This window comes from Neoarius graeffei, chromosome 4, assembly GCF_027579695.1.
Source record: "Neoarius graeffei isolate fNeoGra1 chromosome 4, fNeoGra1.pri, whole genome shotgun sequence".
NCBI classification, from domain to species: Eukaryota; Metazoa; Chordata; class Actinopteri; order Siluriformes; family Ariidae; genus Neoarius; species Neoarius graeffei.
In genome coordinates, this window is record NC_083572.1 from 38,132,739 (window position 1) to 38,406,529 (window position 273,791).

The following is a 273,791-nucleotide window of genomic DNA, read 5'->3' on the forward strand; positions in this document are numbered from 1 at the left end:
CAGTCCTCTCTTACCGACGGTGCAAACAGGCAATGCAATAAATAAAAATAGAATAATTGAAAAAAAAAACAATATAAACAGTATAAACACTCTAGATAGGAACTAGACATAGACTAAACACTCAAACAATATAAACAGTATAAATAAACAGTATAAACACTAGATAAGAACAAGACAGACTAAACACTCAGACAATATAAACAGTGTAAACACTAGATAAGAACTACAGACAGACTAAACACTCAAACAGACAATATAAACAATATAAACACTCTAGATGTGAACTAGACGTAGACTAAACACTCATATATATACACATACATATACACACATACATATACACACACACACACACACATACATAAATTGGTTCAAATAACCAAACAGTCAAGGGCACTTGAGGTATAGCAGGTAAACATGAAATAAGCAGTATAAACAAACTAGCAGCTGTTAAGATGAGGGAGGCTGCATTATAATGCAGCCTCCCTCAGTTTTTATTAATTTAAATCTGTTCGTTTAGTCCTCAGGAACCTAAATAGCTCTCTTTTACCCTGTATATTGTCTCCACATTCCAATATACTTTTAATGCTATTTCCTACTCTTCCTACCTCCCGTAATTCATTCATTTCTTGTCTGGGTTGTGAATACTTCCTACATGACGTGAGACCGTGTTCAATTGTTTCCCTCTCCTGGCAATGATCACAAAGGCCTGGTGGATGCTTTTCTAGAATATGAAGGTTGCTGTGCCCAATTCTCAGCCTGTTCATTATTACCTGCTCTCTCCTCCCTGTTCCCCTACTGCTTGATGCTCCACCTGCTTTGTCTTTAATGGCATACAGATGTCTTCCTTTTGTTTCATTATCCCACTGATGTTGCCACTATTGGTTCGTCTTTCTCCATACTATGCTTTTCTCTTCTGATTTCAATAATTTTAATATTGACTTCCACATTTCTCTTTTTGATTGCTTCTTTTGCTAGTTTGTCTGCTTGTTTGTTTCCAAGGATACCTACATGGGCTGGAACCTACGTGCATGTGACTACTCTCTCTTGCCTAATCAACCTGGAGCTTATAAATAAGACTTCTAAGATCTAACAAAATATCTAAGTGGCTTTTGGCTGTTCCTGTTTGAATACTTGACAAAACTGACCCAGAATCACTACAGATGATGGCGTTTCTACAATTTGCCTATTCGACCCACTCAAGTACCATCAATATGGCATACAACTCAACACTATCCATCCATTATCTCATCTCATCATCTCTAGCCGCTTTATCCTTCTACAGGGTCGCAGGCAAGCTGGAGCCTATCCCAGCTGACTATGGGCAAGAGGCATGGTACACCCTGGACAAGCCACCAGGTCATCACAGGGCTGACACATAGACACAGACAACCATTCATGCTCACACCTACGGTCAATTTAGAGCCACCAATTAGCCTAACCTGCATGCCTTTGGGGGAAACCAGAGCACCCAGAGGAAACCCACGCAGACACAGGGAGAGCATGCAAACTCCACACAGAAAGGCCCTCACCAGCCGCTGGGCTCGAACCCAGGATCTTCTTGCTGTGAGGCGACAGTGCTAACCACTACACCACCGTGCCGCCCCCAACTCAACACTACTCACATTTAAACAATCTGATGTCCTTTTATTAATTCTGACCTGATGACTAGGTACAGCAACCACAGCCCTGTCGTATCTGTTTGTGGATTCTTTGACCCATCTGTGACAATATGAGCACTGTATTTAAGGTCTCTATACCAGTAGTATACACTCATTAAATCAGCAGTCTTTTCACTGTACTTGACCTTAAGCAACTCCATATGAACACCAGGACTTTCTAATGCCGCTTTTCCACTACCAACGCGGCTGAGTTGGGCTGAGCCGTGCCGTGCTGAGTTGGGCTGAGTCGAGCTGAGCGGGGCTGTTGGAGTTGCATTTCGACTACAACCGCGCTGAACCGTGCTGGCTGGAAGTGGGTGGACACACTGGGTGGAGTTAGCGAAAGTGGGTGGACGTCACGTGATGTTGTTAAGCAGCGCAAACAGTGACATCAGTGATCCTTTAAGCGGTAGTCTCACGACCCGAATAGTAAACAATAAACATGGAGGACATGGAGTCGTTAGTGTTGCTGGTCTTGGTTCTGTGGCTTGTTGTCACCGACAACGCCAACAGATACTGGCAAGAGCGTATAGATGAGGCGAGGCGCATAAGGCTTCAGAAATCCTCGTAATTCGTAATTATTCTTCTTCCGGGTTCACGGTGTTTACAGATCCCAGCGTGCTCGCGGGGCGTGTGTGGGCATGTGAGGACACTCCTCCTCACCAATCAGTGCACAGGGGAGTGTCTGCTCACGCCCCCAGCCTCACTCAGCTCGGTTTGGCTCACTTCAGCCCTACTCCAAAACCGTGCGAGTTTTAGGGGCTAAGCAGGGCTGAAGCGAGCTGAGTCGTGCTGTTCTTTGGTAGTCGAAACGCGAGCCGTGTCGGGCTGAAGTGAGCTGAAGCGAGCTGAAAAAGGGTAGTGGAAAAGGGCCATAAGATCCAGGTAGGTCTGGCAGGCCACAGCACAGTTGTCCCAAATTCTCTATCATACACTCCCACGTCTCTTGCTGTTTGATCACCTAACCAGCCAAAACTTTGCTTTTGCATTCTCTCCTTCTCCCAACATGTCTGCAAAACCCTTTTTGTTGGATGCGCATCTTCATGTCCCTTTAGGTTTATCCAATAATTAGCTGTCAGTTGTCTTCAGTGCAGCTGTAATGGCATTTCACCTGTTTTGACTTGTAGCGCACACACTGGGGAGATCCTGACTGCACCTAAACACAATCTTGGTGCCCGAGCTTGTATGACATCCAGCTCTGCCAGCACAGATTTTGCTGCTGACCCACACACAATACTGCCATAGTCAAGCCTAGATCTTATTAAGGTTACGTACATGTATTTCAAAGATTGCCTGCTCGCTCCCCATTCCAATCCTACCAGACACTTCATGACATTTAAAACTTTTCTGCACTTGTTAACCACATACTTTACATGCTCTCATCATGTTAGTCCCTGGTCCAAATACACACATTATCTCTAGCCGCTTTATCCTTCTACAGGGTCGCAGGCAAGCTGGAGCCTATCCCAGCTGACTATGGGCAAGAGGCATGGTACACCCTGGACAAGCCACCAGGTCATCACAGGGCTGACACATAGACACAGACAACCATTCATGCTCACACCTACGGTCAATTTAGAGCCACCAATTAGCCTAACCTGCATGCCTTTGGGGGAAACCAGAGCACCCAGAGGAAACCCACGCAGACACAGGGAGAGCATGCAAACTCCACACAGAAAGGCCCTCACCAGCCGCTGGGCTCGAACCCAGGATCTTCTTGCTGTGAGGCGACAGTGCTAACCACTACACCACCGTGCCGCCCCCAACTCAACACTACTCACATTTAAACAATCTGATGTCCTTTTATTAATTCTGACCTGATGACTAGGTACAGCAACCACAGCCCTGTCGTATCTGTTTGTGGATTCTTTGACCCATCTGTGACAATATGAGCACTGTATTTAAGGTCTCTATACCAGTAGTATACACTCATTAAATCAGCAGTCTTTTCACTGTACTTGACCTTAAGCAACTCCATATGAACACCAGGACTTTCTAATGCCGCTTTTCCACTACCAACGCGGCTGAGTTGGGCTGAGCCGTGCCGTGCTGAGTTGGGCTGAGTCGAGCTGAGCGGGGCTGTTGGAGTTGCATTTCGACTACAACCGCGCTGAACCGTGCTGGCTGGAAGTGGGTGGACACACTGGGTGGAGTTAGCGAAAGTGGGTGGACGTCACGTGATGTTGTTAAGCAGCGCAAACAGTGACATCAGTGATCCTTTAAGCGGTAGTCTCACGACCCGAATAGTAAACAATAAACATGGAGGACATGGAGTCGTTAGTGTTGCTGGTCTTGGTTCTGTGGCTTGTTGTCACCGACAACGCCAACAGATACTGGCAAGAGCGTATAGATGAGGCGAGGCGCATAAGGCTTCAGAAATCCTCGTAATTCGTAATTATTCTTCTTCCGGGTTCACGGTGTTTACAGATCCCAGCGTGCTCGCGGGGCGTGTGTGGGCATGTGAGGACACTCCTCCTCACCAATCAGTGCACAGGGGAGTGTCTGCTCACGCCCCCAGCCTCACTCAGCTCGGTTTGGCTCACTTCAGCCCTACTCCAAAACCGTGCGAGTTTTAGGGGCTAAGCAGGGCTGAAGCGAGCTGAGTCGTGCTGTTCTTTGGTAGTCGAAACGCGAGCCGTGTCGGGCTGAAGTGAGCTGAAGCGAGCTGAAAAAGGGTAGTGGAAAAGGGCCATAAGATCCAGGTAGGTCTGGCAGGCCACAGCACAGTTGTCCCAAATTCTCTATCATACACTCCCACGTCTCTTGCTGTTTGATCACCTAACCAGCCAAAACTTTGCTTTTGCATTCTCTCCTTCTCCCAACATGTCTGCAAAACCCTTTTTGTTGGATGCGCATCTTCATGTCCCTTTAGGTTTATCCAATAATTAGCTGTCAGTTGTCTTCAGTGCAGCTGTAATGGCATTTCACCTGTTTTGACTTGTAGCGCACACACTGGGGAGATCCTGACTGCACCTAAACACAATCTTGGTGCCCGAGCTTGTATGACATCCAGCTCTGCCAGCACAGATTTTGCTGCTGACCCACACACAATACTGCCATAGTCAAGCCTAGATCTTATTAAGGTTACGTACATGTATTTCAAAGATTGCCTGCTCGCTCCCCATTCCAATCCTACCAGACACTTCATGACATTTAAAACTTTTCTGCACTTGTTAACCACATACTTTACATGCTCTCATCATGTTAGTCCCTGGTCCAAATAGATTCCGAAAAAATGAAAATTTTCAACTGTCTCTATATTATGCCCATATAATTTCAGGTTACATTCCCTATTTCTTTTCCTTGTTAAGAGCATAGATTTTGTTTTTTCCACAGAGAATTTAAAACCTCACTTTGTTCCCCACTTTCCCACTAAGTTGATTCCATCCTGCAGTTTCTTGATTAATGTGTTTGACATTTCTCCCTCTTTTCCACAGTGCCCTGTCATCCACAAACAGTGATTTCCCGATATCCAGCGGAATGTTGTCAAATAATCATTTACCGTGAATAGCATTGGACTTGGAACACTCCCCTGGGGTGTTCGATTTTCTACAACATGCCGTGTTGAAAGTTCTGGCCCTATTTTAATTTGAATACTTCTACCATCTAAAAAATCCATCATCCAGTTAAAAACTTTCTCTCCAATCCCCATACTGTGCAGTTTGATAATCAGTCCCTCCCTCCATAACATATCATAAGCTTTTCCCACATCAAAAAATACTGCTGCCACTGCCTCTTTATTTATTTGGGCTTTCCTAATCTCATCCTCCAAGCATAACACTGGGTCCATAGTACTCCTTCCTCTCTTAAACCCACGTTGCCATACAGCCACCTGACCTTCTGTCTCCAACCAATACATAAGTCTCTCGTTAACCATCTGTTCCATCAGTTTACATACATACAATGTCAAGGCTATACCGGTAGGTCTGTAATTTTCTGGCTTACTGGCATCCTTTCCAGGTTTCTTTATCAGAACAATTATTGCTTCTTTCCATCTTTCTGGGATTTTCCCCTCTTCCCACACTTTTTATTAAATAGTGATAAAGTTTTCAGTCCCTCCACACTTAAACGCTTTAACATAATGTAGCATATTTCACCTTTCCCTGGTGCAGTCTTCCCAGTTTTAGACAGTGCCCTTTTTAATTCTCATATATTAAATGGGACATTTTGTTTATCAACTAGCCCCTTCATTTTTAGTGCCTGCAAGTTTTCAGATTTAGTTTTCTCTAAATCTAAACTAAAATCTAGTTTTCTACCTCTTCTTCCCTCCTCTGACAAATCACTTGAACTATACACTGACAAATGTATTTACCATTATCTCTGCCTTTTCTTTGTTAGTTACTGCCGCTTCATTTCTGTTGCTCAGCACAGGATATTTCCACTCCCTCCTGTCCCCACCCATCTTTTTGATCATCTCCCATACCTCCAGGGGCAGATCCAGGAAAATGGGAAGGGGGCGTCAATGCAGTAAAGGCAGGGGTCCCGGGGGGGGGGGGGGGGGGGGGGGGCACACCAGAGGCTCAGTTCCCAAGACTCAGGGGATTTCAAGCAGATATTCTTCAGAGCTGTTGCAAAATTGAACATCTCTCACAGACCTATCCAGGTCTTGTTGTAAAAATCAAAGTGAGGCTCACCCCAAAACTGCATATGTACCATATGCACACACATACAGGGTATAGTAAAGTACAAGGATACCCTATTAATGAATACGAGCAGTAGCTGGACAGGTGACACGTGCGTGTACGCAGTAAGTCTGCTGCAGCATCTTATCATTTTGAAGAAGAAGAAGAAACCTTTATTTGTCACATGCACACTTCAAGCACAATGAGATTCATCCTCTGCATTTAACCCATCTGAAGCAGTGAACACATGCATGCACACACACCCAGAGCAGTGGGCAGCCATACTACAGCACCTGGGGAGCAGTTAGGGATTAGGTACCTTGCTCAAGGGCACTTCAGCCCAAGGCCGCCCCATGTTAACCTAACTGCATGTCTTTGAACCGTGGGGGAAACTGGAGCACCCGGAGGAAACCCACGCAGACACGGGGAGAACTCCACACAGAAAGGCCCTTCAGAAAATTGGTGAAATTTAGTTCCCTCTGAAATTTAGTCATTGTGATATATGTTTATTTCTGTAATATCTCAAAACAAACAAACAAACAAACAAACAAAAAACCCAGGCCATTCTATGGCTGGGAAGTTATTTAATTTGAGGGGATTCTCTAGCAAATAACATGCATGAAATTGCCCGCTTCGTGCAGTCAAGCAGACAGAAGTCCGTGTGCACATGGGCAGGTTTATTATCATCTTTTTCTTCTTCTTTTGGGTTTTACAGCAGCTGACATGCACAGTGTTGCATTGCTGCCATCTACAGGTTTACCTTGACTGTGCACTGACAGTTACATCATTCTGTTGCTAAACAAACAGCTGATCACACCAAGGTACTCCCTGACCATCAATATTTATTAGTTTGGTCCTGCGTTTCCTTTCTTTTGCAACATAATGTCTTTTCTCATTTTCTGTTACTGTAGTCGGTCTTTCATGTTTCATTCATGTCCTCCATTTTTCTCTCCTGTTTCAAATTTGTATCCCACAATGCTTTGCATGAAAGGGGAAAGCCCACCAGGTGATGCATAATGTAGTATCTTGAATTGGGTCATGGTGAAGCAGGAAAAAATAGCAGAAAATTTAGGGCCACGTGGCCCTAAATTCATTAATTGTTCTATTAAAAAAAACTTAAGAAAATTGGAAATCTGTGATTCGAATTCAGTAGCTTTTGGTCCACTAAACAAAAATAATTGGGTGCAAGGGAAAATTCTTTTTATGACCTTTATTTGAAAAATCTGAAAGACAGTCTATCTTGAAAGAAAATTAATTCCAAGGAGCCATACACTAAAACTTTTTTTTTTGGATGGGGGAGGAGAGGCACACACTGGGCGACCCCTTAAATTCACGCCAGCTGGTATCAGACCTGCCATTCATTAGTCTTGATAATCTAGAGTAAAAGCAGAACTGATCAAGAGCAAAATAGACAATAGTGTATGTAAAATAGGCCGTGGGCCAGAGGGTCTCGCAAGCCCCCCCACACACACACACAACAAAACAAACTTTTTTTTTTAAATGTCTGGCTATGCTGAATAGGAGTTGGAATGTTAACACTGAAAATTTTCAGATGCACTACCTTTTTCAGCCCTACTATTAAGGGAAAACCGAATGCATTCTGGCCTGTGGCCTAAAACACTTAACATAAAGACTGCTAACTACATAATATACTTATAGCAACCTAGTCTGTGTATTTCTCAGAAGAGTGTATTTTCTTCAGGATTTCTTTGCTTTTGGTCAGCTTCGCCATGAACTCCTGGCTCTGCTAAAATTTTTTCCTCAGCTCCACCAATCAAAATACTGGAAAGGCTATAACAAGAGGTGTTCTAGAACATCTCTGCTATCAGCCTGAGCTCATCTTAAAGTGATCCGTAAAACAATATGCGAGGCGTCTGCTGAAATCTGGTAGATGTTTAGGTCTGTTCCCCCCCCCCCGGATCTGTCAGTCATGGTTAAAAACGAAGACATTTCCGGGGACAGCTCCAGCTGGGGACAGGCCACCAAAAATGGGGACTATCCCTGGAAACTGGGGACATCTGGTCACCCCATCTTAGAAGGTAAAATTATGAGCAAACTTAGTTCAGTTCAATCATGGGTCTAAACCACTTGAAGACTGTAAAAAGTTCAGCAGGCTTGCAGTCATGGCAAAATAGCTGCCAATCAATATTTGGCTGCGGGCAATATAATTTCTGATCTTTATCTCTAAAAAACTGATAAATTACTGTTATTGGTGTCTTAGAAGGCAAAGTTATGATCAACCTTCGTTCAGTTCAGTGATGGGGCTAGGTATGTGGTGGTTTAGTCCCTAGTGTAAAACACTTGAAGATGGGGCTAATACGCTGGGGACTAAACCACCGTAAACCCATTTGACAACATACAACACTCATGCCAAGGGGATGCAGATAGTTATAGGGGTCGATCGGCTCCTTTAACTACTGTCTGTACTAACTACTGTGTGTATTAACTGCTGTCTGTATCCCCATAGCATGAATATTCTATGTTGTCAAATGTTATCATTTCAATAAAAAAAGGAAATGCCAGATAGCAGCCAATGTGAAATCAAGATTTTTCTGTCAAAGTTCATTTCATTGAATCAGGGTCAAACTCTGATGTTGGTTCTTCATCACTTTTGTACTTTTGGTTAATATTGAAACAACATTGAAACCGTAACTAAATATCAATGGGACTTCAATGGTATCTCAGCTCATCTCATTTCAACTGATATTAAACCACACCAATTTACTATTAATACTTAAAAATATTGTGAAAAATATGCCCCTGCTTTATCTACTGCCAAGATAAATCTCATCATCTCTAGCCACTTTATCCTGTTCTACAGGGTCACAGGCAAGCTGGAGCCTATCCCAGCTGACTACGGGCGAAAGGCAGGGTACACCCTGGACAAGTCACCAGGTCATCACAGGGCTGACACATACAACCATTCACACCTACTGTCAATTTAGAGTCACCAGTTAACCTAACCTGCATGTCTTTGGACTGTGGGGGAAACCAGAGCACTCGGAAGAAACCCATGTGGACAACATGCAAACTCCGCGCAGAAAGACCCTCACCAGCCACGGGGCTCAAACCCAGACCTTCTTGCTATGAGGCAACAGAGCTAACCACTACACCACCATGCCAAGATAAATGTTATGAAATATATTTAAAGTCTTCTATTCTTAATCGTTAGGTTTTATCTAATATATAAATGACAACGGACAACTTTACATCAGTTAAAAAAAGTTTGTTTCACTGATCTCTAGGTAAAATATCTGGATAACTCACTGGCCAGTCAGAGTGAAGGGATCTGGTCGCTATATTACCATGCTCATCGGATCGTTACAATCATACCTCTGCTTGGGAAGCTACACAAAACTGGACATATTATTCATCTAATTGTTGAAGGGGAAAAACACACACACACCGGACATGTTATCCATCTACTTGTTGAGAAAATTGCAAGAAAAATGCCTGCATGTGCAGCAGTGAACTGTACCAATCATCATGTCAATGGTTATAGACGGACATTTCACCTGTGACTATTGATAGTGTGTGATCATTTTCACAGCTTTTACACATCTGTGTGCAGTGCCATTTGCATGTGTGTTTGTGTCAGTGTGTGCATGATTAATTTTTATCCCCCACCCAAACTAAGTTTGGTGGGGAATACAGAAACAGGTTCTATCCGTCTGGTCACATTTTCATTTCCGGGCCATATCTTTAAAACTACTGAAGATATCTTCATGAAACTTTGTATACATATCAAACAACCTGTGAACTGGTGCATTTTGCTATTTTGGATTTTTGAAAAGTATTTTTCAAATTTTTTACTTAAATAGATTTTTGATTTTTGATAATGATGACACTCGCGGCGAGGGCCTTTCTGTGTGGAGTTTGCATGTTCTCCCCGTGTCCACGTGGGTTTCCTCTGGGTGCTCCGGTTTCCCCCACAGTCCAAAGACATGCAGGTTAGGTTAACTGGTGACTCTAAATTGACCATAGGTGTGAATGTGAGTGTGAATGGTTGTCTGTGTCTATGTGTCAGCCCTGCGATGACCTGGCGACTTGTCCAGGGTGTACCCCGCCTTTCGCCCGTGGTCAGCTGGGATGGGCTCCAGCTTGCCTGCGACCCTGTAGAACAGGATAAAGTGGCTACAGATAATGAGATGAGATGAGATGACACTCACACATTAAAACAGACCACTCGAAAATTGGAACGTAAATGGCGTCAAACAAAGTTGGTAGTGTTAAAATTAGCATGGAAGGAGAGCTTCCTGAAGTATAGAAAAGCTCTTAGTGCTGCTAGATCAATATATCTCTCCTCCCTAATAGAAGATAAAATAATCATAGATTCCTATTTAATACTGTAGCAAAATTAACCAGGAATAAGTCCACTATAGACACATGCATACCTGTAGTATGTAGTAGCAACGATTTCATGAATTTTTTTAATGACAAAATTGAGAATATCCGACAAAAAATTCAAACTACTAATTTAAGGTCAGACAATGTAAGTGACCCTGTAGTTAACAATATAACTGTATCAGATAATCAATTAGAATGTTTTACTCCCATAAAAGAAACTGAATTACTTTCATTAATCTCGGCATCAAAAGCCTCAACTTGTGTACTAGATCCCTTACCTACACGTCTATTCAAACAGATAATCTCATCTCATTTCATTATCTCTAGCCGCTTTATCCTGTTCTACAGGGTTGCAGGCAAGCTGGAGCCTATCCCAGCTGACTATGGGCAAAAGGCAGGGTACACCCTGAACAAGTCGCCAGGTCATCACAGGGCTAACACATAGACACAGGCAACCATTCACACTCAATTTAGAGTCACCAGTTAACCTAAGCTGCATGTCTTTGGACTGTGGGGGAAACCGGAGCACCCAGAAGAAACCCACACAGACACAGGGAGAACATGCAAACTCCACACAGAAAGGCCCTCGTCAGACACGGGGCTTGAACCCGGACCTTCTTGCTGTGAGGTGACAGCGCTAACCACTATACCACCGTGCTGCCCCCAAACGGATAATACCTGAAGTAATTGAACTGCTTCTAAAAATAATAAATTCTTCTCTTACGATTGGCTATGTACCCAAATCCTTTAAACTAGCAGTTATCAAACCCTGATTAAAAAACCTGACCTTGATCCCTGTCAGCTGTCCAATTATCGGCCAATATTAAACCTCCCCTTTATCTCCAAAATCCTTGAAAAAGCTGTGGCACAGCAGTTATGCTCATATTTACATAGGAATAGCATCCATGAAATGTATCAGTCAGGATTTAGACCTAATCATAGCACAGAGACAGCTTTGGTTAAAGTAGTAAACGACCTACTGTTGGCGTCTGATCAGGGCTGTGTCTTGCTGCTTGTGTTGCTTGACCTTAGTGCAGCATTTGATACCATTGATCATTCCATTCTTCTGGATAGACTAGAAAATGTTGTGGGAGTTAAGGGAACGGCCCTCTCCTGGCTCAGCTCTTATTTAACTGATCGCTATCAGTATGTTGATATAAATGGTGATATTTCTCGACATACTGAGGTAATGTTTGGTGTTTCACAAGGTTCTGTCTTGGGTCCACTGCTTTTTTCTTTATATATGTTACCTCTGGGTGATATTATTCGTAAACATTGTATTAGTTTCCACTGTTATGCTGATGACACACAGTTGTATGCTTCTGCAAAACCTGATGAGAGACACCAGCTTAATACAATTGAGGAATGTGTAAAGGACATTAGACACTGGATGCTTATTAACTTCCTTCTGCTTAACTCTGACAAGACTGACATACTTGTATTAGGACCACATGCAGCTAGAAGCAAGTTTTCTGATTACATACGTAGTAACTCTGGATGGCCTTCCTGTTTCTTCGCATGCAGCAGTAAAAGACCTCAGAGTGATTATTGACCCCAGTCTTTCATTCAAAACTCACATTGATAACATTACCCGGATAGCTTTCTTTCATCTCAGAAATACTGCTAAGATAAGAAATTTAATGTCATTACATGATGTGGAAAAACTAGTTCATGCTTTCATTACCTCCAGGTTGGATTATTGTAATGCCTTACTGTCTGGATGTTCCAATAAGTGCATAAACAAGCTCCAGTTACTTCAAAATGCAGCAGCAAGAGCAAGAGTCCTTACTAGAACTAGAAAATATAACCACATCACCCCTGTCTTATCCACACTGCATTGGCTCCCAATCAAATTTCGTATTGATTATAAAATACTACTATTGACCTTTTAAAGCACTGAATGGTCTCGTGCCACAGTACCTGAGTGAACTTCTGGTCCTCTATGGCCTGCCACGCCTACTTAGATCAAAAGGTGCAGGCTATCTGCTGGTACCTCATATAGTGAAGGCTACATCAGGGGTCAGGCCTTTTCTTACAAAGCCCCACAGTTATGGAACAGCCTTCCAAGTAGTGTTCGGGAATCAGACACAGTCTCAGTGTTTAAGTCTAGGTTGAAAACATATCTGTTTAGTCAAGCCTTTTGTTAATGGTGTTTATGAGGTAAAGGTGTAGATCTGGAGGGTCCTTAGACATGGAGTGTTTTGGTAAACTGGGATGTATGGATGCTGTCAGTCCCCACTCGCTTGCTCACTCGAGTTTGTTGACAGTGTAGTGGCTGGCTGCTTTATGTCCCAGGGCTCCCTCATGCCTGTGTTACCTTCTGGCTCTCCCCTTTTAGTTATGCTGTCATAGTTAGTTGCCGGAGTCCCTGCTTGTACTCAGTGCAATATATATACTGTTCCTACTTATTCAGGTGACATTGGGCATACCTAACAACCTGTGTTTTCTCTCTCTTCTCCCCCTCCCCAAATCTGTCCCTCTGAGTTACATGTCGGTCCTGGGATCAAGATGCTGGCTTCTTCTGCTCCTTGGACCTGCCTGGTCCATCCTGGTGCCCTGTGTCTGGTTGGAGTCTCATTGCATCGCTCCTGTGGAGGGTGGCCCCATGTGGACAGTTGGGGGTCACGCCTGGACAGGGCCGTAACTCGGATTTTTCAAATACCGAGGTCAAACATTGCGATACATCTTATTTGCCAAAAAAAATGTCCTAATATGGTGACTTTTCATACATTTTGGAAACGAGTCAAAATCACAAGCCCAACAAGATGAACATGTAGGTGAACATGTTTATTTTAACAATTTCAAAACTGCACGATCACAAAAGTATTTTGTGTGTGTGTGTGCGTGAGTCAGTGAGAGAGTGTGTGAGAGTTTGAGTGAGTGATGGAGTGTGAGTGAGTGAGTGACAACGCAATCTAGCCGAGCCTGAATGGACTTCAATTGCTTTTTAAAAAATATATGCCCCTTTCAATAGCAAAATACTAGACGGTTATTGGACAAAACCGACTAAAACGCCACATTCGGAGACTGAGCCTCACTGGAGATGGGAGTCAATAAGAGGGGCGGGACAAGACTTCCCGAGAGGAGGCTCATCTCCAGCTGGTGATCGGAGGAGGAGCTGTGAACGCGGCTGGGCTGTTCATTATTGGTGGGACATGGCGATTCATTTCCGCCAGTTCGTTCATGTCGGTCAGTTCAGCAAAGAAATTCATTCGTTCAGTTCATTCACTCGTTCATTTTGATGACGTCACACCAAAGCGGCACAACAATGGCTGTCGTCCGAAGTTTAGTTCATCTTGAGTGAACGAGAGGCGGCAGAGGTGCCATCCACAATAGATTTTCATACATTACAATGTGCTTGAGAAAAAGATGGAAGAAAAACATTATTCTAGCATTATCTGAAAAAGACTACATAAACAAAGCTCTGAAAGTTAATTAAATGTAGATGAGAATAAAGCTGTTTTTATATTTATTATATTTATTTTAGTAGAGCCATGGTCTGCCGGCTATGCAGTTGTTCTCTCAAACCCATTAAGCAAAAAAAAAAAAATTGCTTATTTAACAGCAACACTCATTTCAGAGAATAAACAACTTTACAAGTCATCGTATTCAGCAAACAGTAGCCTGCGATGTCTCTCTGCTGCATTCATGATCATTCATTGTTTGGCCTGGTCATGGACAATATGCGCCCAGCCCAGTATGGCAGCAGGTAGGCTGGCTGCTGGCTGTTCGTTCGTTCGCGAACTGCTGAGCTCGTTTGCTGTGAACTGAAATGTATTGCTGAGTGAGAGCTCTAAATTGTAAACTAAAGACCTGGCATGTGTCAACGCTCTGATAATAGGGCTCAGATAGCCCTTAAAGAAGTAAAGTGACGCTGCTCTGCACAGATCAAAATGCAAGTTGGACGCCCTTCTGCTACTGAACAGATCCTGCTGATTCGCCAACGACCGAGATTCAGCGACCGCCCTGCTGCCAGCGAGCAGAGACTGCTGATTCGCGAACGACCGAGAACGAGAGGCAGCGCGAACTAGTTCTAGTCGTTCACTTCGAAGACTCGTTCAAAAAGAACGGTTCGTTCGTGAACGACACACCACTACTGTTCATGATTGACAGAAAGCAGTCAGAGGTGGTACATCATGTTGTAAATAAAATGTGAACATAAGTTTGCTACCCGTTTTCATTTCCGTTCGAAAATACAACCAATGATCAAAACAATAGTGTCTTGGGTTCACGTTAGCCTATAGTCTGGTAAGTTAGCAAAATAGCTCAAGTCTCGTCAGTATCCAATAACTTCATAAACAACAGGTCACGACTGTCCAGCCTTTTCTGATCTGAAACGCACCAAATCAAATCGAGAGAGAATAAAAGAGTTTGTGCCGCCTGGAAAACGAAAATCCTATCTAGCTAAGTGGCTTCCACTGTTGTTGCTTGAAATGCTAATTAAAATTGCACTGTTAATGCTCATAAGCATTCCGGCACATAAGAGTGGCAAAATTAACTCACCTTCTTCCCTCTTTCTTTTTCTCTCACTTGTTGACTTTCCAAAGCTGAGTTTGTTTTGTTTTAGTGTAGTAGACTTCTTCATCTTATGTCAATTTTCAGATTCCACGACTAATTGACAAACTGACTGGCTGCAGAGTCGGACCTTGATGAGAACACTTCTCAACTCTTGTATATCCCGTGGTGCTTAGCTGACTATCGCGAGGCTGCCTAATATGAAATGTTTCCAATGTCGGATATTTCAGCTTCGTTTAAAAATGAGTATGTGGACTTTATTTTTAGACAAACAAATGAGAACAGGGGGATGCAAGCTGAATTTAGAATTTTCCACCGATCAAAGTCAGAACGATTTTCATCATATATTAATTTCACATTTCTGAGTGGAAAAAAAAAATACCGTGGGAAAAAAATGCCGAGGACATGACCTCGGTGTCCTCAATGGTAGTTACGGCCCTGCGCCTGGAGGACGCTCTGGACTCTTGCAGTGGTGTTTTTGTGGCTGGGGACTGCAGTTGACTTGCTGACTTTGGGACTGCAGTTGTCGTGAACGGTTTTGCACTCGGGTTTCCGTTGGTGGGGGGTTTATAGCATCAACAAAGCTGACTTTGTTAGGACCGTTAATGTTATAGTCATGTTGTCTGTTGTTGCCTGGATGGGGATGGGTTCCCTTTTGAGTCTGGTTCCTCTCGAGGTTTCTTCCTTGTGTTGTCTGAGGGAGTTTTTTCTTGCTACTGTCGCCACAGGCGTGCTCGTTGGGGATAGATTGGGGATAAAATTAGCTCATATTTTAAGTCGTTCAAATTCTGTAAAGCTGCTTTGCGACAATGTTTATTGTTAAAAGTGCTATACAAATAAACTTGACTTGACTTGACTTAGTTTCTAAGAGCAATGTTCATTTCTGGAGCATATATCCAAAACTATTCATGATATGGATGTGAAACTTGGTATACATGTTAACAAGGTGATGTAGATGTGTCTTCATACTAAGAAATTAATTTTCATGTTTCCATGGAAACAATTTCAGACTTAGTCTCTCAGATTAGTCTTAGTGGTAGATTTTGTTTCCGGAGCAGAATTTAACTATGAGTGGTGTGGTCTTGAAAGTTGGTATATGTCTTGATTAAGTAATGTATATGTGCCTTTTGACACTAAAATGTGAGAGATTTTAATTTTTAGCTCACCTGGACCAAAGGTCCACTGGGCTTATGCCATGGGCTGCTGAGGTCAGTGTAAAGAGGTAGGGATGGTTTCCTGCAGCAGAACTTGAAAAATGTGACGAATAACATCTTGAAACTTGGTATATAGGGCAGGGGATATAGATGACTGTCTTCTTGTTGTGAGTGTGTTTGTGTTTTAATTACAATATACAGTATTCAATACATTTTATCACAGATACATTCAGGAAGATTACTGCACATTATTATTATTTATTATTATTATTATTATTATTATTATTATTTTGACCAAATAGAAACAGACAATACATGCATAACAGAGAAGAAAACAAAGTGTACATTACAACATGACAGAACAATTCTGGTTTACACAGATGGACACAGCATGTGGGTCAGAGTCCACAAAAGTAAAGTCATTGCCTGTTGCCTGGAGGCATGTGAACCCTCATATGCTGTTCCAGATCAGCAGTAATAAAAAAAAAAATCCTTCTGTTGCACAGAATGAAAAATGAAATGAAACTAATCATGCAAATAATGGATGGAACAGAGTGTTGCATGTAGATATTACAAATTAACCTTTTAGGAATAGATTGATACCAATCTGTAGCTATAGTTACAAATTGTGTAAAATCAAGCATCTAAAATTAAAGAAATCCTAAATTAATTACAATTTACTGCATAATTTGGCTGCTGTGTGCTTGCCAAAGGCAAGCACACTATTGTTCTTCTTAAGTTTACGTATTCTGCCTTATTCCAACATGTTTTTTGGAGCCACTCCTCCTCCTAGGGCATTTGAGATAGAGACACCGTTCCAACTCTGAGACGTCTGGCCCAGAGTGGTATAGTGTGCTTGTATACAGCTTTTGGATCAACACGCCCGTTCTCTTGTTCTTGTCATTTTTCTTTTGTTTTTTCCCATAAAGAATGAATAGGGCTCATGAATCGAATCGTCCTACTCGGACACGCTCCATTGCAGATGCACCAAACCTCATGTGATACTTCAGGCCAACTCCCCTGACACATACATGAAATCGGTTCTGACCCGCACTCATATTTTTCCTTTCTTTTTGCTCATCCCTTTTTCCTCCATAGGCTTGCATTGATTTTTGGTCCCATTGAAAATGAATGGTGTTTCAGGAGAAAAACTTTCACTCTCCATCAATTTTTTTAACCAAGTGACCAAACTTCAAGAAACTTCACTTGATGCCTCAGGCCAAGTCCCCACACAGATCCATCCCCTCATCTGAGACCTGCACTCATCTTTTCCTTGGTTTTCACGCATCTCTTTTTACCTCCATAGGCTTCCATTGATTTTTGGCCCCATTCAAATGAATGGAGTTTTGCTCAGTAACACTTCACCACACATCCACCAAACTTCATATGACACACATGATATCGGTTCTAACCCACACTCATCCTTGTCTTGCCTTTCATCCGTCCATTTTACCGCTAATCAATGGAAGCTTGACTGAGTCATTCCTCCCTTCCCCCATAGGTGATGATGCATTTGGCAAGGATCTGCTCATTTGAGACTTTGACAGCAAATCAACTTCAACTCAATGGTCACTTTATTAGGAATACTTACCTGCACACACGATAGCAATTAGCATATAAGCATTCACATGTTACCATGCTAGCTGTTAGCATGTTACCCATTACGATATCATGCCTGCTGTTAGCTCGCGAGTTGTTAGCATGTTCACTATTAGCATGTTATCATGAGAGCTGTTAACATGTTAGGATTAGCATGGTAGCATGCAGAGTTTGCATGTTTGCTGTTAGTGAGTTCACCTGAGCATGTTAGCATGTTAGCTGTTAGGATGTCACCCTCAGTGTGTTAGCATGCTAAACATTAACATACTAGCCATTAGCATGTTAGCCTGTTAGCTGTTAGCATGATAGCTGTCAGCATATTAGCCTTAAAATGTTAGAATTTTAACAAATAGCATGTTAATCATTAGCATGTTAGAATGCTAGCTGTTAGCATGTTATCTATTAGCATGTTAGCATTAACATGTTAACATGCTAGCTTTTAGCATGTTAGTATGCTGTTAGCATGTTAGTATGCTAACTGTTAGCATGCTAGTTGTTAGCATGTTGGCATTAGCATGTTGGCATTAGCATGTTGGCATGCTAGCTTTTAGCATGCTAGCATGATAGCTGTTCTGCTACAGCTCAGCAAGCACACTTTGCATTTTCTCTGTGGAAATGCAGTCTAGTTATAACAAATTATTTGATTTTTTTGGAAAATTTACATAAATTAATATTTCCAAAATATTAAATGACAAATTTCAAGAAAACCTAAATAACATCAGGCAACATTATTTATAACTATATCAAACACAAATAAGATCAATATAGCAATTCAATAGTATAAAAAAGCCAGTGTGTTAAGAAAATGAGATTAGTGTGACCACTGAGGAATAATCTGTTATTTAACTAAATCAGGATCGATTCATGTGTAATGTGAATTATGAGACCAGTAAGTACTGTCCGTATAAATACGCAGGTGATTATAGGAAATCGCATCTGCTGATTGGTCGAGAAATTCGAACTGTTTCACAATAATCACCTCAAGCAACTCAACAAAATGGTGGCCGATTGCTTCTTCACCGTAAGTGAGGAAGAACTAGAAATTATGAAAAAAATGCTGTTCCTAAAAGCACTAAAGATGCTACAAAGTTTGGTCTAAAACTATTCAAAGGTAAGGTGGAATTGTGATTTATTTTATCCATTTCAAAACAAAGTTTGTGAGTTGGCATAGATAAGTGACAAGTCTGTACATGCCTTTATTACATTTGCATGCCACTTTTGAAATTTGAAATAAATTATTTTTTGAATACGATTTTTTTAAATAATAAAAATAATTTATACTAAAACAATTATCTGCCTCAGGTTCAGTGAATAGGGTGGCATGGTGGTGTAGTGGTTAGCGCTGTTGCCTCACAGCAAGAAGGTCCTGAGTTCGAGCCCCGGGGTCGGCGAGGGCCTTTCTGTGCGGAGTTTGCATGTTCTCCCCGTGTCCGCGTGGGTTTGCTCCGGTTTCCCCCAAAGACATGCAGGTTAGGTTAACTGGTGACTCTAAATGGTTGTCTATGTGTCAGCCCTGTGATGACCTGGCGACTTGTCCAGGGTGTACCCTGCCTTTCGCCCGTAGTCAGCTGGGATAGGCTCCAGCTTGCCTGCGACCCTGTAGAAGGATAAAGTGGCTAGAGATAATGAGAATGAGAGGTTCAGTGAATAATAACCTCAACTTCATCTTGGGTTATTATTCACCTATATTCACTTCATCCATCCATCCATTGTCTGTAGCCACTTATCCTGTACAGGGTCACAGGCAAGCTGGAGCCTATTCCAGCTGTCTATGGGCAAAAGGCAGGGTACACCTTGGACAAGTCGCCAGGTCATTGGAGGATATTCACTTCATCTTCAGCAAATAATTGTTAAGACATTACTGTGAGAATGAAATGAAAATAGCAAAGAACATGAGAAAATAATCCTGTTTCAACAACTGTCATAAATAGAAAGGGAAAAGAAATATGAAAGAGAAAGACACACTGTATAAGAGAAATGAAAATCTCCATAAAAATAATTATAGTAGTAAAAGAGCCATTCAAAAAATTACCAGACACTGAACTGGAAAAAGAAAAAAAATGAAGGGGAGTGCTATAAAGATATAAGGAATGTGGGTAAAGTTCATAAAATAAGAGGAGACAATGAAAGGAAAAAAGTCAGGAAATACTTTTCTTGGGGCAAATTTGATCAGATACGATGGTTTACCATGTAAGCCAAGTACATGTAATGGGTGTGGTAAAATTGCTGCTTGGATGCTTCACTCATCTGTACAGCACATATTATATTCCTCATCAAAAAATTCCTGTGCAGGGATTGGCCAAGGATGGCTCATGTGACCAAAATAAAAATGGATGAGTCAGTCATGGTATATCCAGTCAAAATGAGTCGGTCATGGTATATCCTGGATATACCATGGACTGATGTCACAATTTCAAGTTATACGGCTGACTCAAGTCACAGCTGTGGCTACGTGAGCATTTCCATGTGTGTAGATCTACGCATCATGATCATGCCTAGCGAGGCAGGCAATAGCATGGTACATTTGCACATGCGCAGGTCGAAGGTTGCTCTGGCATAAACAACAAACATGGCTGCCTCCAGTGAATTTATGCAGAGATTGAATTTCACAGACAAAAGTTAACACTTTTAGTTTGGAATATTTTGATGAGGGATACACAACCCCAATTCTAAAAAAAAAAGTTGGGACACTATGTAAGCTGTAAATAAAAACAATACAATAATTTGCAAAATCATGGAAAACCTATATTTCATTGAAAATAGTACAAAGACAACATATCAAATATTAAAAATGAGAAATTGTATTGTTTATTGAAAAAATATATGCTCACTTTGAATTTGATGTCAGCAACATGTTTCAAAAAAGTTGGGACAGGTGTATGCAACTATGTTGCATCACCTCTACTTTTAACAACACTGTAAATGTTTGGGAACTAAGGAGACCAATTGCTGTAGTTTTGAAAGAGAAATGTTTTCCCCATTCTTGTGTGATATACAATTTCAGTTACTCAACAGTTCGGGGTCTCCTTTGTCGTATTTTGCACTTCATAATGCACCAAATGTTTTAAATGGGAGACAGGTCTGGACTGCAGCTGGACAGAATCTTGGTGACTGTCCCGATGGGCCAAGAACCACGAGGGAGATGGGGGTCAATAACCATGACAACAGCAGAAGGTGAAATTGAAGGACCATCCATTCTCCATTTATGATGAGACTGAAGGCTAGGAAGATGGTCTTTAATGAAGCTGACCCAGAACCTGTCAGCAAGGATCTGACTGTATGTCCACTTCCTAGGGCTCAAGAGCTCTGAATCAGCATACATCACTTGAGGAAGAGATGCAGCATGCCGCCTCATCAGAAGGATATTTGGGGTTATGGGGTCAGCATCTGAGATGTTGGATGACACATAGCCGAGGGGTTTAGAGTTCAGCATCTCCTCAACTTCAATGAGCACAGTATGGAGCACTTCTTCTGTCACTGAGTCCCTAAGATGACCTGCAGAGCAGACTTAATGGACCTCACTTTACACTCCCACGTACCACCAAAGTGAGGAGAATGTGGTGGATTGAAGGAGAATTTGATTTACTGCTGTGCCAGCTTCTCTTGAAGTGTGGAACTGAGTTGGGTGAAGGCTTCTCTGAGCTCCCTTTCACCCCCTCAGAAATTCATACCCTGATCGGATAAGAGCTCATAAAGATATCCTCTCTGGGCTACAAACTGCCAAAAGATGAGGAGGAAGCTGTCAGTGTCTAGGTCAGACAGGAGATCAAGGTGAATGCAGCAGGTGGTCTGACACTTAAAGAGAATGCACCATCTCTTCTTACGGTATGCCTTCGGCCTACTCGGGTGGTAAAGGGACCAAAACAGTCCATGCCAGTTGACCAGAAGGGGGGGCTTATAGAGACAGAGTTTAGAGGCATGTAGGTCAACCATTCGGGGACTGAGGGATTGCTCTTCCACCTCCAACAGTCAGTACACATCCGCTGAACCTTCTTGACAGCCTGTCACCCATGCAAGACCCAGTACTTCCACTGGAGCTGGGCAAACACTCTTTGTGGGCCAGGGTGACACAAGGAAGAATCAATGTCAGAAATGATGAGCTAGGTAGTATGATTCTTAGGATCCAGGACAATTGGATGGATCATATCTGGCTCAAGATCCTTATTCTGATGGAGGATGCCACCCACTCTGATCGGTCCTGTAACTGGATCATATTCTGGTGCTAGCTCAGCCAGTCTACTTTGAGGGGGAACATCTCAGCCATTCTCAAGGAGCTTAAATTCTTTAAAGAAATCTTCTCTTTGAGCTTGACCAGAGTAAAAGGAGTTCTTCTTGGACTCGTCATGGCATAGCACAGTCTAACTGCAGATTCTCAGCAGTGGCATCAAGTAGCTCTGTCCAGGTGCTTAACTAAGAGTAGTCATGCTTGGAAAGGCTAGCAAAATTCTGAACATATCCGAAGAATGAAGATTTTCTCATTTCAGACATGGCCTCATTGGATGATAATACTGGAAATTTAGGCCACTGCTGGGAAGGCATGTACAGAAAAGATGGCCCAGAAAACCAGCGACTGGTACTAGTGAGCTCAACCAGGTTTTTTGCCCCTTGTGATGTCATCTGCCGGATTGTTGGCTGTGTCCACATACCTCCACTGTTAGGGCTGGGTGTGCTCAGGGAGCTCTGTGATGCGGTTTGCCATGAAGACCTTGTATCTGCAAGTGTTTGAGTGAATCCAGGTCAAAACAGTGGTGGAATTGGACCAAAGCATGACTTCATACATAGGCAAGGTCATTTCTATCTGCAGGAGGTGAGCCAACTAGGAACTGGTCAAAGCTGCACACAGCTCAAGACGTGGGATAGAGATGGTATTTTTAAGGGCTACCCTAGATCAAGCCATAATGAAGGAAACAGACACATTGCCATGTCCATGACAAACACCCATATATATTTGTTGCCATTTAAATTAACCCATTTAACAAATAATGCATTGTGTAGTTCCAAACCATGTCAACGATTTGTGGATCATGCCGTCATTTTGACAGCAAAAGCAACACTTTGCGGTGCCAGGGAAGGAACACACAAGCTCCTCCAGCATCTTGACCATATGAAAGGTTGAGAGTGGAAAGCATTTAAAACCACTCTGAACCGACTGAGGCAGGGGGTGCTTGGATTTGAACCAGGGACCGGCATGAGCCAGACAGGGGGCAAACGGACTTAACCCTTGACCTCTCGATTTGCATCAAAGTGGACAGGGGAATACTGCTGAAACGTAGCCTGCTCTGATCAAAATCGATTTATTCCGAGACACATGGACGGTGCGGTCTGAATTTGACACGGACGGCATGAATCCTTGGACCGAGCCTACCTGCTTTGCGTCAACAGTACAAGCTGGTGTGGTGTAAATGTTTTCTCGGCACATTTTGGGCCCATTAACACCAATCAAGCATCACTGGAATGCCCCAGCCTATTAGCGGATTGTTGCCCACCACGTGTTTCCCTTCGTGGCCACGACCATCCCGTCACCTAATGGCGAAATCCAGCAAGATGTCACAATAGAATCCAATAGTAAATCTTTGACACGTGGAAAAACGAGGTATTCTGAGCTTGAAAGTGACGCTGAAAATTCTGAAGGATTTGGGGGACGAAATGATCATTGATTTATTGGCTTATTTATTTATTTATTTATTTGCTTGTTGGGGCGGCATGGTGGTGTAGTGGTTAGTGCTGTCGCCTCACAGCAAGAATGTCCTGGGTTCGAGCCCTGGGGCCGGCGAGGGCCTTTCTGTGTGGAGTTCGCATGTTCTCCCTGTGTCCGTGTGGGTTTCCTCCAGGTGCTCTGGTTTCCCCCACAGTCCAAAGACATGCAGGTTAGGTTAACTGGTGACTCTAAATTGACCGTGAGTGTGAATGGGTGTCTATGTGTTGGCCCTGTGATGACCTGGCGACTTGTCCAGGGTGTACCCCGCCTTTCACCCGTAGTCAGCTGGGATAGGCTGCTGCTTGCCTGCGACCAGGTAGAAGGATAAAGCGGCTAGAGATGATGAGATGAGATTTGCTTGTTGGTTTGTTTGTTTCTCTTCTATTCAATCCTGCCACTTTTGCCCAGTTTTCTTATTTGCATTCATTACAATTCATGTTCTTAGCACGATTAATGCACATTCACCTGTACAAAGCATATATCCGATAAAAAATAGATACTTTTTTATTGTTACATGTTGTATGTGTACGTCGAAAAGTCGGCTTGTTCTTTGGATTTTTTAAATTCTATTACATGTTGCACAGTATGTGTTTTTCTTTTTGCATGTCTGATAAAGTGCTGCTGTAACAAAACAATCTCCCAGCTTGGGATCAATAAAGTGAATCTATCTTTCTGTCTGAGACAGGGCGGAAAACAAACTTCCTGCCACTCAGCGGTTCACTTCTGATTGAGCGACACAATCTGCCAGGCACTTTAAATCGACATAGGCATTAGGCTCAAGAGATAAATTGGTGTCAGATTACTTGCACTGAACAGATAGCGCAGGTGTACCCATTGTTCTTGACTTTTAAAGCAAAAATGAACTTCACGTTTTCGTGACCTTTGAATGTATTTTCACCAAGCCAGGTCTCCTCGTCCAATAGTCGCTCCTTCCTCAAAAGCTCTGTTGCCTCGTGTGAGGATCGAACTCACGACCTTCAGATTATGAGACTGACACGCTCCCTACTGCGCTAACGAGGCCGAGAGTCAGGTGCCTTTCCGTGATTCTCCCTGGCGGCTAGAAAATGCGCACTTGGTCAAGAGGTTGTGCTGTCCGACCCATGTTTCTTGACTTTCAATTGAAATAGAATTGAGTGCCCCTGCACATCAAGCGTGTCACAAGGCAATGTCACCATCATTATTGCAATTACGTAAACAGCCAAGAACACGAGCCCGAGGTTGAAACGGGCTTAGCGTCACAAAAACTGGACAGGGGAAGACTGCCGAAACGTAGCCCACTCTGATCAAAATCGATTTATTCCAAGACACGTGGACCGTGGGGTCTGAATTTGGCACGGACGGCATGAATCCTTGGAACGACCCTACCTGCTTTGCGTCAACAGTACAAGCTGGTGCAACGGTGTGGTGTAAATGTTATCTCGGCACAGTTTGGGCCCATTCACACCAATCAAGCATCCATCGCTGGAATGCCCCAGCCTATTAGCGTACTGTTGCCGACCACGTGCACCCCTTCGTGGCCACGACCAGCCCGTCTCCTAATTGCGAAATCCGGCACGAACTAGCGCGCCATGTCACAAGGCGAAAGTCATCTCCAGCTGGTTTCATGAACAGGACAATGACTTCAGTGTTCTTCCCAGTCACCAGATCTGAAAGGAAATCTTCGACGCGTGGAAAAACAGGGCATTCACAGCAGGAAAGCGACACTGAAAACGCGCGACCAAACCATGCCAACGATTTGTGGATCGTGCCGTCATTTTGGCAGCAAAAGCCACACTTTGCGGTGCCAGGGAAGGAACGCACAAGCTCCTCCAGCATCTTGACCATATGAACGGTTGAGAGTGGAAAGCACTTAAAACCACTCTGAACCGACTGAGGCAGGGGGTGCTCGGATTTGAACCGCAGTCAAATGCTCTACCACTGAGCTACACCCCCAAGACAGCTAAGCCTTTTCCGATGTCTGGCGTATTGTCGCAGGGCGCGATCGTTGCCAAGCTCTTCAAACCAACGATCGGCGCGCCGCAGTTCACGGGAACTTAACGCAGGCATGAGCCAGACAGGGGGCAAACGGACTTAACCCTTGACCTCTCGATTTGCATCAAAGTGGACAGGGGAATACTGCTGAAACGTAGCCTGCTCTGATCAAAATCGATTTATTCCGAGACACATGGACGGTGCGGTCTGAATTTGACACGGACGGCATGAATCCTTGGACCGAGCCTACCTGCTTTGCGTCAACAGTACAAGCTGGTGTGGTGTAAATGTTTTCTCGGCACATTTTGGGCCCATTAACACCAATCAAGCATCGCTGGAATGCCCCCGCCTATTAGCGGATTGTTGCCCACCACGTGCTTCCCTTCGTGGCCACGACCACCCCGTCTCCTAATGGCGAAGTCCAGCAAGATGTCACAATAGAATCCAACAGTAAATCTTTGACACGTGGAAAAACGAGGCATTCTGAGCTTGAAAGCGACGCTGAAAATTCTGAAGGATTTGGGGGACGAAATCAGCATTTATTTATTTATTTATTTATTTGCTTGTTGGTTGGTTTGTTTCTCTTCTATTCAGTCCTGCCACTTTTGCCGAGTTTTCTTATTTGCATTCATTACAATTCATGTTCTTAGCACGATTAATGCACATTCACCTGTACAAAGCATATATCCGATAAAAAATAGATACTTTTTTATTGTTACATGTTGTATGTGTACGTCGAAAAGTCGGCTTGTTCTTTGGATTTTTTAAATTCTATTACATGTTGCACAGTATGTGTTTTTCTTTTTGCATGTCTGATAAAGTGCTGCTGTAACAAAACAATCTCCCAGCTTGGGATCAATAAAGTGAATCTATCTTTCTGTCTGAGACAGGGCGGAAAACAAACTTCCTGCCACTCAGCGGTTCACTTCTGATTGAGCGACACAATCTGCCAGGCACTTTAAATCGACATAGGCATTAGGCTCAAGAGATAAATTGGTGTCAGATTACTTGCACTGAACAGATAGCGCAGGTCTACCCATTGTTCTTGACTTTTAAAGCAAAAATGAACTTCACGTTTTCGTGACCTTTGTATGTATTTTCACCAAGCCAAGTCTCCTCGTCCAATAGTCGCTCCTTCCTCAAAAGCTCTGCTGCCTCGTGTGAGGATCGAACTCACGACCTTCAGATTATGAGACTGACACGCTCCCTACTGCGCTAACGAGGCCGAGAGTCAGGTGCCGTTCCGTGATTCTCCCCGTCGACTAGAAAATGCGCACTTGGTCAAGAGGTTGTGCTGTCCGACCCATGTTTCTTGACTTTCAATTGAAATAGAATTGAGTGCCCCTGCACATCAAGCGTGTCACAAGGCAATGTCACCATCATTATTGCAATTACGTAAACAGCCAAGAACACGAGCCCGAGGTTGAAACGGGCTTAGCGTCACAAAAACTGGACAGGGGAAGACTGCCGAAACGTAGCCCGCTCTGATCAAAATCGATTTATTCCGAGACACGTGGACCGTGAGGTCTGAATTTGGCACGGACGGCATGAATCCTTGGAAAGACCCTACCTGCTTTGCGTCAACAGCACAAGCTGGTGCAACGGTGTGGTGTAAATGTTATCTCGGCACATTTTGGGCCCATTCACACCAATCAAGCATCCATCGCTGGAATGCCCCAGCCTATTAGCGTACTGTTGCCGACCACGTGCACCCCTTCGTGGCCACGACCAGCCCGTCTCCTAATTGCGAAATCCGGCACGAACTAACGCGCCATGTCACAAGGCGAAAGTCATCTCCAGCTGGTTTCATGAACAGGACAATGACTTCAGTGTTCTTCCCAGTCACCAGATCCGAAAGGAAATCTTCGACGCGTGGAAAAACAGGGCATTCACAGCAGGAAAGCAACACTGAAAACGCGTGACCAAACCATGCCAACGATTTGTGGATCGTGCCGTCATTTTGGCAGCAAAAGCCACACTTTGCGGCGCCAGGGAAGGAACGCACAAGCCCCTCCAGCATCTTGACCATAAGAACGGTTGAGAGTGGAAAGCACTTAAAACCACTCTGAACCGACTGAGGCAGGGGGTGCTCGGATTTGAACCGGGGACCTCTTGATCTGCAGTCAAATGCTCTACCACTGAGCTACACCCCCAAGACAGCTCAGCCTTTTCCGATGTCTGGCGTATTGTCGCAGGGCGCGATCGTTGCCAAGCTCTTCAAACCAACGATCGGCGCGCCGCAGTTCACGGGAACTTAACGCAGGCATGAGCCAGACAGGGGGCAAACGGACTTAACCCTTGACCTCTCGATTTGCATCAAAGTGGACAGGGGAATACTGCTGAAACGTAGCCTGCTCTGATCAAAATCGATTTATTCCGAGACACATGGACGGTGCGGTCTGAATTTGACACGGACGGCATGAATCCTTGGACCGAGCCTACCTGCTTTGCGTCAACAGTACAAGCTGGTGTGGTGTAAATGTTTTCTCGGCACATTTTGGGCCCATTAACACCAATCAAGCATCGCTGGAATGCCCCCGCCTATTAGCGGATTGGTGCCCACCACGTGCTTCCCTTCGTGGCCACGACCACCCCGTCTCCTAATGGCGAAGTCCAGCAAGATGTCACAATAGAATCCAACAGTAAATCTTTGACACGTGGAAAAACGAGGCATTCTGAGCTTGAAAGCGATGCTGAAAATTCTGAAGGATTTGGGGGACGAAATCAGCATTTATTTATTTATTTATTTATTTATTTATTAGCTTGTTGGTTGGTTTGTTTCTCTTCTATTCAGTCCTGCCACTTTTGCCCAGTTTTCTTATTTGCATTCATTACAATTCATGTTCTTAGCACGATTAATGCACATTCACCTGTACAAAGCATATATCCGATAAAAAATAGATACTTTTTTATTGTTACATGTTGTATGTGTACGTCGAAAAGTCGGCTTGTTCTTTGGATTTTTTAAATTCTATTACATGTTGCACAGTATGTGTTTTTCTTTTTGCATGTCTGATAAAGTGCTGCTGTAACAAAACAATCTCCCAGCTTGGGATCAATAAAGTGAATCTATCTTTCTGTCTGAGACAGGGCGGAAAACAAACTTCCTGCCACTCAGCGGTTCACTTCTGATTGAGCGACACAATCTGCCAGGCACTTTAAATCGACATAGGCATTAGGCTCAAGAGATAAATTGGTGTCAGATTACTTGCACTGAACAGATAGCGCAGGTGTACCCATTGTTCTTGACTTTTAAAGCAAAAATGAACTTCACGTTTTCGTGACCTTTGTATGTATTTTCACCAAGCCAAGTCTCCTCGTCCAATAGTCGCTCCTTCCTCAAAAGCTCTGCTGCCTCGTGTGAGGATCGAACTCACGACCTTCAGATTATGAGACTGACACGCTCCCTACTGCGCTAACGAGGCCGAGAGCCAGGTGCCGTTCCGTGATTCTCCCCGTCGACTAGAAAATGCGCACTTGGTCAAGAGGTTGTGCTGTCCGACCCATGTTTCTTGACTTTCAATTGAAATAGAATTGAGTGCCCCTGCACATCAAGCGTGCCACAAGGCAATGTCACCATCATTATTGCAATTACGTAAACAGCCAAGAACACGAGCCCGAGGTTGAAACGGGCTTAGCGTCACAAAAACTGGACAGGGGAAGACTGCCGAAACGTAGCCCGCTCTGATCAAAATCGATTTATTCCGAGACACGTGGACCGTGAGGTCTGAATTTGGCACGGACGGCATGAATCCTTGGAACGACCCTACCTGCTTTGCGTCAACAGCACAAGCTGGTGCAACGGTGTGGTGTAAATGTTATCTCGGCACATTTTGGGCCCATTCACACCAATCAAGCATCCATCGCTGGAATGCCCCAGCCTATTAGCGTACTGTTGCCGACCACGTGCACCCCTTCGTGGCCACGACCAGCCCGTCTCCTAATTGCGAAATCCGGCACGAACTAGCGCGCCATGTCACAAGGCGAAAGTCATCTCCAGCTGGTTTCATGAACAGGACAATGACTTCAGTGTTCTTCCCAGTCACCAGATCCGAAAGGAAATCTTCGACGCGTGGAAAAACAGGGCATTCACAGCAGGAAAGCGACACTGAAAACGCGTGACCAAAACATGCCAACGATTTGTGGATCGTGCCGTCATTTTGGCAGCAAAAGCCACACTTTGCGGCGCCAGGGAAGGAACGCACAAGCCCCTCCAGCATCTTGACCATATGAACGGTTGAGAGTGGAAAGCACTTAAAACCACTCTGAACCGACTGAGGCAGGGGGTGCTCGGATTTGAACCGGGGACCTCTTGATCTGCAGTCAAATGCTCTACCACTGAGCTACACCCCCAAGACAGCTCAGCCTTTTCCGATGTCTGGCGTATTGTCGCAGGGCGCGATCGTTGCCAAGCTCTTCAAACCAACGATCGGCGCGCCGCAGTTCACGGGAACTTAACGCAGGCATGAGCCAGACAGGGGGCAAACGGACTTAACCCTTGACCTCTCGATTTGCATCAAAGTGGACAGGGGAATACTGCTGAAACGTAGCCTGCTCTGATCAAAATCGATTTATTCCGAGACACATGGACGGTGCGGTCTGAATTTGACACGGACGGCATGAATCCTTGGACCGAGCCTACCTGCTTTGCGTCAACAGTACAAGCTGGTGTGGTGTAAATGTTTTCTCGGCACATTTTGGGCCCATTAACACCAATCAAGCATCGCTGGAATGCCCCCGCCTATTAGCGGATTGTTGCCCACCACGTGCTTCCCTTCGTGGCCACGACCACCCCGTCTCCTAATGGCGAAGTCCAGCAAGATGTCACAATAGAATCCAACAGTAAATCTTTGACACGTGGAAAAACGAGGCATTCTGAGCTTGAAAGCGACGCTGAAAATTCTGAAGGATTTGGGGGACGAAATCAGCATTTATTTATTTATTTATTTATTTGCTTGTTGGTTGGTTTGTTTCTCTTCTATTCAGTCCTGCCACTTTTGCCGAGTTTTCTTATTTGCATTCATTACAATTCATGTTCTTAGCACGATTAATGCACATTCACCTGTACAAAGCATATATCCGATAAAAAATAGATACTTTTTTATTGTTACATGTTGTATGTGTACGTCGAAAAGTCGGCTTGTTCTTTGGATTTTTTAAATTCTATTACATGTTGCACAGTATGTGTTTTTCTTTTTGCATGTCTGATAAAGTGCTGCTGTAACAAAACAATCTCCCAGCTTGGGATCAATAAAGTGAATCTATCTTTCTGTCTGAGACAGGGCGGAAAACAAACTTCCTGCCACTCAGCGGTTCACTTCTGATTGAGCGACACAATCTGCCAGGCACTTTAAATCGACATAGGCATTAGGCTCAAGAGATAAATTGGTGTCAGATTACTTGCACTGAACAGATAGCGCAGGTCTACCCATTGTTCTTGACTTTTAAAGCAAAAATGAACTTCACGTTTTCGTGACCTTTGTATGTATTTTCACCAAGCCAAGTCTCCTCGTCCAATAGTCGCTCCTTCCTCAAAAGCTCTGCTGCCTCGTGTGAGGATCGAACTCACGACCTTCAGATTATGAGACTGACACGCTCCCTACTGCGCTAACGAGGCCGAGAGTCAGGTGCCGTTCCGTGATTCTCCCCGTCGACTAGAAAATGCGCACTTGGTCAAGAGGTTGTGCTGTCCGACCCATGTTTCTTGACTTTCAATTGAAATAGAATTGAGTGCCCCTGCACATCAAGCGTGTCACAAGGCAATGTCACCATCATTATTGCAATTACGTAAACAGCCAAGAACACGAGCCCGAGGTTGAAACGGGCTTAGCGTCACAAAAACTGGACAGGGGAAGACTGCCGAAACGTAGCCCGCTCTGATCAAAATCGATTTATTCCGAGACACGTGGACCGTGAGGTCTGAATTTGGCACGGACGGCATGAATCCTTGGAAAGACCCTACCTGCTTTGCGTCAACAGCACAAGCTGGTGCAACGGTGTGGTGTAAATGTTATCTCGGCACATTTTGGGCCCATTCACACCAATCAAGCATCCATCGCTGGAATGCCCCAGCCTATTAGCGTACTGTTGCCGACCACGTGCACCCCTTCGTGGCCACGACCAGCCCGTCTCCTAATTGCGAAATCCGGCACGAACTAACGCGCCATGTCACAAGGCGAAAGTCATCTCCAGCTGGTTTCATGAACAGGACAATGACTTCAGTGTTCTTCCCAGTCACCAGATCCGAAAGGAAATCTTCGACGCGTGGAAAAACAGGGCATTCACAGCAGGAAAGCGACACTGAAAACGCGTGACCAAACCATGCCAACGATTTGTGGATCGTGCCGTCATTTTGGCAGCAAAAGCCACACTTTGCGGCGCCAGGGAAGGAACGCACAAGCCCCTCCAGCATCTTGACCATAAGAACGGTTGAGAGTGGAAAGCACTTAAAACCACTCTGAACCGACTGAGGCAGGGGGTGCTCGGATTTGAACCGGGGACCTCTTGATCTGCAGTCAAATGCTCTACCACTGAGCTACACCCCCAAGACAGCTCAGCCTTTTCCGATGTCTGGCGTATTGTCGCAGGGCGCGATCGTTGCCAAGCTCTTCAAACCAACGATCGGCGCGCCGCAGTTCACGGGAACTTAACGCAGGCATGAGCCAGACAGGGGGCAAACGGACTTAACCCTTGACCTCTCGATTTGCATCAAAGTGGACAGGGGAATACTGCTGAAACGTAGCCTGCTCTGATCAAAATCGATTTATTCCGAGACACATGGACGGTGCGGTCTGAATTTGACACGGACGGCATGAATCCTTGGACCGAGCCTACCTGCTTTGCGTCAACAGTACAAGCTGGTGTGGTGTAAATGTTTTCTCGGCACATTTTGGGCCCATTAACACCAATCAAGCATCGCTGGAATGCCCCCGCCTATTAGCGGATTGGTGCCCACCACGTGCTTCCCTTCGTGGCCACGACCACCCCGTCTCCTAATGGCGAAGTCCAGCAAGATGTCACAATAGAATCCAACAGTAAATCTTTGACACGTGGAAAAACGAGGCATTCTGAGCTTGAAAGCGATGCTGAAAATTCTGAAGGATTTGGGGGACGAAATCAGCATTTATTTATTTATTTATTTATTTATTTATTAGCTTGTTGGTTGGTTTGTTTCTCTTCTATTCAGTCCTGCCACTTTTGCCCAGTTTTCTTATTTGCATTCATTACAATTCATGTTCTTAGCACGATTAATGCACATTCACCTGTACAAAGCATATATCCGATAAAAAATAGATACTTTTTTATTGTTACATGTTGTATGTGTACGTCGAAAAGTCGGCTTGTTCTTTGGATTTTTTAAATTCTATTACATGTTGCACAGTATGTGTTTTTCTTTTTGCATGTCTGATAAAGTGCTGCTGTAACAAAACAATCTCCCAGCTTGGGATCAATAAAGTGAATCTATCTTTCTGTCTGAGACAGGGCGGAAAACAAACTTCCTGCCACTCAGCGGTTCACTTCTGATTGAGCGACACAATCTGCCAGGCACTTTAAATCGACATAGGCATTAGGCTCAAGAGATAAATTGGTGTCAGATTACTTGCACTGAACAGATAGCGCAGGTGTACCCATTGTTCTTGACTTTTAAAGCAAAAATGAACTTCACGTTTTCGTGACCTTTGTATGTATTTTCACCAAGCCAAGTCTCCTCGTCCAATAGTCGCTCCTTCCTCAAAAGCTCTGCTGCCTCGTGTGAGGATCGAACTCACGACCTTCAGATTATGAGACTGACACGCTCCCTACTGCGCTAACGAGGCCGAGAGCCAGGTGCCGTTCCGTGATTCTCCCCGTCGACTAGAAAATGCGCACTTGGTCAAGAGGTTGTGCTGTCCGACCCATGTTTCTTGACTTTCAATTGAAATAGAATTGAGTGCCCCTGCACATCAAGCGTGCCACAAGGCAATGTCACCATCATTATTGCAATTACGTAAACAGCCAAGAACACGAGCCCGAGGTTGAAACGGGCTTAGCGTCACAAAAACTGGACAGGGGAAGACTGCCGAAACGTAGCCCGCTCTGATCAAAATCGATTTATTCCGAGACACGTGGACCGTGAGGTCTGAATTTGGCACGGACGGCATGAATCCTTGGAACGACCCTACCTGCTTTGCGTCAACAGCACAAGCTGGTGCAACGGTGTGGTGTAAATGTTATCTCGGCACATTTTGGGCCCATTCACACCAATCAAGCATCCATCGCTGGAATGCCCCAGCCTATTAGCGTACTGTTGCCGACCACGTGCACCCCTTCGTGGCCACGACCAGCCCGTCTCCTAATTGCGAAATCCGGCACGAACTAGCGCGCCATGTCACAAGGCGAAAGTCATCTCCAGCTGGTTTCATGAACAGGACAATGACTTCAGTGTTCTTCCCAGTCACCAGATCCGAAAGGAAATCTTCGACGCGTGGAAAAACAGGGCATTCACAGCAGGAAAGCGACACTGAAAACGCGTGACCAAAACATGCCAACGATTTGTGGATCGTGCCGTCATTTTGGCAGCAAAAGCCACACTTTGCGGCGCCAGGGAAGGAACGCACAAGCCCCTCCAGCATCTTGACCATATGAACGGTTGAGAGTGGAAAGCACTTAAAACCACTCTGAACCGACTGAGGCAGGGGGTGCTCGGATTTGAACCGGGGACCTCTTGATCTGCAGTCAAATGCTCTACCACTGAGCTACACCCCCAAGACAGCTCAGCCTTTTCCGATGTCTGGCGTATTGTCGCAGGGCGCGATCGTTGCCAAGCTCTTCAAACCAACGATCGGCGCGCCGCAGTTCACGGGAACTTAACGCAGGCATGAGCCAGACAGGGGGCAAACGGACTTAACCCTTGACCTCTCGATTTGCATCAAAGTGGACAGGGGAATACTGCTGAAACGTAGCCTGCTCTGATCAAAATCGATTTATTCCGAGACACATGGACGGTGCGGTCTGAATTTGACACGGACGGCATGAATCCTTGGACCGAGCCTACCTGCTTTGCGTCAACAGTACAAGCTGGTGTGGTGTAAATGTTTTCTTGGCACATTTTGGGCCCATTAACACCAATCAAGCATCGCTGGAATGCCCCCGCCTATTAGCGGATTGTTGCCCACCACGTGCTTCCCTTCGTGGCCACGACCACCCCGTCTCCTAATGGCGAAGTCCAGCAAGATGTCACAATAGAATCCAACAGTAAATCTTTGACACGTGGAAAAACGAGGCATTCTGAGCTTGAAAGCGACGCTGAAAATTCTGAAGGATTTGGGGGACGAAATCAGCATTTATTTATTTATTTATTTATTTATTAGCTTGTTGGTTGGTTTGTTTCTCTTCTATTCAGTCCTGCCACTTTTGCCCAGTTTTCTTATTTGCATTCATTACAATTCATGTTCTTAGCACGATTAATGCACATTCACCTGTACAAAGCATATATCCGATAAAAAATAGATACTTTTTTATTGTTACATGTTGTATGTGTACGTCGAAAAGTCGGCTTGTTCTTTGTATTTTTTAAATTCTATTACATGTTGCACAGTATGTGTTTTTCTTTTTGCATGTCTGGTAAAGTGCTGCTGTAACAAAACAATCTCCCAGCTTGGGATCAATAAAGTGAATCTATCTTTCTGTCTGAGACAGGGCGGAAAACACACTTCCTGCCACTCAGCGGTTCACTTCTGATTGAGCGACACAATCTGCCAGGCACTTTAAATCGACATAGGCATTAGGCTCAAGAGATAAATTGGTGTCAGATTACTTGCACTGAACAGATAGCGCAGGTCTACCCATTGTTCTTGACTTTTAAAGCAAAAACGAACTTCACGTTTTCGTGACCTTTGTATGTATTTTCACCAAGCCAAGTCTCCTCGTCCAATAGTCGCTCCTTCCTCAAAAGCTCTGCTGCCTCGTGTGAGGATCGAACTCACGACCTTCAGATTATGAGACTGACACGCTCCCTACTGCGCTAACGAGGCCGAGAGCCAGGTGCCGTTCCGTGATTCTCCCCGTCGACTAGAAAATGCGCACTTGGTCAAGAGGTTGTGCTGTCCGACCCATGTTTCTTGACTTTCAATTGAAATAGAATTGAGTGCCCCTGCACATCAAGCGTGCCACAAGGCAATGTCACCATCATTATTGCAATTACGTAAACAGCCAAGAACACGAGCCCGAGGTTGAAACGGGCTTAGCGTCACAAAAACTGGACAGGGGAAGACTGCCGAAACGTAGCCCGCTCTGATCAAAATCGATTTATTCCGAGACACGTGGACCGTGAGGTCTGAATTTGGCACGGACGGCATGAATCCTTGGAACGACCCTACCTGCTTTGCGTCAACAGCACAAGCTGGTGCAACGGTGTGGTGTAAATGTTATCTCGGCACATTTTGGGCCCATTCACACCAATCAAGCATCCATCGCTGGAATGCCCCAGCCTATTAGCGTACTGTTGCCGACCACGTGCACCCCTTCGTGGCCACGACCAGCCCGTCTCCTAATTGCGAAATCCGGCACGAACTAGCGCGCCATGTCACAAGGCGAAAGTCATCTCCAGCTGGTTTCATGAACAGGACAATGACTTCAGTGTTCTTCCCAGTCACCAGATCCGAAAGGAAATCTTCGACGCGTGGAAAAACAGGGCATTCACAGCAGGAAAGCGACACTGAAAACGCGTGACCAAACCATGCCAACGATTTGTGGATCGTGCCGTCATTTTGGCAGCAAAAGCCACACTTTGCGGCGCCAGGGAAGGAACGCACAAGCCCCTCCAGCATCTTGACCATATGAACGGTTGAGAGTGGAAAGCACTTAAAACCACTCTGAACCGACTGAGGCAGGGGGTGCTCGGATTTGAACCGGGGACCTCTTGATCTGCAGTCAAATGCTCTACCACTGAGCTACACCCCCAAGACAGCTCAGCCTTTTCCGATGTCTGGCGTATTGTCGCAGGGCGCGATCGTTGCCAAGCTCTTCAAACCAACGATCGGCGCGCCGCAGTTCACGGGAACTTAACGCAGGCATGAGCCAGACAGGGGGCAAACGGACTTAACCCTTGACCTCTCGATTTGCATCAAAGTGGACAGGGGAATACTGCTGAAACGTAGCCTGCTCTGATCAAAATCGATTTATTCCGAGACACATGGACGGTGCGGTCTGAATTTGACACGGACGGCATGAATCCTTGGACCGAGCCTACCTGCTTTGCGTCAACAGTACAAGCTGGTGTGGTGTAAATGTTTTCTTGGCACATTTTGGGCCCATTAACACCAATCAAGCATCGCTGGAATGCCCCCGCCTATTAGCGGATTGTTGCCCACCACGTGCTTCCCTTCGTGGCCACGACCACCCCGTCTCCTAATGGCGAAGTCCAGCAAGATGTCACAATAGAATCCAACAGTAAATCTTTGACACGTGGAAAAACGAGGCATTCTGAGCTTGAAAGCGACGCTGAAAATTCTGAAGGATTTGGGGGACGAAATCAGCATTTATTTATTTATTTATTTATTTATTTATTAGCTTGTTGGTTGGTTTGTTTCTCTTCTATTCAGTCCTGCCACTTTTGCCCAGTTTTCTTATTTGCATTCATTACAATTCATGTTCTTAGCACGATTAATGCACATTCACCTGTACAAAGCATATATCCGATAAAAAATAGATACTTTTTTATTGTTACATGTTGTATGTGTACGTCGAAAAGTCGGCTTGTTCTTTGGATTTTTTAAATTCTATTACATGTTGCACAGTATGTGTTTTTCTTTTTGCATGTCTGGTAAAGTGCTGCTGTAACAAAACAATCTCCCAGCTTGGGATCAATAAAGTGAATCTATCTTTCTGTCTGAGACAGGGCGGAAAACACACTTCCTGCCACTCAGCGGTTCACTTCTGATTGAGCGACACAATCTGCCAGGCACTTTAAATCGACATAGGCATTAGGCTCAAGAGATAAATTGGTGTCAGATTACTTGCACTGAACAGATAGCGCAGGTCTACCCATTGTTCTTGACTTTTAAAGCAAAAACGAACTTCACGTTTTCGTGACCTTTGTATGTATTTTCACCAAGCCAAGTCTCCTCGTCCAATAGTCGCTCCTTCCTCAAAAGCTCTGCTGCCTCGTGTGAGGATCGAACTCACGACCTTCAGATTATGAGACTGACACGCTCCCTACTGCGCTAACGAGGCCGAGAGCCAGGTGCCGTTCCGTGATTCTCCCCGTCGACTAGAAAATGCGCACTTGGTCAAGAGGTTGTGCTGTCCGACCCATGTTTCTTGACTTTCAATTGAAATAGAATTGAGTGCCCCTGCACATCAAGCGTGCCACAAGGCAATGTCACCATCATTATTGCAATTACGTAAACAGCCAAGAACACGAGCCCGAGGTTGAAACGGGCTTAGCGTCACAAAAACTGGACAGGGGAAGACTGCCGAAACGTAGCCCGCTCTGATCAAAATCGATTTATTCCGAGACACGTGGACCGTGAGGTCTGAATTTGGCACGGACGGCATGAATCCTTGGAACGACCCTACCTGCTTTGCGTCAACAGCACAAGCTGGTGCAACGGTGTGGTGTAAATGTTATCTCGGCACATTTTGGGCCCATTCACACCAATCAAGCATCCATCGCTGGAATGCCCCAGCCTATTAGCGTACTGTTGCCGACCACGTGCACCCCTTCGTGGCCACGACCAGCCCGTCTCCTAATTGCGAAATCCGGCACGAACTAGCGCGCCATGTCACAAGGCGAAAGTCATCTCCAGCTGGTTTCATGAACAGGACAATGACTTCAGTGTTCTTCCCAGTCACCAGATCCGAAAGGAAATCTTCGACGCGTGGAAAAACAGGGCATTCACAGCAGGAAAGCGACACTGAAAACGCGTGACCAAACCATGCCAACGATTTGTGGATCGTGCCGTCATTTTGGCAGCAAAAGCCACACTTTGCGGCGCCAGGGAAGGAACGCACAAGCCCCTCCAGCATCTTGACCATATGAACGGTTGAGAGTGGAAAGCACTTAAAACCACTCTGAACCGACTGAGGCAGGGGGTGCTCGGATTTGAACCGGGGACCTCTTGATCTGCAGTCAAATGCTCTACCACTGAGCTACACCCCCAAGACAGCTCAGCCTTTTCCGATGTCTGGCGTATTGTCGCAGGGCGCGATCGTTGCCAAGCTCTTCAAACCAACGATCGGCGCGCCGCAGTTCACGGGAACTTAACGCAGGCATGAGCCAGACAGGGGGCAAACGGACTTAACCCTTGACCTCTCGATTTGCATCAAAGTGGACAGGGGAATACTGCTGAAACGTAGCCTGCTCTGATCAAAATCGATTTATTCCGAGACACATGGACGGTGCGGTCTGAATTTGACACGGACGGCATGAATCCTTGGACCGAGCCTACCTGCTTTGCGTCAACAGTACAAGCTGGTGTGGTGTAAATGTTTTCTTGGCACATTTTGGGCCCATTAACACCAATCAAGCATCGCTGGAATGCCCCCGCCTATTAGCGGATTGTTGCCCACCACGTGCTTCCCTTCGTGGCCACGACCACCCCGTCTCCTAATGGCGAAGTCCAGCAAGATGTCACAATAGAATCCAACAGTAAATCTTTGACACGTGGAAAAACGAGGCATTCTGAGCTTGAAAGCGACGCTGAAAATTCTGAAGGATTTGGGGGACGAAATCAGCATTTATTTATTTATTTATTTATTTATTTATTAGCTTGTTGGTTGGTTTGTTTCTCTTCTATTCAGTCCTGCCACTTTTGCCCAGTTTTCTTATTTGCATTCATTACAATTCATGTTCTTAGCACGATTAATGCACATTCACCTGTACAAAGCATATATCCGATAAAAAATAGATACTTTTTTATTGTTACATGTTGTATGTGTACGTCGAAAAGTCGGCTTGTTCTTTGTATTTTTTAAATTCTATTACATGTTGCACAGTATGTGTTTTTCTTTTTGCATGTCTGGTAAAGTGCTGCTGTAACAAAACAATCTCCCAGCTTGGGATCAATAAAGTGAATCTATCTTTCTGTCTGAGACAGGGCGGAAAACACACTTCCTGCCACTCAGCGGTTCACTTCTGATTGAGCGACACAATCTGCCAGGCACTTTAAATCGACATAGGCATTAGGCTCAAGAGATAAATTGGTGTCAGATTACTTGCACTGAACAGATAGCGCAGGTCTACCCATTGTTCTTGACTTTTAAAGCAAAAACGAACTTCACATTTTCGTGACCTTTGTATGTATTTTCACCAAGCCAAGTCTCCTCGTCCAATAGTCGCTCCTTCCTCAAAAGCTCTGCTGCCTCGTGTGAGGATCGAACTCACGACCTTCAGATTATGAGACTGACACGCTCCCTACTGCGCTAACGAGGCCGAGAGCCAGGTGCCGTTCCGTGATTCTCCCCGTCGACTAGAAAATGCGCACTTGGTCAAGAGGTTGTGCTGTCCGACCCATGTTTCTTGACTTTCAATTGAAATAGAATTGAGTGCCCCTGCACATCAAGCGTGCCACAAGGCAATGTCACCATCATTATTGCAATTACGTAAACAGCCAAGAACACGAGCCCGAGGTTGAAACGGGCTTAGCGTCACAAAAACTGGACAGGGGAAGACTGCCGAAACGTAGCCCGCTCTGATCAAAATCGATTTATTCCGAGACACGTGGACCGTGAGGTCTGAATTTGGCACGGACGGCATGAATCCTTGGAACGACCCTACCTGCTTTGCGTCAACAGCACAAGCTGGTGCAACGGTGTGGTGTAAATGTTATCTCGGCACATTTTGGGCCCATTCACACCAATCAAGCATCCATCGCTGGAATGCCCCAGCCTATTAGCGTACTGTTGCCGACCACGTGCACCCCTTCGTGGCCACGACCAGCCCGTCTCCTAATTGCGAAATCCGGCACGAACTAGCGCGCCATGTCACAAGGCAAAAGTCATCTCCAGCTGGTTTCATGAACAGGACAATGACTTCAGTGTTCTTCCCAGTCACCAGATCCGAAAGGAAATCTTCGACGCGTGGAAAAACAGGGCATTCACAGCAGGAAAGCGACACTGAAAACGCGTGACCAAACCATGCCAACGATTTGTGGATCGTGCCGTCATTTTGGCAGCAAAAGCCACACTTTGCGGCGCCAGGGAAGGAACGCACAAGCCCCTCCAGCATCTTGACCATATGAACGGTTGAGAGTGGAAAGCACTTAAAACCACTCTGAACCGACTGAGGCAGGGGGTGCTCGGATTTGAACCGGGGACCTCTTGATCTGCAGTCAAATGCTCTACCACTGAGCTACACCCCCAAGACAGCTCAGCCTTTTCCGATGTCTGGCGTATTGTCGCAGGGCGCGATCGTTGCCAAGCTCTTCAAACCAACGATCGGCGCGCCGCAGTTCACGGGAACTTAACGCAGGCATGAGCCAGACAGGGGGCAAACGGACTTAACCCTTGACCTCTCGATTTGCATCAAAGTGGACAGGGGAATACTGCTGAAACGTAGCCTGCTCTGATCAAAATCGATTTATTCCGAGACACATGGACGGTGCGGTCTGAATTTGACACGGACGGCATGAATCCTTGGACCGAGCCTACCTGCTTTGCGTCAACAGTACAAGCTGGTGTGGTGTAAATGTTTTCTTGGCACATTTTGGGCCCATTAACACCAATCAAGCATCGCTGGAATGCCCCCGCCTATTAGCGGATTGTTGCCCACCACGTGCTTCCCTTCGTGGCCACGACCACCCCGTCTCCTAATGGCGAAGTCCAGCAAGATGTCACAATAGAATCCAACAGTAAATCTTTGACACGTGGAAAAACGAGGCATTCTGAGCTTGAAAGCGACGCTGAAAATTCTGAAGGATTTGGGGGACGAAATCAGCATTTATTTATTTATTTATTTATTTATTTATTTATTAGCTTGTTGGTTGGTTTGTTTCTCTTCTATTCAGTCCTGCCACATTTGCCCAGTTTTCTTATTTGCATTCATTACAATTCATGTTCTTAGCACGATTAATGCACATTCACCTGTACAAAGCATATATCCGATAAAAAATAGATACTTTTTTATTGTTACATGTTGTATGTGTACGTCGAAAAGTCGGCTTGTTCTTTGGATTTTTTAAATTCTATTACATGTTGCACAGTATGTGTTTTTCTTTTTGCATGTCTGGTAAAGTGCTGCTGTAACAAAACAATCTCCCAGCTTGGGATCAATAAAGTGAATCTATCTTTCTGTCTGAGACAGGGCGGAAAACACACTTCCTGCCACTCAGCGGTTCACTTCTGATTGAGCGACACAATCTGCCAGGCACTTTAAATCGACATAGGCATTAGGCTCAAGAGATAAATTGGTGTCAGATTACTTGCACTGAACAGATAGCGCAGGTCTACCCATTGTTCTTGACTTTTAAAGCAAAAACGAACTTCACGTTTTCGTGACCTTTGTATGTATTTTCACCAAGCCAAGTCTCCTCGTCCAATAGTCGCTCCTTCCTCAAAAGCTCTGCTGCCTCGTGTGAGGATCGAACTCACGACCTTCAGATTATGAGACTGACACGCTCCCTACTGCGCTAACGAGGCCAAGAGCCAGGTGCCGTTCCGTGATTCTCCCCGTCGACTAGAAAATGCGCACTTGGTCAAGAGGTTGTGCTGTCCGACCCATGTTTCTTGACTTTCAATTGAAATAGAATTGAGTGCCCCTGCACATCAAGCGTGTCACAAGGCAATGTCACCATCATTATTGCAATTACGTAAACAGCCAAGAACACGAGCCCGAGGTTGAAACGGGCTTAGCGTCACAAAAACTGGACAGGGGAAGACTGCCGAAACGTAGCCCGCTCTGATCAAAATCGATTTATTCCGAGACACGTGGACCGTGAGGTCTGAATTTGGCACGGACGGCATGAATCCTTGGAACGACCCTACCTGCTTTGCGTCAACAGCACAAGCTGGTGCAACGGTGTGGTGTAAATGTTATCTCGGCACATTTTGGGCCCATTCACACCAATCAAGCATCCATCGCTGGAATGCCCCAGCCTATTAGCGTACTGTTGCCGACCACGTGCACCCCTTCGTGGCCACGACCAGCCCGTCTCCTAATTGCGAAATCCGGCACGAACTAGCGCGCCATGTCACAAGGCGAAAGTCATCTCCAGCTGGTTTCATGAACAGGACAATGACTTCAGTGTTCTTCCCAGTCACCAGATCCGAAAGGAAATCTTCGACGCGTGGAAAAACAGGGCATTCACAGCAGGAAAGCGACACTGAAAACGCGTGACCAAACCATGCCAACGATTTGTGGATCGTGCCGTCATTTTGGCAGCAAAAGCCACACTTTGCGGCGCCAGGGAAGGAACGCACAAGCCCCTCCAGCATCTTGACCATATGAACGGTTGAGAGTGGAAAGCACTTAAAACCACTCTGAACCGACTGAGGCAGGGGGTGCTCGGATTTGAACCGGGGACCTCTTGATCTGCAGTCAAATGCTCTACCACTGAGCTACACCCCCAAGACAGCTCAGCCTTTTCCGATGTCTGGCGTATTGTCGCAGGGCGCGATCGTTGCCAAGCTCTTCAAACCAACGATCGGCGCGCCGCAGTTCACGGGAACTTAACGCAGGCATGAGCCAGACAGGGGGCAAACGGACTTAACCCTTGACCTCTCGATTTGCATCAAAGTGGACAGGGGAATACTGCTGAAACGTAGCCTGCTCTGATCAAAATCGATTTATTCCGAGACACATGGACGGTGCGGTCTGAATTTGACACGGACGGCATGAATCCTTGGACCGAGCCTACCTGCTTTGCGTCAACAGTACAAGCTGGTGTGGTGTAAATGTTTTCTTGGCACATTTTGGGCCCATTAACACCAATCAAGCATCGCTGGAATGCCCCCGCCTATTAGCGGATTGTTGCCCACCACGTGCTTCCCTTCGTGGCCACGACCACCCCGTCTCCTAATGGCGAAGTCCAGCAAGATGTCACAATAGAATCCAACAGTAAATCTTTGACACGTGGAAAAACGAGGCATTCTGAGCTTGAAAGCGACGCTGAAAATTCTGAAGGATTTGGGGGACGAAATCAGCATTTATTTATTTATTTATTTATTTATTTATTAGCTTGTTGGTTGGTTTGTTTCTCTTCTATTCAGTCCTGCCACTTTTGCCCAGTTTTCTTATTTGCATTCATTACAATTCATGTTCTTAGCACGATTAATGCACATTCACCTGTACAAAGCATATATCCGATAAAAAATAGATACTTTTTTATTGTTACATGTTGTATGTGTACGTCGAAAAGTCGGCTTGTTCTTTGTATTTTTTAAATTCTATTACATGTTGCACAGTATGTGTTTTTCTTTTTGCATGTCTGGTAAAGTGCTGCTGTAACAAAACAATCTCCCAGCTTGGGATCAATAAAGTGAATCTATCTTTCTGTCTGAGACAGGGCGGAAAACACACTTCCTGCCACTCAGCGGTTCACTTCTGATTGAGCGACACAATCTGCCAGGCACTTTAAATCGACATAGGCATTAGGCTCAAGAGATAAATTGGTGTCAGATTACTTGCACTGAACAGATAGCGCAGGTCTACCCATTGTTCTTGACTTTTAAAGCAAAAATGAACTTCACGTTTTCGTGACCTTTGTATGTATTTTCACCAAGCCAAGTCTCCTCGTCCAATAGTCGCTCCTTCCTCAAAAGCTCTGCTGCCTCGTGTGAGGATCGAACTCACGACCTTCAGATTATGAGACTGACACGCTCCCTACTGCGCTAACGAGGCCGAGAGCCAGGTGCCGTTCCGTGATTCTCCCCGTCGACTAGAAAATGCGCACTTGGTCAAGAGGTTGTGCTGTCCGACCCATGTTTCTTGACTTTCAATTGAAATAGAATTGAGTGCCCCTGCACATCAAGCGTGCCACAAGGCAATGTCACCATCATTATTGCAATTACGTAAACAGCCAAGAACACGAGCCCGAGGTTGAAACGGGCTTAGCGTCACAAAAACTGGACAGGGGAAGACTGCCGAAACGTAGCCCGCTCTGATCAAAATCGATTTATTCCGAGACACGTGGACCGTGAGGTCTGAATTTGGCACGGACGGCATGAATCCTTGGAACGACCCTACCTGCTTTGCGTCAACAGCACAAGCTGGTGCAACGGTGTGGTGTAAATGTTATCTCGGCACATTTTGGGCCCATTCACACCAATCAAGCATCCATCGCTGGAATGCCCCAGCCTATTAGCGTACTGTTGCCGACCACGTGCACCCCTTCGTGGCCACGACCAGCCCGTCTCCTAATTGCGAAATCCGGCACGAACTAGCGCGCCATGTCACAAGGCGAAAGTCATCTCCAGCTGGTTTCATGAACAGGACAATGACTTCAGTGTTCTTCCCAGTCACCAGATCCGAAAGGAAATCTTCGACGCGTGGAAAAACAGGGCATTCACAGCAGGAAAGCGACACTGAAAACGCGTGACCAAACCATGCCAACGATTTGTGGATCGTGCCGTCATTTTGGCAGCAAAAGCCACACTTTGCGGCGCCAGGGAAGGAACGCACAAGCCCCTCCAGCATCTTGACCATATGAACGGTTGAGAGTGGAAAGCACTTAAAACCACTCTGAACCGACTGAGGCAGGGGGTGCTCGGATTTGAACCGGGGACCTCTTGATCTGCAGTCAAATGCTCTACCACTGAGCTACACCCCCAAGACAGCTCAGCCTTTTCCGATGTCTGGCGTATTGTCGCAGGGCGCGATCGTTGCCAAGCTCTTCAAACCAACGATCGGCGCGCCGCAGTTCACGGGAACTTAACGCAGGCATGAGCCAGACAGGGGGCAAACGGACTTAACCCTTGACCTCTCGATTTGCATCAAAGTGGACAGGGGAATACTGCTGAAACGTAGCCTGCTCTGATCAAAATCGATTTATTCCGAGACACATGGACGGTGCGGTCTGAATTTGACACGGACGGCATGAATCCTTGGACCGAGCCTACCTGCTTTGCGTCAACAGTACAAGCTGGTGTGGTGTAAATGTTTTCTTGGCACATTTTGGGCCCATTAACACCAATCAAGCATCGCTGGAATGCCCCCGCCTATTAGCGGATTGTTGCCCACCACGTGCTTCCCTTCGTGGCCACGACCACCCCGTCTCCTAATGGCGAAGTCCAGCAAGATGTCACAATAGAATCCAACAGTAAATCTTTGACACGTGGAAAAACGAGGCATTCTGAGCTTGAAAGCGACGCTGAAAATTCTGAAGGATTTGGGGGACGAAATCAGCATTTATTTATTTATTTATTTATTTATTAGCTTGTTGGTTGGTTTGTTTCTCTTCTATTCAGTCCTGCCACTTTTGCCCAGTTTTCTTATTTGCATTCATTACAATTCATGTTCTTAGCACGATTAATGCACATTCACCTGTACAAAGCATATATCCGATAAAAAATAGATACTTTTTTATTGTTACATGTTGTATGTGTACGTCGAAAAGTCGGCTTGTTCTTTGTATTTTTTAAATTCTATTACATGTTGCACAGTATGTGTTTTTCTTTTTGCATGTCTGGTAAAGTGCTGCTGTAACAAAACAATCTCCCAGCTTGGGATCAATAAAGTGAATCTATCTTTCTGTCTGAGACAGGGCGGAAAACACACTTCCTGCCACTCAGCGGTTCACTTCTGATTGAGCGACACAATCTGCCAGGCACTTTAAATCGACATAGGCATTAGGCTCAAGAGATAAATTGGTGTCAGATTACTTGCACTGAACAGATAGCGCAGGTCTACCCATTGTTCTTGACTTTTAAAGCAAAAATGAACTTCACGTTTTCGTGACCTTTGTATGTATTTTCACCAAGCCAAGTCTCCTCGTCCAATAGTCGCTCCTTCCTCAAAAGCTCTGCTGCCTCGTGTGAGGATCGAACTCACGACCTTCAGATTATGAGACTGACACGCTCCCTACTGCGCTAACGAGGCCGAGAGCCAGGTGCCGTTCCGTGATTCTCCCCGTCGACTAGAAAATGCGCACTTGGTCAAGAGGTTGTGCTGTCCGACCCATGTTTCTTGACTTTCAATTGAAATAGAATTGAGTGCCCCTGCACATCAAGCGTGCCACAAGGCAATGTCACCATCATTATTGCAATTACGTAAACAGCCAAGAACACGAGCCCGAGGTTGAAACGGGCTTAGCGTCACAAAAACTGGACAGGGGAAGACTGCCGAAACGTAGCCCGCTCTGATCAAAATCGATTTATTCCGAGACACGTGGACCGTGAGGTCTGAATTTGGCACGGACGGCATGAATCCTTGGAACGACCCTACCTGCTTTGCGTCAACAGCACAAGCTGGTGCAACGGTGTGGTGTAAATGTTATCTCGGCACATTTTGGGCCCATTCACACCAATCAAGCATCCATCGCTGGAATGCCCCAGCCTATTAGCGTACTGTTGCCGACCACGTGCACCCCTTCGTGGCCACGACCAGCCCGTCTCCTAATTGCGAAATCCGGCACGAACTAGCGCGCCATGTCACAAGGCGAAAGTCATCTCCAGCTGGTTTCATGAACAGGACAATGACTTCAGTGTTCTTCCCAGTCACCAGATCCGAAAGGAAATCTTCGACGCGTGGAAAAACAGGGCATTCACAGCAGGAAAGCGACACTGAAAACGCGTGACCAAACCATGCCAACGATTTGTGGATCGTGCCGTCATTTTGGCAGCAAAAGCCACACTTTGCGGCGCCAGGGAAGGAACGCACAAGCCCCTCCAGCATCTTGACCATATGAACGGTTGAGAGTGGAAAGCACTTAAAACCACTCTGAACCGACTGAGGCAGGGGGTGCTCGGATTTGAACCGGGGACCTCTTGATCTGCAGTCAAATGCTCTACCACTGAGCTACACCCCCAAGACAGCTCAGCCTTTTCCGATGTCTGGCGTATTGTCGCAGGGCGCGATCGTTGCCAAGCTCTTCAAACCAACGATCGGCGCGCCGCAGTTCACGGGAACTTAACGCAGGCATGAGCCAGACAGGGGGCAAACGGACTTAACCCTTGACCTCTCGATTTGCATCAAAGTGGACAGGGGAATACTGCTGAAACGTAGCCTGCTCTGATCAAAATCGATTTATTCCGAGACACATGGACGGTGCGGTCTGAATTTGACACGGACGGCATGAATCCTTGGACCGAGCCTACCTGCTTTGCGTCAACAGTACAAGCTGGTGTGGTGTAAATGTTTTCTTGGCACATTTTGGGCCCATTAACACCAATCAAGCATCGCTGGAATGCCCCCGCCTATTAGCGGATTGTTGCCCACCACGTGCTTCCCTTCGTGGCCACGACCACCCCGTCTCCTAATGGCGAAGTCCAGCAAGATGTCACAATAGAATCCAACAGTAAATCTTTGACACGTGGAAAAACGAGGCATTCTGAGCTTGAAAGCGACGCTGAAAATTCTGAAGGATTTGGGGGACGAAATCAGCATTTATTTATTTATTTATTTATTTATTTATTTATTAGCTTGTTGGTTGGTTTGTTTCTCTTCTATTCAGTCCTGCCACTTTTGCCCAGTTTTCTTATTTGCATTCATTACAATTCATGTTCTTAGCACGATTAATGCACATTCACCTGTACAAAGCATATATCCGATAAAAAATAGATACTTTTTTATTGTTACATGTTGTATGTGTACGTCGAAAAGTCGGCTTGTTCTTTGGATTTTTTAAATTCTATTACATGTTGCACAGTATGTGTTTTTCTTTTTGCATGTCTGGTAAAGTGCTGCTGTAACAAAACAATCTCCCAGCTTGGGATCAATAAAGTGAATCTATCTTTCTGTCTGAGACAGGGCGGAAAACACACTTCCTGCCACTCAGCGGTTCACTTCTGATTGAGCGACACAATCTGCCAGGCACTTTAAATCGACATAGGCATTAGGCTCAAGAGATAAATTGGTGTCAGATTACTTGCACTGAACAGATAGCGCAGGTCTACCCATTGTTCTTGACTTTTAAAGCAAAAATGAACTTCACGTTTTCGTGACCTTTGTATGTATTTTCACCAAGCCAAGTCTCCTCGTCCAATAGTCGCTCCTTCCTCAAAAGCTCTGCTGCCTCGTGTGAGGATCGAACTCACGACCTTCAGATTATGAGACTGACACGCTCCCTACTGCGCTAACGAGGCCGAGAGCCAGGTGCCGTTCCGTGATTCTCCCCGTCGACTAGAAAATGCGCACTTGGTCAAGAGGTTGTGCTGTCCGACCCATGTTTCTTGACTTTCAATTGAAATAGAATTGAGTGCCCCTGCACATCAAGCGTGCCACAAGGCAATGTCACCATCATTATTGCAATTACGTAAACAGCCAAGAACACGAGCCCGAGGTTGAAACGGGCTTAGCGTCACAAAAACTGGACAGGGGAAGACTGCCGAAACGTAGCCCGCTCTGATCAAAATCGATTTATTCCGAGACACGTGGACCGTGAGGTCTGAATTTGGCACGGACGGCATGAATCCTTGGAACGACCCTACCTGCTTTGCGTCAACAGCACAAGCTGGTGCAACGGTGTGGTGTAAATGTTATCTCGGCACATTTTGGGCCCATTCACACCAATCAAGCATCCATCGCTGGAATGCCCCAGCCTATTAGCGTACTGTTGCCGACCACGTGCACCCCTTCGTGGCCACGACCAGCCCGTCTCCTAATTGCGAAATCCGGCACGAACTAGCGCGCCATGTCACAAGGCGAAAGTCATCTCCAGCTGGTTTCATGAACAGGACAATGACTTCAGTGTTCTTCCCAGTCACCAGATCCGAAAGGAAATCTTCGACGCGTGGAAAAACAGGGCATTCACAGCAGGAAAGCGACACTGAAAACGCGTGACCAAACCATGCCAACGATTTGTGGATCGTGCCGTCATTTTGGCAGCAAAAGCCACACTTTGCGGCGCCAGGGAAGGAACGCACAAGCCCCTCCAGCATCTTGACCATATGAACGGTTGAGAGTGGAAAGCACTTAAAACCACTCTGAACCGACTGAGGCAGGGGGTGCTCGGATTTGAACCGGGGACCTCTTGATCTGCAGTCAAATGCTCTACCACTGAGCTACACCCCCAAGACAGCTCAGCCTTTTCCGATGTCTGGCGTATTGTCGCAGGGCGCGATCGTTGCCAAGCTCTTCAAACCAACGATCGGCGCGCCGCAGTTCACGGGAACTTAACGCAGGCATGAGCCAGACAGGGGGCAAACGGACTTAACCCTTGACCTCTCGATTTGCATCAAAGTGGACAGGGGAATACTGCTGAAACGTAGCCTGCTCTGATCAAAATCGATTTATTCCGAGACACATGGACGGTGCGGTCTGAATTTGACACGGACGGCATGAATCCTTGGACCGAGCCTACCTGCTTTGCGTCAACAGTACAAGCTGGTGTGGTGTAAATGTTTTCTTGGCACATTTTGGGCCCATTAACACCAATCAAGCATCGCTGGAATGCCCCCGCCTATTAGCGGATTGTTGCCCACCATGTGCTTCCCTTCGTGGCCACGACCACCCCGTCTCCTAATGGCGAAGTCCAGCAAGATGTCACAATAGAATCCAACAGTAAATCTTTGACACGTGGAAAAACGAGGCATTCTGAGCTTGAAAGCGACGCTGAAAATTCTGAAGGATTTGGGGGACGAAATCAGCATTTATTTATTTATTTATTTATTTATTAGCTTGTTGGTTGGTTTGTTTCTCTTCTATTCAGTCCTGCCACTTTTGCCCAGTTTTCTTATTTGCATTCATTACAATTCATGTTCTTAGCACGATTAATGCACATTCACCTGTACAAAGCATATATCCGATAAAAAATAGATACTTTTTTATTGTTACATGTTGTATGTGTACGTCGAAAAGTCGGCTTGTTCTTTGTATTTTTTAAATTCTATTACATGTTGCACAGTATGTGTTTTTCTTTTTGCATGTCTGGTAAAGTGCTGCTGTAACAAAACAATCTCCCAGCTTGGGATCAATAAAGTGAATCTATCTTTCTGTCTGAGACAGGGCGGAAAACACACTTCCTGCCACTCAGCGGTTCACTTCTGATTGAGAGACACAATCTGCCAGGCACTTTAAATCGACATAGGCATTAGGCTCAAGAGATAAATTGGTGTCAGATTACTTGCACTGAACAGATAGCGCAGGTCTACCCATTGTTCTTGACTTTTAAAGCAAAAATGAACTTCACGTTTTCGTGACCTTTGTATGTATTTTCACCAAGCCAAGTCTCCTCGTCCAATAGTCGCTCCTTCCTCAAAAGCTCTGCTGCCTCGTGTGAGGATCGAACTCACGACCTTCAGATTATGAGACTGACACGCTCCCTACTGCGCTAACGAGGCCGAGAGCCAGGTGCCGTTCCGTGATTCTCCCCGTCGACTAGAAAATGCGCACTTGGTCAAGAGGTTGTGCTGTCCGACCCATGTTTCTTGACTTTCAATTGAAATAGAATTGAGTGCCCCTGCACATCAAGCGTGCCACAAGGCAATGTCACCATCATTATTGCAATTACGTAAACAGCCAAGAACACGAGCCCGAGGTTGAAACGGGCTTAGCGTCACAAAAACTGGACAGGGGAAGACTGCCGAAACGTAGCCCGCTCTGATCAAAATCGATTTATTCCGAGACACGTGGACCGTGAGGTCTGAATTTGGCACGGACGGCATGAATCCTTGGAACGACCCTACCTGCTTTGCGTCAACAGCACAAGCTGGTGCAACGGTGTGGTGTAAATGTTATCTCGGCACATTTTGGGCCCATTCACACCAATCAAGCATCCATCGCTGGAATGCCCCAGCCTATTAGCGTACTGTTGCCGACCACGTGCACCCCTTCGTGGCCACGACCAGCCCGTCTCCTAATTGCGAAATCCGGCACGAACTAGCGCGCCATGTCACAAGGCGAAAGTCATCTCCAGCTGGTTTCATGAACAGGACAATGACTTCAGTGTTCTTCCCAGTCACCAGATCCGAAAGGAAATCTTCGACGCGTGGAAAAACAGGGCATTCACAGCAGGAAAGCGACACTGAAAACGCGTGACCAAACCATGCCAACGATTTGTGGATCGTGCCGTCATTTTGGCAGCAAAAGCCACACTTTGCGGCGCCAGGGAAGGAACGCACAAGCCCCTCCAGCATCTTGACCATATGAACGGTTGAGAGTGGAAAGCACTTAAAACCACTCTGAACCGACTGAGGCAGGGGGTGCTCGGATTTGAACCGCAGTCAAATGCTCTACCACTGAGCTACACCCCCAAGACAGCTCAGCCTTTTCCGATGTCTGGCGTATTGTCGCAGGGCGCGATCGTTGCCAAGCTCTTCAAACCAACGATCGGCGCGCCGCAGTTCACGGGAACTTAACGCAGGCATGAGCCAGACAGGGGGCAAACGGACTTAACCCTTGACCTCTCGATTTGCATCAAAGTGGACAGGGGAATACTGCTGAAACGTAGCCTGCTCTGATCAAAATCGATTTATTCCGAGACACATGGACGGTGCGGTCTGAATTTGACACGGACGGCATGAATCCTTGGACCGAGCCTACCTGCTTTGCGTCAACAGTACAAGCTGGTGTGGTGTAAATGTTTTCTTGGCACATTTTGGGCCCATTAACACCAATCAAGCATCGCTGGAATGCCCCCGCCTATTAGCGGATTGTTGCCCACCACGTGCTTCCCTTCGTGGCCACGACCACCCCGTCTCCTAATGGCGAAGTCCAGCAAGATGTCACAATAGAATCCAACAGTAAATCTTTGACACGTGGAAAAACGAGGCATTCTGAGCTTGAAAGCGACGCTGAAAATTCTGAAGGATTTGGGGGACGAAATCAGCATTTATTTATTTATTTATTTATTTATTTATTAGCTTGTTGGTTGGTTTGTTTCTCTTCTATTCAGTCCTGCCACTTTTGCCCAGTTTTCTTATTTGCATTCATTACAATTCATGTTCTTAGCACGATTAATGCACATTCACCTGTACAAAGCATATATCCGATAAAAAATAGATACTTTTTTATTGTTACATGTTGTATGTGTACGTCGAAAAGTCGGCTTGTTCTTTGTATTTTTTAAATTCTATTACATGTTGCACAGTATGTGTTTTTCTTTTTGCATGTCTGGTAAAGTGCTGCTGTAACAAAACAATCTCCCAGCTTGGGATCAATAAAGTGAATCTATCTTTCTGTCTGAGACAGGGCGGAAAACACACTTCCTGCCACTCAGCGGTTCACTTCTGATTGAGCGACACAATCTGCCAGGCACTTTAAATCGACATAGGCATTAGGCTCAAGAGATAAATTGGTGTCAGATTACTTGCACTGAACAGATAGCGCAGGTCTACCCATTGTTCTTGACTTTTAAAGCAAAAATGAACTTCACGTTTTCGTGACCTTTGTATGTATTTTCACCAAGCCAAGTCTCCTCGTCCAATAGTCGCTCCTTCCTCAAAAGCTCTGCTGCCTCGTGTGAGGATCGAACTCACGACCTTCAGATTATGAGACTGACACGCTCCCTACTGCGCTAACGAGGCCGAGAGCCAGGTGCCGTTCCGTGATTCTCCCCGTCGACTAGAAAATGCGCACTTGGTCAAGAGGTTGTGCTGTCCGACCCATGTTTCTTGACTTTCAATTGAAATAGAATTGAGTGCCCCTGCACATCAAGCGTGCCACAAGGCAATGTCACCATCATTATTGCAATTACGTAAACAGCCAAGAACACGAGCCCGAGGTTGAAACGGGCTTAGCGTCACAAAAACTGGACAGGGGAAGACTGCCGAAACGTAGCCCGCTCTGATCAAAATCGATTTATTCCGAGACACGTGGACCGTGAGGTCTGAATTTGGCACGGACGGCATGAATCCTTGGAACGACCCTACCTGCTTTGCGTCAACAGCACAAGCTGGTGCAACGGTGTGGTGTAAATGTTATCTCGGCACATTTTGGGCCCATTCACACCAATCAAGCATCCATCGCTGGAATGCCCCAGCCTATTAGCGTACTGTTGCCGACCACGTGCACCCCTTCGTGGCCACGACCAGCCCGTCTCCTAATTGCGAAATCCGGCACGAACTAGCGCGCCATGTCACAAGGCGAAAGTCATCTCCAGCTGGTTTCATGAACAGGACAATGACTTCAGTGTTCTTCCCAGTCACCAGATCCGAAAGGAAATCTTCGACGCGTGGAAAAACAGGGCATTCACAGCAGGAAAGCGACACTGAAAACGCGTGACCAAACCATGCCAACGATTTGTGGATCGTGCCGTCATTTTGGCAGCAAAAGCCACACTTTGCGGCGCCAGGGAAGGAACGCACAAGCCCCTCCAGCATCTTGACCATATGAACGGTTGAGAGTGGAAAGCACTTAAAACCACTCTGAACCGACTGAGGCAGGGGGTGCTCGGATTTGAACCGGGGACCTCTTGATCTGCAGTCAAATGCTCTACCACTGAGCTACACCCCCAAGACAGCTCAGCCTTTTCCGATGTCTGGCGTATTGTCGCAGGGCGCGATCGTTGCCAAGCTCTTCAAACCAACGATCGGCGCGCCGCAGTTCACGGGAACTTAACGCAGGCATGAGCCAGACAGGGGGCAAACGGACTTAACCCTTGACCTCTCGATTTGCATCAAAGTGGACAGGGGAATACTGCTGAAACGTAGCCTGCTCTGATCAAAATCGATTTATTCCGAGACACATGGACGGTGCGGTCTGAATTTGACACGGACGGCATGAATCCTTGGACCGAGCCTACCTGCTTTGCGTCAACAGTACAAGCTGGTGTGGTGTAAATGTTTTCTTGGCACATTTTGGGCCCATTAACACCAATCAAGCATCGCTGGAATGCCCCCGCCTATTAGCGGATTGTTGCCCACCACGTGCTTCCCTTCGTGGCCACGACCACCCCGTCTCCTAATGGCGAAGTCCAGCAAGATGTCACAATAGAATCCAACAGTAAATCTTTGACACGTGGAAAAACGAGGCATTCTGAGCTTGAAAGCGACGCTGAAAATTCTGAAGGATTTGGGGGACGAAATCAGCATTTATTTATTTATTTATTTATTTATTAGCTTGTTGGTTGGTTTGTTTCTCTTCTATTCAGTCCTGCCACTTTTGCCCAGTTTTCTTATTTGCATTCATTACAATTCATGTTCTTAGCACGATTAATGCACATTCACCTGTACAAAGCATATATCCGATAAAAAATAGATACTTTTTTATTGTTACATGTTGTATGTGTACGTCGAAAAGTCGGCTTGTTCTTTGTATTTTTTAAATTCTATTACATGTTGCACAGTATGTGTTTTTCTTTTTGCATGTCTGGTAAAGTGCTGCTGTAACAAAACAATCTCCCAGCTTGGGATCAATAAAGTGAATCTATCTTTCTGTCTGAGACAGGGCGGAAAACACACTTCCTGCCACTCAGCGGTTCACTTCTGATTGAGCGACACAATCTGCCAGGCACTTTAAATCGACATAGGCATTAGGCTCAAGAGATAAATTGGTGTCAGATTACTTGCACTGAACAGATAGCGCAGGTCTACCCATTGTTCTTGACTTTTAAAGCAAAAATGAACTTCACGTTTTCGTGACCTTTGTATGTATTTTCACCAAGCCAAGTCTCCTCGTCCAATAGTCGCTCCTTCCTCAAAAGCTCTGCTGCCTCGTGTGAGGATCGAACTCACGACCTTCAGATTATGAGACTGACACGCTCCCTACTGCGCTAACGAGGCCGAGAGCCAGGTGCCGTTCCGTGATTCTCCCCGTCGACTAGAAAATGCGCACTTGGTCAAGAGGTTGTGCTGTCCGACCCATGTTTCTTGACTTTCAATTGAAATAGAATTGAGTGCCCCTGCACATCAAGCGTGCCACAAGGCAATGTCACCATCATTATTGCAATTACGTAAACAGCCAAGAACACGAGCCCGAGGTTGAAACGGGCTTAGCGTCACAAAAACTGGACAGGGGAAGACTGCCGAAACGTAGCCCGCTCTGATCAAAATCGATTTATTCCGAGACACGTGGACCGTGAGGTCTGAATTTGGCACGGACGGCATGAATCCTTGGAACGACCCTACCTGCTTTGCGTCAACAGCACAAGCTGGTGCAACGGTGTGGTGTAAATGTTATCTCGGCACATTTTGGGCCCATTCACACCAATCAAGCATCCATCGCTGGAATGCCCCAGCCTATTAGCGTACTGTTGCCGACCACGTGCACCCCTTCGTGGCCACGACCAGCCCGTCTCCTAATTGCGAAATCCGGCACGAACTAGCGCGCCATGTCACAAGGCGAAAGTCATCTCCAGCTGGTTTCATGAACAGGACAATGACTTCAGTGTTCTTCCCAGTCACCAGATCCGAAAGGAAATCTTCGACGCGTGGAAAAACAGGGCATTCACAGCAGGAAAGCGACACTGAAAACGCGTGACCAAACCATGCCAACGATTTGTGGATCGTGCCGTCATTTTGGCAGCAAAAGCCACACTTTGCGGCGCCAGGGAAGGAACGCACAAGCCCCTCCAGCATCTTGACCATATGAACGGTTGAGAGTGGAAAGCACTTAAAACCACTCTGAACCGACTGAGGCAGGGGGTGCTCGGATTTGAACCGGGGACCTCTTGATCTGCAGTCAAATGCTCTACCACTGAGCTACACCCCCAAGACAGCTCAGCCTTTTCCGATGTCTGGCGTATTGTCGCAGGGCGCGATCGTTGCCAAGCTCTTCAAACCAACGATCGGCGCGCCGCAGTTCACGGGAACTTAACGCAGGCATGAGCCAGACAGGGGGCAAACGGACTTAACCCTTGACCTCTCGATTTGCATCAAAGTGGACAGGGGAATACTGCTGAAACGTAGCCTGCTCTGATCAAAATCGATTTATTCCGAGACACATGGACGGTGCGGTCTGAATTTGACACGGACGGCATGAATCCTTGGACCGAGCCTACCTGCTTTGCGTCAACAGTACAAGCTGGTGTGGTGTAAATGTTTTCTTGGCACATTTTGGGCCCATTAACACCAATCAAGCATCGCTGGAATGCCCCCGCCTATTAGCGGATTGTTGCCCACCACGTGCTTCCCTTCGTGGCCACGACCACCCCGTCTCCTAATGGCGAAGTCCAGCAAGATGTCACAATAGAATCCAACAGTAAATCTTTGACACGTGGAAAAACGAGGCATTCTGAGCTTGAAAGCGACGCTGAAAATTCTGAAGGATTTGGGGGACGAAATCAGCATTTATTTATTTATTTATTTATTTATTAGCTTGTTGGTTGGTTTGTTTCTCTTCTATTCAGTCCTGCCACTTTTGCCCAGTTTTCTTATTTGCATTCATTACAATTCATGTTCTTAGCACGATTAATGCACATTCACCTGTACAAAGCATATATCCGATAAAAAATAGATACTTTTTTATTGTTACATGTTGTATGTGTACGTCGAAAAGTCGGCTTGTTCTTTGTATTTTTTAAATTCTATTACATGTTGCACAGTATGTGTTTTTCTTTTTGCATGTCTGGTAAAGTGCTGCTGTAACAAAACAATCTCCCAGCTTGGGATCAATAAAGTGAATCTATCTTTCTGTCTGAGACAGGGCGGAAAACACACTTCCTGCCACTCAGCGGTTCACTTCTGATTGAGCGACACAATCTGCCAGGCACTTTAAATCGACATAGGCATTAGGCTCAAGAGATAAATTGGTGTCAGATTACTTGCACTGAACAGATAGCGCAGGTCTACCCATTGTTCTTGACTTTTAAAGCAAAAATGAACTTCACGTTTTCGTGACCTTTGTATGTATTTTCACCAAGCCAAGTCTCCTCGTCCAATAGTCGCTCCTTCCTCAAAAGCTCTGCTGCCTCGTGTGAGGATCGAACTCACGACCTTCAGATTATGAGACTGACACGCTCCCTACTGCGCTAACGAGGCCGAGAGCCAGGTGCCGTTCCGTGATTCTCCCCGTCGACTAGAAAATGCGCACTTGGTCAAGAGGTTGTGCTGTCCGACCCATGTTTCTTGACTTTCAATTGAAATAGAATTGAGTGCCCCTGCACATCAAGCGTGCCACAAGGCAATGTCACCATCATTATTGCAATTACGTAAACAGCCAAGAACACGAGCCCGAGGTTGAAACGGGCTTAGCGTCACAAAAACTGGACAGGGGAAGACTGCCGAAACGTAGCCCGCTCTGATCAAAATCGATTTATTCCGAGACACGTGGACCGTGAGGTCTGAATTTGGCACGGACGGCATGAATCCTTGGAACGACCCTACCTGCTTTGCGTCAACAGCACAAGCTGGTGCAACGGTGTGGTGTAAATGTTATCTCGGCACATTTTGGGCCCATTCACACCAATCAAGCATCCATCGCTGGAATGCCCCAGCCTATTAGCGTACTGTTGCCGACCACGTGCACCCCTTCGTGGCCACGACCAGCCCGTCTCCTAATTGCGAAATCCGGCACGAACTAGCGCGCCATGTCACAAGGCGAAAGTCATCTCCAGCTGGTTTCATGAACAGGACAATGACTTCAGTGTTCTTCCCAGTCACCAGATCCGAAAGGAAATCTTCGACGCGTGGAAAAACAGGGCATTCACAGCAGGAAAGCGACACTGAAAACGCGTGACCAAACCATGCCAACGATTTGTGGATCGTGCCATCATTTTGGCAGCAAAAGCCACACTTTGCGGCGCCAGGGAAGGAACGCACAAGCCCCTCCAGCATCTTGACCATATGAACGGTTGAGAGTGGAAAGCACTTAAAACCACTCTGAACCGACTGAGGCAGGGGGTGCTCGGATTTGAACCAGGGACCTCTTGATCTGCAGTCAAATGCTCTACCACTGAGCTACACCCCCAAGACAGCGCAGCCTTTTCCGATGTCTGGCGTATTGTCGCAGGGCGCGATCGTTGCCAAGCTCTTCAAACCAACGATCGGCGCGCCGCAGTTCACGGGAACTTAACGCAGGCATGAGCCAGACAGGGGGCAAACGGACTTAACCCTTGACCTCTCGATTTGCATCAAAGTGGACAGGGGAATACTGCTGAAACGTAGCCTGCTCTGATCAAAATCGATTTATTCCGAGACACATGGACGGTGCGGTCTGAATTTGACACGGACGGCATGAATCCTTGGACCGAGCCTACCTGCTTTGCGTCAACAGTACAAGCTGGTGTGGTGTAAATGTTTTCTTGGCACATTTTGGGCCCATTAACACCAATCAAGCATCGCTGGAATGCCCCCGCCTATTAGCGGATTGTTGCCCACCACGTGCTTCCCTTCGTGGCCACGACCACCCCGTCTCCTAATGGCGAAGTCCAGCAAGATGTCACAATAGAATCCAACAGTAAATCTTTGACACGTGGAAAAACGAGGCATTCTGAGCTTGAAAGCGACGCTGAAAATTCTGAAGGATTTGGGGGACGAAATCAGCATTTATTTATTTATTTATTTATTTATTAGCTTGTTGGTTGGTTTGTTTCTCTTCTATTCAGTCCTGCCACTTTTGCCCAGTTTTCTTATTTGCATTCATTACAATTCATGTTCTTAGCACGATTAATGCACATTCACCTGTACAAAGCATATATCCGATAAAAAATAGATACTTTTTTATTGTTACATGTTGTATGTGTACGTCGAAAAGTCGGCTTGTTCTTTGGATTTTTTAAATTCTATTACATGTTGCACAGTATGTGTTTTTCTTTTTGCATGTCTGGTAAAGTGCTGCTGTAACAAAACAATCTCCCAGCTTGGGATCAATAAAGTGAATCTATCTTTCTGTCTGAGACAGGGCGGAAAACACACTTCCTGCCACTCAGCGGTTCACTTCTGATTGAGCGACACAATCTGCCAGGCACTTTAAATCGACATAGGCATTAGGCTCAAGAGATAAATTGGTGTCAGATTACTTGCACTGAACAGATAGCGCAGGTCTACCCATTGTTCTTGACTTTTAAAGCAAAAACGAACTTCACGTTTTCGTGACCTTTGTATGTATTTTCACCAAGCCAAGTCTCCTCGTCCAATAGTCGCTCCTTCCTCAAAAGCTCTGCTGCCTCGTGTGAGGATCGGACTCACGACCTTCAGATTATGAGACTGACACGCTCCCTACTGCGCTAACGAGGCCGAGAGCCAGGTGCCGTTCCGTGATTCTCCCCGTCGACTAGAAAATGCGCACTTGGTCAAGAGGTTGTGCTGTCCGACCCATGTTTCTTGACTTTCAATTGAAATAGAATTGAGTGCCCCTGCACATCAAGCGTGCCACAAGGCAATGTCACCATCATTATTGCAATTACGTAAACAGCCAAGAACACGAGCCCGAGGTTGAAACGGGCTTAGCGTCACAAAAACTGGACAGGGGAAGACTGCCGAAACGTAGCCCGCTCTGATCAAAATCGATTTATTCCGAGACACGTGGACCGTGAGGTCTGAATTTGGCACGGACGGCATGAATCCTTGGAACGACCCTACCTGCTTTGCGTCAACAGCACAAGCTGGTGCAACGGTGTGGTGTAAATGTTATCTCGGCACATTTTGGGCCCATTCACACCAATCAAGCATCCATCGCTGGAATGCCCCAGCCTATTAGCGTACTGTTGCCGACCACGTGCACCCCTTCGTGGCCACGACCAGCCCGTCTCCTAATTGCGAAATCCGGCACGAACTAGCGCGCCATGTCACAAGGCAAAAGTCATCTCCAGCTGGTTTCATGAACAGGACAATGACTTCAGTGTTCTTCCCAGTCACCAGATCCGAAAGGAAATCTTCGACGCGTGGAAAAACAGGGCATTCACAGCAGGAAAGCGACACTGAAAACGCGTGACCAAACCATGCCAACGATTTGTGGATCGTGCCGTCATTTTGGCAGCAAAAGCCACACTTTGCGGCGCCAGGGAAGGAACGCACAAGCCCCTCCAGCATCTTGACCATATGAACGGTTGAGAGTGGAAAGCACTTAAAACCACTCTGAACCGACTGAGGCAGGGGGTGCTCGGATTTGAACCGGGGACCTCTTGATCTGCAGTCAAATGCTCTACCACTGAGCTACACCCCCAAGACAGCTCAGCCTTTTCCGATGTCTGGCGTATTGTCGCAGGGCGCGATCGTTGCCAAGCTCTTCAAACCAACGATCGGCGCGCCGCAGTTCACGGGAACTTAACGCAGGCATGAGCCAGACAGGGGGCAAACGGACTTAACCCTTGACCTCTCGATTTGCATCAAAGTGGACAGGGGAATACTGCTGAAACGTAGCCTGCTCTGATCAAAATCGATTTATTCCGAGACACATGGACGGTGCGGTCTGAATTTGACACGGACGGCATGAATCCTTGGACCGAGCCTACCTGCTTTGCGTCAACAGTACAAGCTGGTGTGGTGTAAATGTTTTCTTGGCACATTTTGGGCCCATTAACACCAATCAAGCATCGCTGGAATGCCCCCGCCTATTAGCGGATTGTTGCCCACCACGTGCTTCCCTTCGTGGCCACGACCACCCCGTCTCCTAATGGCGAAGTCCAGCAAGATGTCACAATAGAATCCAACAGTAAATCTTTGACACGTGGAAAAACGAGGCATTCTGAGCTTGAAAGCGACGCTGAAAATTCTGAAGGATTTGGGGGACGAAATCAGCATTTATTTATTTATTTATTTATTTATTAGCTTGTTGGTTGGTTTGTTTCTCTTCTATTCAGTCCTGCCACTTTTGCCCAGTTTTCTTATTTGCATTCATTACAATTCATGTTCTTAGCACGATTAATGCACATTCACCTGTACAAAGCATATATCCGATAAAAAATAGATACTTTTTTATTGTTACATGTTGTATGTGTACGTCGAAAAGTCGGCTTGTTCTTTGGATTTTTTAAATTCTATTACATGTTGCACAGTATGTGTTTTTCTTTTTGCATGTCTGGTAAAGTGCTGCTGTAACAAAACAATCTCCCAGCTTGGGATCAATAAAGTGAATCTATCTTTCTGTCTGAGACAGGGCGGAAAACACACTTCCTGCCACTCAGCGGTTCACTTCTGATTGAGCGACACAATCTGCCAGGCACTTTAAATCGACATAGGCATTAGGCTCAAGAGATAAATTGGTGTCAGATTACTTGCACTGAACAGATAGCGCAGGTCTACCCATTGTTCTTGACTTTTAAAGCAAAAACGAACTTCACGTTTTCGTGACCTTTGTATGTATTTTCACCAAGCCAAGTCTCCTCGTCCAATAGTCGCTCCTTCCTCAAAAGCTCTGCTGCCTCGTGTGAGGATCGAACTCACGACCTTCAGATTATGAGACTGACACGCTCCCTACTGCGCTAACGAGGCCGAGAGCCAGGTGCCGTTCCGTGATTCTCCCCGTCGACTAGAAAATGCGCACTTGGTCAAGAGGTTGTGCTGTCCGACCCATGTTTCTTGACTTTCAATTGAAATAGAATTGAGTGCCCCTGCACATCAAGCGTGCCACAAGGCAATGTCACCATCATTATTGCAATTACGTAAACAGCCAAGAACACGAGCCCGAGGTTGAAACGGGCTTAGCGTCACAAAAACTGGACAGGGGAAGACTGCCGAAACGTAGCCCGCTCTGATCAAAATCGATTTATTCCGAGACACGTGGACCGTGAGGTCTGAATTTGGCACGGACGGCATGAATCCTTGGAACGACCCTACCTGCTTTGCGTCAACAGCACAAGCTGGTGCAACGGTGTGGTGTAAATGTTATCTCGGCACATTTTGGGCCCATTCACACCAATCAAGCATCCATCGCTGGAATGCCCCAGCCTATTAGCGTACTGTTGCCGACCACGTGCACCCCTTCGTGGCCACGACCAGCCCGTCTCCTAATTGCGAAATCCGGCACGAACTAGCGCGCCATGTCACAAGGCGAAAGTCATCTCCAGCTGGTTTCATGAACAGGACAATGACTTCAGTGTTCTTCCCAGTCACCAGATCCGAAAGGAAATCTTCGACGCGTGGAAAAACAGGGCATTCACAGCAGGAAAGCGACACTGAAAACGCGTGACCAAACCATGCCAACGATTTGTGGATCGTGCCGTCATTTTGGCAGCAAAAGCCACACTTTGCGGCACCAGGGAAGGAACGCACAAGCCCCTCCAGCATCTTGACCATATGAACGGTTGAGAGTGGAAAGCACTTAAAACCACTCTGAACCGACTGAGGCAGGGGGTGCTCGGATTTGAACCGGGGACCTCTTGATCTGTAGTCAAATGCTCTACCACTGAGCTACACCCCCAAGACAGCTCAGCCTTTTCCGATGTCTGGCGTATTTTCGCAGGGCGCGATCGTTGCCAAGCTCTTCAAACCAACGATCGGCGCGCCGCAGTTCACGGGAACTTAACGCAGGCATGAGCCAGACAGGGGGCAAACGGACTTAACCCTTGACCTCTCGATTTGCATCAAAGTGGACAGGGGAATACTGCTGAAACGTAGCCTGCTCTGATCAAAATCGATTTATTCCGAGACACATGGACGGTGCGGTCTGAATTTGACACGGACGGCATGAATCCTTGGACCGAGCCTACCTGCTTTGCGTCAACAGTACAAGCTGGTGTGGTGTAAATGTTTTCTCGGCACATTTTGGGCCCATTAACACCAATCAAGCATCGCTGGAATGCCCCCGCCTATTAGCGGATTGTTGCCCACCACGTGCTTCCCTTCGTGGCCACGACCACCCCGTCTCCTAATGGCGAAGTCCAGCAAGATGTCACAATAGAATCCAACAGTAAATCTTTGACACGTGGAAAAACGAGGCATTCTGAGCTTGAAAGCGACGCTGAAAATTCTGAAGGATTTGGGGGACGAAATCAGCATTTATTTATTTATTTATTTATTTATTTATTAGCTTGTTGGTTGGTTTGTTTCTCTTCTATTCAGTCCTGCCACTTTTGCCCAGTTTTCTTATTTGCATTCATTACAATTCATGTTCTTAGCACGATTAATGCACATTCACCTGTACAAAGCATATATCCGATAAAAAATAGATACTTTTTTATTGTTACATGTTGTATGTGTACGTCGAAAAGTCGGCTTGTTCTTTGGATTTTTTAAATTCTATTACATGTTGCACAGTATGTGTTTTTCTTTTTGCATGTCTGATAAAGTGCTGCTGTAACAAAACAATCTCCCAGCTTGGGATCAATAAAGTGAATCTATCTTTCTGTCTGAGACAGGGCGGAAAACAAACTTCCTGCCACTCAGCGGTTCACTTCTGATTGAGCGACACAATCTGCCAGGCACTTTAAATCGACATAGGCATTAGGCTCAAGAGATAAATTGGTGTCAGATTACTTGCACTGAACAGATAGCGCAGGTCTACCCATTGTTCTTGACTTTTAAAGCAAAAATGAACTTCACGTTTTCGTGACCTTTGTATGTATTTTCACCAAGCCAAGTCTCCTCATCCAATAGTCGCTCCTTCCTCAAAAGCTCTGCTGCCTCGTGTGAGGATCGAACTCACGACCTTCAGATTATGAGACTGACACGCTCCCTACTGCGCTAACGAGGCCGAGAGCCTGGTGCCGTTCCGTGATTCTCCCCGTCGACTAGAAAATGCGCACTTGGTCAAGAGGTTGTGCTGTCCGACCCATGTTTCTTGACTTTCAATTGAAATAGAATTGAGTGCCCCTGCACATCAAGCGTGTCACAAGGCAATGTCACCATCATTATTGCAATTACGTAAACAGCCAAGAACACGAGCCCGAGGTTGAAACGGGCTTAGCGTCACAAAAACTGGACAGGGGAAGACTGCCGAAACGTAGCCCGCTCTGATCAAAATCGATTTATTCCGAGACACGTGGACCGTGAGGTCTGAATTTGGCACGGACGGCATGAATCCTTGGAACGACCCTACCTGCTTTGCGTCAACAGCACAAGCTGGTGCAACGGTGTGGTGTAAATGTTATCTCGGCACATTTTGGGCCCATTCACACCAATCAAGCATCCATCGCTGGAATGCCCCAGCCTATTAGCGTACTGTTGCCGACCACGTGCACCCCTTCGTGGCCACGACCAGCCCGTCTCCTAATTGCGAAATCCGGCACTAACTAACGCGCCATGTCACAAGGCGAAAGTCATCTCCAGCTGGTTTCATGAACAGGACAATGACTTCAGTGTTCTTCCCAGTCACCAGATCCGAAAGGAAATCTTCGACGCGTGGAAAAACAGGGCATTCACAGCAGGAAAGCGACACTGAAAACGCGTGACCAAACCATGCCAACGATTTGTGGATCGTGCCGTCATTTTGGCAGCAAAAGCCACACTTTGCGGCGCCAGGGAAGGAACGCACAAGCCCCTCCAGCATCTTGACCATAAGAACGGTTGAGAGTGGAAAGCACTTAAAACCACTCTGAACCGACTGAGGCAGGGGGTGCTCGGATTTGAACCGGGGACCTCTTGATCTGCAGTCAAATGCTCTACCACTGAGCTACACCCCCAAGACAGCTCAGCCTTTTCCGATGTCTGGCGTATTGTCGCAGGGAGCGATCGTTGCCAAGCTCTTCAAACCAACGATCGGCGCGCCGCAGTTCACGGGAACTTAACGCAGGCATGAGCCAGACAGGGGGCAAACGGACTTAACCCTTGACCTCTCGATTTGCATCAAAGTGGACAGGGGAATACTGCTGAAACGTAGCCTGCTCTGATCAAAATCGATTTATTCCGAGACACATGGACGGTGCGGTCTGAATTTGACACGGACGGCATGAATCCTTGGACCGAGCCTACCTGCTTTGCGTCAACAGTACAAGCTGGTGTGGTGTAAATGTTTTCTCGGCACATTTTGGGCCCATTAACACCAATCAAGCATCGCTGGAATGCCCCCGCCTATTAGCGGATTGGTGCCCACCACGTGCTTCCCTTCGTGGCCACGACCACCCCGTCTCCTAATGGCGAAGTCCAGCAAGATGTCACAATAGAATCCAACAGTAAATCTTTGACACGTGGAAAAACGAGGCATTCTGAGCTTGAAAGCGACGCTGAAAATTCTGAAGGATTTGGGGGACGAAATCAGCATTTATTTATTTATTTATTTGCTTGTTGGTTGGTTTGTTTCTCTTCTATTCAGTCCTGCCACTTTTGCCCAGTTTTCTTATTTGCATTCATTACAATTCATGTTCTTAGCACGATTAATGCACATTCACCTGTACAAAGCATATATCCGATAAAAAATAGATACTTTTTTATTGTTACATGTTGTATGTGTACGTCGAAAAGTCGGCTTGTTCTTTGGATTTTTTAAATTCTATTACATGTTGCACAGTATGTGTTTTTCTTTTTGCATGTCTGATAAAGTGCTGCTGTAACAAAACAATCTCCCAGCTTGGGATCAATAAAGTGAATCTATCTTTCTGTCTGAGACAGGGCGGAAAACAAACTTCCTGCCACTCAGCGGTTCACTTCTGATTGAGCGACACAATCTGCCAGGCACTTTAAATCGACATAGGCATTAGGCTCAAGAGATAAATTGGTGTCAGATTACTTGCACTGAACAGATAGCGCAGGTGTACCCATTGTTCTTGACTTTTAAAGCAAAAATGAACTTCACGTTTTCGTGACCTTTGTATGTATTTTCACCAAGCCAAGTCTCCTCGTCCAATAGTCGCTCCTTCCTCAAAAGCTCTGCTGCCTCGTGTGAGGATCGAACTCACGACCTTCAGATTATGAGACTGACACGCTCCCTACTGCGCTAACGAGGCCGAGAGCCAGGTGCCGTTCCGTGATTCTCCCCGTCGACTAGAAAATGCGCACTTGGTCAAGAGGTTGTGCTGTCCGACCCATGTTTCTTGACTTTCAATTGAAATAGAATTGAGTGCCCCTGCACATCAAGCGTGTCACAAGGCAATGTCACCATCATTATTGCAATTACGTAAACAGCCAAGAACACGAGCCCGAGGTTGAAACGGGCTTAGCGTCACAAAAACTGGACAGGGGAAGACTGCCGAAACGTAGCCCGCTCTGATCAAAATCGATTTATTCCGAGACACGTGGACCGTGAGGTCTGAATTTGGCACGGACGGCATGAATCCTTGGAACGACCCTACCTGCTTTGCGTCAACAGCACAAGCTGGTGCAACGGTGTGGTGTAAATGTTATCTCGGCACATTTTGGGCCCATTCACACCAATCAAGCATCCATCGCTGGAATGCCCCAGCCTATTAGCGTACTGTTGCCGACCACGTGCACCCCTTCGTGGCCACGACCAGCCCGTCTCCTAATTGCGAAATCCGGCACTAACTAACGCGCCATGTCACAAGGCGAAAGTCATCTCCAGCTGGTTTCATGAACAGGACAATGACTTCAGTGTTCTTCCCAGTCACCAGATCCGAAAGGAAATCTTCGACGCGTGGAAAAACAGGGCATTCACAGCAGGAAAGCGACACTGAAAACGCGTGACCAAACCATGCCAACGATTTGTGGATCGTGCCGTCATTTTGGCAGCAAAAGCCACACTTTGCGGCGCCAGGGAAGGAACGCACAAGCCCCTCCAGCATCTTGACCATAAGAACGGTTGAGAGTGGAAAGCACTTAAAACCACTCTGAACCGACTGAGGCAGGGGGTGCTCGGATTTGAACCGGGGACCTCTTGATCTGCAGTCAAATGCTCTACCACTGAGCTACACCCCCAAGACAGCTCAGCCTTTTCCGATGTCTGGCGTATTGTCGCAGGGCGCGATCGTTGCCAAGCTCTTCAAACCAACGATCGGCGCGCCGCAGTTCACGGGAACTTAACGCAGGCATGAGCCAGACAGGGGGCAAACGGACTTAACCCTTGACCTCTCGATTTGCATCAAAGTGGACAGGGGAATACTGCTGAAACGTAGCCTGCTCTGATCAAAATCGATTTATTCCGAGACACATGGACGGTGCGGTCTGAATTTGACACGGACGGCATGAATCCTTGGACCGAGCCTACCTGCTTTGCGTCAACAGTACAAGCTGGTGTGGTGTAAATGTTTTCTCGGCACATTTTGGGCCCATTAACACCAATCAAGCATCGCTGGAATGCCCCCGCCTATTAGTGGATTGGTGCCCACCACGTGCTTCCCTTCGTGGCCACGACCACCCCGTCTCCTAATGGCGAAGTCCAGCAAGATGTCACAATAGAATCCAACAGTAAATCTTTGACACGTGGAAAAACGAGGCATTCTGAGCTTGAAAGCGACGCTGAAAATTCTGAAGGATTTGGGGGACGAAATCAGCATTTATTTATTTATTTATTTATTTATTTATTAGCTTGTTGGTTGGTTTGTTTCTCTTCTATTCAGTCCTGCCACTTTTGCCCAGTTTTCTTATTTGCATTCATTACAATTCATGTTCTTAGCACGATTAATGCACATTCACCTGTACAAAGCATATATCCGATAAAAAATAGATACTTTTTTATTGTTACATGTTGTATGTGTACGTCGAAAAGCCGGCTTGTTCTTTGGATTTTTTAAATTCTATTACATGTTGCACAGTATGTGTTTTTCTTTTTGCATGTCTGATAAAGTGCTGCTGTAACAAAACAATCTCCCAGCTTGGGATCAATAAAGTGAATCTATCTTTCTGTCTGAGACAGGGCGGAAAACAAACTTCCTGCCACTCAGCGGTTCACTTCTGATTGAGCGACACAATCTGCCAGGCACTTTAAATCGACATAGGCATTAGGCTCAAGAGATAAATTGGTGTCAGATTACTTGCACTGAACAGATAGCGCAGGTCTACCCATTGTTCTTGACTTTTAAAGCAAAAACGAACTTCACGTTTTCGTGACCTTTGTATGTATTTTCACCAAGCCAAGTCTCCTCGTCCAATAGTCGCTCCTTCCTCAAAAGCTCTGCTGCCTCGTGTGAGGATCGAACTCACGACCTTCAGATTATGAGACTGACACGCTCCCTACTGCGCTAACGAGGCCGAGAGCCAGGTGCCGTTCCGTGATTCTCCCCGTCGACTAGAAAATGCGCACTTGGTCAAGAGGTTGTGCTGTCCGACCCATGTTTCTTGACTTTCAATTGAAATAGAATTGAGTGCCCCTGCACATCAAGCGTGCCACAAGGCAATGTCACCATCATTATTGCAATTACGTAAACAGCCAAGAACACGAGCCCGAGGTTGAAACGGGCTTAGCGTCACAAAAACTGGACAGGGGAAGACTGCCGAAACGTAGCCCGCTCTGATCAAAATCGATTTATTCCGAGACACGTGGACCGTGAGGTCTGAATTTGGCACGGACGGCATGAATCCTTGGAACGACCCTACCTGCTTTGCGTCAACAGCACAAGCTGGTGCAACGGTGTGGTGTAAATGTTATCTCGGCACATTTTGGGCCCATTCACACCAATCAAGCATCCATCGCTGGAATGCCCCAGCCTATTAGCGTACTGTTGCCGACCACGTGCACCCCTTCGTGGCCACGACCAGCCCGTCTCCTAATTGCGAAATCCGGCACGAACTAGCGCGCCATGTCACAAGGCGAAAGTCATCTCCAGCTGGTTTCATGAACAGGACAATGACTTCAGTGTTCTTCCCAGTCACCAGATCCGAAAGGAAATCTTCGACGCGTGGAAAAACAGGGCATTCACAGCAGGAAAGCGACACTGAAAACGCGTGACCAAACCATGCCAACGATTTGTGGATCGTGCCGTCATTTTGGCAGCAAAAGCCACACTTTGCGGCACCAGGGAAGGAACGCACAAGCCCCTCCAGCATCTTGACCATATGAACGGTTGAGAGTGGAAAGCACTTAAAACCACTCTGAACCGACTGAGGCAGGGGGTGCTCGGATTTGAACCGGGGACCTCTTGATCTGTAGTCAAATGCTCTACCACTGAGCTACACCCCCAAGACAGCTCAGCCTTTTCCGATGTCTGGCGTATTTTCGCAGGGCGCGATCGTTGCCAAGCTCTTCAAACCAACGATCGGCGCGCCGCAGTTCACGGGAACTTAACGCAGGCATGAGCCAGACAGGGGGCAAACGGACTTAACCCTTGACCTCTCGATTTGCATCAAAGTGGACAGGGGAATACTGCTGAAACGTAGCCTGCTCTGATCAAAATCGATTTATTCCGAGACACATGGACGGTGCGGTCTGAATTTGACACGGACGGCATGAATCCTTGGACCGAGCCTACCTGCTTTGCGTCAACAGTACAAGCTGGTGTGGTGTAAATGTTTTCTCGGCACATTTTGGGCCCATTAACACCAATCAAGCATCGCTGGAATGCCCCCGCCTATTAGCGGATTGTTGCCCACCACGTGCTTCCCTTCGTGGCCACGACCACCCCGTCTCCTAATGGCGAAGTCCAGCAAGATGTCACAATAGAATCCAACAGTAAATCTTTGACACGTGGAAAAACGAGGCATTCTGAGCTTGAAAGCGACGCTGAAAATTCTGAAGGATTTGGGGGACGAAATCAGCATTTATTTATTTATTTATTTATTTATTTATTAGCTTGTTGGTTGGTTTGTTTCTCTTCTATTCAGTCCTGCCACTTTTGCCCAGTTTTCTTATTTGCATTCATTACAATTCATGTTCTTAGCACGATTAATGCACATTCACCTGTACAAAGCATATATCCGATAAAAAATAGATACTTTTTTATTGTTACATGTTGTATGTGTACGTCGAAAAGTCGGCTTGTTCTTTGGATTTTTTAAATTCTATTACATGTTGCACAGTATGTGTTTTTCTTTTTGCATGTCTGATAAAGTGCTGCTGTAACAAAACAATCTCCCAGCTTGGGATCAATAAAGTGAATCTATCTTTCTGTCTGAGACAGGGCGGAAAACAAACTTCCTGCCACTCAGCGGTTCACTTCTGATTGAGCGACACAATCTGCCAGGCACTTTAAATCGACATAGGCATTAGGCTCAAGAGATAAATTGGTGTCAGATTACTTGCACTGAACAGATAGCGCAGGTCTACCCATTGTTCTTGACTTTTAAAGCAAAAATGAACTTCACGTTTTCGTGACCTTTGTATGTATTTTCACCAAGCCAAGTCTCCTCATCCAATAGTCGCTCCTTCCTCAAAAGCTCTGCTGCCTCGTGTGAGGATCGAACTCACGACCTTCAGATTATGAGACTGACACGCTCCCTACTGCGCTAACGAGGCCGAGAGCCTGGTGCCGTTCCGTGATTCTCCCCGTCGACTAGAAAATGCGCACTTGGTCAAGAGGTTGTGCTGTCCGACCCATGTTTCTTGACTTTCAATTGAAATAGAATTGAGTGCCCCTGCACATCAAGCGTGTCACAAGGCAATGTCACCATCATTATTGCAATTACGTAAACAGCCAAGAACACGAGCCCGAGGTTGAAACGGGCTTAGCGTCACAAAAACTGGACAGGGGAAGACTGCCGAAACGTAGCCCGCTCTGATCAAAATCGATTTATTCCGAGACACGTGGACCGTGAGGTCTGAATTTGGCACGGACGGCATGAATCCTTGGAACGACCCTACCTGCTTTGCGTCAACAGCACAAGCTGGTGCAACGGTGTGGTGTAAATGTTATCTCGGCACATTTTGGGCCCATTCACACCAATCAAGCATCCATCGCTGGAATGCCCCAGCCTATTAGCGTACTGTTGCCGACCACGTGCACCCCTTCGTGGCCACGACCAGCCCGTCTCCTAATTGCGAAATCCGGCACGAACTAGCGCGCCATGTCACAAGGCGAAAGTCATCTCCAGCTGGTTTCATGAACAGGACAATGACTTCAGTGTTCTTCCCAGTCACCAGAGCCGAAAGGAAATCTTCGACGCGTGGAAAAACAGGGAATTCACAGCAGGAAAGCGACACTGAAAACGCGCGACCAAACCATGCCAACGATTTGTGGATCGTGCCGTCATTTTGGCAGCAAAAGCCACATTTTGCGGTGCCAGGGAAGGAACGCACAAGCCCCTCCAGCATCTTGACCATATGAACGGTTGAGAGTGGAAAGCACTTAAAACCACTCTGAACCAACTGAGGCAGGGGGTGCTCGGATTTGAACCGGGGACCTCTTGATCTGCAGTCAAATGCTCTACCACTGAGCTACACCCCCAAGACAGCTCAGCCTTTTCCGATGTCTGGCGTATTGTCGCAGGGCGCGATCGTTGCCAAGCTCTTCAAACCAACGATCGGCGCGCCGCAGTTCACGGGAACTTAACGCAGGCATGAGCCAGACAGGGGGCAAACGGACTTAACCCTTGACCTCTCGATTTGCATCAAAGTGGACAGGGGAATACTGCTGAAACGTAGTCTGCTCTGATCAAAATCGATTTATTCCGAGACACATGGACGGTGCGGTCTGAATTTGACACGGACGGCATGAATCCTTGGACCGAGCCTACCTGCTTTGCGTCAACAGTACAAGCTGGTGTGGTGTAAATGTTTTCTCGGCACATTTTGGGCCCATTAACACCAATCAAGCATCGCTGGAATGCCCCCGCCTATTAGCGGATTGTTGCCCACCACGTGCTTCCCTTCGTGGCCACGACCACCCCGTCTCCTAATGGCGAAGTCCAGCAAGATGTCACAATAGAATCCAACAGTAAATCTTTGACACGTGGAAAAACGAGGCATTCTGAGCTTGAAAGCGACGCTGAAAATTCTGAAGGATTTGGGGGACGAAATCAGCATTTATTTATTTATTTATTTATTTATTAGCTTGTTGGTTGGTTTGTTTCTCTTCTATTCAGTCCTGCCACTTTTGCCCAGTTTTCTTATTTGCATTCATTACAATTCATGTTCTTAGCACGATTAATGCACATTCACCTGTACAAAGCATATATCCGATAAAAAATAGATACTTTTTTATTGTTACATGTTGTATGTGTACGTCGAAAAGTCGGCTTGTTCTTTGGATTTTTTAAATTCTATTACATGTTGCACAGTATGTGTTTTTCTTTTTGCATGTCTGATAAAGTGCTGCTGTAACAAAACAATCTCCCAGCTTGGGATCAATAAAGTGAATCTATCTTTCTGTCTGAGACAGGGCGGAAAACAAACTTCCTGCCACTCAGCGGTTCACTTCTGATTGAGCGACACAATCTGCCAGGCACTTTAAATCGACATAGGCATTAGGCTCAAGAGATAAATTGGTGTCAGATTACTTGCACTGAACAGATAGCGCAGGTCTACCCATTGTTCTTGACTTTTAAAGCAAAAATGAACTTCACGTTTTCGTGACCTTTGTATGTATTTTCACCAAGCCAAGTCTCCTCGTCCAATAGTCGCTCCTTCCTCAAAAGCTCTGCTGCCTCGTGTGAGGATCGAACTCACGACCTTCAGATTATGAGACTGACACGCTCCCTACTGCGCTAACGAGGCCGAGAGTCAGGTGCCGTTCCGTGATTCTCCCCGTCGACTAGAAAATGCGCACTTGGTCAAGAGGTTGTGCTGTCCGACCCATGTTTCTTGACTTTCAATTGAAATAGAATTGAGTGCCCCTGCACATCAAGCGTGTCACAAGGCAATGTCACCATCATTATTGCAATTACGTAAACAGCCAAGAACACGAGCCCGAGGTTGAAACGGGCTTAGCGTCACAAAAACTGGACAGGGGAAGACTGCCGAAACGTAGCCCGCTCTGATCAAAATCGATTTATTCCGAGACACGTGGACCGTGAGGTCTGAATTTGGCACGGACGGCATGAATCCTTGGAAAGACCCTACCTGCTTTGCGTCAACAGCACAAGCTGGTGCAACGGTGTGGTGTAAATGTTATCTCGGCACATTTTGGGCCCATTCACACCAATCAAGCATCCATCGCTGGAATGCCCCAGCCTATTAGCGTACTGTTGCCGACCACGTGCACCCCTTCGTGGCCACGACCAGCCCGTCTCCTAATTGCGAAATCCGGCACGAACTAGCGCGCCATGTCACAAGGCGAAAGTCATCTCCAGCTGGTTTCATGAACAGGACAATGACTTCAGTGTTCTTCCCAGTCACCAGATCCGAAAGGAAATCTTCGACGCGTGGAAAAACAGGGCATTCACAGCAGGAAAGCGACACTGAAAACGCGTGACCAAGCCATGCCAACGATTTGTGGATCGTGCCGTCATTTTGGCAGCAAAAGCCACACTTTGCGGTGCCAGGGAAGGAACGCACAAGCTCCTCCAGCATCTTGACCATAAGAACGGTTGAGAGTGGAAAGCACTTAAAACCACTCTGAACCGACTGAGGCAGGGGGTGCTCGGATTTGAACCGGGGACCTCTTGATCTGCAGTCAAATGCTCTACCACTGAGCTACACCCCCAAGACAGCTCAGCCTTTTCCGATGTCTGGCGTATTGTCGCAGGGAGCGATCGTTGCCAAGCTCTTCAAACCAACGATCGGCGCGCCGCAGTTCACGGGAACTTAACGCAGGCATGAGCCAGACAGGGGGCAAACGGACTTAACCCTTGACCTCTCGATTTGCATCAAAGTGGACAGGGGAATACTGCTGAAACGTAGCCTGCTCTGATCAAAATCGATTTATTCCGAGACACATGGAAGGTGCGGTCTGAATTTGACACGGACGGCATGAATCCTTGGACCGAGCCTACCTGCTTTGCGTCAACAGTACAAGCTGGTGTGGTGTAAATGTTTTCTCGGCACATTTTGGGCCCATTAACACCAATCAAGCATCGCTGGAATGCCCCCGCCTATTAGCGGATTGGTGCCCACCACGTGCTTCCCTTCGTGGCCACGACCACCCCGTCTCCTAATGGCGAAGTCCAGCAAGATGTCACAATAGAATCCAACAGTAAATCTTTGACACGTGGAAAAACGAGGCATTCTGAGCTTGAAAGCGACGCTGAAAATTCTGAAGGATTTGGGGGACGAAATCAGCATTTATTTATTTATTTATTTATTTGCTTGTTGGTTGGTTTGTTTCTCTTCTATTCAGTCCTGCCACTTTTGCCCAGTTTTCTTATTTGCATTCATTACAATTCATGTTCTTAGCACGATTAATGCACATTCACCTGTACAAAGCATATATCCGATAAAAAATAGATACTTTTTTATTGTTACATGTTGTATGTGTACGTCGAAAAGTCGGCTTGTTCTTTGGATTTTTTAAATTCTATTACATGTTGCACAGTATGTGTTTTTCTTTTTGCATGTCTGATAAAGTGCTGCTGTAACAAAACAATCTCCCAGCTTGGGATCAATAAAGTGAATCTATCTTTCTGTCTGAGACAGGGCGGAAAACAAACTTCCTGCCACTCAGCGGTTCACTTCTGATTGAGCGACACAATCTGCCAGGCACTTTAAATCGACATAGGCATTAGGCTCAAGAGATAAATTGGTGTCAGATTACTTGCACTGAACAGATAGCGCAGGTCTACCCATTGTTCTTGACTTTTAAAGCAAAAATGAACTTCACGTTTTCGTGACCTTTGTATGTATTTTCACCAAGCCAAGTCTCCTCGTCCAATAGTCGCTCCTTCCTCAAAAGCTCTGCTGCCTCGTGTGAGGATCGAACTCACGACCTTCAGATTATGAGACTGACACGCTCCCTACTGCGCTAACGAGGCCGAGAGCCAGGTGCCGTTCCGTGATTCTCCCCGTCGACTAGAAAATGCGCACTTGGTCAAGAGGTTGTGCTGTCCGACCCATGTTTCTTGACTTTCAATTGAAATAGAATTGAGTGCCCCTGCACATCAAGCGTGTCACAAGGCAATGTCACCATCATTATTGCAATTACGTAAACAGCCAAGAACACGAGCCCGAGGTTGAAACGGGCTTAGCGTCACAAAAACTGGACAGGGGAAGACTGCCGAAACGTAGCCCGCTCTGATCAAAATCGATTTATTCCGAGACACGTGGACCGTGAGGTCTGAATTTGGCACGGACGGCATGAATCCTTGGAACGACCCTACCTGCTTTGCGTCAACAGCACAAGCTGGTGCAACGGTGTGGTGTAAATGTTATCTCGGCACATTTTGGGCCCATTCACACCAATCAAGCATCCATCGCTGGAATGCCCCAGCCTATTAGCGTACTGTTGCCGACCACGTGCACCCCTTCGTGGCCACGACCAGCCCGTCTCCTAATTGCGAAATCCGGCACTAACTAACGCGCCATGTCACAAGGCGAAAGTCATCTCCAGCTGGTTTCATGAACAGGACAATGACTTCAGTGTTCTTCCCAGTCACCAGATCCGAAAGGAAATCTTCGACGCGTGGAAAAACAGGGCATTCACAGCAGGAAAGCGACACTGAAAACGCGTGACCAAACCATGCCAACGATTTGTGGATCGTGCCGTCATTTTGGCAGCAAAAGCCACACTTTGCGGCGCCAGGGAAGGAACGCACAAGCCCCTCCAGCATCTTGACCATAAGAACGGTTGAGAGTGGAAAGCACTTAAAACCACTCTGAACCGACTGAGGCAGGGGGTGCTCGGATTTGAACCGGGGACCTCTTGATCTGCAGTCAAATGCTCTACCACTGAGCTACACCCCCAAGACAGCTCAGCCTTTTCCGATGTCTGGCGTATTGTCGCAGGGAGCGATCGTTGCCAAGCTCTTCAAACCAACGATCGGCGCGCCGCAGTTCACGGGAACTTAACGCAGGCATGAGCCAGACAGGGGGCAAACGGACTTAACCCTTGACCTCTCGATTTGCATCAAAGTGGACAGGGGAATACTGCTGAAACGTAGCCTGCTCTGATCAAAATCGATTTATTCCGAGACACATGGACGGTGCGGTCTGAATTTGACACGGACGGCATGAATCCTTGGACCGAGCCTACCTGCTTTGCGTCAACAGTACAAGCTGGTGTGGTGTAAATGTTTTCTCGGCACATTTTGGGCCCATTAACACCAATCAAGCATCGCTGGAATGCCCCCGCCTATTAGCGGATTGGTGCCCACCACGTGCTTCCCTTCGTGGCCACGACCACCCCGTCTCCTAATGGCGAAGTCCAGCAAGATGTCACAATAGAATCCAACAGTAAATCTTTGACACGTGGAAAAACGAGGCATTCTGAGCTTGAAAGCGACGCTGAAAATTCTGAAGGATTTGGGGGACGAAATCAGCATTTATTTATTTATTTATTTGCTTGTTGGTTGGTTTGTTTCTCTTCTATTCAGTCCTGCCACTTTTGCCCAGTTTTCTTATTTGCATTCATTACAATTCATGTTCTTAGCACGATTAATGCACATTCACCTGTACAAAGCATATATCCGATAAAAAATAGATACTTTTTTATTGTTACATGTTGTATGTGTACGTCGAAAAGTCGGCTTGTTCTTTGGATTTTTTAAATTCTATTACATGTTGCACAGTATGTGTTTTTCTTTTTGCATGTCTGATAAAGTGCTGCTGTAACAAAACAATCTCCCAGCTTGGGATCAATAAAGTGAATCTATCTTTCTGTCTGAGACAGGGCGGAAAACAAACTTCCTGCCACTCAGCGGTTCACTTCTGATTGAGCGACACAATCTGCCAGGCACTTTAAATCGACATAGGCATTAGGCTCAAGAGATAAATTGGTGTCAGATTACTTGCACTGAACAGATAGCGCAGGTGTACCCATTGTTCTTGACTTTTAAAGCAAAAATGAACTTCACGTTTTCGTGACCTTTGTATGTATTTTCACCAAGCCAAGTCTCCTCGTCCAATAGTCGCTCCTTCCTCAAAAGCTCTGCTGCCTCGTGTGAGGATCGAACTCACGACCTTCAGATTATGAGACTGACACGCTCCCTACTGCGCTAACGAGGCCGAGAGCCAGGTGCCGTTCCGTGATTCTCCCCGTCGACTAGAAAATGCGCACTTGGTCAAGAGGTTGTGCTGTCCGACCCATGTTTCTTGACTTTCAATTGAAATAGAATTGAGTGCCCCTGCACATCAAGCGTGTCACAAGGCAATGTCACCATCATTATTGCAATTACGTAAACAGCCAAGAACACGAGCCCGAGGTTGAAACGGGCTTAGCGTCACAAAAACTGGACAGGGGAAGACTGCCGAAACGTAGCCCGCTCTGATCAAAATCGATTTATTCCGAGACACGTGGACCGTGAGGTCTGAATTTGGCACGGACGGCATGAATCCTTGGAACGACCCTACCTGCTTTGCGTCAACAGCACAAGCTGGTGCAACGGTGTGGTGTAAATGTTATCTCGGCACATTTTGGGCCCATTCACACCAATCAAGCATCCATCGCTGGAATGCCCCAGCCTATTAGCGTACTGTTGCCGACCACGTGCACCCCTTCGTGGCCACGACCAGCCCGTCTCCTAATTGCGAAATCCGGCACTAACTAACGCGCCATGTCACAAGGCGAAAGTCATCTCCAGCTGGTTTCATGAACAGGACAATGACTTCAGTGTTCTTCCCAGTCACCAGATCCGAAAGGAAATCTTCGACGCGTGGAAAAACAGGGCATTCACAGCAGGAAAGCGACACTGAAAACGCGTGACCAAACCATGCCAACGATTTGTGGATCGTGCCGTCATTTTGGCAGCAAAAGCCACACTTTGCGGCGCCAGGGAAGGAACGCACAAGCCCCTCCAGCATCTTGACCATAAGAACGGTTGAGAGTGGAAAGCACTTAAAACCACTCTGAACCGACTGAGGCAGGGGGTGCTCGGATTTGAACCGGGGACCTCTTGATCTGCAGTCAAATGCTCTACCACTGAGCTACACCCCCAAGACAGCTCAGCCTTTTCCGATGTCTGGCGTATTGTCGCAGGGCGCGATCGTTGCCAAGCTCTTCAAACCAACGATCGGCGCGCCGCAGTTCACGGGAACTTAACGCAGGCATGAGCCAGACAGGGGGCAAACGGACTTAACCCTTGACCTCTCGATTTGCATCAAAGTGGACAGGGGAATACTGCTGAAACGTAGCCTGCTCTGATCAAAATCGATTTATTCCGAGACACATGGACGGTGCGGTCTGAATTTGACACGGACGGCATGAATCCTTGGACCGAGCCTACCTGCTTTGCGTCAACAGTACAAGCTGGTGTGGTGTAAATGTTTTCTCGGCACATTTTGGGCCCATTAACACCAATCAAGCATCGCTGGAATGCCCCCGCCTATTAGTGGATTGGTGCCCACCACGTGCTTCCCTTCGTGGCCACGACCACCCCGTCTCCTAATGGCGAAGTCCAGCAAGATGTCACAATAGAATCCAACAGTAAATCTTTGACACGTGGAAAAACGAGGCATTCTGAGCTTGAAAGCGACGCTGAAAATTCTGAAGGATTTGGGGGACGAAATCAGCATTTATTTATTTATTTATTTATTTATTTATTAGCTTGTTGGTTGGTTTGTTTCTCTTCTATTCAGTCCTGCCACTTTTGCCCAGTTTTCTTATTTGCATTCATTACAATTCATGTTCTTAGCACGATTAATGCACATTCACCTGTACAAAGCATATATCCGATAAAAAATAGATACTTTTTTATTGTTACATGTTGTATGTGTACGTCGAAAAGCCGGCTTGTTCTTTGGATTTTTTAAATTCTATTACATGTTGCACAGTATGTGTTTTTCTTTTTGCATGTCTGATAAAGTGCTGCTGTAACAAAACAATCTCCCAGCTTGGGATCAATAAAGTGAATCTATCTTTCTGTCTGAGACAGGGCGGAAAACAAACTTCCTGCCACTCAGCGGTTCACTTCTGATTGAGCGACACAATCTGCCAGGCACTTTAAATCGACATAGGCATTAGGCTCAAGAGATAAATTGGTGTCAGATTACTTGCACTGAACAGATAGCGCAGGTCTACCCATTGTTCTTGACTTTTAAAGCAAAAACGAACTTCACGTTTTCGTGATCTTTGTATGTATTTTCACCAAGCCAAGTCTCCTCGTCCAATAGTCGCTCCTTCCTCAAAAGCTCTGCTGCCTCGTGTGAGGATCGAACTCACGACCTTCAGATTATGAGACTGACACGCTCCCTACTGCGCTAACGAGGCCGAGAGCCAGGTGCCGTTCCGTGATTCTCCCCGTCAACTAGAAAATGCGCACTTGGTCAAGAGGTTGTGCTGTCCGACCCATGTTTCTTGACTTTCAATTGAAATAGAATTGAGTGTCCCTGCACATCAAGCGTGTCACAAGGCAATGTCACCATCATTATTGCAATTACGTAAACAGCCAAGAACACGAGCCCGAGGTTGAAACGGGCTTAGCGTCACAAAAACTGGACAGGGGAAGACTGCCGAAACGTAGCCCGCTCTGATCAAAATCGATTTATTCCGAGACACGTGGACCGTGAGGTCTGAATTTGGCACGGACGGCATGAATCCTTGGAACGACCCTACCTGCTTTGCGTCAACAGCACAAGCTGGTGCAACGGTGTGGTGTAAATGTTATCTCGGCACATTTTGGGCCCATTCACACCAATCAAGCATCCATCGCTGGAATGCCCCAGCCTATTAGCGTACTGTTGCCGACCACGTGCACCCCTTCGTGGCCACGACCAGCCCGTCTCCTAATTGCGAAATCGCCATGTCACAAGGCGAAAGTCATCTCCAGCTGGTTTCATGAACAGGACAATGACTTCAGTGTTCTTCCCAGTCACCAGATCCGAAAGGAAATCTTCGACGCGTGGAAAAACAGGGCATTCACAGCAGAAAAGCGACACTGAAAACGCGTGACCAAACCATGCCAAAGATTTGTGGATCGTGCCGTCATTTTGGCAGCAAAAGCCACACTTTGCGGCGCCAGGGAAGGAACGCACAAGCCCCTCCACCATCTTGACCATAAGAACGGTTGAGAGTGGAAAGCACTTAAAACCACTCTGAACCAACTGAGGCAGGGGGTGCTCGGATTTGAACCGGGGACCTCTTGATCTGCAGTCAAATGCTCTACCACTGAGCTACACCCCCAAGACAGCTCAGCCTTTTCCGATGTCTGGCGTATTGTCGCAGGGCGCGATCGTTGCCAAGCTCTTCAAACCAACGATCGGCGCGCCGCAGTTCACGGGAACTTAACGCAGGCATGAGCCAGACAGGGGGCAAACGGACTTAACCCTTGACCTCTCGATTTGCATCAAAGTGGACAGGGGAATACTGCTGAAACGTAGCCTGCTCTGATCAAAATCGATTTATTCCGAGACACATGGACGGTGCGGTCTGAATTTGACACGGACGGCATGAATCCTTGGACCGAGCCTACCTGCTTTGCGTCAACAGTACAAGCTGGTGTGGTGTAAATGTTTTCTCGGCACATTTTGGGCCCATTAACACCAATCAAGCATCGCTGGAATGCCCCCGCCTATTAGCGGATTGGTGCCCACCACGTGCTTCCCTTCGTGGCCACGACCACCCCGTCTCCTAATGGCGAAGTCCAGCAAGATGTCACAATAGAATCCAACAGTAAATCTTTGACACGTGGAAAAACGAGGCATTCTGAGCTTGAAAGCGACGCTGAAAATTCTGAAGGATTTGGGGGACGAAATCAGCATTTATTTATTTATTTATTTGCTTGTTGGTTGGTTTGTTTCTCTTCTATTCAGTCCTGCCACTTTTGCCCAGTTTTCTTATTTGCATTCATTACAATTCATGTTCTTAGCACGATTAATGCACATTCACCTGTACAAAGCATATATCCGATAAAAAATAGATACTTTTTTATTGTTACATGTTGTATGTGTACGTCGAAAAGTCGGCTTGTTCTTTGGATTTTTTAAATTCTATTACATGTTGCACAGTATGTGTTTTTCTTTTTGCATGTCTGATAAAGTGCTGCTGTAACAAAACAATCTCCCAGCTTGGGATCAATAAAGTGAATCTATCTTTCTGTCTGAGACAGGGCGGAAAACAAACTTCCTGCCACTCAGCGGTTCACTTCTGATTGAGCGACACAATCTGCCAGGCACTTTAAATCGACATAGGCATTAGGCTCAAGAGATAAATTGGTGTCAGATTACTTGCACTGAACAGATAGCGCAGGTCTACCCATTGTTCTTGACTTTTAAAGCAAAAATGAACTTCACGTTTTCGTGACCTTTGTATGTATTTTCACCAAGCCAAGTCTCCTCGTCCAATAGTCGCTCCTTCCTCAAAAGCTCTGCTGCCTCGTGTGAGGATCGAACTCACGACCTTCAGATTATGAGACTGACACGCTCCCTACTGCGCTAACGAGGCCGAGAGCCAGGAGCCGTTCCGTGATTCTCCCCGTCGACTAGAAAATGCGCACTTGGTCAAGAGGTTGTGCTGTCCGACCCATGTTTCTTGACTTTCAATTGAAATAGAATTGAGTGCCCCTGCACATCAAGCGTGTCACAAGGCAATGTCACCATCATTATTGCAATTACGTAAACAGCCAAGAACACGAGCCCGAGGTTGAAACGGGCTTAGCGTCACAAAAACTGGACAGGGGAAGACTGCCGAAACGTAGCCCGCTCTGATCAAAATCGATTTATTCCGAGACACGTGGACCGTGAGGTCTGAATTTGGCACGGACGGCATGAATCCTTGGAACGACCCTACCTGCTTTGCGTCAACAGCACAAGCTGGTGCAACGGTGTGGTGTAAATGTTATCTCGGCACATTTTGGGCCCATTCACACCAATCAAGCATCCATCGCTGGAATGCCCCAGCCTATTAGCGTACTGTTGCCGACCACGTGCACCCCTTCGTGGCCACGACCAGCCCGTCTCCTAATTGCGAAATCGCCATGTCACAAGGCGAAAGTCATCTCCAGCTGGTTTCATGAACAGGACAATGACTTCAGTGTTCTTCCCAGTCACCAGATCCGAAAGGAAATCTTCGACGCGTGGAAAAACAGGGCATTCACAGCAGGAAAGCGACACTGAAAACGCGTGACCAAACCATGCCAACGATTTGTGGATCGTGCCGTCATTTTGGCAGCAAAAGCCACACTTTGCGGTGCCAGGGAAGGAACGCACAAGCTCCTCCAGCATCTTGACCATAAGAACGGTTGAGAGTGGAAAGCACTTAAAACCACTCTGAACCAACTGAGGCAGGGGGTGCTCGGATTTGAACCGGGGACCTCTTGATCTGCAGTCAAATGCTCTACCACTGAGCTACACCCCCAAGACAGCTCAGCCTTTTCCGATGTCTGGCGTATTGTCGCAGGGCGCGATCGTTGCCAAGCTCTTCAAACCAACGATCGGCGCGCCGCAGTTCACGGGAACTTAACGCAGGCATGAGCCAGACAGGGGGCAAACGGACTTAACCCTTGACCTCTCGATTTGCATCAAAGTGGACAGGGGAATACTGCTGAAACGTAGCCTGCTCTGATCAAAATCGATTTATTCCGAGACACATGGACGGTGCGGTCTGAATTTGACACGGACGGCATGAATCCTTGGACCGAGCCTACCTGCTTTGCGTCAACAGTACAAGCTGGTGTGGTGTAAATGTTTTCTCGGCACATTTTGGGCCCATTAACACCAATCAAGCATCGCTGGAATGCCCCCGCCTATTAGCGGATTGGTGCCCACCACGTGCTTCCCTTCGTGGCCACGACCACCCCGTCTCCTAATGGCGAAGTCCAGCAAGATGTCACAATAGAATCCAACAGTAAATCTTTGACACGTGGAAAAACGAGGCATTCTGAGCTTGAAAGCGACGCTGAAAATTCTGAAGGATTTGGGGGACGAAATCAGCATTTATTTATTTATTTATTTATTTATTTATTTGCTTGTTGGTTGGTTTGTTTCTCTTCTATTCAGTCCTGCCACTTTTGCCCAGTTTTCTTATTTGCATTCATTACAATTCATGTTCTTAGCACGATTAATGCACATTCACCTGTACAAAGCATATATCCGATAAAAAATAGATACTTTTTTATTGTTACATGTTGTATGTGTACGTCGAAAAGTCGGCTTGTTCTTTGGATTTTTTAAATTCTATTACATGTTGCACAGTATGTGTTTTTCTTTTTGCATGTCTGATAAAGTGCTGCTGTAACAAAACAATCTCCCAGCTTGGGATCAATAAAGTGAATCTATCTTTCTGTCTGAGACAGGGCGGAAAACAAACTTCCTGCCACTCAGCGGTTCACTTCTGATTGAGCGACACAATCTGCCAGGCACTTTAAATCGACATAGGCATTAGGCTCAAGAGATAAATTGGTGTCAGATTACTTGCACTGAACAGATAGCGCAGGTCTACCCATTGTTCTTGACTTTTAAAGCAAAAATGAACTTCACGTTTTCGTGACCTTTGTATGTATTTTCACCAAGCCAAGTCTCCTCGTCCAATAGTCGCTCCTTCCTCAAAAGCTCTGCTGCCTCGTGTGAGGATCGAACTCACGACCTTCAGATTATGAGACTGACACGCTCCCTACTGCGCTAACGAGGCCGAGAGCCAGGTGCCATTCCGTGATTCTCCCCGTCGACTAGAAAATGCGCACTTGGTCAAGAGGTTGTGCTGTCCGACCCATGTTTCTTGACTTTCAATTGAAATAGAATTGAGTGCCCCTGCACATCAAGCGTGTCACAAGGCAATGTCACCATCATTATTGCAATTACGTAAACAGCCAAGAACACGAGCCCGAGGTTGAAACGGGCTTAGCGTCACAAAAACTGGACAGGGGAAGACTGCCGAAACGTAGCCCGCTCTGATCAAAATCGATTTATTCCGAGACACGTGGACCGTGAGGTCTGAATTTGGCACGGACGGCATGAATCCTTGGAACGACCCTACCTGCTTTGCGTCAACAGCACAAGCTGGTGCAACGGTGTGGTGTAAATGTTATCTCGGCACATTTTGGGCCCATTCACACCAATCAAGCATCCATCGCTGGAATGCCCCAGCCTATTAGCGTACTGTTGCCGACCACGTGCACCCCTTCGTGGCCACGACCAGCCCGTCTCCTAATTGCGAAATCGCCATGTCACAAGGCGAAAGTCATCTTCAGCTGGTTTCATGAACAGGACAATGACTTCAGTGTTCTTCCCAGTCACCAGATCTGAAAGGAAATCTTCGACGCGTGGAAAAACAGGGCATTCACAGCAGGAAAGCGACACTGAAAACGCGTGACCAAACCATGCCAACGATTTGTGGATCGTGCCGTCATTTTGGCAGCAAAAGCCACACTTTGCGGTGCCAGGGAAGGAACGCACAAGCTCCTCCAGCATCTTGACCATAAGAACGGTTGAGAGTGGAAAGCACTTAAAACCACTCTGAACCAACTGAGGCAGGGGGTGCTCGGATTTGAACCGGGGACCTCTTGATCTGCAGTCAAATGCTCTACCACTGAGCTACACCCCCAAGACAGCTCAGCCTTTTCCGATGTCTGGCGTATTGTCGCAGGGCGCGATCGTTGCCAAGCTCTTCAAACCAACGATCGGCGCGCCGCAGTTCACGGGAACTTAACGCAGGCATGAGCCAGACAGGGGGCAAACGGACTTAACCCTTGACCTCTCGATTTGCATCAAAGTGGACAGGGGAATACTGCTGAAACGTAGCCTGCTCTGATCAAAATCGATTTATTCCGAGACACATGGACGGTGCGGTCTGAATTTGACATGGACGGCATGAATCCTTGGACCGAGCCTACCTGCTTTGCGTCAACAGTACAAGCTGGTGTGGTGTAAATGTTTTCTCGGCACATTTTGGGCCCATTAACACCAATCAAGCATCGCTGGAATGCCCCCGCCTATTAGCGGATTGGTGCCCACCACGTGCTTCCCTTCGTGGCCACGACCACCCCGTCTCCTAATGGCGAAGTCCAGCAAGATGTCACAATAGAATCCAACAGTAAATCTTTGACACGTGGAAAAACGAGGCATTCTGAGCTTGAAAGCGACGCTGAAAATTCTGAAGGATTTGGGGGACGAAATCAGCATTTATTTATTAATTAATTTATTTATTTATTTGCTTGTTGGTTGGTTTGTTTCTCTTCTATTCAGTCCTGCCACTTTTGCCCAGTTTTCTTATTTGCATTCATTACAATTCATGTTCTTAGCACGATTAATGCACATTCACCTGTACAAAGCATATATCCGATAAAAAATAGATACTTTTTTATTGTTACATGTTGTATGTGTACGTCGAAAAGTCGGCTTGTTCTTTGGATTTTTTAAATTCTATTACATGTTGCACAGTATGTGTTTTTCTTTTTGCATGTCTGATAAAGTGCTGCTGTAACAAAACAATCTCCCAGCTTGGGATCAATAAAGTGAATCTATCTTTCTGTCTGAGACAGGGCGGAAAACAAACTTCCTGCCACTCAGCGGTTCACTTCTGATTGAGCGACACAATCTGCCAGGCACTTTAAATCGACATAGGCATTAGGCTCAAGAGATAAATTGGTGTCAGATTACTTGCACTGAACAGATAGCGCAGGTGTACCCATTGTTCTTGACTTTTAAAGCAAAAATGAACTTCACGTTTTCGTGACCTTTGTATGTATTTTCACCAAGCCAAGTCTCCTCGTCCAATAGTCGCTCCTTCCTCAAAAGCTCTGCTGCCTCGTGTGAGGATCGAACTCACGACCTTCAGATTATGAGACTGACACGCTCCCTACTGCGCTAACGAGGCCGAGAGCCAGGAGCCGTTCCGTGATTCTCCCCGTCGACTAGAAAATGCGCACTTGGTCAAGAGGTTGTGCTGTCCGACCCATGTTTCTTGACTTTCAATTGAAATAGAATTGAGTGCCCCTGCACATCAAGCGTGTCACAAGGCAATGTCACCATCATTATTGCAATTACGTAAACAGCCAAGAACACGAGCCCGAGGTTGAAACGGGCTTAGCGTCACAAAAACTGGACAGGGGAAGACTGCCGAAACGTAGCCCGCTCTGATCAAAATCGATTTATTCCGAGACACGTGGACCGTGAGGTCTGAATTTGGCACGGACGGCATGAATCCTTGGAACGACCCTACCTGCTTTGCGTCAACAGCACAAGCTGGTGCAACGGTGTGGTGTAAATGTTATCTCGGCACATTTTGGGCCCATTCACACCAATCAAGCATCCATCGCTGGAATGCCCCAGCCTATTAGCGTACTGTTGCCAACCACGTGCACCCCTTCGTGGCCACGACCAGCCCGTCTCCTAATTGCGAAATCCGGCACGAACTAACGCGCCATGTCACAAGGCGAAAGTCATCTCCAGCTGGTTTCATGACCAGGACAATGACTTCAGTGTTCTTCCCAGTCACCAGATCCGAAAGGAAATCTTCGACGCGTGGAAAAACAGGGCATTCACAGCAGGAAAGCGACACTGAAAACGCGCGACCAAACCATGCCAACGATTTGTGGATCGTGCCGTCATTTTGGCAGCAAAAGCCACACTTTGCGGTGCCAGGGAAGGAACGCACAAGCTCCTCCAGCATCTTGACCATATGAACGGTTGAGAGTGGAAAGCACTTAAAACCACTCTGAACCGACTGAGGCAGGGGGTGCTCGGATTTGAACCGGGGACCTCTTGATCTGCAGTCAAATGCTCTACCACTGAGCTACACCCCCAAGACAGCTCAGCCTTTTCCGATGTCTGACGTATTGTCGCAGGGCGCGATCGTTGCCAAGCTCTTCAAACCAACGATCGGCGCGCCGCAGTTCACGGGAACTTAACGCAGGCATGAGCCAGACAGGGGGCAAACGGACTTAACCCTTGACCTCTCGATTTGCATCAAAGTGGACAGGGGAATACTGCTGAAACGTAGCCTGCTCTGATCAAAATCGATTTATTCCGAGACACATGGACGGTGCGGTCTGAATTTGACACGGACGGCATGAATCCTTGGACCGAGCCTACCTGCTTTGCGTCAACAGTACAAGCTGGTGTGGTGTAAATGTTTTCTCGGCACATTTTGGGCCCATTAACACCAATCAAGCATCGCTGGAATGCCCCCGCCTATTAGCGGATTGTTGCCCACCACGTGCTTCCCTTCGTGGCCACGACCACCCCGTCTCCTAATGGCGAAGTCCAGCAAGATGTCACAATAGAATCCAACAGTAAATCTTTGACACGTGGAAAAACGAGGCATTCTGAGCTTGAAAGCGACGCTGAAAATTCTGAAGGATTTGGGGGACGAAATCAGCATTTATTTATTTATTTATTTATTTATTTGCTTGTTGGTTGGTTTGTTTCTCTTCTATTCAGTCCTGCCACTTTTGCCCAGTTTTCTTATTTGCATTCATTACAATTCATGTTCTTAGCACGATTAATGCACATTCACCTGTACAAAGCATATATCCGATAAAAAATAGATACTTTTTTATTGTTACATGTTGTATGTGTACATCGAAAAGTCGGCTTGTTCTTTGGATTTTTTAAATTCTATTACATGTTGCACAGTATGTGTTTTTCTTTTTGCATGTCTGATAAAGTGCTGCTGTAACAAAACAATCTCCCAGCTTGGGATCAATAAAGTGAATCTATCTTTCTGTCTGAGACAGGGCGGAAAACAAACTTCCTGCCACTCAGCGGTTCACTTCTGATTGAGCGACACAATCTGCCAGGCACTTTAAATCGACATAGGCATTAGGCTCAAGAGATAAATTGGTGTCAGATTACTTGCACTGAACAGATAGCGCAGGTGTACCCATTGTTCTTGACTTTTAAAGCAAAAATGAACTTCACGTTTTCGTGACCTTTGTATGTATTTTCACCAAGCCAAGTCTCCTCGTCCAATAGTCGCTCCTTCCTCAAAAGCTCTGCTGCCTCGTGTGAGGATCGAACTCACGACCTTCAGATTATGAGACTGACACGCTCCCTACTGCGCTAACGAGGCCGAGAGCCAGGTGCCGTTCCGTGATTCTCCCCGTCGACTAGAAAATGCGCACTTGGTCAAGAGGTTGTGCTGTCCGACCCATGTTTCTTGACTTTCAATTGAAATAGAATTGAGTGCCCCTGCACATCAAGCGTGTCACAAGGCAATGTCACCATCATTATTGCAATTACGTAAACAGCCAAGAACACGAGCCCGAGGTTGAAACGGGCTTAGCGTCACAAAAACTGGACAGGGGAAGACTGCCGAAACGTAGCCCGCTCTGATCAAAATCGATTTATTCCGAGACACGTGGACTGTGAGGTCTGAATTTGGCACGGACGGCAAGAATCCTTGGAACGACCCTACCTGCTTTGCGTCAACAGCACAAGCTGGTGCAACGGTGTGGTGTAAATGTTATCTCGGCACATTTTGGGCCCATTCACACCAATCAAGCATCCATCGCTGGAATGCCCCAGCCTATTAGCGTACTGTTGCCGACCACGTGCACCCCTTCGTGGCCACGACCAGCCCGTCTCCTAATTGCGAAATCCGGCACGAACTAACGCGCCATGTCACAAGGCGAAAGTCATCTCCAGCTGGTTTCATGAACAGGACAATGACTTCAGTGTTCTTCCCAGTCACCAGATCCGAAAGGAAATCTTCGACGCGTGGAAAAACAGGGCATTCACAGCAGGAAAGCGACACTGAAAACGCGCGACCAAACCATGCCAACGATTTGTGGATCGTGCCGTCATTTTGGCAGCAAAAGCCACACTTTGCGGTGCCAGGGAAGGAACGCACAAGCTCCTTCCGGCATCTTGACCATATGAACGGTTGAGAGTGGAAAGCACTTAAAACCACTCTGAACCGACTGAGGCAGGGGGTGCTCGGATTTGAACCAGGGACCTCTTGATCTGCAGTCAAATGCTCTACCACTGAGCTACACCCCCAAGACAGCTCAGCCTTCTCCGATGTCTGGCGTATTGTCGCAGGGCGCGATCGTTGCCAAGCTCTTCAAACCAACGATCGGCGCGCCGCAGTTCACGGGAACTTAGCGCAGGCATGAGCCAGACAGGGGGCAAACGGACTTAACCCTTGACCTCTCGATTTGCATCAAAGTGGACAGGGGAATACTGCTGAAACGTAGCCTGCTCTGATCAAAATCGATTTATTCCGAGACACATGGACGGTGCGGTCTGAATTTGACACGGACGGCATGAATCCTTGGACCGAGCCTACCTGCTTTGCGTCAACAGTACAAGCTGGTGTGGTGTAAATGTTTTCTCGGCACATTTTGGGCCCATTAACACCAATCAAGCATCGCTGGAATGCCCCCGCCTATTAGCGGATTGTTGCCCACCACGTGCTTCCCTTCGTGGCCACGACCACCCCGTCTCCTAATGGCGAAGTCCAGCAAGATGTCACAATAGAATCCAACAGTAAATCTTTGACACGTGGAAAAACGAGGCATTCTGAGCTTGAAAGCGACGCTGAAAATTCTGAAGGATTTGGGGGACGAAATCAGCATTTATTTATTTATTTATTTATTAGCTTGTTGGTTGGTTTGTTTCTCTTCTATTCAGTCCTGCCACTTTTGCCCAGTTTTCTTATTTGCATTCATTACAATTCATGTTCTTAGCACGATTAATGCACATTCACCTGTACAAAGCATATATCCGATAAAAAATAGATACTTTTTTATTGTTACATGTTGTATGTGTACGTCGAAAAGCCGGCTTGTTCTTTGGATTTTTTAAATTCTATTACATGTTGCACAGTATGTGTTTTTCTTTTTGCATGTCTGATAAAGTGCTGCTGTAACAAAACAATCTCCCAGCTTGGGATCAATAAAGTGAATCTATCTTTCTGTCTGAGACAGGGCGGAAAACAAACTTCCTGCCACTCAGCAGTTCACTTCTGATTGAGCGACACAATCTGCCAGGCACTTTAAATCGACATAGGCATTAGGCTCAAGAGATAAATTGGTGTCAGATTACTTGCACTGAACAGATAGCGCAGGTCTACCCATTGTTCTTGACTTTTAAAGCAAAAATGAACTTCACGTTTTCGTGACCTTTGTATGTATTTTCACCAAGCCAAGTCTCCTGGTCCAATAGTCGCTCCTTCCTCAAAAGCTCTGCTGCCTCGTGTGAGGATCGAACTCACTACCTTCAGATTATGAGACTGACACACTCCCTACTGCGCTAACGAGGCCGAGAGCCAGGTGCCGTTCCGTGATTCTCCCCGTCGACTAGAAAATGCGCACTTGGTCAAGAGGTTGTGCTGTCCGACCCATGTTTCTTGACTTTCAATTGAAATAGAATTGAGTGCCCCTGCACATCAAGCGTGTCACAAGGCAATGTCACCATCATTATTGCAATTACGTAAACAGCCAAGAACACGAGCCCGAGGTTGAAACGGGCTTAGCGTCACAAAAACTGGACAGGGGAAGACTGCCGAAACGTAGCCCGCTCTGATCAAAATCGATTTATTCCGAGACACGTGGACCGTAAGGTCTGAATTTGGCACGGACGGCATGAATCCTTGGAACGACCCTACCTGCTTTGCGTCAACAGCACAAGCTGGTGCAACGGTGTGGTGTAAATGTTATCTCGGCACATTTTGGGCCCATTCACACCAATCAAGCATCCATCGCTGGAATGCCCCAGCCTATTAGCGTGCTGTTGCCGACCACGTGCACCCCTTCGTGGCCACGACCAGCCCGTCTCCTAATTGCGAAATCCGGCACGAACTAACGCGCCATGTCACAAGGCGAAAGTCATCTCCAGCTGGTTTCATGAACAGGACAATGACTTCAGTGTTCTTCCCAGTCACCAGATCCGAAAGGAAATCTTCGACGCGTGGAAAAACAGGGCATTCACAGCAGGAAAGCGACACTGAAAACGCGTGACCAAACCTTGCCAACGATTTGTGGATCGTGCCGTCATTTTGGCAGCAAAACCCACACTTTGCGGTGCCAGGGAAGGAACGCACAAGCTCCTCCAGCATCTTGACCATAAGAACGGTTGAGAGTGGAAAGCACTTAAAACCACTCTGAACCGACTGAGGCAGGGGGTGCTCGGATTTGAACCGGGGACCTCTTGATCTGCAGTCAAATGCTCTACCACTGAGCTACACCCCCAAGACAGCTCAGCCTTTTCCGATGTCTGGCGTATTGTCGCAGGGCGCGATCGTTGCCAAGCTCTTCAAACCAACGATCGGCGCGCCGCAGTTCACGGGAACTTAACGCAGGCATGAGCCAGACAGGGGGCAAACGGACTTAACCCTTGACCTCTCGATTTGCATCAAAGTGGACAGGGGAATACTGCTGAAACGTAGCCTGCTCTGATCAAAATCGATTTATTCCGAGACACATGGACGGTGCGGTCTGAATTTGACACGGACGGCATGAATCCTTGGACCGAGCCTACCTGCTTTGCGTCAACAGTACAAGCTGGTGTGGTGTAAATGTTTTCTCGGCACATTTTGGGCCCATTAACACCAATCAAGCATCGCTGGAATGCCCCCGCCTATTAGCGGATTGGTGCCCACCACGTGCTTCCCTTCGTGGCCACGACCACCCCGTCTCCTAATGGCGAAGTCCAGCAAGATGTCACAATAGAATCCAACAGTAAATCTTTGACACGTGGAAAAACGAGGCATTCTGAGCTTGAAAGCGACGCTGAAAATTCTGAAGGATTTGGGGGACGAAATCAGCATTTATTTATTTATTTATTTATTAGCTTGTTGGTTGGTTTGTTTCTCTTCTATTCAGTCCTGCCACTTTTGCCCAGTTTTCTTATTTGCATTCATTACAATTCATGTTCTTAGCACGATTAATGCACATTCACCTGTACAAAGCATATATCCGATAAAAAATAGATACTTTTTTATTGTTACATGTTGTATGTGTACGTCGAAAAGCCGGCTTGTTCTTTGGATTTTTTAAATTCTATTACATGTTGCACAGTATGTGTTTTTCTTTTTGCATGTCTGATAAAGTGCTGCTGTAACAAAACAATCTCCCAGCTTGGGATCAATAAAGTGAATATATCTTTCTGTCTGAGACAGGGCGGAAAACAAACTTCCTGCCACTCAGCAGTTCACTTCTGATTGAGCGACACAATCTGCCAGGCACTTTAAATCGACATAGGCATTAGGCTCAAGAGATAAATTGGTGTCAGATTACTTGCACTGAACAGATAGCGCAGGTCTACCCATTGTTCTTGACTTTTAAAGCAAAAATGAACTTCACGTTTTCGTGACCTTTGTATGTATTTTCACCAAGCCAAGTCTCCTCGTCCAATAGTCGCTCCTTCCTCAAAAGCTCTGCTGCCTCGTGTGAGGATCGAACTCACGACCTTCAGATTATGAGACTGACACGCTCCCTACTGCGCTAACGAGGCCGAGAGCCAGGTGCCGTTCCGTGATTCTCCCCGTCGACTAGAAAATGCGCACTTGGTCAAGAGGTTGTGCTGTCCGACCCATGTTTCTTGACTTTCAATTGAAATAGAATTGAGTGCCCCTGCACATCAAGCGTGTCACAAGGCAATGTCACCATCATTATTGCAATTACGTAAACAGCCAAGAACACGAGCCCGAGGTTGAAACGGGCTTAGCGTCACAAAAACTGGACAGGGGAAGACTGCTGAAACGTAGCCCCCTCTGATCAAAATCGATTTATTCCGAGACACGTGGACCGTGAGGTCTGAATTTGGCACGGACGGCATGAATCCTTGGAACGACCCTACCTGCTTTGCGTCAACAGCACAAGCTGGTGCAACGGTGTGGTGTAAATGTTATCTCGACACATTTTGGGCCCATTCACACCAATCAAGCATCCATCGCTGGAATGCCCCAGCCTATTAGCGTACTGTTGCCGACCACGTGCACCCCTTCGTGGCCACGACCAGCCCGTCTCCTAATTGCGAAATCGCCATGTCACAAGGCGAAAGTCATCTCCAGGTGGTTTCATGAACAGGACAATGACTTCAGTGTTCTTCCCAGTCACCAGATCCGAAAGGAAATCTTCGACGCGTGGAAAAACAGGGCATTCACAGCAGGAAAGCGACACTGAAAACGCGTGACCAAACCATGCCAACGATTTGTGGATCGTGCCGTCATTTTGGCAGCAAAACCCACACTTTGCGGTGCCAGGGAAGGAACGCACAAGCTCCTCCAGCATCTTGACCATAAGAACGGTTGAGAGTGGAAAGCACTTAAAACCACTCTGAACCGACTGAGGCAGGGGGTGCTCGGATTTGAACCGGGGACCTCTTGATCTGCAGTCAAATGCTCTACCACTGAGCTACACCCCCAAGACAGCTCAGCCTTTTCCGATGTCTGGCGTATTGTCGCAGGGCGCGATCGTTGCCAAGCTCTTCAAACCAACGATCGGCGCGCCGCAGTTCACGGGAACTTAACGCAGGCATGAGCCAGACAGGGGGCAAACGGACTTAACCCTTGACCTCTCGATTTGCATCAAAGTGGACAGGGGAATACTGCTGAAACGTAGCCTGCTCTGATCAAAATCGATTTATTCCGAGACACATGGACGGTGCGGTCTGAATTTGACACGGAACGCATGAATCCTTGGACCGAGCCTACCTGCTTTGCGTCAACAGTACAAGCTGGTGTGGTGTAAATGTTTTCTCGGCACATTTTGGGCCCATTAACACCAATCAAGCATCGCTGGAATGCCCCCGCCTATTAGCGGATTGGTGCCCACCACGTGCTTCCCTTCGTGGCCACGACCACCCCGTCTCGTAATGGCGAAGTCCAGCAAGATGTCACAATAGAATCCAACAGTAAATCTTTGACACGTGGAAAAACGAGGCATTCTGAGCTTGAAAGCGACGCTGAAAATTCTGAAGGATTTGGGGGACGAAATCAGCATTTATTTATTTATTTATTTATTTGCTTGTTGGTTGGTTTGTTTCTCTTCTATTCAGTCCTGCCACTTTTGCCCAGTTTTCTTATTTGCATTCATTACAATTCATGTTCTTAGCACGATTAATGCACATTCACCTGTACAAAGCATATATCCGATAAAAAATAGATACTTTTTTATTGTTACATGTTGTATGTGTACGTCGAAAAGCCGGCTTGTTCTTTGGATTTTTTAAATTCTATTACATGTTGCACAGTATGTGTTTTTCTTTTTGCATGTCTGATAAAGTGCTGCTGTAACAAAACAATCTCCCAGCTTCGGATCAATAAAGTGAATCTATCTTTCTGTCTGAGACAGGGCGGAAAACAAACTTCCTGCCACTCAGCGGTTCACTTCTGATTGAGCGACACAATCTGCCAGGCACTTTAAATCGACATAGGCATTAGGCTCAAGAGATAAATTGGTGTCAGATTACTTGCACTGAACAGATAGCGCAGGTCTACCCATTGTTCTTGACTTTTAAAGCAAAAATGAACTTCACGTTTTCGTGACCTTTGTATGTATTTTCACCAAGCCAAGTCTCCTCGTCCAATAGTCGCTCCTTCCTCAAAAGCTCTGCTGCCTCGTGTGAGGATCGGACTCACGACCTTCAGATTATGAGACTGACACGCTCCCTACTGCGCTAACGAGGCCGAGAGCCAGGTGCCGTTCCGTGATTCTCCCCGTCGACTAGAAAATGCGCACTTGGTCAAGAGGTTGTGCTGTCCGACCCATGTTTCTTGACTTTCAATTGAAATAGAATTGAGTGCCCCTGCACATCAAGCGTGTCACAAGGCAATGTCACCATCATTATTGCAATTACGTAAACAGCCAAGAACACGAGCCCGAGGTTGAAACGGGCTTAGCGTCACAAAAACTGGACAGGGGAAGACTGCCGAAACGTAGCCCGCTCTGATCAAAATCGATTTATTCCGAGACACGTGGACCGTGAGGTCTGAATTTGGCACGGACGGCATGAATCCTTGGAACGACCCTACCTGCTTTGCGTCAACAGCACAAGCTGGTGCAACGGTGTGGTGTAAATGTTATCTCGGCACATTTTGGGCCCATTCACACCAATCAAGCATCCATCGCTGGAATGCCCCAGCCTATTAGCGTACTGTTGCCGACCACGTGCACCCCGTCGTGGCCACGACCAGCCCGTCTCCTAATTGCGAAATCCGGCACGAACTAACGCGCCATGTCACAAGGCGAAAGTCATCTCCAGCTGGTTTCATGAACAGGACAATGACTTCAGTGTTCTTCCCAGTCACCAGATCCGAAAGGAAATCTTCGACGCGTGGAAAAACAGGGCATTCACAGCAGGAAAGCGACACTGAAAACGCGTGACCAAACCATGCCAACGATTTGTGGATCGTGCCGTCATTTTGGCAGCAAAACCCACACTTTGCGGTGCCAGGGAAGGAACGCACAAGCTCCTCCAGCATCTTGACCATAAGAACGGTTGAGAGTGGAAAGCACTTAAAACCACTCTGAACCGACTGAGGCAGGGGGTGCTCGGATTTGAACCGGGGACCTCTTGATCTGCAGTCAAATGCTCTACCACTGAGCTACACCCCCAAGACAGCTCAGCCTTTTCCGATGACTGGCGTATTGTCGCAGGGCGCGATCGTTGCCAAGCTCTTCAAACCAACGATCGGCGCGCCGCAGTTCACGGGAACTTAACGCAGGCATGAGCCAGACAGGGGGCAAACGGACTTAACCCTTGACCTCTCGATTTGCATCAAAGTGGACAGGGGAATACTGCTGAAACGTAGCCTGCTCTGATCAAAATCGATTTATTCCGAGACACATGGACGGTGCGGTCTGAATTTGACACGGACGGCATGAATCCTTGGACCGAGCCTACCTGCTTTGCGTCAACAGTACAAGCTGGTGTGGTGTAAATGTTTTCTCGGCACATTTTGGGCCCATTAACACCAATCAAGCATCGCGGGAATGCCCCCGCCTATTAGCGGATTGGTGCCCACCACGTGCTTCCCTTCGTGGCCACGACCACCCCGTCTCCTAATGGCGAAGTCCAGCAAGATGTCACAATAGAATCCAACAGTAAATCTTTGACACGTGGAAAAACGAGGCATTCTGAGCTTGAAAGCGACGCTGAAAATTCTGAAGGATTTGGGGGACGAAATCAGCATTTATTTATTTATTTATTTATTAGCTTGTTGGTTGGTTTGTTTCTCTTCTATTCAGTCCTGCCACTTTTGCCCAGTTTTCTTATTTGCATTCATTACAATTCATGTTCTTAGCACGATTAATGCACATTCACCTGTACAAAGCATATATCCGATAAAAAATAGATACTTTTTTATTGTTACATGTTGTATGTGTACGTCGAAAAGTCGGCTTGTTCTTTGGATTTTTTAAATTCTATTACATGTTGCACAGTATGTGTTTTTCTTTTTGCATGTCTGATAAAGTGCTGCTGTAACAAAACAATCTCCCAGCTTGGGATCAATAAAGTGAATCTATCTTTCTGTCTGAGACAGGGCGGAAAACAAACTTCCTGCCACTCAGCAGTTCACTTCTGATTGAGCGACACAATCTGCCAGGCACTTTAAATCGACATAGGCATTAGGCTCAAGAGATAAATTGGTGTCAGATTACTTGCACTGAACAGATAGCGCAGGTCTACCCATTGTTCTTGACTTTTAAAGCAAAAATGAACTTCACGTTTTCGTGACCTTTGTATGTATTTTCACCAAGCCAAGTCTCCTCGTCCAATAGTCGCTCCTTCTTCAAAAGCTCTGCTGCCTTGTGTGAGGATCGAACTCACGACCTTCAGATTATGAGACTGACACGCTCCCTACTGCGCTAACGAGGCCGAGAGCCAGGTGCCGTTCCGTGATTCTCCCCGTCGACTAGAAAATGCGCACTTGGTCAAGAGGTTGTGCTGTCCGACCCATGTTTCTTGACTTTCAATTGAAATAGAATTGAGTGCCCCTGCACATCAAGCGTGTCACAAGGCAATGTCACCATCATTATTGCAATTACGTAAACAGCCAAGAACACGAGCCCGAGGTTGAAACGGGCTTAGCGTCACAAAAACTGGACAGGGGAAGACTGCCGAAACGTAGCCCCCTCTGATCAAAATCGATTTATTCCGAGACACGTGGACCGTGAGGTCTGAATTTGGCACGGACGGCATGAATCCTTGGAACGACCCTACCTGCTTTGCGTCAACAGCACAAGCTGGTGCAACGGTGTGGTGTAAATGTTATCTCGACACATTTTGGGCCCATTCACACCAATCAAGCATCCATCGCTGGAATGCCCCAGCCTATTAGCGTACTGTTGCCGACCACGTGCACCCCTTCGTGGCCACGACCAGCCCGTCTCCTAATTGCGAAATCGCCATGTCACAAGGCGAAAGTCATCTCCAGCTGGTTTCATGAACAGGACAATGACTTCAGTGTTCTTCCCAGTCACCAGATCCGAAAGGAAATCTTCGACGCGTGGAAAAACAGGGCATTCACAGCAGGAAAGCGACACTGAAAACGCGTGACCAAACCATGCCAACGATTTGTGGATCGTGCCGTCATTTTGGCAGCAAAACCCACACTTTGCGGTGCCAGGGAAGGAACGCACAAGCTCCTCCAGCATCTTGACCATAAGAACGGTTGAGAGTGGAAAGCACTTAAAACCACTCTGAACCGACTGAGGCAGGGGGTGCTCGGATTTGAACCGGGGACCTCTTGATCTGCAGTCAAATGCTCTACCACTGAGCTACACCCCCAAGACAGCTCAGCCTTTTCCGATGTCTGGCGTATTGTCGCAGGGCGCGATCGTTGCCAAGCTCTTCAAACCAACGATCGGCGCGCCGCAGTTCACGGGAACTTAACGCAGGCATGAGCCAGACAGGGGGCAAACGGACTTAACCCTTGACCTCTCGATTTGCATCAAAGTGGACAGGGGAATACTGCTGAAACGTAGCCTGCTCTGATCAAAATCGATTTATTCCGAGACACATGGACGGTGCGGTCTGAATTTGACACGGACGGCATGAATCCTTGGACCGAGCCTACCTGCTTTGCGTCAACAGTACAAGCTGGTGTGGTGTAAATGTTTTCTCGGCAAATTTTGGGCCCATTAACACCAATCAAGCATCGCGGGAATGCCCCCGCCTATTAGCGGATTGGTGCCCACCACGTGCTTCCCTTCGTGGCCACGACCACCCCGTCTCCTAATGGCGAAGTCCAGCAAGATGTCACAATAGAATCCAACAGTAAATCTTTGACACGTGGAAAAACGAGGCATTCTGAGCTTGAAAGCGACGCTGAAAATTCTGAAGGATTTGGGGGACGAAATCAGCATTTATTTATTTATTTATTTATTTATTAGCTTGTTGGTTGGTTTGTTTCTCTTCTATTCAGTCCTGCCACTTTTGCCCAGTTTTCTTATTTGCATTCATTACAATTCATGTTCTTAGCACGATTAATGCACATTCACCTGTACAAAGCATATATCCGATAAAAAATAGATACTTTTTTATTGTTACATGTTGTATGTGTACGTCGAAAAGTCGGCTTGTTCTTTGGATTTTTTAAATTCTATTACATGTTGCACAGTATGTGTTTTTCTTTTTGCATGTCTGATAAAGTGCTGCTGTAACAAAACAATCTCCCAGCTTGGGATCAATAAAGTGAATCTATCTTTCTGTCTGAGACAGGGCGGAAAACAAACTTCCTGCCACTCAGCAGTTCACTTCTGATTGAGCGACACAATCTGCCAGGCACTTTAAATCGACATAGGCATTAGGCTCAAGAGATAAATTGGTGTCAGATTACTTGCACTGAACAGATAGCGCAGGTCTACCCATTGTTCTTGACTTTTAAAGCAAAAATGAACTTCACGTTTTCGTGACCTTTGTATGTATTTTCACCAAGCCAAGTCTCCTCGTCCAATAGTCGCTCCTTCTTCAAAAGCTCTGCTGCCTCGTGTGAGGATCGAACTCACGACCTTCAGATTATGAGACTGACACGCTCCCTACTGCGCTAACGAGGCCGAGAGCCAGGTGCCGTTCCGTGATTCTCCCCGTCGACTAGAAAATGCGCACTTGGTCAAGAGGTTGTGCTGTCCGACCCATGTTTCTTGACTTTCAATTGAAATAGAATTGAGTGCCCCTGCACATCAAGCGTGTCACAAGGCAATGTCACCATCATTATTGCAATTACGTAAACAGCCAAGAACACGAGCCCGAGGTTGAAACGGGCTTAGCGTCACAAAAACTGGACAGGGGAAGACTGCCGAAACGTAGCCCCCTCTGATCAAAATCGATTTATTCCGAGACACGTGGACCGTGAGGTCTGAATTTGGCACGGACGGCATGAATCCTTGGAACGACCCTACCTGCTTTGCGTCAACAGCACAAGCTGGTGCAACGGTGTGGTGTAAATGTTATCTCGGCACATTTTGGGCCCATTCACACCAATCAAGCATCCATCGCTGGAATGCCCCAGCCTATTAGCGTACTGTTGCCGACCACGTGCACCCCTTCGTGGCCACGACCAGCCCGTCTCCTAATTGCGAAATCGCCATGTCACAAGGCGAAAGTCATCTCCAGCTGGTTTCATGAACAGGACAATGACTTCAGTGTTCTTCCCAGTCACCAGATCCGAAAGGAAATCTTCGACGCGTGGAAAAACAGGGCATTCACAGCAGGAAAGCGACACTGAAAACGCGTGACCAAACCATGCCAACGATTTGTGGATCGTGCCGTCATTTTGGCAGCAAAAGCCACACTTTGCGGTGCCAGGGAAGGAACGCACAAGCTCCTCCAGCATCTTGACCATAAGAACGGTTGAGAGTGGAAAGCACTTAAAACCACTCTGAACCGACTGAGGCAGGGGGTGCTCGGATTTGAACCGGGGACCTCTTGATCTGCAGTCAAATGCTCTACCACTGAGCTACACCCCCAAGACAGCTCAGCCTTTTCCGATGTCTGGCGTATTGTCGCAGGGCGCGATCGTTGCCAAGCTCTTCAAACCAACGATCGGCGCGCCGCAGTTCACGGGAACTTAACGCAGGCATGAGCCAGACAGGGGGCAAACGGACTTAACCCTTGACCTCTCGATTTGCATCAAAGTGGACAGGGGAATACTGCTGAAACGTAGCCTGCTCTGATCAAAATCGATTTATTCCGAGACACATGGACGGTGCGGTCTGAATTTGACACGGACGGCATGAATCCTTGGACCGAGCCTACCTGCTTTGCGTCAACAGTACAAGCTGGTGTGGTGTAAATGTTTTCTCGGCACATTTTGGGCCCATTAACACCAATCAAGCATCGCGGGAATGCCCCCGCCTATTAGCGGATTGGTGCCCACCACGTGCTTCCCTTCGTGGCCACGACCACCCCGTCTCCTAATGGCGAAGTCCAGCAAGATGTCACAGTAGAATCCAACAGTAAATCTTTGACACGTGGAAAAACGAGGCATTCTGAGTTTGAAAGCGACGCTGAAAATTCTGAAGGATTTGGGGGACGAAATCAGCATTTATTTATTTATTTATTTATTAGCTTGTTGGTTGGTTTGTTTCTCTTCTATTCAGTCCTGCCACTTTTGCCCAGTTTTCTTATTTGCATTCATTACAATTCATGTTCTTAGCACGATTAATGCACATTCACCTGTACAAAGCATATATCCGATAAAAAATTGATACTTTTTTATTGTTACATGTTGTATGTGTACGTCGAAAAGCCGGCTTGTTCTTTGGATTTTTTAAATTCTATTACATGTTGCACAGTATGTGTTTTTCTTTTTGCATGTCTGATAAAGTGCTGCTGTAACAAAACAATCTCCCAGCTTGGGATCAATAAAGTGAATCTATCTTTCTGTCTGAGACAGGGCGGAAAACAAACTTCCTGCCACTCAGCGGTTCACTTCTGATTGAGCGACACAATCTGCCAGGCACTTTAAATCGACATAGGCATTAGGCTCAAGAGATAAATTGGTGTCAGATTACTTGCACTGAACAGATAGCGCAGGTCTACCCATTGTTCTTGACTTTTAAAGCAAAAATGAACTTCACGTTTTCGTGACCTTTGTATGTATTTTCACCAAGCCAAGTCTCCTCGTCCAATAGTCGCTCCTTCCTCAAAAGCTCTGCTGCCTCGTGTGAGGATCGGACTCACGACCTTCAGATTATGAGACTGACACGCTCCCTACTGCGCTAACGAGGCCGAGAGCCAGGTGCCGTTCCGTGATTCTCCCCGTCGACTAGAAAATGCACACTTGGTCAAGAGGTTGTGCTGTCCGACCCATGTTTCTTGACTTTCAATTGAAATAGAATTGAGTGCCCCTGCACATCAAGCGTGTCACAAGGCAATGTCACCATCATTATTGCAATTACGTAAACAGCCAAGAACACGAGCCCGAGGTTGAAACGGGCTTAGCGTCACAAAAACTGGACAGGGGAAGACTGCCGAAACGTAGCCCGCTCTGATCAAAATCGATTTATTCCGAGACACGTGGACCGTGAGGTCTGAATTTGGCACGGACGGCATGAATCCTTGGAACGACCCTACCTGCTTTGCGTCAACAGCACAAGCTGGTGCAACGGTGTGGTGTAAATGTTATCTCGGCACATTTTGGGCCCATTCACACCAATCAAGCATCCATCGCTGGAATGCCCCAGCCTATTAGCGTACTGTTGCCGACCACGTGCACCCCTTCGTGGCCACGACCAGCCCGTCTCCTAATTGCGAAATCGCCATGTCACAAGGCGAAAGTCATCTCCAGCTGGTTTCATGAACAGGACAATGACTTCAGTGTTCTTCCCAGTCACCAGATCCGAAAGGAAATCTTCGACGCGTGGAAAAACAGGGCATTCACAGCAGGAAAGCGACACTGAAAACGCGTGACCAAACCACGCCAACGATTTGTGGATCGTGCCGTCATTTTGGCAGCAAAAGCCACACTTTGCGGTGCCAGGGAAGGAACGCACAAGCTCCTCCAGCATCTTGACCATAAGAACGGTTGAGAGTGGAAAGCACTTAAAACCACTCTGAACCGACTGAGGCAGGGGGTGCTCGGATTTGAACCGGGGACCTCTTGATCTGCAGTCAAATGCTCTACCACTGAGCTACACCCCCAAGACAGCTCAGCCTTTTCCGATGTCTGGCGTATTGTCGCAGGGCGCGATCGTTGCCAAGCTCTTCAAACCAACGATCGGCGCGCCGCAGTTCACGGGAACTTAACGCAGGCATGAGCCAGACAGGGGGCAAACGGACTTTACCCTTGACCTCTCGAATTGCATCAAAGTGGACAGGGGAATACTGCTGAAACGTAGCCTGCTCTGATCAAAATCGATTTATTCCGAGACACATGGACGGTGCGGTCTGAATTTGACACGGACGGCATGAATCCTTGGACCGAGCCTACCTGCTTTGGGTCAACAGTACAAGCTGGTGTGGTGTAAATGTTTTCTCGGCACATTTTGGGCCCATTAACACCAATCAAGCATCGCTGGAATGCCCCCGCCTATTAGCGGATTGGTGCCCACCACGTGCTTCCCTTCGTGGCCACGACCACCCCGTCTCCTAATGGCGAAGTCCAGCAAGATGTCACAATAGAATCCAACAGTAAATCTTTGACACGTGGAAAAACGAGGCATTCTGAGCTTGAAAGCGACGCTGAAAATTCTGAAGGATTTGGGGGATGAAATCAGCATTTATTTATTTATTTATTTATTAGCTTGTTGGTTGGTTTGTTTCTCTTCTATTCAGTCCTGCCACTTTTGCCCAGTTTTCTTATTTGCATTCATTACAATTCATGTTCTTAGCACGATTAATGCACATTCACCTGTACAAAGCATATATCCGATAAAAAATAGACACTTTTTTATTGTTACATGTTGTATGTGTACGTCGAAAAGCCGGCTTGTTCTTTGGATTTTTTAAATTCTATTACATGTTGCACAGTATGTGTTTTTCTTTTTGCATGTCTGATAAAGTGCTGCTGTAACAAAACAATCTCCCAGCTTGGGATCAATAAAGTGAATCTATCCTTCTGTCTGAGACAGGGCGGAAAACAAACTTCCTGCCACTCAGCAGTTCACTTCTGATTGAGCGACACAATCTGCCAGGCACTTTAAATCGACATAGGCATTAGGCTCAAGAGATAAATTGGTGTCAGATTACTTGCACTGAACAGATAGCGCAGGTCTACCCATTGTTCTTGACTTTTAAAGCAAAAATGAACTTCACGTTTTCGTGACCTTTGTATGTATTTTCACCAAGCCAAGTCTCCTCGTCCAATAGTCGCTCCTTCCTCAAAAGCTCTGCTGCCTCGTGTGAGGATCGAACTCACGACCTTCAGATTATGAGACTGACACGCTCCCTACTGCGCTAACGAGGCCGAGAGCCAGGTGCCGTTCCGTGATTCTCCCCGTCGACTAGAAAATGCGCACTTGGTCAAGAGGTTGTGCTGTCCGACCCATGTTTCTTGACTTTCAATTGAAATAGAATTGAGTGCCCCTGCACATCAAGCGTGTCACAAGGCAATGTCACCATCATTATTGCAATTACGTAAACAGCCAAGAACACGAGCCCGAGGTTGAAACGGGCTTAGCGTCACAAAAATTGGACAGGGGAAGACTGCCGAAACGTAGCCCGCTCTGATCAAAATCGATTTATTCCGAGACACGTGGACCGTGAGGTCTGAATTTGGCACGGACGGCATGAATCCTTGGAACGACCCTACCTGCTTTGCGTCAACAGCACAAGCTGGTGCAACGGTGTGGTGTAAATGTTATCTCGACACATTTTGGGCCCATTCACACCAATCAAGCATCCATCGCTGGAATGCCCCAGCCTATTAGCGTACTGTTGCCGACCACGTGCACCCCTTCGTGGCCACGACCAGCCCGTCTCCTAATTGCGAAATCGCCATGTCACAAGGCGAAAGTCATCTCCAGCTGGTTTCATGAACAGGACAATGACTTCAGTGTTCTTCCCAGTCACCAGATCCGAAAGGAAATCTTCGACGCGTGGAAAAACAGGGCATTCACAGCAGGAAAGCGACACTGAAAACGCGTGACCAAACCATGCCAACGATTTGTGGATCGTGCCGTCATTTTGGCAGCAAAACCCACACTTTGCGGTGCCAGGGAAGGAACGCACAAGCTCCTCCAGCATCTTGACCATAAGAACGGTTGAGAGTGGAAAGCACTTAAAACCACTCTGAACCGACTGAGGCAGAGGGTGCTCGGATTTGAACCGGGGACCTCTTGATCTGCAGTCAAATGCTCTACCACTGAGCTACACCCCCAAGACAGCTCAGCCTTTTCCGATGTCTGGCGTATTGTCGCAGGGCGCGATCGTTGCCAAGCTCTTCAAACCAACGATCGGCGCGCCGCAGTTCACGGGAACTTAACGCAGGCATGAGCCAGACAGGGGGCAAACGGACTTAACCCTTGACCTCTCGATTTGCATCAAAGTGGACAGGGGAATACTGCTGAAACGTAGCCTGCTCTGATCAAAATCGATTTATTCCGAGACACATGGACGGTGCGGTCTGAATTTGACACGGACGGCATGAATCCTTGGACCGAGCCTACCTGCTTTGCGTCAACAGTACAAGCTGGTGTGGTGTAAATGTTTTCTCGGCACATTTTGGGCCCATTAACACCAATCAAGCATCGCGGGAATGCCCCCACCTATTAGCGGATTGGTGCCCACCACGTGCTTCCCTTCGTGGCCACGACCACCCCGTCTCCTAATGGCGAAGTCCAGCAAGATGTCACAATAGAATCCAACAGTAAATCTTTGAAACGTGGAAAAACGAGGCATTCTGAGCTTGAAAGCGACGCTGAAAATTCTGAAGGATTTGGGGGACGAAATCAGCATTTATTTATTTATTTATTTATTAGCTTGTTGGTTGGTTTGTTTCTCTTCTATTCAGTCCTGCCACTTTTGCCCAGTTTTCTTATTTGCATTCATTACAATTCATGTTCTTAGCACGATTAATGCACATTCACCTGTACAAAGCATATATCCGATAAAAAATTGATACTTTTTTATTGTTACATGTTGTATGTGTACGTCGAAAAGCCGGCTTGTTCTTTGGATTTTTTAAATTCTATTACATGTTGCACAGTATGTGTTTTTCTTTTTGCATGTCTGATAAAGTGCTGCTGTAACAAAACAATCTCCCAGCTTGGGATCAATAAAGTGAATCTATCTTTCTGGCTGAGACAGGGCGGAAAACAAACTTCCTGCCACTCAGCGGTTCACTTCTGATTGAGCGACACAATCTGCCAGGCACTTTAAATCGACATAGGCATTAGGCTCAAGAGATAAATTGGTGTCAGATTACTTGCACTGAACAGATAGCGCAGGTCTACCCATTGTTGTTGACTTTTAAAGCAAAAATGAACTTCACGTTTTCGTGACCTTTGTATGTATTTTCACCAAGCCAAGTCTCCTCGTCCAATAGTCGCTCCTTCCTCAAAAGCTCTGCTGCCTCGTGTGAGGATCGGACTCACGACCTTCAGATTATGAGACTGACACGCTCCCTACTGCGCTAACGAGGCCGAGAGCCAGGTGCCGTTCCGTGATTCTCCCCGTCGACTAGAAAATGCGCACTTGGTCAAGAGGTTGTGCTGTCCGACCCATGTTTCTTGACTTTCAATTGAAATAGAATTGAGTGCCCCTGCACATCAAGCGTGTCACAAGGCAATGTCACCATCATTATTGCAATTACGTAAACAGCCAAGAACACGAGCCCGAGGTTGAAACGGGCTTAGCGTCACAAAAACTGGACAGGGGAAGACTGCCGAAACGTAGCCCGCTCTGATCAAAATCGATTTATTCCGAGACACGTGGACCGTGAGGTCTGAATTTGGCACGGACGGCATGAATCCTTGGAACGACCCTACCTGCTTTGCGTCAACAGCACAAGCTGGTGCAACGGTGTGGTGTAAATGTTATCTCGGCACATTTTGGGCCCATTCACACCAATCAAGCATCCATCGCTGGAATGCCCCAGCCTATTAGCGTACTGTTGCCGACCACGTGCACCCCTTCGTGGCCACGACCAGCCCGTCTCCTAATTGCGAAATCGCCATGTCACAAGGCGAAAGTCATCTCCAGCTGGTTTCATGAACAGGACAATGACTTCAGTGTTCTTCCCAGTCACCAGATCCGAAAGGAAATCTTCGACGCGTGGAAAAACAGGGCATTCACAGCAGGAAAGCGACACTGAAAACGCGTGACCAAACCATGCCAACGATTTGTGGATCGTGCCGTCATTTTGGCAGCAAAAGCCACACTTTGCGGTGCCAGGGAAGGAACGCACAAGCTCCTCCAGCATCTTGACCATAAGAGCGGTTGAGAGTGGAAAGCACTTAAAACCACTCTGAACCGACTGAGGCAGGGGGTGCTCGGATTTGAACCGGGGACCTCTTGATCTGCAGTCAAATGCTCTACCACTGAGCTACACCCCCAAGACAGCTCAGCCTTTTCCGATGTCTGGCGTATTGTCGCAGGGCGCGATCGTTGCCAAGCTCTTCAAACCAACGATCGGCGCGCCGCAGTTCACGGGAACTTAACGCAGGCATGAGCCAGACAGGGGGCAAACGGACTTAACCCTTGACCTCTCGAATTGCATCAAAGTGGACAGGGGAATACTGCTGAAACGTAGCCTGCTCTGATCAAAATCGATTTATTCCGAGACACATGGACGGTGCGGTCTGAATTTGACACGGACGGCATGAATCCTTGGACCGAGCCTACCTGCTTTGGGTCAACAGTACAAGCTGGTGTGGTGTAAATGTTTTCTCGGCACATTTTGGGCCCATTAACACCAATCAAGCATCGCTGGAATGCCCCCGCCTATTAGCGGATTGGTGCCCACCACGTGCTTCCCTTCGTGGCCACGACCACCCCGTCTCCTAATGGCGAAGTCCAGCAAGATGTCACAATAGAATCCAACAGTAAATCTTTGACACGTGGAAAAACGAGGCATTCTGAGCTTGAAAGCGACGCTGAAAATTCTGAAGGATTTGGGGGACGAAATCAGCATTTATTTATTTATTTATTTATTAGCTTGTTGGTTGGTTTGTTTCTCTTCTATTCAGTCCTGCCACTTTTGCCCAGTTTTCTTATTTGCATTCATTACAATTCATGTTCTTAGCACGATTAATGCACATTCACCTGCACAAAGCATATATCCGATAAAAAATAGATACTTTTTTATTGTTACATGTTGTATGTGTACGTCGAAAAGCCGGCTTGTTCTTTGGATTTTTTAAATTCTATTACATGTTGCACAGTATGTGTTTTTCTTTTTGCATGTCTGATAAAGTGCTGCTGTAACAAAACAATCTCCCAGCTTGGGATCAATAAAGTGAATCTATCTTTCTGTCTGAGACAGGGCGGAAAACAAACTTCCTGCCACTCAGCAGTTCACTTCTGATTGAGCGACACAATCTGCCAGGCACTTTAAATCGACATAGGCATTAGGCTCAAGAGATAAATTGGTGTCAGATTACTTGCACTGAACAGATAGCGCAGGTCTACCCATTGTTCTTGACTTTTAAAGCAAAAATGAACTTCACGTTTTCGTGACCTTTGTATGTATTTTCACCAAGCCAAGTCTCCTCGTCCAATAGTCGCTCCTTCCTCAAAAGCTCTGCTGCCTCGTGTGAGGATCGAACTCACGACCTTCAGATTATGAGACTGACACACTCCCTACTGCGCTAACGAGGCCGAGAGCCAGGTGCCGTTCCGTGATTCTCCCCGTCGACTAGAAAATGCGCACTTGGTCAAGAGGTTGTGCTGTCCGACCCATGTTTCTTGACTTTCAATTGAAATAGAATTGAGTGCCCCTGCACATCAAGCGTGTCACAAGGCAATGTCACCATCATTATTGCAATTACGTAAACAGCCAAGAACACGAGCCCGAGGTTGAAACGGGCTTAGCGTCACAAAAACTGGACAGGGGAAGACTGCCGAAACGTAGCCCGCTCTGATCAAAATCGATTTATTCCGAGACACGTGGACCGTGAGGTCTGAATTTGGCACGGACGGCATGAATCCTTGGAACGACCCTACCTGCTTTGCGTCAACAGCACAAGCTGGTGCAACGGTGTGGTGTAAATGTTATCTCGGCACATTTTGGGCCCATTCACACCAATCAAGCATCCATCGCTGGAATGCCCCAGCCTATTAGCGTACTGTTGCCGACCACGTGCACCCCTTCGTGGCCACGACCAGCCCGTCTCCTAATTGCGAAATCGCCATGTCACAAGGCGAAAGTCATCTCCAGCTGGTTTCATGAACAGGACAATGACTTCAGTGTTCTTCCCAGTCACCAGATCCGAAAGGAAATCTTCGACGCGTGGAAAAACAGGGCATTCACAGCAGGAAAGCGACACTGAAAACGCGTGACCAAACCATGCCAACGATTTGTGGATCGTGCCGTCATTTTGGCAGCAAAAGCCACACTTTGCGGTGCCAGGGAAGGAACGCACAAGCTCCTCCAGCATCTTGACCATAAGAACGGTTGAGAGTGGAAAGCACTTAAAACCACTCTGAACCGACTGAGGCAGGGGGTGCTCGGATTTGAACCGGGGACCTCTTGATCTGCAGTCAAATGCTCTACCACTGAGCTACACCCCCAAGACAGCTCAGCCTTTTCCGATGTCTGGCGTATTGTCGCAGGGCGCGATCGTTGCCAAGCTCTTCAAACCAACGATCGGCGCGCCGCAGTTCACGGGCACTTAACGCAGGCATGAGCCAGACAGGGGGCAAACGGACTTAACCCTTGACCTCTCGATTTGCATCAAAGTGGACAGGGGAATACTGCTGAAACGTAGCCTGCTCTGATCAAAATCGATTTATTCCGAGACACATGGACGGTGCGGTCTGAATTTGACACGGACGGCATGAATCCTTGGACCGAGCCTACCTGCTTTGCGTCAACAGTACAAGCTGGTGTGGTGTAAATGTTTTCTCGGCACATTTTGGGCCCATTAACACCAATCAAGCATCGCGGGAATGCCCCCGCCTATTAGCGGATTGGTGCCCACCACGTGCTTCCCTTCGTGGCCACGACCACCCCGTCTCCTAATGGCGAAGTCCAGCAAGATGTCACAGTAGAATCCAACAGTAAATCTTTGACACGTGGAAAAACGAGGCATTCTGAGCTTGAAAGCGACGCTGAAAATTCTGAAGGATTTGGGGGACGAAATCAGCATTTATTTATTTATTTATTTATTAGCTTGTTGGTTGGTTTGTTTCTCTTCTATTCAGTCCTGCCACTTTTGCCCAGTTTTCTTATTTGCATTCATTACAATTCATGTTCTTAGCACGATTAATGCACATTCACCTGTACAAAGCATATATCCGATAAAAAATTGATACTTTTTTATTGTTACATGTTGTATGTGTACGTCGAAAAGCCGGCTTGTTCTTTGGATTTTTTAAATTCTATTACATGTTGCACAGTATGTGTTTTTCTTTTTGCATGTCTGATAAAGTGCTGCTGTAACAAAACAATCTCCCAGCTTGGGATCAATAAAGTGAATCTATCTTTCTGTCTGAGACAGGGCGGAAAACAAACTTCCTGCCACTCAGCGGTTCACTTCTGATTGAGCGACACAATCTGCCAGGCACTTTAAATCGACATAGGCATTAGGCTCAAGAGATAAATTGGTGTCAGATTACTTGCACTGAACAGATAGCGCAGGTCTACCCATTGTTCTTGACTTTTAAAGCAAAAATGAACTTCACGTTTTCGTGACCTTTGTATGTATTTTCACCAAGCCAAGTCTCCTCGTCCAATAGTCGCTCCTTCCTCAAAAGCTCTGCTGCCTCGTGTGAGGATCGGACTCACGACCTTCAGATTATGAGACTGACACGCTCCCTACTGCGCTAACGAGGCCGAGAGCCAGGTGCCGTTCCGTGATTCTCCCCGTCGACTAGAAAATGCGCACTTGGTCAAGAGGTTGTGCTGTCCGACCCATGTTTCTTGACTTTCAATTGAAATAGAATTGAGTGCCCCTGCACATCAAGCGTGTCACAAGGCAATGTCACCATCATTATTGCAATTACGTAAACAGCCAAGAACACGAGCCCGAGGTTGAAACGGGCTTAGCGTCACAAAAACTGGACAGGGGAAGACTGCCGAAACGTAGCCCGCTCTGATCAAAATCGATTTATTCCGAGACACGTGGACCGTGAGGTCTGAATTTGGCACGGACGGCATGAATCCTTGGAACGACCCTACCTGCTTTGCGTCAACAGCACAAGCTGGTGCAACGGTGTGGTGTAAATGTTATCTCGGCACATTTTGGGCCCATTCACACCAATCAAGCATCCATCGCTGGAATGCCCCAGCCTATTAGCGTACTGTTGCCGACCACGTGCACCCCTTCGTGGCCACGACCAGCCCGTCTCCTAATTGCGAAATCGCCATGTCACAAGGCGAAAGTCATCTCCAGCTGGTTTCATGAACAGGACAATGACTTCAGTGTTCTTCCCAGTCACCAGATCCGAAAGGAAATCTTCGACGCGTGGAAAAACAGGGCATTCACAGCAGGAAAGCGACACTGAAAACGCGTGACCAAACCATGCCAACGATTTGTGGATCGTGCCGTCATTTTGGCAGCAAAAGCCACACTTTGCGGTGCCAGGGAAGGAACGCACAAGCTCCTCCAGCATCTTGACCATAAGAACGGTTGAGAGTGGAAAGCACTTAAAACCACTCTGAACCGACTGAGGCAGGGGGTGCTCGGATTTGAACCGGGGACCTCTTGATCTGCAGTCAAATGCTCTACCACTGAGCTACACCCCCAAGACAGCTCAGCCTTTTCCGATGTCTGGCGTATTGTCGCAGGGCGCGATCGTTGCCAAGCTCTTCAAACCAACGATCGGCGTGCCGCAGTTCACGGGAACTTAACGCAGGCATGAGCCAGACAGGGGGCAAACGGACTTAACCCTTGACCTCTCGAATTGCATCAAAGTGGACAGGGGAATACTGCTGAAACGTAGCCTGCTCTGATCAAAATCGATTTATTCCGAGACACATGGACGGTGCGGTCTGAATTTGACACGGACGGCATGAATCCTTGGACCGAGCCTACCTGCTTTGGGTCAACAGTACAAGCTGGTGTGGTGTAAATGTTTTCTCGGCACATTTTGGGCCCATTAACACCAATCAAGCATCGCTGGAATGCCCCCGCCTATTAGCGGATTGGTGCCCACCACGTGCTTCCCTTCGTGGCCACGACCACCCCGTCTCCTAATGGCGAAGTCCAGCAAGATGTCACAATAGAATCCAACAGTAAATCTTTGACACGTGGAAAAACGAGGCATTCTGAGCTTGAAAGCGACGCTGAAAATTCTGAAGGATTTGGGGGACGAAATCAGCATTTATTTATTTATTTATTTATTAGCTTGTTGGTTGGTTTGTTTCTCTTCTATTCAGTCCTGCCACTTTTGCCCAGTTTTCTTATTTGCATTCATTACAATTCATGTTCTTAGCACGATTAATGCACATTCACCTGTACAAAGCATATATCCGATAAAAAATAGATACTTTTTTATTGTTACATGTTGTATGTGTACGTCGAAAAGCCGGCTTGTTCTTTGGATTTTTTAAATTCTATTACATGTTGCACAGTATGTGTTTTTCTTTTTGCATGTCTGATAAAGTGCTGCTGTAACAAAACAATCTCCCAGCTTGGGATCAATAAAGTGAATCTATCTTTCTGTCTGAGACAGGGCGGAAAACAAACTTCCTGCCACTCAGCAGTTCACTTCTGATTGAGCGACACAATCTGCCAGGCACTTTAAATCGACATAGGCATTAGGCTCAAGAGATAAATTGGTGTCAGATTACTTGCACTGAACAGATAGCGCAGGTCTACCCATTGTTCTTGACTTTTAAAGCAAAAATGAACTTCACGTTTTCGTGACCTTTGTATGTATTTTCACCAAGCCAAGTCTCCTCGTCCAATAGTCGCTCCTTCCTCAAAAGCTCTGCTGCCTCGTGTGAGGATCGAACTCACGACCTTCAGATTATGAGACTGACACGCTCCCTACTGCGCTAACGAGGCCGAGAGCCAGGTGCCGTTCCGTGATTCTCCCCGTCGACTAGAAAATGCGCACTTGGTCAAGAGGTTGTGCTGTCCGACCCATGTTTCTTGACTTTCAATTGAAATAGAATTGAGTGCCCCTGCACATCAAGCGTGTCACAAGGCAATGTCACCATCATTATTGCAATTACGTAAACAGCCAAGAACACGAGCCCGAGGTTGAAACGGGCTTAGCGTCACAAAAACTGGACAGGGGAAGACTGCCGAAACGTAGCCCGCTCTGATCAAAATCGATTTATTCCGAGACACGTGGACCGTGAGGTCTGAATTTGGCACGGACGGCATGAATCCTTGGAACGACCCTACCTGCTTTGCGTCAATAGCACAAGCTGGTGCAACGGTGTGGTGTAAATGTTATCTCGGCACATTTTGGGCCCATTCACACCAATCAAGCATCCATCGCTGGAATGCCCCAGCCTATTAGCGTACTGTTGCCGACCACGTGCACCCCTTCGTGGCCACGACCAGCCCGTCTCCTAATTGCGAAATCGCCATGTCACAAGGCGAAAGTCATCTCCAGCTGGTTTCATGAACAGGACAATGACTTCAGTGTTCTTCCCAGTCACCAGATCCGAAAGGAAATCTTCGACGCGTGGAAAAACAGGGCATTCACAGCAGGAAAGCGACACTGAAAACGCGTGACCAAACCATGCCAACGATTTGTGGATCGTGCCGTCATTTTGGCAGCAAAAGCCACACTTTGCGGTGCCAGGGAAGGAACGCACAAGCTCCTCCAGCATCTTGACCATAAGAACGGTTGAGAGTGGAAAGCACTTAAAACCACTCTGAACCGACTGAGGCAGGGGGTGCTCGGATTTGAACCGGGGACCTCTTGATCTGCAGTCAAATGCTCTACCACTGAGCTACACCCCCAAGACAGCTCAGCCTTTTCCGATGTCTGGCGTATTGTCGCAGGGCGCGATCGTTGCCAAGCTCTTCAAACCAACGATCGGCGCGCCGCAGTTCACGGGAACTTAACGCAGGCATGAGCCAGACAGGGGGCAAACGGACTTAACCCTTGACCTCTCGATTTGCATCAAAGTGGACAGGGGAATACTGCTGAAACGTAGCCTGCTCTGATCAAAATCGATTTATTCCGAGACACATGGACGGTGCGGTCTGAATTTGACACGGACGGCATGAATCCTTGGACCGAGCCTACCTGCTTTGCGTCAACAGTACAAGCTGGTGTGGTGTAAATGTTTTCTCGGCACATTTTGGGCCCATTAACACCAATCAAGCATCGCGGGAATGCCCCCGCCTATTAGCGGATTGGTGCCCACCACGTGCTTCCCTTCGTGGCCACGACCACCCCGTCTCCTAATGGCGAAGTCCAGCAAGATGTCACAGTAGAATCCAACAGTAAATCTTTGACACGTGGAAAAACGAGGCATTCTGAGCTTGAAAGCGACGCTGAAAATTCTGAAGGATTTGGGGGACGAAATCAGCATTTATTTATTTATTTATTTATTAGCTTGTTGGTTGGTTTGTTTCTCTTCTATTCAGTCCTGCCACTTTTGCCCAGTTTTCTTATTTGCATTCATTACAATTCATGTTCTTAGCACGATTAATGCACATTCACCTGTACAAAGCATATATCCGATAAAAAATAGATACTTTTTTATTGTTACATGTTGTATGTGTACGTCGAAAAGCCGGCTTGTTCTTTGGATTTTTTAAATTCTATTACATGTTGCACAGTATGTGTTTTTCTTTTTGCATGTCTGATAAAGTGCTGCTGTAACAAAACAATCTCCCAGCTTGGGATCAATAAAGTGAATCTATCTTTCTGTCTGAGACAGGGCGGAAAACAAACTTCCTGCCACTCAGCGGTTCACTTCTGATTGAGCGACACAATCTGCCAGGCACTTTAAATCGACATAGGCATTAGGCTCAAGAGATAAATTGGTGTCAGATTACTTGCACTGAACAGATAGCGCAGGTCTACCCATTGTTCTTGACTTTTAAAGCAAAAATGAACTTCACGTTTTCGTGACCTTTGTATGTATTTTCACCAAGCCAAGTCTCCTCGTCCAATAGTCGCTCCTTCCTCAAAAGCTCTGCTGCCTCGTGTGAGGATCGGACTCACGACCTTCAGATTATGAGACTGACACGCTCCCTACTGCGCTAACGAGGCCGAGAGCCAGGTGCCGTTCCGTGATTCTCCCCGTCGACTAGAAAATGCACACTTGGTCAAGAGGTTGTGCTGTCCGACCCATGTTTCTTGACTTTCAATTGAAATAGAATTGAGTGCCCCTGCACATCAAGCGTGTCACAAGGCAATGTCACCATCATTATTGCAATTACGTAAACAGCCAAGAACACGAGCCCGAGGTTGAAACGGGCTTAGCGTCACAAAAACTGGACAGGGGAAGACTGCCGAAACGTAGCCCGCTCTGATCAAAATCGATTTATTCCGAGACACGTGGACCGTGAGGTCTGAATTTGGCACGGACGGCATGAATCCTTGGAACGACCCTACCTGCTTTGCGTCAACAGCACAAGCTGGTGCAACGGTGTGGTGTAAATGTTATCTCGGCACATTTTGGGCCCATTCACACCAATCAAGCATCCATCGCTGGAATGCCCCAGCCTATTAGCGTACTGTTGCCGACCACGTGCACCCCTTCGTGGCCACGACCAGCCCGTCTCCTAATTGCGAAATCGCCATGTCACAAGGCGAAAGTCATCTCCAGCTGGTTTCATGAACAGGACAATGACTTCAGTGTTCTTCCCAGTCACCAGATCCGAAAGGAAATCTTCGACGCGTGGAAAAACAGGGCATTCACAGCAGGAAAGCGACACTGAAAACGCGTGACCAAACCATGCCAACGATTTGTGGATCGTGCCGTCATTTTGGCAGCAAAAGCCACACTTTGCGGTGCCAGGGAAGGAACGCACAAGCTCCTCCAGCATCTTGACCATAAGAACGGTTGAGAGTGGAAAGCACTTAAAACCACTCTGAACCGACTGAGGCAGGGGGTGCTCGGATTTGAACCGGGGACCTCTTGATCTGCAGTCAAATGCTCTACCACTGAGCTACACCCCCAAGACAGCTCAGCCTTTTCCGATGTCTGGCGTATTGTCGCAGGGCGCGATCGTTGCCAAGCTCTTCAAACCAACGATCGGCGCGCCGCAGTTCACGGGAACTTAACGCAGGCATGAGCCAGACAGGGGGCAAACGGACTTAACCCTTGACCTCTCGAATTTCATCAAAGTGGACAGGGGAATACTGCTGAAACGTAGCCTGCTCTGATCAAAATCGATTTATTCCGAGACACATGGACGGTGCGGTCTGAATTTGACACGGACGGCATGAATCCTTGGACCGAGCCTACCTGCTTTGGGTCAACAGTACAAGCTGGTGTGGTGTAAATGTTTTCTCGGCACATTTTGGGCCCATTAACACCAATCAAGCATCGCTGGAATGCCCCCGCCTATTAGCGGATTGGTGCCCACCACGTGCTTCCCTTCGTGGCCACGACCACCCCGTCTCCTAATGGCGAAGTCCAGCAAGATGTCACAATAGAATCCAACAGTAAATCTTTGACACGTGGAAAAACGAGGCATTCTGAGCTTGAAAGCGACGCTGAAAATTCTGAAGGATTTGGGGGACGAAATCAGCATTTATTTATTTATTTATTTATTAGCTTGTTGGTTGGTTTGTTTCTCTTCTATTCAGTCCTGCCACTTTTGCCCAGTTTTCTTATTTGCATTCATTACAATTCATGTTCTTAGCACGATTAATGCACATTCACCTGTACAAAGCATATATCCGATAAAAAATAGACACTTTTTTATTGTTACATGTTGTATGTGTACGTCGAAAAGCCGGCTTGTTCTTTGGATTTTTTAAATTCTATTACATGTTGCACAGTATGTGTTTTTCTTTTTGCATGTCTGATAAAGTGCTGCTGTAACAAAACAATCTCCCAGCTTGGGATCAATAAAGTGAATCTATCTTTCTGTCTGAGACAGGGCGGAAAACAAACTTCCTGCCACTCAGCAGTTCACTTCTGATTGAGCGACACAATCTGCCAGGCACTTTAAATCGACATAGGCATTAGGCTCAAGAGATAAATTGGTGTCAGATTACTTGCACTGAACAGATAGCGCAGGTCTACCCATTGTTCTTGACTTTTAAAGCAAAAATGAACTTCACGTTTTCGTGACCTTTGTATGTATTTTCACCAAGCCAAGTCTCCTCGTCCAATAGTCGCTCCTTCCTCAAAAGCTCTGCTGCCTCGTGTGAGGATCGAACTCACGACCTTCAGATTATGAGACTGACACGCTCCCTACTGCGCTAACGAGGCCGAGAGCCAGGTGCCGTTCCGTGATTCTCGCCGTCGACTAGAAAATGCGCACTTGATCAAGAGGTTGTGCTGTCCGACCCATGTTTCTTGACTTTCAATTGAAATAGAATTGAGTGCCCCTGCACATCAAGCGTGTCACAAGGCAATGTCACCATCATTATTGCAATTACGTAAACAGCCAAGAACACGAGCCCGAGGTTGAAACGGGCTTAGCGTCACAAAAATTGGACAGGGGAAGACTGCCGAAACGTAGCCCGCTCTGATCAAAATCGATTTATTCCGAGACACGTGGACCGTGAGGTCTGAATTTGGCACGGACGGCATGAATCCTTGGAACGACCCTACCTGCTTTGCGTCAACAGCACAAGCTGGTGCAACGGTGTGGTGTAAATGTTATCTCGACACATTTTGGGCCCATTCACACCAATCAAGCATCCATCGCTGGAATGCCCCAGCCTATTAGCGTACTGTTGCCGACCACGTGCACCCCTTCGTGGCCACGACCAGCCCGTCTCCTAATTGCGAAATCGCCATGTCACAAGGCGAAAGTCATCTCCAGCTGGTTTCATGAACAGGACAATGACTTCAGTGTTCTTCCCAGTCACCAGATCCGAAAGGAAATCTTCGACGCGTGGAAAAACAGGGCATTCACAGCAGGAAAGCGACACTGAAAACGCGTGACCAAACCATGCCAACGATTTGTGGATCGTGCCGTCATTTTGGCAGCAAAACCCACACTTTGCGGTGCCAGGGAAGGAACGCACAAGCTCCTCCAGCATCTTGACCATAAGAACGGTTGAGAGTGGAAAGCACTTAAAACCACTCTGAACCGACTGAGGCAGGGGGTGCTCGGATTTGAACCAGGGACCTCTTGATCTGCAGTCAAATGCTCTACCACTGAGCTACACCCCCAAGACAGCTAAGCCTTTTCCGATGTCTGGCGTATTGTCGCAGGGCGCGATCGTTGCCAAGCTCTTCAAACCAACGATCGGCGCGCCGCAGTTCACGGGAACTTAACGCAGGCATGAGCCAGACAGGGGGCAAACGGACTTAACCCTTGACCTCTCGATTTGCATCAAAGTGGACAGGGGAATACTGCTGAAACGTAGCCTGCTCTGATCAAAATCGATTTATTCCGAGACACATGGACGGTGCGGTCTGAATTTGACACGGACGGCATGAATCCTTGGACCGAGACTACCTGCTTTGCGTCAACAGTACAAGCTGGTGTGGTGTAAATGTTTTCTCGGCACATTTTGGGCCCATTAACACCAATCAAGCATCGCGGGAATGCCCCCACCTATTAGCGGATTGGTGCCCACCACGTGCTTCCCTTCGTGGCCACGACCACCCCGTCTCCTAATGGCGAAGTCCAGCAAGATGTCACAATAGAATCCAACAGTAAATCTTTGACACGTGGAAAAACGAGGCATTCTGAGCTTGAAAGCGACGCTGAAAATTCTGAAGGATTTGGGGGACGAAATCAGCATTTATTTATTTATTTATTTATTAGCTTGTTGGTTGGTTTGTTTCTCTTCTATTCAGTCCTGCCACTTTTGCCCAGTTTTCTTATTTGCATTCATTACAATTCATGTTCTTAGCACGATTAATGCACATTCACCTGTACAAAGCATATATCCGATAAAAAATTGATACTTTTTTATTGTTACATGTTGTATGTGTACGTCAAAAAGCCGGCTTGTTCTTTGGATTTTTTAAATTCTATTACATGTTGCACAGTATGTGTTTTTCTTTTTGCATGTCTGATAAAGTGCTGCTGTAACAAAACAATCTCCCAGCTTGGGATCAATAAAGTGAATCTATCTTTCTGTCTGAGACAGGGCGGAAAACAAACTTCCTGCCACTCAGCGGTTCACTTCTGATTGAGCGACACAATCTGCCAGGCACTTTAAATCGACATAGGCATTAGGCTCAAGAGATAAATTGGTGTCAGATTACTTGCACTGAACAGATAGCGCAGGTCTACCCATTGTTCTTGACTTTTAAAGCAAAAATGAACTTCACGTTTTCGTGACCTTTGTATGTATTTTCACCAAGCCAAGTCTCCTCGTCCAATAGTCGCTCCTTCCTCAAAAGCTCTGCTGCCTCGTGTGAGGATCGGACTCACGACCTTCAGATTATGAGACTGACACGCTCCCTACTGCGCTAACGAGGCCGAGAGCCAGGTGCCGTTCCGTGATTCTCCCCGTCGACTAGAAAATGCGCACTTGGTCAAGAGGTTGTGCTGTCCGACCCATGTTTCTTGACTTTCAATTGAAATAGAATTGAGTGCCCCTGCACATCAAGCGTGTCACAAGGCAATGTCACCATCATTATTGCAATTACGTAAACAGCCAAGAACACGAGCCCGAGGTTGAAACGGGCTTAGCGTCACAAAAACTGGACAGGGGAAGACTGCCGAAACGTAGCCCGCTCTGATCAAAATCGATTTATTCCGAGACACGTGGACCGTGAGGTCTGAATTTGGCACGGACGGCATGAATCCTTGGAACGACCCTACCTGCTTTGCGTCAACAGCACAAGCTGGTGCAACGGTGTGGTGTAAATGTTATCTCGGCACATTTTGGGCCCATTCACACCAATCAAGCATCCATCGCTGGAATGCCCCAGCCTATTAGCGTACTGTTGCCGACCACGTGCACCCCTTCGTGGCCACGACCAGCCCGTCTCCTAATTGCGAAATCGCCATGTCACAAGGCGAAAGTCATCTCCAGCTGGTTTCATGAACAGGACAATGACTTCAGTGTTCTTCCCAGTCACCAGATCCGAAAGGAAATCTTCGACGCGTGGAAAAACAGGGCATTCACAGCAGGAAAGCGACACTGAAAACGCGTGACCAAACCACGCCAACGATTTGTGGATCGTGCCGTCATTTTGGCAGCAAAAGCCACACTTTGCGGTGCCAGGGAAGGAACGCACAAGCTCCTCCAGCATCTTGACCATAAGAACGGTTGAGAGTGGAAAGCACTTAAAACCACTCTGAACCGACTGAGGCAGGGGGTGCTCGGATTTGAACCGGGGACCTCTTGATCTGCAGTCAAATGCTCTACCACTGAGCTACACCCCCAAGACAGCTCAGCCTTTTCCGATGTCTGGCGTATTGTCGCAGGGCGCGATCGTTGCCAAGCTCTTCAAACCAACGATCGGCGCGCCGCAGTTCACGGGAACTTAACGCAGGCATGAGCCAGACAGGGGGCAAACGGACTTAACCCTTGACCTCTCGATTTGCATCAAAGTGGACAGGGGAATACTGCTGAAACGTAGCCTGCTCTGATCAAAATCGATTTATTCCGAGACACATGGACGGTGCGGTCTGAATTTGACACGGACGGCATGAATCCTTGGACCGAGCCTACCTGCTTTGCGTCAACAGTACAAGCTGGTGTGGTGTAAATGTTTTCTCGGCACATTTTGGGCCCATTAACACCAATCAAGCATCGCTGGAATGCCCCCGCCTATTAGCGGATTGGTGCCCACCACGTGCTTCCCTTCGTGGCCACGACCACCCCGTCTCCTAATGGCGAAGTCCAGCAAGATGTCACAATAGAATCCAACAGTAAATCTTTGACACGTGGAAAAACGAGGCATTCTGAGCTTGAAAGCGACGCTGAAAATTCTGAAGGATTTGGGGGACGAAATCAGCATTTATTTATTTATTTATTTATTTATTAGCTTGTTGGTTGGTTTGTTTCTCTTCTATTCAGTCCTGCCACTTTTGCCCAGTTTTCTTATTTGCATTCATTACAATTCATGTTCTTAGCACGATTAATGCACATTCACCTGTACAAAGCATATATCCGATAAAAAATTGATACTTTTTTATGGTTACATGTTGTATGTGTACGTCGAAAAGCCGGCTTGTTCTTTGGATTTTTTAAATTCTATTACATGTTGCACAGTATGTGTTTTTCTTTTTGCATGTCTGATAAAGTGCTGCTGTAACAAAACAATCTCCCAGCTTGGGATCAATAAAGTGAATCTATCTTTCTGGCTGAGACAGGGCGGAAAACAAACTTCCTGCCACTCAGCGGTTCACTTCTGATTGAGCGACACAATCTGCCAGGCACTTTAAATCGACATAGGCATTAGGCTCAAGAGATAAATTGGTGTCAGATTACTTGCACTGAACAGATAGCGCAGGTCTACCCATTGTTCTTGACTTTTAAAGCAAAAATGAACTTCACGTTTTCGTGACCTTTGTATGTATTTTCACCAAGCCAAGTCTCCTCGTCCAATAGTCGCTCCTTCCTCAAAAGCTCTGCTGCCTCGTGTGAGGATCGGACTCACGACCTTCAGATTATGAGACTGACACGCTCCCTACTGTGCTAACGAGGCCGAGAGCCAGGTGCCGTTCCGTGATTCTCCCCGTCGACTAGAAAATGCGTACTTGGTCAAGAGGTTGTGCTGTCCGACCCATGTTTCTTGACTTTCAATTGAAATAGAATTGAGTGCCCCTGCACATCAAGCGTGTCACAAGGCAATGTCACCATCATTATTGCAATTACGTAAACAGCCAAGAACACGAGCCCGAGGTTGAAACGGGCTTAGCGTCACAAAAACTGGACAGGGGAAGACTGCCGAAACGTAGCCCGCTCTGATCAAAATCGATTTATTCCGAGACACGTGGACCGTGAGGTCTGAATTTGGCACGGACGGCATGAATCCTTGGAACGACCCTACCTGCTTTGCGTCAACAGCACAAGCTGGTGCAACGGTGTGGTGTAAATGTTATCTCGGCACATTTTGGGCCCATTCACACCAATCAAGCATCCATCGCTGGAATGCCCCAGCCTATTAGCGTACTGTTGCCGACCACGTGCACCCCTTCGTGGCCACGACCAGCCCGTCTCCTAATTGCGAAATCGCCATGTCACAAGGCGAAAGTCATCTCCAGCTGGTTTCATGAACAGGACAATGACTTCAGTGTTCTTCCCAGTCACCAGATCCGAAAGGAAATCTTCGACGCGTGGAAAAACAGGGCATTCACAGCAGGAAAGCGACACTGAAAACGCGTGACCAAACCATGCCAACGATTTGTGGATCGTGCCGTCATTTTGGCAGCAAAAGCCACACTTTGCGGTGCCAGGGAAGGAACGCACAAGCTCCTCCAGCATCTTGACCATAAGAACGGTTGAGAGTGGAAAGCACTTAAAACCACTCTGAACCGACTGAGGCAGGGGGTGCTCGGATTTGAACCGGGGACCTCTTGATCTGCAGTCAAATGCTCTACCACTGAGCTACACCCCCAAGACAGCTCAGCCTTTTCCGATGTCTGGCGTATTGTCGCAGGGCGCGATCGTTGCCAAGCTCTTCAAACCAACGATCGGCGCGCCGCAGTTCACGGGAACTTAACGCAGGCATGAGCCAGACAGGGGGCAAACGGACTTAACCCTTGACCTCTCGAATTGCATCAAAGTGGACAGGGGAATACTGCTGAAACGTAGCCTGCTCTGATCAAAATCGATTTATTCCGAGACACATGGACGGTGCGGTCTGAATTTGACACGGACGGCATGAATCCTTGGACCGAGCCTACCTGCTTTGGGTCAACAGTACAAGCTGGTGTGGTGTAAATGTTTTCTCGGCACATTTTGGGCCCATTAACACCAATCAAGCATCGCTGGAATGCCCCCGCCTATTAGCGGATTGGTGCCCACCACGTGCTTCCCTTCGTGGCCACGACCACCCCGTCTCCTAATGGCGAAGTCCAGCAAGATGTCACAATAGAATCCAACAGTAAATCTTTGACACGTGGAAAAACGAGGCATTCTGAGCTTGAAAGCGACGCTGAAAATTCTGAAGGATTTGGGGGACGAAATCAGCATTTATTTATTTATTTATTTATTAGCTTGTTGGTTGGTTTGTTTCTCTTCTATTCAGTCCTGCCACTTTTGCCCAGTTTTCTTATTTGCATTCATTACAATTCATGTTCTTAGCACGATTAATGCACATTCACCTGTACAAAGCATATATCCGATAAAAAATTGATACTTTTTTATTGTTACATGTTGTATGTGTACGTCGAAAAGCCGGCTTGTTCTTTGGATTTTTTAAATTCTATTACATGTTGCACAGTATGTGTTTTTCTTTTTGCATGTCTGATAAAGTGCTGCTGTAACAAAACAATCTCCCAGCTTGGGATCAATAAAGTGAATCTATCTTTCTGGCTGAGACAGGGCGGAAAACAAACTTCCTGCCACTCAGCAGTTCACTTCTGATTGAGCGACACAATCTGCCAGGCACTTTAAATCGACATAGGCATTAGGCTCAAGAGATAAATTGGTGTCAGATTACTTGCACTGAACAGATAGCGCAGGTCTACCCATTGTTCTTGACTTTTAAAGCAAAAATGAACTTCACGTTTTCGTGACCTTTGTATGTATTTTCACCAAGCCAAGTCTCCTCGTCCAATAGTCGCTCCTTCCTCAAAAGCTCTGCTGCCTCGTGTGAGGATCGAACTCACGACCTTCAGATTATGAGACTGACACGCTCCCTACTGCGCTAACGAGGCCGAGAGCCAGGTGCCGTTCCGTGATTCTCCCCGTCGACTAGAAAATGCGCACTTGGTCAAGAGGTTGTGCTGTCCGACCCATGTTTCTTGACTTTCAATTGAAATAGAATTGAGTGCCCCTGCACATCAAGCGTGTCACAAGGCAATGTCACCATCATTATTGCAATTACGTAAACAGCCAAGAACACGAGCCCGAGGTTGAAACGGGCTTAGCGTCACAAAAACTGGACAGGGGAAGACTGCCGAAACGTAGCCCGCTCTGATCAAAATCGATTTATTCCGAGACACGTGGACCGTGAGGTCTGAATTTGGCACGGACGGCATGAATCCTTGGAACGACCCTACCTGCTTTGCGTCAACAGCACAAGCTGGTGCAACGGTGTGGTGTAAATGTTATCTCGGCACATTTTGGGCCCATTCACACCAATCAAGCATCCATCGCTGGAATGCCCCAGCCTATTAGCGTACTGTTGCCGACCACGTGCACCCCTTCGTGGCCACGACCAGCCCGTCTCCTAATTGCGAAATCGCCATGTCACAAGGCGAAAGTCATCTCCAGCTGGTTTCATGAACAGGACAATGACTTCAGTGTTCTTCCCAGTCACCAGATCCGAATGGAAATCTTCGACGCGTGGAAAAACAGGGCATTCACAGCAGGAAAGCGACACTGAAAACGCGTGACCAAACCATGCCAACGATTTGTGGATCGTGCCGTCATTTTGGCAGCAAAAGCCACACTTTGCGGTGCCAGGGAAGGAACGCACAAGCTCCTCCAGCATCTTGACCATAAGAACGGTTGAGAGTGGAAAGCACTTAAAACCACTCTGAACCGACTGAGGCAGGGGGTGCTCGGATTTGAACCGGGGACCTCTTGATCTGCAGTCAAATGCTCTACCACTGAGCTACACCCCCAAGACAGCTCAGCCTTTTCCGATGTCTGGCGTATTGTCGCAGGGCGCGATCGTTGCCAAGCTCTTCAAACCAACGATCGGCGCGCCGCAGTTCACGGGAACTTAACGCAGGCATGAGCCAGACAGCGGGCAAACGGACTTAACCCTTGACCTCTCGATTTGCATCAAAGTGGACAGGGGAATACTGCTGAAACGTAGCCTGCTCTGATCAAAATCGATTTATTCCGAGACACATGGACGGTGCGGTCTGAATTTGACACGGACGGCATGAATCCTTGGACCGAGCCTACCTGCTTTGCGTCAACAGTACAAGCTGGTGTGGTGTAAATGTTTTCTCGGCACATTTTGGGCCCATTAACACCAATCAAGCATCGCGGGAATGCCCCCGCCTATTAGCGGATTGGTGCCCACCACGTGCTTCCCTTCGTGGCCACGACCACCCCGTCTCCTAATGGCGAAGTCCAGCAAGATGTCACAATAGAATCCAACAGTAAATCTTTGACACGTGGAAAAACGAGGCATTCTGAGCTTGAAAGCGACGCTGAAAATTCTGAAGGATTTGGGGGACGAAATCAGCATTTATTTATTTATTTATTTATTAGCTTGTTGGTTGGTTTGTTTCTCTTCTATTCAGTCCTGCCACTTTTGCCCAGTTTTCTTATTTGCATTCATTACAATTCATGTTCTTAGCACGATTAATGCACATTCACCTGTACAAAGCATATATCCGATAAAAAATAGATACTTTTTTATTGTTACATGTTGTATGTGTACGTCAAAAAGCCGGCTTGTTCTTTGGATTTTTTAAATTCTATTACATGTTGCACAGTATGTGTTTTTCTTTTTGCATGTCTGATAAAGTGCTGCTGTAACAAAACAATCTCCCAGCTTGGGATCAATAAAGTGAATCTATCTTTCTGTCTGAGACAGGGCGGAAAACAAACTTCCTGCCACTCAGCAGTTCACTTCTGATTGAGCGACACAATCTGCCAGGCACTTTAAATCGACATAGGCATTAGGCTCAAGAGATAAATTGGTGTCAGATTACTTGCACTGAACAGATAGCGCAGGTCTACCCATTGTTCTTGACTTTTAAAGCAAAAATGAACTTCACGTTTTCGTGACCTTTGTATGTATTTTCACCAAGCCAAGTCTCCTCGTCCAATAGTCGCTCCTTCCTCAAAAGCTCTGCTGCCTCGTGTGAGGATCGGACTCACGACCTTCAGATTATGAGACTGACACGCTCCCTACTGCGCTAACGAGGCCGAGAGCCAGGTGCCGTTCCGTGATTCTCCCCGTCGACTAGAAAATGCGCACTTGGTCAAGAGGTTGTGCTGTCCGACCCATGTTTCTTGACTTTCAATTGAAATAGAATTGAGTGCCCCTGCACATCAAGCGTGTCACAAGGCAATGTCACCATCATTATTGCAATTACGTAAACAGCCAAGAACACGAGCCCGAGGTTGAAACGGGCTTAGCGTCACAAAAACTGGACAGGGGAAGACTGCCGAAACGTAGCCCGCTCTGATCAAAATCGATTTATTCCGAGACACGTGGACCGTGAGGTCTGAATTTGGCACGGACGGCATGAATCCTTGGAACGACCCTACCTGCTTTGCGTCAACAGCACAAGCTGGTGCAACGGTGTGGTGTAAATGTTATCTCGGCACATTTTGGGCCCATTCACACCAATCAAGCATCCATCGCTGGAATGCCCCAGCCTATTAGCGTACTGTTGCCGACCACGTGCACCCCTTCGTGGCCACGACCAGCCCGTCTCCTAATTGCGAAATCGCCATGTCACAAGGCGAAAGTCATCTCCAGCTGGTTTCATGAACAGGACAATGACTTCAGTGTTCTTCCCAGTCACCAGATCCGAAAGGAAATCTTCGACGCGTGGAAAAACAGGGCATTCACAGCAGGAAAGCGACACTGAAAACGCGTGACCAAACCACGCCAACGATTTGTGGATCGTGCCGTCATTTTGGCAGCAAAAGCCACACTTTGCGGTGCCAGGGAAGGAACGCACAAGCTCCTCCAGCATCTTGACCATAAGAACGGTTGAGAGTGGAAAGCACTTAAAACCACTCTGAACCGACTGAGGCAGGGGGTGCTCGGATTTGAACCGGGGACCTCTTGATCTGCAGTCAAATGCTCTACCACTGAGCTACACCCCCAAGACAGCTCAGCCTTTTCCGATGTCTGGCGTATTGTCGCAGGGCGCGATCGTTGCCAAGCTCTTCAAACCAACGATCGGCGCGCCGCAGTTCACGGGAACTTAACGCAGGCATGAGCCAGACAGGGGGCAAACGGACTTAACCCTTGACCTCTCGATTTGCATCAAAGTGGACAGGGGAATACTGCTGAAACGTAGCCTGCTCTGATCAAAATCGATTTATTCCGAGACACATGGACGGTGCGGTCTGAATTTGACACGGACGGCATGAATCCTTGGACCGAGCCTACCTGCTTTGCGTCAACAGTACAAGCTGGTGTGGTGTAAATGTTTTCTCGGCACATTTTGGGCCCATTAACACCAATCAAGCATCGCTGGAATGCCCCCGCCTATTAGCGGATTGGTGCCCACCACGTGCTTCCCTTCGTGGCCACGACCACCCCGTCTCCTAATGGCGAAGTCCAGCAAGATGTCACAATAGAATCCAACAGTAAATCTTTGACACGTGGAAAAACGAGGCATTCTGAGCTTGAAAGCGACGCTGAAAATTCTGAAGGATTTGGGGGACGAAATCAGCATTTATTTATTTATTTATTTATTAGCTTGTTGGTTGGTTTGTTTCTCTTCTATTCAGTCCTGCCACTTTTGCCCAGTTTTCTTATTTGCATTCATTACAATTCATGTTCTTAGCACGATTAATGCACATTCACCTGTACAAAGCATATATCCGATAAAAAATTGATACTTTTTTATGGTTACATGTTGTATGTGTACGTCGAAAAGCCGGCTTGTTCTTTGGATTTTTTAAATTCTATTACATGTTGCACAGTATGTGTTTTTCTTTTTGCATGTCTGATAAAGTGCTGCTGTAACAAAACAATCTCCCAGCTTGGGATCAATAAAGTGAATCTATCTTTCTGGCTGAGACAGGGCGGAAAACAAACTTCCTGCCACTCAGCGGTTCACTTCTGATTGAGCGACACAATCTGCCAGGCACTTTAAATCGACATAGGCATTAGGCTCAAGAGATAAATTGGTGTCAGATTACTTGCACTGAACAGATAGCGCAGGTCTACCCATTGTTCTTGACTTTTAAAGCAAAAATGAACTTCACGTTTTCATGACCTTTGTATGTATTTTCACCAAGCCAAGTCTCCTCGTCCAATAGTCGCTCCTTCCTCAAAAGCTCTGCTGCCTCGTGTGAGGATCGGACTCACGACCTTCAGATTATGAGACTGACACGCTCCCTACTGTGCTAACGAGGCCGAGAGCCAGGTGCCGTTCCGTGATTCTCCCCGTCGACTAGAAAATGCGTACTTGGTCAAGAGGTTGTGCTGTCCGACCCATGTTTCTTGACTTTCAATTGAAATAGAATTGAGTGCCCCTGCACATCAAGCGTGTCACAAGGCAATGTCACCATCATTATTGCAATTACGTAAACAGCCAAGAACACGAGCCCGAGGTTGAAACGGGCTTAGCGTCACAAAAACTGGACAGGGGAAGACTGCCGAAACGTAGCCCGCTCTGATCAAAATCGATTTATTCCGAGACACGTGGACCGTGAGGTCTGAATTTGGCACGGACGGCATGAATCCTTGGAACGACCCTACCTGCTTTGCGTCAACAGCACAAGCTGGTGCAACGGTGTGGTGTAAATGTTATCTCGGCACATTTTGGGCCCATTCACACCAATCAAGCATCCATCGCTGGAATGCCCCAGCCTATTAGCGTACTGTTGCCGACCACGTGCACCCCTTCGTGGCCACGACCAGCCCGTCTCCTAATTGCGAAATCGCCATGTCACAAGGCGAAAGTCATCTCCAGCTGGTTTCATGAACAGGACAATGACTTCAGTGTTCTTCCCAGTCACCAGATCCGAAAGGAAATCTTCGACGCGTGGAAAAACAGGGCATTCACAGCAGGAAAGCGACACTGAAAACGCGTGACCAAACCACGCCAACGATTTGTGGATCGTGCCGTCATTTTGGCAGCAAAAGCCACACTTTGCGGTGCCAGGGAAGGAACGCACAAGCTCCTCCAGCATCTTGACCATAAGAACGGTTGAGAGTGGAAAGCACTTAAAACCACTCTGAACCGACTGAGGCAGGGGGTGCTCGGATTTGAACCGGGGACCTCTTGATCTGCAGTCAAATGCTCTACCACTGAGCTACACCCCCAAGACAGCTCAGCCTTTTCCGATGTCTGGCGTATTGTCGCAGGGCGCGATCGTTGCCAAGCTCTTCAAACCAACGATCGGCGCGCCGCAGTTCACGGGAACTTAACGCAGGCATGAGCCAGACAGGGGGCAAACGGACTTAACCCTTGACCTCTCGATTTGCATCAAAGTGGACAGGGGAATACTGCTGAAACGTAGCCTGCTCTGATCAAAATCGATTTATTCCGAGACACATGGACGGTGCGGTCTGAATTTGACACGGACGGCATGAATCCTTGGACCGAGCCTACCTGCTTTGCGTCAACAGTACAAGCTGGTGTGGTGTAAATGTTTTCTCGGCACATTTTGGGCCCATTAACACCAATCAAGCATCGCTGGAATGCCCCCGCCTATTAGCGGATTGGTGCCCACCACGTGCTTCCCTTCGTGGCCACGACCACCCCGTCTCCTAATGGCGAAGTCCAGCAAGATGTCACAATAGAATCCAACAGTAAATCTTTGACACGTGGAAAAACGAGGCATTCTGAGCTTGAAAGCGACGCTGAAAATTCTGAAGGATTTGGGGGACGAAATCAGCATTTATTTATTTATTTATTTATTAGCTTGTTGGTTGGTTTGTTTCTCTTCTATTCAGTCCTGCCACTTTTGCCCAGTTTTCTTATTTGCATTCATTACAATTCATGTTCTTAGCACGATTAATGCACATTCACCTGTACAAAGCATATATCCGATAAAAAATTGATACTTTTTTATGGTTACATGTTGTATGTGTACGTCGAAAAGCCGGCTTGTTCTTTGGATTTTTTAAATTCTATTACATGTTGCACAGTATGTGTTTTTCTTTTTGCATGTCTGATAAAGTGCTGCTGTAACAAAACAATCTCCCAGCTTGGGATCAATAAAGTGAATCTATCTTTCTGGCTGAGACAGGGCGGAAAACAAACTTCCTGCCACTCAGCGGTTCACTTCTGATTGAGCGACACAATCTGCCAGGCACTTTAAATCGACATAGGCATTAGGCTCAAGAGATAAATTGGTGTCAGATTACTTGCACTGAACAGATAGCGCAGGTCTACCCATTGTTCTTGACTTTTAAAGCAAAAATGAACTTCACGTTTTCGTGACCTTTGTATGTATTTTCACCAAGCCAAGTCTCCTCGTCCAATAGTCGCTCCTTCCTCAAAAGCTCTGCTGCCTCGTGTGAGGATCGGACTCACGACCTTCAGATTATGAGACTGACACGCTCCCTACTGTGCTAACGAGGCCGAGAGCCAGGTGCCGTTCCGTGATTCTCCCCGTCGACTAGAAAATGCGTACTTGGTCAAGAGGTTGTGCTGTCCGACCCATGTTTCTTGACTTTCAATTGAAATAGAATTGAGTGCCCCTGCACATCAAGCGTGTCACAAGGCAATGTCACCATCATTATTGCAATTACGTAAACAGCCAAGAACACGAGCCCGAGGTTGAAACGGGCTTAGCGTCACAAAAACTGGACAGGGGAAGACTGCCGAAACGTAGCCCGCTCTGATCAAAATCGATTTATTCCGAGACACGTGGACCGTGAGGTCTGAATTTGGCACGGACGGCATGAATCCTTGGAACGACCCTACCTGCTTTGCGTCAACAGCACAAGCTGGTGCAACGGTGTGGTGTAAATGTTATCTCGGCACATTTTGGGCCCATTCACACCAATCAAGCATCCATCGCTGGAATGCCACAGCCTATTAGCGTACTGTTGCCGACCACGTGCACCCCTTCGTGGCCACGACCAGCCCGTCTCCTAATTGCGAAATCGCCATGTCACAAGGCGAAAGTCATCTCCAGCTGGTTTCATGAACAGGACAATGACTTCAGTGTTCTTCCCAGTCACCAGATCCGAAAGGAAATCTTCGACGAGTGGAAAAACAGGGCATTCACAGCAGGAAAGCGACACTGAAAACGCGTGACCAAACCATGCCAACGATTTGTGGATCGTGCCGTCATTTTGGCAGCAAAAGCCACACTTTGCGGTGCCAGGGAAGGAACGCACAAGCTCCTCCAGCATCTTGACCATAAGAACGGTTGAGAGTGGAAAGCACTTAAAACCACTCTGAACCGACTGAGGCAGGGGGTGCTCGGATTTGAACCGGGGACCTCTTGATCTGCAGTCAAATGCTCTACCACTGAGCTACACCCCCAAGACAGCTCAGCCTTTTCCGATGTCTGGCGTATTGTCGCAGGGCGCGATCGTTGCCAAGCTCTTCAAACCAACGATCGGCGCGCCGCAGTTCACGGGAACTTAACGCAGGCATGAGCCAGACAGGGGGCAAACGGACTTAACCCTTGACCTCTCGAATTGCATCAAAGTGGACAGGGGAATACTGCTGAAACGTAGCCTGCTCTGATCAAAATCGATTTATTCCGAGACACATGGACGGTGCGGTCTGAATTTGACACGGACGGCATGAATCCTTGGACCGAGCCTACCTGCTTTGGGTCAACAGTACAAGCTGGTGTGGTGTAAATGTTTTCTCGGCACATTTTGGGCCCATTAACACCAATCAAGCATCGCTGGAATGCCCCCGCCTATTAGCGGATTGGTGCCCACCACGTGCTTCCCTTCGTGGCCACGACCACCCCGTCTCCTAATGGCGAAGTCCAGCAAGATGTCACAATAGAATCCAACAGTAAATCTTTGACACGTGGAAAAACGAGGCATTCTGAGCTTGAAAGCGACGCTGAAAATTCTGAAGGATTTGGGGGACGAAATCAGCATTTATTTATTTATTTATTTATTAGCTTGTTGGTTGGTTTGTTTCTCTTCTATTCAGTCCTGCCACTTTTGCCCAGTTTTCTTATTTGCATTCATTACAATTCATGTTCTTAGCACGATTAATGCACATTCACCTGTACAAAGCATATATCCGATAAAAAATTGATACTTTTTTATTGTTACATGTTGTATGTGTACGTCGAAAAGCCGGCTTGTTCTTTGGATTTTTTAAATTCTATTACATGTTGCACAGTATGTGTTTTTCTTTTTGCATGTCTGATAAAGTGCTGCTGTAACAAAACAATCTCCCAGCTTGGGATCAATAAAGTGAATCTATCTTTCTGGCTGAGACAGGGCGGAAAACAAACTTCCTGCCACTCAGCAGTTCACTTCTGATTGAGCGACACAATCTGCCAGGCACTTTAAATCGACATAGGCATTAGGCTCAAGAGATAAATTGGTGTCAGATTACTTGCACTGAACAGATAGCGCAGGTCTACCCATTGTTCTTGACTTTTAAAGCAAAAATGAACTTCACGTTTTCGTGACCTTTGTATGTATTTTCACCAAGCCAAGTCTCCTCGTCCAATAGTCGCTCCTTCCTCAAAAGCTCTGCTGCCTCGTGTGAGGATCGAACTCACGACCTTCAGATTATGAGACTGACACGCTCCCTACTGCGCTAACGAGGCCGAGAGCCAGGTGCCGTTCCGTGATTCTCCCCGTCGACTAGAAAATGCGCACTTGGTCAAGAGGTTGTGCTGTCCGACCCATGTTTCTTGACTTTCAATTGAAATAGAATTGAGTGCCCCTGCACATCAAGCGTGTCACAAGGCAATGTCACCATCATTATTGCAATTACGTAAACAGCCAAGAACACGAGCCCGAGGTTGAAACGGGCTTAGCGTCACAAAAACTGGACAGGGGAAGACTGCCGAAACGTAGCCCGCTCTGATCAAAATCGATTTATTCCGAGACACGTGGACCGTGAGGTCTGAATTTGGCACGGACGGCATGAATCCTTGGAACGACCCTACCTGCTTTGCGTCAACAGCACAAGCTGGTGCAACGGTGTGGTGTAAATGTTATCTCGGCACATTTTGGGCCCATTCACACCAATCAAGCATCCATCGCTGGAATGCCCCAGCCTATTAGCGTACTGTTGCCGACCACGTGCACCCCTTCGTGGCCACGACCAGCCCGTCTCCTAATTGCGAAATCGCCATGTCACAAGGCGAAAGTCATCTCCAGCTGGTTTCATGAACAGGACAATGACTTCAGTGTTCTTCCCAGTCACCAGATCCGAATGGAAATCTTCGACGCGTGGAAAAACAGGGCATTCACAGCAGGAAAGCGACACTGAAAACGCGTGACCAAACCATGCCAACGATTTGTGGATCGTGCCGTCATTTTGGCAGCAAAAGCCACACTTTGCGGTGCCAGGGAAGGAACGCACAAGCTCCTCCAGCATCTTGACCATAAGAACGGTTGAGAGTGGAAAGCACTTAAAACCACTCTGAACCGACTGAGGCAGGGGGTGCTCGGATTTGAACCGGGGACCTCTTGATCTGCAGTCAAATGCTCTACCACTGAGCTACACCCCCAAGACAGCTCAGCCTTTTCCGATGTCTGGCGTATTGTCGCAGGGCGCGATCGTTGCCAAGCTCTTCAAACCAACGATCGGCGCGCCGCAGTTCACGGGAACTTAACGCAGGCATGAGCCAGACAGCGGGCAAACGGACTTAACCCTTGACCTCTCGATTTGCATCAAAGTGGACAGGGGAATACTGCTGAAACGTAGCCTGCTCTGATCAAAATCGATTTATTCCGAGACACATGGACGGTGCGGTCTGAATTTGACACGGACGGCATGAATCCTTGGACCGAGCCTACCTGCTTTGCGTCAACAGTACAAGCTGGTGTGGTGTAAATGTTTTCTCGGCACATTTTGGGCCCATTAACACCAATCAAGCATCGCGGGAATGCCCCCGCCTATTAGCGGATTGGTGCCCACCACGTGCTTCCCTTCGTGGCCACGACCACCCCGTCTCCTAATGGCGAAGTCCAGCAAGATGTCACAATAGAATCCAACAGTAAATCTTTGACACGTGGAAAAACGAGGCATTCTGAGCTTGAAAGCGACGCTGAAAATTCTGAAGGATTTGGGGGACGAAATCAGCATTTATTTATTTATTTATTTATTAGCTTGTTGGTTGGTTTGTTTCTCTTCTATTCAGTCCTGCCACTTTTGCCCAGTTTTCTTATTTGCATTCATTACAATTCATGTTCTTAGCACGATTAATGCACATTCACCTGTACAAAGCATATATCCGATAAAAAATAGATACTTTTTTATTGTTACATGTTGTATGTGTACGTCAAAAAGCCGGCTTGTTCTTTGGATTTTTTAAATTCTATTACATGTTGCACAGTATGTGTTTTTCTTTTTGCATGTCTGATAAAGTGCTGCTGTAACAAAACAATCTCCCAGCTTGGGATCAATAAAGTGAATCTATCTTTCTGTCTGAGACAGGGTGGAAAACAAACTTCCTGCCACTCAGCAGTTCACTTCTGATTGAGCGACACAATCTGCCAGGCACTTTAAATCGACATAGGCATTAGGCTCAAGAGATAAATTGGTGTCAGATTACTTGCACTGAACAGATAGCGCAGGTCTACCCATTGTTCTTGACTTTTAAAGCAAAAATGAACTTCAGGTTTTCGTGACCTTTGTATGTATTTTCACCAAGCCAAGTCTCCTCGTCCAATAGTCGCTCCTTCCTCAAAAGCTCTGCTGCCTCGTGTGAGGATCGAACTCACGACCTTCAGATTATGAGACTGACACGCTCCCTACTGCGCTAACGAGGCCGAGAGCCAGGTGCCGTTCCATGATTCTCCCCGTCGACTAGAAAATGCGCACTTGGTCAAGACGTTGTGCTGTCCGACCCATGTTTCTTGACTTTCAATTGAAATAGAATTGAGTGCCCCTGCACATCAAGCGTGTCACAAGGCAATGTCACCATCATTATTGCAATTACGTAAACAGCCAAGAACACGAGCCCGAGGTTGAAACGGGCTTAGCGTCACAAAAACTGGACAGGGGAAGACTGCCGAAACGTAGCCCGCTCTGATCAAAATCGATTTATTCCGAGACACGTGGACCGTGAGGTCTGAATTTGGCACGGACGGCATGAATCCTTGGAACGACCCTACCTGCTTTGCGTCAACAGCACAAGCTGGTGCAACGGTGTGGTGTAAATGTTATCTCGGCACATTTTGGGCCCATTCACACCAATCAAGCATCCATCGCTGGAATGCCCCAGCCTATTAGCATACTGTTGCCGACCACGTGCACCCCTTCGTGGCCACGACCAGCCCGTCTCCTAATTGCGAAATCGCCATGTCACAAGGCGAAAGTCATCTCCAGCTGGTTTCATGAACAGGACAATGACTTCAGTGTTCTTCCCAGTCACCAGATCCGAAAGGAAATCTTCGACGCGTGGAAAAACAGGGCATTCACAGCAGGAAAGCGACACTGAAAACGCGTGACCAAACCATGCCAACGATTTGTGGATCGTGCCGTCATTTTGGCAGCAAAAGCCACACTTTGCGGTGCCAGGGAAGGAACGCACAAGCTCCTCCAGCATCTTGACCATAAGAACGGTTGAGAGTGGAAAGCACTTAAAACCACTCTGAACCGACTGAGGCAGGGGGTGCTCAGATTTGAACCGGGGACCTCTTGATCTGCAGTCAAATGCTCTACCACTGAGCTACACCCCCAAGACAGCTCAGCCTTTTCCGATGTCTGGCGTATTGTCGCAGGGCGCGATCGTTGCCAAGCTCTTCAAACCAACGATCGGCGCGCCGCAGTTCACGGGAACTTAACGCAGGCATGAGCCAGACAGCGGGCAAACGGACTTAACCCTTGACCTCTCGATTTGCATCAAAGTGGACAGGGGAATACTGCTGAAACGTAGCCTGCTCTGATCAAAATTGATTTATTCCGAGACACATGGACGGTGCGGTCTGAATTTGACACGGACGGCATGAATCCTTGGACCGAGCCTACCTGCTTTGCGTCAACAGTACAAGCTGGTGTGGTGTAAATGTTTTCTCGGCACATTTTGGGCCCATTAACACCAATCAAGCATCGCGGGAATGCCCCCGCCTATTAGCGGATTGGTGCCCACCACGTGCTTCCCTTCGTGGCCACGACCACCCCGTCTCCTAATGGCGAAGTCCAGCAAGATGTCACAATAGAATCCAACAGTAAATCTTTGACACGTGGAAAAACGAGGCATTCTGAGCTTGAAAGCGACGCTGAAAATGCTGAAGGATTTGAGGGACGAAATCAGCATTTATTTATTTATTTATTTATTTATTAGCTTGTTGGTTGGTTTGTTTCTCTTCTATTCAGTCCTGCCACTTTTGCCCAGTTTTCTTATTTGCATTCATTACAATTCATGTTCTTAGCACGATTAATGCACATTCACCTGTACAAAGCATATATCCGATAAAAAATAGATACTTTTTTATTGTTACATGTTGTATGTGTACGTCGAAAAGCCGGCTTGTTCTTTGGATTTTTTAAATTCTATTACATGTTGCACAGTATGTGTTTTTCTTTTTGCATGTCTGATAAAGTGCTGCTGTAACAAAACAATCTCCCAGCTTGGGATCAATAAAGTGAATCTATCTTTCTGTCTGAGACAGGGCGGAAAACAAACTTCCTGCCACTCAGCAGTTCACTTCTGATTGAGCGACACAATCTGCCAGGCACTTTAAATCGACATAGGCATTAGGCTCAAGAGATAAATTGGTGTCAGATTACTTGCACTGAACAGATAGCGCAGGTCTACCCATTGTTCTTGACTTTTAAAGCAAAAATGAACTTCAGGTTTTCGTGACCTTTGTATGTATTTTCACCACGCCAAGTCTCCTCGTCCAATAGTCGCTCCTTCCTCAAAAGCTCTGCTGCCTCGTGTGAGGATCGAACTCACGACCTTCAGATTATGAGACTGACACGCTCCCTACTGCGCTAACGAGGCCGAGAGCCAGGTGCCGTTCCGTGATTCTCCCCGTCGACTAGAAAATGCGCACTTGGTCAAGACGTTGTGCTGTCCGACCCATGTTTCTTGACTTTCAATTGAAATAGAATTGAGTGCCCCTGCACATCAAGCGTGTCACAAGGCAATGTCACCATCATTATTGCAATTACGTAAACAGCCAAGAACACGAGCCCGAGGTTGAAACGGGCTTAGCGTCACAAAAACTGGACAGGGGAAGACTGCCGAAACGTAGCCCGCTCTGATCAAAATCGATTTATTCCGAGACACGTGGACCGTGAGGTCTGAATTTGGCACGGACGGCATGAATCCTTGGAACGACCCTACCTGCTTTGCGTCAACAGCACAAGCTGGTGCAACGGTGTGGTGTAAATGTTATCTCGGCACATTTTGGGCCCATTCACACCAATCAAGCATCCATCGCTGGAATGCCCCAGCCTATTAGCGTACTGTTGCCGACCACGTGCACCCCTTCGTGGCCACGACCAGCCCGTCTCCTAATTGCGAAATCGCCATGTCACAAGGCGAAAGTCATCTCCAGCTGGTTTCATGAACAGGACAATGACTTCAGTGTTCTTCCCAGTCACCAGATCCGAAAGGAAATCTTCGACGCGTGGAAAAACAGGGCATTCACAGCAGGAAAGCGACACTGAAAACGCGTGACCAAACCACGCCAACGATTTGTGGATCGTGCCGTCATTTTGGCAGCAAAAGCCACACTTTGCGGTGCCAGGGAAGGAACGCACAAGCTCCTCCAGCATCTTGACCATAAGAACGGTTGAGAGTGGAAAGCACTTAAAACCACTCTGAACCGACTGAGGCAGGGGGTGCTCGGATTTGAACCGGGGACCTCTTGATCTGCAGTCAAATGCTCTACCACTGAGCTACACCCCCAAGACAGCTCAGCCTTTTCCGATGTCTGGCGTATTGTCGCAGGGCGCGATCGTTGCCAAGCTCTTCAAACCAACGATCGGCGCGCCGCAGTTCACGGGAACTTAACGCAGGCATGAGCCAGACAGGGGGCAAACGGACTTAACCCTTGACCTCTCGATTTGCATCAAAGTGGACAGGGGAATACTGCTGAAACGTAGCCTGCTCTGATCAAAATCGATTTATTCCGAGACACATGGACGGTGCGGTCTGAATTTGACACGGACGGCATGAATCCTTGGACCGAGCCTACCTGCTTTGCGTCAACAGTACAAGCTGGTGTGGTGTAAATGTTTTCTCGGCACATTTTGGGCCCATTAACACCAATCAAGCATCGCGGGAATGCCCCCGCCTATTAGCGGATTGGTGCCCACCACGTGCTTCCCTTCGTGGCCACGACCACCCCGTCTCCTAATGGCGAAGTCCAGCAAGATGTCACAATAGAATCCAACAGTAAATCTTTGACACGTGGAAAAACGAGGCATTCTGAGCTTGAAAGCGACGCTGAAAATTCTGAAGGATTTGGGGGACGAAATCAGCATTTATTTATTTATTTATTTATTAGCTTGTTGGTTGGTTTGTTTCTCTTCTATTCAGTCCTGCCACTTTTGCCCAGTTTTCTTATTTGCATTCATTACAATTCATGTTCTTAGCACGATTAATGCACATTCACCTGTACAAAGCATATATCCGATAAAAAATAGATACTTTTTTATTGTTACATGTTGTATGTGTACGTCGAAAAGCCGGCTTGTTCTTTGGATTTTTTAAATTCTATTACATGTTGCACAGTATGTGTTTTTCTTTTTGCATGTCTGATAAAGTGCTGCTGTAACAAAACAATCTCCCAGCTTGGGATCAATAAAGTGAATCTATCTTTCTGGCTGAGACAGGGCGGAAAACAAACTTCCTGCCACTCAGCAGTTCACTTCTGATTGAGCGACACAATCTGCCAGGCACTTTAAATCGACATAGGCATTAGGCTCAAGAGATAAATTGGTGTCAGATTACTTGCACTGAACAGATAGCGCAGGTCTACCCATTGTTCTTGACTTTTAAAGCAAAAATGAACTTCACGTTTTCGTGACCTTTGTATGTATTTTCACCAAGCCAAGTCTCCTCGTCCAATAGTCGCTCCTTCCTCAAAAGCTCTGCTGCCTCGTGTGAGGATCGAACTCACTACCTTCAGATTATGAGACTGACACGCTCCCTACTGCGCTAACGAGGCCGAGAGCCAGGTGCCGTTCCGTGATTCTCCCCGTCGACTAGAAAATGCGCACTTGGTCAAGAGGTTGTGCTGTCCGACCCATGTTTCTTGACTTTCAATTGAAATAGAATTGAGTGCCCCTGCACATCAAGCGTGTCACAAGGCAATGTCACCATCATTATTGCAATTACGTAAACAGCCAAGAACACGAGCCCGAGGTTGAAACGGGCTTAGCGTCACAAAAACTGGACAGGGGAAGACTGCCGAAACGTAGCCCGCTCTGATCAAAATCGATTTATTCCGAGACACGTGGACCGTGAGGTCTGAATTTGGCACGGACGGCATGAATCCTTGGAACGACCCTACCTGCTTTGCGTCAACAGCACAAGCTGGTGCAACGGTGTGGTGTAAATGTTATCTCGGCACATTTTGGGCCCATTCACACCAATCAAGCATCCATCGCTGGAATGCCCCAGCCTATTAGCGTACTGTTGCCGACCACGTGCACCCCTTCGTGGCCACGACCAGCCCGTCTCCTAATTGCGAAATCGCCATGTCACAAGGCGAAAGTCATCTCCAGCTGGTTTCATGAACAGGACAATGACTTCAGTGTTCTTCCCAGTCACCAGATCCGAATGGAAATCTTCGACGCGTGGAAAAACAGGGCATTCACAGCAGGAAAGCGACACTGAAAACGCGTGACCAAACCATGCCAACGATTTGTGGATCGTGCCGTCATTTTGGCAGCAAAAGCCACACTTTGCGGTGCCAGGGAAGGAACGCACAAGCTCCTCCAGCATCTTGACCATAAGAACGGTTGAGAGTGGAAAGCACTTAAAACCACTCTGAACCGACTGAGGCAGGGGGTGCTCGGATTTGAACCGGGGACCTCTTGATCTGCAGTCAAATGCTCTACCACTGAGCTACACCCCCAAGACAGCTCAGCCTTTTCCGATGTCTGGCGTATTGTCGCAGGGCGCGATCGTTGCCAAGCTCTTCAAACCAACGATCGGCGCGCCGCAGTTCACGGGAACTTAACGCAGGCATGAGCCAGACAGCGGGCAAACGGACTTAACCCTTGACCTCTCGATTTGCATCAAAGTGGACAGGGGAATACTGCTGAAACGTAGCCTGCTCTGATCAAAATCGATTTATTCCGAGACACATGGACGGTGCGGTCTGAATTTGACACGGACGGCATGAATCCTTGGACCGAGCCTACCTGCTTTGCGTCAACAGTACAAGCTGGTGTGGTGTAAATGTTTTCTCGGCACATTTTGGGCCCATTAACACCAATCAAGCATCGCGGGAATGCCCCCGCCTATTAGCGGATTGGTGCCCACCACGTGCTTCCCTTCGTGGCCACGACCACCCCGTCTCCTAATGGCGAAGTCCAGCAAGATGTCACAATAGAATCCAACAGTAAATCTTTGACACGTGGAAAAACGAGGCATTCTGAGCTTGAAAGCGACGCTGAAAATTCTGAAGGATTTGGGGGACGAAATCAGCATTTATTTATTTATTTATTTATTAGCTTGTTGGTTGGTTTGTTTCTCTTCTATTCAGTCCTGCCACTTTTGCCCAGTTTTCTTATTTGCATTCATTACAATTCATGTTCTTAGCACGATTAATGCACATTCACCTGTACAAAGCATATATCCGATAAAAAATAGATACTTTTTTATTGTTACATGTTGTATGTGTACGTCAAAAAGCCGGCTTGTTCTTTGGATTTTTTAAATTCTATTACATGTTGCACAGTATGTGTTTTTCTTTTTGCATGTCTGATAAAGTGCTGCTGTAACAAAACAATCTCCCAGCTTGGGATCAATAAAGTGAATCTATCTTTCTGTCTGAGACAGGGCGGAAAACAAACTTCCTGCCACTCAGCAGTTCACTTCTGATTGAGCGACACAATCTGCCAGGCACTTTAAATCGACATAGGCATTAGGCTCAAGAGATAAATTGGTGTCAGATTACTTGCACTGAACAGATAGCGCAGGTCTACCCATTGTTCTTGACTTTTAAAGCAAAAATGAACTTCAGGTTTTCGTGACCTTTGTATGTATTTTCACCAAGCCAAGTCTCCTCGTCCAATAGTCGCTCCTTCCTCAAAAGCTCTGCTGCCTCGTGTGAGGATCGAACTCACGACCTTCAGATTATGAGACTGACACGCTCCCTACTGCGCTAACGAGGCCGAGAGCCAGGTGCCGTTCCGTGATTCTCCCCGTCGACTAGAAAATGCGCACTTGGTCAAGACGTTGTGCTGTCCGACCCATGTTTCTTGACTTTCAATTGAAATAGAATTGAGTGCCCCTGCACATCAAGCGTGTCACAAGGCAATGTCACCATCATTATTGCAATTACGTAAACAGCCAAGAACACGAGCCCGAGGTTGAAACGGGCTTAGCGTCACAAAAACTGGACAGGGGAAGACTGCCGAAACGTAGCCCGCTCTGATCAAAATCGATTTATTCCGAGACACGTGGACCGTGAGGTCTGAATTTGGCACGGACGGCATGAATCCTTGGAACGACCCTACCTGCTTTGCGTCAACAGCACAAGCTGGTGCAACGGTGTGGTGTAAATGTTATCTCGGCACATTTTGGGCCCATTCACACCAATCAAGCATCCATCGCTGGAATGCCCCAGCCTATTAGCGTACTGTTGCCGACCACGTGCACCCCTTCGTGGCCACGACCAGCCCGTCTCCTAATTGCGAAATCGCCATGTCACAAGGCGAAAGTCATCTCCAGCTGGTTTCATGAACAGGACAATGACTTCAGTGTTCTTCCCAGTCACCAGATCCGAAAGGAAATCTTCGACGCGTGGAAAAACAGGGCATTCACAGCAGGAAAGCGACACTGAAAACGCGTGACCAAACCACGCCAACGATTTGTGGATCGTGCCGTCATTTTGGCAGCAAAAGCCACACTTTGCGGTGCCAGGGAAGGAACGCACAAGCTCCTCCAGCATCTTGACCATAAGAACGGTTGAGAGTGGAAAGCACTTAAAACCACTCTGAACCGACTGAGGCAGGGGGTGCTCGGATTTGAACCGGGGACCTCTTGATCTGCAGTCAAATGCTCTACCACTGAGCTACACCCCCAAGACAGCTCAGCCTTTTCCGATGTCTGGCGTATTGTCGCAGGGCGCGATCGTTGCCAAGCTCTTCAAACCAACGATCGGCGCGCCGCAGTTCACGGGAACTTAACGCAGGCATGAGCCAGACAGGGGGCAAACGGACTTAACCCTTGACCTCTCGATTTGCATCAAAGTGGACAGGGGAATACTGCTGAAACGTAGCCTGCTCTGATCAAAATCGATTTATTCCGAGACACATGGACGGTGCGGTCTGAATTTGACACGGACGGCATGAATCCTTGGACCGAGCCTACCTGCTTTGCGTCAACAGTACAAGCTGGTGTGGTGTAAATGTTTTCTCGGCACATTTTGGGCCCATTAACACCAATCAAGCATCGCGGGAATGCCCCCGCCTATTAGCGGATTGGTGCCCACCACGTGCTTCCCTTCGTGGCCACGACCACCCCGTCTCCTAATGGCGAAGTCCAGCAAGATGTCACAATAGAATCCAACAGTAAATCTTTGACACGTGGAAAAACGAGGCATTCTGAGCTTGAAAGCGACGCTGAAAATTCTGAAGGATTTGGGGGACGAAATCAGCATTTATTTATTTATTTATTTATTAGCTTGTTGGTTGGTTTGTTTCTCTTCTATTCAGTCCTGCCACTTTTGCCCAGTTTTCTTATTTGCATTCATTACAATTCATGTTCTTAGCACGATTAATGCACATTCACCTGTACAAAGCATATATCCGATAAAAAATTGATACTTTTTTATTGTTACATGTTGTATGTGTACGTCGAAAAGCCGGCTTGTTCTTTGGATTTTTTAAATTCTATTACATGTTGCACAGTATGTGTTTTTCTTTTTGCATGTCTGATAAAGTGCTGCTGTAACAAAACAATCTCCCAGCTTGGGATCAATAAAGTGAATCTATCTTTCTGGCTGAGACAGGGCGGAAAACAAACTTCCTGCCACTCAGCAGTTCACTTCTGATTGAGCGACACAATCTGCCAGGCACTTTAAATCGACATAGGCATTAGGCTCAAGAGATAAATTGGTGTCAGATTACTTGCACTGAACAGATAGCGCAGGTCTACCCATTGTTCTTGACTTTTAAAGCAAAAATGAACTTCACGTTTTCGTGACCTTTGTATGTATTTTCACCAAGCCAAGTCTCCTCGTCCAATAGTCGCTCCTTCCTCAAAAGCTCTGCTGCCTCGTGTGAGGATCGAACTCACGACCTTCAGATTATGAGACTGACACGCTCCCTACTGCGCTAACGAGGCCGAGAGCCAGGTGCCGTTCCGTGATTCTCCCCGTCGACTAGAAAATGCGCACTTGGTCAAGAGGTTGTGCTGTCCGACCCATGTTTCTTGACTTTCAATTGAAATAGAATTGAGTGCCCCTGCACATCAAGCGTGTCACAAGGCAATGTCACCATCATTATTGCAATTACGTAAACAGCCAAGAACACGAGCCCGAGGTTGAAACGGGCTTAGCGTCACAAAAACTGGACAGGGGAAGACTGCCGAAACGTAGCCCGCTCTGATCAAAATCGATTTATTCCGAGACACGTGGACCGTGAGGTCTGAATTTGGCACGGACGGCATGAATCCTTGGAACGACCCTACCTGCTTTGCGTCAACAGCACAAGCTGGTGCAACGGTGTGGTGTAAATGTTATCTCGGCACATTTTGGGCCCATTCACACCAATCAAGCATCCATCGCTGGAATGCCCCAGCCTATTAGCGTACTGTTGCCGACCACGTGCACCCCTTCGTGGCCACGACCAGCCCGTCTCCTAATTGCGAAATCGCCATGTCACAAGGCGAAAGTCATCTCCAGCTGGTTTCATGAACAGGACAATGACTTCAGTGTTCTTCCCAGTCACCAGATCCGAATGGAAATCTTCGACGCGTGGAAAAACAGGGCATTCACAGCAGGAAAGCGACACTGAAAACGCGTGACCAAACCATGCCAACGATTTGTGGATCGTGCCGTCATTTTGGCAGCAAAAGCCACACTTTGCGGTGCCAGGGAAGGAACGCACAAGCTCCTCCAGCATCTTGACCATAAGAACGGTTGAGAGTGGAAAGCACTTAAAACCACTCTGAACCGACTGAAGCAGGGGGTGCTCGGATTTGAACCGGGAACCTCTTGATCTGCAGTCAAATGCTCTACCACTGAGCTACACCCCCAAGACAGCTCAGCCTTTTCCGATGTCTGGCGTATTGTCGCAGGGCGCGATCGTTGCCAAGCTCTTCAAACCAACGATCGGCGCGCCGCAGTTCACGGGAACTTAACGCAGGCATGAGCCAGACAGCGGGCAAACGGACTTAACCCTTGACCTCTCGATTTGCATCAAAGTGGACAGGGGAATACTGCTGAAACGTAGCCTGCTCTGATCAAAATCGATTTATTCCGAGACACATGGACGGTGCGGTCTGAATTTGACACGGACGGCATGAATCCTTGGACCGAGCCTACCTGCTTTGCGTCAACAGTACAAGCTGGTGTGGTGTAAATGTTTTCTCGGCACATTTTGGGCCCATTAACACCAATCAAGCATCGCGGGAATGCCCCCGCCTATTAGCGGATTGGTGCCCACCACGTGCTTCCCTTCGTGGCCACGACCACCCCGTCTCCTAATGGCGAAGTCCAGCAAGATGTCACAATAGAATCCAACAGTAAATCTTTGACACGTGGAAAAACGAGGCATTCTGAGCTTGAAAGCGACGCTGAAAATTCTGAAGGATTTGGGGGACGAAATCAGCATTTATTTATTTATTTATTTATTAGCTTGTTGGTTGGTTTGTTTCTCTTCTATTCAGTCCTGCCACTTTTGCCCAGTTTTCTTATTTGCATTCATTACAATTCATGTTCTTAGCACGATTAATGCACATTCACCTGTACAAAGCATATATCCGATAAAAAATTGATACTTTTTTATTGTTACATGTTGTATGTGTACGTCGAAAAGCCGGCTTGTTCTTTGGATTTTTTAAATTCTATTACATGTTGCACAGTATGTGTTTTTCTTTTTGCATGTCTGATAAAGTGCTGCTGTAACAAAACAATCTCCCAGCTTGGGATCAATAAAGTGAATCTATCTTTCTGGCTGAGACAGGGCGGAAAACAAACTTCCTGCCACTCAGCAGTTCACTTCTGATTGAGCAACACAATCTGCCAGGCACTTTAAATCGACATAGGCATTAGGCTCAAGAGATAAATTGGTGTCAGATTACTTGCACTGAACAGATAGCGCAGGTCTACCCATTGTTCTTGACTTTTAAAGCAAAAATGAACTTCACGTTTTCGTGACCTTTGTATGTATTTTCACCAAGCCAAGTCTCCTCGTCCAATAGTCGCTCCTTCCTCAAAAGCTCTGCTGCCTCGTGTGAGGATCGAACTCACGACCTTCAGATTATGAGACTGACACGCTCCCTACTGCGCTAACGAGGCCGAGAGCCAGGTGCCGTTCCGTGATTCTCCCCGTCGACTAGAAAATGCGCACTTGGTCAAGAGGTTGTGCTGTCCGACCCATGTTTCTTGACTTTCAATTGAAATAGAATTGAGTGCCCCTGCACATCAAGCGTGTCACAAGGCAATGTCACCATCATTATTGCAATTACGTAAACAGCCAAGAACACGAGCCCGAGGTTGAAACGGGCTTAGCGTCACAAAAACTGGACAGGGGAAGACTGCCGAAACGTAGCCCGCTCTGATCAAAATCGATTTATTCCGAGACACGTGGACCGTGAGGTCTGAATTTGGCACGGACGGCATGAATCCTTGGAACGACCCTACCTGCTTTGCGTCAACAGCACAAGCTGGTGCAACGGTGTGGTGTAAATGTTATCTCGGCACATTTTGGGCCCATTCACACCAATCAAGCATCCATCGCTGGAATGCCCCAGCCTATTAGCGTACTGTTGCCGACCACGTGCACCCCTTCGTGGCCACGACCAGCCCGTCTCCTAATTGCGAAATCGCCATGTCACAAGGCGAAAGTCATCTCCAGCTGGTTTCATGAACAGGACAATGACTTCAGTGTTCTTCCCAGTCACCAGATCCGAAAGGAAATCTTCGACGCGTGGAAAAACAGGGCATTCACAGCAGGAAAGCGACACTGAAAACGCGTGACCAAACCATGCCAACGATTTGTGGATCGTGCCGTCATTTTGGCAGCAAAAGCCACACTTTGCGGTGCCAGGGAAGGAACGCACAAGCTCCTCCAGCATCTTGACCATAAGAACGGTTGAGAGTGGAAAGCACTTAAAACCACTCTGAACCGACTGAAGCAGGGGGTGCTCGGATTTGAACCGGGGACCTCTTGATCTGCAGTCAAATGCTCTACCACTGAGCTACACCCCCAAGACAGCTCAGCCTTTTCCGATGTCTGGCGTATTGTCGCAGGGCGCGATCGTTGCCAAGCTCTTCAAACCAACGATCGGCGCGCCGCAGTTCACGGGAACTTAACGCAGGCATGAGCCAGACAGCGGGCAAACGGACTTAACCCTTGACCTCTCGATTTGCATCAAAGTGGACAGGGGAATACTGCTGAAACGTAGCCTGCTCTGATCAAAATCGATTTATTCCGAGACACATGGACGGTGCGGTCTGAATTTGACACGGACGGCATGAATCCTTGGACCGAGCCTACCTGCTTTGCGTCAACAGTACAAGCTGGTGTGGTGTAAATGTTTTCTCGGCACATTTTGGGCCCATTAACACCAATCAAGCATCGCGGGAATGCCCCCGCCTATTAGCGGATTGGTGCCCACCACGTGCTTCCCTTCGTGGCCACGACCACCCCGTCTCCTAATGGCGAAGTCCAGCAAGATGTCACAATAGAATCCAACAGTAAATCTTTGACACGTGGAAAAACGAGGCATTCTGAGCTTGAAAGCGACGCTGAAAATTCTGAAGGATTTGGGGGACGAAATCAGCATTTATTTATTTATTTATTTATTAGCTTGTTGGTTGGTTTGTTTCTCTTCTATTCAGTCCTGCCACTTTTGCCCAGTTTTCTTATTTGCATTCATTACAATTCATGTTCTTAGCACGATTAATGCACATTCACCTGTACAAAGCATATATCCGATAAAAAATAGATACTTTTTTATTGTTACATGTTGTATGTGTACGTCAAAAAGCCGGCTTGTTCTTTGGATTTTTTAAATTCTATTACATGTTGCACAGTATGTGTTTTTCTTTTTGCATGTCTGATAAAGTGCTGCTGTAACAAAACAATCTCCCAGCTTGGGATCAATAAAGTGAATCTATCTTTCTGTCTGAGACAGGGCGGAAAACAAACTTCCTGCCACTCAGCAGTTCACTTCTGATTGAGCGACACAATCTGCCAGGCACTTTAAATCGACATAGGCATTAGGCTCAAGAGATAAATTGGTGTCAGATTACTTGCACTGAACAGATAGCGCAGGTCTACCCATTGTTCTTGACTTTTAAAGCAAAAATGAACTTCAGGTTTTCGTGACCTTTGTATGTATTTTCACCAAGCCAAGTCTCCTCGTCCAATAGTCGCTCCTTCCTCAAAAGCTCTGCTGCCTCGTGTGAGGATCGAACTCACGACCTTCAGATTATGAGACTGACACGCTCCCTACTGCGCTAACGAGGCCGAGAGCCAGGTGCCGTTCCGTGATTCTCCCCGTCGACTAGAAAATGCGCACTTGGTCAAGACGTTGTGCTGTCCGACCCATGTTTCTTGACTTTCAATTGAAATAGAATTGAGTGCCCCTGCACATCAAGCGTGTCACAAGGCAATGTCACCATCATTATTGCAATTACGTAAACAGCCAAGAACACGAGCCCGAGGTTGAAACGGGCTTAGCGTCACAAAAACTGGACAGGGGAAGACTGCCGAAACGTAGCCCGCTCTGATCAAAATCGATTTATTCCGAGACACGTGGACCGTGAGGTCTGAATTTGGCACGGACGGCATGAATCCTTGGAACGACCCTACCTGCTTTGCGTCAACAGCACAAGCTGGTGCAACGGTGTGGTGTAAATGTTATCTCGGCACATTTTGGGCCCATTCACACCAATCAAGCATCCATCGCTGGAATGCCCCAGCCTATTAGCGTACTGTTGCCGACCACGTGCACCCCTTCGTGGCCACGACCAGCCCGTCTCCTAATTGCGAAATCGCCATGTCACAAGGCGAAAGTCATCTCCAGCTGGTTTCATGAACAGGACAATGACTTCAGTGTTCTTCCCAGTCACCAGATCCGAAAGGAAATCTTCGACGCGTGGAAAAACAGGGCATTCACAGCAGGAAAGCGACACTGAAAACGCGTGACCAAACCATGCCAACGATTTGTGGATCGTGCCGTCATTTTGGCAGCAAAAGCCACACTTTGCGGTGCCAGGGAAGGAACGCACAAGCTCCTCCAGCATCTTGACCATAAGAACGGTTGAGAGTGGAAAGCACTTAAAACCACTCTGAACCGACTGAGGCAGGGGGTGCTCGGATTTGAACCGGGGACCTCTTGATCTGCAGTCAAATGCTCTACCACTGAGCTACACCCCCAAGACAGCTCAGCCTTTTCCGATGTCTGGCGTATTGTCGCAGGGCGCGATCGTTGCCAAGCTCTTCAAACCAACGATCGGCGCGCCGCAGTTCACGGGAACTTAACGCAGGCATGAGCCAGACAGCGGGCAAACGGACTTAACCCTTGACCTCTCGATTTGCATCAAAGTGGACAGGGGAATACTGCTGAAACGTAGCCTGCTCTGATCAAAATTGATTTATTCCGAGACACATGGACGGTGCGGTCTGAATTTGACACGGACGGCATGAATCCTTGGACCGAGCCTACCTGCTTTGCGTCAACAGTACAAGCTGGTGTGGTGTAAATGTTTTCTCGGCACATTTTGGGCCCATTAACACCAATCAAGCATCGCGGGAATGCCCCCGCCTATTAGCGGATTGGTGCCCACCACGTGCTTCCCTTCGTGGCCACGACCACCCCGTCTCCTAATGGCGAAGTCCAGCAAGATGTCACAATAGAATCCAACAGTAAATCTTTGACACGTGGAAAAACGAGGCATTCTGAGCTTGAAAGCGACGCTGAAAATTCTGAAGGATTTGGGGGACGAAATCAGCATTTATTTATTTATTTATTTATTTATTAGCTTGTTGGTTGGTTTGTTTCTCTTCTATTCAGTCCTGCCACTTTTGCCCAGTTTTCTTATTTGCATTCATTACAATTCATGTTCTTAGCACGATTAATGCACATTCACCTGTACAAAGCATATATCCGATAAAAAATTGATACTTTTTTATTGTTACATGTTGTATGTGTACGTCGAAAAGCCGGCTTGTTCTTTGGATTTTTTAAATTCTATTACATGTTGCACAGTATGTGTTTTTCTTTTTGCATGTCTGATAAAGTGCTGCTGTAACAAAACAATCTCCCAGCTTGGGATCAATAAAGTGAATCTATCTTTCTGGCTGAGACAGGGCGGAAAACAAACTTCCTGCCACTCAGCAGTTCACTTCTGATTGAGCGACACAATCTGCCAGGCACTTTAAATCGACATAGGCATTAGGCTCAAGAGATAAATTGGTGTCAGATTACTTGCACTGAACAGATAGCGCAGGTCTACCCATTGTTCTTGACTTTTAAAGCAAAAATGAACTTCAGGTTTTCGTGACCTTTGTATGTATTTTCACCAAGCCAAGTCTCCTCGTCCAATAGTCGCTCCTTCCTCAAAAGCTCTGCTGCCTCGTGTGAGGATCGAACTCACGACCTTCAGATTATGAGACTGACACGCTCCCTACTGCGCTAACGAGGCCGAGAGCCAGGTGCCGTTCCGTGATTCTCCCCGTCGACTAGAAAATGCGCACTTGGTCAAGACGTTGTGCTGTCCGACCCATGTTTCTTGACTTTCAATTGAAATAGAATTGAGTGCCCCTGCACATCAAGCGTGTCACAAGGCAATGTCACCATCATTATTGCAATTACGTAAACAGCCAAGAACACGAGCCCGAGGTTGAAACGGGCTTAGCGTCACAAAAACTGGACAGGGGAAGACTGCCGAAACGTAGCCCGCTCTGATCAAAATCGATTTATTCCGAGACACGTGGACCGTGAGGTCTGAATTTGGCACGGACGGCATGAATCCTTGGAACGACCCTACCTGCTTTGCGTCAACAGCACAAGCTGGTGCAACGGTGTGGTGTAAATGTTATCTCGGCACATTTTGGGCCCATTCACACCAATCAAGCATCCATCGCTGGAATGCCCCAGCCTATTAGCGTACTGTTGCCGACCACGTGCACCCCTTCGTGGCCACGACCAGCCCGTCTCCTAATTGCGAAATCGCCATGTCACAAGGCGAAAGTCATCTCCAGCTGGTTTCATGAACAGGACAATGACTTCAGTGTTCTTCCCAGTCACCAGATCCGAAAGGAAATCTTCGACGCGTGGAAAAACAGGGCATTCACAGCAGGAAAGCGACACTGAAAACGCGTGACCAAACCACGCCAACGATTTGTGGATCGTGCCGTCATTTTGGCAGCAAAAGCCACACTTTGCGGTGCCAGGGAAGGAACGCACAAGCTCCTCCAGCATCTTGACCATAAGAACGGTTGAGAGTGGAAAGCACTTAAAACCACTCTGAACCGACTGAGGCAGGGGGTGCTCGGATTTGAACCGGGGACCTCTTGATCTGCAGTCAAATGCTCTACCACTGAGCTACACCCCCAAGACAGGTCAGACTTTTCCGATGTCTGGCGTATTGTCGCAGGGCGCGATCGTTGCCAAGCTCTTCAAACCAACGATCGGCGCGCCGCAGTTCACGGGAACTTAACGCAGGCATGAGCCAGACAGGGGGCAAACGGACTTAACCCTTGACCTCTCGATTTGCATCAAAGTGGACAGGGGAATACTGCTGAAACGTAGCCTGCTCTGATCAAAATCGATTTATTCCGAGACACATGGACGGTGCGGTCTGAATTTGACACGGACGGCATGAATCCTTGGACCGAGCCTACCTGCTTTGCGTCAACAGTACAAGCTGGTGTGGTGTAAATGTTTTCTCGGCACATTTTGGGCCCATTAACACCAATCAAGCATCGCGGGAATGCCCCCGCCTATTAGCGGATTGGTGCCCACCACGTGCTTCCCTTCGTGGCCACGACCACCCCGTCTCCTAATGGCGAAGTCCAGCAAGATGTCACAATAGAATCCAACAGTAAATCTTTGACATGTGGAAAAACGAGGCATTCTGAGCTTGAAAGCGACGCTGAAAATTCTGAAGGATTTGGGGGACGAAATCAGCATTTATTTATTTATTTATTTATTAGCTTGTTGGTTGGTTTGTTTCTCTTCTATTCAGTCCTGCCACTTTTGCCCAGTTTTCTTATTTGCATTCATTACAATTCATGTTCTTAGCACGATTAATGCACATTCACCTGTACAAAGCATATATCCGATAAAAAATTGATACTTTTTTATTGTTACATGTTGTATGTGTACGTCGAAAAGCCGGCTTGTTCTTTGGATTTTTTAAATTCTATTACATGTTGCACAGTATGTGTTTTTCTTTTTGCATGTCTGATAAAGTGCTGCTGTAACAAAACAATCTCCCAGCTTGGGATCAATAAAGTGAATCTATCTTTCTGGCTGAGACAGGGCGGAAAACAAACTTCCTGCCACTCAGCAGTTCACTTCTGATTGAGCGACACAATCTGCCAGGCACTTTAAATCGACATAGGCATTAGGCTCAAGAGATAAATTGGTGTCAGATTACTTGCACTGAACAGATAGCGCAGGTCTACCCATTGTTCTTGACTTTTAAAGCAAAAATGAACTTCAGGTTTTCGTGACCTTTGTATGTATTTTCACCAAGCCAAGTCTCCTCGTCCAATAGTCGCTCCTTCCTCAAAAGCTCTGCTGCCTCGTGTGAGGATCGAACTCACGACCTTCAGATTATGAGACTGACACGCTCCCTACTGCGCTAACGAGGCCGAGAGCCAGGTGCCGTTCCGTGATTCTCCCCGTCGACTAGAAAATGCGCACTTGGTCAAGACGTTGTGCTGTCCGACCCATGTTTCTTGACTTTCAATTGAAATAGAATTGAGTGCCCCTGCACATCAAGCGTGTCACAAGGCAATGTCACCATCATTATTGCAATTACGTAAACAGCCAAGAACACGAGCCCGAGGTTGAAACGGGCTTAGCGTCACAAAAACTGGACAGGGGAAGACTGCCGAAACGTAGCCCGCTCTGATCAAAATCGATTTATTCCGAGACACGTGGACCGTGAGGTCTGAATTTGGCACGGACGGCATGAATCCTTGGAACGACCCTACCTGCTTTGCGTCAACAGCACAAGCTGGTGCAACGGTGTGGTGTAAATGTTATCTCGGCACATTTTGGGCCCATTCACACCAATCAAGCATCCATCGCTGGAATGCCCCAGCCTATTAGCGTACTGTTGCCGACCACGTGCACCCCTTCGTGGCCACGACCAGCCCGTCTCCTAATTGCGAAATCGCCATGTCACAAGGCGAAAGTCATCTCCAGCTGGTTTCATGAACAGGACAATGACTTCAGTGTTCTTCCCAGTCACCAGATCCGAAAGGAAATCTTCGACGCGTGGAAAAACAGGGCATTCACAGCAGGAAAGCGACACTGAAAACGCGTGACCAAACCACGCCAACGATTTGTGGATCGTGCCGTCATTTTGGCAGCAAAAGCCACACTTTGCGGTGCCAGGGAAGGAACGCACAAGCTCCTCCAGCATCTTGACCATAAGAACGGTTGAGAGTGGAAAGCACTTAAAACCACTCTGAACCGACTGAGGCAGGGGGTGCTCGGATTTGAACCGGGGACCTCTTGATCTGCAGTCAAATGCTCTACCACTGAGCTACACCCCCAAGACAGCTCAGCCTTTTCCGATGTCTGGCGTATTGTCGCAGGGCGCGATCGTTGCCAAGCTCTTCAAACCAACGATCGGCGCGCCGCAGTTCACGGGAACTTAACGCAGGCATGAGCCAGACAGGGGGCAAACGGACTTAACCCTTGACCTCTCGATTTGCATCAAAGTGGACAGGGGAATACTGCTGAAACGTAGCCTGCTCTGATCAAAATCGATTTATTCCGAGACACATGGACGGTGCGGTCTGAATTTGACACGGACGGCATGAATCCTTGGACCGAGCCTACCTGCTTTGCGTCAACAGTACAAGCTGGTGTGGTGTAAATGTTTTCTCGGCACATTTTGGGCCCATTAACACCAATCAAGCATCGCGGGAATGCCCCCGCCTATTAGCGGATTGGTGCCCACCACGTGCTTCCCTTCGTGGCCACGACCACCCCGTCTCCTAATGGCGAAGTCCAGCAAGATGTCACAATAGAATCCAACAGTAAATCTTTGACACGTGGAAAAACGAGGCATTCTGAGCTTGAAAGCGATGCTGAAAATTCTGAAGGATTTGGGGGACGAAATCAGCATTTATTTATTTATTTATTTATTAGCTTGTTGGTTGGTTTGTTTCTCTTCTATTCAGTCCTGCCACTTTTGCCCAGTTTTCTTATTTGCATTCATTACAATTCATGTTCTTAGCACGATTAATGCACATTCACCTGTACAAAGCATATATCCGATAAAAAATTGATACTTTTTTATTGTTACATGTTGTATGTGTACGTCGAAAAGCCGGCTTGTTCTTTGGATTTTTTAAATTCTATTACATGTTGCACAGTATGTGTTTTTCTTTTTGCATGTCTGATAAAGTGCTGCTGTAACAAAACAATCTCCCAGCTTGGGATCAATAAAGTGAATCTATCTTTCTGGCTGAGACAGGGCGGAAAACAAACTTCCTGCCACTCAGCAGTTCACTTCTGATTGAGCGACACAATCTGCCAGGCACTTTAAATCGACATAGGCATTAGGCTCAAGAGATAAATTGGTGTCAGATTACTTGCACTGAACAGATAGCGCAGGTCTACCCATTGTTCTTGACTTTTAAAGCAAAAATGAACTTCAGGTTTTCGTGACCTTTGTATGTATTTTCACCAAGCCAAGTCTCCTCGTCCAATAGTCGCTCCTTCCTCAAAAGCTCTGCTGCCTCGTGTGAGGATCGAACTCACGACCTTCAGATTATGAGACTGACACGCTCCCTACTGCGCTAACGAGGCCGAGAGCCAGGTGCCGTTCCGTGATTCTCCCCGTCGACTAGAAAATGCGCACTTGGTCAAGACGTTGTGCTGTCCGACCCATGTTTCTTGACTTTCAATTGAAATAGAATTGAGTGCCCCTGCACATCAAGCGTGTCACAAGGCAATGTCACCATCATTATTGCAATTACGTAAACAGCCAAGAACACGAGCCCGAGGTTGAAACGGGCTTAGCGTCACAAAAACTGGACAGGGGAAGACTGCCGAAACGTAGCCCGCTCTGATCAAAATCGATTTATTCCGAGACATGTGGACCGTGAGGTCTGAATTTGGCACGGACGGCATGAATCCTTGGAACGACCCTACCTGCTTTGCGTCAACAGCACAAGCTGGTGCAACGGTGTGGTGTAAATGTTATCTCGGCATATTTTGGGCCCATTCACACCAATCAAGCATCCATCGCTGGAATGCCCCAGCCTATTAGCGTACTGTTGCCGACCACGTGCACCCCTTCGTGGCCACGACCAGCCCGTCTCCTAATTGCGAAATCGCCATGTCACAAGGCGAAAGTCATCTCCAGCTGGTTTCATGAACAGGACAATGACTTCAGTGTTCTTCCCAGTCACCAGATCCGAAAGGAAATCTTCGACGCGTGGAAAAACAGGGCATTCACAGCAGGAAAGCGACACTGAAAACGCGTGACCAAACCATGCCAACGATTTGTGGATCGTGCCGTCATTTTGGCAGCAAAAGCCACACTTTGCGGTGCCAGGGAAGGAACGCACAAGCTCCTCCAGCATCTTGACCATAAGAACGGTTGAGAGTGGAAAGCACTTAAAACCACTCTGAACCGACTGAGGCAGGAGGTGCTCGGATTTGAACCGGGGACCTCTTGATCTGCAGTCAAATGCTCTACCACTGAGCTACACCCCCAAGACAGCTCAGCCTTTTCCGATGTCTGGCGTATTGTCGCAGGGCGCGATCGTTGCCAAGCTCTTCAAACCAACGATCGGCGCGCCGCAGTTCACGGGAACTTAACGCAGGCATGAGCCAGACAGCGGGCAAACGGACTTAACCCTTGACCTCTCGATTTGCATCAAAGTGGACAGGGGAATACTGCTGAAACGTAGCCTGCTCTGATCAAAATTGATTTATTCCGAGACACATGGACGGTGCGGTCTGAATTTGACACGGACGGCATGAATCCTTGGACCGAGCCTACCTGCTTTGCGTCAACAGTACAAGCTGGTGTGGTGTAAATGTTTTCTCGGCACATTTTGGGCCCATTAACACCAATCAAGCATCGCGGGAATGCCCCCGCCTATTAGCGGATTGGTGCCCACCACGTGCTTCCCTTCGTGGCCACGACCACCCCGTCTCCTAATGGCGAAGTCCAGCAAGATGTCACAATAGAATCCAACAGTAAATCTTTGACACGTGGAAAAACGAGGCATTCTGAGCTTGAAAGCGACGCTGAAAATTCTGAAGGATTTGGGGGACGAAATCAGCATTTATTTATTTATTTATTTATTAGCTTGTTGGTTGGTTTGTTTCTCTTCTATTCAGTCCTGCCACTTTTGCCCAGTTTTCTTATTTGCATTCATTACAATTCATGTTCTTAGCACGATTAATGCACATTCACCTGTACAAAGCATATATCCGATAAAAAATAGATACTTTTTTATTGTTACATGTTGTATGTGTACGTCGAAAAGTCGGCTTGTTCTTTGGATTTTTTAAATTCTATTACATGTTGCACAGTATGTGTTTTTCTTTTTGCATGTCTGATAAAGTGCTGCTGTAACAAAACAATCTCCCAGCTTGGGATCAATAAAGTGAATCTATCTTTGTGTCTGAGACAGGGCGGAAAACAAACTTCCTGCCACTCAGCGGTTCACTTCTGATTGAGCGACACAATCTGCCAGGCACTTTAAATCGACATAGGCATTAGGCTCAAGAGATAAATTGGTGTCAGATTACTTGCACTGAACAGATAGCGCAGGTCTACCCATTGTTCTTGACTTTTAAAGCAAAAATGAACTTCACGTTTTCGTGACCTTTGTATGTATTTTCACCAAGCCAAGTCTCCTCGTCCAATAGTCGCTCCTTCCTCAAAAGCTCTGCTGCCTCGTGTGAGGATCGAACTCACGACCTTCAGATTATGAGACTGACACGCTCCATACTGCGCTAACGAGGCCGAGAGCCAGGAGCCGTTCCGTGATTCTCCCCGTCGACTAGAAAATGCGCACTTGGTCAAGAGGTTGTGCTGTCCGACCCATGTTTCTTGACTTTCAATTGAAATCGAATTGAGTGCCCCTGCACATCAAGCGTGTCACAAGGCAATGTCACCATCATTATTGCAATTACGTAAACAGCCAAGAACACGAGCCCGAGGTTGAAACGGGCTTAGCGTCACAAAAACTGGACAGGGGAAGACTGCCGAAACGTAGCCCGCTCTGATCAAAATCGATTTATTCCGAGACACGTGGACCGTGAGGTCTGAATTTGGCACGGACGGCATGAATCCTTGGAACGACCCTACCTGCTTTGCGTCAACAGCACAAGCTGGTGCAACGGTGTGGTGTAAATGTTATCTCGGCACATTTTGGGCCCATTCACACCAATCAAGCATCCATCGCTGGAATGCCCCAGCCTATTAGCGTACTGTTGCCGACCACGTGCACCCCTTCGTGGCCACGACCAGCCCGTCTGCTAATTGCGAAATCGCCATGTCACAAGGCGAAAGTCATCTCCAGCTGGTTTCATGAACAGGACAATGACTTCAGTGTTCTTCCCAGTCACCAGATCCGAAAGGAAATCTTCGACGCGTGGAAAAACAGGGCATTCACAGCAGGAAAGCGACACTGAAAACGCGTGACCAAACCATGCCAACGATTTGTGGATCGTGCCGTCATTTTGGCAGCAAAAGCCACACTTTGCGGTGCCAGGGAAGGAACGCACAAGCTCCTCCAGCATCTTGACCATAAGAACGGTTGAGAGTGGAAAGCACTTAAAACCACTCTGAACCGACTGAGGCAGGGGGTGCTCGGATTTGAACCGGGGACCTCTTGATCTGCAGTCAAATGCTCTACCACTGAGCTACACCCCCAAGACAGCTCAGCCTTTTCCGATGTCTGGCGTATTGTCGCAGTGCGCGATCGTTGCCAAGCTCTTCAAACCAACGATCGGCGCGCCGCAGTTCACGGGAACTTAACGCAGGCATGAGCCAGACAGGGGGCAAACGGACTTAACCCTTGACCTCTCGATTTGCATCAAAGTGGACAGGGGAATACTGCTGAAACGTAGCCTGCTCTGATCAAAATCGATTTATTCCGAGACACATGGACGGTGCGGTCTGAATTTGACACGGACGGCATGAATCCTTGGACCGAGCCTACCTGCTTTGCGTCAACAGTACAAGCTGGTGTGGTGTAAATGTTTTCTCGGCACATTTTGGGCCCATTAACACCAATCAAGCATCGCTGGAATGCCCCCGCCTATTAGCGGATTGTTGCCCACCACGTGCTTCCCTTCGTGGCCACGACCACCCCGTCTCCTAATGGCGAAGTCCAGCAAGATGTCACAATAGAATCCAACAGTAAATCTTTGACACGTGGAAAAACGAGGCATTCTGAGCTTGAAAGCGACGCTGAAAATGCTGAAGGATTTGAGGGACGAAATCAGCATTTATTTATTTATTTATTTATTTATTAGCTTGTTGGTTGGTTTGTTTCTCTTCTATTCAGTCCTGCCACTTTTGCCCAGTTTTCTTATTTGCATTCATTACAATTCATGTTCTTAGCACGATTAATGCACATTCACCTGTACAAAGCATATATCCGATAAAAAATAGATACTTTTTTATTGTTACATGTTGTATGTGTACGTCGAAAAGCCGGCTTGTTCTTTGGATTTTTTAAATTCTATTACATGTTGCACAGTATGTGTTTTTCTTTTTGCATGTCTGATAAAGTGCTGCTGTAACAAAACAATCTCCCAGCTTGGGATGAATAAAGTGAATCTATCTTTCTGTCTGAGACAGGGCGGAAAACAAACTTCCTGCCACTCAGCGGTTCACTTCTGATTGAGCGACACAATCTGCCAGGCACTTTAAATCGACATAGGCATTAGGCTCAAGAGATAAATTGGTGTCAGATTACTTGCACTGAACAGATAGCGCAGGTCTACCCATTGTTCTTGACTTTTAAAGCAAAAATGAACTTCACGTTTTCGTGACCTTTGTATGTATTTTCACCAAGCCAAGTCTCCTCGTCCAATAGTCGCTCCTTCCTCAAAAGCTCTGCTGCCTCGTGTGAGGATCGAACTCACGACCTTCAGATTATGAGACTGACACGCTCCCTACTGCGCTAACGAGGCCGAGAGCCAGGTGCCGTTCCGTGATTCTCCCCGTCGACTAGAAAATGCGCACTTGGTCAAGAGGTTGTGCTGTCCGACCCATGTTTCTTGACTTTCAATTGAAATAGAATTGAGTGCCCCTGCACATCAAGCGTGTCACAAGGCAATGTCACCATCATTATTGCAATTACGTAAACAGCCAAGAACACGAGCCCGAGGTTGAAACGGGCTTAGCGTCACAAAAACTGGACAGGGGAAGACTGCCGAAACGTAGCCCGCTCTGATCAAAATCGATTTATTCCGAGACACGTGGACCGTGAGGTCTGAATTTGGCACGGACGGCATGAATCCTTGGAACGACCCTACCTGCTTTGCGTCAACAGCACAAGCTGGTGCAACGGTGTGGTGTAAATGTTATCTCGGCACATTTTGGGCCCATTCACACCAATCAAGCATCCATCGCTGGAATGCCCCAGCCTATTAGCGTACTGTTGCCGACCACGTGCACCCCTTCGTGGCCACGACCAGCCCGTCTCCTAATTGCGAAATCCGGCACGAACTAGCGCGCCATGTCACAAGGTGAAAGTCATCTCCAGCTGGTTTCATGAACAGGACAATGACTTCAGTGTTCTTCCCAGTCACCAGATCCGAAAGGAAATCTTCGACGCGTGGAAAAACAGGGCATTCACAGCAGGAAAGCGACACTGAAAACGCGTGACCAAACCATGCCAACGATTTGTGGATCGTGCCGTCATTTTGGCAGCAAAAGCCACACTTTGCGGTGCCAGGGAAGGAACGCACAAGCCCCTCCAGCATCTTGACCATATGAACGGTTGAGAGTGGAAAGCACTTAAAACCACTCTGAACCGACTGAGGCAGGGGGTGCTCGGATTTGAACCGGGGACCTCTTGATCTGCAGTCAAATGCTCTACCACTGAGCTACACCCCCAAGACAGCTCAGCCTTTTCCGATGACTGGCGTATTGTCGCAGGGCGCGATCGTTGCCAAGCTCTTCAAACCAACGATCGGCGCGCCGCAGTTCACGGGAACTTAACGCAGGCATGAGCCAGACAGGGGGCAAACGGACTTAACCCTTGACCTCTCGATTTGCATCAAAGTGGACAGGGGAATACTGCTGAAACGTAGCCTGCTCTGATCAAAATCGATTTCTTCCGAGACACATGGACGGTGCGGTCTGAATTTGACACGGACGGCATGAATCCTTGGACCGAGCCTACCTGCTTTGCGTCAACAGTACAAGCTGGTGTGGTGTAAATGTTTTCTCGGCACATTTTGGGCCCATTAACACCAATCAAGCATCGCTGGAATGCCCCCGCCTATTAGCGGATTGTTGCCCACCACGTGCTTCCCTTCGTGGCCACGACCACCCCGTCTCCTAATGGCGAAGTCCAGCAAGATGTCACAATAGAATCCAACAGTAAATCTTTGACACGTGGAAAAACGAGGCATTCTGAGCTTGAAAGCGACGCTGAAAATTCTGAAGGATTTGGGGGACGAAATCAGCATTTATTTATTTATTTATTTATTTATTTGCTTGTTGGTTGGTTTGTTTCTCTTCTATTCAGTCCTGCCACTTTTGCCCAGTTTTCTTATTTGCATTCATTACAATTCATGTTCTTAGCACGATTAATGCACATTCACCTGTACAAAGCATATATCCGATAAAAAATAGATACTTTTTTATTGTTACATGTTGTATGTGTACGTCGAAAAGTCGGCTTGTTCTTTGGATTTTTTAAATTCTATTACATGTTGCACAGTATGTGTTTTTCTTTTTGCATGTCTGATAAAGTGCTGCTGTAACAAAACAATCTCCCAGCTTGGGATCAATAAAGTGAATCTATCTTTGTGTCTGAGACAGGGCGGAAAACAAACTTCCTGCCACTCAGCGGTTCACTTCTGATTGAGCGACACAATCTGCCAGGCACTTTAAATCGACATAGGCATTAGGCTCAAGAGATAAATTGGTGTCAGATTACTTGCACTGAACAGATAGCGCAGGTCTACCCATTGTTCTTGACTTTTAAAGCAAAAATGAACTTCACGTTTTCGTGACCTTTGTATGTATTTTCACCAAGCCAAGTCTCCTCGTCCAATAGTCGCTCCTTCCTCAAAAGCTCTGCTGCCTCGTGTGAGGATCGAACTCACGACCTTCAGATTATGAGACTGACACGCTCCATACTGCGCTAACGAGGCCGAGAGCCAGGAGCCGTTCCGTGATTCTCCCCGTCGACTAGAAAATGCGCACTTGGTCAAGAGGTTGTGCTGTCCGACCCATGTTTCTTGACTTTCAATTGAAATAGAATTGAGTGCCCCTGCACATCAAGCGTGTCACAAGGCAATGTCACCATCATTATTGCAATTACGTAAACAGCCAAGAACACGAGCCCGAGGTTGAAACGGGCTTAGCGTCACAAAAACTGGACAGGGGAAGACTGCCAAAACGTAGCCCGCTCTGATCAAAATCGATTTATTCCGAGACACGTGGACCGTGAGGTCTGAATTTGGCACGGACGGCATGAATCCTTGGAACGACCCTACCTGCTTTGCGTCAACAGCACAAGCTGGTGCAACGGTGTGGTGTAAATGTTATCTCGGCACATTTTGGGCCCATTCACACCAATCAAGCATCCATCGCTGGAATGCCCCAGCCTATTAGCGTACTGTTGCCGACCACGTGCACCCCTTCGTGGCCACGACCAGCCCGTCTGCTAATTGCGAAATCGCCATGTCACAAGGCGAAAGTCATCTCCAGCTGGTTTCATGAACAGGACAATGACTTCAGTGTTCTTCCCAGTCACCAGATCCGAAAGGAAATCTTCGACGCGTGGAAAAACAGGGCATTCACAGCAGGAAAGCGACACTGAAAACGCGTGACCAAACCATGCCAACGATTTGTGGATCGTGCCGTCATTTTGGCAGCAAAAGCCACACTTTGCGGTGCCAGGGAAGGAACGCACAAGCCCCTCCAGCATCTTGACCATATGAACGGTTGAGAGTGGAAAGCACTTAAAACCACTCTGAACCGACTGAGGCAGGGGGTGCTCGGATTTGAACCGGGGACCTCTTGATCTGCAGTCAAATGCTCTACCACTGAGCTACACCCCCAAGACAGCTCAGCCTTTTCCAATGACTGGCGTATTGTCACAGGGCGCGATCGTTGCCAAGCTCTTCAAACCAACGATCGGCGCGCCGCAGTTCACGGGAACTTAACGCAGGCATGAGCCAGACAGGGGGCAAACGGACTTAACCCTTGACCTCTCGATTTGCATCAAAGTGGACAGGGGAATACTGCTGAAACGTAGCCTGCTCTGATCAAAATCGATTTATTCCGAGACACATGGACGGTGCGGTCTGAATTTGACACGGACGGCATGAATCCTTGGACCGAGCCTACCTGCTTTGCGTCAACAGTACAAGCTGGTGTGGTGTAAATGTTTTCTCGGCACATTTTGGGCCCATTAACACCAATCAAGCATCGCTGGAATGCCCCCGCCTATTAGCGGATTGTTGCCCACCACGTGCTTCCCTTCGTGGCCACGACCACCCCGTCTCCTAATGGCGAAGTCCAGCAAGATGTCACAATAGAATCCAACAGTAAATCTTTGACACGTGGAAAAACGAGGCATTCTGAGCTTGAAAGCGACGCTGAAAATTCTGAAGGATTTGGGGGACGAAATCAGCATTTATTTATTTATTTATTTATTTGCTTGTTGGTTGGTTTGTTTCTCTTCTATTCAGTCCTGCCACTTTTGCCCAGTTTTCTTATTTGCATTCATTACAATTCATGTTCTTAGCACGATTAATGCACATTCACCTGTACAAAGCATATATCCGATAAAAAATAGATACTTTTTTATTGTTACATGTTGTATGTGTACGTCGAAAAGTCGGCTTGTTCTTTGGATTTTTTAAATTCTATTACATGTTGCACAGTATGTGTTTTTCTTTTTGCATGTCTGATAAAGTGCTGCTGTAACAAAACAATCACCCAGCTTGGGATCAATAAAGTGAATCTATCTTTGTGTCTGAGACAGGGCTGAAAACAAACTTCCTGCCACTCAGCGGTTCACTTCTGATTGAGCGACACAATCTGCCAGGCACTTTAAATCGACATAGGCATTAGGCTCAAGAGATAAATTGGTGTCAGATTACTTGCACTGAACAGATAGCGCAGGTCTACCCATTGTTCTTGACTTTTAAAGCAAAAATGAACTTCACGTTTTCGTGACCTTTGTATGTATTTTCACCAAGCCAAGTCTCCTCGTCCAATAGTCGCTCCTTCCTCAAAAGCTCTGCTGCCTCGTGTGAGGATCGAACTCACGACCTTCAGATTATGAGACTGACACGCTCCATACTGCGCTAACGAGGCCGAGAGCCAGGAGCCTTTCCGTGATTCTCCCCGTCGACTAGAAAATGCGCACTTGGTCAAGAGGTTGTGCTGTCCGACCCATGTTTCTTGACTTTCAATTGAAATCGAATTGAGTGCCCCTGCACATCAAGCGTGTCACAAGGCAATGTCACCATCATTATTGCAATTACGTAAACAGCCAAGAACACGAGCCCGAGGTTGAAACGGGCTTAGCGTCACAAAAACTGGACAGGGGAAGACTGCCGAAACGTAGCCCGCTCTGATCAAAATCGATTTATTCCGAGACACGTGGACCGTGAGGTCTGAATTTGGCACGGACGGCATGAATCCTTGGAACGACCCTACCTGCTTTGCGTCAACAGCACAAGCTGGTGCAACGGTGTGGTGTAAATGTTATCTCGGCACATTTTGGGCCCATTCACACCAATCAAGCATCCATCGCTGGAATGCCCCAGCCTATTAGCGTACTGTTGCCGACCACGTGCACCCCTTCGTGGCCACGACCAGCCCGTCTCCTAATTGCGAAATCCGGCACGAACTAGCGCGCCATGTCACAAGGTGAAAGTCATCTCCAGCTGGTTTCATGAACAGGACAATGACTTCAGTGTTCTTCCCAGTCACCAGATCCGAAAGGAAATCTTCGACGCGTGGAAAAACAGGGCATTCACAGCAGGAAAGCGACACTGAAAACGCGTGACCAAACCATGCCAACGATTTGTGGATCGTGCCGTCATTTTGGCAGCAAAAGCCACACTTTGCGGTGCCAGGGAAGGAACGCACAAGCCCCTCCAGCATCTTGACCATATGAACGGTTGAGAGTGGAAAGCACTTAAAACCACTCTGAACCGACTGAGGCAGGGGGTGCTCGGATTTGAACCGGGGACCTCTTGATCTGCAGTCAAATGCTCTACCACTGAGCTACACCCCCAAGACAGCTCAGCCTTTTCCGATGTCTGGCGTATTGTCGCAGGGCGCGATCGTTGCCAAGCTCTTCAAACCAACGATCGGCGCGCCGCAGTTCACGGGAACTTAACGCAGGCATGAGCCAGACAGGGGGCAAACGGACTTAACCCTTGACCTCTCGATTTGCATCAAAGTGGACAGGGGAATACTGCTGAAACGTAGCCTGCTCTGATCAAAATCGATTTATTCCGAGACACATGGACGGTGCGGTCTGAATTTGACACGGACGGCATGAATCCTTGGACCGAGCCTACCTGCTTTGCGTCAACAGTACAAGCTGGTGTGGTGTAAATGTTTTCTCGGCACATTTTGGGCCCATTAACACCAATCAAGCATCGCTGGAATGCCCCCGCCTATTAGCGGATTGTTGCCCACCACGTGCTTCCCTTCGTGGCCACGACCACCCCGTCTCCTAATGGCGAAGTCCAGCAAGATGTCACAATAGAATCCAACAGTAAATCTTTGACACGTGGAAAAACGAGGCATTCTGAGCTTGAAAGCGACGCTGAAAATTCTGAAGGATTTGGGGGACGAAATCAGCATTTATTTATTTATTTATTTATTTATTTGCTTGTTGGTTGGTTTGTTTCTCTTCTATTCAGTCCTGCCACTTTTGCCCAGTTTTCTTATTTGCATTCATTACAATTCATGTTCTTAGCACGATTAATGCACATTCACCTGTACAAAGCATATATCCGATAAAAAATAGATACTTTTTTATTGTTACATGTTGTATGTGTACGTCGAAAAGTCGGCTTGTTCTTTGGATTTTTTAAATTCTATTACATGTTGCACAGTATGTGTTTTTCTTTTTGCATGTCTGATAAAGTGCTGCTGTAACAAAACAATCTCCCAGCTTGGGATCAATAAAGTGAATCTATCTTTCTGTCTGAGACAGGGCGGAAAACAAACTTCCTGCCACTCAGCGGTTCACTTCTGATTGAGCGACACAATCTGCCAGGCACTTTAAATCGACATAGGCATTAGGCTCAAGAGATAAATTGGTGTCAGATTACTTGCACTGAACAGATAGCGCAGGTCTACCCATTGTTCTTGACTTTTAAAGCAAAAATGAACTTCACGTTTTCGTGACCTTTGTATGTATTTTCACCAAGCCAAGTCTCCTCGTCCAATAGTCGCTCCTTCCTCAAAAGCTCTGCTGCCTCGTGTGAGGATCAAACTCACGACCTTCAGATTATGAGACTGACACGCTCCATACTGCGCTAACGAGGCCGAGAGCCAGGAGCCGTTCCGTGATTCTCCCCGTCGACTAGAAAATGCGCACTTGGTCAAGAGGTTGTGCTGTCCGACCCATGTTTCTTGACTTTCAATTGAAATCGAATTGAGTGCCCCTGCACATCAAGCGTGTCACAAGGCAATGTCACCATCATTATTGCAATTACGTAAACAGCCAAGAACACGAGCCCGAGGTTGAAACGGGCTTAGCGTCACAAAAACTGGACAGGGGAAGACTGCCGAAACGTAGCCCGCTCTGATCAAAATCGATTTATTCCGAGACACGTGGACCGTGAGGTCTGAATTTGGCACGGACGGCATGAATCCTTGGAACGACCCTACCTGCTTTGCGTCAACAGCACAAGCTGGTGCAACGGTGTGGTGTAAATGTTATCTCGGCACATTTTGGGCCCATTCACACCAATCAAGCATCCATCGCTGGAATGCCCCAGCCTATTAGCGTACTGTTGCCGACCACGTGCACCCCTTCGTGGCCACGACCAGCCCGTCTCCTAATTGCGAAATCCGGCACGAACTAGCGCGCCATGTCACAAGGTGAAAGTCATCTCCAGCTGGTTTCATGAACAGGACAATGACTTCAGTGTTCTTCCCAGTCACCAGATCCGAAAGGAAATCTTCGACGCGTGGAAAAACAGGGCATTCACAGCAGGAAAGCGACACTGAAAACGCGTGACCAAACCATGCCAACGATTTGTGGATCGTGCCGTCATTTTGGCAGCAAAAGCCACACTTTGCGGTGCCAGGGAAGGAACGCACAAGCCCCTCCAGCATCTTGACCATATGAACGGTTGAGAGTGGAAAGCACTTAAAACCACTCTGAACCGACTGAGGCAGGGGGTGCTCGGATTTGAACCGGGGACCTCTTGATCTGCAGTCAAATGCTCTACCACTGAGCTACACCCCCAAGACAGCTCAGCCTTTTCCGATGTCTGGCGTATTGTCGCAGGGCGCGATCGTTGCCAAGCTCTTCAAACCAACGATCGGCGCGCCGCAGTTCACGGGAACTTAACGCAGGCATGAGCCAGACAGGGGGCAAACGGACTTAACCCTTGACCTCTCGATTTGCATCAAAGTGGACAGGGGAATACTGCTGAAACGTAGCCTGCTCTGATCAAAATCGATTTATTCCGAGACACATGGACGGTGCGGTCTGAATTTGACACGGACGGCATGAATCCTTGGACCGAGCCTACCTGCTTTGCGTCAACAGTACAAGCTGGTGTGGTGTAAATGTTTTCTCGGCACATTTTGGGCCCATTAACACCAATCAAGCATCGCTGGAATGCCCCCGCCTATTAGCGGATTGTTGCCCACCACGTGCTTCCCTTCGTGGCCACGACCACCCCGTCTCCTAATGGCGAAGTCCAGCAAGATGTCACAATAGAATCCAACAGTAAATCTTTGACACGTGGAAAAACGAGGCATTCTGAGCTTGAAAGCGACGCTGAAAATTCTGAAGGATTTGGGGGACGAAATCAGCATTTATTTATTTATTTATTTATTTATTTGCTTGTTGGTTGGTTTGTTTCTCTTCTATTCAGTCCTGCCACTTTTGCCCAGTTTTCTTATTTGCATTCATTACAATTCATGTTCTTAGCACGATTAATGCACATTCACCTGTACAAAGCATATATCCGATAAAAAATAGATACTTTTTTATTGTTACATGTTGTATGTGTACGTCGAAAAGTCGGCTTGTTCTTTGGATTTTTTAAATTCTATTACATGTTGCACAGTATGTGTTTTTCTTTTTGCATGTCTGATAAAGTGCTGCTGTAACAAAACAATCTCCCAGCTTGGGATCAATAAAGTGAATCTATCTTTGTGTCTGAGACAGGGCGGAAAACAAACTTCCTGCCACTCAGCGGTTCACTTCTGATTGAGCGACACAATCTGCCAGGCACTTTAAATCGACATAGGCATTAGGCTCAAGAGATAAATTGGTGTCAGATTACTTGCACTGAACAGATAGCGCAGGTCTACCCATTGTTCTTGACTTTTAAAGCAAAAATGAACTTCACGTTTTCGTGACCTTTGTATGTATTTTCACCAAGCCAAGTCTCCTCGTCCAATAGTCGCTCCTTCCTCAAAAGCTCTGCTGCCTCGTGTGAGGATCGAACTCACGACCTTCAGATTATGAGACTGACACGCTCCATACTGCGCTAACGAGGCCGAGAGCCAGGAGCCGTTCCGTGATTCTCCCCGTCGACTAGAAAATGCGCACTTGGTCAAGAGGTTGTGCTGTCCGACCCATGTTTCTTGACTTTCAATTGAAATCGAATTGAGTGCCCCTGCACATCAAGCGTGTCACAAGGCAATGTCACCATCATTATTGCAATTACGTAAACAGCCAAGAACACGAGCCCGAGGTTGAAACGGGCTTAGCGTCACAAAAACTGGACAGGGGAAGACTGCCGAAACGTAGCCCGCTCTGATCAAAATCGATTTATTCCGAGACACGTGGACCGTGAGGTCTGAATTTGGCACGGACGGCATGAATCCTTGGAACGACCCTACCTGCTTTGCGTCAACAGCACAAGCTGGTGCAACGGTGTGGTGTAAATGTTATCTCGGCACATTTTGGGCCCATTCACACCAATCAAGCATCCATCGCTGGAATGCCCCAGCCTATTAGCGTACTGTTGCCGACCACGTGCACCCCTTCGTGGCCACGACCAGCCCGTCTCCTAATTGCGAAATCCGGCACGAACTAGCGCGCCATGTCACAAGGTGAAAGTCATCTCCAGCTGGTTTCATGAACAGGACAATGACTTCAGTGTTCTTCCCAGTCACCAGATCCGAAAGGAAATCTTCGACGCGTGGAAAAACAGGGCATTCACAGCAGGAAAGCGACACTGAAAACGCGTGACCAAACCATGCCAACGGTTTGTGGATCGTGCCGTCATTTTGGCAGCAAAAGCCACACTTTGCGGTGCCAGGGAAGGAACGCACAAGCCCCTCCAGCATCTTGACCATATGAACGGTTGAGAGTGGAAAGCACTTAAAACCACTCTGAACCGACTGAGGCAGGGGGTGCTCGGATTTGAACCGGGGACCTCTTGATCTGCAGTCAAATGCTCTACCACTGAGCTACACCCCCAAGACAGCTCAGCCTTTTCCGATGTCTGGCGTATTGTCGCAGGGCGCGATCGTTGCCAAGCTCTTCAAACCAACGATCGGCGCGCCGCAGTTCACGGGAACTTAACGCAGGCATGAGCCAGACAGGGGGCAAACGGACTTAACCCTTGACCTCTCGATTTGCATCAAAGTGGACAGGGGAATACTGCTGAAACGCAGCCTGCTCTGATCAAAATCGATTTCTTCCGAGACACATGGACGGTGCGGTCTGAATTTGACACGGACGGCATGAATCCTTGGACCGAGCCTACCTGCTTTGCGTCAACAGTACAAGCTGGTGTGGTGTAAATGTTTTCTCGGCACATTTTGGGCCCATTAACACCAATCAAGCATCGCTGGAATGCCCCCGCCTATTAGCGGATTGTTGCCCACCACGTGCTTCCCTTCGTGGCCACGACCACCCCGTCTCCTAATGGCGAAGTCCAGCAAGACGTCACAATAGAATCCAACAGTAAATCTTTGACACGTGGAAAAACGAGGCATTCTGAGCTTGAAAGCGACGCTGAAAATTCTGAAGGATTTGGGGGACGAAATCAGCATTTATTTATTTATTTATTTATTTGCTTGTTGGTTGGTTTGTTTCTCTTCTATTCAGTCCTGCCACTTTTGCCCAGTTTTCTTATTTGCATTCATTACAATTCATGTTCTTAGCACGATTAATGCACATTCACCTGTACAAAGCATATATCCGATAAAAAATAGATACTTTTTTATTGTTACATGTTGTATGTGTACGTCGAAAAGTCGGCTTGTTCTTTGGATTTTTTAAATTCTATTACATGTTGCACAGTATGTGTTTTTCTTTTTGCATGTCTGATAAAGTGCTGCTGTAACAAAACAATCTCCCAGCTTGGGATCAATAAAGTGAATCTATCTTTGTGTCTGAGACAGGGCGGAAAACAAACTTCCTGCCACTCAGCGGTTCACTTCTGATTGAGCGACACAATCTGCCAGGCACTTTAAATCGACATAGGCATTAGGCTCAAGAGATAAATTGGTGTCAGATTACTTGCACTGAACAGATAGCGCAGGTCTACCCATTGTTCTTGACTTTTAAAGCAAAAATGAACTTCACGTTTTCGTGACCTTTGTATGTATTTTCACCAAGCCAAGTCTCCTCGTCCAATAGTCGCTCCTTCCTCAAAAGCTCTGCTGCCTCGTGTGAGGATCGAACTCACGACCTTCAGATTATGAGACTGACACGCTCCATACTGCGCTAACGAGGCCGAGAGCCAGGAGCCGTTCCGTGATTCTCCCCGTCGACTAGAAAATGCGCACTTGGTCAAGAGGTTGTGCTGTCCGACCCATGTTTCTTGACTTTCAATTGAAATAGAATTGAGTGCCCCTGCACATCAAGCGTGTCACAAGGCAATGTCACCATCATTATTGCAATTACGTAAACAGCCAAGAACACGAGCCCGAGGTTGAAACGGGCTTAGCGTCACAAAAACTGGACAGGGGAAGACTGCCGAAACGTAGCCCGCTCTGATCAAAATCGATTTATTCCGAGACACGTGGACCGTGAGGTCTGAATTTGGCACGGACGGCATGAATCCTTGGAACGACCCTACCTGCTTTGCGTCAACAGCACAAGCTGGTGCAACGGTGTGGTGTAAATGTTATCTCGGCACATTTTGGGCCCATTCACACCAATCAAGCATCCATCGCTGGAATGCCCCAGCCTATTAGCGTACTGTTGCCGACCACGTGCACCCCTTCGTGGCCACGACCAGCCCGTCTCCTAATTGCGAAATCCGGCACGAACTAGCGCGCCATGTCACAAGGTGAAAGTCATCTCCAGCTGGTTTCATGAACAGGACAATGACTTCAGTGTTCTTCCCAGTCACCAGATCCGAAAGGAAATCTTCGACGCGTGGAAAAACAGGGCATTCACAGCAGGAAAGCGACACTGAAAACGCGTGACCAAACCATGCCAACGATTTGTGGATCGTGCCGTCATTTTGGCAGCAAAAGCCACACTTTGCGGTGCCAGGGAAGGAACGCACAAGCCCCTCCAGCATCTTGACCATATGAACGGTTGAGAGTGGAAAGCACTTAAAACCACTCTGAACCGACTGAGGCAGGGGGTGCTCGGATTTGAACCAGGGACCTCTTGATCTGCAGTCAAATGCTCTACCACTGAGCTACACCCCCAAGACAGCTCAGCCTTTTCCGATGACTTGCGTATTGTCACAGGGCGCGATCGTTGCCAAGCTCTTCAAACCAACGATCGGCGCGCCGCAGTTCACGGGAACTTAACGCAGGCATGAGCCAGACAGGGGGCAAACGGACTTAACCCTTGACCTCTCGATTTGCATCAAAGTGGACAGGGGAATACTGCTGAAACGTAGCCTGCTCTGATCAAAATCGATTTATTCCGAGACACATGGACGGTGCGGTCTGAATTTGACACGGACGGCATGAATCCTTGGACCGAGCCTACCTGCTTTGCGTCAACAGTACAAGCTGGTGTGGTGTAAATGTTTTCTCGGCACATTTTGGGCCCATTAACACCAATCAAGCATCGCTGGAATGCCCCCGCCTATTAGCGGATTGTTGCCCACCACGTGCTTCCCTTCGTGGCCACGACCACCCCGTCTCCTAATGGCGAAGTCCAGCAAGATGTCACAATAGAATCCAACAGTAAATCTTTGACACGTGGAAAAACGAGGCATTCTGAGCTTGAAAGCGACGCTGAAAATTCTGAAGGATTTGGGGGACGAAATCAGCATTTATTTATTTATTTATTTATTTATTTGCTTGTTGGTTGGTTTGTTTCTCTTCTATTCAGTCCTGCCACTTTTGCCCAGTTTTCTTATTTGCATTCATTACAATTCATGTTCTTAGCACGATTAATGCACATTCACCTGTACAAAGCATATATCCGATAAAAAATAGATACTTTTTTATTGTTACATGTTGTATGTGTACGTCGAAAAGTCGGCTTGTTCTTTGGATTTTTTAAATTCTATTACATGTTGCACAGTATGTGTTTTTCTTTTTGCATGTCTGATAAAGTGCTGCTGTAACAAAACAATCTCCCAGCTTGGGATCAATAAAGTGAATCTATCTTTGTGTCTGAGACAGGGCGGAAAACAAACTTCCTGCCACTCAGCGGTTCACTTCTGATTGAGCGACACAATCTGCCAGGCACTTTAAATCGACATAGGCATTAGGCTCAAGAGATAAATTGGTGTCAGATTACTTGCACTGAACAGATAGCGCAGGTCTACCCATTGTTCTTGACTTTTAAAGCAAAAATGAACTTCACGTTTTCGTGACCTTTGTATGTATTTTCACCAAGCCAAGTCTCCTCGTCCAATAGTCGCTCCTTCCTCAAAAGCTCTGCTGCCTCGTGTGAGGATCGAACTCACGACCTTCAGATTATGAGACTGACACGCTCCATACTGCGCTAACGAGGCCGAGAGCCAGGAGCCGTTCCGTGATTCTCCCCGTCGACTAGAAAATGCGCACTTGGTCAAGAGGTTGTGCTGTCCGACCCATGTTTCTTGACTTTCAATTGAAATCGAATTGAGTGCCCCTGCACATCAAGCGTGTCACAAGGCAATGTCACCATCATTATTGCAATTACGTAAACAGCCAAGAACACGAGCCCGAGGTTGAAACGGGCTTAGCGTCACAAAAACTGGACAGGGGAAGACTGCCGAAACGTAGCCCGCTCTGATCAAAATCGATTTATTCCGAGACACGTGGACCGTGAGGTCTGAATTTGGCACGGACGGCATGAATCCTTGGAACGACCCTACCTGCTTTGCGTCAACAGCACAAGCTGGTGCAACGGTGTGGTGTAAATGTTATCTCGGCACATTTTGGGCCCATTCACACCAATCAAGCATCCATCGCTGGAATGCCCCAGCCTATTAGCGTACTGTTGCCGACCACGTGCACCCCTTCGTGGCCACGACCAGCCCGTCTCCTAATTGCGAAATCCGGCACGAACTAGCGCGCCATGTCACAAGGTGAAAGTCATCTCCAGCTGGTTTCATGAACAGGACAATGACTTCAGTGTTCTTCCCAGTCACCAGATCCGAAAGGAAATCTTCGACGCGTGGAAAAACAGGGCATTCACAGCAGGAAAGCGACACTGAAAACGCGTGACCAAACCATGCCAACGGTTTGTGGATCGTGCCGTCATTTTGGCAGCAAAAGCCACACTTTGCGGTGCCAGGGAAGGAACGCACAAGCCCCTCCAGCATCTTGACCATATGAACGGTTGAGAGTGGAAAGCACTTAAAACCACTCTGAACCGACTGAGGCAGGGGGTGCTCGGATTTGAACCGGGGACCTCTTGATCTGCAGTCAAATGCTCTACCACTGAGCTACACCCCCAAGACAGCTCAGCCTTTTCCGATGTCTGGCGTATTGTCGCAGGGCGCGATCGTTGCCAAGCTCTTCAAACCAACGATCGGCGCGCCGCAGTTCACGGGAACTTAACGCAGGCATGAGCCAGACAGGGGGCAAACGGACTTAACCCTTGACCTCTCGATTTGCATCAAAGTGGACAGGGGAATACTGCTGAAACGCAGCCTGCTCTGATCAAAATCGATTTCTTCCGAGACACATGGACGGTGCGGTCTGAATTTGACACGGACGGCATGAATCCTTGGACCGAGCCTACCTGCTTTGCGTCAACAGTACAAGCTGGTGTGGTGTAAATGTTTTCTCGGCACATTTTGGGCCCATTAACACCAATCAAGCATCGCTGGAATGCCCCCGCCTATTAGCGGATTGTTGCCCACCACGTGCTTCCCTTCGTGGCCACGACCACCCCGTCTCCTAATGGCGAAGTCCAGCAAGACGTCACAATAGAATCCAACAGTAAATCTTTGACACGTGGAAAAACGAGGCATTCTGAGCTTGAAAGCGACGCTGAAAATTCTGAAGGATTTGGGGGACGAAATCAGCATTTATTTATTTATTTATTTATTTGCTTGTTGGTTGGTTTGTTTCTCTTCTATTCAGTCCTGCCACTTTTGCCCAGTTTTCTTATTTGCATTCATTACAATTCATGTTCTTAGCACGATTAATGCACATTCACCTGTACAAAGCATATATCCGATAAAAAATAGATACTTTTTTATTGTTACATGTTGTATGTGTACGTCGAAAAGTCGGCTTGTTCTTTGGATTTTTTAAATTCTATTACATGTTGCACAGTATGTGTTTTTCTTTTTGCATGTCTGATAAAGTGCTGCTGTAACAAAACAATCTCCCAGCTTGGGATCAATAAAGTGAATCTATCTTTCTGTCTGAGACAGGGCGGAAAACAAACTTCCTGCCACTCAGCGGTTCACTTCTGATTGAGCGACACAATCTGCCAGGCACTTTAAATCGACATAGGCATTAGGCTCAAGAGATAAATTGGTGTCAGATTACTTGCACTGAACAGATAGCGCAGGTGTACCCATTGTTCTTGACTTTTAAAGCAAAAATGAACTTCACGTTTTCGTGACCTTTGTATGTATTTTCACCAAGCCAAGTCTCCTCGTCCAATAGTCGCTCCTTCCTCAAAAGCTCTGCTGCCTCGTGTGAGGATCGAACTCACGACCTTCAGATTATGAGACTGACACGCTCCATACTGCGCTAACGAGGCCGAGAGCCAGGAGCCGTTCCGTGATTCTCCCCGTCGACTAGAAAATGCGCACTTGGTCAAGAGGTTGTGCTGTCCGACCCATGTTTCTTGACTTTCAATTGAAATCGAATTGAGTGCCCCTGCACATCAAGCGTGTCACAAGGCAATGTCACCATCATTATTGCAATTACGTAAACAGCCAAGAACACGAGCCCGAGGTTGAAACGGGCTTAGCGTCACAAAAACTGGACAGGGGAAGACTGCCGAAACGTAGCCCGCTCTGATCAAAATCGATTTATTCCGAGACACGTGGACCGTGAGGTCTGAATTTGGCACGGACGGCATGAATCCTTGGAACGACCCTACCTGCTTTGCGTCAACAGCACAAGCTGGTGCAACGGTGTGGTGTAAATGTTATCTCGGCACATTTTGGGCCCATTCACACCAATCAAGCATCCATCGCTGGAATGCCCCAGCCTATTAGCGTACTGTTGCCGACCACGTGCACCCCTTCGTGGCCACGACCAGCCCGTCTCCTAATTGCGAAATCCGGCACGAACTAGCGCGCCATGTCACAAGGTGAAAGTCATCTCCAGCTGGTTTCATGAACAGGACAATGACTTCAGTGTTCTTCCCAGTCACCAGATCCGAAAGGAAATCTTCGACGCGTGGAAAAACAGGGCATTCACAGCAGGAAAGCGACACTGAAAACGCGTGACCAAACCATGCCAACGATTTGTGGATCGTGCCGTCATTTTGGCAGCAAAAGCCACACTTTGCGGTGCCAGGGAAGGAACGCACAAGCCCCTCCAGCATCTTGACCATATGAACGGTTGAGAGTGGAAAGCACTTAAAACCACTCTGAACCGACTGAGGCAGGGGGTGCTCGGATTTGAACCGGGGACCTCTTGATCTGCAGTCAAATGCTCTACCACTGAGCTACACCCCCAAGACAGCTCAGCCTTTTCCGATGTCTGGCGTATTGTCGCAGGGCGCGATCGTTGCCAAGCTCTTCAAACCAACGATCGGCGCGCCGCAGTTCACGGGAACTTAACGCAGGCATGAGCCAGACAGGGGGCAAACGGACTTAACCCTTGACCTCTCGATTTGCATCAAAGTGGACAGGGGAATACTGCTGAAACGTAGCCTGCTCTGATCAAAATCGATTTATTCCGAGACACATGGACGGTGCGGTCTGAATTTGACACGGACGGCATGAATCCTTGGACCGAGCCTACCTGCTTTGCGTCAACAGTACAAGCTGGTGTGGTGTAAATGTTTTCTCGGCACATTTTGGGCCCATTAACACCAATCAAGCATCGCTGGAATGCCCCCGCCTATTAGCGGATTGTTGCCCACCACGTGCTTCCCTTCGTGGCCACGACCACCCCGTCTCCTAATGGCGAAGTCCAGCAAGATGTCACAATAGAATCCAACAGTAAATCTTTGACACGTGGAAAAACGAGGCATTCTGAGCTTGAAAGCGACGCTGAAAATTCTGAAGGATTTGGGGGACGAAATCAGCATTTATTTATTTATTTATTTATTTATTTGCTTGTTGGTTGGTTTGTTTCTCTTCTATTCAGTCCTGCCACTTTTGCCCAGTTTTCTTATTTGCATTCATTACAATTCATGTTCTTAGCACGATTAATGCACATTCACCTGTACAAAGCATATATCCGATAAAAAATAGATACTTTTTTATTGTTACATGTTGTATGTGTACGTCGAAAAGTCGGCTTGTTCTTTGGATTTTTTAAATTCTATTACATGTTGCACAGTATGTGTTTTTCTTTTTGCATGTCTGATAAAGTGCTGCTGTAACAAAACAATCTCCCAGCTTGGGATCAATAAAGTGAATCTATCTTTCTGTCTGAGACAGGGCGGAAAACAAACTTCCTGCCACTCAGCGGTTCACTTCTGATTGAGCGACACAATCTGCCAGGCACTTTAAATCGACATAGGCATTAGGCTCAAGAGATAAATTGGTGTCAGATTACTTGCACTGAACAGATAGCGCAGGTCTACCCATTGTTCTTGACTTTTAAAGCAAAAATGAACTTCACGTTTTCGTGACCTTTGTATGTATTTTCACCAAGCCAAGTCTCCTCGTCCAATAGTCGCTCCTTCCTCAAAAGCTCTGCTGCCTCGTGTGAGGATCGAACTCACGACCTTCAGATTATGAGACTGACACGCTCCATACTGCGCTAACGAGGCCGAGAGCCAGGAGCCGTTCCGTGATTCTCCCCGTCGACTAGAAAATGCGCACTTGGTCAAGAGGTTGTGCTGTCCGACCCATGTTTCTTGACTTTCAATTGAAATCGAATTGAGTGCCCCTGCACATCAAGCGTGTCACAAGGCAATGTCACCATCATTATTGCAATTACGTAAACAGCCAAGAACACGAGCCCGAGGTTGAAACGGGCTTAGCGTCACAAAAACTGGACAGGGGAAGACTGCCGAAACGTAGCCCGCTCTGATCAAAATCGATTTATTCCGAGACACGTGGACCGTGAGGTCTGAATTTGGCACGGACGGCATGAATCCTTGGAACGACCCTACCTGCTTTGCGTCAACAGCACAAGCTGGTGCAACGGTGTGGTGTAAATGTTATCTCGGCACATTTTGGGCCCATTCACACCAATCAAGCATCCATCGCTGGAATGCCCCAGCCTATTAGCGTACTGTTGCCGACCACGTGCACCCCTTCGTGGCCACGACCAGCCCGTCTCCTAATTGCGAAATCCGGCACGAACTAGCGCGCCATGTCACAAGGTGAAAGTCATCTCCAGCTGGTTTCATGAACAGGACAATGACTTCAGTGTTCTTCCCAGTCACCAGATCCGAAAGGAAATCTTCGACGCGTGGAAAAACAGGGCATTCACAGCAGGAAAGCGACACTGAAAACGCGTGACCAAACCATGCCAACGATTTGTGGATCGTGCCGTCATTTTGGCAGCAAAAGCCACACTTTGCGGTGCCAGGGAAGGAACGCACAAGCCCCTCCAGCATCTTGACCATATGAACGGTTGAGAGTGGAAAGCACTTAAAACCACTCTGAACCGACTGAGGCAGGGGGTGCTCGGATTTGAACCGGGGACCTCTTGATCTGCAGTCAAATGCTCTACCACTGAGCTACACCCCCAAGACAGCTCAGCCTTTTCCGATGACTGGCGTATTGTCACAGGGCGCGATCGTTGCCAAGCTCTTCAAACCAACGATCGGCGCGCCGCAGTTCACGGGAACTTAACGCAGGCATGAGCCAGACAGGGGGCAAACGGACTTAACCCTTGACCTCTCGATTTGCATCAAAGTGGACAGGGGAATACTGCTGAAACGTAGCCTGCTCTGATCAAAATCGATTTATTCCGAGACACATGGACGGTGCGGTCTGAATTTGACACGGACGGCATGAATCCTTGGACCGAGCCTACCTGCTTTGCGTCAACAGTACAAGCTGGTGTGGTGTAAATGTTTTCTCGGCACATTTTGGGCCCATTAACACCAATCAAGCATCGCTGGAATGCCCCCGCCTATTAGCGGATTGTTGCCCACCACGTGCTTCCCTTCGTGGCCACGACCACCCCGTCTCCTAATGGCGAAGTCCAGCAAGATGTCACAATAGAATCCAACAGTAAATCTTTGACACGTGGAAAAACGAGGAATTCTGAGCTTGAAAGCGACGCTGAAAATTCTGAAGGATTTGGGGGACGAAATCAGCATTTATTTATTTATTTATTTATTTATTTATTTGCTTGTTGGTTGGTTTGTTTCTCTTCTATTCAGTCCTGCCACTTTTGCCCAGTTTTCTTATTTGCATTCATTACAATTCATGTTCTTAGCACGATTAATGCACATTCACCTGTACAAAGCATATATCCGATAAAAAATAGATACTTTTTTATTGTTACATGTTGTATGTGTACGTCGAAAAGTCGGCTTGTTCTTTGGATTTTTTAAATTCTATTACATGTTGCACAGTATGTGTTTTTCTTTTTGCATGTCTGATAAAGTGCTGCTGTAACAAAACAATCTCCCAGCTTGGGATCAATAAAGTGAATCTATCTTTGTGTCTGAGACAGGGCGGAAAACAAACTTCCTGCCACTCAGCGGTTCACTTCTGATTGAGCGACACAATCTGCCAGGCACTTTAAATCGACATAGGCATTAGGCTCAAGAGATAAATTGGTGTCAGATTACTTGCACTGAACAGATAGCGCAGGTCTACCCATTGTTCTTGACTTTTAAAGCAAAAATGAACTTCACGTTTTCGTGACCTTTGTATGTATTTTCACCAAGCCAAGTCTCCTCGTCCAATAGTCGCTCCTTCCTCAAAAGCTCTGCTGCCTCGTGTGAGGATCGAACTCACGACCTTCAGATTATGAGACTGACACGCTCCATACTGCGCTAACGAGGCCGAGAGCCAGGAGCCGTTCCGTGATTCTCCCCGTCGACTAGAAAATGCGCACTTGGTCAAGAGGTTGTGCTGTCCGACCCATGTTTCTTGACTTTCAATTGAAATAGAATTGAGTGCCCCTGCACATCAAGCGTGTCACAAGGCAATGTCACCATCATTATTGCAATTACGTAAACAGCCAAGAACACGAGCCCGAGGTTGAAACGGGCTTAGCGTCACAAAAACTGGACAGGGGAAGACTGCCGAAACGTAGCCCGCTCTGATCAAAATCGATTTATTCCGAGACACGTGGACCGTGAGGTCTGAATTTGGCACGGACGGCATGAATCCTTGGAACGACCCTACCTGCTTTGCGTCAACAGCACAAGCTGGTGCAACGGTGTGGTGTAAATGTTATCTCGGCACATTTTGGGCCCATTCACACCAATCAAGCATCCATCGCTGGAATGCCCCAGCCTATTAGCGTACTGTTGCCGACCACGTGCACCCCTTCGTGGCCACGACCAGCCCGTCTCCTAATTGCGAAATCCGGCACGAACTAGCGCGCCATGTCACAAGGTGAAAGTCATCTCCAGCTGGTTTCATGAACAGGACAATGACTTCAGTGTTCTTCCCAGTCACCAGATCCGAAAGGAAATCTTCGACGCGTGGAAAAACAGGGCATTCACAGCAGGAAAGCGACACTGAAAACGCGTGACCAAACCATGCCAACGGTTTGTGGATCGTGCCGTCATTTTGGCAGCAAAAGCCACACTTTGCGGTGCCAGGGAAGGAACGCACAAGCCCCTCCAGCATCTTGACCATATGAACGGTTGAGAGTGGAAAGCACTTAAAACCACTCTGAACCGACTGAGGCAGGGGGTGCTCGGATTTGAACCGGGGACCTCTTGATCTGCAGTCAAATGCTCTACCACTGAGCTACACCCCCAAGACAGCTCAGCCTTTTCCGATGACTGGCGTATTGTCACAGGGCGCGATCATTGCCAAGCTCTTCAAACCAACGATCGGCGCGCCGCAGTTCACGGGAACTTAACGCAGGCATGAGCCAGACAGGGGGCAAACGGACTTAACCCTTGACCTCTCGATTTGCATCAAAGTGGACAGGGGAATACTGCTGAAACGTAGCCTGCTCTGATCAAAATCGATTTATTCCGAGACACATGGACGGTGCGGTCTGAATTTGACACGGACGGCATGAATCCTTGGACCGAGCCTACCTGCTTTGCGTCAACAGTACAAGCTGGTGTGGTGTGAATGTTTTCTCGGCACATTTTGGGCCCATTAACACCAATCAAGCATCGCTGGAATGCCCCCGCCTATTAGCGGATTGTTGCCCACCACGTGCTTCCCTTCGTGGCCACGACCACCCCGTCTCCTAATGGCGAAGTCCAGCAAGATGTCACAATAGAATCCAACAGTAAATCTTTGACACGTGGAAAAACGAGGCATTCTGAGCATGAAAGCGACGCTGAAAATTCTGAAGGATTTGGGGGACGAAATCAGCATTTATTTATTTATTTATTTATTTGCTTGTTGGTTGGTTTGTTTCTCTTCTATTCAGTCCTGCCACTTTTGCCCAGTTTTCTTATTTGCATTCATTACAATTCATGTTCTTAGCACGATTAATGCACATTCACCTGTACAAAGCATATATCCGATAAAAAATAGATACTTTTTTATTGTTACATGTTGTATGTGTACGTCGAAAAGTCGGCTTGTTCTTTGGATTTTTTAAATTCTATTACATGTTGCACAGTATGTGTTTTTCTTTTTGCATGTCTGATAAAGTGCTGCTGTAACAAAACAATCTCCCAGCTTGGGATCAATAAAGTGAATCTATCTTTGTGTCTGAGACAGGGCGGAAAACAAACTTCCTGCCACTCAGCGGTTCACTTCTGATTGAGCGACACAATCTGCCAGGCACTTTAAATCGACATAGTCATTAGGCTCAAGAGATAAATTGGTGTCAGATTACTTGCACTGAACAGATAGCGCAGGTCTACCCATTGTTCTTGACTTTTAAAGCAAAAATGAACTTCACGTTTTCGTGACCTTTGTATGTATTTTCACCAAGCCAAGTCTCCTCGTCCAATAGTCGCTCCTTCCTCAAAAGCTCTGCTGCCTCGTGTGAGGATCGAACTCACGACCTTCAGATTATGAGACTGACACGCTCCCTACTGCGCTAACGAGGCCGAGAGCCAGGAGCCGTTCCGTGATTCTCCCCGTCGACTAGAAAATGCGCACTTGGTCAAGAGGTTGTGCTGTCCGACCCATGTTTCTTGACTTTCAATTGAAATAGAATTGAGTGCCCCTGCACATCAAGCGTGTCACAAGGCAATGTCACCATCATTATTGCAATTACATAAACAGCCAAGAACACGAGCCCGAGGTTGAAACGGGCTTAGCGTCACAAAAACTGGACAGGGGAAGACTGCCGAAACGTAGCCCGCTCTGATCAAAATCGATTTATTCCGAGACACGTGGACCGTGAGGTCTGAATTTGGCACGGACCGCATGAATCCTTGGAACGACCCTACCTGCTTTGCGTCAACAGCACAAGCTGGTGCAACGGTGTGGTGTAAATGTTATCTCGGCACATTTTGGGCCCATTCACACCAATCAAGCATCCATCGCTGGAATGCCCCAGCCTATTAGCGTACTGTTGCCGACCACGTGCACCCCTTCGTGGCCACGACCAGCCCGTCTCCTAATTGCGAAATCCGGCACGAACTAGCGCGCCATGTCACAAGGTGAAAGTCATCTCCAGCTGGTTTCATGAACAGGACAATGACTTCAGTGTTCTTCCCAGTCACCAGATCCGAAAGGAAATCTTCGACGCGTGGAAAAACAGGGCATTCACAGCAGGAAAGCGACACTGAAAACGCGTGACCAAACCATGCCAACGATTTGTGGATTGTGCCGTCATTTTGGCAGCAAAAGCCACACTTTGCGGTGCCAGGGAAGGAACGCACAAGCCCCTCCAGCATCTTGACCATATGAACGGTTGAGAGTGGAAAGCACTTAAAACCACTCTGAACCGACTGAGGCAGGGGGTGCTCGGATTTGAACCGGGGACCTCTTGATCTGCAGTCAAATGCTCTACCACTGAGCTACACCCCCAAGACAGCTCAGCCTTTTCCGATGACTGGCGTATTGTCACAGGGCGCGATCATTGCCAAGCTCTTCAAACCAACGATCGGCGCGCCGCAGTTCACGGGAACTTAACGCAGGCATGAGCCAGACAGGGGGCAAACGGACTTAACCCTTGACCTCTCGATTTGCATCAAAGTGGACAGGGGAATACTGCTGAAACGTAGCCTGCTCTGATCAAAATCGATTTATTCCGAGACACATGGACGGTGCGGTCTGAATTTGACACGGACGGCATGAATCCTTGGACCGAGCCTACCTGCTTTGCGTCAACAGTACAAGCTGGTGTGGTGTAAATGTTTTCTCGGCACATTTTGGGCCCATTAACACCAATCAAGCATCGCTGGAATGCCCCCGCCTATTAGCGGATTGTTGCCCACCACGTGCTTCCCTTCGTGGCCACGACCACCCCGTCTCCTAATGGCGAAGTCCAGCAAGATGTCACAATAGAATCCAACAGTAAATCTTTGACACGTGGAAAAACGAGGCATTCTGAGCTTGAAAGCGACGCTGAAAATTCTGAAGGATTTGGGGGACGAAATCAGCATTTATTTATTTATTTATTTATTTGCTTGTTGGTTGGTTTGTTTCTCTTCTATTCAGTCCTGCCACTTTTGCCCAGTTTTCTTATTTGCATTCATTACAATTCATGTTCTTAGCACGATTAATGCACATTCACCTGTACAAAGCATATATCCGATAAAAAATAGATACTTTTTTATTGTTACATGTTGTATGTGTACGTCGAAAAGTCGGCTTGTTCTTTGGATTTTTTAAATTCTATTACATGTTGCACAGTATGTGTTTTTCTTTTTGCATGTCTGATAAAGTGCTGCTGTAACAAAACAATCTCCCAGCTTGGGATCAATAAAGTGAATCTATCTTTGTGTCTGAGACAGGGCGGAAAACAAACTTCCTGCCACTCAGCGGTTCACTTCTGATTGAGCGACACAATCTGCCAGGCACTTTAAATCGACATAGGCATTAGGCTCAAGAGATAAATTGGTGTCAGATTACTTGCACTGAACAGATAGCGCAGGTCTACCCATTGTTCTTGACTTTTAAAGCAAAAATGAACTTCACGTTTTCGTGACCTTTGTATGTATTTTCACCAAGCCAAGTCTCCTCGTCCAATAGTCGCTCCTTCCTCAAAAGCTCTGCTGCCTCGTGTGAGGATCGAACTCACGACCTTCAGATTATGAGACTGACACGCTCCCTACTGCGCTAACGAGGCCGAGAGCCAGGAGCCGTTCCGTGATTCTCCCCGTCGACTAGAAAATGCGCACTTGGTCAAGAGGTTGTGCTGTCCGACCCATGTTTCTTGACTTTCAATTGAAATAGAATTGAGTGCCCCTGCACATCAAGCGTGTCACAAGGCAATGTCACCATCATTATTGCAATTACGTAAACAGCCAAGAACACGAGCCCGAGGTTGAAACGGGCTTAGCGTCACAAAAACTGGACAGGGGAAGACTGCCGAAACGTAGCCCGCTCTGATCAAAATCGATTTATTCCGAGACACGTGGACCGTGAGGTCTGAATTTGGCACGGACGGCATGAATCCTTGGAACGACCCTACCTGCTTTGCGTCAACAGCACAAGCTGGTGCAACGGTGTGGTGTAAATGTTATCTCGGCACATTTTGGGCCCATTCACACCAATCAAGCATCCATCGCTGGAATGCCCCAGCCTATTAGCGTACTGTTGCCGACCACGTGCACCCCTCCGTGGCCACGACCAGCCCGTCTCCTAATTGCGAAATCCGGCACGAACTAGCGCGCCATGTCACAAGGTGAAAGTCATCTCCAGCTGGTTTCATGAACAGGACAATGACTTCAGTGTTCTTCCCAGTCACCAGATCCGAAAGGAAATCTTCGACGCGTGGAAAAACAGGGCATTCACAGCAGGAAAGCGACACTGAAAACGCGTGACCAAACCATGCCAACGATTTGTGGATCGTGCCGTCATTTTGGCAGCAAAAGCCACACTTTGCGGTGCCAGGGAAGGAACGCACAAGCTCCTCCAGCATCTTGACCATATGAACGGTTGAGAGTGGAAAGCACTTAAAACCACTCTGAACCGACTGAGGCAGGGGGTGCTCGGATTTGAACCGGGGACCTCTTGATCTGCAGTCAAATGCTCTACCACTGAGCTACACCCCCAAGACAGCTCAGCCTTTTCCGATGACTGGCGTATTGTCACAGGGCGCGATCGTTGCCAAGCTCTTCAAACCAACGATCGGCGCGCCGCAGTTCACGGGAACTTAACGCAGGCATGAGCCAGACAGGGGGCAAACGGACTTAACCCTTGACCTCTCGATTTGCATCAAAGTGGACAGGGGAATACTGCTGAAACGTAGCCTGCTCTGATCAAAATCGATTTATTCCGAGACACATGGACGGTGCGGTCTGAATTTGACACGGACGGCATGAATCCTTGGACCGAGCCTACCTGCTTTGCTTCAACAGTACAAGCTGGTGTGGTGTAAATGTTTTCTCGGCACATTTTGGGCCCATTAACACCAATCAAGCATCGCTGGAATGCCCCCGCCTATTAGCGGATTGTTGCCCACCACGTGCTTCCCGTCGTGGCCACGACCACCCCGTCTCCTAATGGCGAAGTCTAGCAAGATGTCACAATAGAATCCAACAGTAAATCTTTGACACGTGGAAAAACGAGGCATTCTGAGCTTGAAAGCGACGCTGAAAATTCTGAAGGATTTGGGGGATGAAATCAGCATTTATTTATTTATTTATTTATTTGCTTGTTGGTTGGTTTGTTTCTCTTCTATTCAGTCCTGCCACTTTTGCCCAGTTTTCTTATTTGCATTCATTACAATTCATGTTCTTAGCACGATTAATGCACATTCACCTGTACAAAGCATATATCCGATAAAAAATAGATACTTTTTTATTGTTACATGTTGTATGTGTACGTCGAAAAGTCGGCTTGTTCTTTGGATTTTTTAAATTCTATTACATGTTGCACAGTATGTGTTTTTCTTTTTGCATGTCTGATAAAGTGCTGCTGTAACAAAACAATCTCCCAGCTTGGGATCAATAAAGTGAATCTATCTTTGTGTCTGAGACAGGGCGGAAAACAAACTTCCTGCCACTCAGCGGTTCACTTCTGATTGAGCGACACAATCTGCCAGGCACTTTAAATCGACATAGGCATTAGGCTCAAGAGATAAATTGGTGTCAGATTACTTGCACTGAACAGATAGCGCAGGTCTACCCATTGTTCTTGACTTTTAAAGCAAAAATGAACTTCACGTTTTCGTGACCTTTGTATGTATTTTCACCAAGCCAAGTCTCCTCGTCCAATAGTCACTCCTTCCTCAAAAGCTCTGCTGCCTCGTGTGAGGATCGAACTCACGACCTTCAGATTATGAGACTGACACGCTCCCTACTGCACTAACGAGGCCGAGAGCCGTTCCGTGATTCTCCCCGTCGACTAGAAAATGCGCACTTGGTCAAGAGGTTGTGCTGTCCGACCCATGTTTCTTGACTTTCAATTGAAATAGAATTGAGTGCCCCTGCACATCAAGCGTGTCACAAGGCAATGTCACCATCATTATTGCAATTACGTAAACAGCCAAGAACACGAGCCCGAGGTTGAAACGGGCTTAGCGTCACAAAAACTGGACAGGGGAAGACTGCCGAAACGTAGCCCGCTCTGATCAAAATCGATTTATTCCGAGACACGTGGACCGTGAGGTCTGAATTTGGCACGGACGGCATGAATCCTTGGAACGACCCTACCTGCTTTGCGTCAACAGCACAAGCTGGTGCAACGGTGTGGTGTAAATGTTATCTCGGCACATTTTGGGCCCATTCACACCAATCAAGCATCCATCGCTGGAATGCCCCAGCCTATTAGCGTACTGTTGCCGACCACGTGCACCCCTTCGTGGCCACGACCAGCCCGTCTCCTAATTGCGAAATCCGGCACGAACTAGCGCGCCATGTCACAAGGCGAAAGTCATCTCCAGCTGGTTTCATGAACAGGACAATGACTTCAGTGTTCTTCCCAGTCACCAGATCCGAAAGGAAATCTTCGACGCGTGGAAAAACAGGGCATTCACAGCAGGAAAGCGACACTGAAAACGCGTGACCAAACCATGCCAATGGTATGTGGATCGTGCCGTCATTTTGGCAGCAAAAGCCACACTTTGCGGTGCCGGGGAAGGAACGCACAAGCCCCTCCAGCATCTTGACCATATGAACGGTTGAGAGTGGAAAGCACTTAAAACCACTCTGAACCGACTGAGGCAGGGGGTGCTCGGATTTGAACCGGGGACCTCTTGATCTGCAGTCAAATGCTCTACCACTGAGCTACACCCCCAAGACAACTCAGCCTTTTCCGATGTCTGGCGTATTGTCGCAGGGCGCGATCGTTGCCAAGCTCTTCAAACCAACGATCGGCGCGCCGCAGTTCACGGGAACTTAACGCAGGCATGAGCCAGACAGGGGGCAAACGGACTTAACCCTTGACCTCTCGATTTGCATCAAAGTGGACAGGGGAATACTGCTGAAACGTAGCCTGCTCTGATCAAAATCGATTTATTCCGAGACACATGGACGGTGCGGTCTGAATTTGACACGGACGGCATGAATCCTTGGACCGAGCCTACCTGCTTTGCGTCAACAGTACAAGCTGGTGTGGTGTAAATGTTTTCTCGGCACATTTTGGGCCCATTAACACCAATCAAGCATCGCTGGAATGCCCCCGCCTATTAGCGGATTGTTGCCCACCACGTGCTTCCCTTCGTGGCCACGACCACCCCGTCTCCTAATGGCGAAGTCCAGCAAGACGTCACAATAGAATCCAACAGTAAATCTTTGACACGTGGAAAAACGAGGCATTCTGAGCTTGAAAGCGACGCTGAAAATTCTGAAGGATTTGGGGGACGAAATCAGCATTTATTTATTTATTTATTTATTTATTTATTTATTAGCTTGTTGGTTGGTTTGTTTCTCTTCTATTCAGTCCTGCCACTTTTGCCCAGTTTTCTTATTTGCATTCATTACAATTCATGTTCTTAGCACGATTAATGCACATTCACCTGTACAAAGCATATATCCGATAAAAAATAGATACTTTTTTATTGTTACATGTTGTATGTGTACGTCGAAAAGTCGGCTTGTTCTTTGGATTTTTTAAATTCTATTACATGTTGCACAGTATGTGTTTTTCTTTTTGCATGTCTGATAAAGTGCTGCTGTAACAAAACAATCTCCCAGCTTGGGATCAATAAAGTGAATCTATCTTTCTGTCTGAGACAGGGCGGAAAACAAACTTCCTGCCACTCAGCGGTTCACTTCTGATTGAGCGACACAATCTGCCAGGCACTTTAAATCGAAATAGGCATTAGGCTCAAGAGATAAATTGGTGTCAGATTACTTGCACTGAACAGATAGCGCAGGTCTACCCATTGTTCTTGACTTTTAAAGCAAAAAAGAACTTCACGTTTTCGTGACCTTTGTATGTATTTTCACCAAGCCAAGTCTCCTCGTCCAATAGTCGCTCCTTCCTCAAAAGCTCTGCTGCCTCGTGTGAAGATCGAACTCACGACCTTCAGATTATGAGACTGCGCTACTCCCTACTGCGCTAAAGAGGCCGAGAGCCAGGTGCCGTTCCGTGATTCTCCTCGTCGACTAGAAAATGCGCACTTGGTCAAGAGGTTGTGCTGTCCGACCCATGTTTCTTGACTTTCAATTGAAATAGAATTGAGTGCCCCTGCACATCAAGCGTGTCACAAGGCAATGTCACCATCATTATTGCAATTACGTAAACAGCCAAGAACACGAGCCCGAGGCTGAAACGGGCTTAGCGTCACAAAAACTGGACAGGGGAAGACTGCCGAAACGTAGCCCGCTCTGATCAAAATCGATTTATTCCGAGACACGTGGACCGTGAGGTCTGAATTTGGCACGGACGGCATGAATCCTTGGAACGACCCTACCTGCTTTGCGTCAACAGCACAAGCTGGTGCAACGGTGTGGTGTAAATGTTATCTCGGCACATTTTGGGCCCATTCACACCAATCAAGCATCCATCGCTGGAATGCCCCAGCCTATTAGCGTACTGTTGCCGACCACGTGCACCCCTTCGTGGCCACGACCAGCCCGTCTCCTAATTGCGAAATCCGGCACGAACTAGCGCGCCATGTCACAAGGCGAAAGTCATCTCCAGCTGGTTTCATGAACAGGACAATGACTTCAGTGTTCTTCCCAGTCACCAGATCCGAAAGGAAATCTTCGACGCGTGGAAAAACAGGGCATTCACAGCAGGAAAGCGACACTGAAAACGCGTGACCAAACCATGCCAACGATTTGTGGATCGTGCCGTCATTTTGGCAGCAAAAGCCACACTTTGCAGTGCCAGGGAAGGAACGCACAAGCTCCTCCAGCATCTTGACCATATGAACGGTTGAGAGTGGAAAGCACTTAAAACCACTCTGAACCGACTGAGGCAGGGGGTGCTCGGATTTGAACCGGGGACCTCTTGATCTGCAGTCAAATGCTCTACCACTGAGCTACACCCCCAAGACAGCTAAGCCTTTTCCGATGTCTGGCGTATTGTCGCAGGGCGCGATCGTTGCCAAGCTCTTCAAACCAACGATCGGCGCGCCGCAGTTCACGGGAACTTAACGCAGGCATGAGCCAGACAGGGGGCAAACGGACTTAACCCTTGACCTCTCGATTTGCATCAAAGTGGACAGGGGAATACTGCTGAAACGTAGCCTGCTCTGATCAAAATCGATTTATTCCGAGACACATGGACGGTGCGGTCTGAATTTGACACGGACGGCATGAATCCTTGGACCGAGCCTACCTGCTTTGCGTCAACAGTACAAGCTGGTGTGGTGTAAATGTTTTCTCGGCACATTTTGGGCCCATTAACACCAATCAAGCATCGCTGGAATGCCCCCGCCTATTAGCGGATTGTTGCCCACCACGTGCTTCCCTTCGTGGCCACGACCACCCCGTCTCCTAATGGCGAAGTCCAGCAAGATGTCACAATACAATCCAACAGTAAATCTTTGACACGTGGAAAAACGAGGCATTCTGAGCTTGAAAGCGACGCTGAAAATTCTGAAGGATTTGGGGGACGAAATCAGCATTTATTTATTTATTTATTTATTTGCTTGTTGGTTGGTTTGTTTCTCTTCTATTCAGTCCTGCCACTTTTGCCCAGTTTTCTTATTTGCATTCATTACAATTCATGTTCTTAGCACGATTAATGCACATTCACCTGTACAAAGCATATATCCGATAAAAAATAGATACTTTTTTATTGTTACATGTTGTATGTGTACGTCGAAAAGTCGGCTTGTTCTTTGGATTTTTTAAATTCTATTACATGTTGCACAGTATGTGTTTTTCTTTTTGCATGTCTGATAAAGTGCTGCTGTAACAAAACAATCTCCCAGCTTGGGATCAATAAAGTGAATCTATCTTTCTGTCTGAGACAGGGCGGAAAACAAACTTCCTGCCACTCAGCGGTTCACTTCTGACTGAGCGACACAATCTGCCAGGCACTTTAAATCGACATAGGCATTAGGCTCAAGAGATAAATTGGTGTCAGATTACTTGCACTGAACAGATAGCGCAGGTGTACCCATTGTTCTTGACTTTTAAAGCAAAAATGAACTTCACGTTTTCGTGACCTTTGTATGTATTTTCACCAAGCCAAGTCTCCTCGTCCAATAGTCGCTCCTTCCTCAAAAGCTCTGCTGCCTCGTGTGAGGATGGAACTCACGACCTTCAGATTATGAGACTGACACGCTCCCTACTGCGCTAACGAGGCCGAGAGCCAGGTGCCGTTCCGTGATTCTCCCCGTCGACTAGAAAATGCGCACTTGGTCAAGAGGTTGTGCTGTCCGACCCATGTTTCTTGACTTTCAATTGAAATAGAATTGAGTGCCCCTCCACATCAAGCGTGTCACAAGGCAATGTCACCATCATTATTGCAATTACGTAAACAGCCAAGAACACGAGCCCGAGGCTGAAACGGGCTTAGCGTCACAAAAACTGGACAGGGGAAGACTGCCGAAACCTAAAATCGGTTTATTAGTGTACTGTTGCCGACCACGTGCACCCCTTCGTGGCCACGACCAGCCCGTCTCCTAATTGCGAAATCCGGCACGAACTAGCGCGCCATGTCACAAGGCGAAAGTCATCTCCAGCTGGTTTCATGAACAGGACAATGACTTGTGTTCTTCCCAGTCACCAGATCCGAAAGGAAATCTTCGACGCGTGGAAAAACAGGGCATTCACAGCAGGAAAGCGACACTGAAAACGCGTGACCAAACCATGCCAACGATTTGTGGATCGTGCCGTCATTTTGGCAGCAAAAGCCACACTTTGCGGTGCCAGGGAAGGAACACACAAGCTCCTCCAGCATCTTGACCATATGAACGGTCGAGAGTGGAAAGCACTTAAAACCACTCTGAACCGACTGAGGCAGGGGGTGCTCGGATTTGAACCGGGGACCTCTTGATCTGCAGTCAAATGCTCTACCACTGAGCTACACCCCCAAGACAGCTAAGCCTTTTCCGATGTCTGGCGTATTGTCGCAGGGCGCGATCGTTGCCAAGCTCTTCAAACCAACGATCGGCGCGCCGCAGTTCACGGGAACTTAACGCAGGCATGAGCCAGACAGGGGGCAAACGGACTTAACCCTTGACCTCTCGATTTGCATCAAAGTGGACAGGGGAATACTGCTGAAACGTAGCCTGCTCTGATCAAAATCGATTTATTCCGAGACACATGGACGGTGCGGTCTGAATTTGACACGGACGGCATGAATCCTTGGACCGAGCCTACCTGCTTTGCGTCAACAGTACAAGCTGGTGTGGTGTAAATGTTTTCTCGGCACATTTTGGGCCCATTAACACCAATCAAGCATCGCTGGAATGCCCCCGCCTATTAGCGGATTGTTGCCCACCACGTGCTTCCCTTCGTGGCCACGACCACCCCGTCTCCTAATGGCGAAGTCTAGCAAGATGTCACAATAGAATCCAACAGTAAATCTTTGACACGTGGAAAAACGAGGCATTCTGAGATTGAAAGCGACGCTGAAAATTCTGAAGGATTTGGGGGATGAAATCAGCATTTATTTATTTATTTATTTATTTATTTGCTTGTTGGTTGGTTTGTTTCTCTTCTATTCAGTCCTGCCACTTTTGCCCAGTTTTCTTATTTGCATTCATTACAATTCATGTTCTTAGCACGATTAATGCACATTCACCTGTACAAAGCATATATCCGATAAAAAATAGATACTTTTTTATTGTTACATGTTGTATGTGTACGTCGAAAAGTCGGCTTGTTCTTTGGATTTTTTAAATTCTATTACATGTTGCACAGTATGTGTTTTTCTTTTTGCATGTCTGATAAAGTGCTGCTGTAACAAAACAATCTCCCAGCTTGGGATCAATAAAGTGAATCTATCTTTCTGTCTGAGACAGGGCGGAAAACAAACTTCCTGCCACTCAGCGGTTCACTTCTGACTGAGCGACACAATCTGCCAGGCACTTTAAATCGACATAGGCATTAGGCTCAAGAGATAAATTGGTGTCAGATTACTTGCACTGAACAGATAGCGCAGGTGTACCCATTGTTCTTGACTTTTAAAGCAAAAATGAACTTCACGTTTTCGTGACCTTTGTATGTATTTTCACCAAGCCAAGTCTCCTCGTCCAATAGTCGCTCCTTCCTCAAAAGCTCTGCTGCCTCGTGTGAGGATCGAACTCACGACCTTCAGATTATGAGACTGACACGCTCCCTACTGTGCTAACGAGGCCGAGAGCCAGGTGCCGTTCCGTGATTCTCCCCGTCGACTAGAAAATGCGCACTTGGTCAAGAGGTTGTGCTGTCCGACCCATGTTTCTTGACTTTCAATTGAAATAGAATTGAGTGCCCCTGCACATCAAGAGTGTCACAAGGCAATGTCACCATCATTATTGCAATTACGTAAACAGCCAAGAACACGAGCCCGAGGCTGAAACGGGCTTAGCGTCACAAAAACTGGACAGGGGAAGACTGCCGAAACGTAGCCCGCTCTGATCAAAATCGATTTATTCCGAGACACGTGGACCGTGAGGTCTGAATTTGGCACGGACGGCATGAATCCTTGGAACGACCCTACGTGCTTTGCGTCAACAGCACAAGCTGGTGCAACGGTGTGGTGTAAATGTTATCTCGGCACATTTTGGGCCCATTCACACCAATCAAGCATCCATCGCTGGAATGCCCCAGCCTATTAGCGTACTGTTGCCGACCACGTGCACCCCTTCGTGGCCACGAACAGCCCGTCTCCTAATTGCGAAATCCGGCACGAACTAGCGCGCCATGTCACAAGGCGAAAGTCATCTCCAGCTGGTTTCATGAACAGGACAATGACTTCAGTGTTCTTCCCAGTCACCAGATCCGAAAGGAAATCTTCGACGCGTGGAAAAACAGGGCATTCACAGCAGGAAAGCGACACTGAAAACGCGTGACCAAACCATGCCAACTATTTGTGGATCGTGCCGTCATTTTGGCAGCAAAAGCCACACTTTGCGGTGCCAGGGAAGGAACACACAAGCTCCTCCAGCATCTTGACCATATGAACGGTCGAGAGTGGAAAGCACTTAAAACCACTCTGAACCGACTGAGGCAGGGGGTGCTCGGATTTGAACCGGGGACCTCTTGATCTGCAGTCAAATGCTCTACCACTGAGCTACACCCCCAAGACAGCTAAGCCTTTTCCGATGTCTGGCGTATTGTCGCAGGGCGCGATCGTTGCCAAGCTCTTCAAACCAACGATCGGCGCGCCGCAGTTCACGGGAACTTAACGCAGGCATGAGCCAGACAGGGGGCAAACGGACTTAACCCTTGACCTCTCGATTTGCATCAAAGTGGACAGGGGAATACTGCTGAAACGTAGCCTGCTCTGATCAAAATCGATTTATTCCGAGACACATGGACGGTGCGGTCTGAATTTGACACGGACGGCATGAATCCTTGGACCGAGCCTACCTGCTTTGCGTCAACAGTACAAGCTGGTGTGGTGTAAATGTTTTCTCGGCACATTTTGGGCCCATTAACACCAATCAAGCATCGCTGGAATGCCCCCGCCTATTAGCGGATTGTTGCCCACCACGTGCTTCCCTTCGTGGCCACGACCACCCCGTCTCCTAATGGCGAAGTCCAGCAAGATGTCACAATACAATCCAACAGTAAATCTTTGACACGTGGAAAAACGAGGCATTCTGAGCTTGAAAGCGACGCTGAAAATTCTGAAGGATTTGGGGGACGAAATCAGCATTTATTTATTTATTTATTTATTTGCTTGTTGGTTGGTTTGTTTCTCTTCTATTCAGTCCTGCCACTTTTGCCCAGTTTTCTTATTTGCATTCATTACAATTCATGTTCTTAGCACGATTAATGCACATTCACCTGTACAAAGCATATATCCGATAAAAAATAGATACTTTTTTATTGTTACATGTTGTATGTGTACGTCGAAAAGTCGGCTTGTTCTTTGGATTTTTTAAATTCTATTACATGTTGCACAGTATGTGTTTTTCTTTTTGCATGTCTGATAAAGTGCTGCTGTAACAAAACAATCTCCCAGCTTGGGATCAATAAAGTGAATCTATCTTTCTGTCTGAGACAGGGCGGAAAACAAACTTCCTGCCACTCAGCGGTTCACTTCTGACTGAGCGACACAATCTGCCAGGCACTTTAAATCGACATAGGCATTAGGCTCAAGAGATAAATTGGTGTCAGATTACTTGCACTGAACAGATAGCGCAGGTGTACCCATTGTTCTTGACTTTTAAAGCAAAAATGAACTTCACGTTTTCGTGACCTTTGTATGTATTTTCACCAAGCCAAGTCTCCTCGTCCAATAGTCGCTCCTTCCTCAAAAGCTCTGCTGCCTCGTGTGAGGATGGAACTCACGACCTTCAGATTATGAGACTGACACGCTCCCTACTGCGCTAACGAGGCCGAGAGCCAGGTGCCGTTCCGTGATTCTCCCCGTCGACTAGAAAATGCGCACTTGGTCAAGAGGTTGTGCTGTCCGACCCATGTTTCTTGACTTTCAATTGAAATAGAATTGAGTGCCCCTCCACATCAAGCGTGTCACAAGGCAATGTCACCATCATTATTGCAATTACGTAAACAGCCAAGAACACGAGCCCGAGGCTGAAACGGGCTTAGCGTCACAAAAACTGGACAGGGGAAGACTGCCGAAACCTAAAATCGGTTTATTAGTGTACTGTTGCCGACCACGTGCACCCCTTCGTGGCCACGACCAGCCCGTCTCCTAATTGCGAAATCCGGCACGAACTAGCGCGCCATGTCACAAGGCGAAAGTCATCTCCAGCTGGTTTCATGAACAGGACAATGACTTGTGTTCTTCCCAGTCACCAGATCCGAAAGGAAATCTTCGACGCGTGGAAAAACAGGGCATTCACAGCAGGAAAGCGACACTGAAAACGCGTGACCAAACCATGCCAACGATTTGTGGATCGTGCCGTCATTTTGGCAGCAAAAGCCACACTTTGCGGTGCCAGGGAAGGAACACACAAGCTCCTCCAGCATCTTGACCATATGAACGGTCGAGAGTGGAAAGCACTTAAAACCACTCTGAACCGACTGAGGCAGGGGGTGCTCGGATTTGAACCGGGGACCTCTTGATCTGCAGTCAAATGCTCTACCACTGAGCTACACCCCCAAGACAGCTAAGCCTTTTCCGATGTCTGGCGTATTGTCGCAGGGCGCGATCGTTGCCAAGCTCTTCAAACCAACGATCGGCGCGCCGCAGTTCACGGGAACTTAACGCAGGCATGAGCCAGACAGGGGGCAAACGGACTTAACCCTTGACCTCTCGATTTGCATCAAAGTGGACAGGGGAATACTGCTGAAACGTAGCCTGCTCTGATCAAAATCGATTTATTCCGAGACACATGGACGGTGCGGTCTGAATTTGACACGGACGGCATGAATCCTTGGACCGAGCCTACCTGCTTTGCGTCAACAGTACAAGCTGGTGTGGTGTAAATGTTTTCTCGGCACATTTTGGGCCCATTAACACCAATCAAGCATCGCTGGAATGCCCCCGCCTATTAGCGGATTGTTGCCCACCACGTGCTTCCCTTCGTGGCCACGACCACCCCGTCTCCTAATGGCGAAGTCTAGCAAGATGTCACAATAGAATCCAACAGTAAATCTTTGACACGTGGAAAAACGAGGCATTCTGAGATTGAAAGCGACGCTGAAAATTCTGAAGGATTTGGGGGATGAAATCAGCATTTATTTATTTATTTATTTATTTATTTGCTTGTTGGTTGGTTTGTTTCTCTTCTATTCAGTCCTGCCACTTTTGCCCAGTTTTCTTATTTGCATTCATTACAATTCATGTTCTTAGCACGATTAATGCACATTCACCTGTACAAAGCATATATCCGATAAAAAATAGATACTTTTTTATTGTTACATGTTGTATGTGTACGTCGAAAAGTCGGCTTGTTCTTTGGATTTTTTAAATTCTATTACATGTTGCACAGTATGTGTTTTTCTTTTTGCATGTCTGATAAAGTGCTGCTGTAACAAAACAATCTCCCAGCTTGGGATCAATAAAGTGAATCTATCTTTCTGTCTGAGACAGGGCGGAAAACAAACTTCCTGCCACTCAGCGGTTCACTTCTGACTGAGCGACACAATCTGCCAGGCACTTTAAATCGACATAGGCATTAGGCTCAAGAGATAAATTGGTGTCAGATTACTTGCACTGAACAGATAGCGCAGGTGTACCCATTGTTCTTGACTTTTAAAGCAAAAATGAACTTCACGTTTTCGTGACCTTTGTATGTATTTTCACCAAGCCAAGTCTCCTCGTCCAATAGTCGCTCCTTCCTCAAAAGCTCTGCTGCCTCGTGTGAGGATCGAACTCACGACCTTCAGATTATGAGACTGACACGCTCCCTACTGTGCTAACGAGGCCGAGAGCCAGGTGCCGTTCCGTGATTCTCCCCGTCGACTAGAAAATGCGCACTTGGTCAAGAGGTTGTGCTGTCCGACCCATGTTTCTTGACTTTCAATTGAAATAGAATTGAGTGCCCCTGCACATCAAGAGTGTCACAAGGCAATGTCACCATCATTATTGCAATTACGTAAACAGCCAAGAACACGAGCCCGAGGCTGAAACGGGCTTAGCGTCACAAAAACTGGACAGGGGAAGACTGCCGAAACGTAGCCCGCTCTGATCAAAATCGATTTATTCCGAGACACGTGGACCGTGAGGTCTGAATTTGGCACGGACGGCATGAATCCTTGGAACGACCCTACGTGCTTTGCGTCAACAGCACAAGCTGGTGCAACGGTGTGGTGTAAATGTTATCTCGGCACATTTTGGGCCCATTCACACCAATCAAGCATCCATCGCTGGAATGCCCCAGCCTATTAGCGTACTGTTGCCGACCACGTGCACCCCTTCGTGGCCACGAACAGCCCGTCTCCTAATTGCGAAATCCGGCACGAACTAGCGCGCCATGTCACAAGGCGAAAGTCATCTCCAGCTGGTTTCATGAACAGGACAATGACTTCAGTGTTCTTCCCAGTCACCAGATCCGAAAGGAAATCTTCGACGCGTGGAAAAACAGGGCATTCACAGCAGGAAAGCGACACTGAAAACGCGTGACCAAACCATGCCAACTATTTGTGGATCGTGCCGTCATTTTGGCAGCAAAAGCCACACTTTGCGGTGCCAGGGAAGGAACACACAAGCTCCTCCAGCATCTTGACCATATGAACGGTCGAGAGTGGAAAGCACTTAAAACCACTCTGAACCGACTGAGGCAGGGGGTGCTCGGATTTGAACCGGGGACCTCTTGATCTGCAGTCAAATGCTCTACCACTGAGCTACACCCCCAAGACAGCTAAGCCTTTTCCGATGTCTGGCGTATTGTCGCAGGGCGCGATCGTTGCCAAGCTCTTCAAACCAACGATCGGCGCGCCGCAGTTCACGGGAACTTAACGCAGGCATGAGCCAGACAGGGGGCAAACGGACTTAACCCTTGACCTCTCGATTTGCATCAAAGTGGACAGGGGAATACTGCTGAAACGTAGCCTGCTCTGATCAAAATCGATTTATTCCGAGACACATGGACGGTGCGGTCTGAATTTGACACGGACGGCATGAATCCTTGGACCGAGCCTACCTGCTTTGCGTCAACAGTACAAGCTGGTGTGGTGTAAATGTTTTCTCGGCACATTTTGGGCCCATTAACACCAATCAAGCATCGCTGGAATGCCCCCGCCTATTAGCGGATTGTTGCCCACCACGTGCTTCCCTTCGTGGCCACGACCACCCCGTCTCCTAATGGCGAAGTCCAGCAAGATGTCACAATACAATCCAACAGTAAATCTTTGACACGTGGAAAAACGAGGCATTCTGAGCTTGAAAGCGACGCTGAAAATTCTGAAGGATTTGGGGGACGAAATCAGCATTTATTTATTTATTTATTTATTTATTTGCTTGTTGGTTGGTTTGTTTCTCTTCTATTCAGTCCTGCCACTTTTGCCCAGTTTTCTTATTTGCATTCATTACAATTCATGTTCTTAGCACGATTAATGCACATTCACCTGTACAAAGCATATATCCGATAAAAAATAGATACTTTTTTATTGTTACATGTTGTATGTGTACGTCGAAAAGTCGGCTTGTTCTTTGGATTTTTTAAATTCTATTATATGTTGCATAGTATGTGTTTTTCTTTTTGCATGTCTGATAAAGTGCTGCTGTAACAAAACAATCTCCCAGCTTGGGATCAATAAAGTGAATCTATCTTTCTGTCTGAGACAGGGCGGAAAACAAACTTCCTGCCACTCAGCGGTTCACTTCTGATTGAGCGACACAATCTGCCAGGCACTTTTAATCGACATAGGCATTAGGCTCAAGAGATAAATTGGTGTCAGATTACTTGCACTGAACAGATAGCGCAGGTGTACCCATTGTTCTTGACTTTTAAAGCAAAAATGAACTTCACGTTTTCGTAACCTTTGAATGTATTTTCACCAAGCCAAGTCTCCTCGTCCAATAGTCGCTCCTTCCTCAAAAGCTCTGCTGCCTCGTGTGAGGATGGAACTCACGACCTTCAGATTATGAGACTGACACGCTCCCTACTGCGCTAACGAGGCCGAGAGCCAGGTGCCGTTCCGTGATTCTCCCCGTCGACTAGAAAATGCGCACTTGGTCAAGAGGTTGTGCTGTCCGACCCATGTTTCTTGACTTTCAATTGAAATAGAATTGAGTGCCCCTCCACATCAAGCGTGTCACAAGGCAATGTCACCATCATTATTGCAATTACGTAAACAGCCAAGAACACGAGCCCGAGGCTGAAACGGGCTTAGCGTCACAAAAACTGGACAGGGGAAGACTGCCGAAACCTAAAATCGGTTTATTAGTGTACTGTTGCCGACCACGTGCACCCCTTCGTGGCCACGACCAGCCCGTCTCCTAATTGCGAAATCCGGCACGAACTAGCGCGCCATGTCACAAGGCGAAAGTCATCTCCAGCTGGTTTCATGAACAGGACAATGACTTCAGTGTTCTTCCCAGTCACCAGATCCGAAAGGAAATCTTCGACGCGTGGAAAAACAGGGCATTCACAGCAGGAAAGCGACACTGAAAACGCGTGACCAAACCATGCCAACGATTTGTGGATCGTGCCGTCATTTTGGCAGCAAAAGCCACACTTTGCGGTGCCAGGGAAGGAACGCACAAGCTCCTCCAGCATCTTGACCATATGAACGGTCGAGAGTGGAAAGCACTTAAAACCACTCTGAACCGACTGAGGCAGGGGGTGCTCGGATTTGAACTGGGGACCTCTTGATCTGCAGTCAAATGCTCTACCACTGAGCTACACCCCCAAGACAGCTCAGCCTTTTCCGATGTCTGGCGTATTGTCGCAGGGCGCGATCGTTGCCAAGCTCTTCAAACCAACGATCGGCGCGCCGCAGTTCACGGGAACTTAACGCAGGCATGAGCCAGACAGGGGGCAAACGGACTTAACCCTTGACCTCTCGATTTGCATCAAAGTGGACAGGGGAATACTGCTGAAACGTAGCCTGCTCTGATCAAAATCGATTTATTCCGAGACACATGGACGGTGCGGTCTGAATTTGACACGGACGGCATGAATCCTTGGACCGAGCCTACCTGCTTTGCGTCAACAGTACAAGCTGGTGTGGTGTAAATGTTTTCTCGGCACATTTTGGGCCCATTAACACCAATCAAGCATCGCTGGAATGCCCCCGCCTATTAGCGGATTGTTGCCCACCACGTGCTTCCCTTCGTGGCCACGACCACCCCGTCTCCTAATGGCGAAGTCCAGCAAGATGTCACAATACAATCCAACAGTAAATCTTTGACACGTGGAAAAACGAGGCATTCTGAGCTTGAAAGCGACGCTGAAAATTCTGAAGGATTTGGGGGACGAAATCAGCATTTATTTATTTATTTATTTGCTTGTTGGTTGGTTTGTTTCTCTTCTATTCAGTCCTGCCACTTTTGCCCAGTTTTCTTATTTGCATTCATTACAATTCATGTTCTTAGCACGATTAATGCACATTCACCTGTACAAAGCATATATCCGATAAAAAATAGATACTTTTTTATTGTTACATGTTGTATGTGTACGTCGAAAAGTCGGCTTGTTCTTTGGATTTTTTAAATTCTATTATATGTTGCATAGTATGTGTTTTTCTTTTTGCATGTCTGATAAAGTGCTGCTGTAACAAAACAATCTCCCAGCTTGGGATCAATAAAGTGAATCTATCTTTCTGTCTGAGACAGGGCGGAAAACAAACTTCCTGCCACTCAGCGGTTCACTTCTGATTGAGCGACACAATCTGCCAGGCACTTTTAATCGACATAGGCATTAGGCTCAAGAGATAAATTGGTGTCAGATTACTTGCACTGAACAGATAGCGCAGGTGTACCCATTGTTCTTGACTTTTAAAGCAAAAATGAACTTCACGTTTTCGTGACCTTTGAATGTATTTTCACCAAGCCAAGTCTCCTCGTCCAATAGTCGCTCCTTCCTCAAAAGCTCTGCTGCCTCGTGTGAGGATGGAACTCACGACCTTCAGATTATGAGACTGACACGCTCCCTACTGCGCTAACGAGGCCGAGAGCCAGGTGCCGTTCCGTGATTCTCCCCGTCGACTAGAAAATGCGCACTTGGTCAAGAGGTTGTGCTGTCCGACCCATGTTTCTTGACTTTCAATTGAAATAGAATTGAGTGCCCCTCCACATCAAGCGTGTCACAAGGCAATGTCACCATCATTATTGCAATTACGTAAACAGCCAAGAACACGAGCCCGAGGCTGAAACGGGCTTAGCGTCACAAAAACTGGACAGGAGAAGACTGCCGAAACCTAAAATCGGTTTATTAGTGTACTGTTGCCGACCACGTGCACCCCTTCGTGGCCACGACCAGCCCGTCTCCTAATTGCGAAATCCGGCACGAACTAGCGCGCCATGTCACAAGGCGAAAGTCATCTCCAGCTGGTTTCATGAACAGGACAATGACTTCAGTGTTCTTCCCAGTCACCAGATCCGAAAGGAAATCTTCGACGCGTGGAAAAACAGGGCATTCACAGCAGGAAAGCGACACTGAAAACGCGTGACCAAACCATGCCAACGATTTGTGGATCGTGCCGTCATTTTGGCAGCAAAAGCCACACTTTGCGGTGCCAGGGAAGGAACGCACAAGCTCCTCCAGCATCTTGACCATATGAACGGTCGAGAGTGGAAAGCACTTAAAACCACTCTGAACCGACTGAGGCAGGGGGTGCTCGGATTTGAACCAGGGACCTCTTGATCTGCAGTCAAATGCTCTACCACTGAGCTACACCCCCAAGACAGCTCAGCCTTTTCCGATGTCTGGCGTATTGTCGCAGGGCGCGATCGTTGCCAAGCTCTTCAAACCAATGATCGGCGCGCCGCAGTTCACGGGAACTTAACGCAGGCATGAGCCAGACAGGGGGCAAACGGACTTAACCCTTGACCTCTCGATTTGCATCAAAGTGGACAGGGGAATACTGCTGAAACATAGCCTGCTCTGATCAAAATCGATTTATTCCGAGACACATGGACGGTGCGGTCTGAATTTGACACGGATGGCATGAATCCTTGGACCGAGCCTACCTGCTTTGCGTCAACAGTACAAGCTGGTGTGGTGTAAATGTTTTCTCGGCACATTTTGGGCCCATTAACACCAATCAAGCATCGCTGGAATGCCCCCGCCTATTAGCGGATTGTTGCCCACCACGTGCTTCCCTTCGTGGCCACGACCACCCCGTCTCCTAATGGCGAAGTCCAGCAAGACGTGACAATAGAATCCAACAGTAAATCTTTGACACGTGGAAAAACGAGGCATTCTGAGCTTGAAAGCGACGCTGAAAATTCTGAAGGATTTGGGGGACGAAATCAGCATTTATTTATTTATTTATTAGCTTGTTGGTTGGTTTGTTTCTCTTCTATTCAGTCCTGCCACTTTTGCCCAGTTTTCTTATTTGCATTCATTACAATTCATGTTCTTAGCACGATTAATGCACATTCACCTGTACAAAGCATATATCCGATAAAAAATAGATACTTTTTTATTGTTACATGTTGTATGTGTACGTCGAAAAGTCGGCTTGTTCTTTGGATTTTTTTAATTCTATTACATGTTGCACAGTATGTGTTTTTCTTTTTGCATGTCTGATAAAGTGCCGCTGTAACAAAACAATCTCCCAGCTTGGGATCAATAAAGTGAATCTATCTTTCTGTCTGAGACAGGGCGGAAAACAAACTTCCTGCCACTCAGCGGTTCACTTCTGATTGAGCGACACAATCTGCCAGGCACTTTTAATCGACATAGGCATTAGGCTCAAGAGATAAATTGGTGTCAGATTACTTGCACTGAACAGATAGCGCAGGTGTACCCATTGTTCTTGACTTTTAAAGCAAAAATGAACTTCACGTTTTCGTGACCTTTGAATGTATTTTCACCAAGCCAAGTCTCCTCGTCCAATAGTCGCTCCTTCCTCAAAAGCTCTGCTGCCTCGTGTGAGGATGGAACTCACGACCTTCAGATTATGAGACTGACACGCTCCCTACTGCGCTAACGAGGCCGAGAGACAGGTGCCGTTCCGTGATTCTCCCCGTCGACTAGAAAATGCGCACTTGGTCAAGAGGTTGTGCTGTCCGACCCATGTTTCTTGACTTTCAATTGAAATAGAATTGAGTGCCCCTGCACATCAAGCGTGTCACAAGGCAATGTCACCATCATTATTGCAATTACGTAAACAGCCAAGAACACGAGCCCGAGGCTGAAACGGGCTTAGCGTCACAAAAACTGGACAGGGGAAGACTGCCGAAACCTAAAATCGGTTTATTAGTGTACTGTTGCCGACCACGTGCACCCCTTCGTGGCCACGACCAGCCCGTCTCCTAATTGCGAAATCCGGCACGAACTAGCGCGCCATGTCACAAGGCGAAAGTCATCTCCAGCTGGTTTCATGAACAGGACAATGACTTCAGTGTTCTTCCCAGTCACCAGATCCGAAAGGAAATCTTCGACGCGTGGAAAAACAGGGCATTCACAGCAGGTAAGCGACACTGAAAACGCGTGACCAAACCATGCCAACGATTTGTGGATCGTGCCGTCATTTTGGCAGCAAAAGCCACACTTTGCGGTGCCAGGGAAGGAACGCACAAGCTCCTCCAGCATCTTGACCATATGAACGGTTGAGAGTGGAAAGCATTTAAAACCACTCTGAACCGACTGAGGCAGGGGGTGCTCGGATTTGAACTGGGGACCTCTTGATCTGCAGTCAAATGCTCTACCACTGAGCTACACCCCCAAGACAGCTCAGCCTTTTCCGATGTCTGGCGTATTGTCGCAGGGCGCGATCGTTGCCAAGCTCTTCAAACCAATGATCGGCGCGCCGCAGTTCACGGGAACTTAACGCAGGCATGAGCCAGACAGGGGGCAAACGGACTTAACCCTTGACCTCTCGATTTGCATCAAAGTGGACAGGGGAATACTGCTGAAACATAGCCTGCTCTGATCAAAATCGATTTATTCCGAGACACATGGACGGTGCGGTCTGAATTTGACACGGATGGCATGAATCCTTGGACCGAGCCTACCTGCTTTGCGTCAACAGTACAAGCTGGTGTGGTGTAAATGTTTTCTCGGCACATTTTGGGCCCATTAACACCAATCAAGCATCGCTGGAATGCCCCCGCCTATTAGCGGATTGTTGCCCACCACGTGCTTCCCTTCGTGGCCACGACCACCCCGTCTCCTAATGGCGAAGTCCAGCAAGACGTGACAATAGAATCCAACAGTAAATCTTTGACACGTGGAAAAACGAGGCATTCTGAGCTTGAAAGCGACGCTGAAAATTCTGAAGGATTTGGGGGACGAAATCAGCATTTATTTATTTATTTATTAGCTTGTTGGTTGGTTTGTTTCTCTTCTATTCAGTCCTGCCACTTTTGCCCAGTTTTCTTATTTGCATTCATTACAATTCATGTTCTTAGCACGATTAATGCACATTCACCTGTACAAAGCATATATCCGATAAAAAATAGATACTTTTTTATTGTTACATGTTGTATGTGTACGTCGAAAAGTCGGCTTGTTCTTTGGATTTTTTTAATTCTATTACATGTTGCACAGTATGTGTTTTTCTTTTTGCATGTCTGATAAAGTGCCGCTGTAACAAAACAATCTCCCAGCTTGGGATCAATAAAGTGAATCTATCTTTCTGTCTGAGACAGGGCGGAAAACAAACTTCCTGCCACTCAGCGGTTCACTTCTGATTGAGCGACACAATCTGCCAGGCACTTTTAATCGACATAGGCATTAGGCTCAAGAGATAAATTGGTGTCAGATTACTTGCACTGAACAGATAGCGCAGGTGTACCCATTGTTCTTGACTTTTAAAGCAAAAATGAACTTCACGTTTTCGTGACCTTTGAATGTATTTTCACCAAGCCAAGTCTCCTCGTCCAATAGTCGCTCCTTCCTCAAAAGCTCTGCTGCCTCGTGTGAGGATGGAACTCACGACCTTCAGATTATGAGACTGACACGCTCCCTACTGCGCTAACGAGGCCGAGAGCCAGGTGCCGTTCCGTGATTCTCCCCGTCGACTAGAAAATGCGCACTTGGTCAAGAGGTTGTGCTGTCCGACCCATGTTTCTTGACTTTCAATTGAAATAGAATTGAGTGCCCCTGCACATCAAGCGTGTCACAAGGCAATGTCACCATCATTATTGCAATTACGTAAACAGCCAAGAACACGAGCCCGAGGCTGAAACGGGCTTAGCGTCACAAAAACTGGACAGGGGAAGACTGCCGAAACCTAAAATCGGTTTATTAGTGTACTGTTGCCGACCACGTGCACCCCTTCGTGGCCACGACCAGCCCGTCTCCTAATTGCGAAATCCGGCACGAACTAGCGCGCCATGTCACAAGGCGAAAGTCATCTCCAGCTGGTTTCATGAACAGGACAATGACTTCAGTGTTCTTCCCAGTCACCAGATCCGAAAGGAAATCTTCGACGCGTGGAAAAACAGGGCATTCACAGCAGGTAAGCGACACTGAAAACGCGTGACCAAACCATGCCAACGATTTGTGGATCGTGCCGTCATTTTGGCAGCAAAAGCCACACTTTGCGGTGCCAGGGAAGGAACGCACAAGCTCCTCCAGCATCTTGACCATATGAACGGTTGAGAGTGGAAAGCATTTAAAACCACTCTGAACCGACTGAGGCAGGGGGTGCTCGGATTTGAACTGGGGACCTCTTGATCTGCAGTCAAATGCTCTACCACTGAGCTACACCCCCAAGACAGCTCAGCCTTTTCCGATGTCTGGCGTATTGTCGCAGGGCGCGATCGTTGCCAAGCTCTTCAAACCAACGATCGGCGCGCCGCAGTTCACGGGAACTTAACGCAGGCATGAGCCAGACAGGGGGCAAACGGACTTAACCCTTGACCTCTCGATTTGCATCAAAGTGGACAGGGGAATACTGCTGAAACGTAGCCTGCTCTGATCAAAATCGATTTATTCCGAGACACATGGACGGTGCGGTCTGAATCTGACACGGACGGCATGAATCCTTGGACCGAGCCTACCTGCTTTGCGTCAACAGTACAAGCTGGTGTGGTGTAAATGTTTTTTCGGCACATTTTGGGCCCATTAACACCAATCAAGCATCGCTGGAATGCCCCCGCCTATTAGCGGATTGTTGCCCACCACGTGCTTCCCTTCGTGGCCACGACCACCCCGTCTCCTAATGGCGAAGTCCAGCAAGATGTCACAATAGAATCCAACAGTAAATCTTTGACACGTGGAAAAACGAGGCATTCTGAGCTTGAAAGCGACGCTGAAAATTCTGAAGGATTTGGGGGACGAAATCAGCATTTATTTATTTATTTATTTATTTATTTGCTTGTTGGTTGGTTTGTTTCTCTTCTATTCAGTCCTGCCACTTTTGCCCAGTTTTCTTATTTGCATTCATTACAATTCATGTTCTTAGCACGATTAATGCACATTCACCTGTACAAAGCATATATCCGATAAAAAATAGATACTTTTTTATTGTTACATGTTGTATGTGTACGTCGAAAAGTCGGCTTGTTCTTTGGATTTTTTAAATTCTATTACATGTTGCACAGTATGTGTTTTTCTTTTTGCATGTCTGATAAAGTGCTGCTGTAACAAAACAATCTCCCAGCTTGGGATCAATAAAGTGAATCTATCTTTCTGGCTGAGACAGGGCGGAAAACAAACTTCCTGCCACTCAGCGGTTCACTTCTGATTGAGCGACACAATCTGCCAGGCACTTTAAATCGACATAGGCATTAGGCTCAAGAGATAAATTGGTGTCAGATTACTTGCACTGAACAGATAGCGCAGGTCTACCCATTGTTCTTGACTTTTAAAGCAAAAATGAGCTTCACGTTTTCGTGACCTTTGTATGTATTTTCACCAAGCCAAGTCTCCTCGTCCAATAGTCGCTCCTTCCTCAAAAGCTCTGCTGCCTCGTGTGAGGATCGAACTCACGACCTTCAGATTATGAGACTGACACGCTCCCTACTGCGCTAACGAGGCCGAGAGACAGGTGCCGTTCCGTGATTCTCCCCGTCGACTAGAAAATGCGCACTTGGTCAAGAGGTTGTGCTGTCCGACCCATGTTTCTTGACTTTCAATTGAAATAGAATTGAGTGCCCCTGCACATCAAGCGTGTCACAAGGCAATGTCACCATCATTATTGCAATTACGTAAACAGCCAAGAACACGAGCCCGAGGCTGAAACGGGCTTAGCGTCACAAAAACTGGACAGGGGAAGACTGCCGAAACCTAAAATCGGTTTATTAGTGTACTGTTGCCGACCACGTGCACCCCTTCGTGGCCACGACCAGCCCGTCTCCTAATTGCGAAATCCGGCACGAACTAGCGCGCCATGTCACAAGGCGAAAGTCATCTCCAGCTGGTTTCATGAACAGGACAATGACTTCAGTGTTCTTCCCAGTCACCAGATCCGAAAGGAAATCTTCGACGCGTGGAAAAACAGGGCATTCACAGCAGGAAAGCGACACTGAAAACGCGTGACCAAACCATGCCAACGATTTGTGGATCGTGCCGTCATTTTGGCAGCAAAAGCCACACTTTGCGGTGCCAGGGAAGGAACGCACAAGCTCCTCCAGCATCTTGACCATATGAACGGTTGAGAGTGGAAAGCACTTAAAACCACTCTGAACCGACTGAGGCAGGGGGTGCTCGGATTTGAACCGGGGACCTCTTGATCTGCAGTCAAATGCTCTACCACTGAGCTACACCCCCAAGACAGCTCAGCCTTTTCCGATGTCTGGCGTATTGTCGCAGGGCGCGATCGTTGCCAAGCTCTTCAAACCAACGATCGGCGCGCCGCAGTTCACGGGAACTTAACGCAGGCATGAGCCAGACAGGGGGCAAACGGACTTAACCCTTGACCTCTCGATTTGCATCAAAGTGGACAGGGGAATACTGCTGAAACGTAGCCTGCTCTGATCAAAATCGATTTATTCCGAGACACATGGACGGTGCGGTCTGAATTTGACACGGACGGCATGAATCCTTGGACCGAGCCTACCTGCTTTGCGTCAACAGTACAAGCTGGTGTGGTGTAAATGTTTTCTCGGCACATTTTGGGCCCATTAACACCAATCAAGCATCGCTGGAATGCCCCCGCCTATTAGCGGATTGTTGCCCACCACGTGCTTCCTTTCGTGGCCACGACCACCCCGTCTCCTAATGGCGAAGTCCAGCAAGACCTCACAATAGAATCCAACAGTAAATCTTTGACACGTGGAAAAACGAGGCATTCTGAGCTTGAAAGCGACGCTGAAAATTCTGAAGGATTTGGGGGACGAAATCAGCATTTATTTATTTATTTATTTGCTTGTTGGTTGGTTTGTTTCTCTTCTATTCAGTCCTGCCACTTTTGCCCAGTTTTCTTATTTGCATTCATTACAATTCATGTTCTTAGCACGATTAATGCACATTCACCTGTACAAAGCATATATCCGATAAAAAATAGATACTTTTTTATTGTTACATGTTGTATGTGTACGTCGAAAAGTCGGCTTGTTCTTTGGATTTTTTAAATTCTATTACATGTTGCACAGTATGTGTTTTTCTTTTTGCATGTCTGATAAAGTGCTGCTGTAACAAAACAATCTCCCAGCTTGGGATCAATAAAGTGAATCTATCTTTCTGGCTGAGACAGGGCGGAAAACAAACTTCCTGCCACTCAGCGGTTCACTTCTGATTGAGCGACACAATCTGCCAGGCACTTTAAATCGACATAGGCATTAGGCTCAAGAGATAAATTGGTGTCAGATTACTTGCACTGAACAGATAGCGCAGGTCTACCCATTGTTCTTGACTTTTAAAGCAAAAATGAACTTCACGTTTTCGTGACCTTTGTATGTATTTTCACCAAGCCAAGTCTCCTCGTCCAATAGTCGCTCCTTCCTCAAAAGCTCTGCTGCCTCGTGTGAGGATCGAACTCACGACCTTCAGATTATGAGACTGACACGCTCCCTACTGCGCTAAAGAGGCCGAGAGCCAGGTGCCGTGAGCCAGGTGCCGTTCCGTGATTCTCCCCGTCGACTAGAAAATGCGCACTTGGTCAAGAGGTTGTGCTGTCCGACCCATGTTTCTTGACTTTCAATTGAAATAGAATTGAGTGCCCCTGCACATCAAGCGTGTCACAAGGCAATGTCACCATCATTATTGCAATTACGTAAACAGCCAAGAACACGAGCCCGAGGTTGAAACGGGCTTAGCGTCACAAAAACTGGACAGGGGAAGACTGCCGAAACGTAGCCCGCTCTGATCAAAATCGATTTATTCCGAGACACGTGGACCATGAGGTCTGAATTTGGCACGGACGGCATGAATCCTTGGAACGACCCTACCTGCTTTGCGTCAACAGCACAAGCTGGTGCAACGGTGTGGTGTAAATGTTATCTCGGCACATTTTGGGCCCATTCACACCAATCAAGCATCCATCGCTGGAATGCCCCAGCCTATTAGCGTACTGTTGCCGACCACGTGCACCCCTTCGTGGCCACGACCAGCCCGTCTCCTAATTGCGAAATCCGGCACGAACTAGCGCGCCATGTCACAAGGCGAAAGTCATCTCCAGCTGGTTTCATGAACAGGACAATGACTTCAGTGTTCTTCCCAGTCACCAGATCCGAAAGGAAATCTTCGACGCGTGGAAAAACAGGGCATTCACAGCAGGAAAGCGACACTGAAAACGCGTGACCAAACCATGCCAACGATTTGTGGATCGTGCCGTCATTTTGGCAGCAAAAGCCACACTTTGTGGTGCCAGGGAAGGAACACACAAGTTCCTCCAGCATCTTGACCATATGAACGGTTGAGAGTGGAAAGCACTTAAAACCACTCTGAACAGACTGAGGCAAGGGGTGCTCAGATTTGAACCGGGGACCTCTTGATCTGCAGTCAAATGCTCTACCACTGAGCTACACCCCCTTCTACAAAATGATAAAAGCACCTGTCTGAGCCGGCGCATGTTTACATCAAAACGCGTGTGGGTGCAAGAGTAGCACGGTCACGTGCAAAGTGTCCCGGTTTTATATAACGCAAGCAGTTTTGGTCACGTGGTTGCAAACGAAGGATGATGTAGGATGCGCTCATCAGTGAAAAGCTGTGGGGTTCTGTTTTTCATCTCATTATCTCTAGCCGCTTTATCCTGTTCTACAGGGTTGTAGGCAAGCTGGAGCCTATCCCAGCTGACTACGGGCGAAAGGCGGGGTACACCCTGGACAAGTCGCCAGGTCATCACAGGGCTGACACATAGACACCCATTCACACTCACGGTCAATTTAGAGTCACCAGTTAACCTAACCTGCATGTCTTTGGGGGAAACCGGAGCAAACCCACAGGGAGAACATACAAACTCCACACAGAAAGGCCCTCGCCGGTCACAGGGCTCGAACCTGGACCTTCTTGCTGTGAGGTGACAGCGCTAACCGCTACACCACTGTGCCGCCTGCGACGATGTATATTGTTAAAAATGCACAACAAAACAAACAGATGAAAATAAAAGGATATAGATGTAATGAAATAAGGTCTAATTTTGTCCTTGACAGATATATGCCAATTATTAAAAACAATATTATATATATGATCATTTCTAAGCAGAGAAGAAAGTATCCGGATACTCGGGGAGAAAACTTTCTGCTTTTCTCTTCTAATAATTGAGGCGGCGTGCTCAGAAACCACAATATCCAAAAACCCGGTGACAGCGGCACACAGCGGTACCTGTTAGGGTTAGAGCAGCACACAGCGGTACCTGTTAGGGTTAGAGCGGCACACAGTGATTCCTGTTAGGGTTAGAGCGGCACACAGTGATTCCACAGTCAGGCTCATATCTCTGTTGATGTCCTCCGACTCGGGTTCCAGGAGTGTGGCGTAAAATAACCATAAGGCTCCAGCTGAGTTAGGGTAAACAGCATGAGGGTTGTGCTGAGGCCCGAGGCCTATGTGTCTTTTGAGGTTAGAAGACAGACAGAGTCAACGAGGTCCAGGTGCCGGCCGCTCAGGCAGCAATGAGGCACGCCCGGGCTCCTGGGTGTAGAAGAGCGGAGGGCCGCATACGAGGAGCGCCAGACGATGGCAAAGACTTTAGGAGTCGCGCTGCGGGAGTCGTGGTGAGGAAAGGCACAAAATGCTGCCCATTTTTCCTTCTGGTTTTTCATACTACCAGGCACATTTTTTCCTTCTTTTTCATCTGGACTAAACTCCTTTTCTCTTCCTTCTGGTTTCTTTACATTCTTTTCAGCCTTCACTCCATCTTTGGATCATTGTGTTTTTTATTTGACTCTTCCTGTTCTCCAACTTCATTATACTCGGCTTTTGGTTCAGATTTCTATCTGGCCTCTGCCCATCATCACATTTTCTCCTTGGACATGCTTTTTTTTCCCCACAAGAAGTTAATTTCTGACTCCTGCCTTTGATGCACCCTTCAACTCTTCGTACTTTTCTGACCATTTCCTACACACTCAGCATTTATTCAATATTTTGTTCCTTTAATGCACACTCTAAATGCCTTTTCTCTTCATCTTTTCTCCTGTTTGAATGAAATAATTCACATTGGTTGACTAACAATGGACCATGCTCACAATGTGAATGACTGACTGTTTGCTATCATGTTGGGTTTTTTCTTGATGAGGAACCAATTCTTTGAATTAATTTTGAATGCCACCTTTTGTGTAAACTTCTGATTTTGTTGGGGTTCACTCTAAAACAGCCCCCCACCTCCCCTTTTTTATTTTTTAACATGAAACCTTAAAGTTTTGTCAACATAATTCATTGCTTGAATTGTAGCTTGCTTAATTCAGTCATTCAGTGGTGGATTGGCTCATTGTCTGACATGCATTTCCATTGCTTTTTTTTACTGAATATAACAAACATTTGGAGTATCTTGCACAAGCTCATCCTATTTCCACAATCAGTTGTGTTTGTATTGCAATAAACCTTTTCAGTCATCACATCTTTTTATTTGTACTTTGTTCCTTTCTTACAAAGGCTTCTGAGCTTTTGATTTTATTCTGCTTTAATTATATGCTTGTAAACCTCAGGGTTTGTTTGTTTGCTTGCTTGTTTCTGAAATTTACTTTAGGGCTTTGTCAGTTCATTAAAGCTTAAGCTTTATTAACACAGTTTCATACTTGATGGATTGTAGTTTATGTTCACTGGTTCCATTTGATTTACTGGTATCGAGGAGAGACTCTGAGCAATTGGCTGGATGAAAATTTCGACTGAGAAGTCCATCAGCTATTTTCAGTAGACTGGAACTTTAAAATTGTTACAGAGTTGGGTGAGTCTCAAGTAACAAACTGATAACATGTCAATGCAAATCTTATGCTGCACTACATTTTTATTAGAACTCAATTCTTGTTTGAATATTTCTTGATTTCTAATCGTATAGGTTCAGCTTTCATTGCAAGCCACTTCTCAGCAGCAAAATGTGGACTACCCCACACACAACCATGGATTGAATCTTTTAACAAAGTTTAGAAAGGCAAAGACGGAAAGCTGGGCTGGACAACTGTATGCAGGGCCGTTGACGGGGGGACAACCGGGTATTTTGTCCCGGGCCAACCGGGTATTTTGTCCCGGGCCCAGGCATGAGGGGGGGCCCAGAACTGGTCCCTCATGAAGATGCCATTAATCATTCTGTTTCATTTCAAAATGTGTTGATTTGGGGGAGAAAAATGTGCTATATTTGCATTCAATGAATGATTTCTGGTTCTTTTGCCTTTATTGTCTTCGAAAATAGATTCAAGAACCCACGTACCACCCCTAATGCAGAAATGGTTTGGTCTTTGATTAAGGCGCCAAATAACACGGCACTATAGAGATCTTGCAGTCACGTGACCGGAAAGTACACAACCGCCATCTTGTCGGTCAAAAACACCGCTGAATACTGCTGCACTCGTGTACAGAATGGATCAATTTCAACCGACGGACTACACGGCTCATTTTTCTAATAAACAGATAACTAGATATATGTCTAAAATAAACGATCTACAGATTTGTGACCCTTATGGCTTTCCGGACGGAGTTTTCACGACCGGATTTTGAACTGCCAGCGGAATACCCGGACGTGTATAATTACCTCATTAACTTTCCCTCGCTGTTCAGTGGTGAAGCACTGCGTGCTTATAAACCTCTGCACAGTTATCTTTACAGAAATTCAGGATTTGTCAGCGACTCAGATGTGGCATCTTGTAAACAAAATAATCCTCACTGGATGGGTAAGTCACTTAAGTATTGAGTATAGCACTGACCAGCCGATTATAGAATAGAATAAGGTAATTCCAAATCGTCCGTGTTGTTTACATGGATCTGGCGTTGGAGAGGTAGAGGCTTGGCAGTGGAGATTTGAGTGGCTGTTTGTATGTGTATATGTATGTGGCAATCATATCCAAATGTTTTAGGCACGCTTGCTGAGCTGCGCTGAGCTGGACTCCGGTTAGCTGAAAGCCCGTGGAACGCTGCCTCTTGTTAATTAAACCTTTATTTTGTTGGAAATCATCCCATGTAGATACGACGGCATGTGAAATTGCCAGCTAGATAGAGTTTAATGTAACGAATGGGCTATAAATGGGGTGTTTTGAGGTTAGTCTGTTGCAAAACATTAAACTTTCGCTTACACTGGATACTCTTCAAACAATTCCCTTGCTCAAGTGAAAAATGATAGACCTGTATGAAAAGCGCAATTAATGAAAGTAGCCTAATAAGCCCTAAATGAATAAAACAACCTCTGTTTTATTGTTGTTGCTTACACGTTAAGATTTTGAAATCTTCGCGGTCCAGTTCTATATCCAGGGAACGTTGTAATCCTTTTGGTTTATCCGTAATAAACGTGTCAGCCCCCAGGTCAGATAGGCTAATGTTACGTGGTTGGGAGGGTGTCAATTTTTTTTTGTAACATTCTAAATCGAGTACGGAAAGGACGTTTATGAAAAACAAGACAAAAAAATACACTGAAAAACTCACTGTACATATCACTAGTGGTGATGCTTCTATGTTCAGATTTTGGGAAAGCCATAACTCCGTTCTCATTGAGGCCCAGTTCCATCCCGTAAACAATCATTTTGGTTTATCAATTACCTGCGCTCAAACATGTCACAGGAGAGGCTCAATGGGCTGGCTATGCTCTCTATAGAGCACGAACTTGCAAAGAAGCTGGACTTCAATGACCTTATTGACGACTTTGCCACAGCAAAAGTCCGGCGCATTGCATTTCGCACCTGAATAGTTGCAGACTAAGGAAATGTTCAAACTGTAAATATGTTGAAATGTTGAAATAAAATGGTTGACTGTTATAATGGGCTTGGAATACCTGTTATTTAAGGGTTGGAGTGAATGGAGACTGTGAAAAGAGGGGTTGGGTGTGGGTGGTTGCTGTGTGGCGATGTGCGTGCGCGCGTATGTGTGTGTGTGTGTGTGGGGGGGGCACTCAGATTATTTGGGGGGGGGCCCACTCAGATTATTTTGTCCCGGGCCCAGCCAAAGCTGTCAACGGCCCTGACTGTATGCACTGTTCCCAAGTTTATTGTTGAACCATAACCCTTGCCTGAAGGTTACTATCAAGTATTTCTTTAAAAACATTCCAGCAGTTTTAGTTTTTATAGTGAAAGTCATTAATATTTTATTTATTACAAACAGCACTTTGTGGGTGTGATGATGGGTTGATAGATACTCAGGCTTTAGGCCTTAACTATCAGCAAGTTCAAACTTCTAGCAGTCAAACACTGCTTCTTTCTCATGTATTCTGTAGCACTTTATATTTTGGCCAAGCATTGGAGCCTTTGCTATTGCTAGATTCTTATCTTATCCAAAGACCCTTTTAAACAGCAAAATCTTATGGGAATTAAATGAACATCTGATTTTAGTTTGGCTAAAATTTGAGAATTCAGGCTCCCATATTTACTGGAACTTCTTTAGGTAGAAAAAATGAAGTAGTTCATCACATCAAGGTCAAGATCTCTCAGATCTCAAGTCTCAGAGAAAATAATGTTCCCATGCAACTTGCATGCAGCACTATACACAACACAATCCCCCATGTTGAATCAACTCTGTTCATGTTACCACGATTACAGTATTTATATTATAATTTTCACTGACCAGACAAAATTTGAGTGTCATGTAATTGTTCCTTTAAATAAAAAAAGAAGTGTTCATGTATTTACTCAGGTAATGTTTAAGATGGAAATCTTCAGGGTGTATCAACATTCAGTAAGGGTGAATCATGCCAATGTACCCATCAGACCAATAAAATTACAAATTGGGCATACTTGTACTAACATAACTATATACATATCAGTAAAATTGTGGAGAAAACCAACTTATTTACATTTAGTTTGAAACCAAGATTTTGACAAGACATTCCATCAAACACTGAAAAAGTCACATAGATGCCCTCTTCTGGTAACATAATGAAATGCACAAACTATGCCCTAAATACATGATGATGCTCACTGAAACAAAGAGCAGTTTGAGCTACTTGATTACTCTAGTTACTACAATGCACAGTTAAATTTCAAGACTCTTCACCACCATCACATTCTACAACCAAAAATAAAGCCACTGGCCATACTGTATGCGATAAAAGCTTAACATGTCCCAGTGGTTTCTATTTTCACACTTATTGCATTCTGGAAAGGGACTTTCTTAAAAAAAACATCAAGGCCATAACAGAGTTCTTAAAACATTTGACCTCAAACCACATACTCCATATGTGTTATAGAGAAACTATTCTTGATTATGTATGAAGGGTAGTGAATCATAAAATAATGGTTACTGTCATTTGATGTTTGGGTATGAAATTAAATTTGTCTGCCTGAAAGTGTTGATGTTAAGAAATGCATCATATTTTATTTTGAACATCAAGTAATGTGGACATGGCCTGAACTACTATTTACCAAATGTGTTCTATGAAGGAGGAAAAGGCAAGCGTTGTTTTAAGACTTCTTAAGGCCGTTATGAAAAATTTATTATAATATAGGTTTTATCAGGGTGAAGAGCTGTTCTGAGATATGCAACAAACACATTACAGGCATTCCTATCCAGAGCAACATTCAACAAGACCCTAGCAAAACCGGCAGCAGTTGGTGGTTAGGCGCCTTGCTAAAGGGCACTTCAACCATTCGTGCTGGTCCAGAGAATTGAACCAGCAACCTTTTGGGCCCAAGACTGTTTCTAACCTTTAAGCCATGGCTTCCTGAATAAGTTTTCACATTCCAGCAAACAAAACTCTACAATTCTGACACTTAGATTTACAGTTCAACATTTTAACGTTACTACATTATGGAAATTTATATACATGAAAACATTTATAAAGTATGTTTGGCCAAACACAGATAAAACCATATTGTTCTGTGAGATCTGTTACTGCTGGGGTTTATAAGATTAAAACAGTGTTAAATATCAAACAGAATAAGGCATCAGCAGAATAAAGTATGGCTTAGTTTCTGTAGTTTAGGTTTTTTTAAGCCAAAAAGCCACACAGAACTGACATCAACTTAGTATTCAGGTGGTATTAATGCTGCATATATTTGCCACATCTCATACAAATCGGAGGAAGAAGACAAAAGAAGAGTCAAGGTAAATAATCAGTTGTTCCCAACAATGGACTGTAGCTTGTGTCATCATCTCACTTTCTGTTTTATGACATGAAGAACCATCTCTAGTGCAAGAGTTAAAATATTAAATTCCAAGCACAGCAGTCTTTAATTACAAGCACTCACACAAATGTAAAAGGATCAAAAAGAGTAAAAAGTGTCACAAGAGAACTGGTTTCCTCTTTTGCTTCAGCGGTTTATGTCTCTGATGTGTTGGTTGTCTTTGCAGGACTCTGATGTTTGCTCAAATTCACATGACGCATGGATTTATACCAACAGAGTATCTCTGCACAGGATCGCCTTCAAGAATCTTATGATGTACATGTGGAAATATGAAAACAAGGACAAAATACTATACACAAGGCAGGCTTTATCTTAAGTAAATCTTGTAAAATGTTGTCATCATAAACATCCTTCACAGCATAAAAAAAGCCCAATGATGTTCATAATTTTTTTAACAAAATAGCAATATATAAAACCACAATGCAGAGCAAAACCATTCTTCACAATTTTTTTTAATTATTTCTATCACATTAAGCTCACTAGCATTACATAGCTAACTTACACATTACAGTGGAGGTATTGTTAGCTAGCATTAGTAAATAGATTGGGTTCCAGATTGCAAACATAACACTGTGGTAATTTTATACCCTTAACCATGCACACATGCCTTGATGTCATCATACAAACTATAATTTGGTTTATGATGGTTGTGTTTTGGTTCATATGAAATCACACATACACTGATTTCATTTTATGCTGATGATATATATTAATTCAAAGCCAAGTATGTTGATTTTCAATAAAGAATAAATGAAGTTAATTCTATTAAAAGTAATAAATTGATTTATGAATGATCATAATTACAGTAAAATACAGCAAAGACATTGAGATTGTTCACACTGAAGGTTGCTTTCTGTTAAATCATAGACCTGTTCAAAAAGTGCATTATTCTAACTCCAGCACCTAAAATGTTATCGTATTTTGTAATGAGTTAGCCAAGACCATGTTGAATTAAGCAGGTGTTAATTCCGGAGTGTTTTGCATGCTAACATAATACATTTTATCAAGTTATTCTGAATTGGGTATTGTTACAGGTTGCAATGTGCATTTTCTTTTTCTAAATCCTGTGTTGTGGTAGACTGGCCAAGGCCACATTTGTACCCTCTCAAGTGTTGTGCTCATTTGCACCTGCAACCTGTATCAATCTTTAACCTGATTTGACTCCAGTCATGTTGAATCATGTACAGTGGTGCTTGAAAGTTTGTGAACCCTTTAGAATTTTCTATATTTCTGCATAAATGTGACCGAAAACTTCATCAGATTTTCACATAAGTCCTAAAAGTAGATAAAGAGAACCCAGTTAAACAAATGAGACAAAAATATTATACTTAGTCAATTATTTATTGAGGAAAATGATCCAATATTACATATCTGTGAGTGGCAAAAGTATGTGAGCCTTTGTTTTCAGTATCTGGTGTGACCCCCTTGTGCAGCAATAACTGCAACTAAACGTTTCTGGTAACTGTTGATCAGTCCTGCACACCGGCTTGGAGGAATTTTAGCCCATTCCTCCATACAGAACAGCTTCAACTCTGGGATGTTGGTGGGTTTCCTCACATGAACTGCTCGCTTCAGGTCCTTCCACAACATTTCAATTGGATTAAGGTCAGGACTTTGACTTGGCCATTCCAAAACATTCTCCTTTAACCATTTTTTGGTAGAACGACTTAGGGTCGTTGTCTTGCTGCATGATCCACCTTCTCTTGAGATGCAGTTCATGGACAGATATCCTGACATTTTCCTTTAGAATTCATGGGTATAATTCATAATTCATTGTTCCATCAATGATGGCAAGCCGGCCTGGCCCAGATGCAGCAAAACAGGCCCAAACCACGATACTACCACCACCATGTTTCACAGATGGAATAAGCTTCTTATGCTGGAATGCAGTGTTTTCCTTTCTCCAAACACAACGCTTCTCATTTAAACCAAAAGGTTCTATTTTGGTCTCATCCATCCACAAAACTTTTTTCCAATAGCCTTTTGGCTTGTCCACGTGGTCTTTAGCAAACTGCAGACGAGCAGCAATGTTCTTTATGGACAGCAGTGGCTTTCGCCTTGCAACCCTGCCATGCACACCACTGTTGTTCAGTTTTCTCCTGATGGTGGACTCATGAACATTAGCCAATGTGAGAGAGGCCTTCAGTTGCTTAGAAGTTACCCTGGGGTCCTTTGTGACCTCACCAACTATTACACGCCTTGCTCTTGGAGTGATCTTTGTTGGTCGACCACTCCTGGGGAGGATAACAATGGTCTTGAATTTCCTCCATTTGTACACAATCTGTCTGGCTGTGGATTGGTAGAGTCCAAACTCTTTAGAGATGGTTTTGTAACCTTTTCCAGCCTGATGAGCATCAACAACGCTTTTTCTGAGGTCCTCAGAAATCTCCTTTGTTCGTGCCATGATACACTTCCACAAACATGTGTTGTGAAGATCAGACTTTGATAGATCCCTGTTCTTTAAATAAAACGGTGCCCACTCGCACCTGATTGTCATTCCATTTATTGAAAACACCTGACTCTAATTTCACTTTCAAATTAACTGCTAATCCTAGAGGTTCACATACTTTTGCCACTCACAGCTATGTAATATTGGATCATTTTCCTCAATAAATAAATGACCAAGTATAATATTTTTGTCTCATTTGTTTAACTGGGCTCTCTTTATCTACTTCTAGGACTTGTGTGAAAATCTGATGATGTTTTAGGTCATATTTATGCAGAAATATAAAGAATTCTAAAGGGTTCACAAACTTTCAAGCACCACTGTACACTCTGAGTGCTGTGTGGTTCATGATGTACCACTTCTTATCATATGTTTTGAGTATTCCTGAATTGACCATTCATACTGGAAAATTTGGCTTGGTTAATATAAAATATGAAAAGCATGAGATGTACTGCCCAGTAGAAAATGTTGAAGTGGTATGACGTGACATGTTAACCAATGAAATTATTTGTATCCACTGGTTTTTTTTTAATTAATTTATTTATTTATTTTGAAGCTGTATAAAATGAGAACTTTGTGAATTTGAGTTGGTTCACTCTGCAGACCAAACACAGCTCTTATGAATTGATTTAATAAAAGTCTAAACTTTTCAACAACCTCTTGGACTTTGCTCGGAGAGTTTAAGTTTTGAGAGTTTCCACGACAACATGCTTATTTTAAGACTTATTTTCATATTCTGCTTAAACTCATCTCATTTTCATCACAAATTACAGTTAATGAGGGCAGCGCAGTGGTGCCTCACAGCAAGAAGGTCCTGGGTTCGTGGCCAGCAAGGGCCTTTCTGTGAGGAGTTTGCATGCTCTCCCTGTGTCTGCGTGGTTTGACCTCAGATAAGTCAGTAACAATATTTCTTGGAAAATATTTCCAACAAACACTGGACTGAAAACCTCAATACAGTATGTACAGATAGCCACTGAATAATTTGGGGGTCATCTTTCAACTGGGGCTCTGGGATACATGCATAAGTCTGGCCCTGTATATACTAGTGCATCTCAAAAAATTAGAATACCATGAAAAAGTTCCTTTTTTTCATAATTTAATTCAAAAAGGTAAACTTTCATATATTCTATATTCATTACATGTAAAGTGAAATATTTAAAGCCTATTTTGTTTTAATTTTGATTATTATGGCTTATAGCTCATGAAAATCAGAAATCCAGTATCTCAAATTATTGGAATATTCCCTAAGATCAATCAAAAAAAAGGATTTACGATACAGAAATGTCCAACTTCTGAAAAGTATATTCATTTATACACTCAATACTTGGTTGGGGCTCCTTTACCATGAATTACTATATCAATGCGGTGTGGCATGGAGGTGATCAGCCTGTGGCACTGCTGAGGTGTTATTGAAGCCCAGGTTGCTTTGATAGTGGCCTTCAGCGTATCTGTATTTTTGGGTCGGGTGTTTCTCATCTTCCTCTTGACAATACCCCATAGATTCTCTATGGGGTTCAGGTCAGGCAAGTTGGCTGGCCAATCAAACACAGTAATATCATGGTCAGCAAACCATTTGGTAGTAGTTTTGGCACTGTGGGTAGGTGCTAAGTCCTGCTGGAAAAGGAAATCAGCATCTCCAAAAAGCTCGTCAGCAGATAGAAGCATGAAGTGCTCTAAAATCTCCTGGTAGATGGCTGTGTTGACTTTAGACTTGATAAAATACAGTGGACCAACACCAGCAGATGACATGGCACCCCAAATCATCACAGACTGTGGAAACTTCACACTGGGCTTCAAACACCTTGGATTCTGTGCCTCTCCACTCTTCCTCCAGACTCTAGAACCGTGATTTCCAAATTAAATGCAAAATGTACTTTCATTTGAAAAGAGGACTTTGGACCACTGAGCAACAGTCCATTTCTTTCTCTCCTTAGCCCAGATAAGACACTTCTGACATTGTCTCTGGCTCAGGAGTAGCTTGATATTAGGAATGCAAAAGTTGTATCCCCTTTCTTGAAGATGTCTGTTCGTGATGGGTCTTGATACACTGACACCAGTCTCAGTCCACTCCTTGTGAAGCTCTCCCAAGTTCTTGAATCAGCTTTTTTTGACAATCCTCTCAAGACTGCGGCCATCCCTGTTGCTTGTGCACCTTTTCCAGCCACTCTTTTCAGCAATGACCTTTTGTGGCTTACCCTCCTTGTGGAGGGCATCAGTGATCATCTTCTGGACAACAGTCAAGTCAGCAGTCTTCCCCATGATTGTGGTTGTGTGTATTGAACTAGACTGAGAGATACACTGTGTTCATACTGTTTTACTCAAACTCGAAATGAAATATTCTAATATTTTGAGATGTTTTTTTTTAATGTTTTTGTACTGTATGCCATACTGATTAAAATAGAAAAATGCTTGAAACATTTTAGTTTATGTGTAATGAATCTATACAACCCTGATTCCAAAAAAGTTGGGACAAACTACAAATTGTAAATAAAAATGGAATGCAATAATTTACAAATCTCAAAAACTGATATTGTATTCACAATAGAACATAGACAACATATCAAATGTCGAAAGTGAGACATTTTGAAATTTCATGCCAAATATTGGCTCATTTGAAATTTCATGACAGCAACACATCTCAAAAAAGTTGGGACAGGGGCAATAAGAGGCTGGAAAAGTTAAAGGTACAAAAAAGGAACAGCTGGAGGACAAAATTGCAACTCATTAGGTCAATTGGCAATAGGTCATTAACATGACTGGGCATAAAAAGAGCATCTTGAAGTGGCAGTGGCTCTCAGAAGTAAAGATGGGAAGAGGATCACCAATCCCCCTAATTCTGCGCCGACAAATAGTGGAGCAATATCAGAAAGGAGTTTGACAGTGTAAAATTGCAAAGAGTTTGAACATATCATCATCTACAGTGCATAATATCATCAAAAGATTCAGAGAATCTGGAAGAATCTCTGCGCGTAAGGGTCAAGGCCGGAAAACCATACTGGGTGCCCGTGATCTTCAGGCCCTTAGACGGCACTGCATCACATACAGGCATGCTTCTGTATTGGAAATTACAAAATGGGCTCAGGAATATTTCCAGAGAACATTATCTGTGAACACAATTCACCGTGCCATCTGCTGTTGCCAGCTAAAACTCTATAGTTCAAAGAAGAAGCCGTATCTAAACATGATCCAGAAGCGCAGACGTCTTCTCTGGGGCAAGGCTCATTTAAAATGGACTGTGGCAAAGTGGAAAACTGTTCTGTGGTCAGACGAATCAAAATTTGAAGTTCTTTATGGAAATCAGGGACGCCGTGTCATTCGGACTAAAGAGGAGAAGGACGACCCAAGTTGTTATCAGCGCTCAGTTCAGAAGCCTGCATCTCTGATGGTATGGGGTTGCATTAGTGCGTGTGGCATGGGCAGCTTACACATCTGGAAAGACACCATCAATGCTGAAAGGTATATCCAGGTTCTAGAGCAACATATGCTCCCATCCAGACGACGTCTCTTTCAGGGAAGACCTTGCATTTTCCAACATGACGATGCCAAACCACATATTGCATCAATTACAGCATCATGGCTGTGTAGAAGAAGGGTCCGGGTACTGAACTGGCCAGCCTGCAGTCCAGATCTTTCACCCATAGAAAACATTTGGTGTATCATAAAACGGAAGATACGACAAAAAAGACCTAAGACAGTTGAGCAACTAGAATCCTACATTAGACAAGAATGGGTTAACATTCCTATCCCTAAACTTGAGCAACTTGTCTCCTCAGTCCCCAGACATTTACAGACTGTTGTAAAGAGAAAAGAGGATGTCTCACAGTGGTAAACATGGCCTTGTCCCTACTTTTTTGAGATGTGGTGTTGTCATGAAATTTCAAATCACCTAATTTTTCTCTTTAAATGATACATTTTCTCAGTTTAAACATTTGATATGTCATCTATGTTCTGAATAAAATATGGAATTTTGAAACTTCCACATCATTTCATTCCGTTTTTATTTACAATTTGTACTTTGTCCCAACTTTTTTGGAATCGGGGTTGTAATATATAACATTTTCACTTTCTTAAATAACTGATGGAAAATATTGAACTTTTTCACAATATTCTAATTTTTTGAGATGCACTAGTATGTATCTATATGCATCTACGGTATGAATTTCAAGATAAGCTGCCTATGTATTCATTTATTCAGCCATTTACAGTCTATATCCTGACCGTGATCATAGCTGATTCTGTGATTTGTGGTCCAGCCTACCCTGGGTACACTGTAGGTTGGGAATACATAAGAGGACACCATGCAGACACACACATGGGGTATCTCTATACTATATATAATACTATATAAAAGATGATGTAAAATAATGGACTTGTCATAAGCTTAAAATTGCAATATGACAAAGAGATTCTATAAGTACCCAACATGCATCATCTCTTTGTTTTTGTGTCAGATAAAGGACAAAGGCACTGTTTGAAGGATTAATTTAATTCACAGTTGTTCCCACCCTGCAAACACATACCGTACAGTTGGGGCCCACATGGGCCTCATTTGGGCTAGGTGGGCTTCGGCTGGGCATGGGCTTCAAGTGGGCTTTGTTGTTGGGCCCCACATGGGCAATGGGTGGGCATTAAATGGGCTAAAAGCATGGGCAATAAGTGGGCTTTGTTGTTGGAGCCCACAGGTGGGCAGTAGATGGGCTAAACTAATAGATGGGCTATAAGTGGGTTCCAGCAAGGCTCCAATTCAACTCCAATTCAATTCAATTCAAAAACACAAAGAATTTTACTCTCATACCTACCAGTTGAGATGTAATAAAATAATCTTTTTTTAAAAAACGCGAAATTAATTACAATTAAAAATAAAATTTCTCAATTTTAGAGCATAACAGATAAAGTTTGCTATAACCTAAAAGAAAGCACACATATTCCACTGCAAGCCCAAGGCCTACGGGATAACAACAAAAAAGCAAGAAAAAAACTGCGTGGGAAATCTCCACCCCCTGAGCAAAAATGGAAACCATAGACATCCTATTATTACGTAGACGGAGCATCCAACGTAAATTCTAAAAGCGCTGACGAGACGTGGGGCCGCCATCTTTGAGTGGTGATACGCTGCACTCAGTGTAATGCGCTGGCAGCGCTGGCTCGCATTTTTTTGTCATACATGTAGCTATGATAAAGGATAGCGGCGGGGTTATTATTCATAGTTGGCTTCACGTTAATAGAATATCCTGATATTAAGTGAACAGACGTCGGAGATTGTTGAAGTTGAGGAAACGGTGATTAAGGCCAAAAAAAAAAAAATGCGTGTTTCCGGTTACCCGACCGACCCTAATCCATACCGCCCGACCCTAAACTTTTTTTTTCATTTTTTTCCCAGTCGCAACTTTTACATATAACCCAACCGCGTGAACCGGAAGTTTTTGTCACTCACTGGGAAAATGGCGGCTGCTATATTCTCACACGTCGTCGTGGCGATTGAAATTGATCCTTGTAAACACATTGGCGGCATTAAGGCATTGACATCATTTTCAAAACTGTTGACTGTGCGAGACATTTTTTACCACTACCATAGTGAACACGGTAAAGGGGAAATCTTTCAAAGCAAGGCCTCCACAGATCCGGACATAAACTCGTCAACGAAATATTTTGATGTGGATCCTGGTCTTATAATTGGTGACCTTGTGGCCAATTTTGGTGTAAAAAAGTTAAAGTATACTTGTATCCCAGTGGACAACCCTTTGGAAACAGCTGCCAACGAAGCTACAGCGAAGACTATCGACGCTTTTCAGATTCTCATGGCGAGAAGACATGAGTTTCCACCGAAGAAGACCAGCAGGTGCGTATAGATAAATCTGAAAATCGCTGAACATGTGTCCAAGTCAAAACGATTTTCTAGCATGATCTAGCAAGGGATTAGCCATGAAGCTATCCCCTAGATCCCCCAACCCACAAATATTTAATAAATTAAAGAAGAACCCTGAAATTATAAACATAAATTTGTATTTGTAAAATCACATTTTAAAAAGTACATGAACATTAAAAGCATTACATTACCTTAAATATATAAATATATATCAAATATATCTGTACAATTATAAAAAGGGGATTGGTGAATTCGTAGACAAAGTGAATTCGTAGACAGAAATTCGTAGACACCTTTTTTTAAATGGTGCAATATCAGAAAGGAGGTGCATTGAATCAATAAATTATGAACATGACAATAATTATAAATATATGGCCAAAAGATCAAATTTCCAAATATTGTCCTAGTTTCATAGCAAAACTGTATGTAAAAGTATTTATCATGTTGCTATCAAAAGTGGATTCCTTTATATACTATTCTGTGAATCAATTTTGTGTAATTTAAGAATGTTAAATAAATTAAATATATTTAGGCATAGTTTCTTTTCTACTTCCAAATGTGTTGACTATTTTCAAATTTAAACCTCATTTTATTAATTTATAAATGAACATTTGATACTTTGAATATAGCCACTCAGACCATATTCCAAAAGCTAACTCGAATTTTCTTGTTTTTAAATATAGCATATCAATTAAATATCTGTAAATTTCAAGAGATTTAAAAAGGAGCATGATTTCCTATGCTCTCAAAATGGGTATCTGAACATATTTTTGTTGTATAGTTGGGAAAAGGTATCCCAAGAAATTCAATTAAAAATATATTAATCCATTTCAATGAAATATTTACATCTAATCATGGTCCGAAAAGTCTGAGAATTCTTTCAGGTTCATTTAAAATCTTGCGGTGAACATTAAATAGTGAATCAAGGTGTTCAATGTAGATCTACCATAATGATCCAAAGATAGACATGATAGATATAAATATTTAGATCTGACAAAAAAGGTGACATCCTATTTATTGAACACAAACATACTACATAAAATCACATTTTAGACTACCATTTATTTTCACCCTTCAAATTGCTTTTAATTATCTTTTTGGCCTGACACTTGAGATGTGCTACTATGTACTACAGCTGTATATAAATGATACTGCAATATGAGGCACACAATACCATACATTGATTTTGTAGAAAACTTTCGCGATATGAAATGATACTTTTGAAATCTTCTTTCTACCTTCTGAACGACATGTATTGTCACATTTTAAGAACTAGAGTGATATTACTTAATAATATTAGATGTACACAAAACATTGATTAACTACAGGAAGAGGAATTTGTAAAATATGGCCTAAAAATTACAAGGCTAAATCATGATTCAGGTGGTGATTTGAAGAACAATTTAACTTGATGAAAGTATTGTGATATGTATTGTATTGCGATTTGGACTGTCATATCATGATACACGTATCGCAGCGCTAGTGTATTGTTACACCTTTATGTTCATTATCTGATATTAAAGTAGTTCATTTTAGGTTGTTTTTTTGTTGTTGCAGCTGTGGTGTACAGAGTGGTTTAAATAGAAAAGATGAGCTGTTCAACAAACTTGTTGATCTGTTGCAAGAAAAGAAACTGGACTTTCCAAGGGCGCATGCAAAAAAAAAGATGGTTCTTACTTCATTCGGGTACGTATCTGATCATGATATTGATAGTATTAAAGATAATTTGATTTTGAGTGCAAACTAGGCAGTTATGAAAACAATTTGACCGTATCCTGCTTGAAAAAAAAGTGACCTGTTTTTTTTTTTATTTAAAATTTTGTGCATTCAGGTATCCATAAAAGGAAACAGGTATGTTGGGATCCTTGTAGATGTATCACATACCGGTAACTGCTTGCTAGTGCATATTAAAATGTCGACAATGCCTATTTCTTGTCATTTGCACCTCCTCTCTTTCTGTCCGAGACTTTTCCCCTATCTTTTAGTGCTGTTAGCTAGTCCTGGTGGTGGTTTTAATTTTATTAACATGTTGAAATGTGCATTTTAATACTTTAATGACATCTGAAATGCCTGTACTATAAAAAATAGGTTTGTGTTTACATGTCAGTATTTTTCATGTATTGTTTTGAATGTTTTCTAATATTTCAGTCACACTTAATAGCAGAAATAACAATATGTTGGTGTGCAAGTTGTCTTTAATACGTGCTGATTTTATTAAGCTACACTTCTTTCATGGCAATGTTTTGAAATTTAATAGTTTTTAAAATTAAAGCAGTGTCTTGAAGCAAATATATTATTTAATGTACTATGTCAGTTCGGTTATTGCGAGTCATTTAATCTGTATTTATTTGCAGGTGATGTGCAATGCCTTATGGTATATCACGAACCACCATGACACAATTAACACTGCATCCCAGAAGAAAAAAGGAGTCCTGCCGATTCCCCCTGTGTTTGATGACTTCACTGTCTTTAATGATTACAAGAGAAAAAACTGAAAGCTTCTCCCCTTTCATCTTCACAGCTTGACAGTCATGCTCAGGCCCTCTACAGTCTCCTATTACAGCCAGTAATAAACTCAACACCTGAATGGAAAAATGCAACCGCAGACATCAAACAATTAGCAGACTGCTTATTGGCATACAAGGAACATCTCGACCAACAATTAAAGAATATGCAATCAAATCAGTCAAGGGATCATCCTTGTCGGACTTTAGGAGAGGATGCCATGATAGAACACAGAAACAAGAATCCTTTTGGTGTCAGGGAGATGTATTCGCTTTTGGACAAGGCTGTTACATCTGCTGGTGAGATGAAACCTGTGGTGTTTGATGAAGATGCTCACCTAACACATTGTTTCAACAATAATGTGCAGCGGCATTGGTTCCTTGAAGGTCTCCAGTTGTCAGTTCCAGTAGATATTCTTAGGTACCACCCTGGAGGTTCCATTGTGACAGTCTTGTGCCTGATTGCAGTCCCTGAGCATCGCACTGAGCCTCAAATTCTAACACAGGGAGCCAGATTTCTTCAACAAGTCAGGCCCATGCTGAAGGAATATCACACAAGAGCACAAAAAAGATTGTTTAAAGAGAAACTCAAGAATGTGGCAACTATCATGCCTAGTGTTGCAGACATGATTTACAAAGAAATGACTTTAGACACAGCAGCTGCTGCTCATCCTGTGACACAAGAACGACTAAGACTTGCCTTTCTTGGAGAGCCTGGACTACTGGCTGATCTTCGTCACTTGAATCCTGGTCGCCCTAGTGGAACATATGATCAGTTTTTTGAGGTCCTTTCGAGTGTTGTTGAAGAGGTATCTGATGAACGCAGACACAACACAGCTCATCTTTCACAGTTTTTGTCCCTAAACGACCTCATAGGACAGGCTAAAGAAAGGTGCCCTGAAGGAACCCAGATCCCTTCAAAGAGCCTTGTTCGTTTGCAGTTTGCACCACGTAATCCTTATTCTCATGCTGCTTTGAGTTTCACTTCCAGAATTCAAGTACAGTTCAAAATTCAACATCGACAGTTGCGACAATCCCACCCTGATCAGCATTATTGCAATGCACAACTGAAATATGTGAAACAGAGAGCCACAGAACTGAAGGGTAAACTGGCATTGTTCTTCTGTGATGATAAGGCGAAGATTCCTTTCGGGAATCCAGGAAAAGCTGTTTCCACTGGGGTACGAGGCAAGAAGAGCATTGCGCCAACTGGTACAACACTTGTTGCTATGGACCATGACATGACCAAATCACCTGTGATGCCATCAGTCGTTCTGCACTGTGAGGTCCCTGACACTATTGACAAGTCATTTGTTTGTGGCAAAGTTACAACTGTTGTGAATGATTCAGTGTTCCAAGGAGCATCACCATTCAGGCACAGTGCCGTTCTTTGCAAAATAATGAAGGAACTGGAAGTGATGCCACCCATCATGATGAAGTTTACTGATGGGGGAACTGATCAGAGGAATACACTTGAGTCAGTAAAATGTGCAGCCATATGTTTATTCAAGGAGCTGAACTTAGATATGTTGATTTTGGCACAATGTGCACCAGGCCAGAGTTGGATCAATCCAGCAGAAAGGATAATGAGCATTCTTAATGTTGGTCTGCAAAATGTTTCCCTTGAAAGGCAAGCTTGTGAGGACCACATTGAAGCTTGCTTGAATTCATGCAACAGCATGGCAGCCATAAGAGAACTTGGAATGTCAAAAGCAGAAGTTAAGCCAATGTGGCTGGAAGCTATTGAACCAGTGCAGTCTGTTATCAGAAACAGATTTTTGAAACTCAGATTGAAGGATGAACCATTTCAGGCCTTGGACCCTGTTTCAGATGATGTCATAGAGCACCTGAAGCGACACCTGAAAGCACTTTTTCCAGAGATGGATCTGACCAAGCTCACTAAGTATTACACCAGGCAAGTCACTTCTTACAACAACTGGACAGCAAACCATTGTAGAGAAAGGCAGTATACGTTTCAAATCAAAAAGTGTCAAGATGTAACTTGCTGCAAGCCTTCATGACTAGATGCTGCAGACTTGGACTGGTTGCCAGATCCTGTCCTGGATGACAGTGGAATGCATTATAAAGCTTATCATGATGTTAATCATCTTGACACAACTGAGGATGATCGCCCTTCATTGAAAATCAAACAGAACAAACCTGCAACAAAACATGCTACAGTGGATGTCGAGGTCCCACAAGCGTCCAGCGAACCTGATGCTTCTCAAGTCACCATCATGCCATTTGCTGATTCTCTGATGTGTAGTGTACAAACGGCCAGATCACTTGTTACATGCATTGAATGCACAAAGCCGAGAGTTATTTACTCCAGACAGAAGCTATCTGAGCGACAAAATGTTTCTGTTGTGATTTCATTGAGTGAGTATGACTACACATGTGGGTCTGCTTTGTTACCACCTTCTCACCCTCTAGCTCATAAAGTCATGTGTAGAGACAATATTTCCTGTGCTACCCCTGTTGAAATACCCTTTTATGGTAGTGGTATTGGGAGATTGGACATTTGCTGCTTTTGTGGTACAGAAGGTGGAGAAGTTGACACTGAACTGAAAAGAAAATACAAAACTGTGCTTCCCATATGTCACACATGCAGAGAGAATGGGAAGTTACCAATTGTACAAAGACCTTATGGGCGGGGAAAGTAGTGTGAAATATGCACATCTGCTCGGGTGATTTTAAACAGTTATTGCCCAAAACTGAATGCTCCAGAGATTAGGCCCCAAATGTGGGGGATGTTGTGATCTTTGAGCACTCTTGTTATTTCTTTTGCAACAAGACTCTTGTCAGATTTGGAGCCAACATTGACCTTTTGTTTGTGTGTGAATAGTCTTAGAACTTCATATACATGATATAGCAGTATTCAAGTGATTGTTATACCTTCACCTTTTCAGTTGTATTAAAGTATTAAAAGTGTTCCTTGGTTTAAATGAGGTTTTTCCATGTAATATTTCTCTGAAGTGTTGATGAATATTGTATACAGTAAACTCCCGCTGTGTCGATATTCAATGGACCAGCGAAAATATATTGACACACTGAAATACTGAGTTAGGGGGATAATGATAAATGTATAACGACTCAGTCGGACCGCGAGATTGTATCAACACACAGGAAATATAGAGAAAGTGAAGTTCGACACGGCGGGAGTTTACTGTATTTAATGTGGCTTGTCTCTCACTAGGCAATTCTGGAAGATCTTTGTTGTAAAAATTGTACTACCATGACTACAGTCTTGTCGAAGTTTACATTTCATATTGGCTATACTAAGGTATCGTAGTGAATCTGTGTACTTGTTCAAGTGAACGTATTGTAATAACATCCGACATGAAAAATTGCTTTAAGGACTCTTATAATCATGCTTCTAGTGTGACTATCGTAAATGCTTAATTAAACACCAGCATCATTTTTTTCAAACAGTCCAAATAATAGATTTCTATTTTAAAGACAGGTGTGTATTTGAGGCCTGTTTTTCAGCTTCTTTTTGCTTTCAGCAAGCTCAGTGCATGGTCATCTATTCGAGGCAGGCATTTAGGGATTTATGGTAGTTTGTTAATGCCTTTTAAAGAACTTTACTCACAATTCTTTAGTCAGAAATGTAAACAGAGGTTGATTAAATATAAATTATGAAATTTTATTTTTGTCATAAATATTGAACTCGGGGCGGCACGGTGGTGGAGTGGTTAGCGCTGTCGCCTCACAGCAAGAAGGTCCGGGTTCGAGTCCCGTGGCCAGCGAGGGCCTTTCTGTGTGGAGTTTGCATGTTCTCCCTGTGTCCGCGTGGGTTTCCTCCGGGTGCTCCGGTTTCCCCCACAGTCCAAAGACATGCAGGTTAGGTTAACTGGTGACTCTAAATTGACCGTAGGTGTGAATGTGAGTGTGAATGGTTGTCTGTGTCTATGTGTCAGCCCTGTGATGACCTGGCGACTTGTCCAGGGTGTACCCCGCCTTTCGCCCGTAGTTAGCTGGGATAGGCTCCAGCTTGCCTGCGACCCTGTAGAACAGGATAAAGCGGCTAGAGATAATGAGATGAGATGAGATATTGAACTCTGAAGAAATGGTGATGGTGTTTCTGAAATGTAAAAGAATATGGTGAATAAGTTTAATGTCAGGAATCTAGCCCAGGGCTACTCTACAATAGTACATTATTACCCTGACAGAATGGTACAAGGTTACAATGCTGCTACCAAGCACATCCCACATAGGTACCCATTTATACAGCTGGGTGGACTAAGTGCAGTGTGGATGAGGTGTCTTGCCCAGGGACACTATGCAGTTTGAGAAACCAGGTTACAAATTTTTGGTGTCTCCACCAGGATTCAAACCCAGGTCTCTGCAGTGACAGGACAGCATGCTAACCATTACACCACTGTGAATGCAGTAAGCTGTTGTTCTTCGCCTTTATAACCATAGACCCTGAACTGAAACAAACATGGTGTATTGAGCTGTTATATTTACAGAAAAATTCATGTTAAAAGGTGTCTCATGCTGCATCAGATTCATCAGAAGGTGGTAACTCAGGTGACCTGCAAAGAAATTCATTATATTTTGTGAAATTATTCCTGTCTAAATATAGAGGGATTTCACTGACGTCACCCGAAACCGGAAGTAAACAGACCCTGCGCCATTTTGGAAGACCAACAAACTCGTGATTAGGGGGAAATAACGGCAGCGGTATGTGAACCCACGAGAATAAAGTGGAGTGGCAAATGACTTAAACAAACAAATCTGAGCTGTTTTATTTATGATTTATTGGCCCAACAGTAGACTTGAAAGAAACCTGTGTGAGACTTGGCAAAAAACTGTGGATATAATGGATAAGTCTGTGCATGATCTGTGGACACTTTGAGCTAAGCAAACGCAAGAAATTCAGATTTAAAACATCCTAAATTGGCCCCAAGTTGATAACTGTATGAGGAGCAAGCCTCCCAGACTTCTACAATTTAATAATAATAATAATTTAGGATGGTTTGGGGCTTGCTCTCCGTCCTATTATATAAATAAAGCACAGTTGTTTTATTGTGAGTGCATGTACTTGTGGCCCTTTTCCACTACCCTTTTTCAGCTCACTTCAGCCCGACACGGCTCACGTTTCGACTACCTTAGAGCAGCACAACTCAGCTCGCTTCAGCCCTGCTTAGCACCCAAAACTCGCACGGTTTTGGAGTAGGGCTGAAGCGAGCCAAACCGAGCCGAGTGGGGCTAGGGGCGTGAGGAGACACTCCCCTGTGCACTGATTGGTGAGGAGGAGTGTCCTCACATGCTCACACACGCCCCGAGAGCACGCTGGGATCTGTAAACACCGTAAACCCGGAAGAATAATAATTACGAATTACGAGAATTTCTGAAGCCTTATGCGCTTCGCCTCATCTATACACTCTTGCCAGTATCTGTTGGCGTTGTCGGTGACAACAAGCCACAGCACCAAGACCAGCAACACTAATGACTCCATGCTTATTGTTTACTATCCGGGTCGTGAGACTACGGCTTAAAAGATCACTGATGTCACTGTTTGCGCCGCCTAACGACATCACGTGACGTCCACCCACTTTCGCTAACTCCACCCAATGTGTCCACCCACTTCCAGCCAGCACGGTTCAGCGCGGTTGTAGTCGAAATGCAACTCCAACAGCCCCACTCAGCTCGACTCAGCCCAACTCAGCACCGCACAGCTCAGCCCAACTCAGCCGCGTTGGTAGTGGAAAAGCGGCATTGGTTTTCCAATATGGTGCCTAACAAAATCTCGCGGCGCATTCCAAAAAAAAAAATGCCTGCCTACCGACCCTAGTTTTGAAATCTACGTAACCGGAAACACACTTTTTTTTTTTTTGGCCCAATATCCTACAAAAAAATGTGTGAATACTAAATACATTAGATATAAACAGCTTAAGGTTTTTCTATCGGCTACAACCACCAATCTGTTGCAATGGATAGGGTAAATTCAGGTAAAGTGGGACACTTTTTTAAATAAAATGCGGTTTTAACAATCTAAATCCATTATAATGATTCAAACGTGTGTATGTTTTCTTTAAATAGATTGTTAAGAACATATCAAAGGGAAAATTAATCTAGTCAGTGAATTTATAAGAGATGGCAAAGTGTAATCTTGTAGCATTTCCTCTACTGTTATTTACAGGTTACTTTAACCGACAAACTTTTTTTTTTGAAACCGAGAAAAATTTGACAGGTTAACGTAGGTTAACAGCCCTACCCCAACACAATCTAGACTGTACATTTATACCCGTTGGCGTTCACAATCATCATAATTTCTTCATCATTTATTTCGACTTTATCATATTTAATTTCATTCATGTCTATTATTGTCATACTCTTATGTATTAGACTAGTGCTACCTGATGACGATTTAAGTCTCTTAGCTCCTTCTCAGCTCTGGTAATATACTATTTAAAAAAAAAAAACAAATAGTACGGTAATGTTAAATCTTACTTGTGAAAAGTAATCCCCCTGCTTCTGTTTGAAATGGTTCGCTCGTTTGAGCAGGAGTACGCTAAGCACCAGCCTGGCATCTTGTCTCTTGTCTTCTTCTTCAGTCGTGTAGTATGGTGCAGTAATAGACGTTACCTTGATATGTATGAGTATCTCGCGCTTATCTCACCACTCCAAGATGGCGACCGTATTTCTCGCGTCAGAACAGCCAACGCTCCGTCTACGTAATAATAGGATGTCTATGATGGAAACATTCCGCGCCTTGTGGCGTTGCATCTGCTGCCTGCTGCTGACTGACTATTGGCTCTTGTAAGAACTGTTATGATTGGCTTTTGTTCTCTCTCACACTCTTGTAACAAAGAACAAAAGCCAATCGTAACAGTTCTTACAAGAGTGTGAGAGAGAACAAAAGCCAATCATAACAGTTCTTACAAAAGTACCCGCATCTGTTCTATTTTATTGAAACTTGCACATGTTCATTGTCGCCGCGCTTCAAAAATACGTTTCTCTTCCATATCGGCTTTTTTACTCAAAGCGAGACGAAGCGAAGGTACGTGAAATTGGTGCTGGTAAGAGAGAGGACTGACAAGCTTGGCTTTGGCCAAAAAGCTGAAGAAGTCGTCGAAATGATTAAATGAAAATGAGAAGTGACTGTGAACTATAAATAATTGTATAAAGTGTACATAGACATTATCCCATAAACTTAGCATTTGTTTGATTTAATACATTGAACATGTATATGATGGTCAGTAAATCTGAATTAATGCTGACAGTTTTGAAAACTTAAATATTTCAAAAGACTTTGAAATCATATGCAACTAGTGAGGACATAGGGTGACTGACCTTTTCTCCCTAAAGGCCCGGTCCCACTGCACTTACGGATGCAAAGAGGATGTAAAACGTAAAAAAATCTTTGCCATCCGTTGGAAAACGCTATGCATCCGTTGTGTACTCATTGCATACGTGCTTCATACGCTCTATCCATCGAGCATCCGTCCACTGTGATTTCATCCGCGCAAAAAGTTTTGAGCTGCACAAAACTTTTAGAACGGATGAACTTTCCGCCGTGTATGATGTAAATCCGCGACATATACGAGCAACAAACGTTCTATGTCCGTTATCATCCGTTAAACGCCTGCTGTATCCTCTCTGCATCCTCTGGGCATCCTCGCAACTCACATCCGCTGCAGCTGAAAACGGAAAGAGGGAGGAAAGATAAGGTACATGAAACGTCTATTCATCGTTAGTAGCACGGAAATAGAAAGGATGTAAGCGTATGCATCTCGTATATAAAGTATTCAAAACGGACAAAGCGTTTATATCTGGGATGTATCTCGTATATTGAGGATGTCTGGAGTATGTCTAGAGTATGTAGAAGGACAACTAGCGGACAATCGGTCTGCATCCGATATACATCCGCGCAACATCCCCTTTGTTTCCGTTAGGCGTACGTGATGCATCCCCTTCATCCGCTATGCATCCGCTCTTTCTGCTATGCGTCCGCTTCTCAGTTATCACCGGTAACCCCTTCGGAGCTGTCATCCACTTCCATCCGCTTTCATCCACTAGGCTTCCTATGAACATGCGTTTAACATCCCCGCTATATACTACCCACATCCGTTCTTTTCCATTCTGTTTTCGCAAATTTTCGCCAATTTTGTCCATTTCTGGAGCGGATGAAAACGGATAGAGCCACCCCCGAAATTTTGCTCGTCCGCTGTGTCCTTTTTGCATACGTTTTGTGTCCATCGGCCAGTGGGACCGGGCCTTAAGAAATTGTTTAATGTCTGTGAAGATTCTCAATCATCCAGGTCATAGTAAACTGTGGGTGGTAGAAATGGGCAACTGGACTTGCTTGAAAATTCTTGAAAACGTTTCACCTCTCATCCAAAAGGCTTCCTCAGTTCTGTCTGACTAATAGGGAGTATCAGATATTTATCTTCTCCAGAATCAGAATTCTGATGACCAGCTCATCTAAGGTGTCATTGAGGCATCATGTTGGTGTGGGTCACTGGAGGCTGGGTGTGAACAGCGAGTCATTAGGGTGATCAAAGGATTGCCCGTTAGGGTAATCAATGGCAATCTGACTCCCTCTGTCCTCCTGTGAGTCACCGAAAACAGCTGGGTCCTGGTGTACACCCAGCCGTCTGGGAAGAGTGTCCAAGACCGCCTTGTAGATGTTTGACAAATGATGCCTTAGACCCCCACCTCTGTTCAGTGATGGCCGTTCCAGGTTGACAAAAATGGCTTCTTTAACTCCTCGCTCATACCAACGATCCTCTCTGGCTAAAATGCGTACGTTACAATCCTGAAATGAGTGTCCTTTGTTGTTAAGATGAATGTAGACAGCCGAGTCCTGGCCTGAGGAGCTGGCTCTCCTGTGTTGGGCCAAGCACCTGTATAGCGGTTGTTTTGTCTCCCCAATATATGAATCTGTGCAATCATCACTGCACTGAATTGCATACACTACTTGTCCTGTTTGTGTCTGGGTATTCTGTCCTTAGGGTGGACCAGTTTCTGCTTCAGTTTCTGCTTCACCTGAGTGAATACCGGTAGTAGAACTCATCACAGCCACAGAGACAGCCATCAGGAACAACAACCTGACCAACACGGAGTCAGAACAACTTAGACTGAAGATATCAGCTGCTTTATCCAGTGCGAAAGCACCCCCCTCCAACCTCACTAGCCAAGAAAGGAGGGCTCTTACAGTGCTTCAAAGAGACCAGAACATCACCATCCTTCCTGCTGACAAAGGGAGATGCACAGTGGTGCTAAACACAGTGGACTACCACTCCAGGATGACCAGTCTCCTCAGTGATACAACCACTTATGAAACATTGAGGAGGGACCCCACAAGTGGTTACAAAAGGAAAGTTGTTAGCTGTTTGCAACAACTAGAAAAGGACCAAGCCATCAACCGATCTCTTTACTACAGATTGTACCCTGGGGAAGCCGTGCCTCTCATATACGGACTCCCCAAGATTCACAAAGAAGGAGCTCCTCTCAGACCTATTATCAGCAGTATAAACTCGGTCACATATAACATTGCTAAACACCTAGCCACCATCTTGGCTCCTCTAGTTGGTAATACACCATATCATGTCAAAAATTCCCAAGATTTTGCTTCTAAAGTTGCAGACCTCAAACTAGATGCAGATGAAACCATGGTTTCCTACGATGTCACTTCTCTGTTCACCTGCATTCCCACCACAGAAGCAGTCGGATCTGTAAGAAAATGATTCCTTCTGGATAGCTCCTTACTGGATAGAACGAAACTCACCACGGATCAGATTTGCACCCTGCTTGACCTCTGCCTGACTACCACTTATTTCCAGTTTAATGAAAGTTTCTACAGACAGAAGCATGGATGCGCCATGGGATCACCAGTGTCCCCTATTGTGGCCAATTTATACATGGAGGAAGTGGAACATATAGCTTTGACCACTTTTGCAGGAGTTGCTCCCAGCCATTGGTTTAGATACGTGGATGATACCTGGGTTAAAATCAAAATCCATGAGGTGGAAGCTTTCTCGAAACACATCAATGCAGTGGATAGCAACATCAACTTCACTCGGGAGGATGTCAGTGGGAATAATCTAGCCTTCTTGGATTGTGATGTACACATTAGACAAGACAGAAGCCTTAGTATTGAGGTCTACCGGAAACCCACACACACAGACCAGTACCTACTTTTCGACTCTCACCACCCACTGGAACATAAATTGGGGGTCATTAGGACCTTGCAACACAGGGCTCAGAACATTCCTACAACATTAGAGGGAAAAGAGAAGGAGCAGAATCATATCAAGAAAGCACTTCAGAATTGCGGTTATCCCAACTGGGCTTTCCTAAAGAGCATAAAAAGGAACATAACTGACAAGGATGATAACAGGAACAAATGCAAGAACATTGTCATTCCCTACTTTTATGGTCTATCCGAGAAACTCAGGAGGATCTTCTACAAACACAACATTCCGGTACATTTCAGACCCAGTAACACCCTGAAGCAGAAACTGGTCCACCCTAAGGACAGAATACCCAGACACAAACAGGACAACGTAGTGTATGCAATTCAGTGCAGTGATGATTGCACGGATTTGTATATTGGGGAGATGAAACAACCGCTATAGACCCTTTTCAGTCACGTGACCTTCGTAAACACGACCGCCATTTTGGACATGTAGTGGACTTCGGCTCGAATCGGTTTGAATGCGAGGAAGGCGACAAACATAAAAGAAAAAGGAGCAAGATGCAGAAAACTGTATTTACTAGTTTACTGTAATTATGATCTGGCAGCTATTTACACCAGATCCAGTGTAAATAGCTGCCGGAGCCAACGTCCGAGCTTGCCGGAGTGCGCTCCAGCCGGCCGCGAGCTAGCGCGCTCCGGAACCTCGGACGTTGGTTCTGGCAGCTATTTACACTGGATCCGGTGTAAATAGCTGCCAGATCATAATTACAGTAAACTAGAATGGAATGTTAACAGCAATGTAATGCCTTTTCTGGCTAATTTTATTCGTCTTACCTCCAACAAAGTGGTCACTACACAAGCGTTGGTATGCCGCTATCCATCTTCTCCATCGGTCAGCATCTACCGGGATCCGATAAAATGATAACCCTTGCCTTGTTTGTTGATGGTTACTACATCCAGGTGCACAACAATATAGTGGCATGATGGAAGTCTTGCTGAAAATAAACACTTTCTTTGCTGCCGTTCCTCAATGTTGGCTGTGGTAAACTACTGGTAGTACATGTCCAAAATGGCGGCCGTGTTTGTCGTGACGTCACGTGAAAAGGGTCCATACAGGCGCTTGGCCCAACACAGGAGAGCCAGCTCCTCAGGCCAGGACTCGGCTGTCTACATTCATCTTAACAACAAAGGACACTCATTTCAGGATTGTAACGTACGCATTTTAGCCAGAGAGGATCGTTGGTATGAGCGAGGAGTTAAAGAAGCCATTTTTGTCAACCTGGAACGGCCATCACTGAACAGAGGTGGGGGTCTAAGACATCATTTGTCAAACATCTACAAGGCGGTCTTGGACATTCTTCCCAGACGGCTGGGTGTACACCAGGACCCAGCTGTTTTCGGTGACTCACAGGAGGACAGAGGGAGTCAGATTGCCATTGATCACCCTAACGGGCAATCCTTTGATCACCCTAATGACTCGCCGTTCACACCCAGCCTCCAGTGACCCACACCAACATGATGCCTCAATGACACCTTAGGTGGGGTTTACATTAGACCGTATCAGCGGATCATCAGATTAACTTTTTTAAAAACGATTAGCGTGCACACAGCAACGCCAATACACGATTTGCGTGCACACAGCAACGCCAATACACAGATACGCTAATCACATGACTAATTCGGCACGTAAGTTGAAATGTGTCAGTGTGGCTCATCGCTTCCTCCTCAGCGGCTGCGCTCCAAATCACTCTGCCCTGAACAGCGAGTGCCCTCTGGAGGGTGTGCACTCCGGCCCTGGGTAGCTCACAGAGCGCGCGAGTGAAGCGCATGAGCAGTGATTCGGGACTGAGCCGCTGTGCGCAAGTCACTTACCACTTGCAAGTGGAAGGATGGCAAGCCTAAAGACAATCATAACTACACAATGGGCAGTATTTGCATCAGTATTTGCAGTATTTTCATACTTTTATACTCTTTAATGAAAGGTGATACAAGGCGGAAGTCTGCGCCGTTTTTCAGCAGTCGCGTCACATGACCAACGCCAGCGAATCAGGAAGGTGGATGTCACAGTGACGTTGTCCAATGACGACGCCAGCTAGAGCTCAGCACAGCGTATCCACGTATTCTCAATGTTTACACAGCACCAGACCAGACACGATCTGGATTGAATACATGGACCCTGGCGGATTCCCGTTTCCCGGCGTTTCCAGGCGTTTTAATGTAAACAGACAGTGCATCCGCGAAGAAAACGAGACAGATACGGTCTAATGTAAACTTGGCCTTAGATGAGCTGGTCATCAGAATTCTGATTCTGGAGAAGATAATATGGAGCACTTGCATGTGACGTCACAGCCGATCCAGATTGTGACAGATGCCATCTTGTCGGTCAAACGCCATTTTCCGCCTTCTACTTCTACTTCTGCTTCTACCTTTTCTTCTGGAAAACCCTACTATATACAATTCTACTACAACGGCTGCGGCTACAAGCTCTCCTTACCTGTGCACGTTTTTTATGTTTTTTGTGTGTATTTTTGCGTGTTGTTCATCTGTACCGGACTTCAATATCCACTACAACCGTATGGACTTACTGGACATTGGTTTCCAGCAGAAAATGATGGTTTGTAGCGATTTCCATTGCATGCACAACATTCCGGATGAGATAGCGAGACCAGCGGGGTCTCCGTGGATTGTTATCGGAAGCAAAGCGAAAGAGGCGGCGCCGGGAGCGGAAGCAAAAGCGAGGCTGCAGAGCCGGCCTGTTGACTAAGCTCAGAAAACAGCCACTCAAACCTCCACTGCCAAGCCTCTACCTCTCCAACGCCAGATCCATGGTAAACAAGACGGACGATTTGGAATTACAGCTGGAATTACCTTATTCTATTCTATAATTGGCTGGTCAGTGCTATACTCAATACTTAAGTGACTTACCCGTCCAATGAGGATTATTTTCTTGTTTACAAGATGCCACATCTGAGTCGCTGACAAATCCTGAATTTCTGTAAAGATAACTGTCCAGAGATTTATAAGCACGCAGTGCTTCACCACTGAACAGCGAGGGAAAGTTAATGAGGTAATTATACACGTCTGGGTATTCCGCTGGCAGTTCAACATCCACTGACACGGTCATGAAAACTACGTCCGGTAAGCCATAAGGGTCACTAATCTGTAGATCGTTTATTTTAGACATATATCTAGTTATCTGTTCATTAGAAAAATGAGCCGTGTAGTCAGTCGGTTGAAATTGATCCATTCTGTACACGAGTGCAGCAGTATTCAGCGGTGTTTTTTACCGACAAGATGGCGGCTGTGTACTTTCCGGTCACGTGACTGCAAGATCTCTATGCGCTGTCGAAGCGCGCAGAAGGTGTTAGTACGCCTGTCATTATAGTGCGGACTTTCCATAGCATAGAAAATCACCATGTTTCAATTTGTGTAACTGAACTTTGTTTCATGTCACTGGTCATATAAACCTATGTAAACAGGAAAAATGCGGAAGAGTTTGGTCGCATCTAACTACAGCCCCAAAAAATACCATTGGCCATGCTGAGCCTAGCTACATTGCTAACAGAAGTGACAGCGCGTCTGACTGACTGGGAGGTCGCGCAAAGCTCGGAGAGGTACAGATCAGCTCGTCTCAATTCAGAGAAGAACATATTTCATTATGGAAGTACGGTGGACTGTTCCTTTAAGCTCCTCGATTTGGTGTCAAATTACGTACGAAGTCGACCGTGTGAAACACTTCACATATAGAGGGATTTCACTGACGTCACCCGAAACCAGAAGTAAACAGACCCTGCGCCATATTGGAAGACCAACAAACTCGTGATTAGGGGGAAATAACGGCAGCGGTATGTGAACCCACGAGAATAAAGTGAAGTGGCAAACGACTTAAACAAACAAATCTGAGCTGTTTTATTTATGATTTATTGGCCTAACAGTAGACTTGAAAGAAACCTGTGTGAGACTTGGCAAAAAACTGTGGATATAATGGGTAAGTCTGTACATGATCTGTGGATACTTTGAGGTAAGCAAACGCAAGAAATTCAGATTTAAAACATGCTAAATTGGCCCCAAGTTGATAACTGTATGAGGAGCAAGCCTCCCGGACTTCTACAATTTATTAATAATAATAATAATAATTTAGGATGGTTTGGGGCTTGCTCTCCATCCTATTATATAAATAAAGCATAGTTGTTGTGTAGGCATATATCATAAATACATATGTATAATTTGGATAAATTAACCTAAATTATGGATACCTTAATAGTAACAAAAATATTAATTTTTCAACTGAAAAGATATATTATTAAAAGATAAATATCAACAAGACTACCTTGGCCATAACAATGTGTAGGTTATTCTTAACAACAGCTGTAATATCACGAACCAAGCCACTAACAACATAATTGTAAGCCTGTAGCCCTTTGTAGGCTTTCAAGTCATCAGCAGTGTAGGCACTGGGTGTAAACAACAAATAGTTTACAATGTCTGGGTAGCAAACAGATGGCAGAATTGGTGTCAGGTCCTCCTTATGTTTCCATTCTCCCTTGCCGCGAGTCTTATCATATGGGTCAAACCCATCAATCACAGCGAGTTTCTCCACATACTGTGCCCTTTCTGCAGCTGGTAATGTACTCACATAACCCGAATTATCATCCATCGTGTCACTTTACTCTCGCTTGTACTTTGTTTTATATTGTGAGTGCATGTACTTGGTCTTCCAATATGGCGCCTAACAAAATCTCGCGGCGCGGTGACGTCATGCGGTAGCCCTCTATAGGCCTATCCATTAACGTCTCACACGTAGGGTATGGGGCCTTTACGCTGCGGCGAGTGTTTCGGAGAATCTACTCCATAAAAAAAGTGTAGGCTGTACCTGTATGATAATTTGTGTGAATTTCGACATCACAGAACACTTCACCATTGTTTACTGTCAGATGATAATTGTAGTTATGCTGCCTTGAACTGCGCGCCCTCGTTCAGTTTCAGATCGCCTCAGGGGCATATCGAGAAGCGCAAAGGGTGGGGGCTGCCCGCCGGTGCGCGGGAAAGGCTAGTGACCACAACTTAGCTGAGAATCTCCTGCATAAAAAACGTGCAAGCTACCACCTTTATGATAATTTGTGTGAATTCCGACATCACAGAACACTTTACCGTTGTTTACTGTCAGATGATGATTGTAGTTATGTTGCCTTGAACTGTGCGCCCTCTTCGGTTTCAGATGCCTCAGGTCATGTCGAGAAGCGCAAAGGGTGGGGGCAGGGGAAGGGCTGGCCATAGCATAGCTGAGCAAATCGAAACATAGCTGAGGTATTTTATGGTACTCCCAATAATCATAATATTGACCTACAATGCTCCGGATAACTACTTTTAAGGCTCTGGTATTTCGACAATTCAGTGCCATGCTAATCTATCAAAACTTTAGATTGATCAAAATGCAATGAGCTCCGCGTTGCCACGAATTCCAGCTGTTTAGACGGTAGACCATTATTCTATCCATTTTAAGACTGTAGAACAGAAAAAGTGATGTTTCATGTCTCTCATTCTATGGAGAGAAAAATCCTTTTTCTCAGCTGTGGTTTTATGTACTTGGGACAATGGAGATCAGATCATAATAGACCTGGTATTTCGGTCTTTGTTTTGCACAGTTTTTTTTTTTAAATAAGAAATAAGTCTTATTAAATTAGGCTATTTTCTGACATCCTGTTTTGGTGTTGTATGTGCAAGACGAGATAGAAGATACATGCATAGGCTATCAAACACAAATACTGCTCATTAAAAGTGATGCTCACTCAGTACCTTTCGTACCTCAGTACCAGTACCAGGCATGTTAGAGCTAGTGATTGGCCTTAACAGAGACTAATGTTATCTGTCAAATGGTGCACAGATCGCATTTTAGGTTACCAGAAGAACAGTTGGTAAATTTGGCTGCATTACCAGCTTCAACAAGCTAATCATTTGCTTAGTATTCTAGAGTTTGTCATTCACGATCCTCTGTAATCGTATGTGAAATCTAAAATGCTTTTATTTATTTGTTTTTTTTTTTAAATAATGGAGTGTTCGGAAAGAACGAAAAGGCGGAAAATATCAGCAAAAGTGGAGGAACATTTGCGTCTCGTTGAAGAGTCTATTACTGAATACCCACTGGATGACGTGTTAGAGCATTCCGAAAGGGAAGATTCCACTGACATTTTCTATGATGCTCGTGACGACAGTTTTGACTTGCATGAAAATTCGTTTTTTTATGAGTGTGACCTGCCAGGTGACAGGCCAGATTGTGACAGTGATTTGGATGAAGATGAGTGTTCTACTTTTGAAAATGACTATGATGACTCCTGTGGGATTGCAGAGTGGGCGGCAGAATATAACATACCACAAATTGCACTGTCTGCGCTTCTTAAAATTCTGAGGAGGAAGGGCCTAGACGTTCCACTGGATGCCAGAACTCCTCTGTCCACTGACAGATCATGTAATGTGAGCAATGTGGCTGGGGGGTCCTACTACCATTTTGGAATCAGAAATGCTCTCATTGCTGAACTGACATCTTTAGGACATTTGGCAAATGTGACTGATACACTCACACTACGAATTAACATTGACGGACTGCCGTTATTCTGTAGCTCAAATATGAGTCTGTGGCCTATTCTGGGTAGAATTAAGGAAATTCCAGAGTGCAATGTGTTTGTAATTGGAGTTTACTCGGGCCTGTCTAAACCAGCTAACGTACAAGAGTATTTACGAGAATTCATTACAGATATGAAAGCCATCTGTCAGACTGGTATTGTGTACAATGACTTCCATTTCAGGGTAGTAATGCCTGATGCTTTTATTTGTGATGCACCAGCTCGGCTTTTATTAAATGCACCAAAGGTCATACAGGATATTATGGGTGTGAGAGGTGCATTCAGAAAGGCCAGCATATGAATGGGAAGATGGTTTATCCCGAAATCTCAGCAGAGCTCAGGACAGATGAGCAATTTGGTAGGCAAGGCTATCAACGGCATCAACTCTCAGTCTCTCTCTCTCTCTCCCCCCCCCCCCCCCCCCCAAATGATTTGGGTATTGGTTTAGTTACCAGTTTTGTGTTGGATTACATGCACCTTGTGTGTTTGGGGGCAATGCGTAAATTGATATTTCTTTGGATGAAGGGGCCATTGAAATGCAGGCAATCTATGAAGTTTTTTGTTGCAATGTCAGCATATATGGTTTCCATCAGACAATATTTACCTAGCAACTTTGCAAGGAAACCACGATCCTTGTTTGAATTCAGCACATGGAAAGCTACAGAGCTTCGGCAATTTTTACTTTACACTGGCCCTGTTGTTCTTCTCAATAATATACCCAGTAGAATGTACAGAAACTTTTTACTTCTATCTGTATCTATGAGAATTCTCCTGAGTCCTGCCTTATGTTGTCCTGACAATTGTGACTATGCTGAGGAGATTTTGAAACTCTTTGTAACAGATTTAGCTTCAATTTATGGCACTGAATTTGTCAGCTACAACATGCATTCATTGATACACCTAGCTCAAGATGCACGGAAATTCGGCCCATTGGATAATGTGTCAGCTTTCCCGTTCGAGATGTTTTTAGGTAAACTGAAAAAGCTTGTCCGTCGGCCTCAAGACCCTGTCCAACAACTTGTCAGGCGGATCCATGAGAAGCAGAATTTGGCAAGCCAAAAGACCATGTCTGTTGTAAGCCCACTTAATCAGCTCCACTTTTCTGGGCCAACGATTAATTCAGTTGCAACATGGGAACAATACATGTGTTACAATGATGGAAAGACACGGATCTCCTCCTCTCGTGGTGACAACTGTTTTTCTGTAGGGGGAAGGGTTCTTGTTGTGCGGAACATTTTGTCACATTCTGGAACTGTTAAAGTCCTGTGTAGTTTTTTTGAAACCGCCAAATCCTTTTTCACCTATCCAATGGACTCCTCACGTCTTGGAATTCTTTTTGTTTGCAATTTGTCTGAGCACTTGCAACTATTACGTGTGGATGAGTTGAAAACAAAAATGGCTTTGTTGCCATTCAAGACTGGATACGTGGCATTGCCACTCTTGCACTAAAGTGCTGTTTATTTTTTATTTATATGTGTATTTGTTTATTTTTTAAGCATGTTACCTTTCGCTGTAGTGGAGTTTTCAAATCACGGACTGGCAGTTATAGCAACCAAATGGTTTACTGGGCTTGAGGAGGATGAATGCTATTGGCCACCAGCAAAGATGAACTCGACAAGGGCAGCCATAAAGCAAAAGGACCCTTGCACTGACTGGGTGACACACAAAGTGACCGTGAAGAGAAAAGCTGGTAATGTGCCCATGTGTATTTTGTATTATATTATCTTACAAGATGAGTTCATTGTAGATTTTGTTTAAAGGTGCACTATGAGTTCCTGCATTATCACTTCCATTGACATTCCATGTAAATACCTAAAATGCTATATGAAACGGTACTCTCAAATTCCAGCAACTAAATCAACTTTGCTCACTGCCCCCACCAATATGTGCACACTCACTAACCCCCACCCCCTCCCCTGACCATGTTGTTGATTGGCTGGAAGTGGTTTGTTATGTTTTGGTGCACAGCCTGTGCCCCTAGTGTGTGTTTGACGTGTACAACCCCCTTGTTGCCTCCCAAGACAAGCTTTTTTGTTTGTTTGTTTGTTTGTTTGTTTTTTTTCTTCTTCAAATTTTTCATGGGGCTGGCAGAAAACTGATCAAGGGGAGTTGCTCTACGGTTTGATACAAAAAAATGAAATTGTGTTAAAAACCATGCAAGAATTCATTTTCCACCTTTAATTTTGCTCTGAATGAAACTAATTGCCACTGATTTGTCTGTCTCCCACAGCAACATATGAAATTGCTCGCTCAAAGTTAGTGGAATATGAACAGAATACAGATGTATCAACCGAGCCTGAGTCTACAGAGAATATGGGCAGGGGGAAGCGCAAAAGGAGGTGAGGCTATTTGAATTATAGAGAACAGTAGAATGAACAAATATATGATTAACTAATAAATGTAATCACTTAAAAAAAAGTAACAAGGGGGAAAAGTGAGAACAACCATCACATTTTTGCAAATATTCTGTTAAATCTTTTCATGGGACAGCACTAGAAATGAAACATACAACTTAAAGAAGGCAGTGTACAGCTTGTATAACAACAGAAATTTGTAGTCTTCTGAAAATCTCAACGTAATGTTAATGCTGAAACAGCTGGAAACGAAATTAAGTACACCCCACAGCGAACATGTCCTAATTATGCTCATACATACTGTCAATATTTTGTGTGAGCACCATTATCATGAACTGCCTTAACCTGTATGGCCTTGAAATTCACCAAAGATGCACTGGTTTCTACTGTAATCCTTTCCCACTCCTTTGTGATGACATTTCAGAGCAGGTGGATGTTAAAAGACACCTTGTTTTTCTCTAACTTCCGCTTTAGGATGTGCCACAGGTGCTCAATTTGTCACTAACTTAAACTTACAAAAACTGTTTTTTTAATTTTATTTTTCCTTTATATAAGCTAATGCTTTAGTTAAAGTAGTTATAGTTTAACTGAAATGCTTTAACTTATTGATTGTGCTTGATTATTATACATGTTTAGGCAAGTGGTCATGTCCAGCGAGGCTGAAGATGAGGATGACGACATCAACAATCAGGCATCTCCATCACCTCTGAGGCCTCCATCTACTCTGAGATGTATGCAGACCCCTCCCCCCCACGGTTCTCTGCAGACCCCTCCACCCATCCACGGATCTCTGCAGACCCCTCCACCCACCCACAGGTCTATACAGACCCCTGCACCCCCTGCTCCCACCCACGGGTCTTCAACCCCAAGACGAGACATTCGGGATAGCATGTTTGTTCGCATTTTGACCCTCCTTGAGGAGGTGAAAGACACACAGAGGAACCATGGGAGGATTCTCCAGGCACTTCTCCAAGATCGACACAACATTGCCAACCCTGTTTGTTCTACTCCAGAGGGTTTCCCCCTCAAGACGGTTAATGAAGTCGACTGCATGGAAAAAAAACTGGCAAACCCCACCTTCATGTCAGAACTGGTATGTATGTTAAATGTATTACAGTATGTGGACTGAATCAACCTGTTGCCCTGTTGTTTCACGTTGCCAAGTGCTGTTGAAAATTATGAGAACAGTGTGAAAGAGTGGTCTGCACACTGGGTATACGCTCCAAAAACACTATTATTTAACTATAAGGCAACATTTCGATCCACTAGTGGGATCTTCCCATTCTTTCACACTGTATCTACTATGTGCACACCCTAACTTTCAAATATCCATGCATCTGGCAGTTCTTTCATGTTGAGAGGTTTACTCCAGTGAGGAATATAGATTGACCTGCCTTGTATTGCCTTTGTTCCCCCTCAGATTGCAGCTGTGGCGGACATTGGAGGGGGCACTGTTGACGGGGCCACGAGAAGGATGATGGCGTTCCTCATTGACCACAACCTATCCAGACAGTACAACTTCGTGGGGAGAAATGGCAAGAGAGGATTCAAGCCCCTCAAGCTGTTTGAAGTAATTTATGGTAGGTGTGCATATGGATAATGTTTAAGTTGTACAATATTAGAAAGAGATCATAATACCAAACATGTTTAATGAACTGTAAAGGCAACTACAGGTGTGTGTAAGGGTGGGCATAGGTGATGTCTGGGGTGTAATAGTTAGGAATGCAACGGTTCTTGTTTTTTTATTGAACTGAATGACACACCCCCTACGGCTCAATATGCAGACATAAAACGCGATATTTCGATATGTTATTAAAATATTACTCCGCTACAGTTTTCCTAAACTTAGAATAGAATGCCTTTTATTGGAAACAAATAACGGCTAGAAATATTTCACTTAATGTCTGATGAATCTATTTAATGTATGAGCTTCGCCTTATACATTGAATTACTGAAATTAAAGGAGAAGTTTGGTGTGAATCAGTCATTAGCCCGGTTGTTTGAGGTCAACAAGTGCTGTCAGGAAAAAGAACAAGAAAATGTGATGCAACATAGACCACATACAGTTGTGTTCAAAATAATAGCAGTCCAACATGACTAACCAGATCAATCACTGCTTTTGGTAGAAATTATATTACTACATGGCAAATAATTTACCAGTAGGTGTAGTAAAGTCGTAGAAAACCAACAGACCCAACATTCATGATATGCATGTTCCTGAGTCTGTGTAATTGAATAATTAAGTGAAAGGGGCATGTTCAAAATAATAGCAGTGTGGAGTTCAATTAGTGAGGTCATTCAGTCTGAAAAAACAGGTGTCAGTCAGGTGGCACTAATTTAAGGATGAAGCCAGCACATGTTGTACATGCATTTCTCTCTGAAAACCTGAGAAAAATGGGTCATTCCAGACATTGTTCAGAAGAACAGCGTTTTGATTAAAACGTTGATTGGAGAGGGGAAAACGCATAAAGAAGTGCAGAAAATGATAGGCTGCTGGACTAAAATGATCTCCAATGCTTTAAAATGGACAGCAAAACCAGAGAGACATGGAAGAAAATGGAAGACTACCATTCGAATGGATCAAAGAATAGCCAGAATGACAAAGACTCAGCCAATGATCAGCTCCAGGGTGATGAAAGACAGTCTGAAGTTACCTGTGAGTACTGTGACAATTAGAAGACGCCTGTGTGAAGCTAATCTATCGGCAAGAAGCCCCCGCAAAGTCCGACTGTTAAAAAAAAAAAAAGACGTGCTGAAGAGGATACAATTTGCCAAAGAACACATTGACTGGCCTAAAGAGAAATGGAGAAACATTTTGTGGACTGATGAAAGTAAGATTGTTCTTTTTGGGTCCAAGGGCCGCAGACAGTTTGTCAGACGACCCCCAGACAGTGAATTCAAGCCACAGTACACTCTGAAGACAGTGAAGCATGGTGGTGCAAGCATCATGATATGGGAATGTTTCTCTTACTATGGTGTTGGGCCTATTTATCGCATACCAGGGATCATGGATCAGTTTGCATATATCTAAATACTTGAAGAGGTCATGTTGCCTTATGCTGAAGAGGAAATGCCCTTGAAATGGGTGTTTCAAAAAGACAACGACCCCAAACACACCAGTAAGCGAGCAGCATCTTGGTTCCAGACCAACAAAATTAAAGTCATGGAGTGGCCATCCCAATCCCCGGACCTTAAGCCGATAGAAAACTTATGGGGTGACATCAAAAATGCTGTTTCTGAGGCAAAACCAAGAAATGCAGAGGAATTGTGGAATGTTGTCAAATCATCCTGGGCTGGAATACCTGTTCACAGGTGCCAGAAGTTGATCGACTCCATGCAACACAGATGTGAAGCAGTTCTCAGAAACCGTGGTTATACAACTAAATATTAGTTTAGTGATTCACAGGAATGCTAAATCCTAAAGATTTTTTCAGTTTATACAGTCAATATTTGAGTTTCTAATGAAAAATGCAGACACTGCTATTTTTTTTGAACAGCCCAAAATTCAGCCCAACTGGGCTTGCCCACATGGGGCCACCATGGAACCCCCAGACAAAACTGACTGGAGCCCAGCTGGGCAGCCCGTAACCAACCCATATGGGCTGCCCAGCTGAGCTGTTGACAGGGCAAACATGTGATATTTGTTAATAAACAATGAGCAGACACCGTTTTAGTCACAGCCACTTGACATCACATTTTCAGTGATTATTTAGTGAAATATTTCTCCATGTTATCATTTTTGTGAAGGTTGGAGCCACAAGAAACCACAATGGTATTCATGAAGTGGGAGGCAGAACTAATCATTGTCATCAGTGTTCTGCATGTATTAATTCAATTGAAGTACACCTTGCAAGAAAAACTGGGCAAAAGATGTGCTCTTTGGATGAAGTTAAGCATTGAGTATCTAAAAGTAACTTGAAAGAAACAAGGAAGGGATAAGGGAGAAATAATTGAGACTCAGACCCTCTTTGTAGTCTGAGTTCTCACAGGTTGGTGCATTATAGAAATAAACCCTGTTTTTCAATCAAGACGTTGGGCCTCATGTTTATTACTGGAGGGAACTACAATGACAATATAAAATATGTGAATTCCCTACAAATTATTTTTGTTATATTTAGTACTACGAAAACTTTGTTACTTTGCATTTATCTTACTTCGGCTTTGGTTTTAGCTACTTTGGTGTTGCTGCATATAGAAATGCACTTCTAAGAAATTTACAATTAGGGAAAATACAGACGCGTAAGGCAAAATATTAAGTGTCTGTTGGCCAATAGCTGTGACTTTCACTGCTGTTGTAATGTCAGTCATTTTTGTGCAATTTCACTACTTTCTATTACTTAATATTTGTGGCTACACAATGCTACATGCATAGCTCAAGGACAGGCAAAGCAATTTTCGGCACCCCAACTTTTGAAGAGACCCTTAAAGTACAGGTCCCTTCCAACATCTCAGATGGACAATGCTATAACTGGAATGCCTCGAAAGAGGCCCTACCATGTGGGACTTGCACAAGCCAGAAAAAAAAAATCTAGAAGTAGTAGTAAAGCCATGGTAAGTGGAGAGGGAATCTAATAATGAAATACGTACAGGTGACAACTGTAGGCTAAGCCATAAATTAACACAACACGAGTCCAACATGCTTTTGGCAAACAGAGAGAGCTAGAATTTGGAGTTTGATTTGGAGCATGTAATCTTGATTATTTACCTTACTTTACAAGGAGAATTTGTCATTTTGCTCAAACTGCTTTGATAGCTTGTTATTTTAAAGTACACATTGAGTATAAAAACCAACACTTTATTACAGGTAGGGCAGCGCAGTGGTTGGTACTGTCACCTCACAGCAAGAAGATTCTGGGTTCAAGTCCAGTGGGTGATGGAGGAGCCTTTCTGTGTGGAGTTTGTATGTTCTCCCGGTGCCTGCATGGCTTTCCTCTGGGTGTTCCAGTTTCCCCCACAGGCCAAAGACATGCAGGTTAGGCTAATTGGTGGCTCTAAATTGACTGTAGGTGTGAATGGTTGTTTGTCTCGATGTGGCAGCCCTGCGATGACCTGGCGACTTATCCAGAGTGTACCCCGCCTCTTGCCCATAGGCAGCTTGGATAGGCTCCAGCTTGCGTGCGACCCTGTAGAACAGGATAAGCGGCTACAGATAATGGACGGATCTATCAAAGTCTGATCTTCACAACACGTTTGTGGAAGTGTATCATGGCACGAACAAAGGAGATTTCTGAGGACCTCAGAAAAAGCATTGTTGATACTCATCAGGCTGGAAAAGGTTACAAAACCATCTCTAAAGAGTTCAGACTCCACCAATCCACAGTCAGACAGATTGTGTACAAATTGAGGAAATTCAAGACCATTGTTACCCTCCCCAGGAGTGGTCGACCAACAAAGATCACTCCAAGACCAAGGCGTGTAATAGTCTGCAAGGTCACAAAGGACCCCAGGATAACTTCTAAGCAACTGAAGGCCTCTCTCACATTGGCTAATGTTCATGAGTCCACCATCAAGAGAATGCTGAACAATAGTGTGCATGGCAGGGCTGCAAGGAGAAAGCCACTGCTCTCCAAAAAGAACATTGCTGCTTGTCTGCAGTTTGCTAAAGATCACGTGGACAAGCCAGAAGGCTATTGGAAAAATGTTTTGTGGACAGAAGGAGACCAAAATAGAATTTTTTGGTTTCAATGAGAAGCATTATGTTTGGAGAAAGGAAAACACTGCATTCCAGCAAAAGAACCTTATCCCATCTGTGAAACATGGCGGTGGTAGTATCATGGTTTGGGCCCATTTTGCTGCAACTGGGCCAGGACAGCTTGCCATCATTGATGGAACAATGAATTCTGAATTGTACCAGCAAATTTGTTTAACTGGGTTCTCTTTATCTACTTTTAGGACTTGTGTGAAAATCTGCTGTTTTAGGTCATATTTATGCAGAAATATAGAAAATTCTAAAGGGTTCACAAACTTTCAAGCACCACTGTACTTGTGGGTGTGTTGGGTCTGTGTGGGCTTCCCCCAACCTCCCAAAAGAATGTCCCCTGATGAATGCGTGTTTAGACTCCATGTGTTTGTGTCCTGTCTATTTCATATTCCAGCCCTGCCAACCCCAATCAATATAAAATGGTTATTGAAGATAAATTAATGATTAAAGTACTAACACAGTGTCCAAACTCCCAAAAAAAGAGAAAAACGACAGTGCCACATGCATTTTAACATCAATTGAGATGCCTGGTTCCTGTTCAAAATCGTTTATTGGAATTTTATGTAGTATTTTACCACTTGTGTCAATCAAGACATCACCTGGGAACCTCTAAAGGAAATCATATTTTCACAAGCAGATTAACGTAATGAGAAAGCACCACAGTCTGCCAGGATACTGATAGCCCTGGGTTCACGTTTGTTGCCAAGCTACACAGTTTGGTGAAGAAGCACTATAAACAGTATGAAAAATTAGTACACCTCTTTTATTAATTTGCATTTTGGGATTCGACATTTGAACTTAAGAGTTACGCGAGACGGTTCATCAACATGTCGAACTATTAAAATGTAACTTTTTAAACACTCTCCAAGAAGCACATCTTTAACTGTATTAATTCAGGTGTGTAACTAGAGGGACATACCTCAGGCAGAGTTAATTTACAAAATATGCCTCTTTCAGATGTCAATAATTATTTATTGGTTCATATTTACAAAAGTGCATTGATAGTGAGGGCTTCAAATATTTCTTTTTACAGAGATCAAAGCAATAACTTTGTTCATAATGGCAATGGTACAATAATCTACCTTAAAAAGCATGCCTATATCATTTATTTTCTTCATAGGTGACTGGGTTCCAGGTAGACACACCTGGCATACTGCTCCGCTTCAGAGAGAAGTCTGCTGCACAAGGCACTTTGAACTTCGCCACCTCTCTCTCCCAGCTTACCAACAGCAAAGACTAGACCTTACCCTTCCAAACATCCTCTTAAATAGATTTCTGCTCAACATAGTAAAAATATTTACGTGATCAATATTTGTACATACATGTCAAGATATTTTGCTGACTTATCGAATCACTCCTTAGTTAAATATTACAAACTGCTTTCTCAGGACAAACATTTTGGCCAAAAGAAGAGAGAACAAGACAGAGAGGCAACAGACATAATTACATTCTTGCAAGGCCTGGCATTTTGGGGGGGGGGGGGGGGGGGGCAGAAAAGTCTTCACTCTCCCATAACTTTGATAATAGGACTGATTGGAGGTTAAGGACCTCAAGAATGTGAAGCTAGTTTGTAGAAGAGAGACTGCTGAGCTTTTGTTTTAGCAGATGGGGGAGATCTCAAAGGAGGAGGCGGCTGGAAACTGCAGGCTAACATCATTTAGCGATAGGTTCAGAAGACTGGTTCTTAGTTATGACAGGAGTGACAAGGACATCTGCAACCAACATTGGTGAAAATAGTGTGATGGGATGACTGTACAGTTTCACAGAGTAAGCAGGATGGGGTGCAATCGGAACGTGTCAGCACGTGAATCTGATACATGGCTTTCAACTTCTCCGTGTTTTCGAATGCTGGATAAGCCACTGCAGTGTGATGTCTAGGAAGAACAAGAGAAGGAATAGTTACTATTGAGTCAGACACATACAGGCTCAGAAGCTAATAACATTTTAAGAATAATTGCATTTTCATTATATAAATGCCATTCACACTATTTTATGCCAAGATGTCAACTTCAACATCACTAGTATGCGCTTGTTGAACATCCTCATTCCAGGTTTTAGTTCTCCATTGCTATTATAATAACCCCCAGTCTTCTGGGAAATCTTTTCGCTAGATTTTTTGAGGCCTGGTGTGCAGGCAGGGTTAATTTTTTTTTTGGAAAGGTGTTCAGTGAAGTTCCCTCTTGATTTTGATATCTGGATTCACTCTCCTGTTGACAGACTGGTCTCTGGCCAAGCATTAGAGTTACACATCAATCCTGAAATACTAGTGATGCTGGCCTCTCCTGCTCTTCAGACCTGACTGATCCATCCTGATGCCCTACTTCTAGCTGGAGTTCTCATCACTTCACTCCTGTTGAGGATGGCCCCATTTGGACAGTCTAAAGATACAATTAGAAGATGGCTCTGGACACTTACAGGTTTGCCATCATGGCTTTGGACTACAATTACCATTATAACTTTAGGACTGCAATTGCCATACAGTCTTGCACTCAAGTCACCATCAGTGAACAGTTGATAACTTCAAGAAAATGGACCTCATGTTAAAACAATGAATTTCTTGGTTACACAGTTGTACTTTTTGACTATATAGGACGCAGTTATAGAAGCGAGTTACAACCCTGATTCCAAAAAAGTTGGGACAAAGTACAAATTGTAAATAAAAAAACGCAATGCAATAATTTACAAATCTCAAAAACTGATATTGTATTCACAATAGAACATAGACAATGTATCAAATGTCGAAAGTGAGACATTTTGAAATTTCATGCAAAATATTGGCTCATTTGAAATTTCATGACAGCAACACATCTCAAAAAAGTTGGGACAGGGGCAATAAGAGGCTGGAAAAGTTAAAGGTACAAAAAAGGAACAGCTGGAGGACAAAATTGCAACTCATTAGGTCAATTGGCAATAGGTCATTAACATGACTGGGGATAAAAAGAGCATCTTGGAGTGGCAGCGGCTCTCAGAAGTAAAGATGGGAAGAGGATCACCAATCCCCCTAATTCTGCACCGACAAATAGTGCAGCAATATCAGAAAGGAGTTCGACAGTGTAAAACTGCAAGGAGTTTGAATATATCATCATCTACAGTGCATATCATCATCAAAAGATTCAGAGAATCTGGAAGAATCTCTGTGCGTAAGGGTCAAGGCCGGAAAACCATACTGGGTGCCCGTGATCTTCGGGCACTTAGATGGCACTGCATCACATACAGGCATGCTTCTGTATTGGAAAATCACAAAATGGGCTCCGGAATATTTCCAGAGAACATTATCTGTGAACACAATTCACTGTGCCATCCACTGTTGCCAGCTAAAACTCTATAGTTCAAAGAAGAAGCCATATCTAAACACAATCCAGAAGCGCAGACATCTTCTCTGGGCCAAGGCTCATTTAAAATGGACTGTGGCAAAGTGGAAAACTGTTCTGTGGTCAGACGAATCAAAATTTGAAGTTCTTTATGGAAATCAGGGACACCGTGTCATTCGGACTAAAGAGGAGAAGGACAACCCAAGTTGTTATCAGCGCTCAGTTCAGAAGCCTGCATCTCTGATGGCATGGGGTTGCATTAGTGCGTGTGGCATGGGCAGCTTACACATCTGAAAAGACACCATCAATGCTGAAAGGTATATCCAGGTTCTAGAGCAACATATGCTCCCATCCAGATGACGTCTCTTTCAGGCAAGACCTTGCATTTTCCAACAGGACAATGTCAAACCACATACTGCATCAATTACAGCATCATGGCTGTGTAGAAGAAGGGTCCGGGTACTGAACTGGCCAGCCTGCAGTCCAGATCTTTCACCCATAGAAAACATTTGGCGCATCATAAAACGGAAGATACGACAAAAAAGACCTAAGACAACTGAGCAACTAGAATCCTACATTAGACAAGAATGGGTTAACATTTCTATCTCTAAACTTGAGCAACTTGTCTCCTCAGTCCCCAGACATTTACAGGCTGTTGTAAAGAGAAAAGGCGATGTCTCACAGTGGTAAACATGGCCTTGTCCCAACTTTGAGATGTGTTGTCATGAATTTTAAAAATCACCTAATTTGTCTCTTTAAATGATAGATTTTCTCCGTTTAAACATTTGATATGTCATCTGTGTTCTATTCTGAATAAAATATGGAATTTTGAAACTTCCACATCATTGCATTCCGTTTTTATTTACAATTTGTACTTTGTCCCAACTTTTTTGGAATAGGCGTTGTATTTATAAAATCACACTATTGGTTATCACCCAAATGAGGATGGGTTCCCTTTTGAGTCTGGTTCCTCTCAAGGTTTCTTCCTCATGTCTTTTTGGAGTTTTTCCTTGCCTCCATCGCCTCAGGCTTACTCATTAGAGAGAAGTTTATTCTGGAAAAATGTTTAAATTCATTTTTCTATAAAAACTGCTTTGTGGCAGTGTCTATTGTTAAAGGCGCTATACTAATAAATTGACTTGACTTGCCATTAACCTCCTGGCAGTGGCTACCATGTTTAGGGCAACAGATCCTGGGATCGATCAGATTTCATGATGCCACCTTTACAAAAGTCCCTGAACCAACCATTCCAAAACAGTCCAGAAGCATGAATAATCCACCACTATATTTCACAATTTCATGAGTGTTTTTTTTCTCCATGAAGTCCATTTATTTCACAAACATGCTAATGGTGTGCATTGCCAAAAATTACATTTTGGTCTGACCAGAACACGATTCCATTTGAAGGCTGGTAATGTTCAGGAGCTGCATTGTGTCTATGACTCTCAAGAAGGGCTTGCAAAAAAGTGGCTTGTTCTACTTTTCTTCCCAGTTGTAATGGAGATCAAATAGCCAATTTTACTCATTATCTAAGCCAGATTTTTCTCAATATTCATTTTGGAGTACTACTGACCTGCACATTTAAGTTTTTCCTCCTCAACTCACCCAATTCAACCTAATTCAGGCCTGTTAACCATTTCACCACTGCAGACCGTGATTCTGGTTTCACTGTAGTAGGGCAACCCCTTCTGGAAAAAGCTACGAAGTGGTGAAAGGGTTAATTAACTTACAAGTTGAATCAGGTGAGGTGGGAGCAACAGCACACCATAATGTGCACCCATTATTATTTTTTTAATCTGTGGCCCTTATTGCACTTAAATGGCATAACTCAGGCAACTATTTGTTTACATTTATTTCAAACTTCACCTTCTCTGGTTATGTGGTGGATTCATCCTTCCCAAAATCCCCTGCACCACAAAGCGAGTTGCCATTTTCAATGTTAGCGATATTCCAAAAACAATCTGCAACAATTCAGCGTCATCCTAGGCCATAGAGCTTACATTGTAACATGAAAATGAAGCTATTTTGTCAAAGTATCTATATCTCAAATTCTTTCAACTGGTCCATAATGTTTTTGTTTGGTTATTTCATTGTAATGGACCTGAATTGGCTTGTGGGTGGCTGTGAAGGAAAGTAAAAATAAAGCATATTTTGTTCAATGCTTCAACTGTTTGACATGTCAGTGAAGGAAAAAGTTTGAGATGGGTTTTGAAGGGGTCACCAACAGTGAATCTATGGACGTTTTGCTGCACAGAGAGCTAGCAGGTAGCAGTAATGTGCCTTCAAAATAACTAACTAGATTCTGGGAAGTGTGAGCTAGCCCCTTTAATAAAACCCTTTTGCAAGCTACATGTGGTAGAACATTTCATAATGGGTTGTTCACCACTCATGGGTTGCCTGTAGACAAATGTCACTCATGCCTGCGGTTGGGGTGCACTGGTGTAGGATTAATCTATACAAATTTCTCAATTGACACTCCTAGACATGCAGATGATAGTCACTGTCAGGGTAACTTTTGTCAAAACCACGCTGTGGCTTTAACAAAAGCTTAAGAGGAAAATGATTACTGATTAAAGCAAGTGTTTTTCAAACTCTCTGAACAGATATTTTGAATCACTGTAACGTTAAAGTCCAACCATCCTGTCTGTTCTGGTGGCAAAAAATTTGTAGTTGACTGTACATCCCAAGCACAGGAGTACCATCTTACCAATGTTGTCTTTCTCTTTGCAGGAAATGGAGTAGCAGCAGATCTCCCGGTCTTGAATAGCAGCCAAGTTCCTGGTGCAAAAAAAAAAAAAAAAAAGGGGTGGGGTTAATTTGGACAAGTATTCATCAACAATTTTTTAGCTCTCTGAAACCAGCAGATACAATACATTGTACTGTTCCTAATTATTATGCATGTCTGCAATGTTTTCATAAATTATCCTCCTAATATTCTCTCTCTCTCTCACACACACACACACACACACACGTGATGCTAAGCAAAATACTAGTCTCAGTAAGCTGCATGCTCTAGAAATCTGAACAAAGGAACTCCTGTACCTTAATGATATTTTACTTTTTTGATTAATGATAGTAATATTTTGATTTTCTGCACAAAATGTCCACATGCCACAGTTTAGGCCAGGGTCTTGTCTTACATAGACTGTTTGTAAAACATTCTGAACTTTCCAATCAAAAGCCATAGATAAAACCCAATGAACCTTACAGAATTACATTTAGACCAGGAGTGCCCAAAACGTCGATCGTGATTGAGGTAGTTCGCGTGCCATTTACAAAAAAAAAAAATTACGTAAATTAATGTGTGGCCAGTCCGAGATCATACACATGGGTCATCACGCATGCGCGTTCAAATGCACTGCTCCAAAACTCATGACCTCGTCAGCCTTCCAATTTATATCTACTACAGAAGGGGTATAAAAATGAATGGGGGAGCTGGACCATGTAAGAAACCAAAAACTTACCACTTCCATGTAGAATGGGAGGATTTTTTTTTCACTATGTCACATTCAAAGTGCGTTGGTCTGATCTGTCAATCTACCATTGCTGTTCCAAAGAAAGGAAATGGGGAGAGGCCTTTTCGAAGTGTTCATAAAAACTACGACACTGACTTTCCTCCGAAAAGTAAGCTGAGAAAGAGAAAGGTGAGGGAACTAAAAATCACAGTTATTCGGACAGCAGCCATTTTTCACACAGTCAACTTCGAAAGCATCGTTCCGGGTGAGTCACTCCATCGTTAAGCAAAAAAGTGTCATTCCAAGATGGAGAGATGATAAAAGAAGCCTTCATTGAGGCAGCTGACTCTGTTTTGAAAATTTAAAAATAAACAAATATTAGCTTCAATAAAATCTCTTCAACTATCAAGAAGTACAGTTACACGGCGTTGTGAAGTTATGGCTGATAATGTGACAGCAGCTTTGGAGAGACATCACTGAAATTAGACAAATCCATGGACATAAGGTGATACAGCCCAGTTGTGCATTTTTATTTGGATAGTGTTTACAGATATGCCTGCAAAAGAGAAGCTGTTAACAATACTGCCCATGAAAGGACATGTGGAGAGAGGACATTTTTCAGTCTTTCAAAAACGTTTGGGAGAAAACCCAGCTCCCAATTTGCAAATCGATATCACTCACCACGGATGGTGCGCCCGTAATGGTGGGCTGCTCAAATGGATTTATCGCCAAGTGCAGGGAGGACGCTGATTTCCCCAACTTCCTTAATTGCCACTACATAATACACCAACAAGCATTATGTGCAAAAATGCTAAACATGAAAGAGATAATGGATATGGCAACGAAAATCGCCTGTTCTATTCGTGTGAGATCTCTTCAAAGATGGCTTTTCCATGCACATCTGGAGAAGGCTGACTGCGACAGCTCTGAGATCTTGCTACACACTGACGTGAGATGACTTAGGCCCTGTCCACACGGCAACGGATTCAGGTGAATCCGATAAAATTTTTTATCGTTTCGGCCTGGCGTCCACACGGCACCGCCGTTTTGGGTGCCCCAAAACGATATTTTTTGAGAACGGTTTCCAGAGTGGAAAAATCTGGCAACGGCACCGTTGCGAAGTCGTCTGGATGAGTAGAACGGATTTGTTTACGATGACGTCACAACCACATGACTAGAACAAGCAGCACTCACTCATTCACGCCGGGTAGAAGAAGGGGTTTATGCGCATGCGTCCTACTACTTCTATTGTTCTGGTGTCTCCGATGGGACCGTCTTACAGCGCATGTAGAGGTGTGGCATGTGTATTGCATCGTTTTCAGCAAGCGTTGCGTTGCCATATGTACCTGATATTTTACTGATCCGTTGCCCATGTGGATGCGATATTTTTTTTACCCACTAAAAAAATCTCGTTGCCGTTGTCGTGTGGATGTAGCCTTAGACCCCGTCCACACGTAGCCGGGTAGCTGCTAAATCGAAGATATTTTTCTATGTTTTGGCCTGTCATCCACATGAAAACACATCAAAAACGAATATTTAAAAAAACTCCAGGCAAAGTGAAGATTTTTGAAAACTCCGTGTAGGCCTTTTCGTGTAGACAGAGATAACCGGAGTTTTGCATTTTAGAACATCACAATCTGCGCCAAAAAAATTGACAACAAATCTGCCCTGACGTCAAACGTGCGACCTTTGTTTACTGCAGAAGCCAGATTAAGCATGGACAAAGAGTAATGGATCGGAGTAGTGCCTTGAAAGCGTTAATTATTGTGCAGGTGCTATTTACATGTTTAATTTTAGAAGCCCAACTACTGCTCCAAAAACAGGGTCAATATGTCCACATATCTGCTTTGACAAGATTCCCAATCAACGTTTTCTTGCGTCTTTTGAAGTTTATACTCCAAAATTGTGTTTAGAAGCAATTCTGTCTCCGAGTCTGTCCAGACGAACGAGCTTGGGGCCATGTTTTATGTTTAGGCGGAAGTGACGCCAACAGAGGGCTATTTTGATGTGATTAGGGGGTAGGATTTGGGGAAATAATGCCATCTACAGGTTTGGAATGCTTATGAATGTGATTGAAAACGCAGATGTTCGGTTATGTGTGCAAGGGATTTTTTTCGAAGACGAGGTGGTGTGGATAAAACATTAGTAGAGGAAAATTCCTCCAGAGATTTCGAGAGCTCTGTCGAGAGATAAGAGTTTCTCCTTGACATTAAACATGCAGAATACAAGCAACTTAATGATGAGCAGTGGCTACTAGATCTGGCATTTTAACTGATCTGACCAACACATTGAATGACCTTAATTTAGATCATATTGACAACGGTTTTGTTTTTACAAAACCGTTGTCAATATGATCAGCTTAGTTAATGCTTTCAAATAAAAAATGCAGCATCTGTCCTCAAAGCTGCAGCGCTAGGATTTGGGGAACTTCTAAAATCTCGCGTCAGAGCTTGAGACGCAACGGAAAGTGTGTCTCAAGACTTGACAGTGCGCACTACACAGAGAAGATTGGAAAATGCCTGTCAGACTTTGACATATAGTTTCAAGACTTTGCTTTAGTTGAGTCAGTAGCTACATTTATGTGCTACCCATTTAAGGAAGATTTTGAGGTTGATGCACTTGCATAAAAAAATTGCAACACTGTTTCACCTGAACTCGTCTACAGTGGAGGGCGAGATTTTGACACTACAGGCTGACATTCAGCTGAAGTCCAGGGCTCATGGAAAGTTTTGGAACTTACTCACAGAGAAAAAGTACCCAAACATGAGGAAATGTGCTACCTCCTTGACTGCATTATTTGGCTCCACTTATTTATGCAAGTCAGCCTTTTCTCACAAAGATGATCAAGTCCAAATACTGTTCCACCATGACTGATGATCATTTGGAAGTCTGCTTGAGGCTGGCAACCAGCTGCTACTGTCCGGATTATGCAACCCTGGCTGACTCCATGCAGTGCAAGTCATCAGTGTAAGGTAGTGACCATAAGTGTATTGAATTGTATTGTGCCATAAGGGTTTATTCAGTTTTGCAATGTACGTCAACATATATTGTATAAATAAAGTACACTCCGGAAATAAATAAATAAATAATATACATCTTTAAGAGCAAACAGCTCGCATGCCGAAAAAGTGTGGGCACCCCCGATGTAGACATTCCCAGATATGCATGCCACAAAATTTCCTCCATTTTCAAAAGTGGGCACTGTGTTTAGTCTTGGACACTAATAATATACAACAAGATAAACTCAAAACTATCCAAATTTGCCCAATGTGATCAATTCTTTGTGAAATGCTGTCTGTGTTTCAAAACAAAATATTTTTAAGGATGGAACATGGACAAGGTTTAAGGAACTGAAGGAAACTGCCTTATGACCTTCTTCTGTCTTTTTAATACAGTAGGCTGGAAACCCAGCAGTTAAACATTGCATGCAGCCTACAGATGGCAGTACTTTCTTTGAAAATACAAGACTTTACAAGATTTTGTACTAGGAGAGATACGCTGAACATGTAGAGTGGCTGAGAGTCACATCAGTCTGCATCTTGGTGCCATGATTTGACTCACCATTACTTAATTGTCAATGACAAAAGACTGCCTCTTCGAAAAATGTATGAAACCTATAAAGCCTGCATTTTCTTTTTGTCTAAATTGATGGAATCTAGAACCGAGTCCGCTAATAAGTATAAATGCAACACAAGCACAGTATTAGGTCATGCATTTTAAAGTCATAAGATCCAGCAAACCATCAGAGGTTTGAAGAAAGGATAATAAATACACATAACACACATCTATACAGTTAGTGGACACTGTATTGGATACACCTCACTTAGACCTACAGTACCAGTCAAAAGTTTGGACACACCTAATTTCTCTTTACGAAGAAGTGGAGTTGGCGCATGCGCATTCTGTGCTACGCACTTCCTGGTTTCCGAGTTGTTTGCGACAATTCTTTTTTCCACGAGTATTGGTGTTAATCACTAATCTTTTATTTTTTTCTACAAATAATTTTCCAGTATACTCTTCAGTTTTTATTGTACTTTCACTTCCCTTTTTGTACTTTCCACTTTCGCTTACCTTTTTCCAGGTCCCCCCCCCCCCCCTTTTTCGGAAGAACGCCAAGACCAGAAGCTTTCTTTTCTCCTCCTCCTGCGTAAAGACGACAAGCGGAGGCCATCCACATTAGATCTGCTTTAATATCAACAGATCTTCGATTAAGGTATGTGAATCTTTTCATCATGGCACACCTTCAGCCTGTTCAGTGTGCCGAGTGCAGGATGTTTATCGTTCTTCCTCTGTCGCTAGTGATAGCTTTATTTGTGATAATTGCAGATTAGTTAGCGCTCTGATGGAGAAGACTACAGTCCTAGAAACACGTATTCAGGCTTTAGAGAAGGCCAGTGAAAACAAGAACAGTGTAGTTTCTGTAGGGGAAAGTCTGGATGCCCTAGGTAGAGTTAGTAATTCCCCAACTCCGGTATTAGAGCCCTTACAGCGGGGCGAATGGGTGACAACTCGGCGGCATAAGTGTAGAGCCAAAGCTACCGCTGAGGCTCGCCCACGGGAGCACCACTCCTCTCCGCGTCACGTGTCAAACAGGTTTGCTCTCCTTAGTGATGCACCCACTGAGAAACCTGAAAGAGCTTTGGTTATAGGGGACTCTATCATACGGCACATGAAATTAGCTCAGTCTTTGGGGCACCAGCAGCTTTAGTCAGGTGTATACCGGGAGCCAGGGCGCCAGATACAGCAGGTAATCTTAGGGTCCTAGGCAAGCACAGGTTCTCAAAGATAGTTATCCATGCAGGAGCTAATGATATACGCCTTCGTCAGTCTGAGGTTACTAAGAGTAACTTTGTAGAGGTGCTTAAATTAGCGAAGGCGATGTCTGATGCTGTAGTATGCTCTGGCCCCATCCCAATGCGGCGTGGTGATGTAGCTTACAGCAGGTTATGGTCGCTGAACTGCTGATTGTCCAGGTGGTGCTCTGAAAACAGTGTGGGCTTTATAGATAATTGGGCTAATTTTGAGGGCACTGCTGGCCTGGTAGGGTGGGATGGTATCCATCCCACTCAGGAAGGTGTTGCTCTCATTTCCTGCAGCATAGGTCATAGTCTCAGAACAGGACTAGTTAATTTCTGACAATCCAGAGCCAAGGCCAGGGAGCAGACGAACAGGCTAAACCAACTGTCTGCTAGCTGCACAGAGTCACAGGGATTAAAGCCAAAAAAAAAAAAATCCTGAGCCTGAACTTTTTAGACTCATGCAAGCGACTATATATATATATATATATATATATATATATATATATATATATATATATATATATATATAAATAAAAAATGTGGTTGCAGGGGTCGTAATATGCGACATGAACACATTCACAGGGTCAAAAAGATTGCATGAATGATTGCAGACTAAGTTTGACTTTTGAAAATGCAATACCAAAAACGGCCAGTAGATGGCAAAAGTGCACCTCACCAAAATATGCTACATGTAGCATTTAGGATTTCTTTTGATATCGAGTTTTGATGCTAAGCTTTGTCCTTAACAGGTTACAAATTGACCTACAATCACAAGGTGAACTGTTACAAGGGTATGTGAAATTCAGTCTAGCATTGGAAAAATAAAATCTTTGTAACCATTTAATTTAGGGTACATTAAAAGGACAGTGGTTTACTTTTTAAACAGTTTTAATAATTCAAATAATTCAACAATTTCAACATTTCAATAACTTTTAACTCACAGCTGCTCTGTGAGCAGGGTCTGACTCGTGTCTAGGAAGAACCTTTTTGCCGCTGGATGCATATATGAGCTTCTTGGAGCACAGCGTGCAGAAGCAAGCGCCTGGCTCCCTCAACTTCCTACACCAACTGCTAAATGGCTTGCCATCTCGTCCAATCTCCTCCAGCCATGCCCAGCGCCATTTATTCTTCAGACCTTTATCTATGGCGAGGGTATTTTCTCCTGGCTTCATACACTGCATCGTCCCCACTCCATGAAATGCCGCTCTCTCTACTCTGAAGTTGCTCGAGGCACATTGTGTTAAGACCCGCCCTGTTTTACTTCTGATTGGCTAATACTGTTAGTTTCAGAACCGGAAAGTTGCGCTTCTTTCCCATCATTGGCAGAGAACGAACACACTAGAAAGCCATGGGGTTATCGAACGTTTTTTTCCCCTCCTAATAATATATATTAGTGCTGTCAAGCAATTAAAATATTTAATCGCGATTAATGTCGCGACTGTCATAGTTAACTCATGATTAATCGCAATTTAATCGCACATTTTTGTCACATGAAAAACCATTGTAATTCTCTTATCAGCATAAAAAAGTGAATGGGCTTGCTTTGTACCAATGTTTTTTTTTTTTTATTGCAGAGCATAACACGTCTTGTCACAGCCACTGCAAAGTTGGGCTGGAGCCGCTGATGGGAAAACGAAACCTAAGCCGAGCACCGTGGCTCTTCGTCCCGAGGCGTGGGGCTAGCGCACCCTGCCCGCGCTGGTTCTTTGGGGGGAGGGCAGAGGACTCTGGCTGTGCGGGGCGTGGCATTACAGTCTAACAGCTATCGTTTTTCTAAGCAAAGTCTCTGTTCCAAGTTCCTGGCAGTTTCAAAAGCTTATGAAAAACCTACATCATGTCACAGAGCGTTAATCTCGCGATAAAAAAAAATTATCGCCGTTAAAATTGAGTCAAGTTAACGCGATAATAACATGACATTTTTGACAGCAATAATATATGAGTGATTCCACGCTTATGGGTACTGAAATGGGAACATGAACTTATTTTTAAAAATTCACCTAAAATCATTTCTTTTTTTACCATCAGGTCACAAAACATGTAATCTTTAATGAATGATACGTTAAAAGATAACTTTAATTTTCTGAGATCTAATAAAAACATATTTATATGCCAAAGTCAAGCCTATGAGTTCCAAAATGATGTCTGTTACATTACTTCTGTTACGATTGTCTATCTCGCGTCTGTTACAAATTAATTACAATCTAGCTATATACCATGTTAATCTTATTGAAAGAATGTGTATGTTTATTCTACTACACATGTTTATTAATTATATTTGCTAAAACATCACCTTCCTATGTTTCAAAAAGTAATTCTACATTGTTAAAATTGAGAATATATATGTCCACAACACTTCTGTTACGTTCTGACTTTGGCATATAAATGTTTTTATTACATCTCAGAAAATTAAAGTTATCTTTTAACATATCATTCATTAAAGATTACATGCTTTGTGACCTGATGGCAAAAAAAGAAATGGTTTTAGGTGAATTTTTAAAAATAAGTTCATGTCCCCATTTCAGTACCCATAAGCGTGGAATCACTCATATATATATATATATATATATATATATATATATATATATATATATATTTTTTTTTTTGCCCGCAGTCAAGCGCTGCTCGCCGGAAATCCGGCAGGGGGCCGGAATACTTTAATCCCTGGAGTCATCACTCAGGGTCCACTACATCGAGACTGTGTCTGTTCCCCGAGCTAAACAAAAAAGTAGAAATATTCAGAAAGTTTGTTCCAGTAACCTAACCAATATAAAATTAGATCATACTAACTGTACAGCCACTGCCAGCACCTTTGATCTAAAGGTGGGGCTATTAAATATTAGATCCCTTACATCTAAAGCGCTAATAGTTAAATGAACTTATTACTGATCGGGAGTTTAATGTATTGTGTAACAGAAACATGGATTAAACCAAATTAATATATAGCATTAAATGAAGCGAGTCCTCCTGTATACATATATACACCAGCCTTGTCTAACTGGAAGAGGGGGAGGCATTGCGGTTATTTATAATGATTATCTAGGTGTAACACACAAACTTGGTTATAAATTTAATATATTTGAAGTTCTTCACACTAATATAAATGTATGTAGTCTCGAAAAATAAGTCTACTCAGTTAATTCCGTTACTTATTATTTACAGGTTCCGGGACCATATTCTGAGTTTCTTTCTGAATTTGCAGATTTTATCTCAGACCTGGTTATTTCCTTAGACAAAGCTTTAGTTGTTGGAGATTTTAATATTCACTTCAGTAACCCAGAAGACCCTTTAAAAACAGCGTTTGTGTCCATTTTAGATTCAGGAGGGGTTAATCAGTGTCATAGGATCGACCCATAACGGTGGTCACACAATTACAATAGCTCTTTATTATTCCATAGTTGGGCAATTTGTAGCACGACAGCAGTCGAGTTAAAAAATTACAAAATAAAATAAAACTTAAAAGACAGAAAGAACATTATACATATACACAATCAAAAATCACTATAAAAACGAATACATTAAAAACAGGTATACAAAAGTTGTAAACTGAGATACATAAATTTATAAGAATGAAAATCAGGCAAAGGGGGAGATTCAAAAACAATAAAAGTACTGTTACTGAATAATAAAAACAATTACAACAGTGGCCTAATTTAATTAAAAACATATCTAGTTGCTTCTCTTTTGATTTAATAGAGAGATTGCAGTGGGAATAAATGACTGCTTTGATCGGTTTGTTCTAGTTTTGGGGACCCTATAACGCCGACGAGATGGTAAGATATTGAATTCCTGGTAAAGTGGGTGTTGATGGTTACTAGCTATAGAATTTGCTTTGTTTAAAACTTGTTTCTTATACAATGTGCTAAGATTGGTTTGTTGTGTTCCAATAACTTTGCTACAGATGTTTACCATTCTGCTAAGTTTGTTTTTACACTGTACACTAAGATTTCCAAACCAGCAAATGAATGAAAAGCTCAAAACACTCAATACAGGATCTATAAAAAAGCATTAGCATCCTCCTGTCAACTTTGAAGAAATTCAACTTCCTCAGAAAGAACAGGCGCTGTTGACATTTACTTAAAATCATGTTAATATTATCCTCCCATCGTAACTTATAGTCCAACATAGAACCAAGATCTAATACTAACATTCGGGTTAAACATAGAAAATATAGTCACACTTCCACAGTCTGAAGTTATCTCAGATCATTATCTCATCTCATTCAAAATATGTCTGAGTAATAATATATGCACCTCACCACGCTACTGTATTAAACGTACATTCACATCAACTACTGCACAGAGCTTTATAAATGAGCTCCCAGTTATCAACTTTGATTGGGTCACTGTCAGCCCCTGCAGAACTTGATCAGGCAACTGAATGCTTAGAGTCAACATTCCGCTATACTTTAATGTAGCTCCTCTTATAAGGAAAATGATCAGAGAGAAAAAATTAGCACCCTGGTATAATGATGACACTCGCACATTAAAACAGACCACTCGAAAATTGGAACGTAAATGGCGTCAAACAAAATTGATAGCATTCAAATTAGCATGGAAGGAGAGCTTCTTGATGTATAGAAAATCTCTTCGTGCTGCTAGATCAACATAACTCTCCTCTCTAATGGAATCTAGGATTATTTTTATCTTCTTATTTAATACTGTAGCAAAATTAACCAGGAATAAGTCCACTATAGGACACATGCACACCTGCAGTATGTAGTAGCAACGACTTCATGAATTTTTTTTAATGACAAAATTGAGAATATCCGACAAAAAATTCAAACTAATTTAAGGTCAGACAATGTAAGTGACCCTGTAGTTAACAATATAACTGTATCAGATCAGCAATTAGAATGTTTTACTCCCCTTAAAGAAACTGAATTACTTTTCATTAATCTCAGCATCAAAAGCCTCAACTTGTGTACTAGATCCCTTACCTACACATCTATTCAAACAGATAATACCTGAAGTAATTGAACTGCTTCTAAAAATAATACATTCTTCTCTCAGGATTGGCTATGTACCCAAATCCTTTAAACTAGTAGTTATCAAACCCCTGATTAAAAAAAACCCTGACCTTGATCCCTGTCAGCTGTCCAATTATCGGCCAATATCAAACCTCCCCTTTATCTCCAAGATCCTTGAAAAAGCTGTGGCACAGCAGTTATGCTCATATTTACATAGGAATAACATCCATGAAATGTATCAGTCAGGATTTAGACTTCATAGCACAGAGACAGCTCTGGTTGAAGTAGTAAACGACCTACTGTTGGCGTCTGATCAGGGCTGTGTCTCACTGCTTGTGTTGCTTGACCTTAGTGCAGCATTTGATACCATTGATCATTCCATTCTTCTGGATAGACTAGAAAAATGTTATGGGAGTTAAGAGAACGGCCCTCTCCTGGCTCAGGTCTTATTTAACTGATCGCTATCAGTATGTTGATGTAAATGGTGATTTTTCTAGGCATACTGAGATCAAGTTTGGTGTTCCACAAGGTTCTGTCCTGGGTCCACTGCTTTTTTCTTTATATATGTTACCTCTGGGTGATATTATTCATAAACATTGTACAACCCCAATTCCAAAAACGTTGGGACGCTGTGTAAACTGTAAATAAAAACAGAATGTGAAGATTTGCAATATCATGGAAACCCTACATTTCATTGAAAATAGTACAAAGACAAAATATCAAATGTTGAAATTGAGAAACTTTGTTTTTTGAAAAATATTTGCTCATTTTGAATTTGATGTCAGCAACATGTTTCAAAAAAGTTGGGACAGGGGCATGTTTACCACTGTGTTGCATCACCTCTACTTTTAACAACACTCTGTAAACTTTTGGGAACTAAGGAGACCAATTGCTGTAGTTTTGAAATTGAAATGTTGTCCCATTCTTGCCTGATGTACAATTTCAGTTGCTCAACAGTTCAGGGTCTAATTTGTCAAATTTTGCGCTTCATAATGCACCAAATGTTTTAAATGGGAGGCAAGTCTGGACTGCAGACAGGCCAGTTTAGCACCTGGACTCTTTTACTACAGAGCCATGCAGTTTTAATATGTGTAGAAAACGGTTTGGCATTGTCTTACTGAAAGAAGGAAGGCCTTTCCTGAAAACGATTTTGCCTGGATGGCAGCATATTGCTCCGAAACGTGTATATACATCATTCAGCATTAATGATGCCTTCCCAGATGTACAAGCTACCCATGTCATGTGCACTAAGGCACCCTCATACCATCACAGATACTGGCTTTTAAACTGTGCACTGATAACAAGCCGGATGATCCCTTTCCTCTTTAGCCTGGAGGACATGGTGTCCATGATTTCTAAAAAGAATTTCTACTTTTGATTCGTCAGACCTTGGGACAATTTTCCACTTTGCCTCAGTCCATCGTAAAAGAGCTCGGGCCCAGAAAAGGTGGCGGTGTTTCTGGATATTGTTTATATATGGTTTTAACTTGCATTTGTGGATGCAGTAATGAACTGTTTTCACAGATGATGGTTTTCTGAAGTGTTCCTGAGCCCATACAGTGATGCAACAGATACGCATCTGCTTTTAATGCAGTGTTGCCTGGGGGCCTGAAAATCACAGACATCCAATGTCAGTTTTTAGCCTTGTCTCTTGCATACTGAGATTTCTCCAGATTCTCTGAACATTTTAATGATATTGTGTACCATAGATGATGTGATCCCCAAATTATTTGCAATTTTACATTGAGGAACGTTATTCTTAAATTATTGCACTGTTTGCCCACGCAGTCTTTCACAGAGCGGTGAACCCCTCCCCATCTTTACTTCTGAGAGACTCCGTTTCTCTGGGATGCTCTTTTTATACCCAATCATGTTAATGACCTGTTGCCAATTAACCATTTTTTTTAAGCATTACACAACTTTTTCAGTCTTTTGTTGCCCTTGGCCCAACTTTCTGGAAATGTGTTGCTGACATCAAATTCAAAATGAGCATATATTTTTCAAAAAACAATAAAATGTATCAGTTTCAACATTTGATATGTTGTCTTTGTACTATTTTCAATGAAATATAGGGTTTCCATGATTTACAAATCTTCACGGTCTGTTTTTATGTTGCACACAGTGTCCCAACTTTTTTGGAATTGGGGTTGTATTAGTTTCCACGGTTATGCTGATGACACACAGTTGTATGTTTCTGCAAAACCAGATGAGAGACACCAGCTTAATAGAATTGAGGAATGTGTGAAGGACATTAGACACTGGATGCTTATTAACTTCCTTCTGCTTAACTCTGATAAGACTGAAGTACTCGGACCACATGCAGCTAGAAGTAAGTTTTCTGATTACATAGTAACTCTAGATGGCCTTTGTTTCTTCACGTGCAGCAGTAAAAGACCTCGGAGTGATTATTGACCCCAGTCTTTCATTTGAAACTCACATCAATAACATTACCCGGACAGCCTTCTTTCATCTCAGAAATATTGCTAAGATAAGAAATTTAATGTCACTGCACGACACAGAAAAACTAGTTCATGTTTTCATTACCTCCAGGTTGGATTATTGTAATGCCTTACTGTCTGGATGTTCCAATAAGTGCATAAACAAGCTCCAGTTAGTTCAAAATGCAGCAAGAGTCCTTACTAGAACTAGAAAATATGACCACATCACCCCTGTCTTATCCACACTGCATTGGCTCCCAATAAAATTTCGTATTGTTTATAAAATACTACTACTGACCCTTAAAGCACTGAATGGTCTCGCGCCACAGTACCTGAGCGAACTTCTGGTCCTTTATGACCCGCCACGCCTACTTAGATCAAAAAGGTGCAGGCTATCTGCTGGTACCTCGTATAGTGAAGGCTACATTGGGGGCAGAGCCTTTTCTTACAAAGCCCCACAGTTATGGAACAGCCTTCCAAGTAGTGTTCGGGAATCAGACACAGTCTCAGTGTTTAAGTCTAGGCTGAAAACATATCTGTTTAGTCAAGCCTTTTGATAATGGTGTTTATGAGGGAAAGGAGTAGATCTGGAGGGTCCTCAGACAGTGTGTTTTGGTAAACTGGGATGTATGGATGCTGTCAGTCCCCCACTCGCTTGCTCACTCGAGTTTGATGACAGTGTAGTGGCTGGCTGCTTTATGTCCCGGGGCTCCCTCATGCCTGTGTTACAGTACCTTCTGGCTCTCTCCTTTTAGTTATGCTGTCAGTTAGTTTTGGCAGAGTCCCTGCTTGTACTCAGCGCAAAATGTATACTGTACCTACTTATTCAGGTGACATTGGGCATACCCAACAACCTGCATTTTCTCTCTCTTCTCTCTCCCCCTCCCCAATCTGTCCCCTCTGAGTTACATGTCAATCCTGGAATCGAGGTGCTGACCTCTTCTGCTCCTCGGACCTGCCTGATCCATCCTGATGCCCTACGTCTGGTTGGAGTCTCATCACATCGCTCCTGTGGAGGACGGCCCCATATGGACAGTTGAAAGTCACACTTGGAAGACACTCTCAACACTTACAGTAATGCTTTTGTGGCTGAGGACTACAGTTGGCTTGCTAATTTTGGGACTGCGGTTGTCATGAACAGTTTTGCACTCAAGTTTCCATTAATGAAGAGTTATAACATCAACGAAACTGACTTCATGTTAAAACTGTTAATGTTATAGTCATGTCTGTTGTTGTCCAGGTGAGGATTGGTTCCCTTTTGGGTCCGATTCCTCTCGGGGTTTCTTCCTCGTGTCGTCTGGGGGAGTTTTTCCTTGCAGCCGTCGCCACGGGCTTGCTCATTGGGGATAGATTAGGGATAAAATTGGCTCATGTCTTGGGTCATTCAGATTCTGTAAAGCTGCTTTGGGACAATATTGTGAAAAGCACTATACAAAAACTTGACTTCTAATTCAATGTTTTTTCTTTATTTTATTAAGACACTTCATGTCTTAAAGTATTGATGGATGTCGATTCTTTTTACTTGGTTGAGTGGTTCTTGACATATGGATTAGAGCAATTCCAGCGTTATGGACGTGACACTTGAACTCAAAATGGCAACAAATGACCCAGTGCATGTTTTATTGTCTCCCAGTATTTAAACAGGTGTTGCATATTTTAAGGCTGTACCATACTGGAGAAGTGATAGAACAAGAACAATTCCCATAGTACATCTAGGGCATGCCAGAAAACGCCAATAAAAGATGCGTTATGGACGTGACAGAAAAAGTATCACTTTTCTTGGGTGACTGTACATTTTTATCAAACTCTGTGAAATTGTAAACCTAATGTCGAAATGGAGATATCCATTTGATAGAGGGGTCCAAGGTGAATATTAAAAAATCTTTGTTTAAAATATTTTGTATTTCATGCAAAGTTTCGGAAGGAAAAGTCAGCGTTATGATGTGACGAAATTCCGTTATGGATGTGACGCATCTGAAATAGACATGGCATATGTTTAGAAAATCAGCAATTTAACCACCATAACCCTTTGAAAAACTCTCTAAATATCAGCTAAAACTATCAAAGTTCTTAAATAATATTTAGGATGGCTATTGTTTTGCTGTTTTGTGGATTTTAGCATACATTTCTGTGGCTTGTGGCAATAATATAGAATTGTACATGATCAAAGTTGATTTTAGCTTGGGGTTTACATTATAAGAAAGAAAGACTGACAGTGACATATTAGGTTGGTTACAAATTGGTTCAACTTATTCACATCTGTAAAATACAGGCCTAGGTGAGATCTCTGGGAGTGGTTTTGATGTATTACATGTTGCTTTATTTTTGCATGGTGAGGTTGACATTTACATGGAATTGCCCACTACTACAATTATGGAAGAGAGCTACTTACTGTATTTTTATTATTTACCGTTTGATCTCAAACACATTAAGACGACAAGAAATTGCACTAACTTTTGACGAGGCACAACTGTGAACTGAAACACATTCCAGGTGACTACCTCATGAAGCCAGTTAATATAATCCCAATAGTGTGTAAAGTGTCAAGGTAAACAGTGGCTACTTTGAAGAATCTAAAATATGATTTTTTTAAACACTTATTTACCACATAATTCCATACATGTTTCATGTTATTTCATATTTTTGATGCCTTCAGTATTGTTCTACAATGCAGAATAGTCAAAATACAGAAAAACCTATGAAATGAGTAAAGGTGTCCAAACTTCTGACTGGTACTGTATATTCATTGGTCATTTTCAGGTGCATCTTCCATACAAGTGTAACCTGTAAGAATAGTGACTGTAGCTCCTGAGTGGAGCACAGTTTAGCAGTGATTCTCAACTCCCTTTTTTACTGGAAAGTGTTTTGGCATCTGTGTGTTATGTGCAACAGCAACCTCCCTGGTTCTATGCATAGTGTATTTTTTAGGGCCACTTTAACGCTTTAGTCCACCTTCATCTTTTTCACGTACAAATTGTGCTAACTGCATTGTAACCCTTCACTACATTTAGACACATTTAATCGGTGGACAATTCTCAACTAAGCAATGGCACTGAGGTTTTTACTAACTCCAACGTCACAATGGTAACTGAAAGAATGGGTAGAGGGATACAGACAAACTGCCTGTAACAACATACGACACTCAGTGATCGTATAACTATAAAGGGCAGACATTTTGTAGGTGTATCAGTGCTAATGAATGTAGGCATAAGCTGTGAGAACCTAATACAGTGTCTACTGAACAGATACATGAAGCCAATGTTAAAGCTGTTTCAGAGTCATTTCAAAAGTAATTGATAAAATACTTACATTTTTTCAATAAGCTGTTTCTCATCCAGCGCATTAGGTAAATCCCTCTTGTTACCAAGTACCAATACCTGAAATACAAGCATTTTAAAAGATTAAGAGCTTGGCCTGTAGCAGAATACTGAAAGGTGTTTTCGTTGTAGGGAATGCAGAATAGGACTTACAGGGATTCCTTGTAACTGTGGTTTGTCTAACAGGTTATGCAGCTCATTTCTGGAAGCTTCTACTTTGTCTCGATCTGCTGCATCCACCATGTACCTTTTGTCGGAAAATAAGACATTGTAATGTGTCTGGATTGGCAAATTTTTTAAGTACATTAAATTCAGCTTCTCAGATTTGTCAGAATAATGAATGATAAATACGCATTCATATCACTTCTGTCAGTATTTTTTTAATTGCCAACTCATGTTCTCTTATGGCGAATTTTCAAAGTCAAAATTACAACCCCGATTCCAAAAAAGTTGGGACAAAGTACAAATTGTAAATAAAAACGGAATGTAATAATTTACAAAATCTCAAAAACTGATATTGTATTCACAATAGAACAGACAACATATCAAAATGTTGAAAGTGAGACACTTTGAAATTTCATGCCAAATATTGAAATTTCATGACAGCAAAACACATCAAAAAAGTTGGGACAGGGGCAATAAGGCTACATTTACATTAGACCGTATCTGTCTCGTTTTCTTCGCGGATTCACTCTCCGTTTACATTAAACCGCCTGGAAACGGGAATCCACCAGCGTCCACGTATTCAATCCAGATCGTGTCAGCTCCGGTGCTGTGTAAACATTCAGAATACGCGGATACGCTGTGCTGAGCTCTAGCTGGCGTCTCATTGGACAACGTCACTGTGACATCCACCTTCCTGATTCGCTGGCGTTGGTCATGTGACGCGACTGCTGAAAAACGGCGCGGACTTCCGCCTTGTATCACCTTTCATTAAAAAGAGTATAAAAGTATGAAAATACTGCAAATACTGATGCAAATACTGCCCATTGTGTAGTTATGATTGTCTTTAGGCTTGCCATCCTTCCACTTGCAAGTGGTAAGTGATGTGCGCTGGGATCACACACACAGCGGCTTAGTCCCGAATCACAGCACCCTCCAGAGGGCACTCGCTGTTCAGGGCGGAGTGATTTGGAGCGCAGGATGCCTGCGGAGCTGAGCGTATCCGTGTATTGGTATTGCTGTGTGCAC

General features: G+C 45.6%; 1 protein-coding gene and 167 non-coding genes across 168 annotated transcripts in view; all 168 read right to left on the bottom strand.

Moving 5' to 3' along the window:
- Positions 1-24,543: 24,543 nt before the first annotated feature.
- trnam-cau (transfer RNA methionine (anticodon CAU)) lies at positions 24,544-24,616 on the bottom strand. The gene has a single exon. It is a non-coding gene; the product is annotated as a tRNA-Met (tRNA).
- A 2,103-nt stretch (positions 24,617-26,719) lies between these two features.
- On the bottom strand, positions 26,720-26,792 carry trnam-cau (transfer RNA methionine (anticodon CAU)). Its single transcript has one exon. It is a non-coding gene; the product is annotated as a tRNA-Met (tRNA).
- An 856-nt stretch (positions 26,793-27,648) lies between these two features.
- Positions 27,649-27,720, bottom strand: trnac-gca (transfer RNA cysteine (anticodon GCA)). The gene has a single exon. It is a non-coding gene; the product is annotated as a tRNA-Cys (tRNA).
- Positions 27,721-28,919: 1,199 nt separating this feature from the next.
- trnam-cau (transfer RNA methionine (anticodon CAU)) lies at positions 28,920-28,992 on the bottom strand. Its single transcript has one exon. It is a non-coding gene; the product is annotated as a tRNA-Met (tRNA).
- Positions 28,993-29,848: 856 nt separating this feature from the next.
- Positions 29,849-29,920, bottom strand: trnac-gca (transfer RNA cysteine (anticodon GCA)). Its single transcript has one exon. It is a non-coding gene; the product is annotated as a tRNA-Cys (tRNA).
- Positions 29,921-31,111: 1,191 nt separating this feature from the next.
- On the bottom strand, positions 31,112-31,184 carry trnam-cau (transfer RNA methionine (anticodon CAU)). The gene has a single exon. It is a non-coding gene; the product is annotated as a tRNA-Met (tRNA).
- Positions 31,185-32,040: 856 nt separating this feature from the next.
- On the bottom strand, positions 32,041-32,112 carry trnac-gca (transfer RNA cysteine (anticodon GCA)). Its single transcript has one exon. It is a non-coding gene; the product is annotated as a tRNA-Cys (tRNA).
- A 1,199-nt stretch (positions 32,113-33,311) lies between these two features.
- trnam-cau (transfer RNA methionine (anticodon CAU)) lies at positions 33,312-33,384 on the bottom strand. Its single transcript has one exon. It is a non-coding gene; the product is annotated as a tRNA-Met (tRNA).
- An 856-nt stretch (positions 33,385-34,240) lies between these two features.
- On the bottom strand, positions 34,241-34,312 carry trnac-gca (transfer RNA cysteine (anticodon GCA)). Its single transcript has one exon. It is a non-coding gene; the product is annotated as a tRNA-Cys (tRNA).
- Positions 34,313-35,507: 1,195 nt separating this feature from the next.
- On the bottom strand, positions 35,508-35,580 carry trnam-cau (transfer RNA methionine (anticodon CAU)). Its single transcript has one exon. It is a non-coding gene; the product is annotated as a tRNA-Met (tRNA).
- An 856-nt stretch (positions 35,581-36,436) lies between these two features.
- trnac-gca (transfer RNA cysteine (anticodon GCA)) lies at positions 36,437-36,508 on the bottom strand. Its single transcript has one exon. It is a non-coding gene; the product is annotated as a tRNA-Cys (tRNA).
- Positions 36,509-37,707: 1,199 nt separating this feature from the next.
- trnam-cau (transfer RNA methionine (anticodon CAU)) lies at positions 37,708-37,780 on the bottom strand. Its single transcript has one exon. It is a non-coding gene; the product is annotated as a tRNA-Met (tRNA).
- An 856-nt stretch (positions 37,781-38,636) lies between these two features.
- trnac-gca (transfer RNA cysteine (anticodon GCA)) lies at positions 38,637-38,708 on the bottom strand. The gene has a single exon. It is a non-coding gene; the product is annotated as a tRNA-Cys (tRNA).
- Positions 38,709-39,907: 1,199 nt separating this feature from the next.
- trnam-cau (transfer RNA methionine (anticodon CAU)) lies at positions 39,908-39,980 on the bottom strand. The gene has a single exon. It is a non-coding gene; the product is annotated as a tRNA-Met (tRNA).
- Positions 39,981-40,836: 856 nt separating this feature from the next.
- On the bottom strand, positions 40,837-40,908 carry trnac-gca (transfer RNA cysteine (anticodon GCA)). The gene has a single exon. It is a non-coding gene; the product is annotated as a tRNA-Cys (tRNA).
- Positions 40,909-42,111: 1,203 nt separating this feature from the next.
- trnam-cau (transfer RNA methionine (anticodon CAU)) lies at positions 42,112-42,184 on the bottom strand. Its single transcript has one exon. It is a non-coding gene; the product is annotated as a tRNA-Met (tRNA).
- An 856-nt stretch (positions 42,185-43,040) lies between these two features.
- Positions 43,041-43,112, bottom strand: trnac-gca (transfer RNA cysteine (anticodon GCA)). Its single transcript has one exon. It is a non-coding gene; the product is annotated as a tRNA-Cys (tRNA).
- Positions 43,113-44,311: 1,199 nt separating this feature from the next.
- On the bottom strand, positions 44,312-44,384 carry trnam-cau (transfer RNA methionine (anticodon CAU)). The gene has a single exon. It is a non-coding gene; the product is annotated as a tRNA-Met (tRNA).
- Positions 44,385-45,240: 856 nt separating this feature from the next.
- trnac-gca (transfer RNA cysteine (anticodon GCA)) lies at positions 45,241-45,312 on the bottom strand. Its single transcript has one exon. It is a non-coding gene; the product is annotated as a tRNA-Cys (tRNA).
- Positions 45,313-46,507: 1,195 nt separating this feature from the next.
- Positions 46,508-46,580, bottom strand: trnam-cau (transfer RNA methionine (anticodon CAU)). Its single transcript has one exon. It is a non-coding gene; the product is annotated as a tRNA-Met (tRNA).
- Positions 46,581-47,436: 856 nt separating this feature from the next.
- Positions 47,437-47,508, bottom strand: trnac-gca (transfer RNA cysteine (anticodon GCA)). Its single transcript has one exon. It is a non-coding gene; the product is annotated as a tRNA-Cys (tRNA).
- Positions 47,509-48,711: 1,203 nt separating this feature from the next.
- Positions 48,712-48,784, bottom strand: trnam-cau (transfer RNA methionine (anticodon CAU)). Its single transcript has one exon. It is a non-coding gene; the product is annotated as a tRNA-Met (tRNA).
- An 856-nt stretch (positions 48,785-49,640) lies between these two features.
- On the bottom strand, positions 49,641-49,712 carry trnac-gca (transfer RNA cysteine (anticodon GCA)). Its single transcript has one exon. It is a non-coding gene; the product is annotated as a tRNA-Cys (tRNA).
- A 1,195-nt stretch (positions 49,713-50,907) lies between these two features.
- Positions 50,908-50,980, bottom strand: trnam-cau (transfer RNA methionine (anticodon CAU)). Its single transcript has one exon. It is a non-coding gene; the product is annotated as a tRNA-Met (tRNA).
- Positions 50,981-53,091: 2,111 nt separating this feature from the next.
- trnam-cau (transfer RNA methionine (anticodon CAU)) lies at positions 53,092-53,164 on the bottom strand. Its single transcript has one exon. It is a non-coding gene; the product is annotated as a tRNA-Met (tRNA).
- An 856-nt stretch (positions 53,165-54,020) lies between these two features.
- On the bottom strand, positions 54,021-54,092 carry trnac-gca (transfer RNA cysteine (anticodon GCA)). Its single transcript has one exon. It is a non-coding gene; the product is annotated as a tRNA-Cys (tRNA).
- Positions 54,093-55,287: 1,195 nt separating this feature from the next.
- trnam-cau (transfer RNA methionine (anticodon CAU)) lies at positions 55,288-55,360 on the bottom strand. The gene has a single exon. It is a non-coding gene; the product is annotated as a tRNA-Met (tRNA).
- An 856-nt stretch (positions 55,361-56,216) lies between these two features.
- On the bottom strand, positions 56,217-56,288 carry trnac-gca (transfer RNA cysteine (anticodon GCA)). Its single transcript has one exon. It is a non-coding gene; the product is annotated as a tRNA-Cys (tRNA).
- Positions 56,289-57,483: 1,195 nt separating this feature from the next.
- Positions 57,484-57,556, bottom strand: trnam-cau (transfer RNA methionine (anticodon CAU)). The gene has a single exon. It is a non-coding gene; the product is annotated as a tRNA-Met (tRNA).
- An 856-nt stretch (positions 57,557-58,412) lies between these two features.
- trnac-gca (transfer RNA cysteine (anticodon GCA)) lies at positions 58,413-58,484 on the bottom strand. Its single transcript has one exon. It is a non-coding gene; the product is annotated as a tRNA-Cys (tRNA).
- A 1,195-nt stretch (positions 58,485-59,679) lies between these two features.
- Positions 59,680-59,752, bottom strand: trnam-cau (transfer RNA methionine (anticodon CAU)). Its single transcript has one exon. It is a non-coding gene; the product is annotated as a tRNA-Met (tRNA).
- An 856-nt stretch (positions 59,753-60,608) lies between these two features.
- trnac-gca (transfer RNA cysteine (anticodon GCA)) lies at positions 60,609-60,680 on the bottom strand. Its single transcript has one exon. It is a non-coding gene; the product is annotated as a tRNA-Cys (tRNA).
- Positions 60,681-61,875: 1,195 nt separating this feature from the next.
- On the bottom strand, positions 61,876-61,948 carry trnam-cau (transfer RNA methionine (anticodon CAU)). Its single transcript has one exon. It is a non-coding gene; the product is annotated as a tRNA-Met (tRNA).
- Positions 61,949-62,804: 856 nt separating this feature from the next.
- trnac-aca (transfer RNA cysteine (anticodon ACA)) lies at positions 62,805-62,876 on the bottom strand. The gene has a single exon. It is a non-coding gene; the product is annotated as a tRNA-Cys (tRNA).
- Positions 62,877-64,075: 1,199 nt separating this feature from the next.
- On the bottom strand, positions 64,076-64,148 carry trnam-cau (transfer RNA methionine (anticodon CAU)). The gene has a single exon. It is a non-coding gene; the product is annotated as a tRNA-Met (tRNA).
- An 856-nt stretch (positions 64,149-65,004) lies between these two features.
- Positions 65,005-65,076, bottom strand: trnac-gca (transfer RNA cysteine (anticodon GCA)). The gene has a single exon. It is a non-coding gene; the product is annotated as a tRNA-Cys (tRNA).
- Positions 65,077-66,263: 1,187 nt separating this feature from the next.
- trnam-cau (transfer RNA methionine (anticodon CAU)) lies at positions 66,264-66,336 on the bottom strand. Its single transcript has one exon. It is a non-coding gene; the product is annotated as a tRNA-Met (tRNA).
- Positions 66,337-67,192: 856 nt separating this feature from the next.
- On the bottom strand, positions 67,193-67,264 carry trnac-gca (transfer RNA cysteine (anticodon GCA)). The gene has a single exon. It is a non-coding gene; the product is annotated as a tRNA-Cys (tRNA).
- Positions 67,265-68,463: 1,199 nt separating this feature from the next.
- Positions 68,464-68,536, bottom strand: trnam-cau (transfer RNA methionine (anticodon CAU)). Its single transcript has one exon. It is a non-coding gene; the product is annotated as a tRNA-Met (tRNA).
- An 856-nt stretch (positions 68,537-69,392) lies between these two features.
- Positions 69,393-69,464, bottom strand: trnac-aca (transfer RNA cysteine (anticodon ACA)). Its single transcript has one exon. It is a non-coding gene; the product is annotated as a tRNA-Cys (tRNA).
- Positions 69,465-70,663: 1,199 nt separating this feature from the next.
- trnam-cau (transfer RNA methionine (anticodon CAU)) lies at positions 70,664-70,736 on the bottom strand. The gene has a single exon. It is a non-coding gene; the product is annotated as a tRNA-Met (tRNA).
- An 856-nt stretch (positions 70,737-71,592) lies between these two features.
- trnac-gca (transfer RNA cysteine (anticodon GCA)) lies at positions 71,593-71,664 on the bottom strand. The gene has a single exon. It is a non-coding gene; the product is annotated as a tRNA-Cys (tRNA).
- Positions 71,665-72,859: 1,195 nt separating this feature from the next.
- trnam-cau (transfer RNA methionine (anticodon CAU)) lies at positions 72,860-72,932 on the bottom strand. The gene has a single exon. It is a non-coding gene; the product is annotated as a tRNA-Met (tRNA).
- An 856-nt stretch (positions 72,933-73,788) lies between these two features.
- On the bottom strand, positions 73,789-73,860 carry trnac-gca (transfer RNA cysteine (anticodon GCA)). The gene has a single exon. It is a non-coding gene; the product is annotated as a tRNA-Cys (tRNA).
- A 1,191-nt stretch (positions 73,861-75,051) lies between these two features.
- trnam-cau (transfer RNA methionine (anticodon CAU)) lies at positions 75,052-75,124 on the bottom strand. The gene has a single exon. It is a non-coding gene; the product is annotated as a tRNA-Met (tRNA).
- Positions 75,125-75,980: 856 nt separating this feature from the next.
- On the bottom strand, positions 75,981-76,052 carry trnac-gca (transfer RNA cysteine (anticodon GCA)). The gene has a single exon. It is a non-coding gene; the product is annotated as a tRNA-Cys (tRNA).
- Positions 76,053-77,239: 1,187 nt separating this feature from the next.
- Positions 77,240-77,312, bottom strand: trnam-cau (transfer RNA methionine (anticodon CAU)). The gene has a single exon. It is a non-coding gene; the product is annotated as a tRNA-Met (tRNA).
- Positions 77,313-78,168: 856 nt separating this feature from the next.
- Positions 78,169-78,240, bottom strand: trnac-gca (transfer RNA cysteine (anticodon GCA)). The gene has a single exon. It is a non-coding gene; the product is annotated as a tRNA-Cys (tRNA).
- A 1,199-nt stretch (positions 78,241-79,439) lies between these two features.
- trnam-cau (transfer RNA methionine (anticodon CAU)) lies at positions 79,440-79,512 on the bottom strand. Its single transcript has one exon. It is a non-coding gene; the product is annotated as a tRNA-Met (tRNA).
- Positions 79,513-80,352: 840 nt separating this feature from the next.
- trnac-gca (transfer RNA cysteine (anticodon GCA)) lies at positions 80,353-80,424 on the bottom strand. The gene has a single exon. It is a non-coding gene; the product is annotated as a tRNA-Cys (tRNA).
- Positions 80,425-81,611: 1,187 nt separating this feature from the next.
- trnam-cau (transfer RNA methionine (anticodon CAU)) lies at positions 81,612-81,684 on the bottom strand. Its single transcript has one exon. It is a non-coding gene; the product is annotated as a tRNA-Met (tRNA).
- An 840-nt stretch (positions 81,685-82,524) lies between these two features.
- trnac-gca (transfer RNA cysteine (anticodon GCA)) lies at positions 82,525-82,596 on the bottom strand. Its single transcript has one exon. It is a non-coding gene; the product is annotated as a tRNA-Cys (tRNA).
- A 1,199-nt stretch (positions 82,597-83,795) lies between these two features.
- On the bottom strand, positions 83,796-83,868 carry trnam-cau (transfer RNA methionine (anticodon CAU)). The gene has a single exon. It is a non-coding gene; the product is annotated as a tRNA-Met (tRNA).
- An 840-nt stretch (positions 83,869-84,708) lies between these two features.
- trnac-gca (transfer RNA cysteine (anticodon GCA)) lies at positions 84,709-84,780 on the bottom strand. The gene has a single exon. It is a non-coding gene; the product is annotated as a tRNA-Cys (tRNA).
- A 1,199-nt stretch (positions 84,781-85,979) lies between these two features.
- Positions 85,980-86,052, bottom strand: trnam-cau (transfer RNA methionine (anticodon CAU)). The gene has a single exon. It is a non-coding gene; the product is annotated as a tRNA-Met (tRNA).
- Positions 86,053-86,908: 856 nt separating this feature from the next.
- On the bottom strand, positions 86,909-86,980 carry trnac-gca (transfer RNA cysteine (anticodon GCA)). The gene has a single exon. It is a non-coding gene; the product is annotated as a tRNA-Cys (tRNA).
- A 1,195-nt stretch (positions 86,981-88,175) lies between these two features.
- trnam-cau (transfer RNA methionine (anticodon CAU)) lies at positions 88,176-88,248 on the bottom strand. Its single transcript has one exon. It is a non-coding gene; the product is annotated as a tRNA-Met (tRNA).
- An 857-nt stretch (positions 88,249-89,105) lies between these two features.
- trnac-gca (transfer RNA cysteine (anticodon GCA)) lies at positions 89,106-89,177 on the bottom strand. The gene has a single exon. It is a non-coding gene; the product is annotated as a tRNA-Cys (tRNA).
- A 1,191-nt stretch (positions 89,178-90,368) lies between these two features.
- trnam-cau (transfer RNA methionine (anticodon CAU)) lies at positions 90,369-90,441 on the bottom strand. The gene has a single exon. It is a non-coding gene; the product is annotated as a tRNA-Met (tRNA).
- An 856-nt stretch (positions 90,442-91,297) lies between these two features.
- trnac-gca (transfer RNA cysteine (anticodon GCA)) lies at positions 91,298-91,369 on the bottom strand. Its single transcript has one exon. It is a non-coding gene; the product is annotated as a tRNA-Cys (tRNA).
- A 1,191-nt stretch (positions 91,370-92,560) lies between these two features.
- On the bottom strand, positions 92,561-92,633 carry trnam-cau (transfer RNA methionine (anticodon CAU)). Its single transcript has one exon. It is a non-coding gene; the product is annotated as a tRNA-Met (tRNA).
- An 840-nt stretch (positions 92,634-93,473) lies between these two features.
- Positions 93,474-93,545, bottom strand: trnac-gca (transfer RNA cysteine (anticodon GCA)). The gene has a single exon. It is a non-coding gene; the product is annotated as a tRNA-Cys (tRNA).
- A 1,191-nt stretch (positions 93,546-94,736) lies between these two features.
- Positions 94,737-94,809, bottom strand: trnam-cau (transfer RNA methionine (anticodon CAU)). The gene has a single exon. It is a non-coding gene; the product is annotated as a tRNA-Met (tRNA).
- An 856-nt stretch (positions 94,810-95,665) lies between these two features.
- Positions 95,666-95,737, bottom strand: trnac-gca (transfer RNA cysteine (anticodon GCA)). Its single transcript has one exon. It is a non-coding gene; the product is annotated as a tRNA-Cys (tRNA).
- Positions 95,738-96,928: 1,191 nt separating this feature from the next.
- Positions 96,929-97,001, bottom strand: trnam-cau (transfer RNA methionine (anticodon CAU)). Its single transcript has one exon. It is a non-coding gene; the product is annotated as a tRNA-Met (tRNA).
- Positions 97,002-97,841: 840 nt separating this feature from the next.
- trnac-gca (transfer RNA cysteine (anticodon GCA)) lies at positions 97,842-97,913 on the bottom strand. The gene has a single exon. It is a non-coding gene; the product is annotated as a tRNA-Cys (tRNA).
- Positions 97,914-99,108: 1,195 nt separating this feature from the next.
- On the bottom strand, positions 99,109-99,181 carry trnam-cau (transfer RNA methionine (anticodon CAU)). The gene has a single exon. It is a non-coding gene; the product is annotated as a tRNA-Met (tRNA).
- An 840-nt stretch (positions 99,182-100,021) lies between these two features.
- On the bottom strand, positions 100,022-100,093 carry trnac-gca (transfer RNA cysteine (anticodon GCA)). Its single transcript has one exon. It is a non-coding gene; the product is annotated as a tRNA-Cys (tRNA).
- A 1,191-nt stretch (positions 100,094-101,284) lies between these two features.
- trnam-cau (transfer RNA methionine (anticodon CAU)) lies at positions 101,285-101,357 on the bottom strand. The gene has a single exon. It is a non-coding gene; the product is annotated as a tRNA-Met (tRNA).
- An 840-nt stretch (positions 101,358-102,197) lies between these two features.
- On the bottom strand, positions 102,198-102,269 carry trnac-gca (transfer RNA cysteine (anticodon GCA)). Its single transcript has one exon. It is a non-coding gene; the product is annotated as a tRNA-Cys (tRNA).
- A 1,191-nt stretch (positions 102,270-103,460) lies between these two features.
- trnam-cau (transfer RNA methionine (anticodon CAU)) lies at positions 103,461-103,533 on the bottom strand. Its single transcript has one exon. It is a non-coding gene; the product is annotated as a tRNA-Met (tRNA).
- Positions 103,534-104,373: 840 nt separating this feature from the next.
- trnac-gca (transfer RNA cysteine (anticodon GCA)) lies at positions 104,374-104,445 on the bottom strand. Its single transcript has one exon. It is a non-coding gene; the product is annotated as a tRNA-Cys (tRNA).
- Positions 104,446-105,636: 1,191 nt separating this feature from the next.
- Positions 105,637-105,709, bottom strand: trnam-cau (transfer RNA methionine (anticodon CAU)). The gene has a single exon. It is a non-coding gene; the product is annotated as a tRNA-Met (tRNA).
- Positions 105,710-106,549: 840 nt separating this feature from the next.
- trnac-gca (transfer RNA cysteine (anticodon GCA)) lies at positions 106,550-106,621 on the bottom strand. The gene has a single exon. It is a non-coding gene; the product is annotated as a tRNA-Cys (tRNA).
- Positions 106,622-107,812: 1,191 nt separating this feature from the next.
- Positions 107,813-107,885, bottom strand: trnam-cau (transfer RNA methionine (anticodon CAU)). The gene has a single exon. It is a non-coding gene; the product is annotated as a tRNA-Met (tRNA).
- Positions 107,886-108,725: 840 nt separating this feature from the next.
- On the bottom strand, positions 108,726-108,797 carry trnac-gca (transfer RNA cysteine (anticodon GCA)). Its single transcript has one exon. It is a non-coding gene; the product is annotated as a tRNA-Cys (tRNA).
- Positions 108,798-109,988: 1,191 nt separating this feature from the next.
- trnam-cau (transfer RNA methionine (anticodon CAU)) lies at positions 109,989-110,061 on the bottom strand. The gene has a single exon. It is a non-coding gene; the product is annotated as a tRNA-Met (tRNA).
- Positions 110,062-110,901: 840 nt separating this feature from the next.
- On the bottom strand, positions 110,902-110,973 carry trnac-gca (transfer RNA cysteine (anticodon GCA)). The gene has a single exon. It is a non-coding gene; the product is annotated as a tRNA-Cys (tRNA).
- A 1,191-nt stretch (positions 110,974-112,164) lies between these two features.
- On the bottom strand, positions 112,165-112,237 carry trnam-cau (transfer RNA methionine (anticodon CAU)). The gene has a single exon. It is a non-coding gene; the product is annotated as a tRNA-Met (tRNA).
- Positions 112,238-113,077: 840 nt separating this feature from the next.
- On the bottom strand, positions 113,078-113,149 carry trnac-gca (transfer RNA cysteine (anticodon GCA)). Its single transcript has one exon. It is a non-coding gene; the product is annotated as a tRNA-Cys (tRNA).
- Positions 113,150-114,340: 1,191 nt separating this feature from the next.
- On the bottom strand, positions 114,341-114,413 carry trnam-cau (transfer RNA methionine (anticodon CAU)). The gene has a single exon. It is a non-coding gene; the product is annotated as a tRNA-Met (tRNA).
- An 840-nt stretch (positions 114,414-115,253) lies between these two features.
- Positions 115,254-115,325, bottom strand: trnac-gca (transfer RNA cysteine (anticodon GCA)). The gene has a single exon. It is a non-coding gene; the product is annotated as a tRNA-Cys (tRNA).
- Positions 115,326-116,516: 1,191 nt separating this feature from the next.
- Positions 116,517-116,589, bottom strand: trnam-cau (transfer RNA methionine (anticodon CAU)). The gene has a single exon. It is a non-coding gene; the product is annotated as a tRNA-Met (tRNA).
- An 840-nt stretch (positions 116,590-117,429) lies between these two features.
- trnac-gca (transfer RNA cysteine (anticodon GCA)) lies at positions 117,430-117,501 on the bottom strand. The gene has a single exon. It is a non-coding gene; the product is annotated as a tRNA-Cys (tRNA).
- A 1,191-nt stretch (positions 117,502-118,692) lies between these two features.
- trnam-cau (transfer RNA methionine (anticodon CAU)) lies at positions 118,693-118,765 on the bottom strand. Its single transcript has one exon. It is a non-coding gene; the product is annotated as a tRNA-Met (tRNA).
- Positions 118,766-119,605: 840 nt separating this feature from the next.
- Positions 119,606-119,677, bottom strand: trnac-gca (transfer RNA cysteine (anticodon GCA)). Its single transcript has one exon. It is a non-coding gene; the product is annotated as a tRNA-Cys (tRNA).
- A 1,195-nt stretch (positions 119,678-120,872) lies between these two features.
- On the bottom strand, positions 120,873-120,945 carry trnam-cau (transfer RNA methionine (anticodon CAU)). Its single transcript has one exon. It is a non-coding gene; the product is annotated as a tRNA-Met (tRNA).
- An 840-nt stretch (positions 120,946-121,785) lies between these two features.
- Positions 121,786-121,857, bottom strand: trnac-gca (transfer RNA cysteine (anticodon GCA)). The gene has a single exon. It is a non-coding gene; the product is annotated as a tRNA-Cys (tRNA).
- Positions 121,858-123,048: 1,191 nt separating this feature from the next.
- Positions 123,049-123,121, bottom strand: trnam-cau (transfer RNA methionine (anticodon CAU)). Its single transcript has one exon. It is a non-coding gene; the product is annotated as a tRNA-Met (tRNA).
- An 840-nt stretch (positions 123,122-123,961) lies between these two features.
- Positions 123,962-124,033, bottom strand: trnac-gca (transfer RNA cysteine (anticodon GCA)). Its single transcript has one exon. It is a non-coding gene; the product is annotated as a tRNA-Cys (tRNA).
- A 1,191-nt stretch (positions 124,034-125,224) lies between these two features.
- On the bottom strand, positions 125,225-125,297 carry trnam-cau (transfer RNA methionine (anticodon CAU)). The gene has a single exon. It is a non-coding gene; the product is annotated as a tRNA-Met (tRNA).
- Positions 125,298-126,137: 840 nt separating this feature from the next.
- trnac-gca (transfer RNA cysteine (anticodon GCA)) lies at positions 126,138-126,209 on the bottom strand. The gene has a single exon. It is a non-coding gene; the product is annotated as a tRNA-Cys (tRNA).
- Positions 126,210-127,400: 1,191 nt separating this feature from the next.
- Positions 127,401-127,473, bottom strand: trnam-cau (transfer RNA methionine (anticodon CAU)). Its single transcript has one exon. It is a non-coding gene; the product is annotated as a tRNA-Met (tRNA).
- An 840-nt stretch (positions 127,474-128,313) lies between these two features.
- On the bottom strand, positions 128,314-128,385 carry trnac-gca (transfer RNA cysteine (anticodon GCA)). Its single transcript has one exon. It is a non-coding gene; the product is annotated as a tRNA-Cys (tRNA).
- A 1,191-nt stretch (positions 128,386-129,576) lies between these two features.
- Positions 129,577-129,649, bottom strand: trnam-cau (transfer RNA methionine (anticodon CAU)). Its single transcript has one exon. It is a non-coding gene; the product is annotated as a tRNA-Met (tRNA).
- Positions 129,650-130,489: 840 nt separating this feature from the next.
- trnac-gca (transfer RNA cysteine (anticodon GCA)) lies at positions 130,490-130,561 on the bottom strand. Its single transcript has one exon. It is a non-coding gene; the product is annotated as a tRNA-Cys (tRNA).
- A 1,191-nt stretch (positions 130,562-131,752) lies between these two features.
- Positions 131,753-131,825, bottom strand: trnam-cau (transfer RNA methionine (anticodon CAU)). The gene has a single exon. It is a non-coding gene; the product is annotated as a tRNA-Met (tRNA).
- An 840-nt stretch (positions 131,826-132,665) lies between these two features.
- Positions 132,666-132,737, bottom strand: trnac-gca (transfer RNA cysteine (anticodon GCA)). Its single transcript has one exon. It is a non-coding gene; the product is annotated as a tRNA-Cys (tRNA).
- Positions 132,738-133,928: 1,191 nt separating this feature from the next.
- trnam-cau (transfer RNA methionine (anticodon CAU)) lies at positions 133,929-134,001 on the bottom strand. The gene has a single exon. It is a non-coding gene; the product is annotated as a tRNA-Met (tRNA).
- Positions 134,002-134,841: 840 nt separating this feature from the next.
- trnac-gca (transfer RNA cysteine (anticodon GCA)) lies at positions 134,842-134,913 on the bottom strand. Its single transcript has one exon. It is a non-coding gene; the product is annotated as a tRNA-Cys (tRNA).
- A 1,195-nt stretch (positions 134,914-136,108) lies between these two features.
- trnam-cau (transfer RNA methionine (anticodon CAU)) lies at positions 136,109-136,181 on the bottom strand. The gene has a single exon. It is a non-coding gene; the product is annotated as a tRNA-Met (tRNA).
- Positions 136,182-137,021: 840 nt separating this feature from the next.
- Positions 137,022-137,093, bottom strand: trnac-gca (transfer RNA cysteine (anticodon GCA)). The gene has a single exon. It is a non-coding gene; the product is annotated as a tRNA-Cys (tRNA).
- A 1,191-nt stretch (positions 137,094-138,284) lies between these two features.
- On the bottom strand, positions 138,285-138,357 carry trnam-cau (transfer RNA methionine (anticodon CAU)). Its single transcript has one exon. It is a non-coding gene; the product is annotated as a tRNA-Met (tRNA).
- An 840-nt stretch (positions 138,358-139,197) lies between these two features.
- trnac-gca (transfer RNA cysteine (anticodon GCA)) lies at positions 139,198-139,269 on the bottom strand. Its single transcript has one exon. It is a non-coding gene; the product is annotated as a tRNA-Cys (tRNA).
- A 1,191-nt stretch (positions 139,270-140,460) lies between these two features.
- On the bottom strand, positions 140,461-140,533 carry trnam-cau (transfer RNA methionine (anticodon CAU)). The gene has a single exon. It is a non-coding gene; the product is annotated as a tRNA-Met (tRNA).
- An 840-nt stretch (positions 140,534-141,373) lies between these two features.
- Positions 141,374-141,445, bottom strand: trnac-gca (transfer RNA cysteine (anticodon GCA)). Its single transcript has one exon. It is a non-coding gene; the product is annotated as a tRNA-Cys (tRNA).
- Positions 141,446-142,636: 1,191 nt separating this feature from the next.
- On the bottom strand, positions 142,637-142,709 carry trnam-cau (transfer RNA methionine (anticodon CAU)). Its single transcript has one exon. It is a non-coding gene; the product is annotated as a tRNA-Met (tRNA).
- An 840-nt stretch (positions 142,710-143,549) lies between these two features.
- On the bottom strand, positions 143,550-143,621 carry trnac-gca (transfer RNA cysteine (anticodon GCA)). The gene has a single exon. It is a non-coding gene; the product is annotated as a tRNA-Cys (tRNA).
- A 1,191-nt stretch (positions 143,622-144,812) lies between these two features.
- trnam-cau (transfer RNA methionine (anticodon CAU)) lies at positions 144,813-144,885 on the bottom strand. The gene has a single exon. It is a non-coding gene; the product is annotated as a tRNA-Met (tRNA).
- An 840-nt stretch (positions 144,886-145,725) lies between these two features.
- Positions 145,726-145,797, bottom strand: trnac-gca (transfer RNA cysteine (anticodon GCA)). Its single transcript has one exon. It is a non-coding gene; the product is annotated as a tRNA-Cys (tRNA).
- A 1,191-nt stretch (positions 145,798-146,988) lies between these two features.
- trnam-cau (transfer RNA methionine (anticodon CAU)) lies at positions 146,989-147,061 on the bottom strand. Its single transcript has one exon. It is a non-coding gene; the product is annotated as a tRNA-Met (tRNA).
- Positions 147,062-147,901: 840 nt separating this feature from the next.
- On the bottom strand, positions 147,902-147,973 carry trnac-gca (transfer RNA cysteine (anticodon GCA)). The gene has a single exon. It is a non-coding gene; the product is annotated as a tRNA-Cys (tRNA).
- Positions 147,974-149,168: 1,195 nt separating this feature from the next.
- On the bottom strand, positions 149,169-149,241 carry trnam-cau (transfer RNA methionine (anticodon CAU)). The gene has a single exon. It is a non-coding gene; the product is annotated as a tRNA-Met (tRNA).
- Positions 149,242-150,081: 840 nt separating this feature from the next.
- Positions 150,082-150,153, bottom strand: trnac-gca (transfer RNA cysteine (anticodon GCA)). The gene has a single exon. It is a non-coding gene; the product is annotated as a tRNA-Cys (tRNA).
- A 1,191-nt stretch (positions 150,154-151,344) lies between these two features.
- trnam-cau (transfer RNA methionine (anticodon CAU)) lies at positions 151,345-151,417 on the bottom strand. The gene has a single exon. It is a non-coding gene; the product is annotated as a tRNA-Met (tRNA).
- An 840-nt stretch (positions 151,418-152,257) lies between these two features.
- On the bottom strand, positions 152,258-152,329 carry trnac-gca (transfer RNA cysteine (anticodon GCA)). Its single transcript has one exon. It is a non-coding gene; the product is annotated as a tRNA-Cys (tRNA).
- A 1,191-nt stretch (positions 152,330-153,520) lies between these two features.
- trnam-cau (transfer RNA methionine (anticodon CAU)) lies at positions 153,521-153,593 on the bottom strand. Its single transcript has one exon. It is a non-coding gene; the product is annotated as a tRNA-Met (tRNA).
- Positions 153,594-154,433: 840 nt separating this feature from the next.
- Positions 154,434-154,505, bottom strand: trnac-gca (transfer RNA cysteine (anticodon GCA)). The gene has a single exon. It is a non-coding gene; the product is annotated as a tRNA-Cys (tRNA).
- Positions 154,506-155,696: 1,191 nt separating this feature from the next.
- Positions 155,697-155,769, bottom strand: trnam-cau (transfer RNA methionine (anticodon CAU)). The gene has a single exon. It is a non-coding gene; the product is annotated as a tRNA-Met (tRNA).
- An 840-nt stretch (positions 155,770-156,609) lies between these two features.
- On the bottom strand, positions 156,610-156,681 carry trnac-gca (transfer RNA cysteine (anticodon GCA)). Its single transcript has one exon. It is a non-coding gene; the product is annotated as a tRNA-Cys (tRNA).
- A 1,195-nt stretch (positions 156,682-157,876) lies between these two features.
- Positions 157,877-157,949, bottom strand: trnam-cau (transfer RNA methionine (anticodon CAU)). Its single transcript has one exon. It is a non-coding gene; the product is annotated as a tRNA-Met (tRNA).
- Positions 157,950-158,805: 856 nt separating this feature from the next.
- trnac-gca (transfer RNA cysteine (anticodon GCA)) lies at positions 158,806-158,877 on the bottom strand. Its single transcript has one exon. It is a non-coding gene; the product is annotated as a tRNA-Cys (tRNA).
- Positions 158,878-160,072: 1,195 nt separating this feature from the next.
- Positions 160,073-160,145, bottom strand: trnam-cau (transfer RNA methionine (anticodon CAU)). The gene has a single exon. It is a non-coding gene; the product is annotated as a tRNA-Met (tRNA).
- Positions 160,146-160,985: 840 nt separating this feature from the next.
- trnac-gca (transfer RNA cysteine (anticodon GCA)) lies at positions 160,986-161,057 on the bottom strand. The gene has a single exon. It is a non-coding gene; the product is annotated as a tRNA-Cys (tRNA).
- Positions 161,058-162,248: 1,191 nt separating this feature from the next.
- trnam-cau (transfer RNA methionine (anticodon CAU)) lies at positions 162,249-162,321 on the bottom strand. Its single transcript has one exon. It is a non-coding gene; the product is annotated as a tRNA-Met (tRNA).
- Positions 162,322-163,177: 856 nt separating this feature from the next.
- trnac-gca (transfer RNA cysteine (anticodon GCA)) lies at positions 163,178-163,249 on the bottom strand. The gene has a single exon. It is a non-coding gene; the product is annotated as a tRNA-Cys (tRNA).
- Positions 163,250-164,444: 1,195 nt separating this feature from the next.
- Positions 164,445-164,517, bottom strand: trnam-cau (transfer RNA methionine (anticodon CAU)). The gene has a single exon. It is a non-coding gene; the product is annotated as a tRNA-Met (tRNA).
- An 856-nt stretch (positions 164,518-165,373) lies between these two features.
- On the bottom strand, positions 165,374-165,445 carry trnac-gca (transfer RNA cysteine (anticodon GCA)). The gene has a single exon. It is a non-coding gene; the product is annotated as a tRNA-Cys (tRNA).
- A 1,195-nt stretch (positions 165,446-166,640) lies between these two features.
- trnam-cau (transfer RNA methionine (anticodon CAU)) lies at positions 166,641-166,713 on the bottom strand. The gene has a single exon. It is a non-coding gene; the product is annotated as a tRNA-Met (tRNA).
- An 856-nt stretch (positions 166,714-167,569) lies between these two features.
- trnac-gca (transfer RNA cysteine (anticodon GCA)) lies at positions 167,570-167,641 on the bottom strand. The gene has a single exon. It is a non-coding gene; the product is annotated as a tRNA-Cys (tRNA).
- Positions 167,642-168,832: 1,191 nt separating this feature from the next.
- trnam-cau (transfer RNA methionine (anticodon CAU)) lies at positions 168,833-168,905 on the bottom strand. Its single transcript has one exon. It is a non-coding gene; the product is annotated as a tRNA-Met (tRNA).
- Positions 168,906-169,761: 856 nt separating this feature from the next.
- Positions 169,762-169,833, bottom strand: trnac-gca (transfer RNA cysteine (anticodon GCA)). Its single transcript has one exon. It is a non-coding gene; the product is annotated as a tRNA-Cys (tRNA).
- A 1,195-nt stretch (positions 169,834-171,028) lies between these two features.
- Positions 171,029-171,101, bottom strand: trnam-cau (transfer RNA methionine (anticodon CAU)). Its single transcript has one exon. It is a non-coding gene; the product is annotated as a tRNA-Met (tRNA).
- An 856-nt stretch (positions 171,102-171,957) lies between these two features.
- Positions 171,958-172,029, bottom strand: trnac-gca (transfer RNA cysteine (anticodon GCA)). Its single transcript has one exon. It is a non-coding gene; the product is annotated as a tRNA-Cys (tRNA).
- A 1,191-nt stretch (positions 172,030-173,220) lies between these two features.
- trnam-cau (transfer RNA methionine (anticodon CAU)) lies at positions 173,221-173,293 on the bottom strand. Its single transcript has one exon. It is a non-coding gene; the product is annotated as a tRNA-Met (tRNA).
- An 856-nt stretch (positions 173,294-174,149) lies between these two features.
- Positions 174,150-174,221, bottom strand: trnac-gca (transfer RNA cysteine (anticodon GCA)). The gene has a single exon. It is a non-coding gene; the product is annotated as a tRNA-Cys (tRNA).
- A 1,195-nt stretch (positions 174,222-175,416) lies between these two features.
- trnam-cau (transfer RNA methionine (anticodon CAU)) lies at positions 175,417-175,489 on the bottom strand. The gene has a single exon. It is a non-coding gene; the product is annotated as a tRNA-Met (tRNA).
- Positions 175,490-176,345: 856 nt separating this feature from the next.
- trnac-gca (transfer RNA cysteine (anticodon GCA)) lies at positions 176,346-176,417 on the bottom strand. Its single transcript has one exon. It is a non-coding gene; the product is annotated as a tRNA-Cys (tRNA).
- Positions 176,418-177,616: 1,199 nt separating this feature from the next.
- trnam-cau (transfer RNA methionine (anticodon CAU)) lies at positions 177,617-177,689 on the bottom strand. The gene has a single exon. It is a non-coding gene; the product is annotated as a tRNA-Met (tRNA).
- Positions 177,690-178,545: 856 nt separating this feature from the next.
- Positions 178,546-178,617, bottom strand: trnac-gca (transfer RNA cysteine (anticodon GCA)). The gene has a single exon. It is a non-coding gene; the product is annotated as a tRNA-Cys (tRNA).
- Positions 178,618-179,808: 1,191 nt separating this feature from the next.
- trnam-cau (transfer RNA methionine (anticodon CAU)) lies at positions 179,809-179,881 on the bottom strand. The gene has a single exon. It is a non-coding gene; the product is annotated as a tRNA-Met (tRNA).
- Positions 179,882-180,737: 856 nt separating this feature from the next.
- On the bottom strand, positions 180,738-180,809 carry trnac-gca (transfer RNA cysteine (anticodon GCA)). The gene has a single exon. It is a non-coding gene; the product is annotated as a tRNA-Cys (tRNA).
- A 1,191-nt stretch (positions 180,810-182,000) lies between these two features.
- On the bottom strand, positions 182,001-182,073 carry trnam-cau (transfer RNA methionine (anticodon CAU)). The gene has a single exon. It is a non-coding gene; the product is annotated as a tRNA-Met (tRNA).
- An 856-nt stretch (positions 182,074-182,929) lies between these two features.
- Positions 182,930-183,001, bottom strand: trnac-gca (transfer RNA cysteine (anticodon GCA)). The gene has a single exon. It is a non-coding gene; the product is annotated as a tRNA-Cys (tRNA).
- A 1,191-nt stretch (positions 183,002-184,192) lies between these two features.
- On the bottom strand, positions 184,193-184,265 carry trnam-cau (transfer RNA methionine (anticodon CAU)). Its single transcript has one exon. It is a non-coding gene; the product is annotated as a tRNA-Met (tRNA).
- An 849-nt stretch (positions 184,266-185,114) lies between these two features.
- On the bottom strand, positions 185,115-185,186 carry trnac-gca (transfer RNA cysteine (anticodon GCA)). The gene has a single exon. It is a non-coding gene; the product is annotated as a tRNA-Cys (tRNA).
- Positions 185,187-187,318: 2,132 nt separating this feature from the next.
- trnac-gca (transfer RNA cysteine (anticodon GCA)) lies at positions 187,319-187,390 on the bottom strand. Its single transcript has one exon. It is a non-coding gene; the product is annotated as a tRNA-Cys (tRNA).
- A 1,191-nt stretch (positions 187,391-188,581) lies between these two features.
- Positions 188,582-188,654, bottom strand: trnam-cau (transfer RNA methionine (anticodon CAU)). Its single transcript has one exon. It is a non-coding gene; the product is annotated as a tRNA-Met (tRNA).
- Positions 188,655-189,312: 658 nt separating this feature from the next.
- trnac-gca (transfer RNA cysteine (anticodon GCA)) lies at positions 189,313-189,384 on the bottom strand. Its single transcript has one exon. It is a non-coding gene; the product is annotated as a tRNA-Cys (tRNA).
- A 1,195-nt stretch (positions 189,385-190,579) lies between these two features.
- Positions 190,580-190,652, bottom strand: trnam-cau (transfer RNA methionine (anticodon CAU)). The gene has a single exon. It is a non-coding gene; the product is annotated as a tRNA-Met (tRNA).
- Positions 190,653-191,508: 856 nt separating this feature from the next.
- On the bottom strand, positions 191,509-191,580 carry trnac-gca (transfer RNA cysteine (anticodon GCA)). Its single transcript has one exon. It is a non-coding gene; the product is annotated as a tRNA-Cys (tRNA).
- Positions 191,581-192,771: 1,191 nt separating this feature from the next.
- trnam-cau (transfer RNA methionine (anticodon CAU)) lies at positions 192,772-192,844 on the bottom strand. Its single transcript has one exon. It is a non-coding gene; the product is annotated as a tRNA-Met (tRNA).
- Positions 192,845-193,502: 658 nt separating this feature from the next.
- trnac-gca (transfer RNA cysteine (anticodon GCA)) lies at positions 193,503-193,574 on the bottom strand. The gene has a single exon. It is a non-coding gene; the product is annotated as a tRNA-Cys (tRNA).
- Positions 193,575-194,769: 1,195 nt separating this feature from the next.
- Positions 194,770-194,842, bottom strand: trnam-cau (transfer RNA methionine (anticodon CAU)). The gene has a single exon. It is a non-coding gene; the product is annotated as a tRNA-Met (tRNA).
- Positions 194,843-195,698: 856 nt separating this feature from the next.
- trnac-gca (transfer RNA cysteine (anticodon GCA)) lies at positions 195,699-195,770 on the bottom strand. Its single transcript has one exon. It is a non-coding gene; the product is annotated as a tRNA-Cys (tRNA).
- A 1,195-nt stretch (positions 195,771-196,965) lies between these two features.
- On the bottom strand, positions 196,966-197,038 carry trnam-cau (transfer RNA methionine (anticodon CAU)). Its single transcript has one exon. It is a non-coding gene; the product is annotated as a tRNA-Met (tRNA).
- A 660-nt stretch (positions 197,039-197,698) lies between these two features.
- Positions 197,699-197,770, bottom strand: trnac-gca (transfer RNA cysteine (anticodon GCA)). Its single transcript has one exon. It is a non-coding gene; the product is annotated as a tRNA-Cys (tRNA).
- A 1,187-nt stretch (positions 197,771-198,957) lies between these two features.
- On the bottom strand, positions 198,958-199,030 carry trnam-cau (transfer RNA methionine (anticodon CAU)). Its single transcript has one exon. It is a non-coding gene; the product is annotated as a tRNA-Met (tRNA).
- A 660-nt stretch (positions 199,031-199,690) lies between these two features.
- Positions 199,691-199,762, bottom strand: trnac-gca (transfer RNA cysteine (anticodon GCA)). Its single transcript has one exon. It is a non-coding gene; the product is annotated as a tRNA-Cys (tRNA).
- A 1,187-nt stretch (positions 199,763-200,949) lies between these two features.
- trnam-cau (transfer RNA methionine (anticodon CAU)) lies at positions 200,950-201,022 on the bottom strand. The gene has a single exon. It is a non-coding gene; the product is annotated as a tRNA-Met (tRNA).
- Positions 201,023-201,682: 660 nt separating this feature from the next.
- On the bottom strand, positions 201,683-201,754 carry trnac-gca (transfer RNA cysteine (anticodon GCA)). Its single transcript has one exon. It is a non-coding gene; the product is annotated as a tRNA-Cys (tRNA).
- A 1,187-nt stretch (positions 201,755-202,941) lies between these two features.
- trnam-cau (transfer RNA methionine (anticodon CAU)) lies at positions 202,942-203,014 on the bottom strand. Its single transcript has one exon. It is a non-coding gene; the product is annotated as a tRNA-Met (tRNA).
- A 660-nt stretch (positions 203,015-203,674) lies between these two features.
- trnac-gca (transfer RNA cysteine (anticodon GCA)) lies at positions 203,675-203,746 on the bottom strand. The gene has a single exon. It is a non-coding gene; the product is annotated as a tRNA-Cys (tRNA).
- A 1,195-nt stretch (positions 203,747-204,941) lies between these two features.
- trnam-cau (transfer RNA methionine (anticodon CAU)) lies at positions 204,942-205,014 on the bottom strand. The gene has a single exon. It is a non-coding gene; the product is annotated as a tRNA-Met (tRNA).
- Positions 205,015-205,674: 660 nt separating this feature from the next.
- On the bottom strand, positions 205,675-205,746 carry trnac-gca (transfer RNA cysteine (anticodon GCA)). Its single transcript has one exon. It is a non-coding gene; the product is annotated as a tRNA-Cys (tRNA).
- Positions 205,747-206,933: 1,187 nt separating this feature from the next.
- Positions 206,934-207,006, bottom strand: trnam-cau (transfer RNA methionine (anticodon CAU)). The gene has a single exon. It is a non-coding gene; the product is annotated as a tRNA-Met (tRNA).
- An 870-nt stretch (positions 207,007-207,876) lies between these two features.
- trnac-gca (transfer RNA cysteine (anticodon GCA)) lies at positions 207,877-207,948 on the bottom strand. The gene has a single exon. It is a non-coding gene; the product is annotated as a tRNA-Cys (tRNA).
- A 43,317-nt stretch (positions 207,949-251,265) lies between these two features.
- arl8ba (ADP-ribosylation factor-like 8Ba) overlaps positions 251,266-273,791 on the bottom strand; it is an 87,072-nt gene continuing 64,546 nt past the window's right edge. Inside the window, exons 4-7 of the mRNA XM_060919221.1 lie at positions 272,754-272,847; positions 272,593-272,660; positions 256,333-256,403; positions 251,266-252,188 (exon numbers count right to left, since the gene is read on the bottom strand). Coding sequence (XP_060775204.1) covers positions 252,139-252,188; positions 256,333-256,403; positions 272,593-272,660; positions 272,754-272,847 — 283 coding nt within the window. The 3' untranslated portion in view covers positions 251,266-252,138. The remainder of the gene's footprint in view (positions 252,189-256,332; positions 256,404-272,592; positions 272,661-272,753; positions 272,848-273,791) is intronic.